Below are 250,387 nucleotides of genomic sequence, written 5' to 3'. Positions count from 1 at the left end.
AACGACGCTGGTTGCGCGGGGGATTCGCTCTGCCCACACGGACAGTGTGCTTAAATACAGTAAGGTATTACATATTCATAATAACCCCAGAAATGCCTATAAATATTCACAACCTTTCCCCGCTTCTTATTAAAATGAGTCTCAGATAACCATTTTCATAGTCTCCTCCTTGCCCCTTCCCCGTTGTGCCTGCGCAGTGTCACTTGGTGGTTTTGAGGAGGGGTCTTTGAGGGTCTTTGGATGAAGGCTCCTTCAGCTTCATCACAGTGAACTTTTTTACCTTTTTGGCTCATTATGATGAATTGGCTGGAACCCAAAGCTGCCAAGTCGACCGAAACCAGACTGGCGCCCCCTTTTGCTGTAAATCTTGGCTATCTTGTCTCCTCAAGGTTACAGCTGGTGCTGTAAAACTTCTTATCTTGGCATTCGATGAGGTTCTGTTTTTTCTTAACACAATTGGTTTACGCAGGGCTCTAAACTAGGCATTCATTATGTGGCTTTAAAGTGTTAGTTCGTTTTGTAGGCACTCATTATGTGGTTGGTTAACCCTCAAAAGTTAGTTCCTTCTATCAATATAACTTCATAAACAAGTTTCACAAACTTTTTATATAGAACTTAACCACCTTTTCCTTTTTTCAGGTTCAGAGCCCGTTCCTCATTTGGTTATATCTGTAAACATTAAACATCTCAGCACAAATCTTATGTAACTTAATCTTATGTAACTTAATCTTATGGTTGTCTTATGCAACTTAATTACAGTATACATGAATTTAGCAGCTTCTCTTCAAACAGTGATAGAGTTGTAATAAACGGGGTAGCGGGGTGGAGTGGGTGGAGTCAATTCTCTTTATGGTACCTAGTATGAAACAGTGTTTTGGATTTATGCTAAAAACAGTGTTGATAATACAGAGATGTTTTTGTTATTTTTTGAGCAATTTTTGCACAGAGTGGAGGCATGTTTTGCCTCTCACACAGCTCCACCAGCAAGTGGGCTGGGGGTGTGGGGGGGGCATGGATCTGGCAGAGAAGGGACACAGCTGGATCAGCTGATCCCAATGAAGATTGCTTGAAGGATACTATTTGTCTATATATTGGTCTAGCAGAAAAAAGGTCACTGTGAATCTTTTTCTAAGCTTCAGCTGTATGAGAAAGAAATGTTTAGGATTCATATTAAAAGGAAAAAAAATAGTAGACCCAGAATGGGTCCAAGCTATTCTAGAAATACTCGACCAGATGTTAAAGAAGCAGTTGTCAAATTAGTATTAGAAACTAGATTACCCTGGACTAGATGTCTGTCTATAGCCTTGTTGAGAATCAGAACTGCTTCTCGCAAGGGGATATAGGAGTCTCACCTTATGAAATGTTCTTTGGGCTACCATACCTAGGCAGAAATAATGGATGGACCCCCACAGTTCGAAACTAAGAATATGTTTCTCAAAAACTGTATACTCCGGTTGTCTTCTTTTCTATCTTGTCTCAGGCAGCAAGGGCTTCTAGCACAAACTCTGCCATTAGAGTTTGCAGCTCACAAGTTTCAGCCCGAAAACTGGGTCCTGGTCAAATCCTGGGAGGAAACTAAGCTTCAACCAGATTGAGAAGGACCATTTCAAGTTTTGCTGACCACCGAGACAGCAGTACAAAGAGCTGAGAAAGGGTGGACTCATTACACACGGATGAAAGGGCCAATCGCACCTCCAAAGGACAATGACGAGTGGCAAGTACAGACAACTGACAATCCCCTTCGACTAAAGATACAGAGACGAAAATGAAATGGAACATTTGGGGATCATTAATCCTGTATTATGTAGAATTTACAAATGGTGTACTTGTCATTAACATCACTGAAACGGAAGGTTTCTGTGGATGGGTTTCTATTAGATGGAGATTTGTTATTGAACTAGCCAGGCCCAAAGGAATTTCAAGGCCACCTCGGAAAGCTGAAAACAGGATCTGCTGTGGAAGTAAACCAGTTCAGCAACCACAAGGCAGCAACATGACGTAAATCAACAGACCTATCAGCAGTGAGACTCAGGCGTGTGGACAGCTCATGAACATAGATGATAACCAATAAATTAATGCATGCTTGGAGCGTGGACGCGTGATCAGAGAACAGTTGCATATATAAGGAGGCTTGTTTCTGTAATAAATGGCTTTGCGTGATTCACATTGAATCGGAATGCTGAGTCCTTTATTCGCTCCAACAAATGTTGACCCCGACATGATACTCTGAACAGCATCTCACTACGATCAGGGAAAAGCCTGGAGTGGCCCAGCCAGAGGTGGTTCAGCTGGACTGAAGACCGGATGGAGGCGTACGGACGTGCCGGGGATAAATTCGTCGACGGATCACAGGAAAAGGTGAGCGGCTGGGGGCAGGAGGAGGGAAGAGTAAAGTTATGGGGAAAAACGTATTTTCTAAAGAACAAGCTGTAGTTAAGCTCCTCCTGCATATTATCTCTGAGAGAGAACTTAAATATGAAGAAAGTAACATATGTAGACTGTCAGTTTGGTGTAGAACTAACGGCTACCCGGGAGAAACTGAGAAGGCTTTTAAACTTGAACTTTGGGACGATATAGGACAGAAATTATGGGATAAGGTTAGCAATGGAGATAAAGAAGCTAAATCATTAGCAACTACATGGAAGCTTATAATTACTACCGTAAAAGATTTTACAGCTGAATGGTCTGCTGCTGCCAGAATTTTTGCAGCATTGCAGCCTGATAAGAAAATCGCTATGAAGCTTACCCGGTTCGTGTCTTCGATACCCTCCCTACTCCATCCCCTGCTGTGCCTTCAGCACCCCTGATGGCTCAGCAGTCCGGGGCGGAGGGAGGAAAAATGCCAACTAATGATTCTCCAGCACCATTGTCCTGGTTTTGTTAAAAACAAGACCGGTTCTCTTTTAGTGACTTTTCTTTCAGCTAAGTTCTTCTAGGTGGCTGTACTTTTCTGAGTTTTAGCCTGCATATTTTTTCCTAGGATGCTGTACTCGGTGCTGATAAGAGACCAATGGAACGCTGAAGAAGCTCGTGTTTAGATTTATTACTATGGTAGCTAAGAAAGACTGATAAGTTTTCCCACGTACTGAGAGAGAGAGTGTACGTGGATAAGAGAAACTGTGACAGGTTTTCTTGGTGCCGTGACTCGGATTTGCGTGAGAAATCGTGACAGATTTTATTGCGCTGGAGCAGGGATGGGGTTTTGACTGAGATGGGCCATGAGCAGTATCTGACAATTAATGTAAACAGCTTACCGGGTAGCGTAAGTGAGAGAGCATTGGGATTTGATGTGCGCAGTCTGAGTTTGAATCCACTGGTGGGAGGAAACTTTGGGAGACGATAGATCTGTGTGCTTTACGGGTCATAAAGCAGACTGTGGATTGAGTTTGTTTTTGTACCCTATTTACAGTATTAAGATTGTTTACCAGACATATTTCACAATCCTGGGTCACTTGTTTCTAAATAGTATTCTTACCTTTTAATCAAATCTTGTTATAGAGCATCAGCTCCCCAATGAGTTTTGTTGTATTCTAATACAATTTCCCATAACATACTGCAAGGTATAGTTTACTGATGATGGTTTGAGGAGACAGCCATCTGGGATCAGAGACATCACTTTCATACCTGTCTCTGTCCTTTCAACAGCTTGTCTGTTTGTATAATCTGTAATCTGCCAATTTCTTTCCAATTTCCTGATCAGTGTTTCCCTTTTGATGCTCCTTGAAATGCATGATGACAACTTTTCTAGTAACAGCACAGCTTCCACCAATTGGAGTATCATGTTTAATCTGTTTTCCTTGTGCTGTTAATAAACTTCATTCTTTTCAAATGGCTCCATGGGCATGCACCGCTCTAAAAACATACTTTGAATCAGTCCAAATATTAATCTTCTCTTTGGATAATTCTAAAGCTCGTGTGAGTGCAGCTTTCTGGGCAGAAGTCCTAAGAGGCAAAGGTTTAGCTTTGATTACCTTGTGGGTAGTTGTCATCGCATACCCATCTTTATGTACTCCTTGCTTTACAAAGCCGGAGCCCTCATCAGTTCCTTTTTACGTTGTGAAAAAGCCGTCCTGGCTTCTCCTGTCCAATTCAACTTGGAAGTGTTTTCTTTTAACAATTCATACAAAGACTTTACTAAAAGTCCATAATTATAAATTCAAAGTCTGCACCAACCTGTCATTCCAAGAAATGCTCTTTTATTGTTGCAGGTTCTGGTGTCCGGCAAATAGCTTCTTTTCGCTCCATCCCCAGCTCTCGCTGTCCTCCTGAGATCTCGAATCCCAGATAAGTCACTTGGTGTTGCATCAGTTGGGCCTTCTGTTGGGAAATTCGATACTCGCTTAATCTCAGAAAATTAGTAAACTTACAGTCCATTGCACACAATCTTTTTTGCTTTTTGTGGCTATAAGGAGATAACAAAGTCCCATTTCATGGAAGAGCTTCCCAGGCTTCAAGTTCTTGTCCCTGGGGTAACACTGTCCAGGTTAATTTGCCTTCTCTTCCAATATCGGGATTTTCTCACTCAAAAGCCAAAGTCTTCTGACTGTCTCTGTCTAATGCAAGACAGAAAAGGCGTCTTTCAAATCTAACATAGTAAATTATTTCTAATTGTCTCATAATGTGGTTAACAATGTGTAAGTGTTAGCTACTATTGGGTGTAATTTTATTTATTACTCTCAAATCTTGCACTAACTTTATAGCTTTTACTGTCTACTTTCTTTACTTGCATTCCATCAGCAGTCCAAACCGTAGGAAGCTACTGATTTTTTTTTTTTTTTTCCTGTCCTCTAATTTCAGAGGTTATTATTTGATTCTGACTGATCCAGTTCCAGGTTTCAAATTAATTATCACTGGTTCTGCATTCTTTGATTTACCAAAAACTCTTAAAGCTCATAACCCTGGAAAATACTTGATCCAATATTTTCTGAGGTATTTGGCTTTGCTTGTCAGTTTGAATCATTGCCAAATTTAAAATCTCAATTTTTTATCTTGAATTTCACTTTGTTTGAATATTATTATTGCTTTCAATTGTTTTAATAGGTCTCGTTTTAATAACAGTTTCAGAGACTCAAGCATATAGAAGGACTTATGAATCCAACTTTGTTTTCTCAATTTATATTTGATTTGCTGTAAAAAGAAAGCTTTCTTGCATTGGCCAGTAGCTCCCACTACTGTTACAAAATCTTTATCTAATGATATCAATTCCTGATTCAAAACAAAATAAGATGCTCCACTGTCAACTAAAACTTCTGTTTGTCAAGGTTTGATTGCAGGGTGACAATAAACTGTGGCAGATGTATTGTTAACCCCCTCTCCCCCCCTTTTCCCCCTTTAGCCCCCTCTCTCCCCTCTTCCCACTAAGGACAGGTGATTGGAAGGCAAAAGAAGGACAGAGAGGAAGAGTTGGAAAAAATTAAAAATGTTTTATTAATGCTACTAATAAAATAGAGAAAATAATACAAAATTTACAAAACCAATCTTGAAAATCCCAGCAACTGCTCCAGCAGATGTAGGGCCAGCACCCGGAAGTCCTGGACTGGATTCTGCAGCCAACCGGAACTGGATTCAGTCTGTTACTAGGCCTCAGTTCGCAGGGATGACTCGCAAGGTCCTCTCCTAATGTCGGCCATAGGGAAAAGGGACGAGATCCTCGTGATCTCCCACTTTTATATGAAGTATCACATGAATGGGATGGAATACTCAGTTGGTCAGTTTCAGTCACCTGTTTCAGTTCACTGCTTGCCCCTCTCACAGGATGTGCATCCTTACCTTGCATTCCATTGCTATGTCTACTAAAACATGTATCCTAGCTTTCAGAAAAACGCATTTAGTAAGAAGACTTTAGCTGAAAGGAAAATTCACTAAAAGAGAAAGATGTTTTTAACAAAACCAGGACACCTTTTCCCTAGCTTTACTATAACAAGTGGGTTTGTAGGGTAGATTCCGCAGGTTCCCATCAATCAACTTCTGCTATGGCTTCAGACTTCACTTTTGAGCAATTCCGTCTCCTATACCCCTCTTCTCTGCAAAAAGCACATTGATTCCATTTTAACTAGGGTCTAGGTCAGGACTCCTCACTCTTCCTAGAAAGCCCTCCCCTACCCCATCCTATATTAGACGCTGAATAACATGGTTTCAGCTTCCCCTGCACTTTGTTCTGCTCCTTTTCCAATGTTCACCAGGGGGTTCCTCAATTTCTTTCTTGTGAGCTAAAATACACCCTAACAGGCTCTTGGTCAAAACTTCACTACTTTGCCATCCTCCCATTATATTTTATACAGAACAACACAGCTAATCTTATAACAAATACAAACTAGGAATATTAATACATGTATCAATACTCCACAGATAATACTAAAAGCTACCCACTACATACAATCCTCACAATTTGTACTCCAAATTTATCTCACTCTCTCCAAAACTTACAGTTAACACAAAACAATTCAGGCACACAACTCAAATCTATATAACATTCAGAAGTACAATTAGGACACTTTACAACATAGATCGGTTCACAACACCCACAATCCTTACAAGTTAAAGCCACAGCAGCTTCTACCATATCTTTAGGCATTAAAGTGCATAACTATGAACAAAACTACAATATGCTTTACAACTTTATATTCAGAGCTGGTTTTACACCACAACACCTTCAGCAGAGGAAGTTTTTATACCACAACAACCACAGCAGAGTAAGCTTTCCACACAAACCACTCTGAAGCCACTACAGTACACCCTGAAGGTGCTAGCAACCTGGTATATGCTACTCTGTGTATGACTTAGGGATAGTTCACAACCACCTGACTGGTCCTACTTTTTCTTTCTTTTTTTTTTTGAAAATAATGCCTTCTTACCAGAGGTCCTTGTCTGTCCCCGCAGGGATCTGACTGAGATGAGGAGTCTCTCCAGAGAAATCTCTGGGGATACCCAAGAGAGTCCTTGACTCAACTGGTCCTGCATCTGGGCAGAGTGGGCCCTCCTGCCTGGCTCACCAACTGAAACTGAGAAATAAACTTAATAGCAGAGTCAATTATACTGTTAAGCGGCATTCTTTTATTGACAGCACTGGGGAGTTCTGGGAATCATTCTCCATAAGTGCTTCCAAGACTGGATGCTCTTGCATTGCTTATATTCACATAAATATTACATATGTATTACAATTTTTGAAAATTTTGACATACAATGCATCTATACTAAGAAATAATTGATGATGTTATAATTGTTTAGTTTCTTACTTACAATACACCTATTAATTATTAGTTAAATATAAACCAAGCACTCTGCTTCTAAACAATGTATTACTTAATCTTCTCTTTCCCTCTTGTCATGCAGAAGGATCTAAAACTTGAAAAATATTCCCTCGTTTTGCAAGTGCTCATGAAGGTGGTCATGTCAATTGGTTAATGATGGGTACGTCTTTTGTAACTTAATCACAGTATACATTAATTTATCAGCTTCTCTTCTTCACATACATGTAATACTGGAGGGGAGGAGAGCATTTCACACACACATCCTCCCCACTCACTTCTTCCCCTACACACACACACACACATACACACACAATGTCATGGTGGAGTAATTTAGGGTTCTGCTTACTGCAGAACAGTGTTTAGATTACTTAAAGAGAAGTGCGACTTAAAAGAGATCGGTGGCTGGTTCATTCTATTATTGACTGCATGGAGGAAATATGCGAAGCCAAATGCTGCTTACCTTCTCTCCAGATGTCCCTATCTATTCACGAAACAAACTTTCAGGTGCCTTCTCTCCCTGATAATGGTTTGCTCCAGAGTCTGTATTTTAGAACTCTAAGCAAACTTTCAGGCGAGGCCTGATAACCATATGCAGAGCAGACTTCCAGGAGACAAAATTCTTAGGAAAAAAAAATCAATGGAGTAGAATAGCAGGAGGGCTGGCTCAAGTTGGGTACCTGTGCAGAGGTCCAACCCAAGCATACGAAACCACAGACTTTTATATCTTTACAAACTATTCATACCATGATTCAGTCCAATAGCAATATTTCTCTTTGCGGTCTTCTTGCTTCTCATTGGATCTTTTTCTCTGATTCCACGTGGGCCTTTGCTTTGTTCAGCTGTAGACATTGTTTATGGTCCATAGCCTTGCAGATACTGTTTTGTCTGAATAAATCCTTTCTTCTCAGCGAAGTGCAAAATAGGCCTTATAAGTGTTCAGTATAGTTTGTGGTTGCTTTTGGTAAATATGAGCAGAACTTTACAGCTTAAAATTTTAGCAAATCTAGCTTATCAAATAACATGAAGCAAAGAGTATATTAAATATCATACAACCTTATGTCTCTAAATAATCTATTACACTTAGTGTGCATCTACTTAAGTTAAATGATTAATATTGAACTTGAATTGGACTCATCCACTGACCTGTGAGTAATAAACCCATTGCCATAGAGCTCACTTATTTAGCAGGGAGAGCTCAAATTGGGCTCATCCAGGCTGTCATATTTATAGAATGAAGTGGTTGACTCGTAGTCAAATTGCATACAGTAGGAAAAGTATGCACAAGACTCCCTGTGTCCACAAGTTACCGGCATTCAGTGTGCCTTTCTGCTTCCTTGTGGTTCTCCTGGAAGGAGTTCTTGGCCTGGCTACAGCTAAAACCTGTGGCACTTGCACATTCCCCCCCCTTTTCTTCGATGTGGAAGGTGCATGCACATCCCCCTCTCCCCTAACACATCCCCCCTTTCCTTCAGTTGGACAGTTAATAGCTCCTTTTGTTTTCCATTAGCCAGGAGAGGGGAGAGGCACTGAGAAGTCAGGAAGTTTCTGGGCGACCATAGCCAGAGTGGGGGGGTGCAGAGAAGCAGAGAAGCTTCTGGAATGCCCACAGCCAGATCTGACAAGACTATAAAAATGGGGTTCCCACCTAAGATCCCCTTTGTGTGGTCCTCTCGGAGCCACAGGTCTGCTGCAGCCGACGAGCCCTCCCCTTAGACTGGGACGCTGTCTAAGATAACCTCCCGGGACTGGAACTGCCTCACCTCCGCGTGTGGGTGAGTGATAACTTACTAGATATTTTCCTCGCTGCATAAGCGAGTGTAGGTCCTTGCCAGAGATAGGCAAGTGTATTTCCTCGCCAGATAAGCGAGTGTAGCATCCTGGAGTCAGGGACGGCTCTGGCGTTGTTTTTTTGTGAGTGTGGGTATGCACGCTGTGGATCTCTATTATTCTTATTTGCTGTACCCCAATTATTTCCTCAACTGATATCTGAACCTGTATGTTATGTTACCAGAGTGCTAACTAATTGTATAAACCCTATTTCTAATTGGTTGCTTTGCCAGACTTTTCCAGACAGAATAAAGTTTGTTTCGGACCTGGTTGCCTGCCTAAAACCAATTTCAGGGTCCCTCCGTGACAAAACACCTCCTCTGGATCCTGGACCAAACTGCTGCTGGTTTGGCTGGGGGGGATGTCGAGTGCATCCGCCACACACGCACATGTCCATTGCTGGCTGCATTGCAAAATAACTTTAGCGATCCCAGGGTAAAGCCCAGCAAAAGCAGTAAGGACAACAAAGACAGTTGGGGAGGGAATCGAGAAGCAATACAGAGGGAGGAGCGTATTGTGTTGCAGACACCGGCTCTGCAGGCATCTTAGTTAAATTACTCACAGCTGCAGCTAAAATTATTTCTTGAAGTTTTTGTAATCGTTTTCAGCCATCCTCTTTATGGTGGTCATATGCCAAATCATTCTATACATATCCGTAATTCATTTGTTCGGGACATCTGTTTTTTAGGTGATTTTTAATTACAAATTGCCAATCTTCTCATCATAAGGTCATTGCATGCTTTTCTTGCAAACTTGCTGTACCATTAATTTTTTCCCAATTTTGCAATACCTTGGCCAAGGGTGCCCTCTTTTCTATGCCAAGTTTATTTCCCATCACTAAAAATATCAGGGAGACCCTCCCATTGAGTCATGAGGTTCAGAAAGGACCTCCTTGCTTTCTAAACTCCTTCTGAGAGGAGTTTAGGTGTGGCTGGATCCAATCCTAGTCTCAGACTTGGTCAATGGTTTTTGTCTAAAGAATATTTTCCCATTCCCAAGAGGGACTTGAACCCTCTTTTATGTGTGCTTTACACTGATCAGGCCACACACTTTGCACTCATAAAAATGCTGCAGCAAAGGTGGGACTTGAACCCACCCTGGTACCAAGGAGGATTTTAAACCCTTACAGTTTTTTTATGTACCAATTTAGATCTTGGCATTGCCAATCGTCATGAGATCTGTATTTTGGCCAGAATATCTTCAGCCATATTATGGGCTCCTTTGTCCAGACAAAACCACAATACTTTATCGTTTTCTTTTTATCCTTCCTTTTTGTACATCACATGTCTCCCCAATACCTTAACTTCCTCCCTAATGGACTGTATGGAGGAATGTTATCAGTGGTTTTTCCTTTATCCTTCCTAGGCCTAGCATTTTTCCTTTATATTTCCCATTCTGAGTCCCAAGGCTTCTCCTTCTGCCTTGTCCTTCATCTCAGAATGTCCCCGACCACCAAAGTAGTACTTAACAGTCTATTTTCTTACCTTGGTCTGTGCACAGAGTTGCCTGGTCACTTGTATCGTACCTACCACTTTTTCCTTTGTCCTTTCCCCTATAGTTCGCAAGGATCTGCCTTCTTCAATACAGCCTTGGGGTTTCTGTCAGTCCCTCCTAGAGTCCCCACCGATGATCCATGGGATGGTTGAAATCAACAGGGTGTGCCTTCCTGTCCTTCAGTGATAGGGACCCCCAAGATGATGACATTGAATCCCGGGTGAGCCCCCAAATTTGTAGGAAACTATCATCTTGACAATATAATAGGCTTAGGCAGGATCTCTCAGCAAAGTATATTTTATTAGTGATTTTGCAAGACCAGGTGTTCTACCTAATCGTAGGCACACAGAATAGGGCAAAAAGCCCCTGCTTATATCACCCTAATCCCAGCTGCAAATTCTCTCCCCTGTTCCCCATTGGTTAGGTACTGCAGGGTTTACAGACTACCCAATGCCTGCCTCAGTTTACATATCTCATTCATCTAATTCTAACAGCCCCCTCCCGTTATTGATTTATTTAAAATATGGGTTCCTGGTTCTTTGGCTACCCTTCCCCCTAGTTTAACTTTTTAAATCCAGGAATCAGTATGCATCCCGGGATTAGTTTGAAGAGACTTTGTTTTCCATTAAAGATTCATAGTCAGATGTCTCTCAGTCCTCCCCCCTGCTGGAGTCAGTTGTAAAAACAACATTCCTCCTTCAATGGCTCCTTACAAAAAATCAACATGTCAGTAAAAATGGAGGTCAAACCGAGTTGAGAAGGAATGCTCAGTAGTGCAATAATATGCAGAGTTGAAGATAATAATCGAGTTTTCAATTAGGAGGCTCGGGGCAGGGGGAGAAGGGTTTCAGCACAAACAGTGGTCGGGACGACGGGAGAGTTTCAGTGCTAGCTGCAGCAGGAGTCTGCTTGGCGCTGGGAGGGGGAGCTGCCGCACGGATAGGGTTGTGCTGTTTGTTTTTTATGGGGTTTGTTTGTTTGTTTGTTTGTTTTTATGGGGTTTGTTTGTTTGTTTGTTTGTTTGTTTTTGTTTGGTTGGTTTTTTGTTTGTTTTTGTTTGTTTGTTTTTTTCACTGTTCCGTTAAACTGTTCTTATCCCAACCTGTGAGTTTTGCCTTTGTTTTCTGATTCTCCTCTCCAACCCACCGGGGGTGGGGGAGGGGTGAGAGATTGGCACATGGTTTTAGCTGCTGGCTGGGGGGGCTGGGGTTAAACTACGACAGTCCTTTTTGGCGAGCCAGACAGGAGAAAAAGGGTTGGGATTACAACAGAGCTGACCAGAGTGTGTTAAAGTTTATTATATTAGTTAAGTGGTCACAATTGTGGGAAACAACTACCTTGCAAATATAATAGGCTCAGGCAGGATCTCTCAGCAAAGCATATTTTAATAACGATTTTGCAAGATCGGGTGTTCTACCTAAAGGTAGGCACACATAATAGGGCAAAAAGCCCCTGCTTATATCCCCTCAAAATCCTGGCCGCAATTTCCCTCCCCTGTTCCCCATTGGCTGGGTACTTCAGGGTTTACAGACTACCCAACGCCTGCCTCAGTTTACATATTTTATTCTTCTAATTCTAACAATACTCTTCCCCTTATCAATCTATTTAAAATATGGGTTCCTGGTTCTTTGGCTACCCTTCCCCCTAAATTAACTTGTAAATATAGGTATCAGTATGTATTCCGGGATTAGTTGAAGAGACTGTTTTACATTAAGGATTCATAGTCTGATGTCTCTCAGTCCTTCCCTCCTGCTGGGGTCAGGCGCCAGGTCATCGGTTATGTAAAAACAACTGTCCTTCGTTAAACATTCCTTACACAATGTTTCTTTGTCCACATGTCTGTGTCATCTGAATTCCTGTATGCCCTATGTGGTTCCTGCGGTGCTGTTTATTACATCTGGGAAAAGGATTAGGTATATCATATTGCTGTCCTGTATGATATCAGCCTATTGACGCATGGAAACAACTTTACAACCTGCGAGGTTATAAAGAAAGTATGTTTATTCGGCGCTGGGCGCAAAGTGCATTGTTCCGCCACACATGCGCGGCTTCTAACAATAGGAGGTGTGATTAAATACAGCAAGGTGTTACACATTCATGGCAACCCCAGGAACGTCTATACATATTCATAACTTTTCCCCGAGAAGATGGTTCTTATTAAAATGAGTTCCAGGACCTTGGCCCCTCCATATTGTGCCTGTGCGGTGCTACCTGGTGATGGTGAACGTTTTACCTTTGGCTTAGTATGCTTAGTTGGCTGGGACCCAAACTGCTGAGTTGGTTAAAACTAGATTGGTATCCTCCCTTTGCTGAAAATCTTTGTTATCTCGTCTCCTCAAGGATACAGCTGGATATTGCAAAACATCTTATCTTTGCGTTCAATGAGGCTCTGTTTTTCTTAGTATGATAGGTTACACAAAGCTCTAAACTAGGCACTTACTATGTGGTTAACCCTTTAAGTGTTAGTTCCCTCTATCATTATGAGCTCATGATTTCATTTCTTATGCGTCTTTATTTTGTATTTCTATCATAAGATATTGTTGATATTTCCATACCTCGGGCATCATCTCTCAGAACTGATTAGTAATCATACCCAGTCTAAGGAGAAGACGGAGGGGGGAGGAATTTTCCCCCGTTTCTTCATCTTCCTTTTCTCCTCTTGCTTAGGTGCAACAGTTTTTGAGGATTTTGAACACCCTGGGGATATTCAAGCTAGCATGCTTTTTGCTATGTCTTCTGAATGTGTGTCAGGTCATATACAGTGTTACAAAAGGATGTGTTAAGAATATCACCCATAGATTTGCCCAGAGGTTGGATGGTCACAGGTGGAACGGCATGTGGGAAAACATGGGCAGGTATCTAGAGAATTTCTTGCCTCTGATGGTTTGGAGTTTCACTCCTGAACAACTGCAGGGCCCTGATGAGGTGATAGAATATTTAAAAGGAAAATGCTCTGGCTATTCCAAAGAAGCACAAAGTACTGCACTGTGCTAGGCCCTGACCAGTATCTATCAAACACTGCTCAACACCATGCAGCACACTCAGGGTGAAGAGAGGAATAACAAACTGACAGGCACTGCAGCTACTCCTGTCCTTGCGCCAAACACTGCAACTGCTCAGACCCCAGTGACAGGCACTGTGGCTACCCAGACCAAGGCAGCAGGGGCTGCAACTGAATCAGAGAACCAACCTGTGTCTATATCAGTTGCCCCTCTCCAGAAAAAGAAATACACAAAGAAATCAGTTTGCTTAGTGAGGCAGATGATAACCCAGCCCCATCACAAGAACAGGAGGAGGAGGCAGAACCAGAGATAAATACCCAATCTCTATCCCCAGGTGAGCTGCGAGATATGTGAAAGGATTTCAGCCACCAGGATGGCAAGCATATCGTTGCTTGGCTGCTTTGATGCTGGGATAACAAGGCTAGTAGCTTGGAATTAGAGGGTAGGGAAACCAAGCAGCTGGGATCCCTGTCTAGGGAAGAGGGCATTAACAAGGCGATTGGAAAAAAGACACAAACCCTCAGCCTCTGGAGGCAACTTCTGTCGGGTGTGAAGGAAAGGTACCCCTTCAAGGAAGATGTTACCTGTCACCGAGGCAAGTAGACTACCATGGAGAAAGGTATCCAGTACTTGAGAGAATTAGCTGTTCTGGAGGTGATTTATAGTGACACCAATAATGATGATTTACCCACAGGTACCAATGAAATCCAATGCACACAACCCATGTGGCAGAAGTTCCTGTGGAGTGCACCATCATCCTACGCCAGCTCATTGGCAGTAGTGTCCTGGAAAGAAGGCAAGGAACAAATGGTGGATGAATTGGTTGGCTAGCTCCAGCAATACGAGGGAAGTCTATCTTCCTCCCTGCAGGTCTGCATCTCAGCTGTGGAGAAACTGCCAGACACACTAGCTGAAAAATTATCCCAAGTGTTCCAGCATTTCAAAGACAAGTTCTGCTCCCCACCTGTATGGCCTAGGGTCTCATCTACTCAGAATGAATGTCTCTCCAATCAAGAGAGATTAAAAAGTACCTTGAACTGTTTTTAGCTTACTCTGTTCTTGGAGGAATTCCTGACCTTTTCCTGCATGCTCTAAAGTAAAATTGCCCTTTCATGACAACTGAAATGGAAACCAATCATCTAGCAATTCCAAGAAAACAAAAGGTGCGCAGATATTTAGATGCCTATATTAAGCTTCTCAAACATGCAAGACTTGAAACGTAATGCTTTTTAGCATGCTGCAAGACCTTCCTTTCTAGTTAGATGGCAAAACCCATCCCACTTGTAACTCCCATGCTGTTCCAGTTGATAATCAAATATCTTAGCTCCTTCAAATACCCTGCACAGTAAAAAGTTTCTCTCTTATTTCTGTGCTCACAGCTTGGAAAGAGTACTCTCAGACTGCCAAAGTAGTACTTAAATCACCTACTGTTTTGGACTGGTAGAACATAAGAAATCAGAAAGGATTGCTTTAATCTTGCCACTGATTTTTTTTCCTGTGCACTCAACAAAATATATGGTTATTAAGGAAGTTAGGGAATATATAGCATTTGATAGAACTGTTTAGAGAAAACAGCTCATGTCTACAAAGTTTTTTCTGATAAGTATATCCACAGTTAGGCCTAATTGAAGCTATTAGTTAAGCATACCAATTTAGCAATGGCACAAGTTGTACACATCTTAGGTATTTCAGTTTAGTAAAGATGCAACTATCTGCAGAAGTCATCTTTCCACCTACAGTCTCTGTGGTGGTTTTTTAAATATTTAAAAGAGTTGATATATTAGCATAGAATCATAGAATAGTTTGGGTTGGAAGGGACATTCAAAGGTCATCTGGTCCAACCTCCACTGCAACAAGCAGGGACATCTTCAACCAGATCAGGTTGCTCAGAACCCCATCCAACCTGACCTTGAATGTTTCCAAGGATGGGGCATCTACCACCTTTCTGGGAAACCTGTTCCAGTGTTTCACCATCCTCATAGTAAAAAAATTTCTTCCTTATATCTAGTCTGAATCTACCCTCTTTTAATTTAAAACCATTACCCCTTGTCCTATCGCAACAAGCCCTACTAAAAAGTTTGTCACCCTTGCAATGGGCAGGGACATCTTTCACTAGACCAGGTTGCTCAAAGCCCCATCCAACCTGACCTTGAACACTTCCAATGATGGGGCATCCACAACTTCTCTAGGCAACTGGTTAGAGTGTCTCACCATCCTCATAATATTTTTTTTTCCTTATGCCCAGTATAAATCTACCCTCTTTCAGTTTAAAACCATTGTCCCTTGTCCTGTCACTACAGGCCCTGGTAAAAAGTCTCTCTCTTTCTTATAAACCACCTTTAATTATTGAAAGGCTGCAATAAGGTCTCCCTTGAGCCCTCTCTTCTCCAGGCTGAACAACCCCAACTCTCTCAGCCTGTCCTCATAGGAGAGGTGTTCCAGCCCTCTGATAATTTTTGTGGCCCTCCTCTGGACCCACTCCAATGGGTCCATGTCTTTCCTGTACTGATTATCTCTACTACTTATCACTTAAAAATCAATTAACACTTTAAAAACATTCAATACAGGCATAGTTTTGTTCTATTATTGCTTAGAAGTTTTGTAGGACTAACTGTGAAAGTATAAGCAATATAAATCAGTATTTAAATTATATATTACATGTTTATTATGGATGCAAAATTTTCTTAAAATTTATATTTTTGGAAAAATCAGAAGTATTTACAATTTTCGTAAGATAAACTTGTATGTTCGAATTTACAGTCTGATGTAGTAACAATCCATACAAATTCAGATCCTTTAGAGTTTTGTTTACAAATTAATTTTCTTAGGAGGCAGCTACAAAGGACAGTGCTGTATACACAAGCAAGAACCAGCTTGCTACATATGGTTTTCTTTTCAGACAGACATTATTTTTAAATTTATTTACAAAAAAAAGTCTATATAAACTTGTATGGCTTCAAAATTGTAACCTGCACCCTAGTTTAAAAGTGCTGAAACAGAACTACTTAATTTAACTAAGAAATGAAAGTAATACTTGATTAAAAACAGCAATACAGTTTTGGGTTTCATTAGTAAAATATTGTCATATTAAACACAGTTTGGCTGTAAAGCAGATTATGATTAAGATTTCACTAAAAAGACTGTACCATTTTATATGAGTTAGAAATTTACCATTCAATAAGATTAGCAAGTTAAGAGCCAAATATAATCTTCCAATCAAATCTACAGTACAATATATGCCTACTGCTAATAATGGAACTCTTATCTGAAAAAGTGTGTAGTATACATTAGAATTTACTTAGACTCCACAAAGCTCTCCAGCAGTCCAATTCATTACTGGTTTTGCATGAAGTCATTCAAGTAAGTTTTATTGTTTTGATAGACAATTTGAAATAGATACTGGTATTCAAAATGGTCATATAAAATTCCCACTTGTAGGTTATTGAATTATTTTGCCCCAATACTTTTGATTTCAGCATTGAAAAAACACTTGATAATACAAATACATAAAAGATTTTCTAAATCAGTGACTTGCTTTAAAAATGTTACTAACGCGTCACTTCCCTGTGCTAAGGTTGCGGCAAACAGATTAGATGACAATAAAAATATTAAAATTGGTGGGTTTAGATAAAATTTAAACTAATAGAAATGGCAGTACTTGTCTTCCTGCTGCTATAAAATACCCTTCTAAAATGCTATTCCTCCCAAAGTATTATGTTTACATTCAAATCACACAACCCTCAAAGCACTTAAGTTTCAAAGATTTGCAGTCAAAGTGAAAGAAAATGCTGTTTGCTTTCTACCATCTTCTGTGATTTTTTCAGGATTTTCATCTTTGGTGACATTAAAGTTACTGTCTCAGAGTTTCAAAGTCCTGCATTATGCATCTCCCTTTACTACAGCTGCATTTATTGCAATTGCCCCATGAGAAAGTAAAATAGTATTTTAAACCTTTTTTAAAACAATCTGCAGTTTTGCAAATCCCAGTCAAAAGAATTTTTCTAAAATTGTATGTATTATACAAACATTGTGCTTTCTTAATGAAGAGCCAAACTTTGAAAAAGTAATTGAGGCATGTGAATAACAAAGTGGATAGGCACAGTTGTTTTGTTTGTTTGTGGCTTTTGTTTTTGTTTGTTTGGTTGGTTGGTTTGTTTTTTTGTTTTGTTTTTGTTTGTTTTGTCTTTTTAAGGCACAGATGTTATGCAATTCATAAAAAAAAAAAGAAAAAATCTACAGCATTGATTCAAACAATCACAACACCCATAAAATTTACTAACCACAGAAGTAAATTTCTTTTGTCTTTTGCAAATTTGTAACACATTGCACTTTGGAAAAAAAACCCTATATAAAACAACTTATATGTTAATAATATATGATAGACAGGCATCAAGTTACATTTTTTTTTATACATCTCTAATTCAGCTGGTTTTATGGCACGAGTGGATGGAAGAACAACATGAGACTTTGCATCTGTTTTCTTTAAAAACTGGCAACCAAAGAATCTGAAAAATTAATATTATTTATGGAAAGTTCAACTATTTCTTACTTGCTTTCCTACATTTTTAGGTTTAATGTTTACAGTATAACATACAATTTCATACTTTCATTACAACTATTGATTATTTTTATTTACTCTATATAAATTTACTAAAATTTCAATGAATTTTTCCAAATATTGCAGATGATCATTTACAGACAGTGTTGAAGTTAACTTCAGTGCTATTATAAAGTAATAAAAAGTTTGCAAAATTACTTTTAAAAGTACATTTTCTGTTCTGTAGTTCAGCCTTAAAGTAGGTCAATATTTTTTAAAAATAAATGCATGTTAAAATAGTTTTTGAAAAGTAGAGTGGGCAGAGTGACCTTCTTACACTCCTTTGATCCAATGACTTCCACAGGTTCATCAACAGTCTGCCATATACCATCCTGAAAAATAAAGGTCTTTTTTTTTGCAGCCAATAGATAAAACAGATTTTTGTCAATATTTTCCTGGAGTTTGATTAACTATGGAAGAACAAAAAAAGTGAAACAGTTTTCATCCATGTTTTTGAGGAAAAGTAATGATTTATGCATCACTTAAATAACAGTTTCATATTTTATAATTTAGTACTATAGAATATATAATATTTTAATATATAGCATGTTGTTGTCTTACCAGTAGCAAATCTCTTCTTAAGGAGGGAAAGTCGATAACCAGTGCCTACTAGCTCTACATCTACTCCTGAAAGGGTGCTTCCTTCACTAATGAATTGCACTGCAAGTGTTGCTGGTTTACTGGGTCCTTCTGAAAGTTCAAATTTTGCCCTAAGGGATCCAGAACCTATAAAAATAACAAAACTGAAAGGCTGGTTGTTTTGCAAGAACAAAATGATCTCCCTAAATTTCTAGTAGTAAGGAGGAAAACTAACATGGTGATCTTTAAGAGAGTACAACTCTCTTTTTTTCCAAGACTTTAAGACAGTGATTAGCAAACGATTTAGAGAGAAGCAATACACATTTCTACAAGATTACACTCATAGAGGAATGTGTATATCAGACAGCCTGGTAATCTCTTATTATATTAAATACCTCATTATTCCCTATAATTTATGCTTGCTAGTCTATCTTTTACATAGTACTTTTCATTAGCAGATTTGAAAGTACATCAGAATATTTAAATGTTGCGATCTGCCTGGATGAATGTACATGAACAAAACCATTGGAAGAAATGCAGCTGAACAGTAATGTACCCAAAGGAAAGAAATTATTATTTTCCTAATAAAGACAGGGTCTGATTAAATAAATTTCCGCAAAAACTTCAGTTGATTTTTCACAGTCAGTGGTGAAGTTCAATTCAGTGCCATTATAAAGTAGCATTAGTTCAAAATTACTTTAAGTACACCTTTGTAGTCAATGCAAGACATTAAAAAACCCCCCCACAACATTATTTTCTAGTTCTTAAACAAGTCTTTTATTTTCTTGCAAAATATACTGGGAAAAAAGATATTTAAATAATTAATTAATGGAATAGAGAAAGTCAAGTATTTTTACTTCTTTAAAACAACTAGTTAGTAGGAAATGCTAAATGAGGAGGAAAGTTAGAAACTGAAATGTTACTAGGATAAAAGTAGGAACTGATGAATGAAATTGTTTTATGCAGTGATTTGTTCTTGATAAATTTGGCTTAAAGTCCATTTAATTTCTTCAGGAGGTCTGTCACAGTTTGGGTAAATCAGAACTTCTTTCCACTGTAAGTATGGAAACTCGTATATTCAAGTGCTTTGAAAATTTGTTCTGTGTTTTATCTCTGTCAGCTCACATAATGTGATGGAACACAAAAACCAAAACATTTTACCACCCTGTACACCAGAATAAGAAGGATTTCAAGACATTTGTGGTAATATTAAGAGTGCTTCTGCAACTCTTCCCTTTGTTTCCGTAAATGTAAGACAGGCATAGTATGACTTCCTCTTAAACACTTAACTGTGAATACTAAGCGTTTATATTCAAATAAAAGGGGAAGAAAGATGGTGGGATGTGATGGTTTAACTGAAATTGAGTTAATTTTCTCCATGCAGTTAGAAATTCTTCTTTTTCACAGCTAGCGAAAGAGAAGTATATCCCTACATAATCATAATGTAAGGGAGACGGCAAAGAACTGTGAGGTTAGTGAATGATAAAGTACACCAGACTGCAGCAATACCCTGTCAGATCAAATTATCTCTGATTTTGTTTGAATGACTACCGGAGTTTTGCAGCCTTTGCAGCAACAGAAGAGATTTTTTCCCTTCCCAGGCTTGTGGCTTGGCCTCCTTAGAATTAAACCTGGCGAAAGGGGTCAAGGACAGCAAAAAGAACTTCTTCAAATACATAGCAGATAAAACTAATACCAGAGGCAATGTAGGCCCAATGATGAATAGTAGTTCACCAGGTGGGTGCCCTGGTGGCAGAAGATACAGAGAAGGCAGAATTACTGAATGCCTTCTTTGTCTCTGTCTACTCTGCCGGAGGCTGTCCTGGGGAGCCCTGTACCCATGAGACCCTGGATGAAGCCAGGTCAATGGAGGAGTTTGCTTTAGTCGATGAGGACTGGGTTAGGGAGCAATTAAGTAATCTGGACATCCATAAATCCATGGGTCCAGATGAGATGCACCCACGGGTGCTGAGGGAGCTGGCTGAAGTCATTGCTAGACCGCTCTCCATCTTCTTTGCCAAGTCTTGGGAAACGGGGGAGGTGCCCGAGGATTGGAGGAAAGCAAATGTCACTCCAGTCTTCAAAAAGGGCAAGAAGGAGGACCTGGGTAATTATAGACCGGTCAGCCTCACCTCTGTCTCTGGGAAAGTAATGGAACAGCTTGTCCTTGGTGCCATCTCAAGGCATATCAAGGATAAGAGGGTCATTAGGGGCAGTCAGCATGGCTTTACCAAGGGTAAGTCATACTTGACCAACCTCATAGCCTTTTATGAGAATGTAACAAGGTGGATGGATGATGGCAGAGCGCTGGATGTGATCTACCTTGACTTCAGTAAAGCCTTTGACACAGTCTCCCATAGCATCCTAGTTGCTAAGTTTAGGAGGTGTGGTCTGGACAATAGAGTAATGAGGTGGGTTGCAAACTGGCTTAAGGAGAGAAGCCAGGGAGTGGTAGTCAGTGGTGCGGAGTCTAGTTGGAGGCCAGTATCTAGTGGAGCGCCTCAGGGGTCAGTACTGGGGCCAATATTACTCAATATATTCATTAACAATTTAGACGAGGGAATTGAGTGTACTATCAGCAAGTTTGGGTGGGGAATAACCTGATGAAATTTAACAAGGGGAAGTGTAGAGTCCTGCATCTGGGCAGGAAAAACCCCAGGTTCCAGTATAGGCTGGGGAATGACCTATTAGAAAGCAGTGTAGGGGAAAGGGACCTGGGGGTCCTGGTGGACAGCAGGATGACCATGAGCCAGCACTGTGCCCTTGTGTCCAAGAAGGCCAATGGCATCCTGGGGTGTATTAGAAGGGGGGTTAGTAGATCGAGAGAGGTTCTCCTTCCCCTCTACTCTGCCCTGGTGAGACCCCCATCTGGAATATTGTGTCCAGTTCTGGGCCCCTCAGTTCAAGAAGGACAGGGAACTGCTGGAGAGAGTCCAGCGTAGGGCAACCAAGATGATTAAGGGAGTGGAGCACCTCCCTTATGAAGAAAGGCTGAGGGAGCTGGGTCTCTTTAGTTTGGAGAAGAGGAGACTAAGGGGGCACCTTATTAATGTCTATAAGTATATAAAGGTGAGTGCCATGAGGATGGAGCCAGGCTCTTCTCGATGGCAAACGATAGGACAAGGGGTAATGGGATCAAGCTGGAACACAAGAGGTTCCACTTAAATTTGAGAAAAAACTTCTTCTCAGTGAGGGTGACGGAGCACTGGAACAGGCTGCCCAGGGAGGTTGTGGAGTCTCCTTCCCTGGAGACATTCAAAACCCGCCTGGACATGTTCCTGTGTGACCTCATCTAGGCGTTCCTGCTCTGGCAGGGGGATTGGACTAGATGATCTTTTGAGGTCCCTTCCAATCCCAGACATACTGTGACACTGTGATTGTGGTTCCTATATGAAACGAGTCATATTTACAAGCAAATCTGTGCTTTTAAAATTCCCTGCACTAAATTCTTAACAGGCCATTACACTGCAAGTCCATTTCTCCACACAGACTTTGTGGATGAGATGACTCCCTTTGGCTCCTGTTTTTCTGCTTCAGAAAAACATTGCATCTGCAAAGGCTGCAAGGGCTGTGACATCAACCAGAACTCGGAAAAGCAGCTGGGCAGAGGACAACTATTGGTACCTTACAAAATGCTATATAAATTACCATTCTGAGCAGATGTGCATAGATTTATTTTTTTCCTGGAGTCATATATGGTCAAAACAAAAACTCTCAAAATGTTAGTCAAGGATCATGTGTAGTTGAGCCTATGTCATCACAAGACTTTTGGATTTTTTTTTTCTTTCCCCCAGTTATTCCACTTACCTCTTTCTACTTTATCTCAGTTGTCAGTGTGTGGAAAAACAGAACACATATTAAATGTATTTTCCTTTGAATAATTGCTCATTTCCAAATAGCATTGATGTAATGATTTCCTTGCCCAGACTAAACTCTACAGGCTGTTTCAAAAAGATGGACCCAATTTCAAAGCAGGTGCAGGGTTGCCATCTTGCATATGACTGAAGTGAGGGGCTCTGTGTGCTGGGAGAGGCATCTAGCAGTAATCATTTGAAACTCTATGCCCCACCCTTTCAAGCAGTAAGAGTTTCATTCATGGGCGATTCGTGGTTGCAGAGATATAGTGATTTCAAATTAGGTCCATCTTTTTGAAGCACCCTGTATTTTAGTGGTACTAGCTGCTTTCAAGGGGCTTCACTATTTTTTTTTTTTTTTTATAATTAATATTTTTACATCTCACTGTTAATGGAATCTCTCAGGAGGAATTTCATTGAGAAGAAGGTGAACTGATAGGATACAGCAAGTGTAAACAAGCATGAAGACACAGAGGCTAAAATTTTTACTGTTAACCTTTTTACTGTTATCATTTTTCTGTACAAGAAAACAAAACAAAAGAGTTCAACTTGCCTCCATTCTCAGACTTCTCTGAAATGCTAGATATTTTCCAATAAGCTTTCATCTGGTCTGCATTCCTGTAAGAGAATGGTAGGTTAGTTAGAAGCACCAATTTTTAGAATATTATTTCCCTAGATTTACACTGGTATGTTACAGAACATGCGCATATAATCTACATCTCTCAATGGAGGTTTATAAAAATATTTGATCATTTTAAGGTGAGTTTGTGGAAAACTATACAAAGCAAACAGGAAAACAGAAGGGTGTATCCGCATTGCCCCTAAGCTTGCAGCAGAGCTCAGATGTATGTACCACCTTTTTATACAGTTAACACTGTCCTATGCCCAGATTATGGCTCCACTTCACAACTCAAAACCCTCTGTGGTCTCAAAGGGTAAGGAAAGGCCAAACATGCTTGAAGTAGTTTGAAATCTGAGTCTTTATGCTTCATGACAATGGTATGAGGGGGAGCAAAATTGTTTGGTCTCCCCTATGTGAAATTCCGGGATGTGTGAATTTTATTCCATTTTCATTCTAGTAAAACTAGTTAGCAGAAGTGACTCAGGGTTTAAGTTAACTTTTGATGCTGTAAAGGAGCAGAAAAGCAAAGAGCACCAAGCACCATAGTCTTTATGCTGACAGGGCATTTAAACTCTTTGAGCACTTTGCAGCTGTTCCATCAAAGGAAAGTTAACAACTTAAAGCTGTGAGCGGCATGAAGTGCTGATAGGTTTGAAACTGTCATTGGCATTGGTGTAGCAGGAGTGAAATGCTCATGCAAATAGCATAGATGGTAGTGGTTACTTGCAGGGGGTCAGATTATAAAACATTTATTCTTAAAAATAAAAATCCCAAACCCACCACCCAACCAACTAGACCAAACATGTAGCATGAGACATACTAGAGCTGCCTGGGACATGACTGTATTTTTTTTGTGAGCTTGCAAGGCTCAAAATTCTGGCCTTGGATTGTTGCCTAGGTGAAAGAGAGAATACCTGGGGCTCGAGTCTCTTTGATGAATCTTTAAGGAAACTGTCACTAAGGTTTGAATCTTCCTAGCTAACACTAGGTATTTTGGGTGGGCATTCCTTTGTGGAAGAAGCCTGAGCAGGGAGGGGACAGACTGGCTTCACCAAAGGTTTTAGTGAAGTTGTGCAGGCAAGATACAAAACCTGCCCTTGCTCAGAATAAGCTTAAGGTGATTTAGTTAAAAGTATTGCTCCCTTGAAATACCAAGTCAGAAAAATTCAGTCTTGCCAGGATTTTTTCCACTTAAAATGATACTCTATTACTATTTTGTCCAATTAACACATTTAAATGCATTGCCTCCAGAAACATCAGAACCTTTCAGATAAATACACCAGGTTTATTTTATTTCTGAACCTTGCTTTATAAGGTAAACTAATCTATAAGTAATAAGTTTAACAATGCCTGCCTTCCCTCAACTTTGTATTCTTTGTCCTCTTAACCTTCATGTTAAAAAGACCCTCTTATCCCTCTTGGAAATAAACAGTTCAGGAATTACGTTACAGCTGGGCATGTAACTATGTGCTGCCAAACCACATGCACAGTGACAGAATTCTGCTCACCTTTTGCTCCAGGGATGCCCTGCTCTGCCTAGCCCTGCTACCCTCTGCTTGTTTTCACAAACTTGTAGAAGCATAGTTATCTGAGACATGTGCCTCACTTTCAAGTGCTACTGTAAATGGTAATTTTAAAGCTAGAACAATCAAGAAATATTTTTAAGAACTGCATTTCTTCTACTCTTTATAATTTATATATATGGATATATTTACGCACACATATATATAATGGTTTCTTAACCATTAAGATATTTTGGTTTCAAATCACATTATTTAAAATATCCTGTCTATTGGCTAAAAGAAAACAAACATGGGAAATTTCAGAAAGGCTTTTATTCAGAAAGATTTGTATTATTACACAGTTGGAATGGGTGCAAATAGTCTCATTTTAATTTATGTGAATTTGCTGTACATGATCTGTTTTGGACCAGAAAATGTGTTAAACATCTGATACCACACATTTTATCAATAGGAAAAATATAGCTGTTTTTTCCAGTGAAATTTTTCAGGCTGACACTAATGAATACACTGAGTATTAATATAAGAAAGTATTAATATTACCATTTTGCAGGTGGAAGTGATTGCATGTTTGTTACTCCTCCATCTACTGGTACCATAACCTGGACATTAGACAGCATACTAGGTATATTCATAGACTCTGGATTGTATTTATAATCTACTCTCACATCAGTACTGTAAGCATTACATTTCCAGTAAGTTGCAAGATTCAAGGGAGTGGACTGGATGCCCTTTGAAGATACCTGTAAAAGAATAAACCATTGAAAGCAGCTAATTAAAATATTCCCCTTTTGGGCAGAATTAGGGAATAATGGTAACAAGCATAACTCTAAATCCTGACAAAAGACCAAAAAGAACAACTGACCTTTAAGCCCTTAATCTCAGAATTCTGAAAACCGTTTTAGTCTAAAGTAATTCCTGTTCTTTTAATTTTAAATTAAAAAAAAAAAAAAGAAAAGGTTTAAACTCCCTCTGGCCCATGAGGCTCCTTCCTGTTCTGGCTTTCATAAGTCAAAACAGTTTTGTTTTAGTCTTGTGTTCTGCCTTACACAAGAAACATGCTTGCAGCAAAATGACTTCATCCTTAGCAGTTGTGTGCCATATCAATTCAGCTGCCCAAACAGTCAGCAGCAGAGGGCAATACCTGTCATTGGACAGGCAGCCAGCAAAACAGTTCTTACCTATTAACTGCATTATTTTCCTGCTGCAGGAGGGTTGGATGCTGCTGCTTTTGTAGCTGAGCTTGTGCTACTGCCCTGCTGCACCTCTACTACTTTCCTAGTCTCCCTGAGGAACCTTCTATGCCCCGGTGTCTCCTCCTGCCTTTCTTTGGCAGCCCAGACCCCTTTCTATCTGCCAAGGCTTCTGCATGCCACCGCTTAATTTTTCCTCAATGGTAAAGATCTTAAATAGATCTCATTCTTCCACAGTACTCATTTCTGCATTCCAAACACGTTCTGTTCCTTTCATCTTTCTCAGGAATTCTCTGTGTACCTAACATGCTTTTTATAGATTCAGTATGACAAGATTTTAAACTATATTGGGAGGATGCGGAAAGCTAAAATTATATTAATAGCTGTGCTGATAGGTTCTTTTGTTTTTCAATGTAGAGAGAGTTGATTCAGATGTTCAACCATCTCAGTGCAGGCCTAGCAAATCCCCATTCACCCTTTTGAGGAGAGTCTTCCTATCTTGAATTTTCATGAAGATTTTTTGTTGACAGCTAGAACATCTTCTCACAGATTCACAGAATGCTTGAGGTTGGAAAGGACCTCTGAAGGTCATCTGGTCCAACCCCCCTGGCTCAAGCAGGATCACCTAGAGCTGGCTGCTTTTGAATTTTTCCAAGGATGGAGACTCTACCACCTCTCTGGGCAACCTCTTCCAGTGCTTGGTCACCCTCACAGTAAAAAAAGTGTTTGCTGATATTCAGTTTGTGCTCATTTCTTGTGGACCTGTCACTGGGGACCACAGAAAAGAGTCTGGCTCAGTCTTTTTTGCACCCTCCCTTCAGGTATTTATACACATGAATGAGATCCCCACTGAGTCTTCTCCAGGCTAAACAGTCCCAGCTCTCTAAGCCTTTCCTCATAGGAGAGATGATCCAGTCCCTTCATCATCTTTGTGGCCCTTCGCTGGACTCTCTCCAATAGCTCTATGTCTCTCTTGTACTGAGAATCCCAGAACTGGACACAGTACTCCAGGTGTGGCCTCATCACTGCTGAGTAGAGGGGAAGAATCACCTCCCTCAAACTGCTTTGCCTAATGCAGCCCAAGATACTGTTAGCTGCCTTTGCTTCAAGGGCACATTGCTGGCTCATGTTCAATTTGGTGTCCACTAGGAGCCCTGGGGCCTTTTCTGCAAAGCTGCTTTCTAGCTGGGTGGCCCCCAGCATATGCTGGTACATGGGTGTGGCGGATGCACTTGACTCCCCCCCCAGACAAACCAGCAGCAGTTTGATCTAGGATCCAGAGGAGGTAAAGGCCTGAGCCGCAGTCAGGCCAAGATCTCCTTCGAGGAGACACACAAGGAAGCGGAACGGCACACTGAACACCAGTAACTTGTGGGCAAAGGAAGTCTCATGTATATTTTTCCTACTGTATGCAATTTGACTATGAGTCAACCACTTCATTCTATAAATACAACAGTCTGGATGAGCCCACTTTGAGCTCTCCCTGCTAAATAAGTGAGCTGTATGGCAATGGTTTTATTTCTCACAGGTTAGTGGATGAGCCAAATTCCAGTTCGATATTAATAACTTAGCTTAAGTAGATGCACACTAAGTGTAATAGATTATTTAGAGATATAAGGTTGTATGATTTTTAATATAATCTTTGCTTCATGTTACTTGGTAAACTGGGTTTACTAAAATTTTAAGCTGTAAAGTTCTGCTTACATTTACAAAAAGCAATTACAAACTACAATGACCACTTGCAAGATAAGGTCTAGTTTGCACTTTGCTGGGAAAAATGGAACTGACTGGAAGAAACAACAATCCAAGGCTAATACGGAAACATTACAGACATCTGCAAAAAGGGGTCTATTTTGCACTTCGCTGACAAGAAAGGATTTATTCAGACAAAACAGTACCTGCAAGGCTATGGACCATAAACAATGTCTACAGCTAAACAAGCAAAGGCCCATGTGGAATCAGCAAAAAAGATCCATTGAGAAGCAAGAAGATCCCAAAGTGAAATATTGCTATTGGACTGAATCATGGTATGAATGGTTTGTAAAGATACAAAAGGTTGTAGTTTTCTATGCTCGGCTGGACCTCTGTGCAGGTACCCAAATTGAGCCAGCCCTCCTGCTATTCTACTTCATCAAAATTTCTTTTTTTTCTGAGAATTTTGTCTCCTGAAAGTCTGCTCTGCATACAGTTACCAGGCCTCGCCTGAAAGTTTGCCTCTGGAGCTTTAAACATAGACTCCAGAGCAAATGGCTATCAGGGAGGGAATGCCTGAAAGTGTGCTTTTGTGAACAGCTACAGGCCTCCCCTGAAAGTTTGCCTTCGGAGCTCTAAAATACAGACTCTGGAGCAAACGGTTATCAGGGAGAGAAGAATCCTGAAAGTTTACACTGCGACGGATACAGGCCTCGCCTGAAAGTTTGCCTCTGGAGCTCCAAGACACAGCCCTCAGAGAAAACAGTTATCAGGGAAGGAAGACACCTGAAAGTTTGCTTCATGAATGGGTACAGGCTCCTGGAGAGAAGGTAAGCAGCATTTGGCTTGGCATATCTCCCCCATGCAGTAAATAATAGAGTAGATCCACCACTGAACTCTTTTAAGTCGTGCTTCTCTTAAAGAAATCTAAACATTGTTCTGCAGCAAGCAGAACCCTAAATTACTCCTCCGCGACAATGGGGTTATTTCTCCTCAGGTGCAGGACTTAGCATTTCCCCTTGTTGAACTTCATGAGGTTCCTGTCAGCCTATTTCTCCAACCTGTTGAGATCCCCCTGGATGGCAGCATGACTCTCTGGCCTATCAGCCACTCCTCCCCGTTTGGTGTCATCAGCAAACGTGATGAGGGTACACTCTGGCCCCTCATACAGATCTTTAATGAAGATGTTAAACAGAATCATAGAATACCAGGTTGGAAGGGACCACAAGGATCATCTGTTTCAACTTTTCTTGGCGAAAGCATGGTCTAGACAAGATGGCCCAGCACCCTGTCCAGCTGAATCTTAAAAGTGTTCAATGTTGAGGAATTCATCACTTCCCTTCCCTGGGGAGATTATTCCAATGGCTGATTGCTCTCATTGTGAAAAATTTCCCTCTTGTGTCCAATCAGAATCTCCCCAGGAGTAACTTGTACCCATTAGCCTCTGTCTTCTCTATGTGACTCCTTTTAAAAAGGGAGTCTCCATCTTCTTTGTAGCCATTCTTTAAATACTGGAACATGGTGATGAAGTCTTCCCTAAGCCTTCTTTTCTCAAGGCTGAACAAACCCAATTCTCTCAGCCTTTCCTTGTATGGGAGACTTCCCAGTCCTTTGATCATCTTTGTGGCCCTTCTCTGGACCCTCTCCAGTGTGTCCACATCTTTTTTTGCATAGCGGGGACCAAAGCTGAACGCAGTATTCCTGGTGTGGTCTGACAAGTGTGAAGTAGAGTAGGCTAATGACTTCTTTGTCTTTGCTGGTGATGCCCTTGCTAATGCAGTCCAGCATCCTGTTGGCTTTCTTTGCTGCAGCAGCACACTGTTCACTTCTATTGAGCTTGTTGTCCACCAGGACCCCCAGGTCCCTTTCCACAGAGCTGCTCCCCAGCAGGGTAGATCCCAGCCTGTGCTGCACTCCTGAATTATGTTTTCCCAGGTGCAAGACCTAACACCTGTCCTTGTTGAACTTCATAAGGTTCTTGTTAGCCCACTCTTTCAGCCTATCCAGGTCATCCTGCAGGGTGGTTCTCCCTTCCAAAGTGTCCACTTCCCCACTCAGTTGTGTGTCATTGGCAAACTTCACCAGGGTACACTAGATCCCATCATCCAGAGCACTTATGAAGACATTAGTGTTGGGCCCAATATCCATCCCTGGGGGACCCCACTCACAACAGGTTGCTAGTTTGAAAAGGAGCCATTTACCACCACCCTCTGGGTACGGCCTGTCAGCCAGTTGCCCACCCACTGCAAAGACCACTTGGCTAGATTAAAACGCATCAGTTTTTCTAGGAGGAGGCTGTGGGAAACCATTTTGAAAGCCCTGGAGAAATCCAGGTAGACAGTGTCCACCACTTGCCCCACATCAACTGAGCATGTTACTTCGTCATAGAAGGCGATCAGGTTTGTCAAGCATGACTTGCCCCTGGTGAATCTGTGCTGGCTATTCCTAATTACATGCTTCAACTGACTTGTGATAGTCCCCAGAAGGATTTGTTCCATAATTTTCCCAAGGACTGAAGTAACACTGATGTGCCTATAATTTACTGGATCCTCCTGGATCAGACACACCCCAGGGTACACTGGCTAGTTACTGGCCTCCAACTAGATCTCATGCCACTGACCATCTCCCTCTGGGCTTGGGTGTTCAGCCAGTTTTCAGTTTACCTCATTGTCTGCTCATCCAGCCCATACTTCATCAGCTTCTCTGTGAGGATGCTAAGGGAGACAGTGTCAAAAGCCTTCCTAGACGGTAGACAATATCCACTGCTCTCCCCAGTCATTTCATCATAGAAGTTTATCAAGTTAGTCAAGCATGACTTCCCCTTAGTAAATCCATGCTGACTACTCCCAATGACCTTCTTGTCCTTCATGTGCCTGTAAATGGTTTCCAGGATGGAATGAGCTGTTCCATTATATTGTGAGAGGTAAGAACATCATGCATTCTCATATATTATGGTGGATTAGCTACAGTACCCAAAAATTATGCAATTATAAAATCAAAATTAAATATAATTACAAACTCAAACAAACCCCTACCAAAACCCCTAAATTCAAGGAAAACTTAACTTTATTAACAAATAAAGAATCAGTGTTTGAAGCTTGCACACATGAATTGGACTGAAAAGTGAGCAAGCTGAAACAGGTCATGAATCACAGGGAACGACATGAAGGCATAACATGAATGCACTCAGCCTGGGTAGAGCCTATGCACTGGAAACAGAAATACCCAGAAATTGGCCTAGATGAGGGATGACAGCTCATCCATGCAAGCAGGCAAAGAACAATTCTTATAATTTCTGTATAGATATGAAATCTGCCAGAGTTCCCTAAAAAATTCCAAAGGGAAAAAAAAGTATTTACCCAATACTTTAAAACAACCACATTATAATAGGATGCAGATGGATTCTGCTCTGACAATTTCTTGAGGTAGACAGTTATAGCTTGCATGTTCATCCAAAAATCCTTAGTACTGGAGTCACTTTGTAACTGATCACTACAAAGAAAAAGGCAGGAATCAGAAGGCAACACTGAGTTTTATTATTTCAGATGTCTAAAAATTAAGACTAGATCTTTCCCCTTCTTCACTATTTCAAGCAAGAATTTGTTTTAAAGCTTTGTAACACATAATTGTACCTTCCTAAATATTAAGAGAAATTAAGTGCTTGTTGCATCTGGTAAAAATTCTCCTTCCAGGTTGTGGAGCAGTGAGTTTCCTCCACTGATGATCTGCATCACAACATGGAGTTAATGCCAAATTTGGATTTTACATTTAACAGAACACAATTTTAATACAATCAGTTTCTGTGAGAATACATGGGAGGTGGAGATGAAAGTGGTCTATGAAAAGGAATGTTATTAAATTTGAAATAAATCCTAAAATCATAATTAGTTTTTTTTTTATTACATAACTTCACTAATGCACTGAATTAAGATTTGTGCTCTATGTGTTACCATACTTTCACATATTTATAGTGTAAGCCTTCAAAATTTTTTCAGTTAAAAGTGATTTTCAAATTATTATAAACAATTGTTCCTCAGATATTTATAGTCACATTCAGTCTTAGTAACACAAATTTCTATATGAAGGTAAGAGTGCATGTGACTGCAAAAGCAAAATCCTGGTTGGGAGCTACTGGAGCACAAAAAGGTGTTTTGTAGACCAAGAATATTTTCAGCTCTGATTGCATCAGGTTTGTTTTTTAATAAGGATGAAGCTTTTAAGAAAACCGATTCAGAAACAAAATTCAAATCACTTAAGAATCAAAGAGCTCCATTTGTGGATACATAGAGGAACTGCATCCATCCCTAAGGAGGCATGCAGAGTGTGTGTGCTGAGTGAAAGCTGAAAACAAGCACCTGGAATAGAGTAAATATGACTGCAATGGGTTGTATGTCCTAGAACAGTGACTTGAATACCAGTAGCCTGTCCAATTGACTTAGAATTTGGTTCTCAATAGAGTATTGTCATTAATGCAATTTTCATTTTCATTAAAATATATAGATAAACACTTATCACAGAGGCCTTCCAAAATTTAAGCAAATGAAACAAGTAGCAAAATCCTTCTGCTCCTCCACACTCAAGTGTAATTCAAAACAGAAATTCTGATGTCTCCACAAATATTACGCACATTAAAAAGTTTCATCTCTATACATACTAAGCAAATGATAGTCATTGCAGCATATGATGAAAAATCAAATTATTAACATACGGGTTTAACTTCATAAATATCCAGTATACGCATCCTTGGTAATTAGAGGTGAAGTGTTACAGCACTCAGACAAGAATGCTAAACATTTTCACTTTTTTCCAAAATATCATTTTTCGTTATAATTCACTGTCAGATACAGCTCTTCTAACATTTCAGTTATAAACTGTCATGTCAAAGAATGATAAATTTAATTTTGTATGAATCATTCATTACATCAAGTATGAACAATCAAAATGAAATTAAATACAAAAGAATGGACGCATGTGGTTTGTTTCAAGTTATTTCAGTAATTTTAAAAATGTAGCATCTAGAACTGTTTAACTGGTTTTCAAATAATTTCTCCAATAAATGAAATAGAAACTGCTCAGCTGAAACAGATATCTGCTTTTACTTTTTTTTTTTTAACATATGTTCAAATGCTGTGATTTCAACAATTATCCTACTCAACTGGCAGCTTTTTTTCTTAAAAATTCTCGTAAGCATGCTCCTGTACACTTGAGAAATACAATTATGTAATGGATCTGATCTACTGTAGAAATTATACAGCTTAAAAATACACTAATAACTGAACAAATGAGATTAGGTGTAGCTCCTACTACTTGTTTTCTATTTAAGGCTGTTTCATAATCTTACCATTGTTACTACTATATAAAGAAATCCATATGACAATGTGTCCTATTTTTGACATCTGATTTTCTCTGTATTTGTAATTAGTTATATGATCATGTAGTTTGATTAGAAAAAATGTTCTTTAAATATTTTATTAAACCATTCTATTTATTTGCAAACTATTTTTATGGCTCCTGTTATATTTAGCATAAATTTCAAGTTCAGTAATCACTGAAATTTTTAATGGTGGCAGTGGAGAGAAACTGGGCTAAACCAGATTAGTTCAGGAAATGAAATTATGTATAAGCAAATCAACAAGACTGTAGAGAATTCTGATTTACATGTACAATAATTCACATTTTACAAATCAGGTAGTTTACTATTATATTAAAAAAAAAATAAAATACAAAACCTGTATACAAGTTGTGCATTTGGAAGAATCTGTTCTAGTTTGCTTGTGTTTTTTACCCTGAAGCAGAGCACAGCTGGAGATGGGTTGCTGGTGAATACTTTAATAATCCCACTTGGGAATGATACTGTCATATCACCAGTGATCTTCACAATACATCTAGAAGACAATGAAAACATCAGTTTTATTGCAACTCATTAACTACCTAGTTTTAATACTATTTTTAAAGCAATCGTACTTTTACAATCTGATGAGCTGAATTCAAAACAGAAAATCAATTTCAAATGAAGGTAATGTGGCACTATGACAATGTTCTATCACTTTCAACTTGGAAGTCAGATGAAATAAGAAAAAAAGTTTAGCAGGTTAAGCATACAGTAGTATGGGTGGACATTTTTCAGGCTTTGAAAACATGGCACAACTATGCTTAGGCAAGGCCTAAGTAGCATAGCAAGTGATGTCACAGAGGGAATGAGGTGCTTTTAAGCTGCCCAAATTTACATGTAGCACCTACCTGACTATAATAAAACCTCTTCTCTTTTTCAGTGTTCTCATTGAACACATTTTTGTAAAGCAGGGATATATGAACTCCTAGTGGGATGCAGGCCAATAGAGAGTGATAAGCCACTGTTGTCACTTATATCAGGGGAAAAAACCCTGTGAATCCCCCTTCTAATGTATATATATTTTCCCCCAAAATATTAAAAGTAAAACCAGTGTGTTTTCTTATTGTAACTTATTACATTCAAAACAATTCACTATTTAACTAACTTTGTGGGATCTGCTCCTTTAAAGTAGGCGTTAACAGATTCAGTAAGGGCTACTGCAACAGGCAAGGTGTCCTGGTTTCCAAGTCTGACAGGGCTGGGACCACGTGAAACACCTAGAATACATACAGTGTATAGGTTTAATTTTCAAAAAGCTTAGCAAAAGATTTCAGAATGGTTGACTACACCTGTCATTTTTACAAGAGGTTACTAACATCAAGGTCACAGTAGAGTCTGAAGTATTACTTGAAAAGCATGTAGAAAAATATAAACAAAATACAGTACGATCACACCATCAAAACACTGCTTACCAGCCTAAAAAAACCCAGGATGTTTTGTAAATGGACAGACACAAAGAAATACATATGAGACAAGAGGAACACTCCATTAAAATGGCTACTGATGAAACTGAAGTCAACAGATCTAAAGGAAACTAGATGTTAACTATAATACTAAAAAAAGCCTCTATTGTATGCTTATAGTATGGAAAAATGTATGATAAAATAGTCACAGAAATGCAAAGAATTCAGTATGGTATGTATGAACATAAATGCACATACATTAATATTACCCCACATAGGTGAACTCTGAACATTCTTTTAACTATTTCAGCCAACAAAGATTACAATTCCCAAGCAGAAATTGTTGGAGAAGTATTTTGCAAAGTTTTCTAATATTTACATAGTAAAGATTCTGGGAGTACCTTGGAGGTACCTGGAAATACATAGCAGTTTACAAGAAAAATAATTACCAGGCCTGTGTCAGCCTTCACAGATGCCTGTGCCTACACAACAAAGTTCCAACACATAGCTATAAAAATAAACTCAGACCACAGCTAAGGTTTTTTGAAATGTGTATGTATAATTGACAAAACCAGTTGTCATGGAATTTTACTTTTCAGTAGTGTTTTATATGTGTACTGCATATAAAATACAATACTGGTAGTTCTATCTTCTTATTAGTGCTGCAGTGTAGTGGAGAGCATCTTACTAATTTTTTGTACCACTGCTGAAACAGCCTGTATCACATGCCTCCTGCAAGCTCTCAGAAGGATGGGATGTCACAGTGTTGTGCTAAGGCAGACTTGCTGTATCTCACACTGCAGTCCAGCTCATAGGATCTTTGGCAGCATCAGTAAATCTGGCTTTAATACCCTGCCACCTGCCTCAGCCCCAACCACTGTTAACAGCCCTTCAGCTGTGCTGATTCAAGAGCTTATGACACAACCATGTAAACAGTTGCATTGACACACTTGAGAAGGTTGCCAAACTGCAGAATAAAAGACTGCATCATTTGCCATAAAACAGGTAAATTAATAAGTCTGATCAAATGGTTTTAGTTCAGTTTAGGAACAGTGATTCAGGTAATTTTAATATTGGCTAAACTGCTGTCATAAAAATAAAACATTTTAAAACATTGTCTTTATTATCTGTATCTTCAAAGCTTTGTGTTATTTAGAAACAGAGAAATGGTTTTATCTACTTGTCTTATGAGAATAAGGATTGTCACAGTAAAAATATATTCCCTTTTCTTCAAGAAAGTAGTAATGACAAACTGAAGAAACAAGACCAATTTTCAGCTTGTTTTGAGGGGGAATAGATGGAAGATTATGTTGTATAAAAGTGGTTATATCAAGCTTTGTTGACTTCAGCAACATGTACCTAGTTAAGTAGTTGAGCTTTCAAGCTACTTGTATCTGTCAGACACTGGAGAAATTTGTTTCGAAAGTAATACAATATTATTATTTGTAGTGTATTAGGATGATTAGTTACCATGTAAATCTGCTTCTAGTACAATACCTGGTGGTGTCTCACAAAGCTTTTCAATAGTAGGAAGTGTTCCAATCAAAAGATCATCCTCTATTACATTTAAATGAAACAAAACATTGCAAGAAAGCAAAATATTTCAAGCAAAAATAGATGTTATAGATGTTAAACAATTTAATATATAAAGATACTTTGCAAATGAGAACAAGGCTAAAGCATAAAAGAAATTAAATTACGCATGCCTACAAGTACACTTGGAACAAGATAATTATAGTCAGCTCTCCTTTATTCAGAACAAATGGGGTAAAGGAAACACTGGAATGTGCAAAAGCCAAAAGAATACAGATAATAGTGCCCCAAAACCATTCAGCTGTCTGCACTGCCCTTCCCAGCTCTCCAGGACTATTTAATTCATATTATAATTGCAGATGGAACTGGCCTTGTTTATTTTTGCTAGGCCAGGTTAATAACCATGTTAAACCTTGGTGTCCTTACCTCCTCCGTCACCTCATGATTCCACTCTGTCAGTGTTTCTAATAACACACAGCTGGGGCTATTGATGCTTCTGCCACCAACTGCTGGTTCCTTGGCACCAGTGCTGAGGCCTGAGGAAGTGAGCCTGGATGGACTCTGGCAACCAAAATATCAGTTATCTTTCTATGATGCTTCTCAGCAGTTGGGAAACTGGTGGACGCTGAACTGTGCCAGCACTGCGCCAGCTAAAGCTAGGCAGACCTTACTAGCTTTGGTCCTGCACAGGGTGGAAACAGCTGCATTGCTGCTAGAAGTTGTGCATATGCTCATCTGAGGTGCTGAGCCTGGGTGAGAATCCTTGGCATCAGTAACATTCATAGATAACTTAGTGTTAACTCAAGAGTCTGATTTAACTTGGGACTAAAGTGGTAATAGTGTTCAGGAATAAAATACTACAATTCTGCTACAGAAACAAGTTAAAATGTCTTTTAAAAAAGGCCACAAATACCCCCCCCCCAGTCTCCTTATAATCAAACATCATAACTGAAGGACTTGACTTTAAAAACATGAGAAAACCTTCTGAAATTAGTGTCAGCACAGGAAGACTGATTTGCTTTTCATCTTCATCTTTGGTTGGTTGGTTGGTTTACTTTTACTAAACACCTCTGTCTAGCTTATATACTTCACTAGCTTGAAGAAAAAGATGCATTAGTTTCATTTTTTTTGGAAACTGCAATTACAGGATAACAAACAAAATAAAAATAACATAGAAATAACTCAATTTTGTGAACATTTACATTAATTCAAATTTATCAGTATCCCAAAATATTTCTGTACATATGCAGTAACATCTTCTGAACAAATACATGATAATGTCGCGCTTGATGAACGGATATAGAAGCACACCAAATACAAATTAGGGGAATATTTTAATTTTGAAAAATATTTCACTAAAGAAAATGCCATAACTGGATCTATGGTCTAATCTAGTCAAATCCACTGTCCTGTCGGTGTCATTTAAAAGCAGGATGTTTGAAGTACGTAGACTGGACTCACATATGGAACAACTAACTCCAAGGAACGGTTTTCCTAACAGATGGAACTCAGTGTTAGAATGATACCATTTCTAAAATGAGTTAAAACAGTTAATTTAACTTACCAACTGTAGGTGTGTTTGCTGCACTGAGGGAAGCAGAAGAGGATATTGAGGAAATGCTCTCTGCATGTGCCAAGGGAGCTGCAGGTATTAGACTTGGGTTGGAGGTTAATGGAGGGCTGAATGGCCTAGGCTAAACACAAGAGATCACAAGAGTATTACAGAGACAGAAAGTGGCAAGAGCCATAACAAAGGAAATATCAGCTGAGCATAGGGAGAAAATTTCTTCTTGTAACATTGTGGTTAAGCCCTGGGACAGGTTGCCCAAAGAGGTTGTGAGATCTCCCTTCCTGGAGATTTTCAAAACTCAGTATGCCCCTGAGCAACCTGATGCAATTTTGAAGTTGGCCCTTCTTTGAGCAGGAGGTTGGCTTAGAGGAGATCTTCAAAAGTCCCTTCCACCCTAATCTTTGAATAAAACTTTATGATCCATTTAACTGTTAAGATATTAGTTTAAAATAACTAATGATCATTTTGAGATTAACTTATCTAAAAGGTACTGGAACTCCTGAAGAATCTGTTTTGGTTGGGTAATTATTTTTTTATCTCAGTTCTATCACACTTATTACAGAGTATATGACTTTTATACAGACTGTAGGAATTGTAAAAGGAGGTGACATATAATGAAGACAACTCAATCTTCCACTTGTATCTGGATAATAGCCAATTTCTAAAACATGTAACTTTGTGCAGAATCATACTTTATAGCAGAACAGTACCAGTTAAATTCTCCTCTTTAATTCTGATGATATGAATAACAGATTTCTGGGTCTAAGAGCAATTACTACAATTTTATATTGGAATGAGAACAGAATCTCAAAATGAACCCTATTGTGACCTTATAACATTACAGAAAAGCAAAAGAGTTAAACAGTGTTTCAGTTTTATCAAAGCATAAGACCAGAATTTTTTCCATAACAAGAATATGGTGAAAGTATCTTGCTATTTTGAAAAACATCAAGAGGATCTTACCATGGTAAAATTTTTCCAAGTCTGTAAGTCAAATGATATGCAAAGAATCATAATACTCATATAACAGATTAAACATGGCTTGGTCTGATAGGCTGTCTGGATATTTGCATTCTTTGCCACATTCTTTATCAGCAGGTGGACCTGCACTGCAAGCAGTGAGCAGAGATGCAGGCAGTGTGCAACCTCTCACTATCCCAATGAGCAGCTACTGCAATCTGCCACTTCCCTTCTCCACCAACCAGCACCAAGGGCAGGGCTACTTGTGTCAACACGACTGATAAAGATCTACTTAATACCACTCATTCCCCAAAGTTTTGGTGATATCCCTAAATCAATTGAGTTTATTGCTTCACTAATATTTCACATTTTAAAAACTTTAATCCCACATGTATGCTATCCTTTAATTTTCAAGTTATTGTTTTGTTCAATTAAAAACATTCAGCTGATGCAAAATTTATGTTTTGGACCTTTTTAGTTCAGTTAAGAATTATTTTGTTATAGTAACATGTCTATCATGAACAACTTCCATGCCTATCTGGAAATGGTGAAAATCTGCGTATGTGATTCCTTGAACATTGGCTGGAAGGTAACTCCACTGTAACAGTGTAAATGACATATGAAATCAAGTTACAATGGAGAATTAAACAAACAAACAAACAACAATACATACTATTTCATTAATTCCACTAAGCTTCCCTGTAGACAACTTTGGTCTTGAAACAGGCCTTGGAGGGGGTACAATGGTGCCTACAGAAAGAGGAGTTGTGGGCCTTGCTGAAAGAAAGCAAATTTAAGGAAAACAATATTAGAAAGGTCACACTGAACATAAATATGTAGTCACTTAGAATAAATGGAAGTTATGTTTCTATTAAAAGTTTTTATTTTACAAGCTCCATTTTGTAAGATTTACCACTAATCATAAATGTTTTTAAAATAGGGCCATGTGATACCCTGAAAAGTGACTATAAAAATGGCATCACGGGCTTTCTCATTGCTCTCAAATGATTTTATACTAACTATTCTCAGAGGTTTGTATGTAAAAAGATGGTTTTGCCTGAGTTCCCTTTTGTGTATAGTCTATATGGATTCAGAATATAGGACAGTCTTTCACGTCTCACCACAAATGGAAAATTCAGTTGAAATTCATATTTGGTCCTGGCTGACAATGGCATAACTATTTACATCAAATTATGCCCTCTGAAATCCCACTGACTTCAATAAGTATACACCAGTATAACAGATAAATTGTTCTATTGATTGCAAGAACACAGTAACTCCATATTAACTCTTAGCCAAGCTATCAGAAGTAAAAAGCAGTTAAAAAACATGCTACCCTCATGTCCTTCTAAACCTATCAGACACAACTAACAGATGGTGGCAGCAGTACAAAGATGCCGCTTTTATATAGTCACTTTACCAAATAGAACTGTACTTCAAAATAATTTTAGATGCCATCCAATGAGTATGCCGGATCTAAAATTAACTTCAAAATAGACTGAAACTCTAATATATGACTGTCGCTGTAGCACATCCTATCTTCTCTCTCAAATTATTCTGGATGGTTCTTTTTTACTTAAATCAGTTAATGTTATTTAAAAATGTAACTTTTAAGTATGGAATTTTCTCAGGCATTCAGCATAAGTTCATTCATTGAAGTATGGGAGTTTCATCACTGACTTGTGAAGAAAGATATTAGGCTAATACTGACCACATCTACCTTAAAAGTTGCAAACTCAAATGTCCTCAAGTAAATTCACTTCTGAAATATCAGTCATTCCTTTAAAATTCTTGTTATGCCCCAGGAAGACAGTACATGCTAAACCTTGAGTAGTCTGCTGCAGTATCACAGGTATTCAGTGAGTCATGGCCCACTTGCCCAAATGCACTTTTCCTTTGACCTCTTAGTATGTAGCATTACCACGATATCATCCACACTTCAAAATACTGGGTGTTAAGAAAGAACAGTTTAAAATCCAATTTATTTTACTTAATCTGAAAACATCTATGCATTCCTATTTCTAGAAAAGCAAAGCTCTGCACAGTTAAGGAAAAGCAATGCCTTTAATTAAATAATTTGAATTTTTCTTCTTATTTCAAGCTGAATATTTATTTCATTGTTCTAACTTTGAAGGAAGTTGGTGCTAAGAAGCAGTTTAGTACATTAACTAATTTTAACATCAGGTGAGCAATAATAACAAAAAGAAAAATCAGTCTAAATCTTGCTTTTTAGAGTCAGTTATTAGCAAAGAGCAGTACACAATGCATGCTTGCTATACCCTTATCTGTATGAACAGAAGACACTAAACTATAGTCCAGCAGCGCTGAAGATATGGAAGAAATTTCAGCAGCAGTGCCAGTTTCTTCAATGAACAATTGTTCATGGCATAGAGTATTATTGAAAAGGACACTTTGATCCTCAGAAGCACAGCTGCTGGAAGAATTCCCGAGCAAAGCAGAAGAGGCAAGGCAGGCATTTTCAGTTTTAGAATGCAGTCTTGGGGGCTCCTTCTCATCTCCACTTGAGTGTCTAATTGTAAGAAGTTCATCAACAAAGGAAATCCACTGACTCTGAGACCATGAAACAGAGGATAAAGTATTGGTACTCCCTGATGGTGCTGTCATAACACCAGATTTGCACCAAGTGCTAATTGTAAAGTCTGGTGAAGATGGGCTTCTAGTCCCAGAATACGTCTGGTGTCCAAGCAAAGACTGAGATACTCTACACCTGGGCAAATCAGTGGTAGATGAGGAAGAGCTCCTATTATGCTCTTTCAGTGTAGCTGAAGGAAAAGGGAAGAAATTAAACTAGGAGCAACACTGAAATGATAAAAATTTCAATATAAATCCAGACTTCAGAAACATATTCGGTATCCACTGCATGAGGATTACTAGCCAGCATGAAAAATAACTGCTCTTCTAGGCTAAAAATCACACCAGTTACAAAGAAAAGAAAAAACTCCAGACACATATCACATGTAGTTCATTCATACTGTCAACCATGTAATTTGTTAAGCAATTTATTGTGATTCTCCTTAAGGCCCTACTTCTCGTTACTTTCCTTATTCCTCTAACTTCTTCCCTGTCATGGTTTCACTTTCTCTCATCTTTGTCTTTTCCTCCTTTGTCCTACTCCATGTTTGTTTCCTCTTCACAGCTTTCTGCTTTTCATTTATTTCCAAGTTATTTAATCAAACCTACCCTTCTCTGTTCCTTCCAAACATTTTTATCCTCTTACCCTTAACATCTGTAATGGGAAGGCCAAATATAAATTGCTGTCTGGTAAATTAATAAAGACAATGCAGTCATAAGATCCTGTATGATGTTCTTCTGTCTGTATCAATCTGTATCTAGTGAGTAACTGTATGTATGAGGCATCATCTGCCCCAATTTATTTCCTCTCTCATCCTAGAGCAGAGGTGTCAAACTCATTTTTACCGGGGGCCACATCAGCCTCGCGGTTGCCTTCAAAGGGCCGAACGTAATTTTAGGACTGTATAAATGTAGGAGTAGTTAGATAGATGGTAGTAGATCTGGACTGGCAACATAAGGGTTATTATTTCTAGCTCAGTCGGCCCATGATATGACAGACCACCAAGGAAGGGATGCAACATATAGATGGGCTTGTGATCGAGTGGTAGACTTGACCATGGATACTACTGCACAGGTTATCCATGAATGTGAAACATGCACAGTGATCAAACAAGCCTGTATGGTATGGAGGACAATGGCTGAAATATCAGTATGAGGAGACCTGGCAGATTGATTATATCACACTCCCACAAACCTGCCAAGACAAGTGCTATGTGCTTACAATGGTGGAAGCAACCACTGGATGGCTGGAAACACACCCCGTGCCCTATGCCACCACCTGGAATACTATCCTGGGCCTTGAAAAGCAAGTCCTTTGTCAACATGGCACCCTAGAAAGAATTGAATCAGACAACAGGACTCATTTCTGTAACAATCTCATAGATACCTGGGCCAAAGAGCATGGCACTGAATGGGTATATCATATCCCCTATCATGCACCAGCCTTCAGGAAAACCAAACAGTACAATGGACTGTTAAGACTGAGAGCAACAGGTGGTGGGAACTTCAAACATTGGGATACACATTTAACAAAAGCTACCTGGTTAGTCAACACTAGGGGATCTGCCAATCAAGCTGGCCCTGCTTAATCAAAACTTTCACATACTGTAGAAGGGGATAAAGTCCCTGTAGTGCAGATAAAGAATATGTCAGGGAAGACAGTCTGGGTTACTCCTGCCTCAGGCAAAGGCAAACCCATTCTTGGGATTGTTTTTGCTCAAGGACCTGGGTGCACTCTGTGGGTAATGCTGAAGGATGGAGAAGTCCAATGTGTACCTCAGGGGGATTTGTTTCTGGATGAGAATAGCCAGTGATTTGAATTCTATGATGTTAATTACTAATACTATATGCCATCACTACTGTGTTTCCCATATGCTATATCAATGGTATTATAATAAGAATCATCCAGATTAATGAAGAATGAACTTTGATGAAACCAAGCAAAGTGCAGCGATGATGAAACCAGAACTGGCTTCAGCAACTGGCACTCAGCAACTTCCTCGAGACTGACATCTTCAACCCACAGACCGCATGGACCGCACCAGATACACCAGTTATAAGCTTCTGATGCAGCATACAACAATCCAACACCACACACAATCTCTCCTGCTCTGAGAGACTGTTATGACAGATGGAGCCCAAAGTCATTGACTAAATGAACTCAACAGACATTTTAGAGGGGTGGCCCATAGACTAAGGGAATGATATCTGTGTGTATATCTTAAAAGACAGAAAAGTGGTGGTGATTAATAAGAACACATTGGATAGTATGAGACCTGAACATGACTTCAATGGTATAGAATAAGGAGTGGATACTATCCTGGTTTTGGCTGGGACAGAGTTAATTTTCTTCCTAGTAGCTGTGTTTTGGATTTAGTATGAGAAGAATGTTGATAATACACTGATCACAGTATCACAGTATGTTTGGGATTGGAAGGGACCTCAAAAGATCATCTAGCCCAATCCCCCTGCTGGAGCAGGAATGCCTAGGTGAGGTCGCACAGGAACATGTCCAGGCGGGTTTTGAATGTCTCCAGGGAAGGAGACTCCACAACCCCCTGTTCCAGTGCTCTGTCACCCTCACTGAGAAGAAGTTTTTTCTCAAATTTAAGTGGAACCTCTTGTGTTCCAGCTTGATCCCATTACCCCTTGTCCTATCATTGTTTGCCACCGAGAAGAGCCTGGCTCCATTCTCGTGGCACTCACCATTTATATATTTATAAACATTAATAAGGTCACCCCTCAGTCTCCTCCAAACTAAAGAGAGCCAGCTCCCTCAGCCTTTCTTCATAAGGGAGGTGCTCCACTCCCTTAATCATCTTTGTTGCCCTACGCTGGACTCTCTCCAGCAGTTCCCTGTCCTTCTTGAACTGAGGGGCCCAGAAAGGGACACAATATTCCAGATGGGGGTCTCACCAGGGCAGAGTAGAGGGGAAGGAGGACCTCTCTCGACCTACTAACCACCCCCCTTCTAATACACCCCAGGATGCCATTGGCCTTCCTGGCCACAAGGGCACAGTGCTGGCTCATGGTCATCCTGCTGTCCACCAGGACTCCCAGGTCCCTTTCCCCTACACTGCTCTCTAATATGTAATTTCCCAACCTATACTGGAACCTGGGGTTGTTCCTGCCCAGATGCAGGACTCTACACTTCCCCTTGTTAACTCTCCAGCCTGTCCAGGTCTTGCTGGATGGCAGCACAGCCTTCTGGTGTGTCAGCCACTCCTCCCAGCTTAGTGTCATCAGCAAACTTGCTGATAGTACACTCTATTCCGTCGTCCAAATCGTTAATTAATATATTGAATAATATTGGCCTCAGTATTGACCCCTGAGGCACTCCACTAGATACTGGCCTCCAACTAGACTCCGCACCATTGACTACCACTCTCTGGTTTCTCTCCTTAAGCCAGTTTGCAACCCACCTCACTAATTATGCTGAGTAGTCAAGGACTTTTCAGCTTCCCATGCTCTGCCAGGTATACAAGGAGCTGGGAGAGAGAAAAGCAAGGACAGCTGACCCAAGCTGGCCAAAGGGTTATTCCTTACAATATGACATCATGCTCAGTGTATAAACTGGAGTTGTCCAGGGGGAAATACCACTGCTCAGGAATGAACAAGATATTGGTGTCACGGGTGGTGAGTAATTGCATCATGTATCGCTTGTTTTGTACATTCTATTATTATTATTTTCTCTTCCTTTGCTGTCCTATTAAACTGTTCCTGTCTCAACTCATGAGTTATTTTCCCCTTTTGATTCTCTCCCAATGGGAGGGGGAAGTGTGCGAGCAGCTGCATGGTCCTAGTTGCTGGCTGGTGTTAAACTACGACACCTAGTCCTGCTGGCCACACTATTTCTGAGCCAGGATGCTCTTGGCCTTCTCGGCCAACTGAGCACACTGCTGGCTCATATTCAGCCATCTGTTCACCAACACCCCCAGATCCTTTTCTGTCAGGCAGCTTTACAGCCACTTTTCCCCAAGTCTGTACTGTTGCATGGGGTTGTTGTGACCCAAGTGCAGGACTCAGCACTTGGCCTTGTTGAACCTCATACAACTGGCCTCAGCCCAATGATCCATCCTGTCCAGATCCCTCTGTAGAGCCTTCCTATCCTCAAGCAGATCAACATTCCCACCCAACTTGGTGTTGTCTGCAAACTTAACGAGGGTGCACTTGGTCCCCTTGTCCAGATCATTGATAAAGATATTAAAGAGAACCAGCCCCAATACTGAGCCTTGGGGAACACCACTAGTGGCTGCCACCTGGATTTAACTCCATTCGCCACAACTCTTTGCACCTGGCCATCCAGCCAGTTTTTTTACCCAGTGAATAGTACAGCTGTCCAAGACATGGGCAGCCAGCTTCTCCAAGAGAATGCTGTGGGAAAGTGTCAAAGGCTTTACTAAAGTCCAGGTAGACAACATCCACAGCCTTTCCCTCATCCACTAGTTGGGTCATCTTGTTATAGAAGATCAGGTTGGTCAAGCAGGACTTGCCTTTCATAAGCCCATGCTGACCGGGCCTGATCACCTGGTTTTCCTGTACATGTCGCATGATGACAATCACAATGATCTGCTCCATAACCTTCCCTGGCACTGAGGTCAGACTGACAGGCCAACAGTTCCACAGATCCTCCTTTTGGCCCTTCTTGTAAATGGGCATCACATGTGCTAATCTCCAGTCAACTAGGACCTCTCCGGTTAGCTAGGACTGCTAATGGAAAATGGCTTGGTGAGCACTTCTGCCAGCTCCCTCAGTACCCTTGGGTGGATCCCATCCAGCCTCATAGACTTGTGTGTATCTAAGTAGTGTAGCAGGTTGCTAACCATTTCCCCTTGGATTATGGGAGCTTCATTCTGCTTGTCATCTCTGCCTTCCAGCTTAGGGGGCTGGGTACCCCGAGAACAATTGGTCTTACTATTAAATATATATATATATATATATATATAGAGAGAGAGAGAGAATTTATCCTTAAATATGTTACAAATGTGGACCCACTAGCCAATAATCTTGACTGTATACCTAAGTGAGAAAGAGACAATCTAATGATTTCTGTAAGCTAGAATTGTTATAAAACATAACTTTTAAGGAACATGAATTTGTCATGGAGGAATAAGTTCCACTTAAAACCCTAAGGATTACATAGCAATGCTGGTTGCTGTTAAAAGGACATTACTAAGGCCAAGAAGAATTAGCACAGAATTCTCCTATCGATATACGTACTCTTTCTTATTGTTCTTCAATCTGTATGATCAAGTACAGATGAAAAGAGTTAGAAAGCCATAATCACAAACAAAGAAGTAAGGACTATTCTAATTTTTGGAATAGGAATACCTAGCTAAAAGAAACAGTGAACACTTCCTTTCTCAGGCACATGGGAGAAGAGTCTCTACATTAAGACAGTAGGAGTTGGAAAATAGACATGCAGTAGGTAGACTGAAGAGAACTATGAAACAGCTACTGATAGTAAATAGTAGATTCCACCTTAAATCCCCTAAGATAGCCAACATAAATAATTTAAGTAAATACTTTTAGTAAGCAGGTCCTAACATAGCCATATATTTTTTTGTTTCAGTCTCTCCTTCCTATTTCTGAACTAGTTTCTCAACATCTCCTGCTCTTATCCTCTTCAACACACATACCCACTCACATGCCATTTTGCCTCCTTCTCTCTCACTGCCTTTTGAGTGTAAAAAAACAATATTGCCTGCTACTGTAAACTTCCCCCCCTTCCAAATACCAAGTTTCAGGAAAGCCTACCAGTGATCTGCCCACACCATTATCTTCCAAAATCTTACACTCAAAATTCCCATGCACTATCTGCCCCCCCAAACACATCCCGTATTCCTTGGCCCTTCCTCCCAATGCACCTACTCTCAGGTGGTGCCAAGGAACTCCCCCTTAATTCCAGTCTCAGTCCTGCCATTTTTCTCCCATTCCCCTTGGATTATGCCCACACATCTCCTAATAGATGCATGGTTTCCTACAAGAAACAAATTCCTCACAGCAAAGCTCCACAGTTGCTTTGTACTACATAGCTCAACAGGCTTTCCTGGAAAGAAGAAACCCATTCCTATTCACAGTGCAAGCTCAGCATCTCTCAGGTACTGTGAAAACCTCCATTTAATTTCCCAACTTTAACAACTGAAAAAACAGGATTATATTCTTCCTCCAGCATAGATGGTGATCATTTTTTTTTGTAAAGGGAGAGGAGGAGAGAAAAAAAGACAAAAGCAAGATAGAATTTTTCTAAGGTTTCTAGTGTTCCCTCTTCCCCCTTGCTCCCTAGCTTGAAAGCCTAACATACTACACCTTGAGTTGTATATTACTCATAACATAGGATACTGCTTTACAAAATTCTTTCATTTCAATAGTCAAAGTACACCCCCTTGCAATGACTAGAAAAGCAACAACAGAACATCATGAAGAATATGCAGAAAACATTTTCTACTATCAAATATTTTACCTGAGGAGGATGAGGATGCCAACGAGGCTGAAGAGGAAGATTCAAGAGAACTACTAAAGAGTGGATCCCATGCCAGAAGGTCACTGTTCCCCTTTCTACAGTAAGAGTTACAATTAGAAAATTAATGAAAGATGCATATACTCATAAAAATAAAATTGCAACTTTGGTAATTCATCTTCTGCATTGGTTAGTCTTTAAATCTTAAAACTACTTTTAAATTGCAGGTCAACGAACTGATTTACACATAAGGAGACTATCTGAACTGATACCTTAGTGCAAGTTTGTGTTTCATAATGTCAGCAAATTGTTTTCATTTTGGGCAAGACATACATCTACACATCAATTTGTTTCAGTATATACATATACCAGCAATGTATATAGACCTGTCCAAATTTGGGGCTTGTAATCTTAAACACTTTAAAATAGAATACTGTATGATGGAAACTAAATCCATCTTATTTAAAACATGATATTTTAATAAAAAAACAATGTTTTGCAATCACATAATTATAAATATCAATTGAGACAGATCACAATGAAGCAAATGCATTAGAAGGGGAAAACAAGTTAATAGAAATCTCCATTGTTACATAATTACTCCTAAACTCTTACTATGCAATAGATGCCTGACTTAAAATAGCTGTCAACTGATATTTCCAGTGAGTCTCAGAGTCTTAGATCAAAATAAGACCAAATTCCCCCAAAACTACACTTGATATAATTTTACAAGCTGAACTTACTCATTTGCCGGAGTAGAAAGCTTGGATTTTGTTAACTCTTCACCTAAGTAAAAGACACAGTATTATCACCACTCTGAAATAAAAATCTTTCAGCTTCATTGTAAAAAGATATTAAATGTTAATAGTTGCAGTTCAAAACTGATTGTGAATTATTAAAATGGGAAAGAGAAAATTCATTATCTCTGATAATATAAATTCAGATGCTCCTGAAACACCTTCTAAAAGGAGAGAACTAAACAGAGCAATGCATTTCACGAGGAAGTGTTGGAAACTTGAAATTTCTTCCTTAAATTATACTGTTCACATAAATATTATGCAGTTCCTCGGATCAGCTGACTGAAGCCAGCTCGGCCGGAGCCGGGAGGGAAATCTCGAAGCTACAGAGGTAAGAGGGTAAAGAAAGGGGTTTCTGGTCGCGTTTTCGACTCCGCTACCCGGGAGTCCCCGGCAGCCCTTGCGGAGCCGGCTGACGTGGCGCGACCGTTACCACGGTGACGGAAGTCGCACCCCTTCCCCTTGCTTTGAAAAAGCCTCTCCACCAGGCGCTGGAAGGTGAAGTGCTTGTGAGGCAGGTGAGCGCTATCCACACGGTGCTGCAGCAGTGACTGGGGCTGCTCGTGCAGTAGGGTTCAGAGGTTCTGTCACTCCTTGCTGTTAGACCTCTCACTTGTTGCTGGTGATACAGACTGGGGTGTGGCAGGGCAAGTAGACTGGACACAACTAGCTCTTGTAGGTGAGTTTGTCTGGGGTTTCATTTTGTTTTCTTGTCCCCAATTTAACTAAGGGTAGCAATGGTTTCTAGAAAAAGGAAAGCTGTTACTGCCGTTAATACAAAGAGTGAGTCTACACAGACACTACCTGCCAAGAAGGATGCAGCCACCCAGGCTTCTGGCTGTGCAGAGTGTCTGTGCCTGGCATTAGTATCAGAGAATGGTATGGGAGGCACCTGTGTACGATGTGACCAGGTGAATGACTTACTGTGCCTAGTGGCAGAGCTTAAGGAAGAGGTGGAGAGACTAAGGAGCATTAGGGAGAGTGAAGAAGAAATTGACTGGTGGGGTCAGGCTCTTTTGACTCCTAAGGGTGTGCAACAGGAGATGGCAAAGCCTTGTCCCTCCTGCCATAATGTGGATACAGCAGATCTAATTGATGGGGGGGAATGGAAACAGGTCCCTGATCGGAGAGGTAAAAGAACCCTCTCTCGAACCCCATCACCACCCTTGGTGCCCCTAACAAATAGATATGAGGCCCTGGACCCTGAAAATCAGGCAGAGGACAGCCAAGAAGATCCACCTGGAGAGCCCTCTGGATGGACCTCATTAACAAAAAGAATCACAACTGCAGCTGTAAGAGGAAAAAAAAAAAAGAAGAGTGGTAGTAGTTGGCGACTCCCTTCTGAGGGGAACAGAGGGCCCTATATGTCGCCCAGACCCATCCCACAGGGAGGTCTGCTGCCTTCCTGGGGCCAGGGTGAGGGACATTAATAGAAGACTTCCGGAGCTAATTCAGCCCTCAGACTACTATCCCCTGTTAGTAGTCCAAGCTGGCAGCGAGGACATCAACAGAAGAAGTACCAAGATAATTAAAAAAGACTTTAAAGCACTGGGTCGGTCAGTTCATGGGACGGGAGCACAAGTGATATTTGCCTCAGTTCCTGTGCTATCTGGGATGGATGAGGAGCTAAATAAAGAGAGGAGTAGAAAAGCCCATCTCATCAACAGGTGGCTTAAGGATTGGTGTCACCGTCAAAATTTTGGGTTTTTTGACCATGGGGCAAGCTCCGTGGTACCCAGTCTCCTCAAATCAGATGGGCTTCATCCTTCTAGGGAGAGCAAGAGGACTACAGCCCATAAGTTGGCAGGGCTGATCAGGAGGGCTTTAAACTAGGTTTGAAGGGGGAAGGGATTGAAACTGGGCTCTCCAAAGATCAGCCTAAGGATAGAAAGCCCGAATTAAGAGTGAAATCAGCAGCCCACTTGAAGTGCATGTACACTAATGCACGCAGTATGGGCAACAAACAAGAGGAGCTGGAAGCCATCGTGCAGCAGGAAAGCTATGACATAGTTGCCATCGCAGAAACATGGTAGGATGACTCATATGACTGGAGTGCTGCTATGTGTGGCTACAAGCTCTTCAGAAAAGATAGGCAGGGTAGGAGAGGTGGAGGGGTGGCTTTATATGTTAGAGAGTCACTCGACTCTGTTAAATTTGAGGTCAGCAGTGACAAGGTTGAGTGCCTGTGGACCAGAATCAGGGGGAAGTTCAACAAGGCTGACATCCTCGTGGGTGTCTGTTATAGACAGCCCAACCAGGACAATGAAGGAGATGAATTATTCTACAAGCAGCTGGCAGATGTCTCAAAATCGACGGCCCTTGTTCTTGTGGGTGACTTTAACCTGCCGGATATCTGCTGGGAGCTCAATACTGCACAGAAGAGGCAGTCTAGGAAGTTCCTAGAGTGTATAGAGGACAATTTCCTTCATCAGCTGGTAAATGAGCCCACCAGGGGCAAGACCCCGCTAGACCTACTGTTTACAAACAGAGAAGGGCTGGCGGGAGATGTAGTGGTTGGAGGCCACCTGGGGCATAGCGACCGTGAAATAATAGAATTTTCAATACTCAGAGATGCAGGGAGAACCATTAACAAAACCTCTACGCTGGACTTCCGGAGGGCAGATTTTTGCCTATTCAGAAGTCTAGTTCAGAGCATACCCTGGGAAACAATGCTTAAAAACAAGGGGGCCCAGGAGGGTTGGACATGCTTCAAGCAGGAGGTTTTGAGTGCACAGGAACAGGCTATACCAGTGTGCCGAAAGGCTAGCCGGCGGGGAAGACAACCGGCTTGGCTAAACAGGGAGATTCTGAATGAAATCAGAAATAAAAAGAGACTTTACTGACTGTGGAAAAAAGGGCTGGCTACTTATGAAGAATTTATGGAAATAGCTAGATCATGCAGAAAAAAGATCAGGGAAACAAAAGTGCAATTTGAAGTTAACTTGGCCAATTCTGTCAGGGATAATAAAAAGTCCTTCTTCAAATATGTTAATAACAAAAGGAGGGGCAAGGAAAACCTCCATTCTCTGTTGGACTTTGAGGGAAATATAGTTAACAAAGATGAGGAGAAAGCTGAGGTACTTAATACCTACTTTGCCTCAGTTTTTACCAGTAAGACAGGTGGCCCTCAGGACAACTCATCTCTGGAGGTGGTTGACAGAGATAGGAAGCCAAATAGGCCCCTTGTATTCCAGGAGGAAATAGTTGGTGATTTACTGAGCCATCTGGATCCTCACAAGTCTATGGGACCAGATGAGATCCATCCTAGGGTGATGAGGGAGCTAGCAGAAGAACTTGCCAAGCCGCTCTCCATCATCTTCCAACAGTCCTGGCTCACTGGGGAGGTCCCATATGATTAGAAATTGGCCAATGTTACCCCAGTCCACAGAAAGGGCTGCAGAGCTGACCCTGGCAACTACAGGCCTGTCAGTCTGACCTCGGTGCCTGGCAGGGTTATGGAGCAGATCATCCTGAAGGCAATCACACAGCACCTCCAGGATGGACAAGGGATCAGACCCAGCCAGCATGGGTTTAGGAGGGGCAGGTCCTGTCTGACCAACCTGATCTCCTTTTATGATCAGGTGACTCACCTGGTGGATGAGGGGAAAGCCATGGATGTGGTCTATCTGGACTTCAGCAAGGCCTTTGACACTGTTTCCCATAATATACTCCTGCAAAAGCTGGTAGCCCATGGCTTGGACAAGTGTACTCTACGCTGAGTTAAGAACTGGCTGGAGGGCCGGGCCCAGAGAGTGCTGGTGAATGGGGCTGCATCCAGCTGGCGGCCAGTCACTAGTGGTGTTCCCCAGGGGTCAGTGTTGGGTCCAGTCCTGTTGAACATCTTTATTGACGATTTAGATGAGGGGATTGAGACCATCATCAGCAAATTTGCTGATGACACCAAGTTGGGAGGGAGTGTCGACCTGCTGGAAGGCAGGAGGGCTCTGCAGAGGGATCTGGATAGACTGGAAAAATGGGCTGATTCCAATGGGATGAAGTTCAATAAGGCCAAGTGCCGGGTGCTGCACTTTGGTCACAACAACCCCCTGCAGCGCTACAGGCTGGGCACAGAGTGGCTGGAGAGCAGTCAGACAGAAAGGGACCTGGGGGTACTAATTGACAGGAAGCTCAACATGAGCCATCAGTGTGCCCAGGTGGCCAAGAAGGCCAACGGTATCCTGTCCTGTATCAAAAATAGCGTGGTCAGCAGGACAAGGGAAGTGATCCTTCCCCTGTACTCTGAATTGGTGAGGCCACACCTGGAGTATTGTGTTCAGTTCTGGGCCCCTCAGTTCAGGAAAGACATTGAAGTGCTGGAGCGGGTCCAGAGAAGAGCAACACGACTGGTGAAGGGACTTGAACATAAGACCTATGAGGAGAGGCTGAGGGAGCTGGGGTTGTTTAGTCTGGAGAAGAGGAGGCTTAGAGGTGACCCCATCACTCTCTATAACTACCTGAAGGGAAGTTATAGCCAGGTGGAGATTGGTCTCTTCTCCCAGGCAGTTAGCAATAGGACAAGGGGGCATGGGCTTAAACTCTACCAGGGGAAATTTAGGCTGGATATTAGAAAGAAATTCTTTACAGAGAGAGTGGTCAGGCATTGGAATGGCCTGCCCAGGGAGGTAGTGGACTCGCCGTCCCTAGAGGTTTTTAAACTGAGATTGGACATGGCACTTAGTGCCATGACCTAGTAAACGGACTAGAGTTGGACCAAGGGTTGGACTCGATGATCTCTGAGGTCTTTTCCAACCCAGTCGATTCTGTGATTATTCGTCAGGAAACCTGGCTTGTTTTCCCACTGAGAAAAACCCTAAAGAACAGACACTAATGCTCTGTCCTTGATCTCCATGGCCATGTTTTGCGTTTTTAACTGTAAAATAGAGAGATCGCTTTGCTGTTTTTTGAATGATATTCTACTTGAGTGGGTGGAAGGGTTTTAAGAACTTACACAAAAGTAATTTCCATGGGATTTCCCCCCCTTCCCTGCCTTTGGCTTTTGGATGTGTTCCTCATTACTGTCACAGACAGCTTCATCTGTTTCCCAGAACAGGGAACAGCTGAATATACAGAAAAAGAAGAGGTCTTCGGGTGGCTTCTACTAGCTGCTTTGAAATTTTGACCAAATAATTTTGTCCTTTTAATTTACAGTGAGTAGTTCAAAGGCAAATAACATAAAGGTACCTAGAACTGACAAGAGAAATATTTTTTTTCCTACTTAAAATATAAATACTTTAAAAGTTTATTTCTTCAACAATAAAAATATTTTCATGTTATGGTAAAAAACTAGCATAAATAGGCTAAAAGTTAAGTATTCACAAAATATTCACACTTACGGGATGAATTTCGATTTGTTTGTGCCTGAAACAGAAAAAACCCAAACCCATAAGAATAAATTGCTAACTGTCAAATAAAACACTTAACAGTCCCAGGATTCTTATTTCCACTCAAGTTCTCACGCAATATTTTCCTTTCAATGTCAGGCAGAACATTCTGGAGCTTGCAGAAGGCCAGAACATGAGGCAGGACAGAGCAACTAGTGCATGCCTGCCACACTGGTAAGAAAAGGCAGGAATGAAGACTGCAGAGCTGACAAAGGCAACAGTACAACTAAACCCCTTGACAGGCTGGGCCAGTAAAATTAAACAGCTTTTATATCACATGGTGTGCCTGACAGGTAAGAATAGAAACATTCATAAGGTTTTCCCAATAACTTTATCAAGTGCTACACTTGGTTTTAATCTAAAAATGTGACTAAAAAGCCATTCTGTACTTACAGAACTGTGTTTCTGCTTTCAGAACGTGGAGGGGAAAAAGAGAAAAATAATCATTAATATTTTAATATGCATAATATTTTTCTTAAAATCAGAGACATATTCTGATCTGAATACTGTACTAGTATACTTTAATAATATTTATTTGTAATATGGTATAAAGCCATGGTATAAAGGATCATTCTGTGGTTTGGCAGAATACATACAATAAAGCTGCACTATAAAAGTTATATGCATCCACATTATATGATCTGTTTTAAAGGTTTGTATATTATTGAATACAAATTAGTAAACTATGTTAAAAGCCATGCTCAGCTAACTCCATATGTATTAAAATGCCTTGTGGTGACAACAGCAGAAAGACAAGGACCGAGCACTCCCAAGACTCAAAGTTAAAATCTGAGAAGGGAGAATTACATAACATTACATTGCAATGAAGTGTATCAAAGATGACCTAGTGCACAAGAAAAAAAAGAATCATTGAACTTGAACCTAAAATAAATTCTGAACAGTAAAATATATGTTAACACTAAAGATTCCTTACCACTTTTCTTCTTTACTCATTAAAAATACAAGGAACAAAATTACTTACAGATATTGCTGGAGAAAGAGCAATGTTTCCTATAGATACTTTTAATTCATCCAAGGAAGGCACTGTATATTGAGAGCTATTATTTGACTGGACAGGTTTTATTTCTACATGGAACCTCCTGGGTTCATCATCTTCAGAGTCAGAATCACTGGATGAATACAAATGGTTGTCTTTGGTATGTTTTTCTCAGTTAAGGTGAAAATACTTCAAATTCATCTGTTTAATCTGTTTCATAATTACTCTCTACAAAATGCTCATATTAAGTAAACACCACAGATAAATAATGCTGCCTAAGCTCTTTGTGCACTTATACAGACACTTTAATTATATCCACTGTCCAAAATTCACAACTCAGAGTTAAAATTTAGTTTTTATATTCCATTCATCTTCATAATGGTATTGTTATCAACGGCATGATATATAACTGAACAACTGCATATTTTAAAACATGAGGATAAATGAAAGATTCTATAGTAGCAACACTTCTGTATGTTTAATTTACAATTTGTAAGACTCAACGAAGGATTCTAACACATGTATGAAAAATGTATGCATTGCAGAAATCCTTTTAAACCTAGCTTTTTAATTAGCAATGAAATGCTCATGGTATCTGTACTGAGCATAACAGTAGAAGAAGCAGCAGCCGCCCTTACTTGCCCTTTTTGCAGAGGCACAGAAAATTTTGCAACAAAGGATGACAGTTACACAGAAGGCTGCACAGTAAACTAAACCCCATCAGTCACTTAAAGCACTGTCATCCTTGGCTAAAAATGAATCACAATGACAACTCAGCCCTCAAAATCAGCAAAATATACTGATTAATTTAGCCTTGATTCTTTATATGCACAGGAACTGCACTCAAGAAAAGCTCTGAAAGGCCTATGCTAAGTCTTAAAAGATGCAGCTGTTTTGATAAGAACCAAGTTGAAAATTTTCCTCTGTTGAAACAAAGAAGTGTCTTGCCACCTAGGGAGACCATACATATTCTATACCTCACTTCTGTTATTTTCATTTGAATGAAATCTCTTCAAACTATTCCCTGACAAAGATTAAAACACCGAACCCTAAAGACATTCCAAATCCAATTTAGGTGAAAGAAACTCTGAGATGTGGCAAGAAAAAAAGTCAAACATCTTCATCTTACAGGCCATTTGTCTGCCAAAATGGATCACATCTGGAAAATAAAATTTTAAAATACAAGTCAGTTTTCATTTCACCTAAAGATTTCTTGCCTTGAAAGTTATCACTGAGTTTCAAGATTCATTTCCTATGAATCAGGTGGCTCTTCTAAAGTGGCATGTGCCTACCACTGAGGTATTAGGTCTATTAAACAGTTACTGACAAAGATCAGTTTAGACCTGATTGCCATGAACTAAAAGGTCATAGAATCATAGAATAATTTGGGTTAGAAGAGACACTCAGGATCATCAAGTCCAACCATAACCTAACTCTAGCACTAAACCATGTCCCTAAGAACCTCATCTAAATGCCTATTAAACACCTCCAGGGATGGGGACTTGCCACTTGCCAGGCAGCCTGTTTCAATGCCTGACATCCCTTTCTGTGAAGAATTTCTTCCTAATACCCAATCTAAACCTCTCCTGGTGCAACTTGAGGCCATTTCCTCTTGTCCTATCAATTGCTACACGAGAGAAGAGACCAACACCCACCTTGCTACAACCTCCTTTCAGGTAGTTGCAGACAGCGATAAGGTCTCCCCTCAGCCTCCTTTTCTCCAGGCTAAACAGCCCCAGTTCCCTCAACCGCTCCTCATAAGACTTGTGCTCCAGGCCCTTGACCAGCTTGGTCGCCTTCTCTGCACTCTCTCTAGTACCTCAATGTCTTTCTTATGATGAGGGGCCCAAAACTGAACACAGTATTCAAAGTAGGGGCCGCACCAGCGCAGAGTACAGTGGCACAATCACTTCCCTAGTCCTGCTGGTCACACTATTCCTGATAAAAGCCAGAATGCTGTTGGCCAAAACAACAAAAATGGCCACCTGGGCACACTGCTGGCTCATATTCAACCAGCTGTTCACCAACACACCCAGATCCTTTTCTGCCAGGCAGCTTTCTAGCGACTCTTCCCTGAACCTGTACCACTGCTGGGGGTTGTTGTGATCCAAGTGCAGGACCTGGCACTTGGCCTTGTTAAACCTCATACAATAAGCCTCAGCCCAATAATCCAGACAGTCCAGATCCCTCTGTATGGCCTTCCTACCCTCCAGCAGATCAACACACCCACCCAATTCGGTGTCATCTGCAAATTTACTAAGGGGACACTCAGTCCCCTCATCCAGATCGTTGATAAAGAGATTAAACAGAACTGGCCCCAATACTGAGCCCTGGGGAACACCACTTGTGACTGACCACCAACCATTTGGCTCCACAACTCTTTGGGCCTGGCCCTCCAGCCATTCTTTATCCATCAAATAGTACACCCGTCCAGGCCATGAGCTGCCAGCTTCTCCAGGAGAATGCTGTGGGATCCGGTGTCAAAGGCCTTACTGAAGTCTAGAGTACACAACATCCACAGCCTTTCTCTCATCTACTAGGTGGGTCACCTTGTCATAGAAGGAGATCAGGTTGGTCAAACAGGACCTGCCTTTCATAAACCCATGTTGACCTGGCCTGATCTCAAGTTTTTCTTGTATGTGCCATGTGATGTCACTCAGTATGATCTGCTCCATGACCTTCCCTGGCACTGAGGTTAGACTGACAGGTCTACAGTTCTCCCGATCATTCTTCCGGCCCTTCTTGTAGATGGGTGTCACATTAGCCAACTTCCAGTCAACTGGGACCTCCCCAGTTAGCCAAGATTGCTGATAGATAATGGAAAGTGGCTTAGTGATCACCTCTGCTAGCTCCCTCAGCACCCTTGGGTGTATCCCATCTGGCCCCATAGACTTGTGGGTGTCCAAGTGGTGTAGCAGGTCGCTATCCATTTCCCCTTGGATTACTGGGGCTTCATTCTGCTCCCTATCTCTGTAACAGACTCCCACCAGGATGTCTGCCTTGTTGCCCTTCCCCTTGATTCTGACCCACAGACACTCAACCCCTATCATCATCCTCATCAAGTTCCAAACAATCAAAACCCTTCCTAACATACATGGCTACTCCCTTTCCTTCCTCACGTATCCCTTCTCAAGAGTTTATAGCCATCTAATGCAGCACTCCAGTTATGAGAGTCATCCCACCATGTTTCTGTGATGGCAATTATATCGTAGCTTTTCTGCCTCACAATGGCTTCCAGCTCCTCCTGTTTGTTGCCCATGCTGCGTGCATTCATACAGATGTACTTCGGCCAGGCCATTGATTCCACCACCTTTCTCTGGTGAGAAGCGCTTTGTGGCCATCCTCAAGTGCTTCCACAGTTTCTGCCACATCAATAACCCTTGCGTTTCTCTTACTGCATGGCTCTCCATGCCCTACCTCCACTGGGATAGCAGACTGAAGGGCATTGTTAGCACTACCCTCAGATGCTGGCATGTTGCCCTTGGATATGCCTCTGCCACACCTGGTTTCCCTCCCTTCCCCCTTCAAATCCAGTTTATAGCCTTCTCAATGAGTCCTGCGATCTCCTGCCCCAGGATCCTTTTCCCCATTTGAGACAGGTGTGTTATATTTGTTGCTAGCAGGCCAGGTGCCACATAAGCCAACCCATGATCAAAAAACCCAAAATTCTGCCAGTGACACCAGTCCCTCAGCCGGGTATTGATCTGGTGGGTCTTCCTGCATCTTTCCTTGTCATACCCTGCAACTGTGGGGACAGAGGAGAACACTACTTGTGTTCCATTCCCTTAACCATGCATCCCAAGACCCTGAAGTCTCTCTTGATTGTCTTTAGTTTTCCCTTTTCAGTTTCATCACTGCCTACCTGAAAAATTATTAGGGGATGGTAGTCTGAGGGCCTTATCAGGGCAGGAAATTTTCTTTTTACATCTTTAACTCTGGCCCCAGGGAGGCAGCAGACTTCTCTAAGAATTGGGTCAGGTCTGCATATAGGGCCTTCTGTTCCCTTTAGAAGGGAGTCTTCTACAACCACAATCTGCTTTTTTTTTCTTTGTGGGAGTTGTTTTGATGGAGAGTGCAGGGTAACTTATCCTCTGCAGCACCTCCAACTTAGTGGAACCACCTCCCTCAATGTTGTTTTTGGTTCCACTTGCAAGGCCTCATAACTGTTTTGCAAGGGAACCTGGGAGGGTGGGGTGGTCACAGCAAGGATCCTCCTCCTTCTACACCAGGCAGAAACATGCTGCCATTTCCCCCCATTCCTCAAGTCGCTGCATTCCACATCCAGAGCTTCATGCCTGTTGGACAGAGGCACCTGGGAAGGTGGGTTGGGTAGGGGGGGTGTTTCTCCTGCCACCCCAAGTGTGGACTTTCTTCTGTTCATCCCTTTCCCTTGACCTGCCTTCTTCAGTCAGGCAAGGAGAGGATACAGGAATCCCTTGATCTTCATTTCTTGCTGGTGGTCTTACCTACCCCTGAGAGGCCAGAGTTTGATCCCATCAGTTGATTTCCTTTTCCAGCTCCCTGATACTTCTCAGCCTTTCCACCTCCTCTCTCAGTTCTACTACCAGGCTGAGCAGGTCATCCACCTGCTCACACCTCACAACTGTTTTCTCTATTACCACTCCAATACTAGTGAAAGGCTCTGGCATTCTCTGCAGTCTGAAGTCTGGGTGGCTGCACGTTCCTGTGGCAGCTCTGTCTCAGTTGCCGCCTTCTTCCTGTTGAGTGCAGAGTACTTAACTTTGCCCCAAGTGGATACCATAGCCAGCTCCTTCTGCGAGGGTGACAACAACCAACTGAGGTAAATCACTTGAGCTTGCTGAGCTTCCTTGCCCTGTCTGCTTGCGCAAACTGCTGTGCTAACTGCTTCACCCCTGTTTGCTGACCCTCTTCGCTGTGTTCCTGGTCATCTGTGCTCCCTAGGAGGGTGTTTAAATCTCTCCTGGTTGCTCCTGGCAATGCCTCCTCGTGTCAACCCCTCTCGCAAGATCAGCCACTTCATGGCGATTCTCTCGGCAGGACTGCGGCTCTGGGATCTCCTCCTTGTCTCCTCAGTCTGTGCCCAGCCTCAGCTCTTACTGTAGCCACTGCTGTGCATGTCGGTTCACCATGTTTAAATCTCTCATGATTGCTCTGTAGCTGCTGCTGTGCTTGTTGCTCATCACTGACTGAGGTCAGTCAGTAATTTTTAGGATGAGTGTTTTTCCAACACTTAAGACTGGCCTTAATAAGACAGACTGCCATTATGGTAAAATAATGTCCTCCAACACATCATCTCAAGAGTTCCCATCAACAGAATAAATATCGACTCTTGGAGGCTAAGGGAGGAAAAGAGCAAGGGAACTGATGACCTTGTGAATCTGTTCAAGATTTTCAGAAGCTGAAGTACTACCTGGCTGACAGGAAATGCAAACCATTGAGATTTTTCACTGGATATATGGCCTTTTCCATTGCTTCATGACAAAAAGCATAATGGAGAAAAGGATATGCAGGTGAATAATTTACAAAGCATGAATGTTATTCACTCGTGCCTCCATTTCATAAAAATATGCAAAACATGAAGTAATACACCCCCCCATATCTGGATAATAGTCTTTTGCTTTTATATCAATTATGTAAATAAGAGATAACATGAACTATTTTTATCAGTACAGGAACCTTCACTGGGGACAACAGAGGCATATTCGGCAAAGTTGATGAGAACAGAAAAGCTATGATGACAGACTGGCCCACTTTAAGGTGCTCTCAAATGGTTAAAAGTTTTCACAATTTAAAGTAATTTCAAAGTTTACCTTTTATTTTATCTGTAGTTCCCAGAAAAATTGGTGAATACATTTCCAAAAATTAGCTATCTTGCTAACATATTAGGCTTGCTTAGATCTACAGCAATTATTCCCAGCTCTTAAGTAGAGATTCCTTCTTTGTGATGGAAGAAAAAAAGAGAACAAGAATCTTTTTCTTCAAATGAAGAACAGAGAAAATAAAGAAATCCATAAAAAATGACTCATAACAAAATCCTATTCTGCATATCAAACAAAAAACATCCTCTTAAAGTTCCTAACACCTCCTGATCTACCCTTAGCATTTACACACAAAATCTGAGCTAGACAAGATTTTGTGCATTTTGCAGAAGCTATGAACATAAGACTACAAGGTTGCAACATAAGCATGAATGTCATTCATCTTCTTTGACTTAACACTTTAACGGGTACTTCCCCTTTCCAAATAATTGTAATAGCAGGAAATAACTTGGTGTGATAATAGTAAAAAGGATATTCTGTGATGCTTCTGGCTTAATGCTGTATCCTTCATCATCTACATCAGGAATGTTCTAAAAAAAAAAAAAAAATGATGGTATTGACAAATAACTAAATAAAATATGTTGTTCTTCAATCAGACTGAATTTTCTATAATTGAAAAATTAAAATTTGATTGCAACACCTCATGAAAGTAATTGTTATTAATTATTAATTATTACAGTTATCGCAATTTATGCTCTATAGTTCAGAAGTAGTGTGACAGATAAGATACCTCAGGAACACAATGCAACAAAACAACCTCCAAATTTCCTGTGAAAACTGACAAGTTTTAATGCATCAGCTTTTACTGATATTCTGTCAAAAAGGTCAGAACCCAACAGAAGAATTTTAACTTTACTACTGAGTGTTAAATAAGCCTACAGTCCTCTCAGCCCCAAATATTTTCCCAATTTCTACTTCTAATTCTTTCAGCTAAGCCATTGGAGGCTCTGATAGTGCAGGAGCATAACCTTTCCTGAATACTAGTCAGTACTTTAATATGTGAGTAAAAGCATATTATAAATATATTATAAAAGCAGGTTATACAGGTTGCAACTTCCTCTCTCCCCCTTGAAAAGACAGCAAGCCTGTACTGTTACTTTAGCAAAGAATATCCACATTAATTAAAATGCATGGATGAAACTTAAAATACAAGTGCTCAAAATTGGGTTCCAAACTCTTCATTTATGCACCTCCAGCATCATCCTGGATTTTTAGAGTAATAAGCATCTGAGAACTTCGAACGCATTCGGTTTTTCAGTTCTTGCAGGCAATTAAATATTAATTGAAGAGAATTACGTTTAAAATAATTTAGAATTCTTAGGTAAGCATTTAGTTTCATAAAAGTGTTTTGGGACAGAGAGAAACAAGTCTCTAATGTGATCATCTAAATTTTAAAAATGTGCAAAAAACCACACTCATGTATATTTTATATAAATGGATAGACTTGGATACACAGATACTTTCCCCATTCAAACCAGAAAAAGAAAAGCCTGCTCATGACTTTGCATGCATAGTTAGACTATGTGAATTGCTGAGATGCTACAGTAAGTTTATTACAAAAAAACACAACCCAAATGTCTTCAAAATTTCACCAGTTATAAATTTCTTATAAAAATGACAAAGGATAGAAGAGATACTTAATGTACCTTTGTATTGACAAAGACAAATAGTGTCACATATAAGCAAAATGGTATCTTAAAATCTTAATTACAAGTTCAGTAGTAATTTCAAAATATTATTTTCAATACTGTGAACAGTTGGACAGTTCTGCTTTCTGAAACATCAGAATTCTATTTACTAATCTACATTTTGTAACAGCGGTAGAAGATACAGCCCTTCAGGTGAGATACATAATAACAAATTTCATGTTAATGAAGGCATTTACTTGATTAATTCCTATTCCCTTCTCCACACTCCTACAAAGACAGAACTATATGTTATCTGGTGGATCGCAGCGCATCTTTTAAGTACCAGGCACACAGTGCAGACAAAACCTGACTTGCCTACCACACTGAAAGGAAAAAAAACACAGCCTTCCTGTACACATGTGTCATTTTTGAACTTCAACACAGAGGAAGAAGTTATTTGCAAATTTTGGGTTTCCATAAGTAGTAGTTATTAATAAGATTGGGGATGAAGGTCTAGCTCCCTACCCAAACATGTTATTTGTAGTATTTGCAGTAAAAATAAGCTCAATGTGGATGTGACTTGAACTCTCCCGAAGTCACTGGAAAGGTAGACTTCCTTGGAAGAAGGTTTCCCATTCTCAGAAATTCTGTCAAGCAATTAAACATATAACAATAAAAAACAGATAGTTTTCCCTGTGTTTGCAGATGCAATACAACACATTATTGATTAAGGTATTATATAGTTTTAAATATACATAAACATGTAGGATTTATAGCTCTGTCTTTGCATTAGTATGTTCTACAAACTTTCTGGGGTGAATAAATTTTTAAAAAAAATAAAATCTAAGGACATAATAAATAACGAAATAAAACTGCCTATACAAAAGCATGAGGACTGCGCATTCCATTCCCAAAACTTATTTTTAGAGTTTCAGTCAATACTTTGACTCAGTTTCCTTTCTCTGTCCCATCTGGCATCCAAAAAGCAATGGAAAAAGCCACACCATAACCATGTCATTGGTTCCTCTGAGGTATGCACAAAGGACAAGAGAGGAACACGTGGAGCACACTGCAGTCTTGCGACTTCATTTGGCCCTTCCTCAGCAACATTAGCACTGCTCAAGAATTGGTCAATGGGTCAAGAAACAAAGAACTTTAACTGCAATTCAGTTTGATTTGTGCCCATTTTGTCCTGGATATCTACAGTGGTTATGAGAGCTCCTTATCAAGTTTTCCTTGGAGTATGCTTCAAGATACTGCTGAGCTGAACAGCTCACTCTTTTTTTGCCAGATGAACTTTCTACCATTTTACTGGACCGACTTTGTGTACATCCAGACAAGGACCAAAGTAAACTCAAAGTAAGCACCTGAAGCTCATAACCTGAGCAGGAGAAAAAAGACTCTCTCCGCTTTTGACATATTTGAGATGTAAATTTGACTCAAGAATATCCTTAGGTTAAGACAGAGGTATAACATATTCACAGCTTCCTCTCCTTAGGGTGCCTATTAACCCAAAAGACACAAAAACAAAGAACAGCCAGTCACTTTCTTCTATTGCCAGAGATGCAGAAAGAAAATCAGGTATTCAAAGTGCTCCTGTCTTGTACTGTGACTACAAAGCCTTTTATCAAAGGCAACTATTCAAAATATGTTGGAAATATTTAATTTCACTAAATGTTACACTTGTGTTTCACAAATTAGATTTTGAAAGCTCCAAATTCAGTCAGTACCTAGCAATAAAAATGGTGTATAATTCTATATGACCTTAATTACAGAATCACAGAATCACAGAATGTTAGGGATTGGAAGGGACCTCAAAAGATCATCTAGTCCAATCCCCCTGCCGGAGCAGGAACACCTAGATAAGGTTACACAGGAAGGTGTCCAGGCGGGTTTTGAATGTCTCCTGGGCAGCCTATTACAGTGTTCTGTTACCGTTATTGAGAAGAAGTTTCTTCTCAAATTTAAGTGGAACCTCTTGTGTTCCAGTTTGAACCCATTACCCCTTGTCCTACTGTTGGTTGTCACCGAGAAGAGCCTGGCTCCATCCTCGTGACACTCACCCTTTACATATTTGTAAACATTAATAAGGTCACCCCTCAGTCTCCTCCAAGCTACAGAGACCAAGCTCCCTCAGCCTTTCCTCATAAGGGAGATGCTCCACTCCCTTAATCATCTTTGTTGCCCTGAGCTGGACTCTCTCCAGCAGTTCTCTGTCCTTCTTGAACTGAGGGGCCCAGAACTGGACACAATATTCCAGATGTGGTCTCGCCATGGCAGAGTAGAGGGGAAGGAGACCCTCTCTGGAACTACTAACCAGCCCCCTTGTAATACACCCCAGGATGCCATTGGCCTTCCTGGCCACAAGGGCACAGTGCCTGCTCATGATCATCCTGCTGTCCACCAGGACCCCCAGGTCCCTTTCCCCTACACTGCTCTCTAACAGGTCATTCCCCAGCTTATACTGGAACCTGGGGTTGTTCCTGCCCAGATGTAAGACTCTACACTTGCCCTTTTTATATTTCATTAAATTTTTCCCTGCCCAACTCTCCAGGCTGTCCAGGTCTCGCTGGATTTCAGCACAGCCTTCTGGCGTATCAGCCACTCCTCCCAGCTTCGTGTCATCAGCAAACTTGCTGATAGTACACTCTATTCCCTCGTCCAAATCATTGATGAATATATTGAATAATACAGGCCCCAATACTGACCCTTGAGGCAGTCCACTAGATACAGGCCTCCAACTAGACTCCACCCCATTGACCACGACTCTCTGGATTCTTTCCTTCAGACAGTTTGCAGTCCACCTCAAATCCCGATCATCCAGACCGCACTCCCTCAGTTTAGCTGTGAGGATGCTGTGGGAGAATGTGTCAAATGCCTTACTCAAGTCAAGGTAGACCACATCCACTGCCCTGCCATCATCTATCCACCTCGTTATGTCCTTATAAAAGTCAATGAGGTTGGTCAAGCATGACTTCCCCTTGGTGAAGCCATGCTGACTGCCCCTAATAACACTCTTATCCTTGATATGCCTTGAGATGGCACCAAGGATAAGTTGTTCCATCAGATTCCCAGGGATGGAGGTGAGGCTGACTGGTCTATAATTACCCGGGTCCTCCTTCTTGCCCTTTTTGAAGACTGGAGTGACATTTGCTTTCCTCCAGTCTTCAGGCACCTCTCCTGTTTCCCAAGACTTGGCAAAAATGATGGAGAGTGGTCTAGCAATGACCTCAGCCAGCTCCCTCAGCACCCACGGGTGCATCCCATCCAGACCCATGGATTTATGGATGTCCAGATTGCCTAATTGCTCCCTAACCCATTCCTCATCAACTGAGGCTAACTCCTCCATTGTCCTGCCTTCCTCTGGGTCCTCAGCGGTACGGGGCTCCTCAGGACAGCCTCCGGCAGAGTAGACAGAGACAAAGAAGGCATTCAGTAACTCTGCCTTCTCTGTATCTTCTGTCACCAGGGCACCCACCTTGTTCATCAGTGGGCCTACATTGCCTCTAGTGTTAGTTTTATCTGCCATGTATTTGAAAAAGCTCTTTCTGTTGTCCTTAACCCGTCTCACCAAGGAGGCCTTGGCTTTCCTAGTTGCCTCCCTACACCCTCTGACAACAGCCTTATATTCTTCCCAAGTGGCCAGACCCTCCTTCCATGATCTGTAAACTCTCCTCTTCCACCTGAGCTTACCCAGCAGTTCCCTGTTTAACCATGCAGGTCTCCTAGCTACACTCATATGTAAAGAGGTTAATGAAAAGTTTTGGATGCCTCGATATATTTGTTTGCATTCCAGTTTCCTATGAAAAAAAGGTTCAGCATTATTTTCTGTGCATCTGTGGCTTCCTTCTTAATTGCTTTTGAACTTACTGGACTATTTCAAATTGATTTGACAGACAGAGCAGAGGACTCAAAGATAATAACCTTACTACAGTCTTCATGAAAATAGGAAGTCAAGTAGAAGACAGATCTGCAAGTATCCCAACCAAGCGAAGGGCTGCAATACTGTCCTGGATTTGTTAAAAACAAGACAAGTTTCTGTTTTAGTGAATTTTCCTTTCAGCTAATGTCTTCTTAGTAACTGCACTTTTCTGAAGTAGGATAGATGTTTTGGTAGACATAGCAATGGAATGCAAGGTCGCTGATAAGGATGCACATCCTTTAAGTGAGAGGGGCAAGGAGGAGCGAACTGAAACAGGTGACTGAAACTGACCAGCTAAGTATTCCATCCCATTCACGTGATACTTCATATAGAAGTGGGAGATCATGAGGATCTCGTCCCTTTTTTCCTCTTGGACTATGGCCAACATTAGGAGAGGACCTTGCGAGTCGTCCGTGTGAGCTGAGGCCTAGTGACAGACTGAATCCAGTACCGGTTTGCTGCAGAGTCCAGTCCAGGACTTCTGGGTGCAGGCTCTGCTGCTGGTGGAGCAGTGCTGATCTTTGCTGGGACTTTCAAGATTGGTTTTGTATATTTTGTATTATTTTCTCTATTTTATTAGTAGCATTAGTAAAACGTTTTTAATTTTTCCAACTCTCTCTCTCTGTCCGTCTTTGCCTTCCAGTCGCCTGTATTTAGTGGGGAGGGGGGGCTGAAGGGGGGCTGGCGGGGAGAGGGGGTTAACAAAGCATCTGCCACGGTTTATTGTCACCCTGCAATCAAACCTTGACAGATTTATTGGCACCCAACGTGTGGTGGAGAAAGGGTTAAAATTTGGCACTAAAAAGGGATAAATTTGGAGATTTTTGGTTTTCCTACTGCTCTGACATACCTTTCAATTTTCTTGGCACAGTGCCAACTCATAGGGTTGTGATACTTGTGGGTCTGTGTGCATAGGACGTTATTTAGTTGTATTAAGCAGATTGAATTGCATTGGTTTAAAAATGCTGTGGCATAAGTTGTGTCAGCTATTAGCTACAGTGTGTTCTGCTGTGTGTTATTTATGCTGGGCGTATTTTATTAATAGGTTTGTGCATTCTAAAAGGGGTTGGGGGAGAGAGGGGGTTAACAAAGTTAAAAACTGCCACGGTTTATTGTCACCCTGCAATCAAACCTCAACAAATGCAAATTCAGATTGGTCACAAGTGAAACCTTGTAAATGCTTCCCCAGTAGAAAAGTTTCTACTAGAGCTCATATCTTCCTATAGACCATCCCTAGATTCATGGCAAACCCATGGGAAACAAGACAATTGGTTCTGCCCATAGAGCAACTTCCTAGGTAGTAAATGCACACAGAGACAAGTTAACTTTCTGTTTTTCTTAATTATCAAGGCTTAGCTTAATGGAAGTTAAATGTGTAGATCAACATATAACAGCACAGGAATTTAGAATCTCAAGACACACTGTAATCTATATTAAACAAAAGAGATTGCTTATTGAAGCAGTCAACCTTTTTAACAAATTTCAGTTCTCAGTTCACAGCTACTCATGATCACATAAAAACCCCTTATAGCAGTTACTAAAAATTCTTGACAACAAATCGCAATTTATTCATATGCATTAAAATTATATTTTCTGATATATACAATCTGGTGGCTACAAAAAAAGGATAAGCATTAGCATATAGCTTGACAAAGATAAATTTGAGAACTTCCATTTTGGTACAAAAGACATTTCTTAGGACCATCTCACTGCTTTGATTTCTGAAAAGAGAGAATACAAGTTAAAACACACCGTTTTGGACTAGTGAGAAGGCCCTAATGGTATTGGCTACATACTGTACATTGGAAGATCCACAGTATCACACAGAACTGGTAGATAAAGTATTGAATTTAGTTCTTACCAGATCCTTAAGAAGTTCTAAAATTTAAATATATCTACCTCAGTGCTTATAGCTATAAATACATGCAGAGTGGTTTTCTCTTACATTCCTTTCACACAAGAGAACAATTACAATTCTTGACAAATAAATGAAAGGCACATTTAAAAAAAAACATGTTAATAATCGAAAAGCCAGACACAGACATAGATATTTTCTATGAGTGACCAAAATCATAATTGGGACACCTTAAATAAGGTGAATTTTCTGAGGGCTGGTCCTTAGTATTTTCTAGCAAACAAAAATGAGAGTTGCTTTAATTTATTTTTTTTTTTGCAATAATACTTCTCAGAGTTCAATTTCTTGAAATGCATAATTTATTACAAAGATGCATGCAAAACAAATCCTCATAGTGATAACAATATAGATAGCTATAACTATTTAGATCAAGCTTGAAAAGTGAAACAGAAAGGAAATAAAGTAAAATACAAGAAAAATAAAAAAACATCTGAAATGGGACCTTCTAGAAGAGGATGCCAGCCTTAAAATGTAAAAGCACTTTGGGGTGCTTGTTTCTAAGGGATGAAATTAATCTAATCTATGGTATGCCCCTCAGTTCAAGAAGGACAGGGAACTGCTGGAGAGAGTCCAGCGTAGGGCAACAAAGATGATTAAGGGAGTGGAGCACCTCCCTTATGAAGAAAGGCTGAGGGAGCTGGGTCTCTTTAGTTTAGAGAAGAGGAGACTGAGGGGTGACCTTATTAATGTTTATAAATATATAAAGGGTGAGTGCCACGAGGATGGAGCCAGGCTCTTCTCGGTGGCAAACAATGATAGGACAAGGGGTAATGGGATCAAGCTGGAACACAAGAGGTTCCACTTAAATTTGAGAAAAAACTTCTTCTCAATGAGGGTGACAGAGCACTGGAACAGGCTGCCCAGGGAGGTTGTGGAGTCTCCTTCTCTGGAGACATTCATAACCCGCCTGGACATGTTCCTGTGTGACCTCACCTAGGCGTTCCTGCTCCAGCAGGGGCATTGGACTAGATGATCGTTTGAGGTCCCTTCCAATCCCAAACATACTGTGATACTGTGATGCTGCATCATTTTTCATGAGAAGGACAGTAATAGCTTCTCCTATTAAAGCATTCTACCATTTGGAATAATACTGTTGTTTGTGAAAAGCAGGAAGAAATTCATAAAATGTTTGGCATAAAAAAAGAAAATGCAACAAAAGTATTAGTTTTGTTGTTAGATGCTATGAAAATGAGTTGTCATCGTTTGTTTGTTTTAGTTTTTTAAACCATTTATAAATTACATCTAGACAGAATAATTAAATGATAATATGGTATGCCTCATGCAGTCAGAAAGAATGTCAGACACATTTACAGTTGAATTTGTTGAATGTTTTGTTTTGGAGGGTTTTGATTGTTTTTAATGTAGAGACCAAAATAAGCAAGGAAGAAAATAAACACTTTACATCAAACCCAGTTGTGTTTCGCTCCAATGACTCAACCTGAACTGTGAAGACATTATTTCCATGAAAAACCTGATAATTATAGGGATGATTCTGAAGTTACTTTACTTTAAACGTACTGAAGAAATGTGCTCTGAATCAAGATGACTTTGTACATGATAAAATAACTGTCTCAAATGATGCTTATAAGGCTGTTCATGCACATATAGTTCTGTTATGCGGCAAAACTTAGTTTTCCTTACTTCGAAGAATGGTTCTACTAGATTTTTTTAAACCAACTTTCTCAAAATAAGTTTTAATATTAGGTGCTAAAACTTCCAGATATTAAATGCAAAGAAAAAAATCCACAAAACAGGTGAGCTTGGAAACTGAAATTGTTTAATATAATTTCCATCTAAATAAATGAACTGAAAAACAAAGTCTACAGAAAGTCACTTAAATCCTTCTGTAAATTATTCCCTACTATAGCTATAGGGAGCAGCAAACTCCATTATATATAATTCAAGAAAACATACATGTTTAAATAAAAATAAAATGTTTTATTAAGGAACTAAAAAAGCATTAACAAACCAATTTCATTTGCAACTGTCGCTTATTTGAATTTAATAAATAAAATTGTAAGACATATCACAGATCAAACTGAGGGCAATGAAAAACAGATAATGAATGAAGTGCATCGAGATACTGCATTTAAAGCCATATTTAAAAAACTATATTCCTACACACTATCACCAGTGATCACACAGAACCCCATTATTATTAGAAGGGTTCTCTAAAGAGATAGTAGTAAGCAGAGGAACATGATGATGCAAAGTTGGGTCCTCTGAACCTTTTTCTTACTTAGAATCTATTAGTCAAGTAATTTAAACTATTAACTTGCAAAACAAAGTAGCAAATAATTGCAGTAAAAACACCTTGTTTAAAAACTAAGATTGTTAGGAAATATAAATGTATTCCTGATCCATATTTGCATATACTGCTAAAGATTATGTTCTGAGCAAAATTAACACTTCAGCTATGTTATCAAAATACTAAATCCTCTGTCATATAAATAGTACATTGCAGGTACTGTATATAAGTCAAATTTCATCAGATTGTAGTGCTTGACTATGTTAGTATATGCATTTGTATTGGAAATAAGTCTACTTACAACTGAGTCTGTATCTGGACACTCCCTACAAAAAAAAAAAAAAAAAGAAAAGAAAAAGAAAATATACAATTATAAAATACAAAAATGATTTTATTCATACAGTTCTAGTACTTCCTTTAATATTTTCAATTCATTTGAAACATTGCATTTGACCCATCTGCCTTTTGTTAAAATTTTTGTTATAAATAATAAAAAAAGTTGTTAAAATTTTTGTTATAAATAATCCACATTCAAATGAATGAAATTTTAATATAAGAAATTGAAAGTTGATGCTAAAAACACTGCAGAAGAAAAAAATCACATCATAGTGAAAAAAAATTTTAAAAATCGAGAGAAGTCACAAGTATCAGGCTGTATTTTGGATGAATATACTTTGAGTCAGGTGTCTATGGATGATGTGCATAATAAATCAGTCTCTGATCCTGATGAAATAGTCCACACACACTTGCAAAACATTTTGAACAATAACCAGTTCTTAAAGCAATTAAGACTATTCTTAAAGGAATTCAGAGCTTCTCTCTTTTGGAATTTCATTCTTAGTTTGAGTTTGTCAAGCACAGTTGCAGTCAAGCACAGTTGCAGTCAAGCACCAGAAGATGCTGGAAAAATTAACAGAAACACTTAAGAAAATTAAAAAAAAAAAAAGTTGTCAGCAGAAAGGCAGTAATTGCAAGCACATTATTCACAAGTGTTATATTTTTCTGCTGTAATTTAAGTAGCAATATTTTAAAAAATTAACGATGCTGAATGCCTCTCACTGATGTATGCAAAAAGCAGAAGCAATTACATTTACAGTATGTGGAAATACTTGAGTAGCATATAGGTCCTCTCTAATCTGTACCCTGACAAATAAAGCCTGTGCTGGTTTGACTGAAAATGGGTTAATTTTCTTCATGCAGTTAGAAACCTTCCTTTTCATAGCTAGCACGCTATTATTTGGACTTAGTTTAAGAACAAGAAGATAACACTTCGGGACAGAGTTAATGTTTTTAATTGCTCTGGTCTGAGAGCCAAGGACACTCTGAACACTCTGCCCACAGGTGTGAGGCATTGAGGAAGGGGGGCATAGATGGGGCAGAGCTTGACTGACATCCAGACTGATCAATAAGAGTATTCCATCCCATTGGCATCATACTCCATATTTAAGGAGTTGGTCTCTTCCACTTTTTCTCTCTCTCTGGCTCTTGCTTGCTCTGGGGCGCAACCAGGGGAGTTTTGATCAGGACGTTTAGTCCGGCCTTTTGCCATTTTGCAGAGGCCTCTGGGCTTTTCTGCCTTTTTCCTCTCTTTTCTCTCTCTGAGATCAGCTTTAGAACCAGGTGCTGCTTTCCTGGGACTGGCTGCTCAGTGTGTTTGTGAAGAATTGCTTTGAATATTTTTTATTTCTATTTTAAATATATATATTTAATAGTAGTGTATTAGTATTTTGTTACTTTATTAAACTCTGTTTATCTCAATCCAAGTTTCTCCCTTCCCTTTTGATTCTTTCCCCTATGGGGGGGGGGGGGGGTGTACGTGGGAGTGGGTGAGTGAGTGGCTATCGTGGTTGTATTGCTAGCTCGGGTTAAACCACGACAAGCTGTAAGTGCCAGTGTAACTGAACAACAGTGTTTTTATATAGTCAAGCTAAACATCTTAAATGTGTACTTATTTAAAAAAAAAAATCAAATTTGTAGCAAACTAAATAATCTTTTCTGAAAGGCTAAGTGGGTTAAATGTAAAAATAACAGTGCCTTTAAAAACAGATATGAAAACTTGATAACGTGGAAGCATAAATATGGAATTCAGTACAGGCTGTTAAGAAATTGACAGTGATATGAAGGATCCTGTCTTTGAAAGGTCCCACACAAAAGAAAATCCGTGTGACCAAGTTTCTAATTGACTTACGTTTTATCTCCCTCTGCTGGCTAAGCTGAATTCACAGCACTAGAAACAGCTATTTTAAAAGCTATTTTACAGAACAAAGAGACAATGTATTAGATTTCTCTCAAAAGGTATAACAAACAGCTGTTATGACATGTGCTTTTAAAAGCATCTGTGCTCCAACAAGACAGCTTGAAGTCCATAAAAGTTAAGAAATGTGAAAGATGTGAGGTAAACTACAATTACAGCAATTCAGCTCATAATGAAGATTTTCAAAATTAATGAGCTAATATACATCAAAAAGTAATGGCAGATCTAGTATCATTCAGAGGATTGACAGTACCTCACAGGATCCATTCTCAAGATACAAAGCAAAACTTGATAGTCTGCAAATGCTGGTGAAGTGGAAAACGAGGACATCAGGTTTCAGATGGATGTGTTTTACATTGCTAGATGCATGAGCTTTCTTTTAAGATTAAAGAACTAGGTCATACTTCTACTATAAGGTAACATTTCAGGAAACGGGGACTCTGTAATGGAATTTAAGGAAAGTAGCTAAAAAACTCAAAACCAAATAATGCAAAGCAGTGATTAGAAAAAGAAGGGAAATCATTGACAGAGCCGGTATAGCAATATGCAATACAATGCATTGTATATGGTATTTCCCTGTGTATAACCATTACTAGACACAATACCCAGTTTAGATATCATAACTTAAAAAACTGTACTGATAAAATGAAAAGCCCACAAAACATGAGAGTTTTTCCAGGTGTGGTGTGACGGATGTACTCGACCCCCCCCCCGCAACAAAACCAGCAACAATTTGGTACAGACTCTAAAGGAGGTAAAGGTCTGAGCTGCAGCCATGCCAAGAACACCTTTTAGGAAACTCACAAGGAAGCAGAAGGGCTCACTGAACACTGAATAAGTTGTGGGTGCAAGGAGTCTCGTGCATACCTTTCCCACTGTATGCGATTTGACTACAAGTCAACCACTTTATTCCATAAATATGACAGCCCAGGTGAGCCTACTTTGAGCTCTCTGCTATACAGGTATGGCTGTAGGGTAACAATCTTTTACTAATCATAGATCACTGGATGAGCCCAATTTAAGTTTTATACTAATCATTTAGCTTAAGTGCATTTCAAATAGAATGAATCACTTAGAACAATAAGGTCATGTGATTTTTAACATACTATCTACTTCAAGTTACACAGTAAGCTAAATTTGCTGAAATCTTGCAGCTACAAACCATCAACACCACCTGCAAGATAAGGCCTGTTTTGCACTTTATTGAGAAAAACAGAATTTATTTGAACAAAATAACACTTTCAAGGCCAGCACAAAGCGGCTATGAACTTCAAAAAATGTCTGCAGCTAAACAAAATAAGGGTCTGTCTGAAGACAGTGAATTCAATGAGAGGCAAGAAGACCTCAGACTCAAACATTGCTATTGGACTGAATCATCACATGAGGGGCAGGTAAATAATATGTAAGGGTATCATTACCCAGGGACTTTTCTATGCTTGGCTTGGCACCTCTGCAAAAGCACCCAGCTCAAGCTAAACCTGCTGCTGTACTACTCCATTAAATTATTTATTTCTGTGAACTTCAAGGCCTGAGAGCCTACTTTGAGAGACCTAGGATCTAGGCTTCAGAGCAACCTGGCACTAGACTCCTAAAGGGGAGTGTCCTGGTTTTGTTAAAAACAAGACCGGTTCTCTTTTAGTGATTTTTCTTTCAGCTAAGTTCTTCTAGGTGGCTGTACTTTTCTGAGTTTTAGCCTGCATATTTTTTCCTAGGATACTGTACTCGGTGCTGATAAGAAGACCAATGGAATGCTGAAGAAGCTCGTGTTTAGATTTATTACTATGGTAGCTAAGAAAAGACCGATAAGTTTTGCCACGTTCCGTTGAGAGAGGGGCGTGTTTGAGGAGGGGTGGATGGAACAGGTGACTAGAACTGACCAACGGAAGTATGCCATCCCATAATCGTCATACCCCCTATATAAGAGGGTGATCACGAGGGTCACGTTCTCTTCGACCATGGCCAGCATCTAGAGAGGACCCTGTCTGTCTGCCTGTGATCTACGGGCCTCAGGCCCTGCATCCCTGCAACCAGGTTCCGGTTTGCTGTGAAGTCCCACCCATGACTTCCGGGGGCCTGAGCTGTACCTGCTGGAGCCACACCAGCTCCACACACCCAGCTCCACCGCTGCTGAAGTGACGCCAACTCCACATCAAGCACTTGAGATTGGTTTTGTATATTTTGTATATATTCTCTATTTATTAGTAGCATTAGTAAAACCCTTTAAAACTCTCCAACTTGAAGTCTGTCTCACTTCCTTTCCCCTTATCTTTCTTATCATCTTTCCAATCTAAAGGAAAGGGTGGTGGGAGATAAAAGGGATAACAGGGAGCATCTGCCACGGTTTATTGCCGCCTTGCCTTAAACCTTGACAGGGAGGTAAGCAGGTTGAGATGCAGTATGATGAAATATTGAAATCCTAGCCAAGCGATATAAAGAATTGGGTGTGCACATATAATCCTTTGGCCATAAACACATTTAAACCATTACCTGTTTTCCCTTACCCTCTATGTCTCCTAGACATGAACCATTGACTAACTCTGGGACTAAGTTTGAATCCAGCCGCACCTAGACTCCTCTCTGAGAAGGAGTACAGAAAGCAAGGGGGTACATTCTGAACCTCGTGACTCAACGGGAGGGCCTCCATCTGCAATTTGCACCTCCTGTCCCCACATAAATCACTTTAAAACAACTCTCACCCCAGAGTTCTATAATGGTATGACTGGCTGGGTAGATGAGGGAAGAGAAGTGGATGTTATCTACCTTGACTTGAGCAAGGCTTTTGACACTGTCTCTCACAACATCATCATGGGCAAGTGGTGAGATGGATCATGAACTGGCTGGATGGCAGAGCTCAGAGGGTTGTGATCAATGGTACAGAGTCTGGTTAGAGGCCTGTAGTTAGTGGGGTTCCCCAGGGGTCAGTATTAGGTCCAGTCCTGTTCAACCTGTTCATCAGTGACCTGGATGAAGAGACCAAGTGCACCCTCAGGAAGTTTGCTGATGATACCAAACCGGGAGGAACGTCTGACACACCAGAAGGCTGTGCTGCCATTCAGTGAGACCTGGACAGGCTGGAGGACTGGGCAGAGAAGAACCTAATGAAGTTCAACAAAGGCAAGTGTAGGGTCCTGCACCTGGGGAGGAATAACCCCAGGCACCAGTACAGGTTAGGGGTGGACCTGCTGGAAAGCAACATTACAGAGAAGGACTTGGGAGTTCTGGTTGACAACAGGTTGACCATGAGCCAGCAATGTGCCCTTGAGCCCAAGAAGGCCAATGGTATCCTGGAGTGCATTAAGATAAGTATGCCCAGCAGGTCAAAGGAGGTTATCCTCCCCCTCTACTCTGCCCTGGTGATGCCGCATCTAGAGTACTGATGCTCCCCAGTTGAAGGAGGATAAGGAATTACTGGACGAAGTCCAGTGGTGGGCTAGAAAGATGATTAGGGGCCTAGAGCATCTTTCTTTTGAGGAGAGACTGAGAGAGCTGGGTCTCTTCAACCTGGAGAAGAGAAGGCTTATTTGTGCTTATAAATATCTCAAGGGTGGGTGTCAAGAGGATGAGACCAGACTCTTCAGTGGTGCCCAATGACAGGATGAGGGGCAATAGGTACAGGCTGAAACATGGGAGGTTCCATCTGAATGTGAGGAGAAACATCTTTACTTTTACTTGGAAACTGTTGTACAATGGAAAAAGGTATTAATTTGGTGTGGCAGATGGGAATGGCTCATGCGTTGCTTTTGGGATCCAATCTGGACAGTGTAGCAGTAATGAGAAATATCAAAATGCAGTTTTTGAGAGGGGCACCTGCCTCACTAAAACCGTTGATTACACCAGCAGTGACAAATGCTATGAGTAATGTAGGTGCCCTAGAAAATTACTTGAGGGAAATTGGGTCTGTAATTTTGGGACCCTCTGTTCAGGTGGTGAATAAAGGAAAGCCGGCAGAACTGAAAGGAGTTACAGCTTGGGTGATGAGGAAACAAATGTGGAATGATCTTGTACAAGTCAGTATCCCACAATCAGAAATAGATGGGTTCAGAACATCAGAAATATTTTGCTGATGGCAAAAGTTAGTGCTAATACAAAAAAGCCAACCACCCCTAGCCCCACCATCAGCACTGTGCCCACCCTGCCTGCTGCTTGAATGCAAGACAAGTTTGCCTTTACCTGGCAACAAAAGCAATATGCTTTCCAAGCATTGCCTCAGGGATACAAACACAGTCCCTCCACTTGCCACTAAATGATAGTAGCTAATATAGCACTATGGTCAGGTACTGTTACTGTTTGCCATTATATTGATCATCTATTGATTATGACAGTGTCACAACAAGAAATCGAAGCAGCTGCTGAATTGTGGAAACTGCATTTACATGACCAAGGCTGGGTAATTAATCCAAAGAAAACACAGGGTCCTAGTACAATTCTTAGGAATAGTTTGGCATGGGCAGATTAGAGAAATGCCAAATAAGGTACATCAAACAGTCCAGCAGTTTTCTGTACCAGCCACAGTAAAACAATTACATCCCTTTGGGGGATTTTTAGGGCATTGGAGAACTTTTATCCCTACATCTCCTGTGGAAGATGCTTCCCCTTGTGATGAGTTAATAGTAAAGCACAAAAAACATGCCTGGTTTACAGATGGAGTTACACCACCTTCAGTACAGAATGTGATGGGGACTGAAATTCTTCCAGATGGTGCTGGAAAGTAAAATGTGGGAAAGCAAGATGTGCGGTTCCAGCCACCTGGATGATAAAGAAAGATCAGTACTAACATGACCATTTGGACAGTCAAAGACATAATACTAACATAATAATATATAAAGGGCCTTGGACAGATTACTTTGAAGTACGTTTCTCGTAATTGTAATTGTTATAGCCCAGACTCATGAGAATAGTATCTCGGGCCGGATAACCGCCCCCAAGTGCATGGGATGTGTGAATGTCCTTGGGCCTGGTCTGTGAACGAGTGGAAAAACAAGTGAGACAAACATCACATGAGTTTAGTGTGTTCTTAATAACAATTAATGGAAAAACACTTTTTGTAAACATCTTAGTCCAGGCCTGTAAGGGGCAGGCTGGCAGGGGTGATACTGTTGTAGGTGTCTATTACAGGCCACCAGATCAGGCTGAGGAAGTTGATGAGGCCTTCTATGGGCAGCTGAGAGTGGCCTCACAGTCACAGGCCCTGGTTGTTGTGGGGGATTTTAACTTCCCTGATGTTTGCTGGAAGGACCATTCAGCCAGCCAGCCACAGTCCAGGAGGTTCCTCCAGTGCACTGATGATAACTTCCTCATGCAGATGGTGGAGGAATTGACTAGGAGAGGTACACTGCTGGATCTCATCCTCACTAACAAGGAGGGTCTGGTCGAAGCAGTAAAGGTTGAGGGCTGCCTGGGTGTCCTGGTTTTGCTAAAAACAAGTTTCTCTTTTAGTGAATTTGCCTGTCAGCTAAAGCTTCATATTAGCTGCATTTTCCTGGAGAACCAGACACATGTTTTGGTAAACCTAGCAATGGAATGCAAACTTATTGATAAGCACAGATGGACATCTCGCGAGAGGGGCGACGAGAAACAAGTGAGCAAGAAACTGACCAACTGGGTATAACATTCCATTCACGTGAATACTTCATATAAAAGTGGGAGATCACGAGGATCTCGTTTGCTTTCCCTTTTGCCCTTTTCCCTGCTGCTTATGGCCGACATTAGAAGAGGACCTTGCTAGTCGTCCCTGCGAACTGAGGCCTAGCGAGAGACTGAATCCAGCTCCGGTTGGTTGCAGAGTCTAATCCAGGACTTCAGGTGCCGGCTCTGCAGTTGCTGAGACTTTCGAGATTGGTTTTGTATATTTTGTATTATTTTCTCTATTCTTATTAGTAGCATTAGTAAAACATCTTTAATTTTTTCCAACTCTCTTCACTCTGTGCTTCTTTTCCTCCCAATTGCCCCTCCTTAGTGAAAAGGGGGGAGCGGGAGGGGGAAGTGTGGGGGGGGAGAGGGGGTTAACAATACATCTGCCAGGGTTTTATTGTCACCCCGCAATCTTAACCTCGACAGATAATTGGCGCCCAACGTGGGGCAAGAGAAAGGGGCAAATTTGAAGATTTTTGGCTTTTCCACTGCTCTGACATACCTTTCAGTTTTCTTGGCACGGTGCCTACTCATAGAGTTGTAATACTTGCATGTCCGTTTGCTTTGGATAATATTTAGTTGTATTAAGGCAAAGTGAATTACACTGATTTAAAGATGTTATGGCATAAGTTGTATCAGTTATTTTCTACACTGTGCTCACTGATTCCATATCTGTGTTGGGCTTTCTTTTTAAATCGAAGTATTCATTATATAACAACAAGGAACTGAACAATGGTCATGATGATACTGTGTGGTTTGTCACTGGTTTATTTCATTATACTGCAGCCGCTAATTAATTTCTACTCGCTTCTGCTTTACCTTGAAAAGCCTCCAGGAGAGATTAAAGAGCAGTACGGCTCTGTGTTTGCTAATTGGTCAAGTGAATCTTTAGAAAGGCTGACTAACAATACTTTCGTTTTTTCGCTAGGACAGTTCACAAATGTTTTAGAGAGCTTTGAATATCCTTGGAGTTTTGATAGAACTGTGATGGTGTTATCTGGTTTGCTGAATGTGTGTCAGTTTGTGCTTCTGTTAAGAGAAATGGCGTTCAACAGGAGGTTTGCGTCTCTTTGTTGTCCTGAGATTTGCGGTGCGTCTTCAGAAGCTTTAGCAAAAAGCACTCCGAGCCGCTCAAGAAAGAGCAAAACAGCAAAAGCTGCCGCTGCAGCCACTGCCCCCCCCAATGGCGGCTTCACAGGCTGAAGCTACAGCTCCTCCGCAGAGTTCCTCTGCCAAGGTCGCTGCAGATAACATTACTTCTCCAGCCTCAAAGGCTAACAAGGCAGCCCCCCCTTCTTCACACACTGGGCACTGTTGCTGCTGTAACCACTGTGACAGTCATTCAGACTCTGGAAATAAATCAAATGATGGTAAACCCATATCAGCATCAGTTGCTGGTTGTAAGAAAGTCACTAGAAAGACTACCCGTGCAGCAGATGATGGCACAGGGCCAACATCAACCCAAGGTGCATCATCAGGACAGGGAGGAGATGAAGTGACCACCACTCGGTCCTTTTCTCCAGGTGAGCTGAGAGATTTGCGAAAAGACTTTAGTCGTCGTGAAGGCGAGAATATTTTAACCTGGCTGCTCCGATGCTGGGACAATGGGGCAGAAACAATTGAACTGGAAGGTGGTGAAGCCAGGCAGCTGGGATCTCTGTCAAGAGATTCCACCATTGATAGGGCAATTTCAAGAGAGTCTAATGCCACTAGTCTCTGGACCCGACTCCTGGCAGCTATGAAAGTAAGATTTCCCTACAAGGAAGATTGTATATCCAAGTTAGGGAAATGGAATACTATGGAGAGAGGTATTCAGTTCCTGAGAGAATTAGCTGTGCGAGAGATCATCTATTTTGGATCAGACAACCAAGAGGGGACAGACCCAGATAGAATCAATTGTACACGATCTCTGTGGCGCAGATTTGTACAAAGTGCACCCCCTGCATATGCTAGGTCATTGGCAGGAATGGTCTGGTCAGCTGGAGGTCAACAAGAGATTAATGAAGTGATTGAGCAGCTTCGGAACTTTGAGGACAGCCTTGCTGGTTCTCTACGGGCTTGTGTCTCTGCTGTAGAGAAACTGTGTGAAAAATCTGATGACCGGTTTGAAAAGCTGTTGCAAGAAATCAAAGAACTCAGAGAAGACACATACCATTCACGACCTGCACAAACCTATGTTTCAGCTATTAGGAAAAGGCGTTTCCAATCTCGAGAGAGAGGACAGAGGCAGCCCACAAAAAGAGGTTCACTGTGGTTCTTCCTACATGAGCAGGGAGAAAACATGAATAAGTGGCATGGAAGACCTACCTCAGAACTTCAAGAACGAGTACGTGAGATAAAAGGAAAAACTCCTAGGAAGGTGGCTGCTCCAGTTTACAAAAGGAGCAGAAGAGATTCTGATGCTCTTGAAGGAACCTCTAATTCACACCCAGAGACTGTGCAAAACAGAAATTAGAGGTGCCCTGCCTCCAACCAGGTGGAGGAAAGGGATAACAGAGTTTATTGGACTGTACAAATACGATGGCCTGGTACAACACACCCCCAGGAGTACAAAGCTTTAGTGGACACTGGTGCTCAGTGCACGATAATTCCTTCTAATTATAAAGGAACGCAATCCATCAATATTGTTGGAGTGACTGGGGGATCCCAGGAACTGACTGTTGTAGAGGCTGAAATGAGCCTAACTGGAAAAAACTGGCAAAAGCATCCCATTGTGACTGGTCCAGATGCTCCGTGCATCCTTGGCATAGACTACCTCAGGAGAGGGTATTTTAAGGACCCAAAAGGGTATAGGTGGGCATTTGGTATAGCAGCTGTGGACACTGAGAAAATTGAACAGCTGTCTGATTTGCCTGGTCTTTCAGATGATCCTTCTGTCGTAGGACTGCTGATGGTTGACGATCAGCAGGTGCCAATTGCTACCACGACAGTGCATCGCCGGCAATATCGCACCAACCGAGACTCTTTGATTCCGATCCAGAAGTTGATCCGTCAATTGGAAAGCCAGGGTGTGATCAGTAAGACTCGCTCACCTTTTAACAGCCCAATCTGGCCAGTGCGTAAGTCTAGTGATGAGTGGAGACTAACTGTAGACTATCGTGGCCTGAATGAAGTTACACCACCACTGAGTGCTGCTGTGCCTGACATGCTAGAACTGCAATTTGAACTGGAGTCAAAGGCAGCTAAGTGGTATGCTACAACTGACATTGCTAATGCATTTTTCTCTATTCCTGTAGCAGCAGAGTGCAGGCCACAGTTTGCTTCCACCTGGAGAGGCATCCAGTACACGTGGAATCGCTTGCCCCAGGGGTGGAAACACAGTCCTACCATCTGCCATGGACTGATTCAGACCACGCTGGAGCAAGGTAAAGCTCCAGAACACTTGCAATATATTGATGATATCATCGTATGGGGCGACACAGCGAAAGAAGTCTTCAAGAAAGGTGAGAGAATAATTCAGATTCTTTTGGATGCTGGTTTTGCCATAAAACGAAGCAAGGTCAAGGGACCTGCACGAGAGATCCAGTTTTTAGGAATAAAATGGCAAGATGGCCGTCGTCAGATCCCAATGGATGTGATCAACAAAATTGCAGCAATGTCTCCACCTACTAATAAAAAGGAGACACAGACTTTCTTAGGCGTTGTAGGTTTTTGGAGAATGCATATTCCTGACTACAGCCAGATTGTGAGCCCTCTCTATCGAGTGACTCGTAAAAAGAACCAATTTGAGTGGGGCCCTGAACAACGACAAGCCTTTGAACAAATTAAGCGTGAGATAACTCATGCGGTGGCTCTTGGACCAGTTCGGACTGGACTAGATGTTAAAAATGTGCTCTACACTGCAGCTGGAGATAATGGACTTACCTGGAGCCTCTGGCAGAAAGCACCAGGAGAAACCCGAGGTCAACCCTTAGGTTTTTGGAGTCGAGGATACAAAGGATCTGAGGCCAACTATACTCCAACTGAAAAAGAGATACTAGCAGCATATGAAGGAGTTCGAGCTGCTTCAGAAGTGATCGGTACTGAAGCACAGCTCCTCCTGGCACCTCGACTGCCGGTGCTGAGCTGGATGTTCAAAGGGACGGTTCCCTCTCCACATCATGCAACCGAAGTTACGTGGAGTAAATGGATTGCATTGATCACGCAACGAGCTCGAATTGGAAATCCCAATCGCCCAGGGATCTTAGAAGTGATTACAGACTGGCCAGAAAGTAAAGACTTTGGGATGTCTCCAGATGAGGAGGAAGTAAAACGTGCTGAAGAAGCACCACCGTATAATACACTTTCAGAGACTGATAAGCAGTATGCACTGTTCACAGACGGATCTTGTCGTCTTGTAGGAAAACATCGAAGGTGGAAAGCTGCTGTGTGGAGTCCCACACGACAAGTTACAGAAGCCACTGAAGGACAAGGTGAATCTAGTCAATTTGCAGAAGTGAAAGCCATCCAGCTGGCTTTGGACATTGCTGAACGAGAGAAGTGGCCAATACTTTATCTCTATACTGACTCATGGATGGTAGCAAATGCCTTGTGGGGGTGGCTACAGCAATGGAAGAAAAGCAACTGGCAGCGCAGAGGTAAACCCATTTGGGCTGCCACACTGTGGCAAGACATTGCTGCTCGGCTAGAGAGCCTGCCTGTGAAAGTTCGTCATGTAGATGCTCATGTGCCTAAAAGTCGAGCCACCGAGGAACACCTAAACAACCAACAAGCAGATCAAGCTGCTAAGATTAAAGTAGCTGAGGTGGACTTGGATTGGCAACATAAAGGTGAACTTTTCCTAGCTCAGTGGGCTCATGATGCTTCAGGGCATCAAGGTAGAGATGCAACATATAAATGGGCTCGCGATCGAGGGGTGGATTTAACTATGGACACTATTTCACAGGTTATTCATGAATGTGAGACTTGCGCCGAAATCAAACAAGCGAAACGGTTAAAGCCTGTATGGTATGGGGGGCGATGGTTAAAGTATAAGTATGGAGAAGCTTGGCAGATTGATTATATTACACTTCCACAAACACGTCAAGGTAAGCGTTATGTACTTACAATGGTGGAAGCAACCACTGGATGGTTGGAAACATATGCCGTACCTCATGCTGCAGCCCGAAATACTATCTTGGGCCTTGAAAAGCAAGTCCTTTGGCGACATGGTACGCCAGAAAGAATTGAATCAGACAATGGTACTCATTTCAAAAACAGTATTATAGACAATTGGGCCAAAGAACATGGTATTGAGTGGGTATATCATATTCCATATCATGCACCAGCCTCTGGGAAAATTGAAAGGTACAATGGTTTGCTAAAAACTACACTAAAGGCACTTGGTGGTGGAACCTTTAAAAATTGGGATTCACATTTAGCAAAAGCCACTTGGTTGGTCAACACCCGGGGATCAACCAATCGAGCCGGGCCTGCCCAATCAGAAATTCTACGGACTGTAGAAGGAGATAAAGTCCCTGTAGTACACATGAAAAACATGTTAGGAAAGGCAGTCTGGGTTACTCCTGCCTCAGGCAAAGGCAAACCAATTCGTGGGATTGTTTTTGCCCAGGGACCTGGCAGCACCTGGTGGGTGATGCTTAAGGATGGAGAAGTTCGGTGTGTACCTCAAGGGGATTTGAGTTTAGGTGAAAATATGCAATACTGAACTGCATAATGTGAATTGCCATGCTAACAGTGTTTAATAAGTGTCTTTCAGATCAAAACAGTGATGACGAAACCAGAGCTAGCTTCTTCGAGTGGCGCCTGACAACTTCTTCGAAGTTGATATCTTTAACCCACAAACAGTGGTCATGAGATGCACTTGTACCATTTTTCCTGCCCTGGGAGACTGTCGTGACAAAATGAACTTAATGAACTTTTTAAAGGATGGTCCACTGATTAATTACTCCTGTGTATATATGTACATATGTATATATATATATAGTAGTAGTGAGTAATTAGATTGTATTGATAGATTGTATTGATAAGGTTTAAGCATTCAGTGAATGGCATATTATAAGGGGTGGAATGTCCTGGTTTTGCTAAAAACAAGTTTCTCTTTTAGTGAATTTGCCTGTCAGCTAAAGCTTCATATTAGCTGCATTTTCCTGGAGAACCAGACACATGTTTTGGTAAACCTAGCAATGGAATGCAAACTTATTGATAAGCACAGATGGACATCTCGCGAGAGGGGCGACGAGAAACAAGTGAGCAAGAAACTGACCAACTGGGTATAACATTCCATTCACGTGAATACTTCATATAAAAGTGGGAGATCACGAGGATCTCGTTTGCTTTCCCTTTTGCCCTTTTCCCTGCTGCTTATGGCCGACATTAGAAGAGGACCTTGCTAGTCGTCCCTGCGAACTGAGGCCTAGCGAGAGACTGAATCCAGCTCCGGTTGGTTGCAGAGTCTAATCCAGGACTTCAGGTGCCGGCTCTGCAGTTGCTGAGACTTTCGAGATTGGTTTTGTATATTTTGTATTATTTTCTCTATTCTTATTAGTAGCATTAGTAAAACATCTTTAATTTTTTCCAACTCTCTTCACTCTGTGCTTCTTTTCCTCCCAATTGCCCCTCCTTAGTGAAAAGGGGGGAGCGGGAGGGGGAAGTGTGGGGGGGGAGAGGGGGTTAACAATACATCTGCCAGGGTTTTATTGTCACCCCGCAATCTTAACCCTCGACACTGGGTTGCAGTGACCACCAGATGGTGGAGTTCAGCATCTTGTGTGGCAGGAACAGAATAGCAAGTAGAATTGCAACCCTGGACTTTAGCAGGGCTAACTTTGGCCTTTTCAAGCAATTGCTGGGGGAAATCCCATGGGCAAGACTGCTTGAAGGAAAAGGGGCCCAAGACAGCTGGATCGCATTCAGAGATTGCTTCTTCCACGCTCAGGATCAGAGCATCCCCACACGTAGGAAGTCAAGGAAGGGAGCCAGGAGGCCTGTGTGGTTGAACAGGGATCTGTTGGGTATGCTCAAGCAGAAGAGGAGAGTTTGCAGGTCATGGAAGCAGGGGCTGGCCACTTGGGAGGAATATAAGGCTGCTGTTAGAGGATGTAGGAAGGCAGCTAGGATAGCCAAGGCCTCCTTAGAGTTGCATCTGGCGAGAGGGGTCAAGGATAGCAAAAAGAACTTCTTCAAATACATAGCAGATAAAACTAATACCAGAGGCAATGTAGGCCCAATGATGAATGGTCAATGATGACTGGTCAGCCTCACTTCTGTCCCTGGGAAAGTAATGGAACGGCTTGTCCTTGGTGCCATCTCAAGGCATATCAAGGATAAGAGGGTTATTAGGGGCAGTCAGCATGGCTTTACCAAGGGTAAGTCATGCTTGACCAACCTCATAGCCTTTTATGAGAATGTAACAAGGTGGATGGATGATGGCAGAGCGGTGGATGTGGTCTACCTTGACTTCAGTAAAGCCTTTGACACAGTCTCCCACAGCATCCTCACAGCTAAGTTGAGGAGGTGTGGTCTAGACAATAGAGTAGTGAGGTGGGTTGCAAACTGGCTTAAGGAGAGAAGCCAGAGAGTGGTAGTCAATGGTGCAGAGTCTAGTTGGAGGCCAGTATCTAGTGGAGTGCCTCAGGGGTCAGTACTGGGGCCAATATTACTCAATATTAACGATTTGGACAAGGAAATTAAGTGTACTATCAGCAAGTTTGCTGCTGACACCAAGCTGGGAGGTGTGGCTGACACGCCAGAAGGCTGTGCTGCCATCCAGCGGGACCTGGACAGGCTGGAGAGTTGGGCGGGGAGTAACCTGATGAAATTTAACAAGGGAAGTGTAGAGTCCTGTATCTGGGCAGGAACAACCCCAGGTTCCAGTATAGGCTGGGGAATGACCTATTAGAGAGCAGTGTAGGGGAAAGGGACCTGGGGGTCCTGGTGGACAGCAGGATGACCATGAGCCAGCACTGTGCACTTGTGGCCAGGAAGGGGTGTATTACAAGGGGGGTGGTTAGTAGATCGAGAGAGGTCCTCCTTCCCCTCTACTCTGCCCTGGTGAGACCCCCATCTAGAAAATTGTGTCCCTTCCTGGGCCCCTCAGTTCAAGAAGGACAGGGAACTGCTGGAGAGAGTCCAGCGTAGGGCAACAAAGATGATTAAGGGAGTGGAGCACCTCCCTTATGAAGAAAGGCTGAGGGAGCTGGGTCTCTTTAGTTTGGAGGAGACTGAGGGGTGACCTTATTAATGTTTATAAATATATAAAGGGTGAGTGCCACGAGGATGGAGCCAGGCTCTTCTCGGTGGCAAACAATGATAGGACAAGTGGTAATGGGATTAAGCTGGAACACAAGAGGTTCCACTTAAATTTGAGTAGAAACTTCTTCTCAGTGAGGGTGACCGAGCACTGGAACAGGATGCCCAGGGAGGTTGTGGAGTCTCCTTCCCTGGAGACATTCAAAACCTGCCTGGACATGTTCCTGTGCGACCTCACCTAGGTGTTCTGCTCCAGCAGGGGGATTGGACTAGATGATCTTTTGAGGTCCCTTCCAATCCCAAACATACTGTGATACTGTGGTACTGTACCTGTAAATCCTATAAATTGTCAATGGTGAATAAAGAAAGCAGTCTAGGCCTAGGTCAGCTCTCTGCTTGGCCAGGCTCTGCGCTCCTTCCTGAACAAAATCTCTGCCTCTGCGTGAATTTCTGTCTGCGTCCTGGTATGCGTCGTTCCTAATCGCCGCAAGATGGTGCCCCGTGTGAGTGTGTGACCCCTGGAGGCTCTTCATCGAGCAGTGTGTTTGGTGGTGACCATGCAATCTGACAGGTGAGTAAATTTTATTTGTGGCCACATTAATCCCTATGGTATAGATAGGGACAAGCAGTCCTCGTTGAACGAGAGAGCTGCGGGATTGCGTTAGTATAGAGCAAGCTGCTTCTCAGGAACATAAATTGTATTTGCAGGTTTTACTGCAGCTATTACTTTCGTCTGCGTATCGTACTTCTGAGAAGCTACTCGCACAAAAGAATTCAGTTCCCAATAGCTTACATATTACTTGGAGATTTGTGTACTCTGCACTATCGCAGTTGCAGTCGGCAGAGCACATACTGCAAAGGCAAACAGGGGAGGATAGACAGAAAAACACAAATGAGCAGGTTGCTAATTATTTGAGTCTTGACAGCACTCATCCTTTTGAGTCAGGCTCTGTAGATATCAAAAAAGAGTCATTTCTATATCCATCATTAATGCCATCACAGCTGTGTAAAGATAAGGCCAGAATTTGTGTGGAGCAGGGTCAGGAGTCTAAAACTCTGCCCTCAGAACCTCCTTTGCCTGATTTTAATGATGCTTATACAGCACTCAGTAACCCCTTCATGACTAAGACAGCAGAACACAAAGGGGTGATGCAAATTGCCGTGAAAAGGCTATGGAGCACGGCGATTTTTCTTTCGCCTTTCCAGTTACTTACAAACCATAACAACCACCAGAACAGGACGGAATACCTGCTTCTGTGTATTGCCTTTCTGAAAATCAAGCAGCTTGTCAGGAATGTGAGTTAATTGTTTTATTGGTTGTTGTTACAGTTGTTTCTTTGTGATATTGCTTGTATAAGTGCACTGTAAGCCTTCTCCCCACTTTTCCCACTCACGCCACAAGCCGCTCCGTGCTTCCCCCTCCTCCCTCCCTCTTCTCATGGTTTTTACTTACGAGATGGGGTCGGGAACAACTGTTTTCAGTCATGTTTTTAAGAAATTAGTACTGGGAGGTGTTTTAGAACATAGGAAAGCACTCAGAAATATGAGGAAGGAAGAACTTGTGAAATATTGTAATTAATGGTGGCTGCTGTATAAGTTCGATGATTAGGAAAAGTGTCCGGAGAATAGAACCTTGAAGTATAACACTTTGTTGTTTCTAAAGCGAGAAGACCAGGACAAAAATAAAACTCTACAAGAGATCATTGAATCATTTCAGACAATTTTACAGGCGGAATGATTTGAACTTCAACAAGCTGGGAGAGAATTAACTGATAACACACAAGTCATAGAAAACTTGCTGAACTTTGCAAGACACTTTTCCTTATTAACCTGTTTTCTTTGTAGGTATCTGTTTAAGCATATTACAGTTTAATAAGTCTTTGTCTGTTATATGGTACAGTAAGTTCATAGACTGTTAAATAATGAGAATCCATGGACTCAAAATGTGCGTTTTGTGATAATACAGAAGATAGTGAGTAATTCAGTTCTTTACTGCGTGAATGTGATGATAAGATTTTGTGTGTGACAGCTGTTACTTTTCTTTCTAGCATGCTAGCTTTATTCCAATATCCAGACTTGCGCAACTGTGTGATAGGCTGTGTCTCATCTCGATGTGCTGGATTTGGCTCTTTTGTATGCACATCAAGTAAAGAATCCTGGTTTTGGGATAACAGTTGTAGCACCCCAGATGAGGCACTAATAAAAGCCTTGCCCGGTCCAGCTTGCTGCGGCGGCGGGGGGGCGGATGCCGATTGGGCTCCAGTGCGCACTGACCTGTTTTGTCAGGGAGACCCAGCGGCACCTCTACCTGGCTGAGCAGTAAGCGGCCCAAAGGTGCAATGCTAAAATCGAGATATTGTCTTGAATAAGTGTAACTGTGATCCATCTGCATATTTGAACTTGGTATTTGGTTTTCATATCTGAGCTCAGCATTTTAATTTGCATATTTATATTTGGTACCAAAAGAATTTTGTTTGGGGAGATAATTACATTAGAGTAATTGCTCGTATTGTTATTTAATAATGTTGAGACCAGAAAATAATTTAAGTAGTTAAACTCTGATTCGCATTGAATTTATGTGTTTGTTGGAAGTATGGGAAAGAAAACTAAATGGTATGATGGATGTGAACTCAGAGGAGGTTGTATTTAAAAGTTGCTAGAATATGACCTGATTTGGATCTAGGAAAATTAAAGTAATCGATTGATAGTTAATATGCTGTTTATTGACATCTGTAAGACATTGCAAAAGGTACATGGGGCTGAGGAATGTAACTATTGCTCAGCTAATTAGAATTGCATATAGAGTGTATTATGGCTGGAATGAAAGGGGAAAACGAAAAAGCAAAATATCCCAGGCCTGTGTTTCAACATAAATTTTAGTCCTATATCAAGCTGCAAGATAAACTTAGCTCCCTGGCAGCTCCCACTTAGCACCAGCAATTGACGCCACCTGCGTGGCCTTGCCTGTATCTAAACTGCAGCAAGAAGGAAAAAAAAAGAAAAACCTGGCTGCCTGCTTTTAAAGTGGTAAAAGGGGGGTTTTCTCTCTCCCCCCACTGCAGCAATGTTGTAATACTGAATGGAGCAGTCTGAGGGTGAAATTTAAAGGCATTCCTAGTGGATCCATTGTTCTAATGAAACTGAGAAATTAAACCAAATATCTTTGAATAGACTTATTTTGTGGTAACTAGTTGTAAAAGACTTCTTAGTAAATTCACTGTGATAGTTTTTGAGATTGTGGGAAAGAAAGAAAGATCATTTTTTGAAACCAATGGAATGCTAAATTTGGAACAAAGTTTTAACAGCTGAATTCTTGTATTTGCCCGAAAGGCCTATATCTCTTTTGGGTTAAGATCTGTTAAGTAAATTGTAATCTCAAATAACGTTTTTTGAGAATTCTGTTTAGTTGCATGTCCTACAAGAAGCTGCTTGGATGGTGCAGATCTGCTTGCTGCAAGTGAGAAATCTCCAAGGAAATTTTGGATGCTGTATTTCCACTACTATGGGCAACCAAAGTATTGGTAAAGCAAACACTACACTGATAGAATTGAAACAGGACTTCAATCCGGTAAGGGTAAACAATATCCAATAAATATGACAGCAAAAATGGAGTTAGAAACTTTGATTAATAAAGTTATGACAACCGTACAAGCTGACTGCATTCGATTGGACTTGCAGATTTGTCTATTTATAGCTACAACATAGAAACAACCTGTGGCTATTGCGGGACAGTATGATGAGAATGCAAACAGGCTGATATACTTGGAATGGATTTTTTTGCCCAATTCTTTCCAGCTTCAAGCTGGAAATATACTTACATAGACACGGTATCTTTTTCTTTTTTCATTATTCCTGATAAACCAAAAGGCTTCCTCTTCCGTGGTTTTATCCCTATGAAACAAACACTTTTCATTTAAAGATCAAAGAGAGAGGAGTATATATTTAGCAATGTCATACACTGGTGCATACCAATGCAATACCTTTTAAATGCTGCCATGATGACTGATAAAAAAATCTAAAAGTGGAGGTAGTTATGGAGCCAAAGTAAGGGAACACAAAAGCAAACTAAGGGAACATTACTACAATATGTTGTTCAGTAACATAATGTGCTGGTTTTGGCTGGGATAGAGTTAAATTTCACAGTAGCTAATATGGGGTGTTTTGGATTTGTGCTGGAAACAGTGTTGATAACACAAGGATGTTTTAGTTACTGCTGAGTAGTGCTTACACAGAGTCAAGGTCTTTTCTGCTCCTCACATCACCCCGCCAGTGAGCAGGCTGGGGGTGCACAAGAAATCGTGAGGGGACACAGGCGGGACAGCTGACCCAAACTAACCAAAGGGATATTCCAGACCATATGACATCATGCTCAGCAATAAAAAACTGGGGGAAGGAGGAGGAAGAGTGGACATTCAGAGTGATAGCATTTGTCTTCCCAAGTCACCATTACACATGATGGAGCCCTGCTTTCCTGGTGATGGCTGAACACCTGCCTGCTGATAGGAAGCAGTGAATGAATTCCATGTTTTGATTTGCTTGAGCATGCAGCTTTTGCTTTCCCTATTAAACTGTCTTTATCTCAACCCATGATTTTTTTCACTTTTACTCTGCTGATTCCCTTCCCCTATCCCATTGTGAGGGGAGTGAGCAAGCGGCTGTATGGGGCTTAGCTGCCTACCAAGGTTAAAACACATCAGCTTTGTACAAAAAAAAAAAAAAGGTTCTATCAACAGATTAATAACATAAGTCTTTATAAAACCGATCAGCATTATACATCCAAATCTCCAAGCTGGGTACACTAGACTGTCACTTATTCTATAGAAGATGGGTACGCTGCAAGTTTTGAGGAAAGGGACTCTGCTTACAGAAACTCAACAGGAGCTATTGCTCCTGAATAGCCAGTGCACTTGGATCAGAAACTGAACCGTACTTCTCTCAGCTACTGCAGTTCAACAGCCTGTTCTTATTTCCCTGCTTGTTCCTGGTAGCTGCAAGCCCCTGTCTCTCCTAAAAATTAGGATCTTGGTCTTGAAAAAACAAGAACATCTACTGGCTTCCAAGCTCATGCTGAGTCCATGATTACCCAGTGCTGTAGCCAGCTCTAATGCTGTCTCCCACTGAGTCTGCAACCATGTTTCTCCTTTGTCTTTTCTTCCCTATTTTTAGCACTGGATATATATTGCTTTAATACAGAAAAAAGGTTTGCTTTCATACCCATTTAATATACTAAAATTAAAATAAATTTAAATATTCTATCAGACTTACTGTCATGTCCTAAATTTTTGCTGTATCAAAGTAGACTGTCAAAGTTTAAACAAAATGACTGAGTGCAAGTATCTGATCCAAGCAGTTTACAGTTTTCTTTTGATGTAAGATACTACCTACAGCAAGCTTTTGAGTAAAATGGTGGAAATAATTTGGTTTCCAAAATTTAACAACTGACAATTTTATCACATAATTAAAAAACCCACTATATTCCCCTTTACAGAAATACATTACAGAGCACATAAGGAATCTCTTCACTTCTAGAAATTTTCGGGGAGAAATAACTCAAAACTTCCTATAAATCAGGTAGCTATAAACTCAGGCATATCTTATAGCTTAATAGAGACAGAGATTGCTCCAAAACCATTTTTTAAATGTTAATCTGGGATTTATTTCCTTTCTGTCCTTTATGCAGCCCAAAACAATGACAAATGGAATATGAGGGTAGTTTCTGAATATGGATTTTAAATCTCAGCTGCAATCTTGCCAACTTAGTTGTTGGCTGCTATAGCTATACTGTCGACTTCTCTGTCCCAAAACTAAATAAAACAGTTCTTAACCACTTAAAACAATCTCCTAAGCAAAATAAGCTACACCAACAAAGGAAGGCCTTGTGACCATAACACTATATTAGCTTTGGTATAACTAACATGGCAACAGTGGAAAGAGCCCGGGCCATGTTTTGACACTGTAAATTAAGTTACACAGTAATAACTGAAACAAATCCAAACCACTGCAAAGACAGGGTCTTAGTCAAAGTATATTTATAAGAAACATTAAAATTCTCTGCCCATTATGCATTAGGCTTATAAAGTATTGGTGGTCGTTTCTCAAAATAAAACCAACTTTTTGGTCTATTGGAATACATTAAAACTATACAAATTCACATATGAATTTCCTTCTCTCCTCAGTTTCAGGTCCTATCCACAGGATTTTTAGATAAACAGCTATTCTACAACAACTCACCTTCAACTGCACTGGATGTGTTACATTCTTCAAATTCAATAGGGCCTTAAAGAAATGACAGTTAAGATAAACATTAGGTTAAATTTAATCTCAAATGAAGGTCAACCCCTAAGATATTTTAACAGCTGTTAATATTTCTTGAAAATACTAAATAATCTAATTAAAACTGTAGGTGGCAACTGAAAATCATAATTACTCTGCCAATGGTCAAACAGATTGCAAAATCATACATGTACAGCAAATCATTAAATATTTTCACTCTTTCATACAGAAAAAAATAAAATAATGGTGCACACTGTCTAAATACAGTTTACTTGCCTACGCAATAACGTAACAACCACATGAAACATTTCTAATTTGTTTCACCTTCTCATTTAAAATTGCATCCATAATATAGCGTAAGGCTTTCAATTTATCATCTTTGAATATACAAGAGTTATGTAAAGAAAAATCAAAGGAAAAAAGCATAGCTATAGCCCTAATTTTAGATTCCCACTTTTTCTATCTCTGTATTGTTATTTGGTTGGTGAAAAAGTAATTGAGGTTTTGGACCGTGAATTTTAAATCATTATAACTAGGCTCAAACACATCTTTATCAATCAAAATAGGAACCATTATAATCAACACAGTTTTGCAAATGATAAATAAGTTGTTTTTTTTTTTTTCCTGTAGCATAAAAATCCATGCTTCAGGATTCAACGAACTCTTGGAAAGCATTTTCTGCATCCTACTGGTTGTGGAAGCATTTTCCCTGCAAAAAGTTGTCAAGATGCTTGAAGAAGTGGTAGTTGGTTGGAGAGAGGTCAGGTGAATACGGCAGATGAGTCCAAACTTCATAGCCCAATTTGTTCCACTTTTGAAGTGTTAGTTGTGCAATGCGTGGTTGGGCATTGTCATGGAGAAGAATTTGTCCCTTTCTGTTGACCAATGCCGGCTGCAGGTATTGCAGTTTTCAGTGCATGTCATCGATTTGTTAAGCTGGGATTCAGAAAGCTCTAGTGCATCAGACTGGCATCAGACCACCAAACAGTGACCGTGACCTCTTTTTGATGCAAATTTGGCTTTGGGAAGTGCTTTGGAGGTTCTTCTAGGTCCAACCATTGACCTGGTTCATCGCTGGTTGTCATATAAAATCCACTTTTTGCTGCACGTCACAATTCGATCAAGAAATGGTTCATTGTTGTTGCATAGAATAAGAGAAGACAACAATTCAAAATGACAAATTTTTTTAATTTTTGGTCAGCTTGTGAGGCACCCACTTGTGCTTTTTCGCCTTTCCGATTTACTTCAAATGCTGAATGACCATAGAATGGTTGTCATTGAGTTATTCGGCAACTTCTCGTGTAGTCATAAGAGGATCAGCTTCTATGATTGCTCTCAGTTGGCCATTGTCAACTTCCAATGGCCGGCCACTATGCTCCACATCTTCAAGGCTCTCGTCTCCTTAGCGAAACTTCTGGAATTACCACTGCACTGTATGTTCATTAGCAGTTCCTGGGCCAAATGCATTGTTGATTTTGCAAGTTGTCTCTGCTACTTTATGACCCATTTTGAACTCGAATAAGAAAATTGCTCAAATTTGTTTTTGGCCTAACATCATTTCCATAGTCTAAAATAAATATAAAATTAACAGCAAGTAATAAGTCAGTAGCAAAAAACCCCACCAAACATAAAGGCAGAAAAGTGCATTAAAATGATGTATAACATAACCACATTTATTTAAGAATGTATTCCAATATCAAATGGCAAATTTCAACAATGCAAAAACCACAATTCCTTTTGCACCAACTTAATAACATAGCTGTGAAACTTAAGGGAGTCATTTCCTGGCTTCACTACACTAGAATATATAACATATATAATTACCCCCAGGTAATTATAGACCGGTCAGCCTCACCTCTGTCTCTGGGAAAGTAATGGAACAGCTTATCCTTGGTGCCATCTCAAGGCATATCAAGGATAAGAGGGTTATTAGGGGCAGTCAGCATGGCTTTACCAAGGGTAAGTCATGCTTGACCAACCTCATAGCCTTTTATGAGAATGTAACAAGGTGGATGGATGATGGCAGAGCGGTGGATGTGGTCTACCTTGACTTCAGTAAAGCCTTTGACACAGTCTCCCACAGCATCCTCACAGCTAAGTTGAGGAGGTGTGGTCTAGACAATAGAGTAGTGAGGTGGGTTGCAAACTGGCTTAAGGAGAGAAGCCAGAGAGTGGTAGTCAATGGTGCGGAGTCTAGTTGGAGGCCAGTATCTAGTGGAGTGCCTCAGGGGTCAGTACTGGGGCCAATATTACTCAATATATTCATTAACGATTTAGACGAGGGAATAGAGTGTACTATCAGCAATTTTGCTGATGACACTAAGCTGGGAGGGGTGGCTGACACGCCAGAAGGCTGTGCTGCCATCCAGCAAGACCTGGACAGGCTGGAGAGCTGGGCGGGGAATAACCTAATGAAATTTAACAAGGGGAAGTGTAGAGTCCTGCATCTGGGCAGGAACAACCCCAGGTTCCAGTATAGGTTGGGAAATTACATATTAGAGAGCAGTGTAGTGGAAAGGGACCTGGGGGTCCTGGTGGACAACAGGATGACCATGAGCCAGCACTGTGCCCTTGTGGCCAGGAAGGCCAATGGCATCCTGGGGTGTATTAGAAGGGGAGTGGCTAGTAGATCGAGAGAGGTCCTCCTTCCCCTCTACTCTGCCCTGGTGAGACCCCCATCTTGAATATTGTGTCCCTTTCTGGGCCCCTCAGTTCAAGAAGGACAGGGAACTGCTGGAGAGGGTCCAGCGTAGGGCAACCAAGATGATTAAGCGAGTAGAGCACCTCCTTTATGAAGAAAGGCTGAGGGAGCTGGGTCTCTTTAGTTTGGAGGAGACTGAGGGGTGACCTTATTAATGTTTATAAATATATAAAGGGTGAGTGCCACGAGAATGGAGCCAGGCTCTTCTCGGTAGCAAACAATGATAGGACAAGGGGTAATGGGATCAAGCTGGAACACAAGAGGTTCCGCTTAAATTTGAGTAGAAACTTCTTCTCAGTGAGGGTGACAGAGCATTGGAACAGGCTGCCCAGGGAGGTTGTGGAGTCTCCTTCTCTGGAGACATTCAAAACCTGCCTGGACATGTTCCTGTGCGACCTCACCTAGGCGTTCCTGCTCCAGCAGGGGGATTGGACTAGATGATCTTTTGAGGTCCCTTCCAATCCCAAACATACTGTGATACTGTGATACTGTGAATAATGTACAGAGACTGGGTAGAAATCAGAAGAGATCACTCCTTTAACACTAAAACTTAAGAAAACTTAATGAACTGCACTTGGACTGAAATAGAATCTTATACAGAATCTGATTGTATTCAAGGAGATTTATTGGTATTCATTGTAGCATTAATATTAGCCTGTTTTCTTTGTAGGTATCTGTTTAAACATGTATTACAGTTACATAAGTCTTTTCTTTGCCTGTTATATGATAAGTTCACAGACTGTTAAATCAGGAGAATCCATGGACTCAAAATGTACATTTTATGACGATACAGATGATCATGCAGATAGCTAACAAGACCAATTGCTGGATATTCACACATTTCCTGGAAAATTAAAATAAAAGGGTTATATGAGAAATACTCCTTCCTATTAATATATCTTGGGACCACTCTTGGGAAAACACTTCATTTGAATGTTGATCAATCTAAAAGAATCACGACTGAGAGGAGATTTAGAAACATACTACCATCTTGCATGAGGTATAGAACAACAATACCTCTTATGGATTTCAAGAAGTTTGGACATGATTGATTTCCTGGATTCCTGATTTATGGACATGGATTAAGAAATTTATTGCAATTTTTGTATTAGCAGTTGTTATATTTTTATGTTTGTATGTTATGTTGCAATGTGTGATCAAGTGTTGTGTTGCAGTCACTAAAAGAGTTTAGAAAAGGTGAGACATTTGATATAGAGATGCATACAAATAAGTCTCATGGGGGGAATTGTCATTACCACTTAAAAGAATGAATCCTGTCTGCAATTGCTAACCTAAAGATATGTAAATCCTTTCAGTTTTAGGTCAGTCTGACAAAGATAAGAGTGACTTGTAAAACACCTAATCAGAGAGATTGACCTTGCAGCTTCAGACATTTTGAAACCCGCCCAATTAGCTGAGTCTTGCTTTAATATATATATATCTCAAGACTGTTGGATAAAGTGTCCTTTAGCTGAATATTGCTCATTATACGCTAAAATGATTATGTAACAAATAGGCAAATGTGTAACCAATTGGCTCTTTAGCATGTGAATGTAGAGATAAGATTTTGTATATAATAGCTGTTACTTTTCTTTCTGGCATGCTGGCTTTATTCCAGCATCCAGGCTTTCACAACTCTGTAATAGGCAATATCGTGTCTCTGTGTGCTACAATTTGGGGTTGTTTTGCACATTGGGTGACAGAACCCTTTTTCTGGGACAACACCATCATTAAAGAATTTGGAATGCTTTCTTAAGAAATTTCCCTGTACTGTCCACTGTACTTGTGCATCTGTGAGTAAAAACATCTGCACTATCATTGAAAAAAAACAAACACAAACCAAACAAAAAACCCACACACAAACAAAAGCCACACACACACACACAAAACTCAAAAAGCTTTGTTCTCTGAACCAGCAATATAATCTATCTTTCTGCTTCCTTAATCATTAGATGATACAGTCAAAAACTCCTAGTGGTTCGGCATTAATGGAGACTGCCAAACAGATGTAATATATAGATGCAAGTCAAAGCATGCATACTCATGTGCTGTATCAGAATAACTTTCATAACAGCTACACGGAGATTTTAATGTAGATGCACTACCTCTTCACTATGAGGCAGAAAAGTTTTCTTAACAGACATGCTCAATGATTGAAGTATAGGCAAAGGGTTAACTCCAACAAGTATTTCAGCTCAAGACCTGGAAGATTAACTTAAATGCACTGATAGTATTATTTATAGAACCTCATGCTGCATAGTCTAACCACCAAAATTTCTGAAGCAAGTACACAGATTCACTGTCCATTGCAATGTGTAAAGAAAGAAAAGCAGTTGTTTCACATTTAAGAGGTACTGCTGATGATGGGGACTGAATTTATTCCCTGAAGTAGTCTCTAAAGTCCCTGCCATATCATAGCCCAAAAAGGACCATCTAGATCAGAGGTGTTAAATTCATTTTAATCAGGAGCTACATCAGCCTTGCGATTGCCTTCAAAGGGCCAAATGTAATTTTAGGACTGTATACATGTAGGAGTAGTTACATGTATACAGTCCTAAAATTACATTTGGCCCTACATTTTTTGCCACACTGCAATAACAACAACAATAATAATAACAATCTGTAATACTACAGCCAAAGCATTGAGATTTTCCTTTGTTCTTTTTCTCATAAAAGACAAGAAAACAATGTGAACTGAGAAGGAAGCTTTTCTCAAGCTTTCATATGAACACAAAATAAAAGCAAATATTAGAACTAAATCAGGACTATGAAAATCTAAAATACTTACCCAGATAAGTGTCTTAAAATGTAAAAAGTAATAGCTGAGATCTAGTCCAACCCTTACAAAAGTCTCTGAATTAATGTTCTCTTGTGTTAAGCATGGATAGTTTCAGGTTCAAGATAACTTTTTTACAGTCCAGTTATACTGAGCTCTGGAATGGTGACTCTATGGCTTAAATATCTCAAATATCTGTTCATAGACTTGAAAGAAGTATTTGATACTGTACACACACAGGATAGAAAAAATAATATAATGTGTAAATTAAGATTAGCCTTTATAACAGAAAGAGATATGGATATCTGTGGAGAGTTTTTGGCTGTGTGCTATGAACAAGCCAGCGCTTGATGTGGCTGTGGTGCAGGCTAGCACCTGCACGGAGGTTTTTCCTAGAGACACCAAAGACTGAAAGGAAGTAAACAGAAGCTGGTCTGCCCTCAACCCAGGTTGCAGGAGGGGCACTGTCATCCCTGCGCGTGAACAGCTCGTGGACAGTGCCCTGCAGCTAATCACCATAGGCAGGGGGACGTGTGACTGCAGAGAGTAACCAATCGTTGCCTGTGTTTGTGGCGTGGCCACTAAGCAAAGAGTATATAAGGGTTGTTAAAACGTGTATTGGGGGACATTGATATTCAGTGTTGTTAAGAGTTCATTAAAGGGTATTGATGTTAAATTCATATTGAATTAGACTCATTACTCTTGCCAGCCCACCCGTCTGTGCTCAAAGAGGTCCTGCCAGCAATTTTGCATTCTCCACATCATACGTCAGATATCTAGTGGGATTTCAGTCACTTAAGGTTACATACCTAGCTATCAGGATGCTAATGAAAGTTTAGTATTCTACAAAGGAAGTGGGCCTCAAAAATTAGTGAGCTCCTCTAATTGTATATAAACATTCCCACAAAGTATCATCCTTAAAACATTTTCCAAGGCAAGCAGCTGCATTTCACAGCATTCCATCAGTCAGGATAGATATGGACATGAAAGAAAGGCAAATGGATGATGGTTTTATAGACACATTGAAGCAGACAGCTGCTATTTTACAAGACACTGAAGCAAATAAATCAGAAGTGGAGCAGTTGTTAGGCTTCTGAAATTGAGGAAAGCTTTGGTTTGCCAGGGCCTGCTATGATAAAACAAGGGGTAATGGTTTTAAACTAAAGGAGGGGAGATTCAGGCTAGACATGAGGAAGAAATTTTTTATGAGAGTGGGAAACACTGGCCCAGGTTGCCCAGAGAGGTGGTAGATTTGCCATTCCTGGAAACATTCCAGACCAGGCTGGACAGGGCTCCGAGCAACCTGATCTACTTGAAGATGTCCCTGCTCAATGCAGGGGGGTTGGACTAGCTGACCTTTGAAGGTCCCTTCCAACCCAAACTATTCTATGATTCTATGATTTTTATTAACTACACTTAATTTTGAATAACTGGAAACAGTCAGGCACTCAAAAAAATTTCTGCCCTTCCTCCTCATTCCAAGGAATCATTTTACACACATGCATGCATGGCTATGAACATATCTGTTTCAAGGAAAAGCTTTTATAAAAATTCCATAGATCTGTACTTGTAGTTACAAATAAAACAAAAAAAAACATATTCTTGTTTTTGATAAAAACAAATTTTGCCTCTCTGAGCGTTAATCATGCATGAAAGGAGGACAATTTTTTAAAAAACTGCATATACTTCACATGCTCCTTCAAATGGAAAAGCTTTGCATGCTTGGCTCAGTGCCAGTTGACAGCTCAGCTGGATATCAATGCCCTTTCTGATTCTCCCCCTTGCAGCATGTCACTTCTGAATTGTTTCTGCAGTAGAAAGTTTATTCAGCCTTTCTCTCAGTTTCAGTGGACCAACCACCATTCTGCTATTTAATCATAGAATGTCCTGAGTTGGAAGGGACCCACAAGGATCATCGAGTCCATCTCCTGTCCCTGCATATGGCAACCCCAAATTCACACCATGTGTCTGAGAGCATTATCCAAATGCTTCCTGAATACTGCCAGGCTTGGGGCTGTGACTCCCTTCCTTGGGAGCGTGTTCCAGTGCTCCACCAACCTCTGAGTGAAGAATCTTTTCCTAATGTCCAACCTAAACCTCCCCTGGCACATCTTCCTGCCATTCCCTCAGGTCCTATCATTGGTTGCCAGAGAGAAGAGATCAGTGCCTGCCCCTTCTCCCGTTGTGAGGAAGCTGTAGACCATGATGAGGTCTCCCCTCAGTCTCCTCTTCTCCAGGCTGAAAATAGTATCATATCATAGTGGAACAGGTCATTTTTCTGACAGCACAAAGGTCAGACAGCAATTCCTAATGAACAGCTTGATACAAGTGGAATTTTGATTGTTTTAGCCTCAATTAATTCTGCTGCCAAAACAAATGACTGTTTTTAGTGTTTAGATGTTAAGTTGTATCACAAAGGTCAATTTAGTAAGTACACAAACATACAAAATTGTTTTCTTTTTATCATCTGATCCTGTTTCATGTTTAACCTGGGTGGGGGAGGGGGGGAAGTGTTTAATCCTCAGAAATAACAATGAAAGAAATGTTATTAAGGATTACCACAAAATCTCCCTTCCCCCCAATTATGCCCAAAGAGCTACTTGCAGTCCAAGGCAGTATAGGTTTGCCCTTGTGTGGTGGGTTGACCCCTTGCTGGATGCCAGGTGCCCACCAAAGCTGCTCTATCACTCCCCTACTCAGCTGGACAGGAGAGAGGAAAATACAATGAAAGGCTCAAGATAAGGACAAGGAGAGATCATTCACTAATTAGCGACAAAACAGACTCGACTCAGGGAAAATTAATTTAATTTATTACCAACCAAATGAGAAAAGGATAATGAGAAATAAAACCAAACCTTAAAACACCTTCTTCCCACCCCTCCCTTCTTCTCAGGCTGAACTTCACTCCTGACTTCTCCACCTCCTCCCTCCAGGCACTGCAGGGGGACAGAGAATGGGGTTGCAGTCAGTTCCTAACACTTCGTTTTTGCTGCTCCTTCCTCCTCACGCTCTTCCCCTGGTCCAGTGTGGGGTCCCTCCCATGGGAGACAGTCCTTCATGAACTGATCCAGCGTGGGTCCTTTCCATGGGGTGCAGTCCTTCAGGAACAGACTGCTCCAGTGTGGGTCCCCCATGAGGTCACAGGTCCTGTCAGCAAACCTGCTCCAGCATGGGCTCCTCTCCACAGGCCACAGGTCCTGCCAAGAGGCTGCTCCAGTGCGGGCTTCCCATGGGGTCACAGCTTCCTTCAGGGACCCTCCGGTGTGGGGTCCTCCACAGGCTGCAGGTGGATATCTGCTCCACCACGGACCTCCATGGGCTGCAGGGGGACAACCTGCCTTACCATGGTCTTCACCGTGGGCTGCAGGGGAATCTCTGCTCTGGCACCTGGAACATGTCCTCCACCTCCTTCTTCACTGACCCTGGTGTCTGCAGAGTTTTTTCCTCACATATTCTCACTCCTCACTCCTAGCTGCAATTGCTGTTGCGCAGTAACTTTTCCCCCTTCTTAAATATGTTATCCCAGAGGTGCTATCGCTGTTGCCAATTGGCTCAGCTTTGGCCATCTTGGAGCTGGCTGGCATTGGCTCTATTTGACATAAGGGAAGCTTCTAGCAGCCTCTCACAGAAGCTACCTCTGTAACCCCCCCCACTAACAAAACCTTGCCATAGAAGCCCAATATACCTTGAAAAATGTTTCACCATTTAAAGACATAAAATATGCATAATATTATTTTTTTGATCCTAGCATCTGACACTAAAAACATCTGAACACCATCAGGTAAATGTGCCAGTATTCTAGTCAGTGGCTGCAAAAAGGACAAACATATGTGACAAGACTCTGACTTTCCACTCCTGCCTGATCTTTCTGAACAACGCTATCAAAAATGATATAGAACTACACCGTCCTCTAGACTGTATCAACTATAACAGTAAAAAAGAGAGTCACCCAGTGAAACTAAATTCCCAAGGCTTAGAAAGAAGTTTAATGCTAGTAACAGCATTTCTTATACCATTTTTATAGAAATCCCCCTTCCTCCAAAAAGAGCAACCAATAGAGAAAATTCTTCAAAACAAATCCATTTCAACATTACACAAAGAATTTTAATTACAAATACCATTAATAAAAGACAGGAATTTAAAATGTTATTGTTATGGTTAAAACTGGGCTTAGGTATAAAGAATGCAAGTCTAAGAATCATTTAAGTCAAGCACCAGACAAAAAACTGTATGTGTTAAACACATATACCTGTAAGAAAGCATCAAGAAATTTCCATTTTAAGCTTTTTGTTAATATTTAACAATTTCACACGTATGAAGTCAGACTGTTAGCTAAACAAGATGGAAAATGTCTGTGTACTAGCTCAATTAGCTACTGCTTCCTCTTTTCCTACCCCCATACTATTCAGGCAACAGGTCAAGGGGTACCCCACTATACTTTCCATTGCCAAAATGCAGGCACCTTGATATCTACCATTTAAAACAGAATTACTGATGCAGAAGGCCATGCAGGTGATCTACGACAACTAAGATGACAACAAAAAGATATTGAAGACAAAGCAGACAAGATACTGCACTTCCTGAGAACCATCATGAACATACAAAGTCAAATGGCTCCTTTTCAAACTGGCAACCTGTTGCGAGTAGGGTCCCCCAGGGATAGATATTGGGCCAAACATTGTTAAACATCTTCATAAGTGCTCTGGATGATGGGATCAAGTGTACTCTGATGAAGTTTGCCCATGACACCCAAATGAGTGGGGAAGTAGACACTTCAGAAGGGAGAGCCACCCTACAGGAAGACCTGGATAGGCTGGAAGAGTGGACTAACAAGAGCCTCATGAAGTTCAACAAGGACAAGTGTTAGGTCTTGTCCCTCAACCACTGGCATGCCATCCCCAGGTTTATGTGGGAACGGCAGGATGTGCGGTTCCAGCTAAAGAGCCTTGGGACAGGTTATACAGAAGTTATACAGGAACATGAGTTAATTGTTTTACTGGTTGTTGTTACAGTTGTTTTTTTGTGGTATTGTTTGTGTAAGTGCACTGTAAACCTTCTCCCTCCACTTCTCTCACTTGTGCTGCAAGCTGCTCCATGCTTCCCCCTTGTCCTTCCCTCTTCTCATGGTTTTTACTTATGAGATGGGGTTGGAAATGACTGTTTTCAGTCGTGTTCCTGAGAAATTGGTATTGGGAGGTGTTTTAAAACATAGGAAAGCACTTGGAAACATGAGAAAAGAGGATCTTGTGAAATATTGTAGTCAATGGTGGCTGCTGTGTAAGTAAGTTAGATGATTGGGAAAAGTGGCTGGAGAATAGAACCTTGAAGTATAATACTTTGTTGCAATTAATGCCATTTCTTAAGCGAGAAGAGCAGGACAAAAATAAATCTCTACAGGAGATCATTAAATCATTGCAGACAGTTTTACAGGCAGAACAGTTTGAATTACAACAAGCTGAAAGAGAATTAATTGATAACAAACAAGTCACAAAAAACTTGCAGACCACTCTGTGAGATACTTTTCATTATTAATCTGTTTCTTTGTAGGTATCTGTTTAAATGCATTACAATTTCGTAAGTTTTTGCCTATTATATGGTACAGTAAGTTCACAGACTTAAATGACAAGAATCCATTGACTCAAACTGTACATTTTCTGATGATATGAAGACTATGAGTAATTTAGTTATTTACTGCGTGAATGTGATGATAAGATTCTGTGTGTGATAGCTGTTACTGTTCTTTCTAGCATGCTAGCTTTATTCCAGCATTCAGACTTGAGTAACTCTGTGATAGGCTGTGTCTCATCTCAGTGTACTAAATTTAGCTCTTTTGAATGCACACCGGATAAAGAATCCTGCTTTTGGGTAACAGTTGTAGCACACCAGATGAGATGCTAATAAAAGCCTTGCCCAGTCCAGCTTGCAAAGAACGGCAGGGGGCAGGTGCCAACTGGGCTCCAGTGTGCACTGACCTGTTTTGTCAGGGAGACCCAGGGGTACCTCTACCTGGCTGAACAGTAAGCGGCCCAAAGGTGCAATGCTAAAATCGAGATATTGTCTTGAATTAGTGTAATTGTGATCCATTTGCATATTTGAACTTGGTGTTTGGTTTGCATATCTGAGCTCAGTATTTTAGTTTATATATATATATTTGGTACCAAAATAATTTTGTTTGGGGAGATAATTACAAAATGGGAACTGCTTCCACTACTAAAGTACCACCTTGCTCCTCCTTAGGATGCATCCTAACACATTAGAGTAACTTTGTGGGGGAATCCTCAGATAAAAGAAAACTTGAAATTATATTGTAGTCAATTGTGGCTTGAATGTGGGATTCTGGGTTATAGTGCTGTATTGCAATTAATGTTGTTCTGCAGAACTTTGGAAAAGATGGGATGAAGTACAGTACTGTAAGTTAATTTGCTCTTAGTGTTATCTAATAATTTTGAGAGCAGAAAATAATTTAAGTTGTTAAAATCTGATTCGCATTGAATTTATGTGCTAGTTGGAGATATGGGAAAGAAAACTAAATGCTATGATGGATGTGAGCTTGGAAGAGGTTGTATTTAAAAGTTGCTAGAATATGAACTGATTTTGATCTAGAAAAATGAAAATAATAGATTAATGTTTAATATGCTGTTTATTGATATTGATATGCAACAGGTAAATGGGGCTGAGGAATGTAACTATTGCTCAGCTAACTGGAATTTCATATAAAGTGTATTATAGCAGGAATGAAATAGGTAAATAAAAAAGCAAAATATCCCAGGCCTGTGCTGTACAGCTTGAACATAAATTTCAGGCCTGTGTCAAGCTGCAAGATAAACTGAGCTCATTGTAACCGAGGAGTCTGCCAAGGGCTGGCAGCTCCCACTTGGTACCAGCAATTACACCACCTGCATGGCCTTGCCTGAATCTAAACTGCAGCGAGAAAGAAAGAAAAAAAAAAAAAAAAAAAGAAAGAAAAAACCAGAAAAGCCTGGCTGCCGGCTGCTAAAGCAGCGAAAGGGGTCTTTATTTCCCCCCCTGCCGCAGTGATGTTGCTGCTAGAGAACTGTAATACTGAATGAAGGAATGTGAGGATGAAACTTAAAGGCATCCCCAGTGGATATGTAGTACTAATGATGCTGTGAAATTAAACCAAAAATCTTTTAACAGACCTATTCTGTGGTAATTAGTTGTAAGAGACTTCTTAGTAAAATCACTGTGCTAGTTCTTGAGGTCATGGTAAAGACAGAAAGACAGAGTAAGAAAGGAAAGAAAGGAAAGAAAGGAAAGAAAGGAAGGAAGGAAGGAAGGAAGGAAGGAAGGAAGGAAGGAAGGAAGGAAGGAAGGAAGGAAGAAAGGAAGAAAGGAAGAAAGGAAGAAAGGAAGAAAGAAAGAAAGAAAGGCCATTTTTTGAAACCAACGGAAGGCCAAATTTGGAACAAAGTTTTAATGCATGAATACTTGTATATGCCAGAAAGGCCTAAACCTCTCTTAGGTCAAGATTTGTTAAGTAAATTGTAATCTCAAATAACATTTTCTGAGAATTCTGTTTAGTTGCATGTCCCACAAGAAGGTACTTGGAAGGTGCAGATCTGTTTGCTGCAAGCGAGAAATCTCCAAGGAAATTTTGGATGCTGTGTTTCCACTAGTTTGGGCAGCCAAAGTATCTGGTAAAGCCAACACTACACTGATAGAACTGAAACAGGGCTTCAGTCCAGTAAGGAAAAAAAATATCCAATAAACATGAAAGCCAAAATGGGGTTAGAGACTTTGATGAACAAATTTATGACAACCTTACAGGCTGATTGCATTCCATTGGACTTGCAGATTTGTCTATTTATAGTTACAACACAAAAACAACCTGTGGATGTTGTGGGACAGTATGATGAGAATGCAAACAGACTGATATACTTGGAATGGATTTTTTTTTTTTTTTTTGCTAAATTCTTTCCATAAAACTATTATTCAGCTTCTAGAATTGATTGTTACTCTGATCAAAAAACACAGAGAGTGGATTCAGGTCTTAATAGGCCATGATTCTTCTGTCATATATGTACCATTTGTGAAATCTGATTTTGATTTTTTTTAATTCACAATCTATGTCCTTGCAAATTGCACTAGCCAATTTTCTTAACAGCTTAGCTTTTGGCATGTCTAAGTGCAAATTGCTGCAGAATCTGGATGTCTTTGACATCAGGCCACAGACCATACTTGTATTTGGTCCGATCCCACATGCTCACAGTTTTTTTTATGGATCGAGGATATCTCAAAGCTTTAGTGGTCTGGCGTGAAGATAATGATTGGCATCATTCTGTTAAAAGTATTGATAGCTCAACCCAATTAGTAGAACTTCGTGCAGCTTTACATTACTTAGTTTTTTAAGGAGGAACCTCTAAATTTGATTCGTGATTCTGAGTACGTAGTCAAGGTCCTACATCACATCTCCTCTCTCACAACAGCAGCTCTTTGAAATGTTTGTATCATTGCAAACTGCATTACACCTTCACAGACACCCACTGTTTGTTACTCATATACACTCTCATACAACTTGACCAGGTCCCATAACAGAAGGAAATGCAGTTGCAGACTCTTACACTGTAGCTACAGTCCGCTTCCAGTCTGCCAGGGCTACACATGCTTTCTTCCATCAAAATGCTGCTGCTTTAAAAAAGATGTTATTAAAATAAAAAAGGGGGAATATGATGCCTCAGGAACAATTAGACAATGAAACATATATTTGAATCGTACTATGCCTCCCTCCTCTATCAAAACAGTGGAAAAACACTTCTGTGCTCTAGATTTACTGTCCCAGAGACCAAAGGTTTTGCAAAATAGTCAAAGGCAAGGGCCTGTAGAGTTAATCACCTGGGGAAGGGGATATGCATGTGTTCTTCTTTCAACAGGACTGAAGTGGCTTCCTGTGAAATACGTTAAACCTTACTATGAGTTGGAAAAACACGGCACAGAACCTAATGCCAGAGATACAGTGTTTGTCCCTGCAGCAGAGGGCAACAAAGAAACAGAAGAGACCAACGGAAAAGGCCAGTGATGTTACCTGGGGGCAGCTGAAGAAGTTACAGCAAAATGCAAGTACTATGATGGCAGCCGCAGGCGCCCCCTCACTCCAGTTAACACCTCCTTAGCCTATTTGGCTATCATCTCCTGCAACAAAGCAGTAAGGTTTTGTTTTGTGATGATCACTTTCGGCATGATTCCAACTGTAGAGGGAAAGCATACATATTTGGCTTACATCATGGATCCACTTCTTTTTAGACCTATAACATGGTGGGAACCTGAAGTTCCTCTCTCTAACAATGAAACACACTGGGTAGGTGGTGCATGGACACCACCAAAAGGTAAGTTGCTGGAAACAAGGACTGGATTAAATTTAATGAAACGCAACAGTGTTTTGTTGAGATCACTCCTGTATGTGCTTCTAACAAGCCAATTAACAACTGTTTAATGATGTCATTAAAGTTTCACCTGTTTTATCAACAATGAGAGGACAGAGGGGTAGTTCAAGGTAATTTAACTTTTATTTCCATTCTGGGTCTTAATGTGTAAGGTATCTAAAGTAACCACAGAAGATGTTTTGAATTTGTACCGGGACCCCGGTAAATTAGAGGCACTGGCATATCAGAATGGCACAGATTTACATTATTTGGACTGGAGACTAATTGGTGAAAAAACGTTCAATGTATTTGTTTTCCTTATCAGGATGACTAACCAGTCTCCTCCAATATTGGTTAATAACTGTAGTTGTTGTAATTTGTATTATTCTATTCTATTGTACGTTTATTTGTAATGATGTATAAAAGGAAAATGACATGTAAGGTATGATGATCCACAGTGGGCATTCAAACTCACCAACAGAATGCCCCCTTTTGACTTTGGAAGCAAGAGGTGACTGCATCACAACTCCAAAGTAGCCTGTCAGATGACTGTGGTCACAGGGTGGATTGTATCACAGTATCACAGTATCACAGCATCACAGTATGTTTGGGATTGGAAGGGACCTCAAAAGATCATCTAGTCCAATCCCCATGCTGGAGCAGGAACGCCTAGGTGAGGTCACACAGGAACATGTCCAGGCGGGTTATGAATGTCTCCAGAGAAGGAGACTCCACAACCTCCCTGGGCAGCCTGTTCCAATGCTCTGTCACCCTCACTGAGAAGAAGTTTCTTCTCAAATTTAAGCGGAACCTCTTGTGTTCCAGCTTGATCCCATTACCCCTTGTCCTATCATTGTTTACCACCGAGAAGAGCCTGGCTCCATCCTCATGGCACTCACCCTTTATATATTTATAAACATTGATAAGGTCCCCCCTTAGTCTCCTCTTCTCCAAACTAAAGAGACCCAGCTCCCTCAGCCTTTCTTCATAAGGGAGGTGCTCCACTCCCTTAATCATCTTCGCTGCCCTACGCTGGACCCTCTCCAGCAGTTCCCTGTCCTTCTGGAACTGAGGGGCCCAGAACTGGACACAATATTCCAGATGTGGTCTCACCAGGGCGGAGTAGAGGGGAAGGAGGACCTCTTTCGATCTACTAACCACCCCCCTTGTAATACACCCCAGGATGCCATTGGCCTTCCTGGCCACAAGGGCACAGTGCTGGCTCATGGTCATCCTGTTGTCCACCAGGACCCCCAGGTCCCTTTCCCCTACACTGCTCTCTAATATGTAATTTCCCAACCTATACTGGAACCTGGGGTTGTTCCTGCCCAGATGCAGGACTCTACACTTGCCCTTGTTAAATTTCATTAGGTTATTCCCCGCCCAGCTCTCCAGCCTGTCCAGGTCCCGCTGGATGGCAGCACAGCCTTCTGGCGTGTCAGCCACCCCTCCCAGCTTAGTGTCATCAGCAAAATTGCTGATAGTACACTCTATTCCCTCGTCTAAATCGTTAATGAATATATTGAGTAATATTGGCCCCAGTACTGACCCCTGAGGCACTCCACTAGATACTGGCCTCCAACTAGACTCCGCACCATTGACTACCACTCTCTGGCTTCTCTCCTTAAGCCAGTTTGCAACCCACCTCACTACTCTATTGTCTAGACCACACCTCCTCAACTTAGCTGTGAGGATGCTGTGGGAGACTGTGTCAAAGGCTTTACTGAAGTCAAGGTAGACCACATCCACTGCTCTGCCATCATCCATCCATCTTGTTACATTCTCATAAAAGGCTATGAGGTTGGTCAAGCATGACCTACCCTTGGTGAAGCAATGCTGACTGCCGCTAATAACCCTCTTATCCTTGATATGCCTTGAGATGGCACCAAGGATAAGCTGTTCCATTACTTTCCCAGGGACAGAGGTGAGGCTGACCGGTCTATAATTACCCGGGTCCTCCTTCTTGCCCTTTTTGAAGACTGGAGTGACATTTGCTTTCCTCCAATCCTCGGGCACCTCTCCCATTTCCCAAGACTTGGCAAAGATGATGGAGAGCGGTCCAGCAATGACCTCAGCCAGCTCCCTCAGCACCCGCGGATGCATCCCATCTGGACCCATGGATTTATGGATGTCCAGACTATTTAATTGCTCCCTAACCCAGTCCTCATCAACTAAAGCAAACTCCTCCATTGACCTGGCTTCATCCGGGGTCTCAGGGGTACAGGGCTCCCCAGGAAAGCCTCCAGCAGAGTAGACAGAGACAAAGAAGGCATTCAGTAATTCTGCCTTCTCTGTATCTTCTGCCACCAGAGCACCCACCCCATCCATCAGTGGGCCTACATTGCCTCTGGTATTAGTTTTATCTGCTATGTATTTGAAAAAGTTCTTTTTGCTGTCCTTGACCCCTCTCGCCAGCTGTAATTCTAAGGAGGCCTTGGCTATCCTAGCTGCCTTCCTACATCCTCTAACAGCAGCCTTATATTCTTCCCAAGCGGCCAGCCCCTTCTTCCACGACCTGTAAACTCTCCTCTTCTGCTTGAGCATACCCAACAGATCCCTATTCAACCACGCAGGCCTCCTGGCTCCCTTCCTTGACTTCCTATGTGTGGGGATGCTCTGATCCTGAGCGTGGAAGAAGCAATCTCTGAATGCGATCCAGCTATCTTGGGCCCCTTTTCCTTCAAGCAGTCTTGCCCATGGGATTTCCCCCAGCAATTGCTTGAAAAGGCCGAAGTTAGCCCTGCTAAAGTCCAGGGTTGCAATTCTACTTGCTATTCTGTTCCTGCCACCCAAGATGCTGAACTCCACCATCTCGTGGTCACTGCAACCCAGGCAGCCCTCAACCTTTACTGCTTCGACCAGACCCTCCTTGTTAGTGAGGATGAGATCCAGCAGTGCACCTCTCCTAGTCGGCTCCTCCACCATCTGCATGAGGAAGTTATCATCAATGCACTGGAGGAACCTCCTGGACTGTGGCTGGCTGGCTGAATGGTCCTTCCAGCAAACATCAGGGAAGTTAAAATCCCCCACAACAACCAGGGCCTGTGACTGTGAGGCCACTCTCAACTGCCCATAGAAGGCCTCATCAACTTCCTCAGCCTGATCTGGTGGCCTGTAACAGACGCCCACAACAGTGTCACCCCTGCCAGCCTGCCCCTTGATCCTGACCCATACACTCTCAACTCGCTCGTCATCCACTCCTGGGCAGAATTTAGTACATTGTAGTTGCTCTCTCACATAGAGAGCAACTCCACCACCACGCCTGGCTGGCCTGTCTTTCCTGAAAAGGGCATAGCCATCCATGACCACGTTCCAGTCATGTGAACTGTCCCACCATGTTTCCGTTATTGCCACCAGATCATAATCTCCTGACCGAACACAGGATTCTAACTCCTCCTGCTTATTCCCCATGCTGCGTGCATTGGTGTACAGGCATTTCAGGGAGCGAGCAGAGCACACCAATTTCTCCCTAGGGGCATAGGAGGCCACCCGGTCCTCATCAGTTTTAGAATGCTGCCCCACCTGGACAAGCCCAGCTACAGCCCCATCCCCCTCCAAGCCTAGTTTAAAGCTCTCCAAATGAGCCCAGCTAATTCCTGCCCCAGCATCCTTTTGCCCCTGCGGGATAAACCTTTCCCGTGAGACACTGTCTGGACTGGTGTCTTATAAAACCAATCATTATCAAAAAATCCAAAGCCCTGCCTGTAGCACCAGTCTTGGAGCCAACCATTAAGAGACTGAATTTTCCTATTCCATCCCAAATCGTCACTAGAAGACGGAAGGAGTGAAGAGGAGATCACTTGAGCCCCTGAGTCTTTCACCATCCTTCCCAAGACCTTGAAATCATTCTTCATTCCCCTCAGACTACGGGAAGCAGCTTCCTCTCCATCTGTCTGGAAGACCAGCAGCGGGTAGTAGTCTGTTGGGTGCACCAGTTTGGGGAGCTCTCTAGCAGTTTGTGTGGCAGATTGTGTGGCAGTTGCACATTCCCCTGATAACTGGAGCCTTCAATGGGGAAGTTGACGGCTCTTCAGCACCTTTTGTGCCCCAATGCACCTGTCCCCACATACACATCTAGGGTGGTACAAAGGTGCTGTCAGTCACATCCTCCCCTGCCCTGGGGCAGGGTGACTTTACCTCTACCAACTGGTCGGGCAGGAGGGGTGGGACCCCCGGTCAACTGACAGGGTCCTTAACAAAGGAGGTGCCCAGAGTAGCTGTGAAGCTTCTGGACTATGTTGTAATGCCCACAGCCAGATCTGACCAGACTATAAAACGGGGTTCTCGACGAAGACACCCTTTGAGTGATCTTCTTGGAGCTGCAGGTCTGTGAACTGGAGCCTTTTCCTTAGACTGGGACACCATCTAAGGAGACTTCCTGGGATTGAGAACGCCTCACCTCTGCGTTTGGGTGAGCGGTTATTTACTGGATGTATCCTTGAATGAGCCTTCGCCTAACCCAGGCGAATGATTATTTCTTGTGAGTACCCCAAAGTGAGAGGCCTCTAGTTTTGTTTCTTGCGAGTGACTGCATGCATGTTGTGGATCCTCATTATTCTTATGTTGTTGTACCCCAATAATCTCCTCAACTGATATCCAAACCTGTATTTTATGTTGTTGGAGTGCTAAATAATTGTATAAACCCTGTTTCTAGTCAGTTTATTGGCTACACTTTTCCGGCTAGAATTAATTAAGTCTGTTTTGGAACTTTTTGTCCACCTAAAACTGACTTTCAAGTGCTTCTGTGACACAGATAAAGAAGGAGTCAAATTTCTTTCTGTAAAGACAGTTTCTGCTGAGACTGGAGAGCAGTCATCTAAGGGGAAGAATAAAACTTGACAACTATTCACATCTCTGCAATAAATATATGTGAAGTAGCCCTGTTGTGGATAGGAGATGGACAGAACACTTTGGCTACCAGAATAAAACTGCATTGCAATTGTGAATATGCTCAAAAGAATTTATGTGTAACACCATTAAAATGGAATGATAGTATTCATGAGTGGACTCAAGTGAAACATCTCCAGAGAACATCTTCAACTTATGTGCAGGGCCTAGTTTGGGATTTAGCCAGTACCCTGCAAAAACAATTGCATAATTTGCAAGACAGAATGGCTAACATTACCTAATAGTATAAAGTGGTTAGACCCAAAACCAGGTTTTTCAGGCCTCAATCTGCATATATGGGTTTCTGTGGGAATTGGATGTGCTTGTGTAATATTTTTTCCTTATAGTCCTCTGAATCATCTGGAGAATGATACAGAATGTAAAGAAGAATAAAGCCAGGGTCCTTGCTGTGGTCACTGTGAACCAGATGTTCAAAAACAAAAAAGGGGGAGATGTGGGAATGGCAGGATGTGTGGTTCCAGCTAAAGGGTCTTGGACAGGTTATACAGAAGTATGTTTTTAATGAGTGTAAGGAGTGATAGCCCAGGCCAGTGAGAATGATATCTCAGGTTGGAAAACGAACCCCATATGTATGATGTGTGAATGTTGGGCCTGGGCGCGAGTGAGTGGGTCAGAACACTGCCCACAAGATATGCATGGGAATATGACTGAAAACAGTCACAAGATGAGTGTGGTGTGTTTGGGATAACATTTTTTGAAAAACATCCTGTCTAACCTCTTGGTCCAGGCCCATATCTATAAACCTATAAATTGAGAACTGTTAATAAAACCCAGCTCTGCCTGGCTCTGCTCTCGCTGCTAACAAGAACTCCGTTCTTGTGCGTCTCTATCTGCGTCTGTGTGAATTGTTCCTCTTCGCCGCAGGCTTATCTCTAACAAGCCTGGTTTTATCCCTTTCCCCCTTCAAATCTAGTTTCAAGCTCTTTCATTCTGTGAATTGGATGGGCTCTTCCTTCTCCAATAGAAGGAGTCCAAACAATTTTTCACACACTAGGAAAAGATTACCAAGCTTTCAAGTTCAGATGTGGAGCCTGGTACAGGCCTTGGACTACTACCCATTACTGGTTTTTCATGTAGGTGGTGATGACATTGCGACCTGTAATCCGAGGGCAATTAAAAGAGACTTCAGGGCCCTGGGATGGTTGGTGAGGGAATTAAGTGCACACGTTATTTTCTCCTCTCTTCTTCCAGTCATGGGAAGTGACATTAGAAGAAACAGACGGGTACACATGGCTCCATGCTTGGTGTCACCACAACAATTTTAGGTTTTTTGATAACGGGATGGCCTACATGGCACCGGGTTTGTTGGCATTGGATGGAGTTCACCTTACACATAAGGGGAAGAGGGTCTTTGAACACAAGCTAGCAGGTCTCATTGACGGGGCTTTAAACCAGATATGATGGGGAAGAGGGATGTAATTGGGCTTGCGTGTGACATGCTGTGGGACAAGACAACAAGCATACAGAGGAGTGAGGTGAAGCAGGCTCTGAACTGATGAGCTTCAGGGGTGGGGTCCAAAGTGGTGATGCTCATGCCATCACGTCCAACTGGGGAATAAGCCAGAGCAATCATAGCAGAGACAAATATTCCTTAGCTGCCTCCCAAGATGAGAACCAGAGGGCCGACCACCTCAAGGGTACACACAGCTGCAGTAGATCTTTCTGTACCCCTCATGAGAAACCCCCATGCTTGAGTACTTCCCTGAAGTGTGTACACCAACGCGTGTAGCATGGGGAATAAACAGGAAGAATTAGAGATCTATGCACGTTCACGTTCACAAGGCCATGATCTCATTGCTATTATGGAGACATGGTGGGACAGCTCACATGACTGGAATATTGTCATGGAAGGCTATGTACTTTTTAGGAAAGACAGGCCAGCAAGGCGAGATGGAGGAGTTGCACTTTATGTGAGAGAGCAACTCAAATGTCTTGAACTCTGCCTGGGGGAGGATGAAGAATGAGTTGAGTCCTTATGGGTAAAAATTAATGGACAAGCTAACAAGGGGGACATCATTGTGGATGTTTGCTAGAGGCCACCTGATCAGGAGGAGGAAGTGATGGGGCTTTCTACAGACAGCTGGAAGTAGCCTCACAATCAAATGCCCTGGTTCTCATGGGAGACTTCTATCATCTGCTCGGTGGGTAACACAGCTAAGCAAACACAGTCCAGGAGGCTCCTACAGATCACTGGTGACAACTTTTTGACACAGATGGTTGAGAAGCTAAGGAGGAGAGGCATGCTGCTGGACCTTGTCCTAACAAACCAAGAAGAAGTTGTTGGAGATGTTACAGTTGGGGGCAGCCTCAGCTGCAGCGACCATGAGATGGTGGAGTTCGGGATCCTGTGTGGAGGAAGCAGGAAAATAAGTAGAACTAAAACCATGAACTTGAGCAGGGCAAACTTTGGCCTCTTCAAGGTCCTGCTTGGAAGAATCCCATGCATTAGGGCTCTAGAAGGTAGGAGAGTCCAAGAGAGCTGGCTAATATTCAAGCATCACTTCCTCCAAGCTCAAGACCGGTGCATCCCTAATGAGGAAGAAATCAAATAAAGGGAGTAAGAGGCCAGCATGGATGAGTAAGGAGCTCCAGTCAAAACTCAGGTGGAGGAAGGATGTTTATGTAATGTGGAAAAAGGGACAGACCACCTGGGAGGAATACAAGGCGTCTGTTAGAGTATGCAGGGATGCAGTGAGGAAGACTAAGCTCCACTTGGAAGCAAATCTGGGCAGGGATGTCAAAGACAACAAGAAGGACTTCTTAAAGTACATCAGCAGCAAAAGGAAGGTTAGGGAAAATGTAGGTCTGCTGCTGAATGAGGAGGGTGCCCTGGTGACGGATGATACAGCAAAGGTAGAGTTACTGAATGCCTTCTTCGCTTCCATCTTTAGTGCTAAAACTGGCCCTTGGGTATCCCAGACACTAGAGATAGAAGAGAAAGTCTGGCAAAAGGAAGACTTTCCCTTGGTTGAGGAAGATCAGGTTAGAGATCAGTTAGAGATCATTTAAGTATACTGGACATCCACAAATCCATGGGCCCCAAAGGGATGCACCTATGAGTGCTGAGAAAGTTGGCAGATGTTATTGCTAAGCCACTCTCCATCATCTCTGAAAGGTCTTGGAGAACAGGAGAGGTGCCTGACAACTGGAAGAAAGCCAATGTCACTCCAGTCTTCAAAAAGGGCAAGAAGGATGATCCAGGAAACTACAGACCAGTCAGCCTCATCTCCATCCTTGGAAAGGTGATGGAACAGCTCATTCTGGACATCATCTCCAAGTATGTGGAGGAAAAGAAGGTTATCACAGAATCACAGGGTTGGAAGGGACCTCTGGAGATCATCTAGTCCAACAGACCTGTTAAAACAGGTTCACCTAGAGTAGATAGCACAGGAATGTGTCCAGGTGGGGTTTGAATGTCTCCAGAGAAGATGACTCTACAGCCTCTCTGGGATGCCTGTTCCAGTGCTCTGTCACCCTCAAAGTAAAGAGGTTTCCTAATGTTTTAAGCCTTTCAGGATCTACAAATTTCCCTGCTCTTCAATGTCCCTTTTTCTGACATTAGCAATATAGATATCCTGTCATTCCCCTGATAATGCCTGCCTTTTCACTTCTCTCCATTTTAAAGTTGTATGGCATGTCTCACTTGTTGCCAAAAAAGACCCTTTTAATGAACATTATTGGGCATAAGCCTGAAAAGGCTACTGGTGCCCTTCAATCCACAGTGGGTACCTTTGAAGTCAGTGGGTGACTGGGGTGGGACTAGCAAGGACAGCTGTGTAGTTTTGTAATGCTTTGCTTGAAGTATGATAACAATCAAAGAAATATTGTGAGTTTTCTCATTTTCTCAGTATTCATATAATTACACACACTGTGCTGGATTCAGATTCATTTCTAAATTGCAGTTGAAGGATAATTGGGTAGTTTACATAAATTAGATCCCTTAGGTATATCAAGGACAAAGTCAAGATTTTCAAGCAAAAGAAAAGAAATGTAAAAAAATACAGGACAAGCTGGAATTAATTAGAAGACATTCCACTTAGTCACATTCAGAGTATGTAGTTTACTAAAACATACAACAGACCTAAAGGACAGTAATCTATTTTTAGTTCTAGATATGACTGCAATAAAATAACTACGGAATTTGTCTTCTGTGCATTATCTCTATTATCTTTTTTAATAATAAGGAGGTGAATGATTGTAGGTGGATTGTCATATATTAGAAAAAAAAAATCCTCTTGAATCCCACTTCCACCATACAATTTTCTTCTCAGGCTTGTTCAGCACTGAGCTATTTGAGTTTCATATGAAGCCTTCTTTAGTTTATTTATTATGTGTTTTCCATAGCCCTTTTTGCATCTTGATTTCTGTCATGTTTTTGAGATATGCTTTGCCTTCCCACAGAATAAGCATGAGCAAAGGTTATGCCAGGTTATAAAGCTAGATATTGCCAAAGACTAGACAGGATATCCTTTCCTTGCCAAAGCTGATGATACGGGTTTGAGACATAACAGCTGGGAGTAGAAGACACATAAATGTTATTTGAGGTGGCTGCAAATAAAGAACATATTTGGACAGAATAACTATGTATTCATTTATTTCACTGACTCCAGTCAGGGACAAATAGCAAATAAGAAATGAGAGATATCAAATATATTAGAAAAACACAGAAGTGCTCTACAGTTATTTAGTATTTCTATTTAGTAAACCAATTTATTTTTAAATTATAAGACATATTTTTATTAGCAATGTTTGTCTTGCACAGCTAGGGATGAAGCACTTAACAAGTCTGGATAGCATGACGCTATAACAATGGAAAAAAAAAAGGCTTCCTTTCACTTTCTTGGAGACAAATGAGGGGGATGAAAAAGAAAAGCTCTCTCTCCAGTCAGCAAGTATGAGGCTGTGGTGAAAAACAGATTTTCAGAGGGTTGTCTGCTTAAATGACTGTGTAAGGGCTGAGATAACACAATGATGGATGTTTTATAAATGCCTACGCAGGAAGATAGATATGACAACCAAAATAGTTCTAGGTTTAAATTGAAATGAGGCACTCCATCACCATGTCATCTCCGGAAAGTCACTTAACCTTCTTGTTCCTGAATCAGACCAGCTGTAAGAGCTGACAGAAAGATGATTTTCTCAGAAACCAAGAGCTTAATCTAAACTTATGGCTTTCCAGGGATGCCTTTCAGTTGATTCGAGTGGACCTGGGCTCAGGTCTTAAATACTTCATATCAACTGAACAAGTCTTCTTTGTTTGCCTCATCTTGTTCTTCCCTCCTCTTCCTCACTCCCTGCCAGGCAAGCAGGATTAGTCAGCATGGGTCCGCCAAAGGGAAATCACATTTGTCCAACCGCATAGCCTTCTACGATGGTATGACTGGCTGGGTAGATGAGGGAAAAGCAGTGAATGTTGTCTACCTTGACTTCAGCAAGGCTTTTGACACCGTCTCTCACAACCTCCTCATAGGCAAGCTCAGGAAGCATGGGCTAGATGAATGCACGGCTAGATGGATCATGAACTGTCTGGATGGCAGAGCTCAGAGGGTTGTGATCAATGGTGCAGAGTCTGGTTGGAGGCCTGTAGTTAGTGGGGTTCCCCAGGGGTCAGTGTTAGGTCCAGTCCCATTCAACCTGTTCATCAGTGACCTGGATGAAGAGACTGAGTGCACCCTCAGCAAGTTTTCTGATGATACCAAACTGAGAGGAACAGCTGACACACCAGAAGGCTGTGCTGCCATTCAACGAGACCTGGACAGGCTGGAGGACTGGGCAGGGAAGAACCTAATGAAGTTCAACAAGGGCAAGTGTAGGGTCCTGCACCTGGGGAGGAATAACCCGAGGCACCAGTACAGGTTAGGGGGAGACCTGCTGGAAAGCAGCACTGCAGAGAAGGACTTGGGATTTCTGGTCATCGACAGGTGGACCATGAGTAAACAATGTGTCCTTGTGGCCAAGAAGGCCAATGATATCCTGGGGTGCATTTAGAAAAGTGTGACCAGCAGATTGAGGGAAGTTATCCTCCCCCTCTACTCTGTCCTGGTGAGGTCACACCTGGAGTACTGTGTCCAGTTCTGGGCTCCCCAGTTTAAGAAGGATAAGGAATTACTGGAGAGAGTCCAGCAGATATCTACTAAGTGGGCTGGAGGATCTTTCTTATGAGGAGAGACTGAGAGAGCTGGGTCTGTTCAGCCTGGAAAAGAGAAGGCTGAGAGGGGATCTCATAGATGTTTATAAATATCTCAAGGGTAGATGTCAAGAGGATGGGACCAGACTCCTTTCAGTGGTGTCCAATGATAGGATGAGGGGCAACGGGCACAGACTGAAGCATAGGAGGTTCCATCTGAATATGAGGAAAAACTTCTTTACCTTGAGGGTGTCAAAGCACTGGAAAAGGCTGCCCAGAGAGGTTGTGGAGTCTCCTTCTCTGGAGACATTTAACATCCGCCTCTGCAATCTACTCTAGGTGTACCTGCTTTAGCAGGTGACTTGGACTAGACGATCTCCAGAGGTCCCTTCCAACCTTAACCATTCTGTAATTCTGTGACTTGTGTGTGTGTATATATATGTGTGTCAAGAACCTTCTTTCTAACACTAAATATTCAACAAGGATGCTGCAAAGCAAGAATAATTTTTGGTTTTAATATGATTTTTTTCTTGCTACTGCTTAAAACACAATCACACAAAAAGGAAAAGCTTAATTGGCTTCCTCGGAGTATCACATTTGTAGTCCTGCCTGCCAAAAAATGTTAAATTCCCAATTAATTGGTATATTCAGCTAATATTGCCAGTGCAATGCTACCAGTCTTCCACTTGCATTAAGAGACTTTTGGAGCAAAATATGTACAGTTATAACAGTCCAGAAAATTAAAAATAAATAAAACTGCAAATTAAAACAAGTTTGCAGCTTAGGTATATGTGATTATTAAAAATCTGTGCTGGCAGATGAGACTTTCTAAAGTCTACACCAACTTTGGCAGGTTTGTTGTCTATGAAGGGATCCAACTTTCGTAGGCAAAATCAAATAGATATCTAGGATGGGAATTAAGACACATTTGTTGATATGGCTCTTGAGCTTGCACCTCATCTTTGAAAACAGAGCTCTACAGCACAGCACTCTTAAATACTTTAAAAAAATATATTTGCCTCAAGCCCAGCTTCTTATTAAAATCCTCAAAGATATCCACACTTAATTTCTCCCATTAGCTTCTGAAACATAGCAATTGACTGCCTTCCTTTACAAACAATACTTTTCTGAATCCCTTTGGTACTGTCAGTGTTGACAACGTAAACTCATTCCTCAGTCAATATAAAATAAATCCTTGCTTTGTTATACTTCCTTGTTGAAAAGGAGCTCAGAGATTTCCTGCAGAGCTATTAAAACATTTGTATTAACTAGTGTTTATTGTCACCTACTTTGTTGCTGTTTAGCTTCCTAGAAAAGCATTTTAATAAACTCTACGAACTATTATGTTATCAAACAAACCCATGGAAAAAACAAATGCCACATGCAGCACTGTTTCAAGTCTTTCTCTCAAAGCAAAATTTATCATTCAAGTACATAATAAGCTAGTAGCTTTAATCAAAGCAAGCTTCAATATTCCATGGCTCTTGCTTTGCCTCTTAGTCTCTGGGAAAGGACTAACTTTTTTTCTAAAATTTCTTAGATGAATGCAGTTGTTGTTCTTAAACCCCTTTTTCATCTACTCTGTCTTGTCCATCTTGTACATTTCTTCATTAGACAGAAAATGTATTACAGTTTAACACAACACACTAATTTAAATAGGAATATTAACATGAAGTGAGCACAACTGTGCGTTTATAGTATGCTAGTCACTTTGCATTAGCTTCCTAGTCATGGTGCAGCTCCCTTCAATGTTCTTGCATTCACTTTGAAAAAAAAAAAAACCAAACAAAAAACCAAAACAAACACAACACCCCACACAACACATAAGCAGTGCTCCGTAGGCATTTAGGACTAAAATGCCCATGTAAGCAATTAGAAAATACCTGATAGTAGGTCAAATTCACACTGAACTTTGCACTAACCCCCCACCTCCACCAACAGCCAGCCACATAAAACCTTATTCTAATCAAATGAACAATTCTGTTGAGTTCACTACATCAGAAGTCAGCTGAATTAAAGCCTAGGTAAAGTTTGGTTTTAAAATGTTTACTAAATTGAAGCATTGATGCTTTATGATTCTGGTAACAGGCAATGCTGGTAGCATTAATAAACTTGTAAGGAATTCAGGTTAAACTGTTTTGAGGTGCCATCCAAGCAGCAAACATAATAGTTTATCAACAGTTTTGCAGCCTGTGAAATCTCCACATTGCTTTCAGCAGAAATGCCATATCTAAATACACCATTTTGTCTTTCCGTTGTTGTCTGTACTACAATAAAAACTCTGTTTTCCTCTTTATTAAATTTTTAAGAAAAATGCAAAAATAAGAGCAATGACTTAATAAATTACCAACAACCACTAACAATGACATCAGAACAATTTAATGAAAACAAATCATCTAAATTTGGCTTTTGTTCCTATTTTTTAGAAAATGCAGCACAGCTGAGACTTCTCATTTGGCCTTCAAAGGTACCTTCTGGGTAAACTGTGTAGTGGGCAAAACCTAATACAGGGACAAACACACACAGTTTCCCACACATGAGAAGAGGGCACAGTAACTCAGTATTTAAAAAATGGAAAAACATTCATGATCAACTACAGCTATATAGACATTCACAAATATCTTTAAACATATTATATATTATCCTGCCAATTTCAGACATAAGATCTTAGAAGAACATGAGCTCATACTTCCTAGGAGTTTCTATTTCATGCAGCATCAACTTTTCATATGGGAACAAAACAATTTTTTTATAGATTACTATTAGATTAAGTAAAGCTAGAAATCATCGATAAGTCATTAAACTGGAATACACATAATCTCCAATACTGATTTAACATATACTTTGGGTGAAATACAGACATTTTCCGCCATGCCATAAATGAATTTTCCAAGGAACATGGAGCAGAAGCCTATCAGAAACAGAAAACTGATTAATCAGAACTGACCAGTTTTGATCAACACTGCAGGACCACAAGTGACAGAAGCATCTTCCAAACAATGATATCAAATCTGCTATTAGACATAACAGCAGGAACATATAAGCTTTAGGAAACAGTTCTGAGAACAAATAAAATTCTGACCTGAAGCCTAACTGGTAATTGCAGGTCCTGCCACCTTTCTGTTTTTCAGTTTTACATTTAAGTCATATAATCTGGTATAAAGGACATCACCATGCAAAGAGAAACTGTAGATATGTAGATGAGAACTTAAGTAATTGCCTATGCCTAGAAACTTTTATTGTAAATTGTTTATAATCTTTGCAATAATCCAGTGTTTCTCAGTACTTCCTTTCAGATTAATTCTTATTTTTCCATATATAAATAAAAGTAAGTAAATTCTGCTATGAAGTACAATAACTGCATCTAGAATATACTGAAATAATCTAAAATCTTTGTTATGTATTATCCTTTTAGTTTATTTTGTTCTCAAAATTCAGTATTTCACAATGCAGCCCACCAACTAATTCAGTATATTTAGCTCACAAATAATACGTGAGGGAAAAGGCCTACATAGTCCTGGGGATTTTTTCCTTCAAATAGATTTAGGACTGGAATCTGAAGCAACAGTGACAGCCTTAAGACATTTTTTCTACATTTGTCTTGTACACCAAGTCAGTATCATTTTTACACGAAGAATACTTAGATTTATCCGAGAAGTCATTTCCTTCTTCACCCTAATTAGTAAATTCACACCACAGAAAGACTTCTAAGATTTGCTCCATGAGTTAAAATACATTTCTTTTAAGAACAGTTCTCGATTGCAGAACAGTGTTTTTTTCCTCCCACGATGGATTTTTCCATTTAATTCTTAGAAGACTGATACCTCACTTTGCCTTCCAAATCTTTCTAGTTGTCAAAGCTGTATGATTAAGTTAATAAAATGAATATAATAAAAGCAGTAACCATAATTAACATAACATCACTACATCACTAGAAGTCTGTTTTTCTAGTCTATCTTTGACACTTTACAACTTCTTGTGAATTAAAATTCAGCAGCAAAAGAATACATCTAAGCTTTCCTCTGCACCATGACTGCTTTACAAAGTTGATATCAATACAATAATTTCACTCTGTAAAAGAAAATTCAAGCTGCATGCATTTCCACACTAAAAAGTAATTTTAAAACATTTTGCTGTTACAATAGTTGTAGGAATGAAAGCAAAAGCTTTTAGTTGACCCCAGAGAATACAAATAGGATTTGAAGAACTCTAAATCAGCACAGTATACAGTGTGTATAACTTCTCCCACTAAATTAAAAAGTGTTATTTTTCTTATGATTACTACGTTGTCTAGCAAAAAACCACACTAACAATGTGGATGACATGAAGTGCACAGTACTCTAGGATACATTAGCAAGGGCCTTTGTAAACCACGGACTCAGGATGCTAAATGCAAGATGGAGATCCCTAGCCATGACATCTCAGCAAAGAAGTCTGAACACCGAATTTTCACGTCTTTATCCTGACTTCAGATCAACTGAACTTGAATCCCTGAAGCTCATACTTTTTCTTTTTTACTCTTTATTGAAAAATTGTAAAATATACAGGAAACATTCAAAAATCATTCCATATACAGTCTTACCTCAGCCCACTCAGGTACTGGCATTAACAGATCACAGACAGAATATGAAAAAATGTTATGTTAAAAACACCTCACAGAGGCATTGTAAGACACCTAGTAACTATATTTAACAGTTTATTATAAATTCTCAAGATCTACTCAGCTATGTATATCCTTGCTCTGAAAAAATCTTTGTGCTTCTGTTCTAGAATTCAGTGATGCTAGCCAGGACTCCCAATGCTAAAAGAAAAATGGTACTACTGAATTCCTGTACTCACACACCTAGTGACCATGTATTCATACTCAAATATTAAAGTGAACTCTCTATTTTTCCTATAATGTTAGATACACAGTACTGTGAAACTGTCTTTTTATGCTAGTCCAGGAAAGTCTTATATACCACATGCAACAAGCAGTACTTTCAGAAAGCACTATTCAATTTGCTGTTTATTAAAGGAAACAATCTACATATAATCTATTAAAATGCATAATTTTGTAAACTAACCAAATAAGCTGATGCAACTGTTCAAACAGTTCTATAAGCAGCTTTATAGAGATTTGTTCTGAAAATATCTATAAATTTATATTAAATAAAGTTTGGAAATATAATTTATGCAGCAGCACACAGAGGTAAGTTTTTGCAAGGAACTTCAGTTTCTTGACAAATCTCACTGATGTACCAAGGAGCAATACAATTTAAGAGCTTCCTCAGAGGTCTACATAGAGGCATCCATAGCTATAAAATGCTATGCTTTATGAAAACGAATACTACACTTACATAATAAATTGTGTTGTTAAATTTCTATTAATCATTTAATATCAAAGCAAATGAATTCTGAGAATTTGAAATTGTAAGTACATTACTACTACAAGACTAACAAATCAGGTTTGACCTTTTATTAGGAGTGGAAATCTAGTTTTAAAATTAGCATTTCCACTCTTATTTTTAATCTCTTACCAGGTCTTTCCTTGCCAGTTCCTTTTGACTCAGCAAATTTCTGTATTAAACTCTCAACTGTAGTATTTGTCATGTTATTAATAAACTCTTCATGCACCTTTAAAAAAAAAAAAAAAAAACACACCACACAAAAAGGAATTTTAAAACCAGTAATTGAAAGAATGAAATTAACTTTAAGAAGTGTTTTTTTCTAGAGTTAAGGTTTGAAATAGTGGCTTCTAAAAATATATTACAGGGCTTCCAAAAATCAACAGGCATTTTACCAAGGACATCCCTGATTTGCTTTAGTATTAGCAAGTGTGTGTATAATACAGATACAAATGAGGAATGAAAGAATAAAGCTTGATGATGTGTTTAGGATTTACTTCATTTCTTCGTTAGCAGAAACCCTCAAAACTGAGGAAAAGTGTGATTCAAATTAAGTGTATACAAATAAAACTACATTACAGAACATAAAAAAATTAAGGAATGCTTATAGGGATTATTAATTAAACCAACTTGTATTTAAAGAAAAGATACTATAAACGCTTCTTTTAACACTATTATTGAAGGTCTTTTGCTCATAAAAAACAAGCCTTTCAGACTGATATAATTTCAAGTTTTAGTTAAAGAAAAGCACAAGTATCCTGAAATGAGTGCTAATTAATATCCAGGAAACAGAACTTTGAAATACACTAACGATTCTCTAAATTGTCAAAATATTTTGTTTTATGTTAACACAAAATGTAACGATTGTTCAGCCTTATTCTGTAAAATTTGGGATACTGAACTTATAAATACCACAGGAAGTAGTAAAAAAAAATCATCTTATGTTGAATTTAGATATTAACAAGATTTCCAATACAATTAACAAAATTAGAGGATGATCCATTTAATAAAAGATTTCAGAGATGCTGGAATAACAAAAGAGAATACACATATAGAAACGCCACAAAAGACCAAAATGGCAACTTAGTAGATGTTCAAATCACCTTCAAACATCTCATAAACAAGTTCAGTACTCGCATAATGTTTGATATATATGCTAAAAAGAACCACATCTACTTGAAAGTCTTTTGAATTCTGTGGATCATTCCTGTTTATCTCCTTCTACTCATACTGGTTTGAAAAGTTATAATCATTTGAAAGATGTGATCTTGTAATTACCACAAACACAGTAAGAAATGTTTCATTTAATAGTTAAGAAAAATATGTAACGTGATCCAAACAAACAATAATATAAAAATTACCTCTCCTATTTGTAAATGAATTTCTTTTATGGTATTTGACAATGATTCTATAATCTCTTTCATATGAAAAAGGTGTGTTTCTTCAATGTCTTGAAATTTCTGTAAAGCAATACAAGCACAATTATTCATAATGAAAATAATTCTTGAAATACTAAACCTTAAATTTTAATAATTAAATATACTAAACAAAAACACACTATTTTTTTGTCTTGATCATAGTAATTACAGTGTTTAAGGAAGGTGCAGAATTCAGTTATGAAATAACATACTTAATATCCTTTTAGAACCATTATCCAACTTTTTTTTATTTGCTCTTTAAACCTTCATCTATCTTGATTTTTTAAAAAAGTCTAACCTATTTTTACCAAAAGAAAATAGTGTTGGAGGGTATTTAGAAGAATATATCTGTTTTCCATAACTGAAGAGTTTTAGATCTGTTTTGCACCTCCTCCTTATCACCCTCTCTTCCTGCCAATATACACATGCTTTCTCTTTCTCTAGTTAAATCTATATCCTTTGCTTCTTTAAATGTGATTCAGTTGTTTGATCTTTAAACTCAGTGTATAAAAACTATGCAGTGTGTCTGGAATAACTGCAGTCATCACTGTCTTACACTATACAATAAAGAAATAAACATTTAAGAGTCAAATATATTTTTAATATGAGAGAAAAATAATGTACTTGACCAAATGTAATTCAAAGTGAAAAGCATAGGGAGTACAGTTTCTCCAACCAGAACCTAGTTAGGATATTGCCTACTGTGAACTCTTCAACAAAAGGATGTCAATACTCTTAATCTATCTGTCGCATTCAAAGCTGAATTTTGCAGTAGCATGCCTGAGCACTTCTTTGTCACAAATGCCTGGACTGGAGAGGTGGGTACCCTTTCTGTAATAGCTGTATTGATTATCTATTCAGAGATGAACTAGATCAAGTTCTGATGAAGTTTTCAAAGCACGAAAGCAGTTTAGGACAGGGCAGCTTTTTACATGTCAGCCTACATAATCCCCATACAGTAAAATCTTAATTTCCAAGGAGTTAAGGAAAACCCTAACACTTTTCCACTTCTATGTTAATAACACAGGTATGACTGAATCTCCCTGATAATTCCATCTGTGCCTAAAAATTAATCTTTGAAACTAAGGAAGAGAGCAAAGAAAAGAAAATTCCTATCTTGTAAAAGCTTTAATAAAAAAAGCTAGTCCTCGACTAAATATTACTACTAAAAGCAGAAACAGTGAGGTTTGCTTTTTGAAATCTGAGGCAGTAGAAAATCAACAGATTTGAAAAAGAAACTTCAAAATATAACAAGCAGCAGCATGGGCAACCATAAAGAGAACTCTATATCCTCTGAAATAAATATTAAAACAGCTTAAAAAAACCCAAACAAAATTTTAACAAAACAAAACAAAACCCCAAACAAACAAAAAGACCCACAAACCCATAAATTTTAATAGATGTAGGGAGTTTTGACCACCTCAGATAAACCTTGGAAAGACACTAACAAGCTGCTACTGAAGTGTTTCACCAGAATGATAATAAAAAGCCCATGATAGGTTCCATTTTTATAACTCCTGTGAATGAGTTCTGGATCTCCAGCAATTCACAGGATTTCCCGCATGATTACAATGCATCTACAATACTTCCAAAAGTTAATTTTGTTTTCTTCCTAAAAATTTCTTCCAAAAGTCTTTCTAGAGTGCTCGTGTTCAACTATTTCATTCAAGGACACTGCCATCACAACATACATGGTCAATGTTTGCCCTTCAAACATATTAGTTCTGACATTATTGTTCATATAAATTTCTAATAGAGATCATTCTATCTTGAACCAATTTTTCAAAGGCTTTGATTTCAGATATCTTCAGAGAGATAAAATAGAACATATTAATTTATTTTAAAGGTAACTGATTTAATATAACACTCACCTGTGCAGTTTCTGTCATTTTCTGTTCAAAACCAGATTTAACTGCAGCATATTTCTCCACACATAGTTTATAGGTATCTGTAGCTTTTTTCAATTTAACTGCTGCCTATAGTTTAGTACAAAAAAGTGTCAAATGTCACACATCTAATCTGATCCAAGGCTTTTAAGGCCACTATTAACAGAAAGCCTAGGATGACCTATAAAAATAATCAGGGGATATCAAAACAGTGAAGCATCATAACAAAATTTCACCACCAAGTAACTCTGATTCTAGCCATTAGAAATTTCTATTTAAAGCTATACATAGACTACATAAAAAGGTAACAAAGCAATTACCTCATTTAAATCCCTTCCCCTTATCAGCAATGACTAACTTACAGTTGTTTTGAAATAAATATTTTAAAATTTGTATTGCTGAAGTTAACTAATTAGGTCATGTCAAATATTTAGATCTGCAAAAGAAAAGCAGGAAAAAAGCAAGGCTGGAATACAGAGCAAAGAGTTATTAGTGCAATTCTGAAAGAGTTAATGGTAAAAGACACAAGGTGGCACAGTTCTCTTAGAAGTGAAGGAAGAAATATAAGGGAAAAGACATTCAAAAGTACAGGTGTTACAAAGGAAATTTTAAGACTAAGAGATATTTTAAAGTGAAGTTAATGTAGAACATACTGATGACAAGATTTATGCAGCTCAGACTTGCTAATAATAGTCCTTTTTGCCTTTATAATTTATTGATTTATTTCATTATTTGTTGCTAATAAACCAAAATGTTAATTTTGTGCACTTAATATTCTTAAAAGACAAAAAGAAATACAGGAGAATCCTAACATTACATGGACAACAGAACTGAATGAAGAGATTGTTTTTGGTAGAAAAAAAGTTATTTTCAAAGTTTACACAGCATGACAAATGAGATGAAGGTTTTCAAAACTTTGATATTATTGCTATTTCCAAGTTAAAATCCAATTAAAATAAAAATTATTTGCCTTGAACATCAGCTTTTTTTCTAGCTTCTGTGTTCAACATGCCTACTTTATCTCATTGAAGTTTCCCATCAGTTGTAACTCAGAAGTATTTGAATTGTTAATGACATCATTGAAGACAGTTGTATATTTACTATATTTGTTCTACTTATGAATACCTTTCCTCCCCTCTTTAAAATGAATTTCATCTGTCCCACAGTAAAAACGAAAACTATTTCTCACTTGCAATGACTCATAAAGCTGACCACTGTCTATAACTTTCAAACAAATTAATATAAAGATGCCCTCTGGAAAGACATATTCTGTGAGTTCCAAGAGAAAAATAACTGAAAATCATGAGTAACAGTACAGTGTTAGTACTTGTTCACCTGAGGAAACATCAACCAGGACTTCAAAGGAAGAGGAATCAAAGCTACAGTTCCATTTTTCCAGTTGCAGAGAAAGCTTAAGCAGATCTTGCTCATGTAGTCCTCTAAACCCAGCATAACAGAGCCTGAAAATACTTCACTGTATGAAGAATATGGATCCTTCAGGATGACAGGATGTATCAAATCCAGTTACTTGCTCTGAATTTTACTTCATGATTCTCACTCTTGCATACTCACATAGAGGAATTCCCAAGAAGAAAACAGTCCTGTCTTGTTTCCCAAACACCATTTACTGTACCAAAAGTAAAAGGTGCTCTCTGAACACCTGGTTTTAAAAAGAATTAAGATTGCTTTGCAATAAGATGATTCCAAACTTAATCACTGAAAAGGAAGGAAGCATCAAGTTAAAAGACTTAAAAAATTAGTCTTTTTGTAATTGAACCCAATATGCATGAGATTTTGACACAAACAAAACATTTTTTATCTCTTGTAATCATGTTTAATCATGAGCAGAATTGTGCTATGTGCTGAAACACCTACAATAAACTCCTGAGCAAGACAAAATGATAAAGCACACAAACACTGCATGATTAACTAGTGATCTCTTCTAAAAACACTGTATGTCTATTCTCAGGTGTAGAAATTTCTAGAATTCTATTTAGCAGATTTATATTAATTGAAAGAATAAATATCAGCCAAGGATTTTTTTTTGTCAAGTCACTATAAATAGAACTGTTAACATATCAGAGAACAGGAAATTATTACACAAGTTAACACTAACTTTAAGCTGCAATGAAAACTGCATATTTCTCCAGATATCTCCATATATCTCTCAGATACCTCCTTGGATTCATCAATAAAGAACTACTCCAAATATGCGGCTTCATGATAAGCTCTTAGCATATTGGCACAGATCCCCTGCTTTCTAATAAAGCAGCTATTCTGATTTTCATAAAAACATATTTCATGTTATGCTAAAAGTAATAAACTTCAGGTAATGACAGGGGCAGTCAACATGGCCTCACCAAGGGGAAGTCGTGCTTGACCAACCTCATAGCCTTTTATGAAGACATAACTAGGTGGCTAGATGATGGCAAAGCAGTGGATGTGTGTGGATGGCTTTCTGTTAGATGGAGATTTGTTTTTGAACTAGCCAGGCCCAAAGGAATTTCAAGGCCACCTCAGAAAGCTGAAAACAGGACCTGCTGTGGGAGAGAGGCATTTCTACAATAACAAGGCCTCAACATGACGTAAATAAACGGACCTATCAGCAGTGAGACTCCAGTGCGTGGACAGCTCGTGAACATAGATGATATCCAATTAGTGAATGCATGATTGGAGCGTGGACGCGTGATCAAAGAATAGTTGCATATATAAGGAGACTTGTTTCTGTAATAAATGGCTCTAGCGTGATTCACATTGAGTCAGAGTACAGGGTCTTTTATTTGCTCCAACAGATGTGGTCTCTCTTAGTTACAGTAAATCATTTGACACAGTCTCCCACAGCATCCTCGCTGCTAAACTGAGGAAGTGTGGTCTGGACGATCAGGTAGTGCGGTGGACTGTGAACTGGCTGAAGGAAAGAAGCCAGAGAGTCGTGGTCAATGGGGCAGAGTCTAGTTGGAGGCATGTATCTAGTGGAGTCCCTCAAGGGTCGGTACTGGGACCAGTACTATTCAATATATTCATCAACAATTTGGATGAGGGAACAGAGTGCACGAGTCTGCTAATGACACCAAACTCGGAGGAGTGGCTGTGCCGAGAAGGTCGAGACACTGAGGTCCATCATGGAGTGTGAAAAGGAGATTGACTGGTGGAGTAACTCCCTGGTGTGCCACTCAGAGAGGCTCCAGGGGAATAACCCCCAAAAGGTGATGGACCCCCTGCCCTGTCGGGCAGAGGGGGAAGATCTGAGACAGTCCCTGCCCTGTCGCTGTCGGGCAGAGGTAGGGGACCAAAAAGATGACGAGGGTTGGAAGCAAGTTCCAGTTCAGCGCCACGGGCAACCCCTCTCCCTACCTGCTTTGCTTGCCCAGGTGCCTCTCCGTAATAAGTTTGAGGCCCTGGATCTTGAGAAGAGGTAGGTGAGGATGTGGTGCGAGGCCCACCTACAAGGTCACATAGAAAGAGGCAGTTGACTCCACACCTCAAGACCACCTCAGATAAGAAAGAAAGAAGGGTGATTGTAGTAGGCAATTCCCTTCTGAGAGGGACAGAGGGCCCAATATGCAGAGTTGACCCTCATTATAGGGAAGTTTGTAGTCTACCTGGAGCCCAGATTAGGGACATCACCAGGACGCTCCCCAACTTGGTGCACCCAACAGACTACTACCCACTGCTGATCTTCCAGACAGATGGGGAGGAAGCTGCACCCCACAGTCTGAGGAGAATGAAGAAAGATATCAAGGCCTTGGAAAGGATGGTAAAAGAATCTGCGGCTCAAGTGATTTTCTCTTCCCTCCTTCCAGTTTTGGGTGATGACATGGGATGGAATAGAAAAATTCACTCCATAAACAACTGGCTACAAGACTGGTGCTACAGGCAGGGCGTTGGATTCTTTGATAATGGCTGGTTTTACAAGACACCAGTCCGAATAGTGATACATGGGAAATGTTTATCTCGCAGGGGCAAAAGGATGCTGGGACGGGAATTAGCAGGGCTCATTTGGAGAGCTTTAAACTAGACTCGAAGGGGGAGGGTTGTGGCTGGCCTTCCATGAGTGGGGCAGCACTCCAGAATTGATGAAGACTGGGAGGCCTCCCATACCCCTAGGGTGAAATCAGTGTGCTCAGCTCGCTCTCTGAAATGCCTGTACACCCACGCGTGCAGCATGGGGAATAAGCAGGAGTTAGAAACCCGTGTTCGGGCAGGAGATTATGATCTGGTGGCAATTACAGAGACATGGTGGGACAGCTCACATGACTGAAATGTGGTCATGGATGGCTATGTCCTTCTCAGGAAAGACAGGTCAGCCAGGTGAGGTGGTGGAGTTGCTCTTTACGTGAGAGAGCAACTACAATGTATAGAGTATTGTCCAGGCACGGATGAGGAGCGAGTTGAGAGTCTATGGGTGAGAATTAAGGGGCAGGCTGGCAGGGGTAATACTGTTGTGGGTGTCTATTACAGGCCACCAGATCAGGGTGAGGAAGTTGATGAAGCCTTCTACAGGCAGCTGAGAGCAGCCTCACATTTACAGGCCCTGGTTGTTGTGGGGGATTTTAACTTCCCTGATGTTTGCTGGAAGGACTACTCAGCCAGCCAGCCACAGTCTAGGAGGTTCCTCCAGTGCATTGACCATAACTTTGATGCAAATGGTGAAGGAGCCAACTAGAAGAGGTGCACTGCTGGACCTCATCCTCACTAACAAGGAGGGTCTGGTTGAAACAATAAAGGTTGAGGGCTGCCTTGTTTGCAGTGACCATGAAATGGTGGAGTTCAGGATCTCATGTGGCGAGAACAGAAGAGCAAGCAGAATTGCAACCCTGGACTTCAGTAGGGCAAACTTTCGCCTTTTTAAACAATTGCTAGGGGAAATCCCATGGGCAAGGCTGCTTGAAGGTAAAGGGGCCCAAGATGATTGGTTAGCATTCAGGGACTGCGGTACTTGGATGAGGGAATAGAGTGCACTGTCAGCAAGTTTGCTGATGACACCAAGCTGGGAGCAGTGGCTGACATGCCAGAAGGCTGTGCTGCCATCCAGCGAGACCTGGACAGGGAAAAATTTAATGAAATATAACAAGGGAAAGGGAAAGTGTAGAGTCTTACGTCTGGGTAGGAACAACCCCAGGTTCCAGTATAAGTTGGGAATGACCTATTAGAGAGCAGCGTAGGGGAAAGGGACCTGGGGGTCCTGGTGGACAGCAGGATGACCATGAGCCAGCACTGTGCCCTTGTGGCCAGGAAGGCCAATGGCATCCTGGGGTGTATTAGAAGGGGGGTGGTTAGTAGGTCCAGAGAGGTTCTCCTTCCCCTCTACTCTGCCATGGTGAGACCACATCTGGAATATTGTGTCCAGTTCTGGGCCCCTCAGTTCAAGAAGGACAGGGAACTGCTGGAGAGAGTCCAACATAGGGCAATGAAGATGATTAAGGGAGTGGATCATCTCCCTTATGAGGAAAGGCTGAGGGAGCTGGGTCTCTTTAGCATAGAGGAGACTGAGGGGTGACCTCATTAATGTTTACAGATATATTAAAGATGAGTGTCATGAGGATGAAGCCAGGCTCTTCTCAGTGACAACCAATGGTAGGACAAGGGGCAATGGGTGAAAACTGGAACACAAGAGGTTCCACTTAAATTTGAGAAGTAACTTCTTCTCAGTAATGGTAACAGAACAGTGGAACAGGCTGTCCAGGGAGGTTGTGGAGTCTCCTTCTCTGGAGACATTCAAAACCTGCCTGGACACATTCCTGTGTAACCTCATCTAGGTGTTCCTGCTCTGGCGGGGGGATTGGACTAGATGATCTTTTGAGGTTCCTACCAATTCCTAACATTCTGTGATTCTGTGAAACCTATTCTCTGCTACAGGAAAAATAAATTAATACAATCTTTATCACCATGTTTCTAAAATTACAAATATAAGTTTGAATAAAGACATGACTGAAGAGATGTGATGGTCACAGCTACTGGCTCCCACTGGAAACATTTTTGAAGTACTATTAATAGCTGAGCATTCAACTATGGTCTAATTATACAAACAAAATAACTAGGGAAAATGCATAAAACAGTAAAAAATGGCCTTCAGCTTCTAGTGCTTCCTCTTTCTCCCTTCTGCATGTAGACATTAGTCAGACTGAACATTTTTTTGTTTCCAAATGGACAAGGGACTGCCAAGTTACATGTTAAAAGCAAGCCTTCCATCAAGTCAACTTTTCCTACTGAAAAATTTCTGTTTACAAGAATTTGGAAAAATTATATTTTGAATAAACTGACAGGAAAACATCTGCCCTCCCACATATTTCTGATTCATGTCTAGAAGTCAACACTGACTGTCAAGACAAATCTAGGAAAAAGGCTTCATTAATATTGAGGATAAAAAAGTCAGTCAGAACATGGTCAACAGAATCACTTGTCATCAGTGACAAGACAATAACCAACTAACTCTTATCTGCTCCACCAAGACAGCAGTACAAAAGGCACTAAGACCATTCTAACAAGAACAGAGCCCTACACATCAGATAACAGAAACAGGCAGAGGTATCAATATTTTTAAAATTACATCATTAGAGACAGGGAAACATGACCTTTTTCCTCTACTACTTTTTTTCCTGAAAACTGGCTAAAGTTAGTGTTACTACCAGGTCAAGGGAGGTGATCCTTCCTCTCAGCAATGGTGAGGCCAAACCTGGAATCCTGTGTCCAGTTCTGGGCTCCCCAATACAAGAAAACAGAATTCCAGTTGGAAGGGACCTACAATGGTCATATCTAGTCCAACTGTCTGACCAATTTACTTAAGAAAATGCATCCAAAAACATAAGCTGAAACAATTATATGCAATTTCTGTAAAAGCCACTGAACAAAATTATCATATGATGCAGGTAATTACAAAATAAAGAATTAGAACTGCAGTGCAGTTAGAACAGATAAGTGTAAACAAAACATAATGAGGCATTCAAAGTATCATTCACATTATGAAACAGCCACAACTACTTTTAGCCCTTTTTGAGCATTTGACTTACTAACAGGAGGTGAATGTGTTGCAGATTGACAACACAATGAATTTAAGATGTTACAGTACCACCTTATCAACTTCTCTCTGTGTTGCTCCTTCCTTTTTCAAACGTTCTTGTTCGACACACTTTGCATTATAGTTTTCCTTTGATTTCTGTAAGGCCTGAGTGATACTTTGAATGTTCTGCACTGCTTCCAATGTTCCTGAAACATCTTCTTTAGTCTGCCAAATATCACATAGTTGTCAAATATACCATTTTAATTTTCATGTTAACAAGTCATTGGACACACATAAGAAAAAAATTAATAACCTTTTTATAAGTTTTGATTTGTTCATCTCCATACTTGTGAACTTCTTTTATTAGCTCTTGTAATCTCCGCACAAGATCCAAGTGACAGCTTGCTAGTTTTTCTGTTGAGGTTTTGAAAACATCCCAAACTGGTGCAAATGTCCTAGATTGAGGGGAAAAAAAGAAAAAACAACAACAACAACAACAACAACAAACAAAAAAAACCCCAATTCTTGCTCCTCTGGATTTTTTCCTTTTAGTTTGCTACAGTTTTTTTTTAGTGCTCTACTGACATGTTTACAGAATTTCAGCTCTGTTCCTATAACTGAAGCAAGCAAAAAAACCCAACAACTGCTATAAATGATGTTATTAAATGTTTCAAATGTACTTGGAATCCTACCTAAGTTCTCAGTGTTTTATGGTTCACCTGTATTGACTCTATTGAGTAAAACACAGCAAAATTAACTTCTTCTCCATCATCAACACACAATAATGACAAATTATATTTCTAAAGATGATGTAAGAGCAGCTCGAAAAAAAATAAACACAAGTATTTTAATGTGCATACTTGAATAGTGAAAATAAACCAAAAGCTACTCGGTTAGTTCAGTTTCCAGTTGTCTTATATCATTATAGTCACGAAATTAACCATATGATAAAGGAATGTGGGAGACAGGTCATTCCTCAGATTCAGACTTCTATAACAAATGGACTTTTCCGACTATTCTAAAGATACACTCCTACCTCAGTTTCCAGATCAATGCTGCTAAAGAACCTTTGAAGAGCAGCAACAACTGATATCAAATTATCAACTGATGAAAGCTCTTCACATTTCTAGCTGTGATTACTAAAAATAAAAATAATCTTTAGCCTCATTTAAGAATTCTGAGCTGTTGGAATAATCTTTCTTATGAAAAAAAATTCATTAATCATTCAATTTTTTAAAGACATATCCCATGTATAAAACTTCAAATAAACTATGGAATAAATCAATTGAAAAGTCTCTTTCTTAACATGTCTGAGGACACAGATAACACTTGAGAAACTAGAAATAATAAAAATAAATAATTTAACTGCCACATTGCAGACCATACGTTATCTCTTCAAAATAATTACCATAGGCTTGGGAGCACAGAACAGAAAGTCACATTCTTTATAATATCTGAAAATAACTCAACCTTAAACATAGAGGAACAGACAATTCCTGTGGCAAAGGTGGCAAAGTTATGCTACCTTTAACATCATCAATAAATGTATTCAGAATCAAACTTGATTCTTAACATGTATGCAGTTAATTCTCTCTTATACACACTTACCCAAGTTGTGTGTAATTGCTTGCTGATTTGGCTAGTTTTGTCATTGACCTTGAATATGCCTCTTCTATCGTAGCCCTATCAAAGAACGCAATCAAAAGCATAACTGAAAATTTGAAGATAGATGAATATACATTCTAAAGGTGCAAAGCATAGGAATTTTTACTTTAGTTAAAAATGACTCAGTTTTAACGGCCCCTCAAAAACTACATGCAAAACCACAAAAATATATTAAAAAAAAAAAAAAAACCAAAAGCAAAAGCAAAAAAAAAAAAAAAACCCACAAAAAACCCCACTGTGACAGAATGTTGCAGGGAACAGAAACAAGTAAAACCTAAGGGCTCAAGACTTGCAAAAGGTGGATTCCTTCCTTCACTCTCTGCTGTTCCCCTCTGCCTTTAACGTTCTTCAGTAAGAATCAGAACACAGGGACATAACAATCACCCACATAACACTGTCTAAATACCAGAAATTTACAGAGCAACAAAATCAAATATATTCATAATGAAAATATTAAAAAAAAAAACCAAAAACACACACACAAAAAACCTGAATGCTTACTGAGCAATCACATTTGTTCACATAAAATAAAATGGGGTCTTGTCTAATGTTTTGGGTTTTTTTTAAGTTCTCTGTATAGCGATGTTTGCGTTTGGAAAAGAGTCAAATAACATGCAATGACATGTATCACATTCATAGAATCATAAAACATCCTGAGTTGAAAGGGACCCACAAGGATCATCGAGTCCATCTCCTGTCCCTGCATATGACAACCCCACAGTTCACACCATGTGTCTGAGGGCCTTGTCCAGTCTCTTCTGGAATATTGCCAGGCTTGGGGCCGTGGCCACCTCCCCAGGGAGCCTGTTCCAGTGCTCTACCACCCTCTGGGTAAAGAATTGTTTCCTAATGTCCAACCTAAACCTCCCCTAGCACATCTTCTTGCCATTCCCTTGGGTTCTGTCATTGGTCACCAAAGAGCAGAGTTCGGTGCCTACCAAGGAAGCTGTAGACCATGATGAGGTCTCCCCTCAGTCTCTTCTTCTCAATGCTGAAAAGATCACAGTATCACAGTATGTTTGAGACTGGAAGGGACCTCAGAGGATCATCCAGTCCAATCCCCCTGCTGGAGCAGGAACGCCTAGGTGAGGTCGCACAGGAACATGTCCAGGCGGGTTTTGAATGTCTCCAGAGAAGGAGACTCCACAACCTCCCTGGGCAGCCTGTTCCAGTGCTCGGTCACCCTCACTGAGAAGAAGTTTTTTCTCAAATTTAAGTGGAACCTCTTGTGTTCCACCTTGATCCCATTACTCCTTGTCCTATCATTGTTTGCCACTGAGAAGAGCCTGGCTCCATCCTCATGGCACTCACCCTTTATATATTTTTATATTTCTGTGTCCAAGTCATTTCACAGAATCACAGAATCACAGAATCGACTGGGTTGGAAAAGACTTCAGAGATCATCGAGTCCAACCCTTGGTCCAACTCTAGTCCGTTTACTAGGTCATGGCACTAAGTGCCATGTCCAATCTCAGTTTAAAAACCTCTAGGGACGGCGAGTCCACTACCTCCCTGGGCAGGCCATTCCAATGCCTGACCACTCTCTCTGTAAAGAATTTCTTTCTAATATCCAGCCTAAATTTCCCCTGGTAGAGTTTAAGCCCATGCCCCCTTGTCCTATTGCTAACTGCCTGGGAGAAGAGACCAATCCCCACCTGGCTATAACTTCCCTTCAGGTAGTTATAGAGAGTGATGGGGTCACCTGTAAGCCTCCTCTTCTCTAGACTAAACAACCCCAGCTCCCTCAGCCTCTCCTCATAGGTCTTATGTTCAAGTCCCTTCACCAGTCGTGTTGCTCTTCTCTGGACCCGCTCCAGCACTTCAATGTCTTTCCTGAACTGAGGGGCCCAGAACTGAACACAATACTCCAGGTGTGGCCTCACCAATGCAGAGTACACAGTATCACAGTATCACAGTATGTTTGGGATTGGAAGGGACCTCAAAAGATCATCTAGTCCAATCCCCCTGCTGGAGCAGGAACGCCTAGGTGAGGTCGCACAGGAACATGTCCAGGCGGGTTTTGAATGTCTCCAGAGAAGGAGACTCCACAACCTCCCTGGGCAGCCTGTTCCAGTGCTCTGTTACCCTCACTGAGAAGAAGTTTTTTCTCAAATTTAAGTGGAACCTCTTGTGTTCCAGCTTGATCCCATTACCCCTTGTCCTATCATCGTTGGCCACCGAGAAGAGCCTGGCTCCATCCTCATGGCACTCACCCTTTATATATTTATAAACATTAATGAGGTCCCCCTTAGTCTCCTCCAAGCTACAGAGACCCAGCTCCCTCAGCCTTTCCTCATAAGGGAGATGATCCACTCCTTTAATCATCTTTGTTGCCCTACGCTGGACTCTCTCCAGCAGTTCCCTGTCCTTCTTGAACTGAGGGGCCCAGAACTGGACACAATATTCCAGATGTGGTCTCACCATGGCAGAGTAGAGGGGAAGGAGAACCTCTCTGGACCTACTAACCACCCCCCTTTCTAATACACCCCAGGATGCCATTGGCCTTCCTGGCCACAAGGGCACAGTGCTGGCTCATGGTCATCCTGCTGTCCACCAGGACCCCCAGGTCCCTTTCCCCTACACTGCTCTCTAATAGGTCATTCCCAACTTATACTGGAACCTGGGGTTGATCCTGCCCAGATGCAAGACTCTACACTTTCCCTTTCCCTTGTTATATTTCATTAAATTTTTCCCTGCCCAACTCTCCAGCCTGTCCAGGTCTTGCTGGATGGCAGCACAGCCTTCTGGCGTGTCAGCCACTCCTCCCAGCTTGGTGTCATCAGCAAACTTGCTGACAGTGCACTCTATTCCCTCATCCAAGTAATTGACGAATATATTGAATAGTACTGGTCCCAGTACTGACCCCTGAGGCACTCCATTAGATACAGGCCTTCAACTAGACTCCACCCCATTGACCACGACTCTCTGGCTTCTTTCCTTCATCCAGTTCACAGTCCACCTCACAGTCATGTGAGGTCATCATGGCAGTGACTCCCCTGGAAGTCCTTCCCTCAGTCTTCTTAACCTCCCTGTTATTAGGGTTACGAGATACACTATTTCAATTTTCTACTCTATATCGATACTCAATATGTAGCGTCAACTTAGAAGCACCCTGGATTTGAGCAAATACTGTAATTGTCTTTCTTGAAAATCCAAAAGCTTGAAGCAATTTCTTTGCTGCTTTGTAATACCTTTATTCAGGGGCAGAAGAGGAAAATAAAACAGAGATGATGAATTCACCGTTCTCTCAAGTTACCATGACTATAACCACTTATTACTGACGCAGATGTTATTTCCCCTTCAGAATAACACTTTACAATCTAAAAGAATTTTCTTATGAAAATATGAAACAAAGTAGTAGCAGTCACCTGAAACTTTGACAGAGGAGCACGTATTTAAACCTACTGAACTTCCAAAATAACAATCCAGTCAGTTAGACAATTTGGAGAACGGGATTAAGTTGGAAAATGCAGTAATTCATGTAAACATTTAAAATCTCACCTACAAAAAAAAATACAAAGTTTTTAACTATAATAAAAATAAATATCAAGACTTTTTCTTCCTTCTACATATGTAAGCATTCTTGATGATCTGAAAAAGTTTAAGTTTCTAAGATTTGGAATTCTTGCTCACTGCATAGCAACAAGCACATATGGACAGATAACCAGAAGAGACACTAATGGTTTTTTAATTACCATGATCTGCAGACAAGTGCTCTAGGGTGATGCACAGTGGGGTTTCCTGAACTAGAGGAACCGCAGGAGGAGCAGGGAGACTTGCCAGAAGCCCAGAGGCCAAGCACCCCCACATGTATAAAAAAAGCCCTTAGGGAACAGTAGCAACCAGAAACACCATGAACAGGGTGTGGCACATCCATTTGCTCAGCAGTTCACACAGAAGGCCAGGTAGGAAGGGCACTGTAGTTCTGTCAGCTCACCAGGGAGCAATGGTATCCACCTGGCAGAAAGCCACAGCCTCTCTAAGCTCTGCACCCACCATGACTGACATAGCTTCCCAGATAGAGCTCCAATGGGAACACACTGCCACCCAGGTGTCAGGCTGCAGAGTGTGCCCTACTCTTATGCCAGTACCAGACGGCAGCAGTAAGCACACCTGTGGAGGTGTGCCCAGGTAGAGGAACTCCTCTGCTTAGTGACAGAACTCTGTGAGGAGGTGAATAGTTTGAGGAGTATCAAGGAATCCAAGGGAAAGACTACTGAAATCACACCCTACCTTCTTTGAGACAGGTCTATCAGGCAGACAGGACACGTGATATAAAGGATTCCCTCTGCTCTCTCCACCTGGCTGAACATGGTGACTTAAGGGATAGGGGGCAATGGCAACAAGTTCCTGCCCAACGCAGCAGGTGCGTCTCCTCCACGACTACCCCACCTTCCCAAGTCCTCTTGCATAACAGGTATAAGGCTCTGCAAATGAAACCAAACAATGACAAGGGCAATGGTTCATCTAGGTTGGGGCTGTCACCGAAATTAAGTCAGCCTACACCATGCATCAAAATAGCTTCCATAAAGAAAAGATGGTTTATTGTCATAGGAGACTCCCTTCTGAAGGGAACAGGAGGTCCAATACACAGATTAGACCAACTTCTTAGGGAAGACTACTGCTGCTGCCCTGGGTTAAAGATGTGAAGAGAAAGCTTTCAACCCAGGTATGGCCCTCAGATTTTTATCCACTATTTATTTTTCCAGTAGGTAGCGATGAAGTTGCAACAAGAAGTCTGAGGGCAATCAAGAGAGACTTCAGGACCTTGGGATGATGGCCAAGGGATCAGGAGCACAAGTAGCATGTTCTCCTCTACCCTTCCAGTTGCAGGGAATGATGAGGGAAGAAACAGGAAGATCCAGCAGATCAATACCTGGCTCCGAGCATGGTGTCACCATCAGGATTTTGGGTTTTCTTGATCATGGGTCAACACCAGGCCTGCTGGCAACAAACAGGGTACACCTGTCTCAAAGGCAGAAAAGGATCTTTGTGGAAGAGTTAGCAGGGCTCATTGAAAGAGCTTTAAAGTAGATTTGAAGGGGGAAAGGGATAAAACCAGGCTCACTAGAGATAAGCCTGGGGGTGGCATGCCAATGTTTGAGGGACAGTGTGCTAACAAGGTCCTTTGGTCTGCTGTCTCAATGGAGGTAGGGGTTGGAGATACACATGGCAGCAAAGACACAATTATCAACATACAACAGTTACAAATACTAACAAACAAAATATGCTGTTGCTGACCAGTTGGGCATGTATATCTACATTTGTTTTATCAACTGACTTCCCAGAGCATTCTGATGTACTGGTAACACACTATGAACATCTGAGTAAATTAATTTTCATTGATTTGAAAATGTGTCTTGGATTGGAATCTCTTAAACATTTAAACTGAAATGGGAATATGTGCATTGACAGTTTCTTCTGATCAAAGAGTTTCTTTTTTATGATGCTTACAGACAACTGGTGCAGAAAAATGTTTGAAAGACTTCTGGAGAAAAGCCAACAATACCTATTTAGTTCCTAGCTAAGTACAATGGTTTCTTACACAAACATTTTAGGTGTTAAATGCATACAAACACAATACATTTCACCTACAAATTCTTACCAGCATTTAAAAGAAGAGGAAAAAAAATACACACACCACAAAACCAAAAAAAAAAACCAAACAAACCACACACACCACACTGCAGGAGCAGTTCAATCTTCTTATACAGGGTGTTTCAAAAAGATGTACCCAATTTCAAATTGAAATTACTTTGAAATTGGGTCCATATTTTTGAAACACACTGTATTTTAACTTATTTTATTTTAACTTCCTTAGCAACATAATTTCTAGATGCTTTATCAAGAACAGAACAAAGACACCCATCTTTCAGCAGACAGATATCCTGCCCCACCCAAGATTTACCAACATTTCGCAGACTGTCTACCACAAAATTCACTCTTTCAGGAGATATATATCTGAACCTCCTAGAAAGCAAGACTGACTGAGCAAGTCTTTCCTATTCATAGTAGTAGAATATCTGGACAAATGGCAATAAAGAACTGTAGATCCAGCTGTCCCTCAGTTCTTTTAGTACTTGACCATTAAGAAATACTTGAAAATTGAATTGGTATTGAGTAACTGAACAGAGCCAAAGGGGAAACCTTCTGCTCCTTCTAGGAATATCCAGTTTTTTTTTTTCAGAAGAAACAACTTTGCAGTTTCAGAAAGTTCTCACAGAAGTTTTGAAAGAAAGTTTTTCATTAAAATGCTTAAGTAGACTACACACACACACACACACAAGAAAAACACATCCAACACACATTTTTCCACATCCCAGACATTTTTTCTTTTTTAATTATTAGTGTTTCTAAGGCTGGAAAAAAAGGAACAATACTCTTCCCTGACTAGGCTGCACACAACCAAAACACTATTCTGAACAGCACAACTAATGGATACTGACTTCATACAGATGAGTCCTTTGTGCCCTAAGCAGTCTGTACATCCAAATACACTCAACTGTCTTTTTCTCTTTTATGCCACTCTCATAAAAAAGCAAATATTCTGGCTAGTCTGGAGACTCCAACAATGCTGACTGACCAACTGACAACTGTATATAATTTGACAGTACTCAAACTTTTTGTAAGTATTATCACCAACTCAGATGTGTCTCTTTTACCTAGCCAGCAATTTTCAGTTTTCAGTCTCCTGTATCTCCACATCTGAAAAAAACTGGCCAATTTGTTCAGATGGAATGGAAGAGCACACATGAAGAAATTGAAAATATATGTAAGCTTAGTTTTCATAGGGAACAGCTCAGAAAAATGAGGTGTAAGTAGGGCATAAAAACACTAGATCTAGGAGGCTCCTAATGAATCTTGTTCATCCACTTACAATTTCTAGCAGAAAAGAGTACTGCAAAATAATATTCAGACTACAGGAGGGGAACAGATAATTGTGTGCAACATCTCTTAATTTCTTTGCAATAAAAAAAGATATAAACCAGAATACAGTCAAGACAATCAGACTGTTGTAAAATACTGCTGAAGTACTGCCCAATACAATTTCATCTGAGATCAAGAATTTGATCCACATGAATAAGTGTGTGCTACTGAACCATATTTATTTCCTGAGAAATAGACTGACATACTGGAATAACCTCACAATGGTAGTGGAAGGGCTTCACTGCCTAGATATGGACACTCAAACATTTTTACTTAAGTGAGGACCAAATATTTAAAGTCCATCTATTTCTTTGAAACTACAATCTATATGCCACAAACTACCACTAGTTTAGACTAAGATCGATCAGTGATGCACCCTTGACTTGAAAAGAAACATCTATTTGGCATTTAACTTTTTCTTTGTGGTGTGTTTTTGGTTTGTTTTTTTTTTTTTTTGGGGGGGGGAGGGGTGGGTGATTGTTTTTTGGGTTTTTTTGGGGGCTTTTTTTTCTTTTTCTTTTTTTTTTTTTTTGTGCTTTTGTTTGTTTGGTTTGTGGGTTTTTTGTTTGTGAGGTTTTTTTGTTTGTGTTTTTTTTGGTCAGCCTGGCCTACCAAGAAAAAACAGCTGAAGAAAACACAATGGAACAGACAGGATACCAGGTTTAATATCTGACAGGGAAAAGATCATCAGAAAGGACTGAATTTATTGCTGCTAGTCTGCATCACTGACAGATATCTTCCAATCTCAGGGCAAGTTGTTCTTAAGGAAGTATAGTGAGGCCTTGTCAAATAAATTAAAATGTAGTGCTAAGATTCTAGTGAATCTCGGTGTGTTAACTAGAACTGAAATTTTTCATATATTTTACCAAAAATGCTGTAGGTAAGATGGCTGCACATTTCTTTGGCATGTCCTGATCTATTCACAAGAAGAGAAACTTAATTTCTCGATCTCTCATTGAGGTTAAGTGCCCATGTGGATCCTCATGTGTTCCTAGATGGTCATTAATCTTTAGTCTTAAATGTTATTTCAACTTGTTTACTTGGAAAATAAAATATTGTCTCCTTCTTGCCAAGCCACTAGAATTAATTAGCAGAAACTTCAGCTAAAACAATATGCGAAGAAAGGTCCAAATATTTTATTTATTGATTGTAAAGACACATCTCATTTAAAATTTCATTTGAAGGAGCTGACAGAGTAAAAAATAAACTAGAATGTCCCATTCTTTTTACTGGTAATTTTGTGTAGAGTGAACTGTCAAGTTTTATTTATGTCACCATAATAAAGCAAAGAATCCAAGACAGATATAGTATCAAGTTACTTTTACCCATTTACTTAAGACCTTTCACCTTAGGATCAGTACGAATAAAATGGAGCATGCCCCCCCAAAAAAAAACAACATAAAGGAGATGAGAAGCAGAGTAAAATTCTGATCTACATATGGAGATAAATCAAAACACAACAGATGTAAAACTAATAAAATTAAATATGTGCCCAGGTGATGTACAGCTTAGGTCTATGACTTACTACTATAAAAAAAAGAGTCAGGCACTCACAAAGATAACACAAGGCAAACTTTTATAACAATATTAAAAGTAGTTTTGAAATTAAAAAAAATAAAGAAAATAAACAATCATTTTTAGCAGCTTGTGAAGCCCTAAACATTTCATACTAAACATCAACAGCATGACATCCTTCCACTAAATCCAAAACTCACTAAATTCGGAACCCTGTCTGGCTTTGTAATGTGTTTTCTAGAATCAGGGATTCTTGAAACACAACATTCTTTGGTTTGTGCAGTCCTTCCAATAAGAGACTGGCCATCACATACAGACTCTGGAATTCACCTGTTTCACTTCATGGAAAGATTTTTGACATTTTCTCCACTTCAACTCACTTTGAAACTACGCAAATGTCAGCGGCACCGAGTACTTGCCAGATCCATGATGGTTACATTTTGTGGAAATTTGTTTTAAAAATACTTTGTTGAGGTCTATTTCAGGCCAAAACTGAAATTTTGTTGGAAAAAAAAAATCTAAAATATAAAGGCTGGGGTTTTTTTGACAGCTTTTACTGCAAGAAAGCTTCAGTGAAATAGGTCCTCAATTAGCCTCTTACAAGTTTTTTTCCATGCATCATCTGGTGTCAGTAACTGAATAAGACAAAATTCTGAAGCAGACATATCATTAATTTTATATAGAATGGAAATTCTTATGTTCAAAGTAGCAGCAGCAGTCATCTTTTATAAAGATAACTTCCTTCTGTTCAGGAAGTTGTCACACATTTGCAGATTTCAGTTCTGTCCCTTCCATCCCATAAAGGAGAACTTGGGTTATTTTCTATGTATTATTTTCTTGTCCATACATGGCACTCCCTTTTCTTTAACCAACCTAGTTTCTCAACATCTTGATCTGAAAGTATATTTTTTAAGATCATGCTAGAACTTGTTAATACCTCTAATTCTACATCTATGGTCAAAAGCTTTGAAAGACTGCTGGACGTCTAATGTGACATTTCTAGATTTTTACTCTTGTTTTTTAATTCAAAGCTAAAAATTAGATGCTTGTTATTAATTGATACTTAAGAGTCACTATTCAGTTCTAAGTGAATGGAATACACCTAAATGTTCTTGTAGAATATGATAGATATTTTCAAACGCTCATTGATTTTTATATATTTTTCATGACACTTTAACACATAATGATATACTTAAATAAAAAGCACAAATAGTATATTAAAAAGCCAGTATTAGCAAGGATGAATACTTACCTTTCTCTTATGAAGTCTGCTAAGTCTTTTGTTGACAAATGTCCATGTTTCATGTTGTGATAGAGGACATCAAAGCCATTGTTCCTTTCCCCCTAAAGATTATTAACAAAAAGAAAGTAGAACTACAACATGCTAGGACAATTACAAAACAAAGTCTAGAACCTATGCATTTTAATAACTGATCAAGTTTAATGAAGTGAATGATTTCTAATGTTTTAGTTTTTTACCAATTTCTATTAGTTCCCTTCAATCCCTTACATATAAATCAAATGAAAATCACCTCAGCAGCCACTACTACCCTTTCAATGACAACTTTTCTATTACATATTTCTAGACTTCATTTATTTTCTAGATTTCTACAGGCCTTATATTCTTTCACTTCCCATCTTATTTAACACATACTTAATACTGCAGTCCCTCTTCAGTCTTTCATATCTTTCATTATTTCACACTTTGGAATCACTGGATATCCCACCTCCCCAATTCTTCATACTTCATGTTTTTTGTAAAATTGATAAAATTCACTAACTTCTTCCCTCTCACGGGTAACTTCCCTTTGTCTACTCTTTAGTTTTAAAACTTAAAACATTTTCCAATCAGTAAGGCATATCTCACCATTAAAATTGAGGCACTGCCCTAAAAACTGATTAATAAACTTAACCAGCTTATCACCTCTGGCACCATCGGTGAACTTCCACCAAACAGGAGAAAGCAACAATAAAAATGAAAGGAAGGTGAGGCAAGGCATGGCTTAACATTGCTACTAGAAGAGTCTTCCTGTCAAACTATCCATTCCCCTCCTGCCTTCCAAAAGCTTCAGATCCATAACACTGCTGCTGCTGCTAAAAATGCAGAAGCATGCCCTCAGAAAATTAACATGCATGTTCATGTTGGAAAAGAAAGAGGATGGGAAGCAAAATCCTGGAGGTTTCACAATGGCAGCTCTACATCTCCAGTGAAAGAAGCCTGAGGATTGGGTCAGACACCACTACTATAATTTCTGCCCTTTTTGTTCTGGAAAAATTTGTTTGTGCAGCCATAAGGCACACCTGATTGGGGAAATTATACAGCTGAAAAATAAAACTAGAAAATAAAGATCAGTGATTGAGATCACTATGAGGACATGAACAACTGCATTGCTCAGCAAAAGAGATGGGAGCAAGGAGTAGGCAGCAGGCAGGGATCTGCCAGCTTAAGTGAAAGCAGTCACAGGTAGATAGAGGAACCTCACAGTAGTAGGCCAACTTATGTGAAGCTTTAACTGTACTAGGATTATTTGCTTTACTTCTTCCAAGCTGTCACAGAGGCAACCCACAGGTCAATTTAAGGGACAACAAGGTCCAAAAACAACTTTTATTAGGCCGGCGAGGAACAGGGTTTTAGCACTCCAAAAGTGACTTAAATACAGGTTCGGATATCAGTGGAGGAAATTATTGAGAGGGGCGGTCCACAGAGTGCATGCACGTGGCTTCACTCAAAACAATGCCGGAGCCGTCCCCGAGTCCCGGAGGAGTACACACTTGCCTAAACACGGTGTGGGGTTATTTTTATAGAGATACACGTACTCGTAGTGAGTACGGAAAATGTGCACTCGCGATTCCGCGAGAGTAAATTTATAATACGCTCGCAGTCCTGCGAGAGTTATTTTACACGTGCAAATGTGCACGGAAAGAAAATACACTCGCGATTGTGCGAGGAATAAATTTACTTGTGCAAATGTGCGCGAAAAGTATAAATATACTCGCAATCCTGCGAGAGGTTTACTTACACCCATGGCGGCAAGGCAAGCGGAGTCTCCATCCCAGGGAGGGGGCTCTCCTGGCGGCAGTGGCTAAGCTCCAAGAGACCCCCACACAAAATGGGGCTTGGGTCTCGACGAGAGTCCCATTTTTATCTGATCAGATCTGACTGTAGGCACTCTAGAAGCTTCTCTGCACCCCCCACATTGGCTGTGGGTGCCCCTGAAGCCTCCAAACATCCCCCACACTGGGCGTGGCTCAGTGTGCCTTGGCACTCCCTTCTTCTAATGTCCCAGGAGCCAGGGTGCTCTGGGCCAAACAAAAGAAGCTGTTAGCCTCAAGTAGCAGAGGAAGAGGGAGATGTGCCATACTGAAGGAGGGAGGGGGGTTGCAATCTGCCACACAAGCATTGGGGAAAACAAAAAACAAACCAAAAGAAAGAAACGTCTATAAAATGACCACTCCTAAGACTGCAGTAAATTGTAACCTTAAAAAGTTCATGAAAATGCAGATAAGTTTAGCTAAGTGCAATTACAGAAAAGTCTGTAAAAAGTACAAGCAGAACTAAATTGAATATGCTAAAACACAAAAAAACTTTAAAAGGCTATCAACAGAGCAAGGTTTTTATGTTTGAAAAATAAAAGGAAGAACACCAACTATTAAGAAATGTAGTTTTTTTTTTTAATGTAGTCTTGCTATTCTAAGTACCAGTCTAATCACGATAATTCAATAAACTGTTTGGAGTAGTTAATGATAACAAATATGCTGCTATACAAATACTTCTTTGAACACTTAGCATATGGGAAATGCGATTAAGAACTAATAACTAGCAAATTAGGTTTGAGGAAGCCAGATCCACTTTTATTAAAAAAAAAAAAAAATCATCTGCAAATGCAAAATGTAAAACCATTTCACTCCCCTTTTACTCCTATCTAACCAGCTTGAAGCTCAAAATAATTTTAACTACTGGTGCACTAATAGGAATCTTAGTAACTTTCTGTATGTATTCAATATAAACCCTGAATGCCACTGTATTACAAAACCACCAGAATAACTCTGTAATTAAGACCTGCTGCTGAACTTTTTTAAAAGCAACTTTTCATAATGGGGGCTTTTAATCTTTTCCATACTGGAGCTCCATAAATTTCCTGCCAGTTTAGAAATACAGGAAAGGTAGCATATCCATGACCCAGCCTCTGGCTGCAGCTTTCCTAAGGGCTGGTAATCTAACAGAAATTTAACTTTGCAAACCTTTACAGAATGGAATGAGCCAGAAAAACCAATTCCCGTCATCATCATGTTTCCTAACTGTAACTGAAGATTACTGCAAACAAACTAGATTTTCCACTTAAAAGAAGTTTTCAGATCAGTCCTACCCTTGTTCTTGACTTCACATTGAATAGCAGAAAGCATAAGAAAGAAACAGAACAGATGCTTTCCTCAATTAACAGTGCCCCCTGAAAGCCACACCTTTTATACATTATCGGCAGTTATCAAAGCCTAAGAGGCTATGTGAAAAATATATTAAGGTTTAAACAAAGCAGCAAATCCAAAGTAGACTCCCAGATCTGAAGGCCTAAGTGGCTCGAGTTTGCCAAAGCTAAATGATGTTTTCACTTGCAAATATAATGCCAAGTGTGGCCCACCTTACCAGTATCAGGCTTCATGTATGAGCACAAACATCTATTAGGTTGGAGCAAATGGAATAGCAGTTTTTCCATTGTTGAAATTTGTCATTTGATACTGAATACACCCTTAAATAAATGTGGTTATGTTACACATCATTTTAATACACTTTTCTCCCTTTATGTGTTTTTTTTGTTTGTGTTTTTTTTTGTTTTGTTTTTACTACTGACATTATACTTACTGTTTATATTTATTTTAGGCTATGGAAATGATGTTAGACAAAAAGCAAATTCCAGTGATTTTCTTATTTGAGTTCAAAATGGGTTGTAAAGCAGCAGAGACAACTCACAACATCAACAATGCATTTGGCCCAGGAACTGCTAATGAACGTACAGTGCAGTGGTTGTTCAAGTTTCTCAAAATAGATGAGAGCCTTGAAGATGAGGAGCGTAGCGTCCAGCCATCGGAAGTTGACAACGACCAACTGAGAGCAATCATCGAAGCTGATCCTCTTACAACTACACGAGAAGTTGCCGAAGAACTCAACATCAACCATTCTACGGTCATTCGGCATTTGATGCAAATTCGAAAGGTGAAAAAGCTTGATAAGTGGGTGCCTCAGGAGCTGACCGAAAAAATCCAAAAAATCATCATTTTGAAGTGTTGTCTTATTCTATGCAACAACAAACCATTTCTACAACAGATTGTGACATGTGACAAAAAGTGGATTTTATATAACAACCAGCGATGACCAGCTCAGTGGTTGGACCAAGAAGAACCTCCAAAGCACTTCCCAAAGCCAAACTTGCACCAACAAAAGGTCACGGTCACTGTTTGGTGGTCTGCTGCCATTCTGATCCACTAGTACAGGGGTGTCAAACTCATTTTTACTGGGGGCCACATCAGAAAATGAGTTTGACACCCCTGCACTAGAGTTTTCTGAATCCCAGCGAAACCATTCCATCTGAGAAGTATGCTCAGCAAATTGATGAGATGCACCAGAAACTGCAATGCCTGCAGCTGACATTGATCAACACAAAGGGCCCAATTCTCCACACTACCCAAGCGCACGTCACACAACCAACACTTCAAAAGTGGAACGCATTGGGTTACGAAGTTTTGACTCATCTGCCATATTCACCTGACCTCTCTCCAACCAACTACCACTTCTTCAAGCATCTCATCAACTTTTTGCAAGGAAAACACTTCCACAGCCAGCAGGATGCAGAAAATGCTTTCCAAGAGTTCATCAAATCCCAAAGCACGGATTTTTATGCTACAGGAATAAACTTATTTCTCACTGGCAAAAATGTGTTGATTGTAATGGTTCCTATTTTGATAAATAAAGATGTGTTTGAGCCTAGTTATCATGATTTAAAATTCACGGTTTAAAACTGCAATTATATTTGCAGCAACCTAATAGATTTCAAAACTGTTCAATTATTTACAAGTTACACAATCAAGAGTGCTGATGATTAACCTCATGACAGTTCTATAAATTCCATTATCTTCTACTTATTTTTGGAGACATATGTACCAATGTAGAAGTATGGTATCTCAGTGTAGAGAGCACACATTTTTCTGCTTAGGAAAAGCTATATGGCCTATCCACAACATTTAGTAGTTATTTTCATGAAGAACAGCTCAAACTATTCATACACTGAGCATCAGAGTTAAGGTTCTCTGTTTAGGAGAGAGATGGAGATGTATACTGCAGCTAAGAAGAAAAAAAAAATCACAAAAAACAAGTATAGTTATATATCTACATGCATATCAGCCATAAACAGTTTATTTGTGCTTTGGCTGCTTTTCCTCAACACTAGCCCTCCCCATACACGATCTATAAAATTCTGTACATGGAAACTGTACATCTAGACAATTTTTCTTCATTACGTGTTTTTACCTGCTCCTTCCTGATGGCAACAGTAACAGCTGGAATCACAAGAAGTCCAGTACCAGCCTACTTAAAAATAAATAACGTTAGAAAAAATGTCATTCCCTAACTATTGTACCAATTAGTCTAAGATGAAATTGTATTAACTCTCTTAAGATATATATAGTTTACGTTGTATACTGTATAGTCATATTTCAGTAAGCATGACTAAAGGACCAAGCTCATTGCAAGGAGGACAGCCTCCACCCTGAAGAATAAAGGGTAGCCCTGGACTACCCAGATCATGCCAGCATTCCAGCCCCCTCAACACCTCTGTGAAACCCCCCAATTATAGAATCATAGAAATGTTTGGATTAGAAGGAACCTTAAAGACCATCTAGTCACAACCTCTCAGCCTTCTCTTCTGCAGGCTGAACAACCCCAACTCTCTCAGCCTGTCTTCATAGGAGAGGTGCTCCAGCCCTCTGATCATCTTTGTGGCCCTCCTCGGGACTCACTCCAACAGGTCCATGTCCCTCCTATGATGAAGGCCCCAGAGCTGGATGCAGGACTCCAGGTGGGGTCTCACAAGAGTATAGTAGAGGGGGGAGAGTCACCTCCCTCGACCTGCTGGTTACGATAATTTTGATGTGGCCCAGGACACAGCTGGCTTTCTGAGCTGCAGTTACACATTACCAGGTCATGTTGAGCTTCTCATCAACCAACACCCCCAAGTCCTTCTCCTCAGGGCTGCTCTCAGTCCATGCTCCTCCACCCAGCCTGTATTTGTGCTTGGGATTGCCCCGACTCATGTGCAGGACCTTGCACTTCACCTTGTTGAACTTCATGAGGTTTGCACAGGCCCACCTCTCAAGCGTGTTGAGGTCCCTCTGGATGGCATCCCTTCCCTCCAGTGTGTCAACTACACCACACAGCTTGGTGTCATCAGGAAACTTGCTGAGAGTGCACTCAATCCCACTGTCCACATCACCAAAGATGTTAAACAGTGCCGGTCCCAATACTGACCCCTGAGGAATGCCACTTGCAACTGCTCTCCACTTGGACATCCGGCCATTGATCTCAACTCTTTGAGTGCAACCATCCAGCCAATTCCATATCCACCAAGTGGTCCAACCATCAAATCCATGTCTCTCTAATTTAGAGATAAGGGTGTCATGCAGGACAGTGTTGTCAAATACTTTACACAGCTCCAGATGTGTAAAGATGACATCAGTTGCTCTTCCCTTATCTACCAACACTATAACCCCATTATAGAAGGCCACCTAATTTGTCAGGCATGATTTGCCTTCAGTGAAGCCATGTTGGATGTCACCAATCACCTCCTTATTTTCTATGTGCCTTACCATAGTTTCCAGGAGGATCTGCTCCATGATCTTACTGGGCACAGAGGTGCAAAAGACTGGCCTGTAGTTCCTAGGGTCTTCCTTTTTTCCCCTTTTTAAAAATGGGGGTTATATTTCCCCTTTTCCAGTCAGTGGGAATTTCGCCAGACTGCCACAACCACTCAGATATGATGGAGAGTGCCTTAGTAACTTAATCTGCCATTCCCTGAGGACCCATCCATCAGGTCCCATGGATTTGTGCACCTTCAGGTTCCTTAGATGGTCTTGAACCTGATCTTCTCCTACAGTGGGCAGTTCTTCATTCCCCCAGTCCTGACCTTGGCCTTCTGCATCTTGGGCAGTAGGGCTAGAGCAGTGTGGCTAGAGCAGGGGTGTCAAACTCATTTTCATGTAGGAGTAGTTACATTTATACAGTCCTAAAATTACATTTGGCCCTTTGAAGGCAACTGATGTGGCCCCCGGTGAAAATGAGTTGACACCCCTGGGCTAGAGCATTGCTGGTAAAGACTGAAGCAAAAAAAGTACCTCAGCCTTCTCCATATCCTGAGTAACCAGGTCTACCATTTCCTTACGGAGAGGACCCACTTTTTCCCTAGCCTTCCTTTTATCACCGATGTACCTATAGAAGCTTTTCTTGTTGTCCTTGATTTAATTCTATCAGGGCTTCAGCTTTTCTCACCTGATCCCTGGCTGCTCAGACAGTTTCTTCTGTATTCCTCCCAGGCTACTTGTCCTTGCTTCCACCCTCTGTAGGTTTCCTTTTCGTGTTTGAGTTTGTCCAGGAGCTCCTTGTTCATCTGTGCAAGCCTCCTGGTGTTTTTGCCTGACTTCCTCTTTGTTGGGATGCATCGCTCCTGAGCTTACAGGAGGTGATCCTTGAATATTAGCCAGCTTTCTTGGGCCCTGTGGCAGATGGCAACCCCCCTCCCTCTTTTAATATGGCACATCTTCCCCTTTCTCTGCTATTTGAGGCTAACAGCTTCTTTTGTTTGGCCCAGAGCACCCTGGCTCCTGGGACATTAGCAGAAGGGAGTGCCAAGGCACACTGGGCCGCGCCCAGTGTGGGGGATGTTTGAGGGCTTCAGGGGCACCCACACTCAGTGTGGGGGGTGCAAAGAAGCTTATACAATGCCTACAGTCAGGTCTGATCAGATAACAAAACGGGACTCTCGTCGAGACTCCGCCCATTGCCGCGGGTCTCTTGGAGCACGAGCTTAGCCACTGCCGCCACGAGAGCCCCCCTCCCCGGGATGGAGACTCTGCTTGCCTCGCCGCCATGGTGTAAGTAAAACTTCTCGCAGGATTGCGAGTATATTTTCTTTCCGTGCACACTTGCACAAGTACTTTATTTCCTCGCACAATCGCGAGTGGCCGCCGAGAGCCCCTCGCACAATCGCGAGTATATTTTCCTCCCGTGCTTCCACATAAGCACGTGTAGGATTCCGCGCACATTTGCACGTGTAAAATAACTCTCGCAAGACTGCGAGCGTATTATAAATTTACTCTCGCGACATCGCGAGTGCACACTTTCCGTACTCACTGCGAGTACGTGTATCTCTATAAAAATAATCCCACACCGTGCTTAGGCAAGTGTGTACTCCTCCGGGACTCGGGGACGGCTCCGGCACTGTTTTGGTGAAGCCACGTGCATGCACTCTGTGGACCTCCTGTTGTATTAGTGGCTGCCCCTCTCAATAATTTCCTCCACTGATATCCGAACCTGTATTTAAGTCACATTCGGAGTGCTAAAACCCTGTGCCTCGCTGGTCTAATAAAAGTTGGTTTTGGACCTTGTGGTCCCTAAAATTGACCTGTGGGTTGCTCTGTGACATTTCTGGCGTAGTCGTGCAGGATATCAGAGATGGAGGAATTATTTGGAGGGTTGAGTAATATCTCTGCAGTAATCTGGGGTCTTGCAGTTATGTGGGCTGTGGTGTGTGCCAGTTTGAGTGTTTACTTAAAGGTAACACAGGATCTGTGTAAACTTAAGGACCGAATGGAGGAAAACCTTTCACGGGAGAGTGAACGATTTGACTCTTTAAGGCAGGACTTTTCGTGGCAAAACAAACAGTTTGACTCTTTAAAGAAAAACCTCTCGTGGCAAAATGAGCAGTCCGAGATTGTTAAGCAGGACCTCTTGCGACAAAGCGAATGGTTTGACTCTTTAAAGGAGGACTTTTCGTGGCAAAGCAAACAGTTTGATTCTTTAAAGCAAAGCCTTTCGTGGCAGAGTGAGCAGTCTGACTTTCTTAAGCAGGACTTTGCGCAGCAGAGCGAAAAGTTTGACTCTTTGAAACAAAACCTTTTGCGGCAAAGCGAACAGTTTGAGTCTTTAATACAGGACTTTTCGTGGCAAAGCATACGGTCAGATTATTTAGAACAGAGGTTTGGCTTGTTAGAACAGAAACTTGGTTTTTTGGAACAGAAACTTGAGTTTTTGTTATTTAATATAAGAGCCGCCTCTAGTGTCTCCCCCATTCAGGCATGCGCCTCAGCCCCCCCGCTTCTCGACAAAGGTACTGATTTTGAAAACAGTGTTGATGTGTGGGGGGTAGAAACAAAGGACGTGCGTCCTCTTATTAGAACTGAGACACATACGGATGGACGAGGCAGAAATCCACGCACGGCTACCCATAGCACGCCATATTCAGGACTGGAGCTAGGGGATTTACAAACTAGATTCTCACGGAAGCCGGGCGAAACAGAGACTGAATATCTTTGGCGCGTTTCGTTTACTGGGGGTGACAGAATATTATTGAGTAAGGATGAGGCCACAGGTTTCTGGGGCCCAGGGGTATTTTTAAGTGATGGTCCAGATGGTGATCAGTCCATTACATCTCGTGTCGCTTACTGGGCTGGTGGTATAGACCCCAGGGAACGTGGGGAGCCAGTGGCAATTGTTATAAAAGGTTTATCAGATCTTGCCGAGGGAGTTCAAAAGGCGGCTTGTATACAAGCAATGTATGAAAGAGGCCGGCAGTCCCCCCCTATGGCGGCGCCGGTGGATCCGGTCCACCTTCGGCTGCTTATTAAAGGACTACCGGATGCCTTAAAAATATATGTCCAGTCCCTTAAGGAAAAAATTCAGGGGGCTATTGATCGTAATAAGCAAAATCCCCGAAGTCCTCCTGAACATGTATTAACATGGGCGGAAATTTTACACAATGTGGTTACACATGGGCGCGAGATGGGGTGGGTAGACCCGAGCGGCAGCCCGTGTAGAAGCCGGACGGTCCGGAAGATGAGCCGAGCCTCTTCAGGGACCGCCCCCCACTAGGCCGCCCCCCCCGTCACAGAAACCGGAGCGTTTTTCAAATCAGAGTAGCAGCTTGCAGCGGGGCGACCTGTGGCGCCGCGCAGCCGCTTTGGGAGTGCCCCGAACACTGCTACATAAGCTTACCACTGAGCATTTACAGGAGCTAGTGGAATATTTAGAGGGAAGATCAGAGAACCAAGAGGAGGCACCGGTAACCGCCCCCCTCCCTGAGGACAAGCGAAACACTAACCCGTTCGTATCCTCACAAAGGGAGTCAAAAAACTAGTAAAAGCGGATGGGAACCGGGACCGCCCCACCCGCTTTGTATTTTCTTGCCAATGGTCCAGTGATAAAGAGCCATACATACATATCCCCGTGGGTTCAAGGCGGATAAGTGTGAAATTTCTAATTGACACGGGCGCACAAATCAGTGTTTTGAACAGGCGGCAAGCTGACAAACTTGGGATTAAACCATCAAGGAAAGCCATCAATATAGTGGGGGTAACGGGTGTAGCAGAGAGGTGTCCTTTAGCTCGAACCCACCTTTTGCTGCCTGGGGAAAAGCGGACAAAGGCTGTGGAAGTTGCCCTGAGCCCTTATAAGGCGAACATATTGGGATTTGATATTTTGGCAGGTAGACGGTGGTGCTTACCTAATGGAGAGATTTGGAGCTTTGGGAGTCACAGAGCAGAGGTAGCCCGTATTAGAATATTGCCATTTACCTCTGCACCCTTGCAGCCCGAAAGAACCACTGACATTAGGATTTTGCAACTTGCTCCTGCTCCACCCACATCTACAATAACCTGTACCCCACGATACCCCCTGCCAAATGCAGCAAAACGGGGCACTACGGAGGTTATTAATGATCTTGAAGAAAGACAAACAATTAGCCGCGGTGTCCAGACGGCCCCCTCCCCGTACCGGCAACTCGGGCGGTCCGGCATAGCAAAGCCCCACCCCGCGAGTGCCGGCCGCTGCCCCGGGACTGGCGGCGCGAGACGGAGCAGCCTGAGAGAGCTGCTAGAAACACATGTCCAGTACGGGCATAACCCGAGAAACGGAGGCAAACCTCCCCCCGTAAAACTTCTGTCACCTCCCGGCTGGCCGCCCCCCCCGCCACCATTCCTGGCATCCAAGTCCTGGTGGTGTGGGGCGGGGCAGCCCGGCCTCGCGAGCGCTGGCAGGCAACCACCTTCCCCGGGTTGGCCGCCTCCCCCCGGCTCGCTGCGGGCGGGAGCGCCCCCCCCCCCCCCACTCTTGCGAACTGGAAAAGAAAAAAAAAAAAAAAAGGGAAAAAAAGCCGCGGCTTGGGACCAGTGACCCCGCCCCGGCTCAGTGCTCTCTGAGGGTCAGAAGCAGCTCCCATTAGGACCCGGCAATGTGCCTCAGCACTGCTGCTTACTAAAAGTAGCTGCTAATATTACTTGCTATCAAAAAATTTACTGGCACTCCACTGCAGCTAAATGGGGCATTATGGAGGTCATTAACGATTTTGATGAAAAGTCAATAACAGGAAACCACTCGATAAAGACCCACCCCCAGAACAAAAGGTCCAAGAGATATTTTCTGCTCAGAACCTTCTGAGCTAGTTCAACATGTTAACTATGAAAGCCCGGTTCCAAAAGGACCGAGATCTGTTTTTGTGTTTTCTTGCAGGGCGAAGGAAGATGACAGGGTGGAAGAGAAGTACAGATGCGTGTGACGGGGTGGAAGAAGATCCTCCTAACTCCAGAAAGGGATGGAAGAGCATCCAGATGCCTTGGAAACAACACCAAGCCATTCAGAAGGAAGGCAGCCACAGGAATGGAAACTAACGAACTGTGACTGATGCTGGGACTCAATAATTACCTTGGGCAATTGTTGATTGTTGTAATTACTTAAATTCTATTGTTGATTGCTATTAATAACTGTTTGGAGGGGTAAGTCAACATATGTTATATGGTGATCCACAGTGGACATTAAGGCTCACTGGCAGAAGTGTCCTCTTTTTACTTTGGAGGCAAGAGGTAACTGTCATACCACTCCAGAGTTCTGTCAGACCATGACTGTAGTCACAGGGTGGGATTGTGGCAGATGGCAACCCCCCTCCCTCTTTTAATATGGCACATCTTCCCCTTTCTCTGCTATTTGAGGCTAACAGCTTCTTTTGTTTGGCCCAGAGCACCCTGGCTCCTGGGACATTAGCAGAAGGGAGTGCCAAGGCACACTGGGCCGCGCCCAGTGTGGGGGATGTTTGAGGGCTTCAGGGGCACCCACACTCAGTGTGGGGGGTGCAGAGAAGCTTATACAATGCCTACAGTCAGGTCTGATCAGATAACAAAACGGGACTCTCGTCGAGACTCCGCCCATTGCCGCGGGTCTCTTGGAGCACGAGCTTCGCCACTGCCGCCACGAGAGCCCCCCTCCCCGGGATGGAGACTCCGCTTGCCTCGCCGCCACGGTGTAAGTAAAACTTCTCGCAGGATTGCGAGTATATTTTCTTTCCGTGCACACTTGCACAAGTACTTTATTTCCTCGCACAATCGCGAGTGGCCGCCGAGAGCCCCTCGCACAATCGCGAGTATATTTTCCTCCCGTGCTTCCACATAAGCACGTGTAGGATTCCGTGCACATTTGCACGTGTAAAATAACTCTCGCAGGACTGCGAGCGTATTATAAATTTACTCTCGCGACATCGCGAGTGCACACTTTCCGTACTCACTGCGAGTACGTGTATCTCTATAAAAATAATCCCACACCGTGCTTAGGCAAGTGTGTACTCCTCCGGGACTCGGGGACGGCTCCGGCACTGTTTTGGTGAAGCCACGTGCATGCACTCTGTGGACCTCCTGTTGTATTAGTGGCTGCCCCTCTCAATACTTTCCTCCAGTGATATCCGAACCTGTATTTAAGTCACATTCGGAGTGCTAAAACCCTGTGCCTCGCTGGTCTAATAAAAGTTGGTTTTGGACCTTGTGGTCACTAAAATTGACCTGTGGGTTGCTCTGTGACAGGCCCCTCTACCCTCCAGGGCTTTATCCCATGGTACTCTACCAAGCAGATCCCTGAAGAGGCCAAAGTCTGCTCTCCTGAAATCCAGGGTAGTGAGCTTGCTGTGCACCCCCCTCACTGCCCTAAGGATCATGAACTCCACCATTTCATGGTCACTGCAGCCAAGGCTGCCCTTGAGCTTCATATTCCCCACTAGCCCCTCCTCGGTAAGAACAAGGTCCAGCATAGCACCTCTCCTCATTGGCTCCTCTATTACTTGGAGAAGGAAGTTATCATCAATACATTCCAGTAACCTCCTGAATTGCTTATGCCCTGCTGTGTTGTCCCTCCAACAGATACCGGCATGGTTGAAGTCCCCCATGAGAACCAGGGCTTGTGAACGTGAGGCTGCTCCCAGCTCTAGAGGGCCTCATCTGCTCAGTATTTCTGGTCGGGTGGTCTGTAGCACACCCCCACTATAATGTCACCTGTTCCTGCCCTCCCTTTAACCCTGACCCATAAGCTCTTAGCTCCTCATCCATCCCCAGGCAGAGCTCCACGCACTGTAAACAGTCACTGACTCTATGTGACACGTCCTCCTTGTCTCCCCTGCCTGTCCTTCCTAAAGAGCCTATATCCTTCCATTCCAACACTCCAGTCATAGGAGCCATCCCACCATGTCTCTCCATCATGCCAACAAGATCATAGCCCTGCAGGCGTGCGTATGTCTCTAACTCCTTTTATTTATTCCCCATGCTATGTGTGTTTGCAGAAAAGCATTCAAGTTGGGCCCCTGATGAAGTCCACTTTCTGGCTGGAATTCCTTCGTGTTGCTCTTCAGGTGCTCTCCTGCTGACCTGTGATCCTTCTCCACGCTCTGGGCATCTATTTCTGGCACTGGCATCAAACTGGTAGAAGTGGGATGGACTGAAATTCCTCTCCCCTGGCAACTTCAGTTTAAAGCTCTCTTCACCAGCTTGGCAAGCTTGTGACTGAAGATGCTCTTGCCCTTCTCTGACAGATGGTCAGCAAGTCCCATGGTCTAAGTAGCTGAACCCCTGGCTGCAGTACCAGTCCTGTAACCATTTGTTGATTCAACTGGTCCTTTCAAATGCCTTCCCTTAGACCAGGACTGATGAAAAAACTACCTATGCTCCGGAGTCCCTTACCACCGCTCCCAGGTCTCTATAATCCTTCTTGATACTCCTCAGACTGCTCCTGGCTGTATCACTGGTGCCCATGTGATAACACAGCAGCAGATAATATGGGACAGGATTTGGCTGGCCTCAGCAAGACTCCCAGCACTTATCAATTGGTAAAAGGAGATGTGCTGGAACTTGTTGGTCACAGGCTATGGGAAGGATAAAGGCAAGAACCTTACTTAGAAGGAATAGAGAGTGCTGATTCTATGTTAGCAAAGTTGTAAAACAGTTGTCCTGTAAAAGAGGAACTGTTGTTCTTGCACAGGGAAGATTGCTTGAGTTAAGGTAGTAACTGTTTAAGAAAATGTCTTAGCATTAGCAAATCTGTAAATGTCTAATGTTCAGTGTAGACCAATCAACTGTAACACGGTAACAGAAACACCAATCAGCTTGAAGCACGTTGCTGAGGAAAAGTATAAATATATGTGAAGTACACTAATAAAGCGGACATTTTGTTTGCATCAAACTGCGTCCCGTCTCTCAATCGCGGCAAATTGGTGACCCCGACGTGATCGCACAACGTGATTCTAGGGCTCAAGAACACCTATCTGCGTGGCATGCTGCGAGTCCCACAGAACGTTGAATGAGCTACTGAAAGGAAGCAGGAGCCGGCCGGCCTGAAATCCCTCCAGAGTAGAGAGGTGAGCTGTGGGAAACATGGGAAATCAAGCGTCTTCCCCAGAGAGAGAAGTATATGAGCTTATGAAAGCTCTCCTTCAAAAGCATGGAAAGAATGTTTCTGGGCACGATCTCAAGCTGATGCTTAAATGGGTACAAGTAAAAATACCCACTGTAACTGCATCTACTATTTTTACGCGGGAACTTTGGGATGATGTGGGGGTGAAACTGTGGGATGCGGCAACAATGGGGAACGCCAAAGCACAGCGCATGCTCCCGTGGTGAAGAAGCATTTTTGAGACTTTAAAAGCCCAGGAAAAAAATCACAAAGACAAAGCAGAGGGAGAAGGAGATTCTCCTGCAGTACCTCCGCTGTTATCGGAGGGTCAAAAACCCACCGCGCTTTTGGAAGTGTGTGGCGCATGGTATCCCCCAGAAGAGGACCCCTTTGATCCAGGGCCGGTGGACTCTGAAAAAGAGCCAGACCTCTACCCCCCTGACCCACATGATGTGTGGGCTAACATAAGGCGCCAAGCCTTGAAGGAGGGAGAGCTGGAAATTGCTAGAACAATAGTGGCCTCCGTGATCTATCAGGGTTGGAGGGCGCAGTGGGAAGCTTTATCTTTTCCAGTAGTTAAGGAGTTGCGCCGTACTGTTACTGAGCATGGACTTTCTTCCCCATATTTTGCAAGCTTATTATCTTCTGTTTTTGACACTTATGTCATGACTCCACATGATTTAAAATCTTTAGCACAACTGTTGCTGACTCCAACACAGTACACTTTATGGGAAACGCATTGGAGGGGGGGGCTTCAAACACTTCTCATTACTTACGTAGGTCACGGCAACACAGCTATAGCTGCGCTGACTATAGAACACCTTACAGGCACGGGCCAGCACTCTGATCCAGTAGCTCAGGCTCGTGATATCCCATGGGAAGCTCTTGAAGCAACTCGTAAAGAAGCGAAAAAAGCCTTTTTTAAGGACCCTGACTTACAGAAGCCGCAAAAAGCCTTCACTAAGATAACCCAGGAACCCCAAGAACCCTATATGCAGTTTATTGATAGACTGAAACAGGCTTTAGAGCGTCAGATAGATAATACAGAGGCGCGGGAAATTTTGTTGTTGAAACTAGCTGTTGAAAATGCTAATGTGGATTGCAAAAAGCTATTGAAATCTCTCCCGAATCCGAACCCCACATTGGTTGAAATGGTAGAAGCTTGTAATAGAATTGGTACTGTAGATCATAAATTTGAAGCTATGGCCGCTGCTTTCGCAGCCATGCGTGGCTCGGTGGGGCCAGGGAATTGTTATGGTTGCGGTAAACCTGGTCATCTAAAAAGAAACTGTTTAGCTGCCAACACTGGTGCCAGGCCCCAGGCTCCTGGGATTTGCCCTAGATGCCGAAATGGGCGCCATTATGCTAATCAATGTCAGTCTAAGTATGATTTCCAAGGACAATCGATACAGGGAATCCGATCGCGGGGCAGCGACGCGCGCAGACACAAGTACCACAGCTGACATTCCAACCCCCACAGAGGGAAGCAGCAGTGCCTCAAGTCTTCGCCCAGCAACATCAGGCAGCACCAGATTGGACCTGGCAACCTCTCACACAGTAACGTTACTCGATCCTTCGGTTCATTTATTGTCAACAAATATCACAGGGCCCTTACCCCCTAAAACACAAGCGCTATTGTTAGGAAGATCATCCACAACATTGTCAGGTCTTTTTGTACTACCAGGGGTCATTGACTCTGACAGTACTGATGAAATTAAGATTATGGCATGGACCCCGTTTCCCCCCTGTACAGTACCGAAAGGTAGCTGTATAGCGCAATTGATATTGATTCCCACAGGGATGGGCTCCCCAGTTCCTAGCCAGCCTCAACAAAGACGGGGAGGGTTTGGATCTACAGGGAACCCACAAATTTTATGGGTGCAGTCTATTTCTCAGAAGCGACCTGTATGTCAATGTACCCTTATCTGTGGGAAACAGCAAGTTGTGTTAAACGGAATTATTGATACTGGAGCTGATGTTACGGTAATATCTCAAGCTAAATGGCCCCCACAATAGCCTCTGGTTAACGTTTCCCAAGCACTGGCAGGAATTGGAGGAACCAGTAGCAGCCACCAAAGTCTGGAACTAATCCAAATTCAAGGTCCTGAAGGGCATATAGCCTCTGTTAAACCTTTTGTGTTGCCGGTTCCTATGATTCTATGGGGTCGTGATGTGTTGTCTCAGTGGGGAATGTCCATTCGGACCCATTTTTAGGTGGGGCCATTGAAGTGCGCGACACCCTAAAATTGACATGGAAAACCGATGCTCCTATTTGGGTAGATCAATGGCCCCTACCACTGGAAAAGCTTCACGCCCTCCAAGAATTAGTTGCGGAACAGTTAACGGAAGGGCATATCGTACCTTCTACCAGTCCTTGGAACTCACCTGTTTTTGTTATAAAGAAACAAACTGGCAAGTGGCGCTTGCTCCATGACCTTAGGAAAATTAATGACGCTATGGAAGACATGGGAGCCCTCCAACCTGGACTCCCATCCCCTACTATGATTCCTCAAAATTGGCATTTAACTGTTATTGACCTTAAAGACTGTTTTTTTTTTAATATCTCGCTGCACCCATACGATGCCCCTAAATTCGCTTTTTCAGTTCCAAGCATCAACATGCAAGCTCCATTACAAAGATACCAGTGGGTTGTGCTGCCACAAGGAATGAAGAATAGTCCCACGATATGTCAGTGGTATGTAGCTAAAGTACTTAGTCCAGTTAGGACCGCAATGTCTAATGTCTTCTTGTATCATTATATGGATGATATCCTAGTGGCCGCACAACATCACGAGGTCATGGAGAAAGCTGTGGCCCTTGTCACGGCTGCTGTTAATTCGGCAGGCCTCTCTATTGCGCCAGAAAAAATTCAGAAAATGCCGCCATGGAAGTACCTAGGCTGGCGCATAAGGGCTCAAACCATAGTTCCCCAACCATTGCAGATACAGACAGATATAAGAAATTTGCGTGATGTACAGAAATTGTTGGGAACAATTAATTGGGTCCGACCGCTGTTAGGGATTACTAATATGGACTTAAAGCCTCTATTTGAACTGCTAAAAGGAAGCACTGACTTGTGTGCCCCTCGCAGCCTCAGACCAGAAGCTATTGACTCCTTACAGAAAGTTGCCACAGCAATTACTCATAGGCAAGCGCATCATTGGGCACCTGAGTTGTCTTTTTATCTTATTATTCTGAATCCTGCCCGACGACCGTGTACTCAAAAACCCCACGCACTAATATTTCACTGGGAGTCACAGAAATCAGACCCACTGTTGATTATTGAATGGGTTTTCTTGCCAAATCAGTCTACAAAAACTATCCTCACACAACATGAGATGTTTGCTTCTTTAATAATTAGAGCCAGACAACGCTTGTTAACCTTATCGGGAACAGATTTTGCTTGTATCTGCTTACCTGTAACCACTTTGTATTTACAGTGGCTTTATCAACAGTCAGATGCCTTTTGCATTGCATTAGCTGATTACATGGGTCAACTCACATCCCACCCACCTTCACATAAACTGCTTAATGTTGACTTCCACCTCATCTCTATACCGAAAAGAAGCTACCAGCCATTACAAGCCCTTACTGTGTTTACAGATGGGTCTGAGAAGTCACACAAATCAGTTATCCTATGGTGGGACAACCAGCAGGGGCAATGGAACTCAGACATAGAGACCGTCCCCGGTTCTCCTCAGATAGTGGAACTGACTGTGGTTGTTTGAGTTTTTCGAAGGTGGTCCACACCACTTAACATTATCACTGATCCAGCTTATGTTGCAGGAATTTTTGAATGAGCTGAAGCATCCGTACTATGTCATGTTTTGCATTCTGACTTATTTGTTTTATTGCAGGAGCTTATTTTTCTCTTAGACTCATGTTCTCATCCTTACTTTGTTATGCATGTAAGATCACACACTTCTCTACCCGGCTTTATTGCAGAAGGGAACTGACAAGCTGATTTGCTGACATTACCAGTGCAAGTATTACCGGATCGCATAGCACAGGCTAAACTTAGCCATTCCTTTTTTCACCAGAATGCTGGAGGTCTCAAACAACAGTTTGGCCTTACTTCCCAACAAGCGGCTAATATTATTGCTGTATGCCCCGACTATCAGAAACACTCTTTTCCGTCAATAGCAGTAGGAGTTAATCCCACAGGACTGCAGAGCTTACAGTTATGGCAAATGGACGTTACGCATTATCCGGAGTTTGGTAAATTGAAATATGTCCATTCCTCTATTGACACCTTTTCAGGTGCTTTGTTCGCTTCTTGTCACACAGGGGAGAAGACACATGATGTTCAAAAACATTTGATGAGTGCTTTTACCACCTTGGGTATACCCTCTCAAATAAAAACAGACAATGGCCCTGCGTATGTCTCGGCCGCTATAAAAACCTTTCTTGACTCCGGGGGTGTGACCCACATTACTGGCATCCCTCATTCCCCTACAAGTCAGTCCCTGATTGAACGCTCTCATCAATCTTTGAAACGCTTATTACAACAACAGAAAGGGGGAGTAGGGACTGCCACCCTGAGGAACGTCTACAGAAAGCTTTGTATGTTTTTAACTTTTTAAATTGTTCTTTGTTAGATAACAACCCTCCGATAGTCCAACATTTTAACACGAATGCTTCACTTGAGGTGCAAGTCAAGGCCCCAGTATTGGTCCGTGATCCAGAAACAGGTAAAGTAATGGGACTGTATCCCCTTATCACCTGGGGGAGAGGCTATGCTTGTGTTTCCACAGAGAAAGGCCCTCGATGGATTCCAGCAAAGAGTGTACGACCCTTCCGTGAATCCCCACCACAATCATCCGGAGAGAACTCCGATCACCCTCCAGACCAGCCTTTTGAACAACAAACTGGTGAATCTCCTGAGGACACTAGTGTGATGGTTGCTTAGAAAAGGAAGTTGATGTAGCTAAAGTTTTGCTTGTCACAGGGCACAAACCATTGGGGAGCAGTTGTTATTTACATGACTGTATAGATTGGGCCTATTTTGTGTCCAAAAGGGTGGAGGAGGTGTTAGTTTGTGATCTAGAGTGTAGTAAAACAAACCTGGTGCCCGCTGTATGGGCTGTTCTTAAACAATTGGGATCGGACGAAAGAAAGATGCAGAAAATTATTTGCATGGAAACTAAAGAAGGGCAGAAAGTTGCTTTTAGAATAATATTTCTTTCTATCATTACGCTAGAGGTTGTGCGAAGCCACACACTCTTATCTGTACTACCCCAGGTTAATGTATGGGTAACACTAGCAAATCTCACGGGACAAGACACTTTGTGTCTCGCTACTGCCTCTCCTAATAATCCCTTTTCTACATGCCTTGTAGGATTGCCATTGGATAAATGGCCCATACCTGATAAGGTGGGAAAAGCCTTTCCAACCTTGGCCCCCAATTTAACGGATAGCTGGGATGCCTGGACCCCTTTTCTCCCGCAGGCTACTTTAGAGCCACAAGAAATTGAGTTGCTTGGATCAATAAAGATGGATTTCTGTGTTAGGTTTAACTATACAGGAAAAAATCAGTCTAAGGCATGGGATGTCTCTCCTGTCCATCCCATTTTTAAAAATGCTACTACTTGGTGTAATTACACAGCAACAAACTTGTCTAGATCTAGCAATGCTCCACTTTTATTACCGTCAGGGATATTTCTTATTTGCGGGGATAGAGCATGGCCTGTTATCCCTTCTCATATAAAAGGAGGTCCGTGTAGCCTTGGAAGCCTTTCTGTCCTGACTCCTAATACATCCATGATTTTACAACACCGTCTTTCTCACAGAACAAAGCGTAGCATCCATGCATATACCCCCAATTGTGATGATAACGTGAAGTTTTGGTCTTTTAGCCAACATGTTGTTGCCTCTCTTTTGACACCTGGAGCTGCCGCTGGAAAAGCATTAGCAACATTAGATAAGCTTGGCTGCTGGCTTGCTAAACAAATGAACGCTACTAGCAATACATTGTCTGGTCTTTTATTAGATGTAGATAGTGTACGCCATGCTACACTGCAAAATAGAGCTGCTATAGATTTTTTGCTTTTAGCGCAAGGCTGCGGTTGTGAGGATTTTGAAGGCATGTGTTGTATGAATCTCTCTGACCACTCGGAATCAATTCATGCTAGTATTCAACAGCTTAAAGCTGGGGTCTCCAAGCTTCAACAAAATGATAGTTGGGATTGGTTAGATAGGCTTTTTGAAGGATGGGGATTGTCAGTCTTGTGAAGATGGTTGTATATGTTTTGGCAGTTTTTATTCTCCTGTTACTCTTTTTACCTTGTTTGTTGCAATGCCTACAAAAATTGATTTCGCGTTCTATAAAAAGAGTTCTTATTGTGCAAAAGGAAGGGGGAGATGTGGGACAGGATTCGGCTGGCCTCAGCAAGACTCCCAGCACTTATCAATTGGTAAAAGGAGATGTGCTGGAACTTGTTGGTCACAGGCCATGGGAAGGATAAAGGCAAGAACCTTACTTAGAAGGAATAGAGAATGCTGATTCTATGTTAGTAAAGTTGTAAAACAGTTGTCCTGTAAAAGAGGAACTGTTGTTCTTGCACAGGGAAGATTGCTTGAGTTAAGGTAGTAACTGTTTAAGAAAATGTCTTAGCATTAGCCAATCTGTAAATGTCTAGTGTACAGTGTAGACCAATCACCTGTAACACGGTAACAGAAACACCAATCAGCTTGAAGCACGTTGCTGAGGAAAAGTATAAATGTATGTGAAGTACACTAATAAAGCGGACATTTTGTTTGCATCAAACTGCGTCCCGTCTCTCAATCGTGGCAGATAATAGTCAGCGGACTGTACAAGGCTTGGTAGTCTCTCAGTGATATGCCTGATACGAGCCCTCAGTAAGCAGTACACCTCTCTAGAGAGTGTGTCATGTCAGCAAATGGGTGCCTCTGTACCTCTCAGAAGAGAGTCGCCTACTAATATCACCCATTGATTTTTCTTAGTTGCACTGGTTGTTATACAGGGAGCAGACTGGGCTGCCTTACTCAGCTCCAGTAAAATCTCCTGATGTGACAGGTCTTTCCTCTTCAGTCTGCAGAGCGGTGAAGCAGTTCTTCAAGGGCACCTCAAGCTTCACAAAAGTCTCTTCCTCCTGCTGGTCCTTGCCATTGCGAGCTTCTGTTCTTCTACATTATTGCCCCCCCACCTTGTGGGAAATTTGAGGGATTTTCTTGAAGCTAATGTGTGGAAGGGTTTCTATTAGATGGAGATTTGTTAATAAACTAGCCAGGCCAAAAGAATTTCAAGGCCACCTTGGAAAGCTGCAAACACGATGTAAATCAACAGACCTATTAGCAGTGAGACTCGGCCGCGTGGACAGCTCGTGAACATAGACAATATCCAATCAGCTAATGCATGCTTGGAGCGTGGACGCGTGATCAGGAAATAACTACATATATAAGGAGACTTGGTTTCTGTAATAAATGGCTTCACTTGAATTCATATTGGATTGTGTGGAGTCCATGATTTTTTGCCTTCGCACCCCCTCCCTTCTGTGTGTGCCAGTGGGGGAGGTTTTGCCTGTTTGGCTATGGGCTGTGGGTACACTGCAGACTGCGCTTAGAACCATCTATCTAACTCCTTCTCAGCCTCCCTAACGTTACACAGTATTCTCACCACCTCCTGCTTCAGGAGATCCTCTGCCTGGGCACATGTTTTGCTGGCAGGTCTGCTGCCTGTCCCTGCCCCAGGAGAAAGGTCTAGGCACTTCCTGCAGTCTGAGGTCTGCACTGCAGCCTCTCCCTTCAACAGCTCCATCTCTGTTGAGGCATCAGTTCCTGCTGGGGTAGATGGTGAAGACCCCCCAGCTGGAGCTGCTGTCTTTGCTCTCAGATGAGTGCCCACTATTCTGCCTTCAGAGTCAGGTAGGATGAGTGCCCTTGACCTGTGCAGATAGTCACAGAATGGTGCCTGGTTCCTGGGTTATGTGTACTTCAAGTCTCCCACTCAGCCAGTGGAATGCTCCTCCTTCAAAGAGTTGCCCTCCCACAAGAACTGCCACACTAACTGCTGCTTTACAAAAGAGCAGTGTGTTTTAAGTAGCAATTGGTCAAATCATGTTGTACCTAAACTCTTTTAAAGGTTTAAGAACCCTGTGTAAAACCACCAATTTGAATGGGACACCTAATGCGCATGAATAAAGAATTACTCTTCTAATTCTATACTTTGCACTCTAGCCTCTCTCCTCAGTCAGCACAAGCCAGTTGTGAAATTTTCATATCAATAAGCACAGCAGATAGTAGAGATGAGACATTCCATTCCCATTCAGAAATGATTACCATCCACTGCTATGACAGACAGTGAAGTCAGATGCAGATTCCTCCAGAAGTTGGATCTTGGAGAAAGAAGAATCTCTTATCATTTATAATATCAGGTTAAATGCAACAGACTTCCACATCAGTTTGAAAGACCATTCTGAATGCCATTTCAGGGGTAAAACAACATCTGTTGAGGACAATCACATCATTACTCAAGCAAAAACAACTGTAAAACTGTATGATAATGCAAAATGTAAGCAGTCCCCTCTCCATATAGGCTCCAATTACTTTCAAGTTCATTAGCAGTTTTCTCCTTTTCCCCTAGAGCTAACAAAATTCTCTTTAGAAGCTGGTATTTTTGTTGAGGTTTCCCATTTCACACTACTGTAAGAGAGCTCTGCTGTGGACATAGTCTAGATGTTTTCTGACAGCAATTCATAAGAGGAAACAAGACTTCAAAGACAAGTAAACACTTACATAAGGGAGGCATTACTGACCAAGTTTGCATACAAAATAAGAATCCGGGAAAAAAAAGAGGGCAGACAGTCCTTCCATATCCCTTCATTGAGAACTAACTGCAATGATTTTCTCGTGGAAATGAAAGTAACCCTGTCAGCAATTGTCAAGTCAGAATTCAGCATTTCCATAATTTGTACATAACAGGAAACAGATTACAGGAACTCTTTACTAAACTACTTAATAGACTTTGAAAAATGTTAAGAATAAGTTTGTGTTGTACATAAAAGACGAACCTGAATTAAAAACTTACGTTTGGTAAAATAGCAAAAAATTTCTGGGCAATCTGTGGCAGCATTTATTTCCTATGTTTCTAATCAAATTGTTGAAGTGGAAGCTCTGTCTACTTTGGACCAAAACCCTTCAACATTAACATATATTGGTGTAAAAAGCTAATACTCTCTATTATAGCTCTCTTTTTACCCAATGTAAACAAGTGCTTTTCAAATATTAAGGCAATTCTAAAGTTCCCATGACTGGTCAGATACTACTTGTTGAGCTAGTGTGAGAAGCAAGAAGAGGACAGCTGCAAGTATTGTTTTCACAGAAAAACAGAGCAGATGAGACAATAAAAGGCACATGCAGTTCTCAAACACATTTTGATTTGAGTCAAACTTCAGAAGTTTGATGAGAGAAGTTCAAACAAAGTTTGTTTGTTTTTTCTTCCCCCAAATTCAGCAAGTAAAGAAACATTTGACAATAAGTGAACTACCATCATTTCAACCTATGCTTTTATAATGTGCATTAGCAGTGATTAAGCATACACAATTATCCCACAATTCACCCATATTCAACCCTTTAAATATGACCATATCACCACATTACACTACAGAAATAGAACGGACTGAGAAAAACTATACTTGTGATTATAAATTATTTAAGTCATAACCTGTTTAATCCTCTTCTTAAAATAGCCTACCAAGCCCACAACTTATTCTCCAGGAAACAGGCAGACAAATATTCAAACTACAAAATTTGGAAGTAGTACTCAACCATAAAAAGTTTAGGTCCCTAATTTACTTTAAATTGTCATAAAATGAAAACAGGATAATCTCCAAATGAAGTTTCCAAAGTCTAGTTAAACCTTACAACTGCCCACAGCAAACATGATATATAAATGAAATATGACCAAAAAAAAAAAAAAAAAAACCCTCTTGTTAGGTAAATGCTAAATAGGAAAAGACTATAAAAGAACAAATGTGAGAAATAATCACTTGCTTCAATTTCTGGGGTGAGAACTGTAAAATTTTCATCCTTTGCCTCTTGTTTCGGTCAGGTCCAGAGAAGCTGTCCTATAGCTAGTTAAGCTAGATTTAAAAGTATTACCCATACTACCCTGTCAGACAGAAGAATGAAAAAAACATACCCCTAGCCAACAGATTATGCATGCAGAAATCCTAACACAGATAAATCATTATGGCATACAAGTTCTTTTGGTAGAAAAATTTCGCCTGTATCAAATAAATTCCAGAGTTGTTCCAGAGTTACACCAATATGCCAAATAATAACCGCAGAAAATCCATTAATTGGGGGTGAAGCACAACTCCCTCATATAGGTGAAATAAAGCATTTGCTGAAACTAGGTACAACTTTTCAACAACTACAAGATTTGATTTATGCTGCTTAAAAGATAGCCTATTTAATAATTCACAAATTTTAGTGCAACAGAACAATAGAAACTGGGTGTACATTCTTGTAATTCTAAAAATGAAAGTTCACAGAACCACAGAATGGTTTGGGTTGGAAGGGACCTTAAAGACCATCTAGTTCTAATCCTCCTGCCATGGGCAGAGACACCTTCCACTAGACCATGTTGCTCAAAGCCCCATCCGACCTGGCCTTGAACACTCCCAGGGATGGGGCATCCACAGTTTCTCTGGGTAACCTGGTCCCAGTGCCTCACCACCCTCATGGTAAAGAATTTCTCCCTTGTATCTAATCTAAATCTACCCTATTTCAGTTTAATGCCATTAACCCTTGTCCTATCACTACATGCCCTTGTAGAAAGTCCCTCTCCAGCTTTCTGGTAAGTCCCCTTTAAGTACTGGAAGGCTGCTATAAGGTCTCCCCAGAGCCTTCTCCAGGCTGAACAACCCCAACTCCCTCAGTCTGCCTTCATATGAGAGGTGCTCCAGCCCTCCGATCATCTTTGTGGCCCTCCTCTGGACTCACTCAACGGGTCCTTGTCCCTCTTATGTTGGGGGTCCCAGAGTTAGATGCAGTATGCCAGGTGGGGTCTCACAAGAGCAGAGGGGGACAATCACCTCCTTCAACATGCTGATCGCGCTTCTTTTGATGCAGCCCAGGATACGGTTGGCTTTCTGGGCTGCAAGCGCATACTGCCAGGTCGTGTTGAGCTTCTCATCAACCAACACCCCCAAATATTAACCAAAAGCAATCTTCTCTTTACTCACAAACTTAGAAAGACATATACTAGTCATTATGGTTTGTCCATTTGTATTATCAAATTCCTTTCATTCACCTAACTCCAGGTAAATGTAAACTCCTTTTAGATGCTCTGACAAACATCACTATAATTTTGTTTAAACTGTTGCTACTTGCTGCAGCTTCAAATAAGTAACATGTTTCATACTTTCCATCTAGGCAATTATTTAATGGACCCTCTATACATGAAAATATTCCTCTGGTGAATATTATGTTGTTATATTTTTGAAACCTAGTTAACAGTAATTTTCAATTACCAAGTCTCTGAAAGAGCTACATAAAGTTGAGAGCATCAAAAAAAGTAGTCACTTGATGTTTATACTGGCAACATATCTTCTTCAGTTCTGAAAGTTTTGAGGAGTTTGAACATAAAAGCAACCTGGCAATTTCAATTTTTTTCTTCCAGCTTCAAGAAATTAAATAAAAATCAGCTCCAGAGAAGCTCTATGCATATGGAGAATAGATATTTTTATATATACCTAGATAATTAGCAATATTTTTTGAAAAAAAAGATGACAAGTTGCCAACTCATGCTAAATGCGCACACAGAGGAGAGGAATGATCAAATACTGCACAACAGCTCTCTTGAAACTGAGCATCCAAGCGGAAGAGTAGCACAGCGTAAACATGTGAATGGAACTCCAGGTGGAAACATGACAAGTCTCATTATCACTCATATCACATAAGTGTGTATGAGAATATGTCTTACAGTTATTAGAGCAAGCCTCTTCACAAAGCTAAGATAATTAACTCTGGACACAGCCAGCCCTTACATATTACAAAAGAACTCGAAAATAAAGGAATCTTTCTCACTGCCATTCTCAAAAATCTACAGGTAACAACAGCAATTAAAAAAGATAAAATAAAAAGAATTTGTCAAAACCAATTTAAACACACATTTTTATATCCCAAAACTTCCAGTTACCATGCACAGCATTACAATGAGACCAGTTTCAGCTATATGTAGAACTTCCAAGAGTTGAAACAAATTAATTTAAAACAATTAACAAATACGTATTGACTGGCTTAAAAGTGGCTTATTTTGGCAGACCTGGAATGGTTTAATAGAATCACAATTAACAAGAGCATCACCTGCACCAGTCAATTTACAAATCAAACTTAGGAAGTGTTGCATAAGCTTTGACGTAAGTAATGCTAAGAGAACAGTAAGTCAATGAGCGTACACAAAGTGACAAAACCTAAGTATATATAATGGAAATAACTTAGAAGAACACTTACTTCAATGTTTCAGACCAGCTACAGTCACAATGAAAACAAGTTTCATTTCATACAAGGCTCAACAATCCAAATCCAGATTTTAAGCTTTTCTCCGTGTATAGCTACCCAATTAAAAATATAAATATCTGCACAGAGATGACTGACAAACTATGTTTCTAAAACACACTAGAAAGTCTGCTGTTTCTTTGGCTGGCTGCTGTTCAGGCTGTACCTTCTATCATACAGATGAGTTGTCAGTACAAAAGCATAAAATTCTGAGACACAGCTTTGCTTTTGAATGATAAACTCTAAGTTATTACATTTAGTGCCATTACCCCAAACAACTGCATTGTATGGGAAGCTTAACAAGAGAGATCAGACTGCAGTAGAAGCCCCATCTATGCACCACAGTGGCTGCAAGAGTAAGACCCTCTAGCAAAGGGTCTCCCACTCATATCTGCACATTCCTTGGCCCAGCAAACCCTCTCCCCCATCGTTTCTCCCTAACGGACCACCGAGCACTGCGCCAAGCAGAGGCAGAGCGATTCCCCCACGGCCCAGCGCGACCGAGACGAGTTAAGGCAAGCCCCGGCAGGCACAGGAAGACGCCCCAGGAGGCACAAAGTGTCGCGCTCCCGCGGCAAGGCCCAAGCCCAGTCCCCAGGGTGGCGTAAGAGTCGAGGCTGCTCCTGCGGAAAGTACGCCGGCTGCGCTGCGCTGCGCCGCACCGCACCGCACCGCACCGCACCGCACCGCGCCGTGCCCTGCCCTGCCTGTCCCACCCACAACACGGAGAAACCGGCCCACGGCACTTCCCTACCCAGAAGCTCTCCACGAAGTACGCCATCATCAAGTCACCGCCCCGGCCCTCAGCGAGTCCAACCTCAGCCGCCGAGACGCAACGAAGAAAACAGGCGCCGCCGCAGCGCGCCACCCTTCCCGTTACAATGCAACCACCTCCTTCCACACAGCTTCGCCACCCCCAACCCTGCGCATGTGCCCAGCTGCCGCCAGGCGCCGGGGCTCCTGCGCAGGCGCGTCGCTCGCTTGCTCCCTTCCTCTTCGTGCTGTGCGATATTAAGTAAGGCATATAGCAGAACATTTAAGTCATCCCTAAGAACATGATGTATTCTCCAATTTATGTCAAATTTATGTGGATTAAAGACTTCGATGAAAGCCAAATGGTTAGGAAAAATGTAATTCAAATGTTTACAAGACTATAGAATTTTAGAAGACAAAAAAATATTAGTTAGGACAAACTTAAGACAGCCAAATTAGTATCATTTATATCAATATAAGTCAGCGTAATTCATTCTGCATTATGAAATTTCAAGCTTTACCAGTGATATGTTCATGGAAGATGAACAATATCATTCTTAATTGGAATAACAATTGCTGGTAACTGGCTGTACCTTTAGTACACCACTTCCTGTAGTTCCATGGTAACTTTAGGAGTTCCTTTCTTTCTAGCAATATTCTCCCAAAGTTTCAGGATATGCAAAGTTTGCTAAGTTGCCAATGCTAAGACAGAGAAAACTTCTGGACTACTTTCATAACCAAAACTTCTTTAAATGTTCCAAGACTGTTAGATCTGGATCTCTCTCTTTTGTAATAGGAGTAAGCATGTGTACTGTAATTCTAAACAATAACAACATACTATAGAACTACATTTCAGAAAAACTACTTTATGCATCTGTTTACTTGACATAAATAAGCAGCCTGCATTATAATTATCTTAGCCTAATGAAAGATGACTCTTAATACTTTTTGCAGTGCACATTGCTATCTGTAAGGATGTACACCTGAGCAAATAACGAAACAAAAGCTGCATGATCAGAGCTGAAGCTTTGGGGTTTTTTCCATAGAAAACAGAAAAATACCTTTCACAGGGACAGGTACTATGCTATGATGGGAGGAGAATCAGGTTCCCTTCTACATTTCAGAGAAAATTTTCCATCTTCCACATTTTCAAAGGAATATAGTTATCTCTTATGTACTGCTACATCAAGATGTAAAGCAACTGCTCCAGTGCTGCAACAATCTACCATCACACAAGTATCAAACAAGTATCAATGGATACTTGAATTCTTAGTTTGTCATGCAATTAATCTGTTCTTCCAAAGTATTTCCAACACTCAAATGAAAAAGTGCACAAATTTACAGGCCTGGGGTTATTTTGGACATGGCTCCAAAATATTTATTTGAGCAAGTACATTTCAGAATGAAAAATGTATATGTGAAACCATGACCATCATTGTGCTAAGGAGAAAAAAATTAATATGCAAGATGACTCAACATTTCCTTTTGAGATATAATCAAGTTAAAGGAAGGCACTGAAAGATGCCTTGTGTCAAGATGCAGTTCTGGGAAGAAAAAGACTACTTTGGAATTTAATTGTAAAACAGCTTGCTTTTTTTGTTGTTGTTGCTGTTAAATCAAAACCCTCTTTTTCAATTTTTTTATGGTCTAATTTACTGTTTGAGTTTTCAAACTAAGGAAACCCTTCAGTTTTTATAATTGCAAGTCACAGAATCCCCTGAAGAAGTCAACATGAATGTAAATCTGAAAGATAACTGCAAAATAAACATGTCCTACATATAGGGCATTCCTTCACAATCATTTCAAGGTAAAAACATGGCAAATTACGTTGCTTGTCATTGTGTACAGTACTTTATCAGATAAACACAATTCTGTTTGGCATTTGTATTAAGCGCTGGGGGAACAGAGAGAAATAATGGACAACTAAAAATATTTATATCTGTGATAGTAATACTGTAGTAGTTATGCATCCAAATGAACCTGTATGCTGTAAACCCATCCTCTGTATGTTTAATAGAAGAAACTTATGACTATCCATTTTGCCAAAGGGCAATAAGAAAAAAGGATAAGACTGTCAGCATAACACTGTCAGCAGTTTTATTTTCATATTTTAAATATAAATTAAGGTATTATAAAAATGGTTTATACCTGAAGCTACAAAATAAACACCTCAGTTTTTACTTTTCTGATTCAAATGAAAGTCTGACAAAAAAATAATTAGTGTAATGAAGAACCCTGAAAAACTGTGTGATTCAAAAGTAAATCCTTATATTCCATCACTTATACATGTGTTAATAAATGTGCAGCATAATTGCATCTTTTTCCTTAAGAAGTAGACTGATTATTGGAAAAACACTTCATTTTAAGCCTGCTATTAATCAGATTAATATTTGGGTGTCTTTTGGGAGCTTTCAATGGTATATATTGTTCATTTTATGCAAAACAAGGCCAAATGCCTCTGAAATAAGTGCATTTTACATATTTATACTTTATATAATCAGTATGTTTAATTATGAGTCATTCCAGAAAACAAAAGCTACCAATATGTATTCTGTAAGCATTTAACATACATAAGAAATTATTTTATGCACACAATATTCCAATTGAAATGCTTTATTTTTCATTCCAGCACATCTTTAAACGAGATGCAAAAGTTTTTTTGTTTTGTTTTTAAGAAAAAGTAAAAGCATGACATATTGAAAAGACAATCCTTTGCACTGTTGCAATCTGACCACAAACTTAGTCATAATATTCATTTCACTTATTTAAGATACTAGTACTTAATCCACTCATCTCATTTGTATATACAAGTAGTAATTAACCTCAGACTCAAAAATTAGAAGCCATAGCTTAAGATAAGGCTCTTGAGTCAATAAAGTCAGATGTTTTGTTCAAGTCTCCCACTGACAGCAGCATGCTCTATCACAAGTACCCCACAACACAATGGGAGTGGGGAGGGTGATTTGAAAGAAGACAACAACAAAACTACCCCACCTCCAGTCACTGGTGTACTCGTCTTATAGCCAACAGGAACTGATCTCTCTTCTAATCATCTTGGTCTCTACACACCTACACTGCTGTCAACAGCTATTCCATGGCCTTGTCCTCTTTCCAGAGGCAGAAATCTGTCCTTAGTTAAGCAAACTTTCAGCCAGGTATGCAGCAATTAATTTCTACTATAAATTTTATTATGAATTTACTTAGTAGTTATATCATGACAATTAATTTTATTGAATTTAATCATTACAATACAGAAGCTACCTGTGCTAGACATATGTAATTGTTTAGATTGTCTATATGTTATTGGCCAACTGAATCCTGTATCAGGAAGTTATATAAGTTGAACAGACCTTTAAACAGTTTGTATTATCACCTCACAAAAGCTAGATAAAATTAGACTAAGACCACTGCAAAATTTGTTTCAAGGTCTTGAATAATTTTCATTAATTTTTAGTTTACTCCTATTTTTATTCTGTAGTAATGAGAATTATTCCCCCCCCCCCCCCATTTGGTCAGATTTAGCAAGCATAGGCTGTTTCAAACCAAAAATATAGTCAATGTAACATTTCTCAGTAATAGAGCAGTTACCAATATCACCCAACAAACATTAATTTCAGTTCAGGAGGTTTATCTACTCCCAAGCAGCATGAAACATCTAAACTTAACCTTGACCTTAACTTATCCAAAGATCATTTTCATTCAGATAAAATGAAAATCCTCCTTATTCAAGAGACCCCAGAATTTACATGTGAACCAGAAGAGTGTCCCAATAAGTCAGGCAAAACACAAACTGAACATAACATTTTCATCTTTCATTAAAAATTGGAATGCAACATCTATATTTAAACAACTTTATTAATATAGTCAAGCAGTGATTAACATTCACATCTATTATGTCACATCATACAAATGTAAATACAAAATTACTACAGTACAATATAAATTCTCTGCATGATCCAAAATATTTGGTGGCCCCAAAAACTTTAAAATTCAGCAGCTTATCAAAAATTAAAACCATATTCTATTTCAAATGAAGTTCTGTTAGCAAATAGGCAGACTTCAAGAAATATTACTCAATTTAGTACAGGTTGAGAGGTTGCAGGAGGATATGTTTGAAGGAAACATTCCAACATTCCAACATCGTGGCGGATACAGAAACATCAGTTTTAAAGCTTTCAAGTAAAACTCATACAACCTAAGTTGTCAGCAGAAAGATCAGTCATCTTTCATTTTAAACTATTTTATATACTGCATCCAATTAAAAAATTTATAAATGTTTAGTAAGTCAGACATACATAGCTACCTATCTCTTCCCATAAAAGATAGTATTGCACTGGAGATTTCAACAGTTTTTAATCACTATCCCCACAAAAATCGCCCAGGCCTTCTCAGTTTTGTTGCTCATGTAAAGTGAGGAATTAGATACCTAAGGCAAAAGTAGCACAATAGAACCAGCTTATAGAAAAGTGATACTATACTATAAGCGCTGAATTCTTTGAGATGTGGATTTGGCTTACTTTAAATGTATACAGTAATACCACACAGGGATTCATATTATATAGAGCCATTTTAATTTCCCTCACATAAATACATTCAAGTAAGTATAATTATTTTACCAGAATATACTCTACAAGGCAAGCAACAAGAGTACTCACCTCAGAGTTTCCCATTTAAACTAATTATCTAAAACTGGCTTGCTCCAACCAGTAAGCACAAAGAGCAAGCATCAGCAGCAGACAAAAAAAAGTTTCTTTGGGGAAAAATACTCAGTAGACTGATGGATGCAAGTCATCCTGGTGAATGCATAGGTGAGTGAAATACACAGCTACCGATCAAGCTTTATTTACTTAAGATGAGGTCACTGGAAATACTTGCATAATAGCTCACAAATATGTATGCAAACTACATCAGAATCTGTCTGAAATAACTGCACTTTGTTTTGCAATTTATAGCAGTCATTTCACTGTAGAGCTTAACCTTTATCTAAGATAAAAAATTACTCTTTAGACCCTACATAGAAGCTTTATGCATTTATGCTCATGAAAGAGAGAGTATTGAAGCAATTAGTGTTAAGTTTCAAGTTCTTTCCTTGACGAAATCTGAAACAGAAGATTTCCAATACAATGTTACATTTAAAGCACTTTTCAGGAAATATTTCAGTTCTTTGAATATGGATGCATTCTCCTCAAGGGAAGAATGTTTTTGCACCTTTATCTGTTAATACATTCAATATGAATAAAATAGGTGAAGCAAAAGTCATTATTGTCCAACAGTAGAGGGTTAGAGTAAATTTAAGACAGAAGAGCTGCCTAATATGAAATACATAAACTGATATAGTTAAGACACGTTTTTATAAGCATGTATTCTAAACAAAAAGGGTACAAGAGTATTCACCTGAGATAAAGCTAGTATTTGAATATTTCTAAGTAGCAATGAGTTTCACTTGAGGAAAGCCACTTGAAGCTTTAAAATATACATTTCACTATTATAAAATATATGCAGTTTAAGTAATTAAGATTGATGCTAACATAAAAGTCCTAAAAAAAAAAATCACAGTGTATCAATATTGTTATTTACAAAATTTATGCTACTTCATAACTTTTTAAAATTATAATTTGTATATATTTTAAACCCATTCTTTCAAAACTGATCTTATGAGTACCAGCTTTAACGAGCAAAAAACTAAAGCATAAGAATTAGCTTATTACAATTCCAATATATACATATTCACTGATTTAGAAAATAAGCTTTGGAAAAAAAAAATACAAAATTGATTAGTTTTGCTTGCACTGCTTAAAATAATGAACTATTCTAATATTTTTTGCTAAATGAAAGTAGCAGTTTCCTGAATGTGTAATGAAAAAAAATTTACTATTGAACTTCTAATTTAACAGCAATTTAGAACTGCCAAAAAGATGCATTTTATAAGGATTTTAAATACCCTTTCTGTTACCAACTTAGGTTGATCAGCAGCTTTTCTTCACTCTCTGAATCCTTCAAAAAGGGAAACTCAAAACAGAAAAAAGGCATATATAAAAACAGTAAATGCTGAGCTCCTGAGGTTCCTACAACAAAAATATTCAAGTAGAAAATCTACACCATTACTTAGCAGCAGCTATTTCTGTAGTTTAGCAGACTAACAGCATTTTATTCAGTGTGTAAGGAGCAAATGAAGCCATGCTTTTAGAATGCCAAGAGGCAGAAACACTGGAATGTAACAAACTCACAATTCTACTGGTATAAACATTCGGTCAACATTCAAGAATTGTCAAGACTACACCACGAGAATTTAAATGCTTTTTTATATATCCCATGATGCAATAATTGAATTATAACTGTTAATGCTGATTCAGAACTTTTCTTACCTCAGATTAAACCCTAAATGGCTTCTGCAAATCTCTGCACTATATTATGCATTAGGAATATGGTGTATTTGCTTTAAAAACATACCATGAGAGAACTTACTGATACAAAAGACTATTTTGTCAGTACTGTTTATTTCTGCCTTAATTATTTTCCTTGCTCTTATACTAGATTAGTTCATATCTGCACAAATACCTGTTAAAATACTATGTACAAAAGTGGCAACCTAAGCTAATCTGAGGTGGAGTGGTTTTATTTTGTTAAAGAGGCTTTCTGGAATTTAAAAAGTTTAGTTAACCTCAGATTCTAGATGTAATGGTACAGTATTATTTGGGTAGGTTTTCTATTCTACAATTTTTTTAATATAATTTCTCTTAAACTCTTCCCTAATGTTCAAAAACGCTAGAAATTAAAGTTTGCATAAAAAATAATATCCCACCTTGCTAATTTTTAAAGTTTATTTTCTTCTTCTTCCGGAATTTGTTTTTAAAGTGCTTTTAGTGAATAAAAGTATTACTAATTTACTTCAGCATTATTAGTTAAGAAGGAATTTTGTATTTGCTACCAAAGCAATGTAATTTGAAAGCGAGATATCACATGCAATTTTGACCAAATTGAATAAATACTATGTACTAGCATTACTGAATGTACTTCATACAGTACATGTCCAAACTATTCTTCAGGCATAATCCATTCAAATTTGCAAAGCCAAAAAAAAAAAAAAAAGGGGAGGTGGGGGAACAGGACACATTTAAAATGTGCATGCTATCATGGTTTAAAAAAAAACCCAAATTCTTTAAACAGCATTTATAAGTCCACACTCATACAGCTCAAACTTCAGTGCAATGGCTAAATCATTCAACACTCAAAGAACAGAACCATGCAAAGAGCAGCAAATATTTAAAAACAAAAACAACTACAAAAAAAAAACCAACAAAACCACACAAAACCCCCAACCAAATAGACCACAAAACACCAAAGAAAAACCCCAAACTGTTATCCAATATCCAATTTTGCAATGCAAAGGTGAAAACCTAAATCTGTGAGAAACTAAATCTGTAAAAAGGCTGTTATGGCTTAGTTTTGTTTTGCAGGTTAATTATGCAGCACTTGAAAAATGGAAAGGTATAGCTTCACCTCTGACCAGCAGAGTTAAAAATCTCTCAATTTTCCTTTATCACCATGGGATACTCTTTAGGCAATCTAAACTAATAAAGACTTCCCATTTCCAGATGAACACAAGATCAAGTGTACCAGTTAGGATTTCACATTCACAGTACATAAGAAAATACACATGGAAATAAAAGTAAAGGGTTAACTTAACAAGGATTTATTCATGGGAATACATGTAAGTAGAGAGAAAAAACAAACAAACAAAAAACAAACTAAACCAAAAAAGACACACAACCCCAAAATAAAACATCAACAGAAAAGCTAAACTAATGAAATGAAGATCCAAACCAACTTTCACTCCGTAGCTTTAAACTTGCATGCTTGCGCACTTAACTACATCACAAAGGGCCACCAACATGTGCTGATACATTGTAGATACCCTGCATTACATCCATTAACTTAAACATCTCTAAGATCATGCTGTGAACAAAAAGAAAACATAAAAGGTAGTATGTTGAGTGGAATAAACACAAATATAGTAATCATGTCATCAACTTCTACAATTGTCTTTACATGACAACTAACATTTATGTAGCCTTTAACAGGTCTTACCATGTAACTCAATTTTAGAGATTCTGCTAAAATCACTACTATATAACCACGCAGAAAGCACATCACACTGACAGCACAGAGACAAATATTTTGCACAGTTATATCAGCTTTCCACATTGTGCAGGTTACACACAATACAATATCAATCTTAACCTTAACAGATCCTAAAAAGGTATTTCAAGGCCTAATTGTTAACTACAGTACTTTATACCTATATTCTTAATAAAAATAAGATCCACAGAATCTCAGAAAAGTAATTTTAAATGCAGGGCTATATTGAACTGGTAAACTGCAACACAAGACTGGCACAACATAGGTAAATGTATACCAATTTCACTCTATGTGATGCAAGCATGCTACTTTCCCACTATGAGCCAGAATGCATAACTGAACCTTAAACTGCACATTAAGAATAATGCCTTACTCTAGAAATTAAATCTAATTAAGTACAATAACCAAATCATGTCAGCTACTTTATTTTAAATATAAAAATTAAGATGTCAATCTTTCCTTTGAAGTGTCTCCCCTTACCCCAAAAATGAAAGGAGTGACTCGTTTGGCAGCTTGCAAGTTGTTTCACTTTGTCCAAGTTAACCTTTATTAATTTACGACAGGGTTTCTATATTGTACACTGCAGGTGCCTACTCCTAATACAGACACAAGCTGAATTTTAACTGTACTAACTTTATTTGTGTAGTTATTCATTAACATGCAAATTACCTAAGAATCCCATCAGGCAGGATGAAATAATGTAGAAAACCCTTACTTCAAAAAAAAAAAAAAAAAAAGAAAAAAAAGAAAGCCTTTTGCTGTTTGTGACCCCATTCTTAGGTTTCCTTTATTGTGAACAAAATAGTTTTTCCTCTTTACGTATTCCTATGGTTCAATAATATGGTTCTTCTTATTTTGGTACAATTCCCCACAATAGTCCAGAATGTGCTGGTTTGTTAACAGATTTTTTCTTCTTCTTCACATCCAGTTCAGAGTTGTAATCAGAGACAGATTTCCACCCACAAAGGCTTCAGATGTTAAAACATTTCCCAACATAGACTTAATACAGTGATGGCAACACCTCCCTCCCGCCCCTCCCAGTAGGGTTGGGATTGTACTGTATTCCCTACTGGTTTACCCTTCCCCCCAGTAAAGGGTAACTTTTTCCCTGGGTGCAGAGGCTCCCTCATGGTCTCCCAGACTGAAGGACCTGTAAAAGAAAAGACAGAGTTATAGTTAAATCTTACCTTAAAACTTAACTAACAGATCAGTGCATAAACAAAGAGCTTTTTTTCCTTTTTTAAGTAGTAGGTGCCAACCTTTAACTTAAAAATGAATTTATGCCTAGATTTTCCCTTTTAAGTCCATTTAAGAAAAGAGTCCATTTAAGAAAAGAGCCCATTTATACCAGATAATTTATTATTCATGAAACAACACTGTATACTTTAAAGCTACACTGGCAGTTCCATTATTGTGGCTAAGCTTAGATTTAAGATAAAAATGATCCTATATATTCTAACAGGCTTTTGCCTTTTTAGTACAAGATTATGAGGCAGTTATGACATTGAGAAAGAATATTAAACATATCTTCTACTGACCTAACAATTTCACTTTTAGGTGGATTAAACAAGATAGCCATAGTGTCTCCTCAGTACAAACTGAGAATAATTGACAATTTTGCCACATTGGATTCCTCTTCTTTATGATGAAAAAACCCACCTATTTCAGAACTAAAATTCCCTCATTTATAAATATGTAAATATGTAAAAATGGGTTTATTTTTAATCCATTGTTCAGGTAAAAAATGTAATTCAAACAATTTTGTATGTCACCGACTGACAAATCTTAGACTGAGTTTTAAATAATTGTCCATCAATAAAACAAAATTGCATGATTCACTCCCATAAAAGTAGAAAAATTCTAGAGCAAGTATCAAATTTATATAAAGACTAAATGAATAAACTTAATTTGCCCTCTTTTTTGGGTAGTATAATTATCTCTTCACAGTATCACACTACATGCAGGAACTTCACTTTATACAGTGTTCACAAACAGCGTACAAAGTAAGGTGGTATAATAACACAAGTGTTCTAGAATGCACAATCACTCTTCTTTGCTGAAGTTGAATCATTCTCCAGACTGAATTGTAACAATTCTGAATTGGTGCATCAAGTGTAACATGGCAATAATAAACACATCAGCCTCCCCAAAACATCAAGCTGACTGACTGACAACAGTCAGAAGTTACAGATTAGCATAATATCCTTTATTCAATGCAAAGATCATCTAGTATGTGGTTAGGAATGTATTTAACTTCTCATGGCTAAAGTGTCTTAACAAACTTGCTTTCCTATCCTAGGGAAATATTCCTGCTTAGATCACATTCACCATCTACTAATTCATAAGGGAGCCTGTGACTTTAGTATGATGGCTTGAGGATTATAATAATCATTTTGCTTATTAAACCTGAACAGGGACTTTGTTACACCTTATCTTGATAAACTGCTGTGCATATCGTACAATCCATCTCTCTGTAAAAATAAAAGAACAGAATCAGACAACTGCTTTTGCTATCATTTAGGTACACTATCATATTTTTTTTTCTTCTTATAGGAAGAAAAGATATCTGTTCCAGTTTATCTGAAAAATTTTAGTCTAGTGAATTAATTGTGTTTCATATAATGTAAACAGGAAAGAAGTCTGTTATACAGCTCTGTTTAGCAAGGAAGATTTGTGTGCTTACCTCTAATTATGGGACTGCAGCTACAGTGCATAAGGTTAAACTCCATAATAAGCTGCAAGGCGCTCTTTTAAGGGAAGAGGAAACTGGTCAGAGAAACGCCTCCAATTCTCATCCCCAACTTGATTTTTAAATCCATGAAGAATCTACAAATGAGATGGGAGCGGGGGGGAAGTCATGATAATCATTAAACAGCAGATACATGATCATTATTTACCAGCAACATATGCAGCAAGCCACAAACTGCTGGATTGTGCATCTGTCCATTGTAATTCCCCAGTTTAATATTTAAATGTTACTAACAAACAAAGGAAGTCTAGTAATGTCCTTCTTAAAAGAAAAAAACCATATTCTATTAAATATAAATATACATATGTGTGTGCATGTATTTTTAATGACTATGGTGACTTACAACATAGAGTTAGGACATTTCAGAATGCTAAATATTTTGTCAGTTGACACAGTTTATATGTTTATAAACTGTTTATACATTTACTTTTTATACATATAATATTTTCTGGGAGGAAAGCTGAGCCAGAACCACCGCCAGCATTTGACAGAATGAATGCCTGTCAATTTCTAGTAATCACAAAAGCATCCTGTGAGAGCTGTGTTTTTTCCATGGAACCTGTAGACAACTATTACTAAAAAGGAAGCTATTAAAGTCTTCTGTGTTTTGAAAGAACAGGGATCCACAGCCAGCATAAGAGGGGAAGAGAAAAAAAAAATATAAAATATAAAAAGGTCTTAGTATTTTAGCTTGAATACAGCAGGTTAAAAGACAAACATACAAAAGAACAAAAGCAGATTAAATGCCTCCTCCTAATAGAAAATAATGCAGGGAGTTTCTAAAGTTTTGGGTTTTGTTTGTTTTTGTTTTTTAAACTCAAGGATACTGGATTGTGGAACAGTCTGTTATGAAAACATCCTCACAAAAAAGGCAATGATGTCAGAGTTAAAGCTCATGGTACTGAGTTCACTCTCAACACAACTTTTTTAAACAGAGCTGTTCTTAAACAGCATGTAGCAATAATAACATTACAGTGTCACCAGTTAATTTACTGCTTTTCTCCCTGAAGGAGACCTTCCATAGGCAGATTCACCTCTTTCCTAACCCAAAGAACCTGATTAGCCAGCTACCAAGAAACTACTGAAAAAAATCTAAGAATGTACAGGTACAACAAAAGGAACACTTCTTCCAGTACAGCTTTAGCAAGTGAGCTTCAGCTACAGTCTTCAGATTTCTTGCTTCTATAAAACATGATACAATTCTTAGGTTATGTATCAGATCTCAACACTGGCAGCTCATCTACCTGTGCTCTTGGAAGGGGTATTTTCTCTCTCAGCTCTAGTGCTCCAAAAACAACAAACAAACCAACCCACCCCAAAAACCAAACACTGGACAATCCACTAACAAGAGAAAGACCTCATGGGACTACACAGTTTTTTTCCATTGTTCCTAAAAAGCATAATTATTGTTGGAAAACATGTAACTGGACTACAGTAATGTATTCAGATAGCATAAAAACTCACTCCAATGAGGAAGTAATCTAAAAAATTTGCATGCCATCAATTGAAGAAAACTTTGTCTCCTTTCTTGCATGGCAAAAAGCACAACAGAATACACTTTAAAAAACAAGGTTGTCCTTATGCCAAGTGACCAAGAAAGATTGTGTCTAGTTTGAATGCATTAGATCCCACATGGATATCCTGGAAAGAATCTGAAAAAGAGGAGCATAGCTTATAGAAGCAAGTATTGAATGCTGAAGGACCAAGACAGAAACATATACTGAAACTGCTTTGGACAATCATCACAGATGGCATCCTGGACTTTCTTTTAAGCTTGTATTTGCTGTTTCCTTCTGCTGATGCTAGAATATTCACAGCCATGCATTTCCTGACCCTGATGTTCTTTCGAAGCCTCTCAGATAAATGGCCTCCTAACTAGGACAGCGAGATTTTTGTCCTTGCTCCCCAAGATGGGATTCAAAAGTTCTAGCTTACATTCTGATGTGCACACTTGGCATTACTTGAAGAGAAAATGCCAATACTGACCCATGATCCAAGTACACACTTAGAAATATGTTCCGTTTTAGCTTTAAGAAGATCATTAACTTTTTATATACATCCTTCCTAAAAACTGATTTCACTTCACAACATATGAGGGGAGCCACACTACTGAACAAAACCTGTTCATGAAAATGAAATGTTTATTTTGTTCTGGTTTTTAACCAAAGACACTAGTGCCAAAACACAATATATTACCTTCTAGATGTTTTGTTTTGTTTATTTTACACAAGGCAAACAGTCCTTTTGCTTAAATTCTATTGACACTTTGTCTAGGGATGAATTCTTGCCTATCACTGTACAATACTTTCTTGAAGACTTGGTTATCCAAGAGGGATTCTGAGGAGGGTTAAGCAATACCAAAAGCTTATTTTCAGCTGAAGCAAGATAAACAGATCAGGATACCACTAGAAGATTTTTCATTTGCAATTTTCTAGATATTTCTCAAAAAAAAAGTAGGCATCTTTGGGGGGGGGAATCTTGAATCTCACAGATCTCATTTTCTAGGAAGAAAAAAAAAAAGTCTTATATGTGGTATAAAACCCCCTGTTCTTCCAAATGCAGTTAAAACGTAGTAGGCTGGACGTTATGAAAAGCTCTTTGAGCTTTGATCTCAAGTGAGCTTTTCAACACTGTTAAAAAGAATTTTGGAATAACCCGAAAGCACGTAAGAAAATATAGGTAAAAAAAAAATTAGATTTCTGATGTTTTGTCATGACCACAAATACAGTAAGTGCTAATAGTGGAAACAGAAAGCAAGAAAGAAACAGGATCCAAAATCACCACAGTTCAGATATATTGTCATACTAGAAACATTACCTTACAGAACATGTCCCGGAGATCATCTTTTGGGCTAATCCATGATGCAACAGCATCACAAAAAAAGATAAAGTCCTATAAGATTAAACAATCACATAGATTAGAAACCTCAATTTATAGGCCTGAAAATGTCTGCTGTTTGCTCTAAGAACTATGCAGGGTATTTGATCTTAATTCACAACTGCTTTTGGTTTTGTGTCTTTATTTTCTAGTTAATTCAGACAATAATGGTAAGTTATTGTATGCTTAAGTATATAGAAATAGAAATAGCTGAGTGTAGGAATAGCTTTGTTTAATCAGGTTTTTGATGCAATAAAACCACAGTTAAAAAAAAAACAAACACCACCAAACCAAAAACAAACCCAAAACAAAACAAAAAACCCAAACAAACAACCCCCCCCCCCCCAAAAAAAAACAAAAAAACCCCAAAAAAACCAAAACCCAACAACAAACCAACACCTTCTCACTTTCTCCCCTCCCACACCACACTTGTCTAACTAATTGTTTCAGTACACATACGGAGTTTGAGAACTGATCATCTTAATAACAATTGACAAACTCAAGACCACACTCGCAACTCACTCTCGTGTTTTCAATGGATATGCAAAATGTTTATCATACAGGTTCAAAACTAAAGCCACCCCAAAATCCCTATGCTTAGTTCATCTGCTGTCATGCATTACCTCCTACTACACCATTAAAACATCAGTCTTAATGATTAAGTTGATAATGCATATGTTTTTGGACAGGAACTGAGGATAACAACTACATAGGAGGAGATCTGGGATAATGAAGAGAGTCCTTAATTACTCCTTCCCTTAAAGCTGTGTGAAAGAACAAATGGACAGCAGAAGAGGGAAATGTTAAGGACAAAATAAGGGATAAGTGAAATGAACTGAAAAATTCAAAAAACAAAAAAAAAAAACAAGACAGAGGTTCAATTATTGTGTTTCAGGGAGGATTTCAGGCAGAGGAGAAGGAAATTCATCTTCATTTTCCTTTTATAAAATATTACATTTGTAGAGCTTTACTTTGAATCTGTGGAGACTAAAGAGCAAGTCATATTCTATTCTTTAGATGTACCATTTATTTTAAAAAGATACATCTTCCTTGTCATATTGACTAAGCAATACATCCCAAGTTGAAACAGAATCTTCCCTACCAAAGTTTTAAGAATGAAGGGGTGGTTATTGTTTTTGTTTTGTTTCTTTTTTCAAAAGCCTGAAAAATAGGTTTTAGTATGTCAACTTTTGCCTCGTATTTTCATACATATCCTCAATATAAAAAAGACTGACAGAACTATCAAAATACAGTTAATCAAAGTTCATTATTTACATATTCTTTGTAAGCAAAAGACAAAAAATGAATTTAACTATACTGTCCTTTCCATAAGTGATAATTACTGAAACAGAAATCCTGAAGTATCATGTTATGTATAATTTGAAATATAAACATTTTGGCCTCCTTGACATCGAAAAAGCAGTTACAGCATGTACTACAGGGAATCAACATCAAGCTAAACTTTTTCATACTCCATATACAGCTGTCACTAAATTTCACATGAATAAAGAAAAAAAAAAAATTAAGATCTATTTATGTATCTTACTTGGACTACTCCACTGGGGTTGACTGAGATCATGGTACATATGCCACGGAATGCTGAATCCTTTTCCTCATTGTCTCTTATGTTTCGCAGAGAGGTACACCTAGTAAGTTGGAGAGCAAAACTTAGCTAATTCTATTACTTTTTCATTTAATCAAGTCAGAACTAGATGACAGTATTTGATGGAATAAGTCACACTGATAAGATTATCTGAAACACTATTTTGAGCATTTAGAAAGATACTTGTTATACACAGTCTTTACTAGTATATTCCCATTAGGCATGATCTCCAGAATCTTGCTTTCCTATTGCACTATATACAGTTAGAAAGTGTGACCTGTATTCCATTAAATACAAAAAAACCCCATGTATATGAAATATTTATAGAAACTATCATTATTAGAAGAACATATAATACTATTGCAGTATGAATTATGTCAGATACCACTTACAGAACAGTTATTTAACTTTTACAGAAGCAAGCTATTTTATACATAACAAGTCTAGAAACATATTCCTTACAGCAATTCAAGCCTCAGACTGAATTTTAAGTAAAGTAATGAACAGTTTAAATTTTACAGTATTTGCATGCATTGTATTATCATTCTGGTGGATTTTAAAATGCTCTTTCATAGTCAAGCTTTAACACACAAGCATGTGACAATCTTATCCCATGCATAAATTAGTCATTAGCCACAACATAAAGAATACATGATGGTGCTACTAAAAACTCACAAACCTTATAGGACAAGATTAGTCACATGGTTGGCAATGATTAAGGATTGAGATTTTGTAACCAACTGAAAATATATCTAAAAGTGAGATAGAAGAAAGAAAGAAAGAAAGAAAGAAAGAGAGAGAGAGAGAGAGACAGAAAGAAAGAAAGAAAGAAAGAAAGAAAGAGAGAGAGAGAGAGAGACAGAAAGAAAGAAAGAAAGAAAGAAAGAAAGAGAGAGAGAGAGACAGAAAGAAAGAAAGAAAGAAAGAAAGACAGAAAGAAAGAAAGACAGAAAGAAAGACAGAAAGAAAGACAGAAAGACAGAAAGAAAGACAGAAAGAAAGACAGAAAGAAAGAAAGAAAGAAAGAAAGAAAGAAAGAAAGGAAGAAAGGAAGAAAGGAAGGAAGAAAGAAAGAAAGAAAGAAAGAAAGAAAGAAAGAAAGAAAGAAAGAAAAGAAAAATGAATTAAAAAAAAAGATTGAATAATACACACCAGGGTCTTATAAACTGCTGTAGCATGGGGGCCACCTCTTGAGGACAAACGTAACCAAGACGACCAATTGTTATTGCTAAGGTAATGCAACCACGGTTATACACCACCAAACGCCAACCAAGACATGAGCAAATGAGGGGGGAGGAGAAAAAATAAAGAAAAAACAACAAATAACTCAGAAACAGAAGCCAACAGAATCTGTGTATGATAGTAAACATAAGATTTCACCAGTGCTGTTTATTACCACCCCCTAAATAAGAGGCAGCAACATAATGGTATACTCTCCAGGGTAAAAGAAAAATTCAAGAAGAAAATGAGAGAACACCAAAAACTACAATTTAAAATCCAAAGGCTTTCTGATGTAAGCAGTCATTCTGCCCTCTTCAGAATCATCTCTTACAGTAAATTTACCTACCATACAAGTTTTTAATAAAAAGTACTATTATGGATACTCTTGACAGAAAGGAATTAACCCTTTTCAGTTTTAGTATCAAGTAGTCATAAACATTTTATTTTTTCAATATTTTGAATTCAAGATTTCAATAGGCCTACTATTTATAAATACTTTTGCATTTACTATTTTGTGGTCTACCTAATAAACACTAAATAGATGAAACACTTCTCAAAGAGCACCAAATATTTGCTTTCTTCACAGTCTTGTAGAGAATTTAAAGTGGTTGCTAACTCATGGCAACTGACTGCAGAAAATTAATTCCTTAATCCCAATATTTCTCCTGTTCAGAAAAGGCTTCCTCATAAAAGTTGCATAAGAATCTGACTTAAGGACACATGAAAAGCAAAACTGCTTCTTTGGATGATTAGGTAGTATGGTCCTTTGTTCTGAGGGGCAGACTGAAGAAAATATTATCATGCAAATGTGTTTTAATGGTGTTTGCTCAACTCATGAAAGATTAAACTTTAGAAAAAGGAGAAGGTGGGGAATAATGTATCAGGATTACTTGAAGCAAAATACATGAATAATACTAAAATCCAGCAGATTTATATGAAGCAGAGAAAAGAAATCTATGTTCAACCTAACACAACACTAATTAACAGGCATTTGTGAACAGTTTCATGATACATGCAATAAAGCAGATGATGCTTTCTCCAATAAAAGTTTAATGCAGGATATACTACCAGTTTGAAACATTCTCATTCCATGAAAGCTGCGGCTCACTGGTAATGTATTATTTTGCCCAGACATTGCTCAATTTCAATATGCAGCATCTCAAATTTTCAGATCTAACTTATAAAACTGCATATGAAGTGCTACTTTCAAATGAAAATATACTTTTAAGGTTTATTTGTAAGCTCTCACAGCTACAGTCTGTACAAGGAATAATAATTTCTGCCAAAGCTTAACTTTTTGGCATGTACTCATTATTTTCTATGCAACTACTTTTACTTAAGGTGGTCTCATATCTTTCAATATAAGTGTTTTCATAGCTCATGACATGACAACCTAAAGCAGAGAACAGTAATGCTCTTGCACGTACCAATGGCATGTAGCACAATATCCCACAACAAACTTATTATAAGTACACCACACTCAACATTTATTTGCAGTTATGCATCCACATTTAAAGTAAATTTTAAGATACTAAAAAAAAGTCAGTGTTTGAATGCTTCAAAAAATTCTCTAGCAGTGATGGAAGCAAACTTTTAATACTGGATGCTTCTCAGTTACAGGTATTACACATTCATCAGCACAGACGAAGGGGGTTGGGGCAAAGAAAATTTATATTGTTATACTGTTCCATGGTGTATTTCATAACAAGTAGTTATTTGCTCCAAAATTATCTTTTCAAAAAGCAGTACTTATAATATGCCAGACAACTAGGCAATTTTTCCTTCAAGCTCATCTTCCATACTAAATGAGGGGGTGGGGTATAGAGAATACTGGAGGAAAAATATGCATTGAAAGAAATCTCTCCCTAATTTATCTCATACTTAGCTCAAAAAAAAATGTAACTGTAGCACTGAGTTTGCATAATTTTCTATTATGTCAAGTATAATAACTAAACTATCATTTTTCTTACAAGACAGTTTTGAAAGAGAAAAAAAATCGATTCTCAATTAGTAAAATAGTAAACCAGAAACCTGTTAAAATATTAATAAAGTTTTGCTGAAGTATGGAAGGTGCTCTTCATACCAGAACATGCCCTCCATAAATGCAAAATAAACAAGCCTCAGAAATTCCTATTCAATAAGACATTTGGGGACTTATCCCAATTTGGAAGGCAAAGCTGCTGGCCAGAACATAAAAACATGCATGCCACTGTTAGACTTCTTTTCAGAAACTTGTTATTATGAGACCAGGTAATAGAAGTTATATGTAATTTCAATTATGTTGTGGTAAAACTGCCATCACAGATCTAGATTTTTGTGCATATTACTACAAAATAATCTTTAAAAAATTGTTCATTTTTGGTAAATTGAAAGAGTTCATTGTTTAGTTTATATATGCCAATTACATTTGTTTCAAACACTAGACGTATATATAAAGTACACATGTAGTAAGGACATGCATATATTAAAATCAGTGTAAAGCCACTAAGTCTTTAAGTGTTACTGCATACAGTTGTCATATTGTATGCATAAATAAAATTGGAAGAATACTTAAATAGATGATAAATAAATATAAAATGTTATAAAGGTGAGAAAGCAATAACTTTAATCTAGATACATGATAGATGTTTTCCTTCAAGACTGAGACTTGTAAGAGCTTCTGCAAAACAGAGTTGGTTTTGCTTATAAAAGCCAAATACATAGCAAGAAAATAAGTTCTATGGAATTTTTTAAATCTTTATATAAAAACCCTCTAATTCCCTTCACCATGAATGGTTCCATTTTTGGGTACCTGTATTCTCTAACAATGTCTTTGGTGTGTTGGGTCTGTTAATTATTTCTACAAGCTGGTGCAACACCATTGGAATATAAGGCTGCATCTCTATACCTGAAACAACCAAATAGAAACATTCAGAAGAAAATGACCATTAATATACATAATCAATTTAGATCTGGTACGTTGAACTTACTGTCAAGGACAAGAACATCAAATTTAATTTAAATTTTAATATGAAAGCATCAATAATAATAATAACAACAACAACAACAAACCATTCTAAATGTGCAAAGATTCAAAGAAAAAAAAATTTAAATCTTACCCATTTGAATGGAGATTTCTCCAATTGCCCAGGTGGCATTGTTACACACAGAAATGAATTCAGGATTTAAGTTGGTTCCCAAAATGGGCATGAAATCAGCTAGAAAGAACGACATTTAAAAACTCATCACACAATACAACCATCTTGTCCCATTATTATAAGATCACAGGGAGGAAAAAAAAGTTTTTAAAAAAACATGTAAGCATATTTAAATTCTTGTAAAGCATTACACCTGAATTAGCAAGAGCTGTATTTCTGCTGTATATCAGATTAACCTGGATTTTACAACCTAAGCAGATCAATGCAAATCTTTTAAAAGTAAGATTTTAAAATATTTTTAATAGGCTTTACCTTTATTTAACTCTAGAAATGTTTTTTCTCCCCTTCCCAGGGGTGGGGAAAGAAAAAACACACCTGGATAGCTATATAATCAGCTGTGCAAAAACAAAAACCAACCAACCAACCAAAAACCCAAAACAACAACAAAACCAAAACACCAAAAAAACCCCAAATCAAACCAAACCAAACCAAACACCTCCCCAACAACAACAAAAATACCAAACACAACACCTCCCTCCTCCAAAACCCAGCGAACAACAATGAAGCCTAGACGGCAAATTACAGCCTTGATTAAATTTTAATAAAATATTAATCAGAAAGATAGATTATAACATTGCCAAATAAATTTTAAATTCCAAGTCTATTCAAGCATTCATTTGTGAAGTTAAGTGTACCTCAAGACTATCCGAGGTAATATACAATGAATATTGTGGAAGTGTATAACTGATGCTAATTCCCTACTGAAATAAACAAAACAAAACATAACCCCAAACCTACCCTCTAGCCAAGTTTTCTATTTTCCATATATATAAATTATGTGTAACAATAGATTCTAATAGAAAAAGCTATAAATTCAAGAATTTATCAAAGAAAGCAACTGTTCTAATTGAAGTCTAAGTACATCTATTTTGTTGTATTGCAGCACAACATGAAGCATGTTATATTATAAAAATCAAGCAGCAAAATGAACTTTTGCACTGCCTACAAAAAGAACATGTCTTAAACACACAGTTCAAAGGAGAAAAGACTACAGACTCTGCTGATCAGGGAAATTAAAACTTACAACACTATGACAAGGCAAATCACAGAAAAGGGAACTTAACAATGGCTAAATCAACCTCTTATCAATTTGTAAAACATGTTAATTATTTAATATGTAAAAGAAACATACCGATGCAAGGCTTAACATGCTGAAAACACGCCTTTGTCAGATCACCTAACAATGCAAAAGAACTCTGCCGTACCTCAGGCATTTTATCCTAAAGAGAGGAAGAAAAAAACCTGACAATTCTAGAAGTGTTTCTGATTCTCCTAAGAAAGAATATCCTTGGATTAAACAGGTTACTCATCTCACCTGCATGCATTGGTACATTAGTGTCAGTATATTGCTGCAAGCCACTAGCTGTTCAATGTTGCCTCCAAGTCCTTCAGCTAAACCACTGAGTAAATCAAGAGCCACAATCATGAAATCTTTATCTGGAGCCTCATATTGGTCTGGCTGAGCATTGTGCAACTGCAACAAATAAGTATGCATTTTCAGGGGTAGATTTTCTCAGGGGTATGCATAAAAGTAAAAACAAAACAAAATAAACAAACAAAAAATTAGTTTCAGAACTGCAGCTTAATTTAAATATTCAGTTATTAATACTACAAATCTCCCTGCAAACCCGTAACTTTACATAGTTAATACATTGGTTTAAGGAGCTATTCTGAAAACATTGGAATAGCAATAGAAAAATACCATGGCTTGAGCAAGAGTCTTCTGCACCAGATTTACACAACGCTGGTACACAGGTTCACAGTACGGAAGAAAGCCAGACTGCAAGGCAGTAGCAACTGATGACAGGCACTGGAATAAAATAACAAAAAAAAAAAGAGCGAGAGAGACACACTAACTTTCCTCATCTGCCTGAAGTACCTTTTACTTGGGAGGCATAAATTAAAAGCATTTTAAGTATACTCACAAGTAAATTATTAAATAAAAACAACCTTAAAAGGCAGCACCAATGAGCTGAGCCAAGGCAACTGTCAGCTAATTGTTACTCTCTCCTACATATGTCAGTTGAAAAAATTTCTCAAAAGCAGCATCTTCTTAGAAGTGGCCCAGAAAGTTCATATGAATACAGTTACTATAATTCAGCTAGCACTTACACTAAGCTTCAGTATCCTGAAGCCCTAACATTACCCAATTTACAAAACTAATTTTTCTAGAAGTGTTTTCCTGCTTCACGCTCAGAAAGTACAGAGAACAGACTGAATGATCTGGTTCATACCTTCAACCTGTATGATAACAGTTTCAATGGAGGGATGAAGGGAGAGCAAGGAGAGAAAAAAGAAAAACAGGGGAATGGAACATTTTTTTTAAAAAAAGAATCACAAAGAAAACACTCTAGAATGGCAGAAAAAAAAATCTAAAAGATTTCTGCTAAACCTAATGACATTTCCTCAGTCACAAGATTTTCTCACTACAGCCATATATTCTCCATAATGGGAAATAGCTTTTATAGTTACACTTCCTAGTAGGAGCATCTTTAGTAAAAGGGATAATCCCTAAAAGAAGTTGATAAAACATATTTAAATTTTAACATTTACCTCTAATAAAGGGAAGAGATCTTTATCTTCATCCTTCAACATGTTCCACTTCTGGATTAATGGAGGCATTAGCATCTGAATATATTCCTGTTTAGGATGAAAATGCATCATCTACTGAAACATTTTGTTCCATACTAATTTATTTCAAAGCTAGAAAATTGATATATTAAGAACTGATATATTATACTTTTTCATCAAAAGAAAATTGATATACTGTAACTGAATCATTGTTGCAATATGTAGAAGTAGTTTAATATTAGAATTTACAATTTATGTCTTAAGATTTTTTGCTGAGGCACATAAGTACCTTTGCAGAATGAATCTTTTCCTCCAGGTTTTGCTTCAGTGTAGCAACTTTTAATAGCTGCCTTGGTTGTTACAAATCTATAGGATTGCCTCAGGGTCTACAGAAAATGTTTTAACCAGCAATGCAATCTGGCTGCCACCTGCTTTACTCAACCATCTCCCATTGCCCTGATGCTACAACCCTATCCCACCAAGTTCCTGAAACCTCTTCCTCAAGCAACTACCCATCCATGAAGAAATTTTCTATCCCTCCAGAAGGGCAAACTTACCAGTTCTGTATAAAGATGTTGCATCTTCCCTGACACTGCTGTCACAGTCACAAGGACATTAAGCAAGGCATCCCTCTAGTACTGTTGCTCCCAGAAAGTATCTAAAGAGCCAACAGATGCTGCCAGCTAATGCTATGTCCAAAGATAAAATATTCTAAGTGACTGAAGAAAGTACCACCGTCACCAGGAGCTCCCATTTAGCTTCCTCCTGGTGCTGTCAAATGTGAAGCTGGCCAGGGCCAGAGAGACATTGGAAAATATGTCTTTTGATGGTGTGGAGTCTTGGACGGCAAGTAAAATGCCATGGCAACAAACCAAATTGTTTTATTCTAGTGTGTCTATGTCATGTGAAGCACTACAGAGAAATAAAACAAATTTCAATAGTCATCATAAGATGCGCATGTGACACGTATGAATATCCTATTAATGAACATATGTAGACTTCAAAAAACCCACTATATTTGCCTGTGTGCTATCTGTGCTTTGTCCAAAGGATTCTGTGTTTTTATATATAAAATATGTCTGTCCTATTCTCTGATAAAGCAATTTCTAATTATGATGTGCTCCAATACATCGAAAGACACACAGAGCAGCTTAGCTATACTGAAAGTGGTTACAAAGAAAAAAAACCCCAATCATTAGAAATTAGTACATACATTCCACCAATTTCTTTAAAGTCCCGTTTCATATCTAGATTGATATATGTATCTCCTCTGAGCTGAAACATTCTGAGAATGATGGAAAAAAGTCACAATAATGAGAAGCACATTTCACAAGCCACCACATACACACTTGTTTATGTGAAATGGGGAATATTTGTGTACTGAGAAATTTACATGCAGTCTATGTATTTTACATGTAAATATTTATTATTATTGAAGCCTAGTTTTTATAACATGTAAAGCATACTACAAAAACCATCAAACCAGTTTTTCAATATATGACAAGTGCTTCTACAGAACATAAGGTATACTCACTGGTTTATTTAGATGATGTCCTACAGAATCTGCTAGAGTTCCTATAGCATCATAAAGAATGAGCAGGTTTTTATGCTGGTATTTACTAAATGCGAAGACCAAAGTGTCAAGTATATATGCAAGATAAGGAACAAGCTCTGTACAAGCCTCCTCTTCTAGAGTAGCAAAGGCACTGAATGACAGAAAACCCACCCCAAAGAGGTCAGTCAGTATCTTGGTAAAAAACAAAACAAACAAAACAAGACCACCCAAAATGCCCCACACTACCCATTTCTGTTTAAACAGAGAACTGTACTTCATCCTCAAATTCATCCAAGGTATGTTTTCAAAATGGTATTACTGAGACAAACTCAATCTATTTTGACTGAACACAAAGATTCAGCTCTGACATTGTGATGAGCAAAATTTAAAAATATTTCTGTAAAACCAGTTATGTATACATGTTACAGATCTAATTCTGCTTTATGAAGAAACTTTCTTGGCAGTCTGCTATGTATACTCCTCCCCACACAAACTGACACATAAAAGCTTTATTTGTTGAGCTTCCTGCACAAGAGGTGTACTCATTCCATTAACAGTGTGTCCATTTTTTTTTTTAAATATCAGCAGAAAAGGGGGAGAAGGGAATCTTACGTTCAAGGATCTCCTTTCAAGAGAAAGCAAATATCCCTTGAAATAACTGTAACCCAAATGTTTTGGTAATCCTGAGCTAAGTATAAACAACATCACAAATGCAATGATAGGATAGTTTTCCTTTGTCATCAGTATTGACCTTGTTCATAGGCATACAGAAGCCAGATTTCAGGTCAATGAAACTTCAAATACTGAAAATAAAGAGATGGCACATACAGACCATTTCTTTTACTGCAAAAGATTGTTTAGTTTGGTGATTCATATACCTTGAAAACTGGACAAAAGAAATACAAATTATCCGTTTTCATTTTATTACAACTTGGAGTAATTTGTGACTACTTCAGAAGAAGCTGAACCTACTCCAATTTAAAAGGAAAAAAATAAAATACATTAAGAGCTAGAAATGGAGCAGTGCATTAATCGATAAATGCATTAAAATAGTTTCCCACGAAAAAGCAGTGTCATGGATAGTGCTTTTTGTTTAAGCTTTGGCTCACCTGCAGGCAGCTTCTTGTACTCTCTTGTTGCTATCCAGGATACGCTTTAGCAATTCAGTCATTAATGGCTTCAAGTATGTGTCTGGGGGTTGACTAACTACCCAGTGTGCATAGCGACTAAGAGTCCAGCATGTAATGGAGCGCACAAGTGCCTTTTTGTTAGAGAGGCACTGAATAAGATGAGGGATCAGCTCAGGAAGATATGGAATCATACCCTGCATGCAGCCTAGAAGGAAAAATAGCTATTACAGTATGAGAATTACAAAATCTAATAGAACTTTTTGTTATTTCCTAGAAGGGACATATTTTCATCCTCTATCATATAGTAATACATTTTAACAATATACGAAGCAAGTCTACCTAATTTATGTTAAGTCCTAAAAAGAAACCTCACCATAAACAATAAATGAAATCCCCAATCAAATTTATATTCATTTCAACTACATTTCTACTTCAGGGCTTGCCAAATCCCCAGAAATTCTGATTTATTAAATGTAGTATAGCAAGAACATCCAAATAAAATTAGTTTATAAAGCCTGGAAGTGTTATGCCAGTCTACACAGAGTGACCAAGACAACAAGTAGAGAAAGATTAGGCCTTGAAAACAAATCATTGTATCATTAAAAAATATTCCTTAAGAAATTAAATTTTCTTCTTGTTTTCTCCTAATATCACACAAATACTGACCAGCAATAAAAGCTACTAGGCTGGTTTTGGCTGGGGTAGAGTTAATTTTCTTCACAGTAGTATGGGGCTATGGTTTGGATTTGTGCTGGAAACAGTGTCGATAATGCAAGGATGTTATAGTTATTGTTGAGCAGTGCTTACAAAGAATCAAGGTATTTTCTGCTCCTCACATTGCCCCGCCATCAAGTAGGCTGGGGGTGCACAAGAAGCACAGCTGGGACAGCTGACCCCAACTGACCAAAGTGATATTCCACACCACATGACATCATGGTCAGCACTAAATTAGGGGGAAGGTTCACCGGGGTGGGGGGGCACTGCTCAAGGACTGTCTGGGCATCGGTCGGTTGGTGGTGAGCAATTGTTTTCATTTGCATCACTTGTCTTTCTTGGGTTTTATTTCTCTCCCTTTGTTATTTTCCTTCTCATTACAATTTATTATTATAATTATTATCATTATTTTATTTCAATTATTAAACTGTTCTTATCTCGACCCATGAGTTTTCTCACTTTTGTCCTTCCAAATCTCTTCCCCCCATCCTGGTGGAGGGGGGAGTGAGTGAGCAACTGTGTGGTGCTTAGTTGTTGGCTGGGGTTAAACCACAACAGCTACACATTTCAAATCAGCAAGGGCAGTAATACACTGAGATTTGCCAGAAGTACTAACTTTTACCTCGCTTGACTTGAAATCAAAACCAACAAAAAAGTTTTCTAGCAGCAAAGAAAAAGTATGTTCACTAGGCACTGTAGGAAAAGATAAACAATCCAAGCATGGACCCAAACATATTCCTTCAATTTGCAAAATGGACAGAGATGCTAGAAATACAGGCAAAAAGCCAATAAATGGAAGTTATCACATTTAAATGAGAGAACCATCCACAAAAAGCAGCTCAGGATACTGAAGTCACAGAACCTGTCTTCTCCATTTCTGAAAACACTGAATGAAATGTGAGGCTCAAATTTATTAAATATTCCTGTTGCATCAAATCAAGGTGGTACTTAATGAGAGACCAATAAATATATGCTGCAGAGTTAAGAAAGGGAGGAATAAAATAAATTATCTAAGTTATTTATCATCTGAAACATGCATAATTTGAAAATGAAAAATTAAACAAATGACTGCAGTCACTAATTAGTAGATGTAGAGATTAATCACTAAAACCAAATCAACTAAGGATGTATGCTTGTTTGCACAAGTAAATTCACCTAGAAGGAATCACAGAGATGCTTTAGAACCAATAAAAAATTCAGCAACCTGATATGCACTGTTGCCTTACCTTCAGCAATTGCTCCAAGAACAAGAATACCAGATTCTTTAACTACCCATTCGGGATGGAAGAGCAATTCCTTCAAAAGGGGCAAGATGTGTGGCAGAAGTTCATCGTGAAATACATTAGCCAGGACATCTAGAGCAGCAGCAGAACATTTCCCTGAGGGGAATTAACAGTGTTAATCTCTGGTTATTATACAAGCAGTTGTAGTTAGACAGTATAATCCTCATTTTAACTGTGAGCTGCTAGGGCATTAGAAGGAAAGATACTTCCATTTCATTACAATATACAGGAATCCACTGTACTCTGGTACAAAGCTACAGCTCTTACAAAGCCATTTTTGCAGCACTTTTATAGTCACTAAAAGGACTTGTACACTGGGGATACTAAAACACTCACTGACAGGAACCACACCATTATATTGCAACATTATATACATTACCTAATTTCAGGATGGTGTAACACTATATAAGACAGAAGGTCTGTGACATGAATGCAACATACTGAAGAAACTAAGGAAAAATAGCCTAAAAATATTAGCAATCGATTAAAAAGAAAATATTGAAACATGATCCATGTCTCAAAGCAAAAAAAGGGCAAAATCATCAATCTCTAGAGACTGAAAGAAATTCACTGACCTCTGCTCTGACCTTTTATATCTTACTCCTAATTCTGTGATGCACCAATACAAAGGACATTACCTCAAAATTTGTTCAAAAGTTTTTAATCTCATATTTTTAGCACACAAAAGCTCATAAAAGAATAACTTCAAAACATGATTCAGAAATCCTTACTCTGGTTTTCTGCTGTGGTGCTGTCTAGAAAAATAATGCTAAGATGGATTTATAAAGAATGCTTGTATTACAGAATTTATACTGCACTCTTTTTGCTTATTATGATCTCAGTTTCTTCTTAATCTGCCAGAAATGATCCAACTGGAACAAAAGTATATACAAGACAGGTAATCAGGCAAAATATATGTGGCAAATGTAACATGCAAAAATCCTAAACTGGACCTAAACTGCTAGTGAGCCAAAACAGGACACAGATACGTTTTCAGCTGGGAGGTAGCAACTACTAGAATATGTAATAAATACAAAACTGCTCTGCTCCTAGATGATGTCCAACAGGTTTAAACAAAACAAAACATGAGCCCTCAACTCAGAGCAGATCTCCAGTGCAACACAGTAATAAACAGTACAGACTCCCCAAGACCAGCACCTGCTGCTTTCAGCTAAGACTGTTTCAGCTTTCTACTAGAGGAAAAAAAGGCGGGCTCCCATATTTAGTTACCAGGACTCATTAGTAAGCAATGCTGCTAATTGTCAGGCTGTGCTGATGCTTCCTTTCTGTTCCAATTGGAAGTCAAATATAGAACACTGAACAAGAAATAGGGCATGCAATTCTGAATTTCAGATAATCCAAATTATCTTAAATCCACATGACATACATCAAAACAGATTTCTTAACTGTTCTGTTCTCCCTCTTTCCTAGTTAGCTTTAGCTTCCTTGCCATCTTAACCAAAATTGTGGACCACAGAGTGCCCTCTGTCATTTCAGACGCGTTTTTCAGAAAATATGTATTCTGCGATCTCTACACACAATGACTACAAGAATAGCATTACGAATTAAAAACTACATTAAAAAGATACTTTACTTTCTTCTGAAATAATAATAATAATTTAAATTGATTAAATATGTCTCAAAGTTGTTTGATCTGTAAGCTTCAAGGCACATTCATCTGTACTACATCTGAACTACTGGTAATAGTTGTCAAAAGCAGTATGTTCAAATGGAGGGGAAAAAAATCAAATACACAAACCAGATTTAGAGGGAAGAATGAAGTAAAAGAAAGCATTATTAAGCTTCCTCAAGCTAAGAACAATGTGCAAGACTTTTTTCAATAATGTAATGTTAGACAGGTGATCCATGATTTCGATTATCTCGTAGAATTAAAATTCAAATTCCAAAGCTGCTGTTGAATTGCATTCAGCAGATGTTTGCAGCTCTATCAGCCATATTCAAAATAAGCTTACAGATAGCTAGCTTTTGTCAGTACAGTTACATAGCCAAAACATCACCTGAAAGTCTCCCCCGTTTCCCCAACCACCAATTATAATCAGCGGATAGTTCTTTCTCTATTCAAAAGGAAAGCCTCAGTATTCCTATATACAAACTTTTTACTGTATTATGCAAGTAGATATATTTTAAAACATTTTACATGTTACTTTGACGTACTTAAATTCCAGTCAGAAATAGTGTCATCATCATCATCATCATCAAGATCGTCGTCATCATCTTCAATACCATCTTCTTCATGTTGCTGAGCTACTGTCCGTGAACGATGAAAACGAGGTCTTATGTCCTGTTCACTATCTGGAATAGCTTCATCTTCTTCAACATCCCCCTGTCATCAAAATGTTTGATTACAAAAACTACTGCAACTATATTGCTCATGGAAGTTAAGAATGTATTGTAAACTTTACTTCAAGATTTTATAAACATTTGAAAGATTCACATCTGCCCAGCTAACTAAAATGGCCATCGTTCCTGCATTCTGCTACAGTATTTACCAGAAAAATGACAGGAAAATAGAAGCAAGAGAGGTAAGCTCACACAAAAGCACAAAGTATCCTTCTTGCTAAGAAATTATGCTTGATGGAAGGGAATTAGAAGGAAGAAGAAATAGAGAAATTCTAGTACAGAGACATTCTAAAATGTTGTGAGGGGAAAAAGTTGTGCAGTTCAAGCTAGAAGGTCATTAAAATGAATTCTGATCATATTTTTAAGGTTCCGGTGCTGCAGTAATTCATGGGTAAAAGTATCCCATCTCTGCCAAAACTGGGTGGGAGGGGACAGGGGCAAAGCAGGAAAGCCCACAGACTATTTTCCAACAAACAGAGCAGCAGTTGCATGTAGTTTTTGGAACAGCACACCTTGCCCAAGAAAGCTAAATCTCCATTGAAGAGATGGCAGACCAAATCTGGTCTACCAGTTCAATCATTCTGATTGACAAGTCAGAAGCTAAAGAGATATTCTTACTGAGTATAAAAGAAATCAGTGCTTACCTTCAAGAGAATAATATCAATCTCTGAATATTTCATACCATTTACCAGCACAGGTATCAGTCTACAAAGAAATATTGATACATGTCAAGAAGGAAGACCCTGGTAATTACAGGCCTGTCAGTCTCACTTACTGCCTGGTAAAATTATGGAGAAGGTTATTCTCGGAGTTATTGAAAAACACGTGAGAGACAATGCAGTTATTGGTCATAGCCAGCATGGGTTCACAAGGGGAAAGTCCTGCTTAACCAACTTAATTTCCTTTTATGACAAGATCACCCATCTAGTTGACCAAGGGAAGCCAGTAGTTGTGGAGGTTTTGGATTTTAGCAAAGCTTTTGATTCTGCCTCTCACAGTATCATTCTGGACAAAGTGTCCAGCATACAGCTATACCCATAAGTGGTAAGTGTGGCAGATGCACTTGACCCCCCCCCCCCCCAGCCAAACCAGCAGCAGTTTGGTCCAGGCTCCAGAGGATGTAAAGGCCTGAGCCACAGCCAGGCCAAGAACTCCTTCCAGGAGACCCACAAGGAAGCAGAACGGCACACTGAACACCAGTAACTTGTGGGCACAGGAAGTCTCGTGCATACTTTTTCTACTGTATGCAATTGACTACGAGTCAACCACTTCATTCTATAAATATGACAGCCTGGATGAGCCCACTTTGAGCTCTCCCTGCTAAATAAGTGAGCTGTATGGCAATGGTTTTACTACTCACAGGTCACTGGACAAGCCCAATTCAAGTTCAATATTAATCATTTAGCTTAAGTAGGTGCACACCAAATGTAACAGATTATTTAGAGATATAAGGTTGTATGATTTTTAATATACTCTTTGATTCATGTTACTTGGTAGACTAGATTTGCTAAAATTTTAAACTCATATTTACCAAAAGCAACTGCAGACTACACTAAACACCTGCAAGATCAAGTCTAGCTTGCATTTTGCTGTGAAAAATGGAATTGACTGGGAAAACAACGATCCAAGGCTAACAGAGACATCACAGACATCTGCGAAGCAGGCCCTATTTTTGCACTTTGCTGAGAAGAAAGGATTTATCCAGACAAAACGGCACCTTCAAGGATATGGACCAAAAACAATGTCTACAACTGAACAAAACAAAGGCCCACATGGAGTCAGGGAAAAAGTGTCCAATGGGGAGCAAAAGGACCTGGTGATGAAATTTTGCTATTGGACTGGATCTTGGTGTGAATGGTCTGTAAAGATATAAAAGTTTGTAGTTTTCTATGCTCGGGCGGACCTCTGCGCAGGTACCCAGCTTGAGCCAACCCTTCTGCTATTCTACTCCATTAAATTTTTTATTTTCTGAGAATCTTGTCTCCTGAAAGTCTGCTCTGCATATGGTCATAAGGCCTCGCCTGAAAGTTTGCTGCTGGAGTTCTAAAATACAGACTCCGGAGCGAATGGTTATCAGGGAAAGAGGAATCCTGACAGTTTGCACCATGACGGATACGGCCTCGCCTGAAAGTTTGTCTCTGGAGCTCCAAGACACAGCCCCTGGAGCGAATGGGTATCAGGGAGGGAAGAAACCTGAAAGTTTGCTTCGTGAACGGATACAGGCACCTGGAGAGAAGGTAAACAGCATTCAGCTTGGCATATTTTCCCATGCAATAAATAATAGAGTGAACCTGCCACCGAACTCTTTTAAGTCATGCTTCTCTTTAAGAAATCTAAACATTGTTCTGCAGCAAGCAGAACCCTAAAATCACTCCCCCGTGACAGTAAGTGATTGGCTGGTGGGTCAGGCTCAAAGAGTTAAAGTCACCAGTGGGGTTCCCAAAGGGTCAATTTTAGGGCCAGGGCTCTTTAATGTTTTTATAAATGATCTGGACACAGGAATCAAACGTACATTAAGTAAGTTTGCTGATGATACTAAACTAAGAGGACCTGTGGACTCCCTCGAGGGTAGAGAGGCCTTACAGAGAGATCTGGACAGACTAGAGAACTGAGCAATCACCAACTGTATGAAATTTAAGAAGAGCAAGTGCCAGATTCTGCATCTGGGATGGGGTAATCCTGGGTATACTGTCCAACAGTACTGATGTATAGCAAAAAAAAAAAAAAAAAGAAGTAATACTAGGGGATAAAAAGTCAAATACTGCACATAAAACCACATTCACTACAAAAATAATACCATAAAAATTAAAATATATATTACAAGCTAAATCAAGCTAATACTGAAATCACCATGGACTGACCCATCAACAGTGACAGACTCAATCCCTGTATATTCTGCAGCTGAGGTGTATTGTTTCTGAAGGTACTCAGGCCAGCAATAATATTCACACATCTCAATGGCACGTTACCTTCTGAACTTTTAATGAAAGAATAGTAAGGATTGGAATTAACACCCACTCATTGACATTTCTGCAGCATACTTCATGAAGTATGCAGGAATTATATATTTTATAGGAAAGCCTACAGGAACAAAATGGAACAAGATATTGAACAAACAGGTTTTTAGAAGATCTTGTCCCACTTAATCTAATAAAAAGGAATTTAAGCTTATCATCAAATATTGGCAAATTTATATAGCTCCCTAGTCAAGAAGGACTCACCAACAAGTTGCTTTCAACAAATATGACACTGAAAGATAAGAGAGATGTAATGTTACTCTTATTTGTTTTTCTAGAAATTTAAAAGCTTCTTAAAAAAAACCCACAACAACCGAGGATAAAGCTCTTGCAATGCCAATGTTCATGTAGGCCAGAAGAGGTTTAAGTTTTATACTGATAAGGTGACTAGTATTAATATGTGTGTTGGGAAGGGGGTAGGCAGAATCAAGAACTGTGCTATTGTTCTTTTGTCTTTTGAGCTATAAGAGTAGGAGTTAAGTAAAAACATTTTAAGACTTAAAAATAATTTCTCATATCATTGGTTCTCCTGTTTTCAACTCCTATTCCTGTAGTGCTACAGGTGTTTTAATCTCAATTCTCTGCTTTCTAATTCCTTATGAAAACTGAAATTTTTACACCCCACGCACACTTTTTTTTTTTTTAATTGCTATACCTCTAAAATGGTCATTTTTGCTGAAAAGAATGTGTCTCTTCTCTCAACATCTTGACTGGAAGAAAAGAATCACAGACAGAACTACTCTAGTATTTTCAAAAACCTTCCATGCATATGTCAAAAACAGTCTCAGTTTTCTGGGAACACTGAAGAATTCTTTTCCTATTGCAGAATTCTTCAGATTAGTCTGAAAAAAAAGTTATGAGCACTGCTGCAGACATGCAGATGTTTACATCTCAAACATGGATATTCATTCCTGTTCAATCAAGGATCTACATTTTAAGGCTTAGGATACCTTTTTGAAACTTATAAAACAAAAAAGTTTTTGAAACTTAAATAACTATTGTCAGTCTGAAGAAGTATGAAGAAACACATTATAATACACACTTTCTTCAAGTTTAAATTGTAGTGGCAATTGATATGAAATTGAGTCCTAAATCTAAATAATCTTGTCATTTTGTTATGTTCTTCATAAAGATAGGGAACCTTGGCATGACTATGCACAAAGAAGCATTGCACAAATATGCTCACAATTATTATAACTTTGCAGCCACCTGATGCTTAACAGGCTGTTAAGCTTAAGGTAAAGAACCAGTGACACAGTTTAGGTTGTTTCTGGAGCCGAGTCTTTTCAGTGACCTCTGTGATACAGCCATTTTTAATATGCACAAGAACTAGCTATAGGAAACTCCTTCTAAGCATACAGCAAGATAGATACGATCTCTATAAGAGTAACCAGGAACAAGTCAACTGAAGTTTAAATATGACTATAACTAGGAGTTCTAATACTTAATACTTACTTAGTAAGATGCCGACATAACACATCTTTACAAATTGGCTGTTCAGCCAAAGTTAGCCAAAACTCGCAAGCCTCCAAAGCCACATTTTCATCTTGGTCCTGGGTCCTTTGAAGCATATACTGCACAATATAAAAAAAAATCACTTAGATATATTTTAAGTGCCCAAAAGAAGCTATTAACATTTCAAAGTGTGTTTGCAAAATCAGACTATGCTACCAGAGTAATTTTGTTTCTTTGGGGCAAGGAGAAGAAACAGATATAAGAGACTACTTAAGGCTATGGTGAGAATAAGCCAAAAGACACATTTCTTAATGCTAGATGATTCAGATTCTAAGATTCTTCACTGCTTAAGTGAGAACATTATTACCAAGAAACTATTGACAGAGACCCAAGAAAATATCAACAGTTTCTGGAGAATAGTAGTTTTGCCCCTTTGAATAAAAAGGTACAACTATACACTTAGTACTTATTATATCCAGTACAATAAAAAAGCTTCCCTTTCAAATCTTGATTCCTTGACAGGATGCAATTAAGTAGAATGCAAAACAGGTAAAAAAAATCTCACATTTTTCTAGCACGGATGGTAATTCAGAGATTGAGTATCAAATCTTTAAGCTTGCTGTTAAAATTTAAATCCCCTTTAAACAAAAAATAATCAGATACCTGCACAAACAGAAAGCCTAAGTATACCACAGCCACATCAGTTTCTTACACACAACTGCAAAAACAATTTAGGGAAGATGCCTGCAATTTCCAAAATAGCAATTTCTGCATTCTTCCATGCCAGCCCTTATTTCTGAAATAGTTGGTTCTTCCACTCATTTTAGAAGCCTCATGGAAGTCCATGCAGCTATCTTTCCTCACACATGGATTTAAAAAAAAAAAACAAAGGAAATCCTTCTTCAGAATATCATTTTATTCTCAAAATGAAATAGAATGAGGTGACCTATATAACCCTTATGCATTTCAGGGATGCAAGATCTGCCACAAGCACATCCCTTCCAACAGAACTGCACTAAAGTACAAGTGTTTCCTAAAGGGTCACTACTGTGATTAAGACCTCACAGTAACAGAAATACTGTTCTAAGAAGAGCTGTCAACAGATTACAGCTTGGAAAAGTTGAAAACTGTCCTTTACATTGCAAGCAAGGCTCCATTTATGCACCTGAAGTGATATGGCATTTTTCCCCAGAGGGCTCGAAAATCCACTATTTTGTTGTATCCAATTGTATCACAAAGACAAAACCAGAATGACAAAAAGAAATCTCTGTTTGAAAGTGCTCCTCACACTGTCATTTCCTAGAATCATAGAATCATTTCAGTTGGAAGAGACCCTCAGGATCATCGAGTCCAACTCTAGCACTAAACCAAGTCCGTAAGAACCTTGTCTAAATGCCTTTTAAACACCTCCAGGGATGGTGACTCCACCACTTCCCTGGGCAGCCTGTTCCAATGCCTGACAACTGCTTCCATGAAGAATTTTTTCCTAATATCCAATCTAAACCTCCCATGGTGCAACTTGAGGCCATTTCCTCTTGTCCTATCACTTGCTACTTGGGAGAAGAGACCAACACCCTCTATGCCGCAACCTCCTTTCAGGTAGTTGTAGACAGCGATAAGGTCTCCCCTCAGCCTCCTTTTCTCCAGGCTAAACAGCCCCATCTCTCTCAAACTATCCTCATAAGACTTGTGCTCCAGGCCCCTCACCAGCTTCGTCAACCTCCTCTGTGCACTCTCTAGTACCTCAATGACCTTCTTATGATGAGGGACCCAAAACTGTATGCAGTATTCAAGGGAGGGGCCTCACCAGTGCTGAGTACAGTGGCTCAATCACTTCTCTAGTCCTGCTGGCCACACTATTCCTGATACAAGCCAGGATGCTGTTGGCCTTTTTGGCCACCTGGGCACACTGCTGGCTCATATTCAGCCAGCTGTCAATTAACACCCCTAGATCCCTCTCTGCCAGGCAGCTTTCCAGCCACTCTTCCCCGAGCCTGGAGCGTTGCCTGGGGTGGTTATGACACAAGTGCAGGACCCAGCACTTGGCCTTGTTAAACCTCATCCAATTGGCCTCAGCCCAATGATCCAGCCGGTCCAGATCCCTCTGTATGGCAATCCTACACTCCAGCATAGCAACACTCCCCCCAATTTGGTGTCACCTGCAGACTTACTAAGGAGGCACTCAATCCCCTCATCCAGATCATTGATAAAGAGATTAAACAGAACTAGCCCCAATACAGAGCCCCGGGGAACACCACTCATGACTGGCCGCCAACTGGATTTGGCTCCGTTCACCACAACTCTTTGGGCCCGGCCCTTCAGCCAGTTCTTCATCGAAGAGTACACCCACCCAGGCCATGAGCTGCCAGCTTCTCCAGGAGAATGCTGTGGGATACATCCACAGCCTTTCCCTCATCTACTAGGTGGGTCACCTTGTCATAGAAGGAGATCAGGTTGGTCAAACAGGACCTGCCTTTCATAAACCCATGTTGACTGGGCCTGATCAGAAAGTTCTCTTGTATGTGCTGTGTAATGTTACTCAAGATCATCTGCTCCATGACCTTGCCCAGCACCAAGGTTAGACTGACAGGTCTGTAGTTCCCTGGATCATCCTTCTGGCCCTTCTTGTAGATGGGCTTCACGTTAGCCAGCTTCCAGTAAATTGGGATCTCCACAGTTAGGCAAGATTGCTGATGATTATTTGGGCTTCATTCTGCTCCCCATCCCTGTCTTCTGCCTCAGGGGGCTGGGTACTTGGAGCACAACTGTTCTGACTATTAAAGACTGAGGCAAAGAAGGCATTTAGTACCTCAGCCTTTTCCTCATCTTCTGTCACTATGTTTCTCTCTGCATCCATCAGGGGATGGAGATTCTCCTTAGCCTTCCTCTTGTTGCTAATATATTTATAGAAACATTTCTTGCTGCCCTTCACAGTGGTAGCCAGGCTCAGCTCTAGTTGGGCTTTGGCCCTTCTAATTTTCTCCCTGAGCAATCTCACAGAATTCTTGTATTCCTCTTGAGTAGCCTGCCTCTTCTTCCAAAGGTTATAAATTCTCTTTTTATTCCTAAGTTCCAGCGGCATTTGTCTATTCAGCCAGGCTGGCCTTCTTCCCTGCTGGCTCGCCTTTCCACACACGGGGACAGCGTCCTCCTGAGCCTCTAAGATTACCTTCTTGAAGAGAGACCAGCCTTCCTGGACTCCTTTGTCTTTCAGGACTGCCTCTCAAGGGACTCTGCCAACCAGCCTTCTGAACAGGTCAAAGTCTGCCCTTCCAAAGTCCAAAGTAGCAGTTCTGCTGACCACCCTTCTGACTTCCTAGACTGCTTCCTCTCTGCTGTGTTGTATTTCCAGCAGACATCTGGTAGGTTGAAGTCCCCCCACAATAAAAAGGGCTAGCGATCAAAAGACTTCTCCCAGCCGCCTGCAAAATATTTCATCTGCCTCTTCAACCTGGTTGGGTGGTCTGTAACAGACCCCCACCAGGATGTCCACCTTATTGCCCTTCCCCTTGATTCTCGCCCATAGACACTCAACCCTATCATCACCCTCATCATGTTCCAGACAATCAAAATACTCCCTAACATACATGGCTACCCCACCTCTTCACCTGTCGCTTCTCAAGTGTTTATAGCCATCCATTGCAGCACTCCAGTTATGAGAGTCATCCCACCATGTTTCTGAAATGCCAACTTTATCGTAGTTTTTCTGCCTCACGATGGCTTCCAGCTCCTCCTGTTTGTTGCCTATGCTGCGTGCATTCATATAGATGTACCAGCCAGGCCATTGGTTCTGCTACCTTTCTCTGGTGAGAAGCCCTAATTCCTTTGTGGCCATCCTCAAGTGCTTCCACAGTTTCTGCCACATCAATAACCCTTGTGTTTCTCTTACAAACAAACAAACAAAACCAAAACAACAACAAATAAAAACCCCACAAAAACAAAACAAAAACCACCAAACAACCCCCAAACCCAACCAAACAAAAAAAAACCACCTCAAATACCAACAACACCTCCTTGTTCTCTGTTAGATGAGAACATGTCTGCCAGGGCTGGTGTCATGGAATTCCAGACAACACATAGGAAGACTAGTCAGCAAGCTAAGGCTGTCACAGTTCACCTCAATTTTATGTTTCTCTAATGCCTTTGTCCAGGAACAAAAAAAAACACTTTCTTCATGTTGTCTGGACATAGCCCTTATGGAATTTGACACTGGGTTATGACCCACTTGTTCACATGAAATCTGCATGAAAAACATACTGATCTTCACTATATTTCCAGTCTAGCAAGTAGTGTATGTAAAGGCTACCTAGAAACTGACAGTATTTCTCAGAAACATGGAAGTTAAAACTCAATAAGTTGAGCAGACAAAAACCAGCTGATTTGCTCTCTGGTAGGAAAGTCTGAACTAATCCAGAATAATAAAGGTACTATCAAATGACACTAACCTCTACAACTGAATGCAATAGCAGGCAGCTTCGTTAGTAGCTAAAAGAGTATCTCAGCTATATAAAATAACATTCCTTATCTTTGTTGTGGTCAAAAGATCCAAAAAAAGGTGACAGTTTCATTGTGTAAACTGTAGCAGTATCAGCACTAGAACTAAGTGATCTTCTCACTTGTGGTCAGTCACAGTATAGCTGATCCTGGTGATTTCAGGATCAATTAACTTAATGAAGAAGGAACAACTGCCATATGCATTGTATGTTAAATACAATGTCAAGTTGCAAATTAGCTAAAAAGAAACTTTCACAACTTCAATCTTGAAGGAAAACAGAGTAGGCAAGCGCAAGAGGAACATACCTTTTCTGATTAATGCTTTTATTATTATTTCTGTAACCCCAATCATGTTTCAGCATGCAATCTAGGAAATGAGACTCACCTCAACTATACTAATCATATGAGGAAGCAGGCGATCCATTCGAACTTCCAGCAACATTACCAGAGCACGGCAAACATTTTTGCGTACTTCAGGCTCCTCATCACCAGCCAGTGCAAAAAGATTCTGTTGGAAAGTAATACCAGCTGAAAAGCCACAATTCATCTAGTTTAACTTGTATTTAAATTTACATTATTGGCAAACTAAAGTATGCAAACATGTACTTCTGCACCTTCCCACCCCACACCTCGGAATGCCATATTATTTCTTAAAGACATATGGTTTAGCAAATGAACTCTTTAGACTTTCAGTGTGTATTGTTACCCAATGTTTATATCATGTGTACATTAGACACAAGAACATTATTTCCTGATTTTTTTTTTCCCTAAACATTAATGAAGTTCTGAAGCTCGAAAACTCGTTCAGGATACAACAGCAGCAAATAAAATACTCTAGATAACCCAAAACATCACCCTTCTAATCCACATTCAGTAGTAGTATTCAGAGAGACCCATCGTCCAGACTCAGTGACATGATGATCCCCGTACTGAACTCTCCATCACAGGTGACAGACTGCTGCCAGTACCTTTATGCAACAAGAGTTTCCTCTATTTATGAAAAGGAAGCATCTTTCAAAATACTATTTCTTGGGTTGGGAGAGTGCTTAGACTAATCTGAGTATAAGCATACAGAATGAACTTCAATCCATGGGGACTGAAGATAAGAATGGGAAGCCAGTAATGTGAAGTTTGGGGATAGTGGTGGTTGTAAAACATTATTCAAAGCTCTTGATAAATCAGATATGTAATATGACTTAACCTCCCAACCAAGAATGCACACTCACCTCAATAAAAGAATCTATGTGTAACATAAGAGCTTGAGTTCTGCTGATGATAAATTGATTGACACATGCAACAGCATGAGACCTACAAATGGAACAGTTAAAATATATATTTTTCATTACTTAAACATTTTCTAAACTGTATATAGGCATCAAAAACATTAGGAAGCAAATCACATTGTCCAAGCATCTTCTAGAGGCAAGAGGGAATAAATCTGCACATCTATATTGTTACAAAAAAAATTACTAAACCACATTTTTCTCTGATATATTTAAAAGTATTCAGTAAATAAAAAACAGAGCAGGATGACTATACCTGGCACATTTGTTCCAAACAGTATGTATTTTTTTTCAGATTACGATTATTTATCTTCTCTGATATTAACAATTCCATACAAGTCAACACAATGAGATTTTAGCACACCCTACTTGGTTGCTAAGTATCCAACTGCCTTTGCAACATTTTTAGTATTTAATGAGACCAATATGCATCAGTAATATAGTTGTAACTTAGAACAAATGCACACTTGCATTAGGATACATACTAAAACACTTGTGGTAGAAACATACTAAAAGTGAAGAATTAGTTTTTCTATTCCACTTATGCAAAGCCATTACTTACAAGTCTTTTTCATTCTCAGAGATACAAAAGCCAAATTACATAAGTAAAGGTACAAGGTAAAGCTACCTTTAAAAGTCTTTGAAAATCCATTCAAGTATTTTTACTAACCTAACTCCAAATGTCTAGTCCGTTCAGACATTTCTTGGAAGACAATCTCATAAAACAGTGTTAAAAAGTTGCCTCTTGACAGATTTAAATAAAAAGTATTTTATTGACACTACTAATATTCTTCATACTTCAGCACTATGTACTGAAACCAGGCCATGGGTAAACAGGTGATCTGCTTTAAAGTTGAAACTGGTTTAACTATCTCAAAGCCACAAACAAAAAGTGAAAGACTGTTTAATGTGATATGGAAAAAAGGAGGGTTTTCTCCACCTTTCTCAGCTCCAATGAAGTATTATATTAAGCTTATCTTTCCACAAGTGCAAGTTCATGCTTTGTTATATATTTTTCTTAGTGTGCATCTATTTTAGGTGAGTTTCTAAATCTTATTTAAATCCTACCATGATATATTCCTAGTTATACTCTTCCTTTTAGTCTTCACCATCTACTACTGTTGGCAATAATTGCCACCTCCAAGTTGTAGAATATTTCAATATGATTTTCAAACAAGTGTTCAAAAACACATTTCACAAAATCACACAGAATAGTTGAGATTGGAAGGGACCTCTGGAGGTCTTCTTGTCCAATGCCTGCCCCTGCGCAAGTAGGTCCACCTAGAGCCACATCTTGATGGCTTTTGAATATCTTGAAAGACGGGGACTCCACCACCTCTCTAGGCAACCTGTGCAAACACTTGATCATCTTCACAGTAAGAAAAAGTGTTTCCTGATAATCAAGACAGAACCTCCTGTGATTCAGTTTTTGCCCATTGCCTCTGCTCCTGTGACTGGGCACCACTGAAGAGAGTCTGGCTCAGTCCTCTTCACACCCTCCCTTCAGGTATTTATATACATTGATGAGATCCCCCCAAGCCTTCTCTTCTCCAGGCTAAACAGTCCCAGCTCTCTCAGCCTTTTCTCATAGGAGAGATGTTCCAGTGCCTTCATCATCTTCATGGCCCTTCACTAGACTCTCTCCAGTAGCTCCATGTCTCTCTTGTGCTGGGGAGCCCAGAACTAGAAACAGTATTCCAGGTGTGGCCTCACTTGTAGGGCGAGGGGAAGGATCACCTCCCATGCTGGCAACACTCCAGCCCGGGATACCATTCACCTTTTTTTATGGCAATATCATATTGCTGGCTCATTTCAGGGTAAAAGCAACTGTTCTTGTTGATAAATATTAGCAATAAAAAGTTATTTATGGAATTTTTCTTCTATCCTATACTTCTGTTACTTTGGTGAGATTAAGACTGTATTAAAGTAAGAAGATGTTGAACCCATTTAATTTGATCCAGCTGAAAGATAAAGAGCTTTCTAAGTTTTGGTGCAGTTAAAGCAGAAAAATATTTTTATGCAAGAACTCAGAAACTAGTACCAGCAAACAATTTTTTACTCTCCCCTTGATGCAGTCATTACAAAAATGAAGGTGAGATAGTTCTTTATAATCAGAACATGAAATTTTAACCACAGCACTGAAATTTTCATAATAATATGCAAAATCTTAAAAGAAACAGTTTGATTTTCAAAGTCAGACAGATTCTAGATTTGGAAGATGTATAAAGAGGTGAGGCTGATCTATTAACTAAGAAGATAAGTGTGGAAATTAGTGATGCATGAAATATCCATGCCTTCTCTTCTCACATTTGCACATGCAGGATCATTTAAAAAAACTAAGTGTGGGAGATTTGAGGGATTTTCTTGAAGCTGATGTGTGGATGGGTTTCTATTAGATGGAGATTTATTTTTGAACTAGCCAAGGAATTTCAAGGCCACCTCGAAAGCTGAAAACAGGACCTGCTGTGGGAGTGAGGCAGTTCTACAATAACAGGGCCTCAACAAGACATAAATCAACAGACCTACTAGCAGTGAGACTCAGACGCGTGGACAGCTCGTGAACATGGACAATATCCAATCAGCTAATGCATACTTGGAGCATGGATGCGTGATCAGGAAATAACTACATATACAAGGAGGCTTGTTTCTGTAATAAATGGCTTCGCTTGAATTCATATTGGATTATGTGAAGTCCATGATTTTTCGCCCTCGCAAGTGGTGATTGCGACGTGATCCATAAGGAGAATTTAAGGAAGGGGGAAGACCACTGCGGGGAGCGAGCCCCAGCTGGACCGTGACTGGGACGCAGTCTGCGGGCTGCATGACTCCTGATTGATCGCTACAGAAGCGACAGAGGAGGGATAAAGGATCCAATATCGTTGCAATGGACACCCAAGGAGGTGAGCAGCTGGGGGTGAGAGGAGATGCGGCAGAACATTTTTAAAGAAGAAGAAATACTGCAGCTCCTCTCGCATATTCTCTCTATGAGAGAGGTGAAGTATGAGGAGAGTAACCTCAAAAGACTATTAATTTGGTGCGGAGGCAATGGGTTTCCTGCCGATCCATCAGGAGCTTTTCAAATGCAGACTTGGGAAAAAGCTGAAACTGTGTTGTGGAAGGCAATCAGTCGCAGTGAAAAAGATATTCTCGACCTTGTAACTGCCTGGAAACTGATAATTACTACAGTGAAGCAATTAAAACCTGAAAAGACTGTTATGAGCATTAGTGACTCAAAACTTAAACTTGAACTTTGGGACAATATAGGGCAAAAATTATGGGATAAGGTCAGCAATGGAGATAAAGAAGCTAAATCATTAACAACTACATGGAAGCTTATAATTACCACATTAATAGATCTTAATGCTGAATGGTCTGCTGCTGCCAGAATTTTTGCAGCGTTGCAGCCTGATAAGTATCCTGAAAGTCGCTGTGAAGTTTACCCGGTTCATGTCTTTGATACCCTCCCTATTCCATCCCCTGCTGTGCCTTCGGCACCCACGATGGTACAGCAGTCCAGGGCAGAAGGAGGAAAAATGCCGAGTGGGTGTCCTCCGACGCCATTGCCCAACACTGATGAGAACAACAAGTCCAGAGGATTGGAGTCAGACGATTTGCCCAAAGAACCTGTGAAAGCTGAGAATGCTAAAGTCGTAAACAAGTGTACTGTCAGTCCTTTTACCAATTTGTATCTGCCTTTACCGCCTTTTAACCCTCCAACTTCCATGAGAGAGCAGGAGTCACTGGATAAGAACTGGACAACAGAACTGTGTGACAGATTAGATCAGCTAATAGCGAGTGAAGCCAGCAGTCGGCAATACAGTCATGCTGATCGTGATGAGAAAGGGGGTGCTCCTGGGGACTCAGGTTATATGAATAATTATGATGCTAGAAAGTATTGGCGAGAATGTGCACTGTTCCGAAGCCCCCTGTTACTAAAGATTCTCCAGCACCATTCAAGTCCGCATTATCTGATGACTTGTATGAAGACGAGGTTTTGCAGCATTTTTTTTTTGAAAAATTAAAAGGAAAGAGTATGTGTACGTGTTGCCCTGAGATCAGATAAAAACCATGAAAGACTCAAGCAAAATTAGACCTATGTAATGTAACAGCTATAGATCATTTAAGACAGAATGATGGGGACTCGTTGAAAGGGGCAGGTATCCCACAATTCTTGGAACAGACACTAATTGGCACACCACAATTACAGGCACTATTAGTTTCTGAAATCCTAAGGCAGTCAACAGACCTTGCATATCAAGCTATGATAAAGGTGCCTGAAACCAACAAAGCAGCCAAATCTTTTATAACTACTTTCAGGGTCCCAGTGAGAATTACATGCCATTTATTGACCATCTTCAAAAGGCCATCAATAAGCAGGTTGAAAACTTAGAAGTTAAGGTAGCACTGGTGTTGAAATGAGCAGTAGAGAATGCTAATGTTTGCTATCAACGTGTTATCTGTGAGTTTTACAGTACATATTACGTGCTTCTGTGTATTGCGTCTCTGAAAATCAAGCAGCTTGTCAGGAATGTGAGTTAATCGTTTTACTAGTTGTTTTTAAGTGCGCCGTAAAACCTTCTCCCCACTTTTCTCACTCATGCTGCAAGCAGCCCTGTGCGTCCCCCCCTCCCTCCCTCTTCTCATGGTTTTTACTTATGAGATGGGGTCAGGAATGACTGTTTTCAGTCGTGTTCCTAAGAAATCGGTATTGGGAGGTGTTTTAAAACAGAGGAAAGCACTCGGAAATATGAGGAAGGTAGATCTTGTGAAATACTGTAATTAATGGTGGCTGCTGTATAAGTTAAATGATTGGGAAAAGTGTCCGGAGAATAGAATCTTGAAGTATAACACCTTGTTGCAATTAATGTTGTTTTTAAGGTGAGAAGAGCAGGACAAAATAAATCTCTACAAGAGATCATTAAATCATTTCAGACAATTTTACAGGCGGAACGGTTTGAACTTCAACAAGCTGAGAATTAACTGATATCACACAGGTCATAGAAAACTTGCTGAAGTCTGCAAGATGCCTTCCTCATTAACCTCTTTTCTTTGTAGGTATCTGTTTAAGAATATTACAGTTTAATAGGTCTTTGTCTGTTATATGGTACAGTAAGTTCAAAGACTACTAAATCATGAGAATCCGTCGACTCAAAACGTGCGTTTTCTGATAATACAGAAGATCATGAGTAATTTAGTTCCTTACTGCATGAATGTGATGATAAGATTTTGTGTGTAATAGCTGTTACTTTTCTTTCTAGCATGCTAGCTTTATTGCAACATCCAGACATGTGCAACTCTGTATAACAGTATCACAGTATGTTTGGGATTGGAAGGGACCTCAAAAGATCATCTAGTCCAATCCCCCTGCTGGAGCAGGAACGCCTAGGTGAGGTCGCACAGGAACATGTCCAGGCGGGTTTTGAATGTCTCCAGAGAAGGAGACTCCACAACCCCCCTGGGCAGCCTGTTCCAGTGCTCGGTCACCCTTACTGAGAAGAAGTTTTTTCTCAAATTTAAGCGGAACCTCTTGTGTTCCAGCTTGATCCCATTACCCCTTGTCCTATAATTGTCTGCCACCGAGAAGAGCCTGGCTCCATCCTCATGGCACTCACCCTTTATATATTTATAAACATTAATAAGGTCCCCCCTTAGTCTTCTCTTCTCCAAACTAAAGAGACCCAGCTCCCTCAGCCTTTCTTCATAAGGGAGGTTCTCCACTCCCTTAATCATCTTCGTTGCCCTACGCTGGACCCTCTCCAGCAGTTCCCTGTCCTTCTTGAACTGATGGGCCCAGAACTGGACACAATATTCCAGATGTGGTCTCACCAGGGCGGAGTAGAGGGGAAGGAGGACCTCTTTCGATCTACTAACCACCCCCCTTGTAATACACCCCAGGATGCCATTGGCCTTCCTGGCCACAAGGGCACAGTGCTGGCTCATGGTCATCCTGCTGTCCACCAGGACCCCCAGGTCCCTTTCCCCTACACTGCTCTCTAATATGTAATTTCCCAACCTATACTGAAACCTGGGGTTGTTCCTGCCCAGATGCAGGACTCTACACTTGCCCTTGTTAAATTTCATTAGGTTATTCCCCGCCCAGCTCTCCAGCCTGTCCAGGTCCCGCTGGATGGCAGCACAGCCTTCTGGCGTGTCAGCCACTCCTCCCAGCTTAGTGTCATCAGCAAACTTGCTGATAGTACACTCAATTCCCTCGTCCAAATCGTTAATTAATATATTGAATAATATTGGCCCCAGTACTGACTCCTGAGGCACTCCACTAGATACTGGCCTCCAACTAGACTCCGCACCATTGACTACCACTCTCTGGCTTCTCTCCTTAAGCCAGTTTGCAACCCACCTCACTACTCTATTCTCTAGACCACACCTCCTCAGCTTAACTGTGAGGATGCTGTGGGAGACTGTGTCAAAGGCTTTACTGAAGTCAAGGTAGACCACATCCAGCGCTCTGCCATCATCCATCCACCTTGTTACATTCTCATAAAAGGCTATGAGGTTGGTCAAGCATGACTTACCCTTGGTAAAGACATGCTGACTGCCCCTAATAACCCTCTCATCCTTGATATGCCTTGAGATGGCACCAAGGATAAGCTGTTCCATTACTTTCCCAGGGACAGAGGTGAGGCTGACCGGTCTATAATTACCCGGGTCCTCCTTCTTGCCCTTTTTGAAGACTGAAGTGACATTTGCTTTCCTCCAATCCTTGGGCACCTCCCCCGTTTCCCAAGACTTGGCAAAGATGTTGGAGAGCGGTCCAGCAATTACTTCAGCCAGCTCCCTCAGCACCCGCGGATGCATCCCATCTAGACCCATGGATTTATGGATGTCCAGACTATTTAATTGCTCCCTAACCCAGTCCTCATCGACTAAAGCAAACTCCTCCATTGACCTGGCTTCATCCGGGGTCTCAGGGGTACAGGGCTCCCCAGGACAGCCTCCGGCAGAGTAGACAGAGACAAAGAAGGCATTCAGTAATTCTGCCTTCTCTGTATCTTCTGCCACCAGGGCACCCACCCCATTCATCATTGGGCCTACATTGCCTCTGGTATTAGTTTTATCTGCTATGTATTTGAAAAAGTTCTTTTTGCTGTCCTTGACTCCTCTCGCCAGCTGTAATTCTAAGGAGGCCTTGGCTATCCTAGCTGCCTTCCTACATCCTCTTACAGCAGCCTTATATTCTTCCCAAGTGGCCAGCCCCTGCTTCCATGACCTGTAAACTCTCCTCTTCTGCTTGAGCATATCCAACAGATCCCTATTCAACCACGCAGGCCTCCTGGCTCCCTTCCTTGACTTCCTATGTGTGGGGATGCTCTGATCCTGAGCGTGGAAGAAGCAATCTCTGAATGCAATCCAGCTATCTTGGGCCCCTTTTCCTTCAAGCAGTCTTGCCCATGGGATTTCCCCCAGCAATTGCTTGAAAAGGCCAAAGTTAGCCCTGCTGAAGTCCAGGGTTGCAATTCTACTTGCTATTCTGTTCCTGCCACACAAGATGCTGAACTCCACAGCTGAACTCAGGCAGCCCTCAACCTTTACTACTTCAACCAGACCCTCCTTGTTAGTGAGGATGAGATCCAGCAGTGCACCTCTCCTAGTCAACTCCTCCACCATCTGCATGAGGAAGTTATCATCAATGCACTGGAGGAACCTCCTGGACTGTGGCTGGCTGGCTGAATGGTCCTTCCAGCAAACATCAGGGAAGTTAAAATAACCCACAATAACCAGGGCCTGTGACTGTGAGGCCACTCTCAACTGCCCATAGAAGGCCTCATCAACTTCCTCAGCCTGATCTGGTGGCCTGTAACAGACGCCCACAACAGTGTCACCCCTGCCAGCCTGCCCCTTGATCCTGACCCATACACTCTCAACTCGCTCGTCATCCACTCCTGGGCAGAATTTAGTACATTGTAGTTGCTCTCTCACATAGAGAGCAACTCCACCACCACGCCTGGCTGGCCTGTCTTTCCTGAAAAGGGCATAGCCATCCATGACCACATTCCAATCATGTGAACTGTCCCACCATGTCTCTGTAATTGCCACCAGATCATAATCTCCCAACCAAACATAGGATTCTAACTCCTCCTGCTTATTCCCCATGCTGCGCGCATTGGTGTACAGGCATTTCAGGGAGCGAGCAGAGCACACCAATTTCTCCCTAGGGGCATAGGAGGCCACCTGGTCCTCATCAGTTTTAGAATGCTGCCCCACTGGGACAAGCCCAGCTACAACCCCATCCCCCTTCGAGCCTAGTTTAAAGCTCTCCAAATGAGCCCAGCTAATTCCTGCCCCAGCATCCTTTTGTCCCTGCGAGATAAACCTTTCCCACGTGACACTGTCCGGACTGGTGTCTTATAAAACCAACCATTATCAAAAAATCCAAAGCCCTGCCTGTAGCACCAGCCTTGGAGCCAACCATTTAGAGACTGAATTTTCCTATTGCATCCCACATCGTTACTTGAAGATGGAAGGAGTGAAGAGAAGATCACTTGAGCCCCTGAGTCTTTCACCATCCTTCCCAAGACCTTGAAATCGTTCTTCATTCCCCTCAGACTACAGGAAGCAGCTTCCTCCCCATCTGTCTGGAAGACCAGCAGCGGGTAGTAGTCTGTCGGGTGCACCAGTTTGGGGAGCTCTCTAGCAATATCCTTGATCCGGGCTCCAGGTAGACTACAAACTTCCCTAAGATGAGGGTCAACTCTGCATATTGGGCCCTCTGTTCCTTTCAGAAGGGAATTTCCTATTACAAGCACCCTTCTCTCTTTCTTATCAGAGGCAGTCTTAAGTTGTGAAGTCAACCGCCTCTTCCTATGTGATCTTGTAGGCAGGCTTGGCACCACCTCCTCAACTACCTCTTCTTCAAGATCCAGGGCCTCAAACCTATTACGGAGGGGCACCTGGGGAGACAAAGCAGGCAGGGAGGGGGGCTGCCCGTGACGCCGAACCGGAATACGCTTCCAACCCTCGTAGTCTTTTAGGTCCCCTACCTCTGCCTGACAGCAACAAGGGTGGGGCCGTCTCAGGACTTCCGCCTCTGTCCCAGAGGGCAGGAGGTCCATCTCCTTTTGGGGGGTACCTCCCTGGGACCTTTCCGACTGGCACATCAGGTTGTTACTCCACCAGTCGATCTCTCTTTCGCACTCCCTGATGGTCCTCAGCGTCTCAACCTCCTCCTTAAGTTTCACAACCATGTCAAGCAGATCTTGCACCTGCTCACACCTCACACAGGTGGAGTGCTGGCCTCCCTCCCCCGGCAGCAGCAGGCTCTGGCACTCCCTGCAGCCGGAGACCTGAACAGCCACCATTCGGGACAGAACCTCCTCAGTCTGTGTAGCCACAGTCTGTTTGAGACAAGCTCTCCTCCTGGAGGCGACCATGGTCGTCAGCAGTCTGGGATGCTGGCAATAAGTTAGAGGGGCTGACAAGTGACAAGTGCTCTCTGCACCCTGCTGCACAAGCTACCAGACCCGCTGCTGCAGCACAGTGTGGGTGGGACTCACCCGCTACACAAGCTGGTTGCTCCTCCCTACACCTGGTGGGCAGTGACTAGTCGCTGCCCTCCCAAAGGATTTTTCAAGGCAAGGGGAGGGGGTGTGATCACCGTCACCGTGGGAACGCCCCCTGCCATGTCAGCCGCTCTCTCGCAATGGCTGCCGGGGCTGCAGGGATCGGGACTCGCCGGGAATCACGCTGTCCCTGTACGTTTCCCTCTGAGCTTCCTAATCTCGGCTGAAACTCGTGGTCGGCTGAACCCCGCCGGCTCCGGCTCTCGCTGGGCTGGCTCCGATCAGCTGACTGTGATAGGCTGTGTCTCATCTCCATGTGCTGGATTTGGCTCTTTTGTATGCACACCAATTAAAGAATCCTGGTTTTGGGATAACAGTTGTAGAGTACCAGATGAGACACTAATAAAAGCCTTGCCCAGTCCAGCTTGCTGCGGTGGCGGGGGGGGAGGTGCCGATTGGGCTCCAGCGCGCACTGACCTGTTTTGTCAGTGAGACCCAGCGGTGCCTCCACCAGGCTGAGCAGTAAGCGGTTCAAAGGTGCAATGCAAACGATACTGTACTCAAATGTGACTTAAATTTGGAATTCTGGGGTTTAATGCTGTATTGTAATTAATGTTGTTCTGCAGAACTTTGGAAAATAATGGGTGAAGTATGGTACTGTAAGTTAATTTGCTAATTTTGAGACCAGAAAAGAATTTAAATTGTTCAATTCTGATTCGCATTGAAAAGAAAAAACAAAAACAAAAACCAAACAAAACAAAACAAAAAACAGAAACAAAACACCTAAATGCTATGATGGATGTGAACTTGGTATTGTATGAGGTTGTATTTAAAAGTTGCTAGAATATGAACTGATTTGGATCGAGGAAAATGGAATAATGGATTGATGTTCAATATACTGTTTTTTGACATCTGTAAATTGTAAAAGGCAAATGGGACCGAGGAATGTAACGACTGTTGAGCTAATTGGAATTGCGTATAAAGTGTATTATGGTTGGAATTAAATGGGAAAACAAAAAAGCAAAATATCCCAGGCCTGTGTCAAGCTGCAAGATAAACTCAGCTCATTGTAACTGAGGAGTTTGCCAGAGCCTCCCACTTCGTACCAGCAATTATGCCACCTGCATGGCCTTGGCTAAATCTGAACTGCAGCAAGAAGAGAAAGAAAAAAAAAAAAAAGAAAAAGGAAAAACCTGGTTGCCCTCTGCTAAGCAGAGAAAGGAGGGCTTTACTCCCCCCGCTCTGTCTTTTATTTTTTTTCCCTGAAGTGTTATCATCCATCCTTGTTGTGGCACTGCGTTGCTTCTCAGCTTTGAATCAGGGGTTGTTGGTGCTGTTTCTTTTTGCTTCAGTCTTGTTTCCTAGGTGTTGGCACATCTGGGGAGAGAGCTCATCGTTTTACCTCCTTGCCGAAGTCAGTCTTTTCACACTGGTCATCTTTAGGGGGTCAGAGTGCTCAGTGCTTCTCTGGGTCAGACTGGTACTAATTTGGGTGTGGAGTGGAGCCAGACTGGTTTGATGTGGAGTTCGAACTGATTTGTTTTCATGCTGGGCTGGAGATCCTGCCATCTCAGATGGGGGCGAGAGGGAGGTTTTATTCCCTCCCCCCAGCAATGTTACTGCTAGAGAACTGTAATACTGCATGAAGGAGTCTGAGGGTTGAAATTTAAAGGCATTGCCAGTGGATCCATAGTTCTAATGAAGCTGGGAAATTAAACCAAATTTTTTTTTTAATAGACTTATTCTGTGGTAACTAGTTGTAAAAGACTTCTTAGTAAATTCACTGTGCTAGCTTTTGAGGCCATTGGAGAGAATTAAAGAAAGGCCTTTTTGTGAGACCAATGGAATGCCAAATTTGGAACAAAGTTTTACCATATGAATTCTTGTATTTGCCAGAAAGCCCTATACCTCTCTTGGGTCAGGATTTGTTAAGTAAATTGTAAGCTCAAATAACGTTTTCTGAGAATTCTGTTTAGTTGCATGTCCTACAAGAAGCTGCTTGGATGGTGCAAATCTGCTTGCTGCAAGTGAGAAATCTCCAAGGAAATTTGGAATGCTGTATTTCCACTAGTATGAACAGCCAATGTTTCGATAAAGCAAACACTACACTGATAGAACTGAAACAGGACTTCAATCTGGTAAGGGAAAACAATATCCAAGAAATACGACAGCCAAAATGGAGTTAGAAACTTTGAGGAATAAATTTATGACAACCTTACAGGCTGACTGCATTCGATTGGACTTGCAGATTTGTCTGTTTATAGCTACAACATAGAAACAACCTGTGGCTATTGTGGGACAGTATGATGAGAATGCGAACAGACTGATATACGGATTGTTACTCTGATCAAGAAATGCGGGGAATTAATTTAAGTCTTAATAGGCCATGATCCTTTTGTCATGTATGTACCATTTGTGATATTTAATTTTGATTTTTTTATTTACAATCTATGTCCTTGTAAATTGCACTAGCTGGTTTTCTTAACAGCACAGCTTTTGGCATGCATAAATGTAAATTGCTGCAGAACCTGCAAGTCTTTAACATCAGGTCACAGACCATACTTGTATCTGGTCTGATCCTACATACTTGCACAGTTTTTGTTGATGGTTCTGGGAAGTCTCATAAAGCTGTAGTGGTCTGGTGTGAAGATAACAATTGGCATCATTCTGTAAAAATTATTGAAGGTTCAACCCAATTAGCAGAACTTGGCGTAGCTTTACATTACTTTGAGCTTTTTAAGGAGGAACCTCTAAATTTGATTTGTGATTTTGAGTACATAGTCAAGGTCCAACGCAAGTATCTGATTCCAAACTGGTTTGTTTTGGTTTTTTTGTTTGTTTGTTTGTTTGTTTTGTTTTGTTTTGTTGGGTTTTTTTGTTGTTTTGTTGTTGTGGTTGTTGGGGCTTTTTTGTTTGTTTGTTGTTTTTTTTTTTTTTAACAAAAAGGGGGGAGAAGTAGGGAAAACACCACAAAACCAGTTGTCAAAAGCATTGTATGTGATGAATCACTTATATCTAAGTGGTGCAGCCCAAATTTGCCCTGTGATGAAACACTTTGCAAGTATGACCCAAAAACATGCTAAATCAGAAAGAACCTACATTAGTTATGGTCAAATCACTAGTTAATGGTCAATGGAAAAGGCCACATCAATTGATAACCTGGGGAAAAGGCTATGCTTGTGTCATTACAGGCCAAGGATCGAAGTGGATTCCCGCTAAATGGGTCAAGCCATGGATGAATAAAGACAACAAAGATTCAACGGATGCAGACGGACAGGAGGGAGATAAGTTGTGAGGACTGTTTCAGATGTAAACCATGGATCCTAATTCAGTGTTATGGATGCTCACAGACCTGGTGGTCTAGAAGCCTATTAGCAAGCAGGTGGTGTACCTTCTGTGGAGAATGGTAATTCGAGCAAACAGCAGGAGAGCCAAAAGGGCGATATTACACTTAGATAGTCAGTGCAAAAATGAGGTAAAATTATGAGACATTCCTACCATACTATCTACTGCACTCTTTCTCCCTAGTCTAGCAGCTGGTAAAGCTTTAGGAGACATATCAAAGTTAAGCTATTGGTGTTTTAAACAGGCTAATCTAACTTCTGAGATACTAACTCAATTAATAGTAGACGTTGATGGTATTAGGCATACTACTCTACAAAATTGCACAGTTATAGATCTTTTACTTTTAACACTAGGTCGTGGTTGTGAAGAATTTGAGAGAATGTGTTGCATTAACTTGTCTGATCCTTCTGAATCTATTCATAGTACTTTAGACAAACTAAAACAGCACGTTAATAAGACTGTCATAGTAGAATTAAGGTTTGACAAACGGTTTAAAAGCTTGGAAATACGTGGGTAGTTGTTTGATCTTATTATGTAAGGCTTAGCTACATTATATGTAACTGTAATCATTGTTGTTAATCATATGTTGTACGCTGCAGCGTATTTCAAAGATGATTCAGCGTGTTGTAAACAAGGCCTGGCTGGTTCAAAATCAAAAAGGGGGAATTGTGGGAGATTTGAGGGATTTTCTTGAAGCTAATGTGTGGATGGGTTTCTATTAGATGGAGATTTATTTTTGAACTAGCGAAAGGAATTTCAAGGCCACCTCGAAAGCTGAAAACAGGACCTGCTGTGGGAGTGAGGCAGTTCTACAATAACAGGGCCTCAACAAGACGTAAATCAACAGACCTATTAGCAGTGAGACTCAGGCGCGTGGACAGCTCGTGAACATGGACAATATCCAATCAGCTAACGCATGCTTGGAGCGTGAACGTGTGATGAGGAAATAACTGCATATATAAGGAGGCTTGTTTCTGTAATAAATGGCTTCGCTTGAATTCATATTGGATTGTATGGAGTCCATGATTTTTTGCCCACGCAAGTAAGTATGTTTTAAACAGATCTACAAAACATCAACCTCACTGCTCATGTAAATAAGTTTTTAACAGGTAACTTCAGTACAACACCTAAACCTACCTTATCTTTGGACTGCTGTGCTTGAAGAACTGCAAGAATTTAGGTATCATAATATTGAGTGGTCGGTCCAATACATCGCTATCTAAAATTTCAGCAGAATCTTCACATATCTTCTGAAGAGCACCAAATGCACCCTGTTTTTCAAAAATAAATAAATCAATCAAACAATCAATCAGTCTGTTTTTTTTACATTTGAATAAAGCAACATTTTAAGTTTTGTACAGAACAAGTAATTTTTAGCACAACACCACGGTAAATGTAGCTAATTAACAAAGTAAATGTAGCTAACTAAATATGGAGTTAAAACATCCTTAAAGGCTTTTTATTTAAGCACTTTATACTGTCATCTCTAAGCTCTCAAGCTGAACGAATCTCTAATAGATAAGTGGTAATTTTAACTTCAGCATTCAATGCTCATTTATTCAATCATATTTTTAAAAAAGCTTATAAGCAAGATCTTATTTTAAAAACAAATGACAAGTTGCAGAAGCATCCAATTTAATTTTATATACAACTTTATTTCCTTTCATGGTTTGTTATAGGGCAAAACAGAACTCTGGACATGATGGTAAATATGAGTTTCATTTTCAAGTTTTTTTTTTCTTAAGAAAGCAGCACTAAAACACTATATAGCAGCATGACATCTTGGACCACTGTCATATCTCTAAGGAAGTAAGAGGCCAGCATGGAAATAAGGAACTCCAGTCAAACCCAGGTGGAAGAAAGATGTTTATGTAATGTGGAAAAAGGGACAGACTACCTGGGAGGAATACAAGGAGGCTGTTAGAGTATGCAGGGATGCAGTGAGGAAGGCTAAGCTCCACTTGGAAGTAAATCTGGCTAGGGATGTCAAAGATAACAAGAAGGGCTTCTTCAAGTATATCATCAGCAAAAGGAAGGTTAGGGAAAATGTAGGTCTGCTGTTGAATAAGGAGGATGCCCTGGTGACAGATGATACAGAGAAGGCAGATTTACTGAATGCCTTCTTAGCTTCCTTCTTTACTGCTAAAACTGGCCCTCATGTATTCCAGACCCTAGAGAAAGAAGAGAAAGTCTAGCAAAAGGAAGACTTTCCCTTGCTTGAGGAAGATCAGGTAAGAACTTGTTACACAAACTGGACATCCACAAATCCATGGGCCCCAATGGGATGTGCTAAGAGAGTTGGCAGATGTTATTGCAGAGCCACTCTCCATCATCTTTGAAAGGTCCTGGAGAACAGGAGAGGTGCCTGAGGACTGGAGGAAAGCCACTGTCACTCCAGTCTTCAAAAAGGGCAAGAAGGACGACCCAGGAAACTACAGGCCAGTCAGCCTCACCTTCATCCCTGGAAAGGTGACTGAACAGCTCATTCTGGACATCATCTCCAAGCATGTGGAGGAAAAGAAGATTATCAGGAGTAGTCAGCATGGATTCACCAAAGGCAAATCATGTTTGACCAACCTGACAGCCTTCTATGACAGTAAGACTGGTTGGGTAGATGAGGGAAGAGCAGTAGATGTTGTCTACCTTGACTTCAGCAAGGCTTTTGACACTGTCTCTCACAACATCCTCATAGGAAAGCTCAGGAAGTGCAGGCTGGATGAATACACAGTGAGATGGATCATGAACTGTCTGGATGGCAGAGCTCAGAGGGTTGTGATCAATGGTGCAAAGTCTGGTTGGAAGTCTGTAGTTAGTGGGGTTCCCCAGGGGTCAGTGTCCTGCCTAGACTAGAATCCCCAGAAAGTTTTAAGAACAGTCATAGACCTGGACACACTGGAGGACTGGGCAGAGAAGAATCTGACAAAATTCAACAAGGGCAAGTGTAGGGTCCTGCACCTGGGGAGGAATAACCCCAGGCACCAGAGTACAGGTTAGGGATTGACCTGCTGGAAAGCAGCACTGCAGAGAAGGACTTGGGAGTTCTGGTCAATGACAGGTTGACAGTGAGTCAACAATGTGCCCTTGTGGCCAAGAAGGCCAATGGTATCCTGGGGTCCATTAAAAAGAGTGTGACCAGCACATCGAGAGAGGTTATCCTCCCCCTCTACTCTGTCCTGGTGAGGCTGCATCTGGAGTACTGTGTCCAGTTCTGGGCTTCCCAGTTTAAGAAGGATAAGGAATTACTGGAGAGAGTCCAGAGGTGGGCTACAAAGATGATTAGGGGTCTAGAGCACGTTTCTTTTGAGGAAAGACTGAGAGAGCTGGGTCTGTTCAGCCTGGAGAAGGCTGAGAGGGGATCTCATCAATGTTTATAAATATATCAAGGGACGATGTCAAGAGGATGGGACCAGACTCTTTTCAGTGGTGCCCAACGATAGGATGAGGGGCAATGGGCACAGACTGAAGCATAGGCGGTTCCATCTGAATTTCAGGAAAATCTTCTTTTCTTTGAGGGTGACAGCACTGGAGCAGGCTGCCCAGAGAGGTTGTGGGGTTTCCTTCTCTGGAGACATTCAAAACCCACGTTGATGCATTCCTCTGCAATCTACTCTAGGTGAACCTCCTTTAGCAGGTGGGTTGTACTAGATGATCTCCAGATGTCCCTTCCAACCCCAACTATTTTGTGATTCTGTGATTATTTTATACAAAATGCTTCACACACTTATGGAGACAGCATCAATTAAAATTGTGTGACCACAGATTTTTACTTTTTAAAAATGAGACAAGACTTTTTTCCAGTTGAGCTGTTATTTATTTTCCTTCATAAACACTGAACAAAAATGTTCATTTAACACTAGCCTGATATAGCAATGACAGATCACAGAATCACAGAATGTTAGGGATTGGAAGGGATCTCAAAAGATCATCTGGTCCAATCACCCTGCCAGAGCAGGAACACCCAGATGAGGTTACACAGGAAGGCATCCAGGCAGGTTTTGAATGTAGGAGACTCCACAACCTCCCTGGGCAGCCTGTTCCAGTGTTCTGTCACCCTCACTGTGAAGAAGTTTCTTCTCATATTTAAGTGGAACCTCCTGTGTTCCAGTTTGTACCCATTGCCCCTTGTCCTATAATTGGTTGTCACCAAGAAGAGCCTGGCTCCATCCTCGTGACACTCACCCTTTACATATTTACAAACATTAATGAGGTCACCCCTCAGTCTCCTCACATCACATTTCCAGATTAAGTCATAAGAAGAATTAACAACACTACTTTTAAGTAGGAGAAAATTCAGGGTCAACTCGATGATGCCTAAAAGATTTGGCATCACAAAGTGGTAACTTTAGGATGCTTCTCAGCTGAGATGCTATGACTACAGTCTTATTCTGTTTTTATGCAGAGAAAACAAATTTATTTGAATGAACACTAAGAACATGGAATGCACGTAGAATAAAAAGTATTAAATTTAACCCAGTGTTCTCTGAAGAGATTATATACATGCATATACACACACAAAATACTATACATACATATAGTATCTATGAAGAGAAACAAGAGAAACAAAAAAAATAATCAAATTTAGATGATAATCCATTTCAAAATAAGTCTCCTTACCTCACAGGTATTGTAATCGTCAGAATCCAACAGGCTGCAAAGCTTTGGTAAGAGTTCAGGCCAATTCTGTAATTCCCCTTTTGAAGCAATCGTTGTTATCAGAATGCCTAAGTAAATCAGAGGAGTAAAGGAAATAAGATCTCATATCTTCACAGGTTTCACACCAATTTTTCTCATTTTACTCCTCTCAAAGATCTAAGCAGTTAAGAAATTTCTCATTTTATTAAGAGCTGGCAAGCATAAAAAAGGAAGTACATTAAATTACAATTGGTATTTGCAAGTCTTTGAAATGCAAAGGCAGGTTGTTCCTTCCTGCTACTATGAAGGGCTGTCCTGGTTTAGGTTAAAACAAGACCAATTCTCTGTTAGTGAATTTTCCTTTCAGCTATGTTCTTCTAAGTAACTGCATTATCCTGAAGTTGGCTGCATGTTTTTTGGACAGTGTCTGCTCTGGAGCTGATAACGGCTGATATTTACAGTTTTACTGAGCTAAGTGTAGCAGTGGTATAAAGAAGAGGCCCAGGTTTATCCTTATTGCTATAGCAGCCAAAGTTGCTGATAAATTTTGTACGTCCCATAAGTGAGAGGGGCGTATCTGCAAGGAGGAGCGGACAGAACAAGTGATCCAAACTGACCAACTAGCTATTCCATGCCATCCATGTCATACACTGTATAAAACTGGGAGATCACAAGAGTCTTGCTCTCTTTGTCTATGGCCAGCATCTGAAGAGGACCCTGCCTGTTCTCCTGCCTGCAATCCTGATCCTGGTTCCAGTCTGTGCATCCCTGAATCCAGTTCCTGTCTACAGCTGCGTCCAGTCCAGAACTTCTGGATGCCTGCCCTGCAGCCTCTGGCATGATGCCAGCTCCCACAGCAGCAGGCTGCTGCTGCCGTACCCTGGGGAAATTCAATATTGGTTTTGTATATTTTGCATTATTTTCTCTCATTATTAGTATTATTAGTAAAGCATTTTTAACTTTCCAACTTGTAAGTCTCTCTCCCTTTTCTTCCTATTCCCTTTCGTCAGTGGGGAGGGCGGGGATTAATAGAGAGCATCTGCCACAGTTTGGTGACAAGGGCTTAGATATGAGAAGTCAAGCACAAAGTGATTCCAGTTCAGGAAATAATCATGCCCAAACACTGCAGGGCAGCTTCTGCTCTAAGTTTACTAAATACTATACAAATCTTGACCTCCAGTAAACATAGAGTATCTACCTCAAGTCACCTCCTCTTTATTATGATACAAAAGCATGAACATGGGAAGTTGTCATTCAAGAAACTTATAACCTAATGGTAAATTATGTGTTCACAGCTTTACTATGTTTATGCAAAACATTAAGGACATATTCTGAGATACCTACTAAGAGCTTACACACTATGGCAGGTCATTCAGTGATCAGCTGCAGGGGTTGGCTGATTCAGATCCAGCAAACAGATAGGACAGCCCAAAGAGTCACTAATTCCATTTCCAGCACATACAGAAATCTCAGGAACAACCAATTAGGTGACAGGAATGGGGAAGTCTGCTTATAAACTAGGACCAACTATAAGTCCATTTTGCCTCAACTAGTAATCTCCCAAGTGACAAGTGATGTAAAAAAGCTTTCCTAAGCTTTTTCATTGAGCTAATCACCATATATCCTTTTTCTTTGGAATAAAATTTTAAAATTCTTATTAAATATACAAGAATATAGGACGACATTACAGAGCAATGGACATTCTGGGCAAGACACAAAGATATTTTGCACTGTGTTTCCTTTGATGCAATAAGGAGAACCCAAGAAGACAATGGGCAAAAATGAAGACAGAAATAAAACACAATTTTACAGCTCCAGAAGTAGTTTGTATCCAGTTGTCTTCATAATTGCAACTGAATAGAAAAGACTCCCAAAAGCCTATGGAGATCTATGGAGTCTTAAAGACTATTTCTCCTGAATATTATGGTCCTGCAAAGAATATCAGATGCATTAATAGAAAATACATATTTTATTGTTGCTGGATATTAATGATCTGCTTTTTAAAAAAATTAAACTGAACTTCATAAACAGAACAAAACAAATGAATGTTCTTGCCTCCTAGATAATGTACTTAAATTGCAAAATTGTCTCCCTGACTTAGATCTGGCACAGGTTTGCAGAATTAACACAAGTTGAGAAACAAACTTAAGAATGAAATTCCTGGAACTCCTCTGGATCAACATGTGAGAGAAGTCATAAGTCTTAAAGGGCTTGGTAGTTTTGGAAAAGAGTTGGTTTAAAATCTTTTCAAGATCCTAGAAGTTTTCTGAAGATGACAAGTGGTTTGTCTGTACTTGTAACACATGCAAGCTTTCACAGCTAAAGGAAAGACTATTTGAAAACTACTTTAAGTGTTCTTCAAAAAGGCTTATCCTAGACAGCAACAGGATAACCTAGGAGGAAATACTTCCAGATGTGTAGGCAAGAAGCCACTTGAGGCTATCGTCCCCTTGCAACAGAAGCACATGCAATTCAGACCATACATGTAATTACAAGCTTTCTGTAAAGGTCTGTAGAGAAGCCATTTAAAGGTGTGCTATTTTTTTAAATGATGAAGAGACACTTTGGTGGGGACAAAAACAAATAAATAAATAGATATCAGACTATCAAGAACTTAAAGAGGCAATAGGTATAGAATTTGAAGCTTTGCAAGAGGTTTTAAGAGCAATAAGTAAACAGCTATATAAAATAAAGTTTTAGGCACTTAGGTTCATGTTAAAAGAAATCTACATGGGCTTCTAATGAGCTTCATTTCCTTTCAAATGTGAAATATTTCCCACCCGCCTGCTGCTTTAGTTGGCTAGCAGGGAACAGAAGACACCAAAGATTTGCCTTTGTGGCTTTCTCTGCAACACAGAAACAAGGATGTCAGAGAAATAATCAAAGAAATAATCAATGTAGTAGCTTGCAGCTTTTTGACAGGTTTGGGCTAGAGTTAACAGTTAAATGAGGCCTTTCCTTCTGACCAACATACTAAGCTGCAAGGTTAGAAACTGGAAACTGAAAATCTTTATAAAGGTGGCCCTTGATTTATTATGAACTTAATTACAAATCAGTATTAGAGAATCTGCTGATATCTCACTTGACAAATGTGAAATCTAACAAGTACAGCAGTTGACCTAATTGAGCAGTAAACACATTGATACAGGGAATTAACAATTAATTAACTAACAATTAACTAATTAACACTTAAAGAACTAACACTTAAAGATACTTAGAGAGCTAACCCTTTAACCCACATCACTATTGCCTAGCCTTGCTTAACTCTGTGTAACTTATTGTATGAGAAACAGGACTTCACTGATGCCTTGCAAAAATAATAATCCTTGGGTGCATCCTTGGTGCATCCTTGGGTGAACTAGATAACAGAAACTTGGGCACAGGACAGGAGATATGCCAGTTTTAACCAGCTCAGCAGTCTGAGACCTAACCAGCTCATCACACTGGACCAAAGGTGACCGTGTACAGAGAAGAGGACCTGGGTTCACGATCACTGCGCAGCTGCAACCAGGAGGAGCCGGAGGTGGAGACTATGGAAATGGTCTCCCGGAACTCATTGTAATAAGAACCGCCTTCTCGGGGACAGGTTATGAATATATACAGGCATTCCTAAGACTTTCATGAATATGTAACACTTTACTGCATTTAACCAAGCTCACAGCTACTGTAAACACACACAACTGGGGCGGAGCTATCCCGTATGTCCAGCGCTGTAAATACATATCTTCTTTACAATCTTAAGGGTTGTAAGGTCATTTCTGCGCCCTGACATGAGAGAACAGACTCCAGATGGATGTCAGAAATTGTTAAAAAAAGAACTGTAATTGTAATGACAGTATATTTTATGTCACTATTCCAATTACATGCAACTCCAGTTTATAGCATCAACTCTACAATAAAAAAAACTGAATGTAAAGAAAAATCAACTATGTTTCAGTACTTTCATGTCAATAACAGGACAGGAGAAAGGTTGGGGGTTTTGGGGTGGTGGTTTGCTTCTGTAGCTCCGAAAGTTGATTTCTGAACTTCTTGATTCTAAAAAGTTGAACTTCATGACAAAATTTCCCCTGCATAGGGCAATCATTCACTTCTGCAATGAAGCTCTCCAGTCCTGCCACTACTCTTAAACACTCAAACTATTTCCCCTGCTTGCTTTTAAGCAGGGAGCTACTCTAAGGTCCTGCCTAGACTAGAATCCCCAGAAAGTTTTAAGAACAGTCATAGACCTGGACAGACTGGAGGACTGGGCAGAGAAGAATCTGACAAAATTCAACAAGGGCAAGTGTAGGGTCCTGCACCTGGGGAGGAATAACCCCAGGCACCAGTACAGGTTAGGGGGAAACCTGCTGGAAAGCAGTACTGCAGAGAAGGACTTGGGAGTTCTGGTCAACGACAGGTGGACCGTGAGCCAACAATGTGCCCTTGTGGCCAAGAAGACCAATGGTATCCTGGGGTGCATTAAGAAAAGTGTGACCAGCAGGTTGAGGGAAGTTATCCTCCCCCTCTACTCTGTCCTGGTGAGGTCGCACGTGGAGTACTGTGTTCATTTCTGGGCTCCCCAGTTTAAGAAGGATAAGGAATTACTGGAGAGAGTCCAGCAGAGAGCTACTAAGTGGGCTGGAGGATCTTTCTTATGAGGAGAGACTGAGAGAGCTGGGTCTGTTCAGCCTGGAGAAGGCTGAGAGGGGATCTCATCAATGTTTATAAATATCTCAAGGGAGGATGTCAAGAGGATGGGACCAGACTCTTTTCAGTGGTGCTCAACGATAGGATGAGGGGCAATGGGCACAGACTGAAGCATAGGAAGTTCCATCTAAACATGAGGAGAAACTACTTTGAGGGTGACAGAAAACTGGAACAGGCTGCCCAGAGAGGTTGTGGAGTCTCCTTCTCTGGAGACATTCCTGTGCAATCTACTCTAGGTGTACCTGCTTTAGCAGGTGGGTTGGACTAGATGATCTCCAGAGGTCTCTCCCAACCCCGATCATTCTGTGATTCTGTGACAGACACCTCCTAAATAGATGCATTTATTTCCTGGTAAGTTTGTGGGTCCTCAACACATGTAGTGTCTTTTTTTAACTTGAATCCATATTTCAATGTTGGCACAATTGTTTTTAAAACCTGTACCACACAGCACAGAGAGGTTCCACACTGTTACTCATTTTGGGGTTAAAACAGGGAAAAGCTAAGTAAGAACACAACAACATGTAGTTACCATTTGGTCTTGAATCACAGTTCTAAAATAGACTTTACTGCCATCTTCATCGTCCTCAGTGAGCTGACTTCTGAGAATGGGATTAATCAACTTGTCTCCATCTTGGCCAAAAGGCATCAGCATTTGTCTGGTTAGTACCGGATGCCAGAGACCACAAAGGCTGCATTACTTCTTCCCTGATGTTATTTTGATGTACTTGCTCATCTTCATCTCAAAATTCCAGAGATCTTATTTGCGGTTGGCTCATTGAATTGATAGTGCTTGAACAACAAAAATGTGCATGCATCTCAAAGAGCAGCTATGACTAGTACATGCCAACTCATATGCTAACAAGGCAGCCTAGGCAGGTAGCAATATATTTATACCTAGTTAGTATCAAGAGACCAGTGAGAGTACTGGACCAACCTCACTATTAAGACAAAAGCCTACAAGGATCCGGCATTTAATGACTTCACACAGGAGGGTGCCAAACACAAGCTAAATAGCAATTCTTATTATGTAAGCATACAGTTAATCAGTTGGTACTCATCTTCAGAATTCATATATGCTTGAATAATCCCTGAAAGGACCACTTAAAGCTCAACAATAATTGAGCTATTAATCCACAAATGTTTCCTACTAAGAGAAATCAAAGAATAAACTGCTCAAAACCAAACAAACAACAGCCCGCACCCTCTCCCCTCCCCCAGCTGTCACCACCACCACCACACCACCCTAAGACAGCAATCCAAACAGAGCTGTAATATATTATTATATTCTTTAGTCAGCTCCATTATACTCCACTGACAACTCCTATGAACAAACAAGCACAACTCTTCTACAACCTGAAATAATGAAAGTACCTGCCACTCAAAGACTCATTTCTACTGTCATTAAGAAAATGGGGCATTAACAAATTTCACAGTTAAGCAGCTTCACAAGAGATGAGATAGCAGGAAAAAGCAGAGATGGACATTTTTCTCTAGCCCAAAGTCCTTAACCTGGGTGTCTGGAGAAGGAATCCTATAGAAAAAACAAAGGATTCTAAAGGACCAATAACTGGTAGATTATTTTATAACAGAAATCAGCTGATACAAGCTGAATTCCTTTCTGAACTTGCACCTGCCCCTGCTTTTTTATACTGTACTTAAATATACATTTATTTTACTTTTTTCTAGTTTTTGAGGTGGATGAGGAAAATTAGTATGCTTGTAGTAATTGAGGGAAATCACATTCTCAAAGAGCAGACAGAAAAGCAACATTACCTAGAAATAAGTAAAAATAATGCAAATATGTATGTTATGAAAGAGGTGTACTAAAATACAGTATTTGGAAATCAGAAATCCATGCAACAAAACCACTTCTAGCTGATGTTCTGATCACCACACCTTATCTACTGTTTTCTGACAGAAGGTATTTAAAAAGCAGAAATTCATTATGTTAATGTGTGTCACACATGGTATAATGATTCCCCGAAGGGGTGTGCATATGGGGTGGCAGGGAGGAAATCAGATAACAGAAGTGTTTCATTGATGCAAGTGGAGCGCTGAAACAGTTCTGAAGTCAGACCTTTACTTTGTTACTTTTTGTAGGCATAAAAAGTGGCAGCAAGCTGAATTTTAGTAAATTAAACTTATGTTCAGTCACATTTCAAGAGATATGAACTGAATTGCTAAATCAGTTTTAAGAGAATAAGAAGCAAAAATAAGTGTGACTTTATTTACAATGAACATTATATCAGCATCAAAATATGGTGTAGTTGTGACAATTATCAGAAGCAAACAGTTTTAGGAGCTTAATAAATCTCACTAGTGCAGCTCTCACTTAACATGTAGAAGACAGCAATAAGAGTAAACTTACCTACAGTAGCTCTAATTAAGGGGGAGGAATCACCAATATTGTTCAGACATTCACTTTTAATGAAATCAGTTACCCCATTTGGAAAGCTGTGAAAATGTGCCTTGACATTATTCTTCAAGATGAGACCACTCAAGGAACGTGTCGGTTCATCTGCAACAGAAAATAAGTACATTCAAACTTTGATCAGCTCATAGGAGACTTCCAGAACAATGCATCAAGATCAAAGCTTATAGTGAGAGATATTAATCTTTATTTCCTTATCTCCCCCTCCAAATACACCCATCAATTCACAATGTAAAGTTTTTTAGTTTCAGAGTTCACTATTTCTATTTCTTCAAAATTAGAATATCACTATTGCAAATTCTACATTTTAAGAAAGTTTTGTATAGATATAAGCAAGTGTCCTGGTTTTGGTTAAAACAGGACCAGTTCCCTGTTAGTGAATTTTCCTTTCAGCTAGGTTCTTTTAAATAACTGCATTTTTCTTAAGTTGGCTGTATGTTTTTTGGACAGTGTTTGCTCTGGAGTTGATAATGTCTGATGTTCACAGTCTCACTGAGATAAGGGTAGGAATGGTATGCCATTTATATTTTATTGCTATAGTGACCAAGGTTGCTGATAAACTTTTCATGTTCCATAAGTAAAGGGTCATAAAAGGGTCATACTTGCAGGGAGGGGGAAACAGAACAGGTGACCTAAATTGACCAACTAGCTATTCCATGCCATCCATGTCATACACAGTTTAAAGCTGGGAGACCACAGCTGGCATCTGAAGAGGACCCTGCCTGTTCTGTCTGCAGTCCTGATCCTGGTTCCAGTCCATGCATCCCTGAATCCAATTCCTGTGTACTGCTGCGTCCAGTCCAAGACTTCCCAGCGTCTGCCCTGCAGCTTCTGGCAGGCAACTGCCAGGGCTGCTGTGCCACTCCAGGAAATTCAATATTGGTTTTGTATATTTTGCATAATTTCCTCTCATTATTAGTATTATTAGTAAAACTTTTTAAACTTTCCAACTTGTCTCTCTCCCTTTTTCTCCTTTTCCATTTCCTTAGTGGGATAGGGGGGGATTAATAGAGAGCATCTGCCACACTATTGTTGCACTGCAATAAACAGTGACAGCAAGGAATAGATCTGAACTAATGGAATATAGGAGACTCATGAAAGAGATTAATCAACCAAAGACATTCAGACATTCTGATTATATTGACAGGCTTGCTGTAGCACTATTATTGTACGAAATAGATGACAACCCAGCTTTCACCATAGTAAGACCTAGAAATGAGGTAGGGACTATGCAGTAAGTCCACTGCCCCCTACTGCCACAAAAACAGTGTTCAATTTTTCTACAAAATAAAGCATTGTACTGTCTTCAGATACCAGCTGTTCTATTAAACTATTAAACTAATAATTAGAGGGAGAAGAAAAAAGGCTTTAAACAGTGTTAACAGGTAAGTGTTATACAGTGTGAACCATAAGAAAAAAGACAAAGAATTGACCTAGACAGAATAATATATTAAGTTTGGGTAACAGTTTGAGTTCTCTCCACTGAGCTCTTTTTGCCTGCAAATTCCTCTAAATTATTGAGACAAGGGGAAGAGTGGAAAAAGAACAGGCTAGATTTTTCAGTTATACTACAGCAGGCTCATGTTTAGTTCTTCAATCAAGGGCATAAATAACTTGGTATTACTTCTGAAACATGCCTAAAGTGAGATCTAGATGTTCTACATAGAAAGGATTAGTTTATAGTATAAGAACATTTAACTTTACAGTTCACAGCAATTCTAAATGGCACATGATGATCATTCTAATTTGCATTTTAGGCACTTGTTTGAATTTTTTTTGTATGAAGCTGATGTTGTTTAATCTCCATAGGCAGCTAAGCTCCAGACAGTCAGTTGCTTGCTCCCCTCACAGTGGGATGGGGGAAGAGAATCAGAAGGGTAAAAGTGAAAAAACTTGTGAGTTGAGATAAAAACAGTTTAATAGGGAAAGCAAAAGCCACGCATTGCAAGCAAAGCAAAACAGGGAATTCATTCACTGCTTCCCCTTGGCAGGCAAGTGTTCAACCATCTCCATGAAAGCAGGGTTCCATCACACACGTAACAGTGACTTGGGAAGACAAACGACATCACTCTGAACATCCCCCCTTCCTCCTCCTTCCCCCAGCTTTTAATGCTGAGCATGATGTCACATGTTATGGAATATCTCTTTAGTTGGTTGGGGTCAGCCATCCTAAAAGTGTCTTCTCCCAGTTTCTTATGTGCCCTCAGCCTACTCGCTGGTGGGGTGGTATAAGAAGCAGAAAAGGCCTTAACTCTGTATAAGCACTGCTCAGCAGCAACAAAAACATCCCTGTATTATCAACACTGTTTCCAGCACAAGTCCAAAACACAGTCCCATACAAGCTATGAACACTATAAAGAAAATTAACTCTATCCCGGTCCAAACCAGAACAGAAGCCCTGATTTTGGCAAAAAATAAGGATGTTCAAAGATCCTTTGCACCAAGAGTTAGAGACTGCACACAGATCTCTTCTAGGCCTTCAAAACTAATAACATCCCAACAAAAATATAGGCAAAATAAGAGATATAACTATCAATTATCATGTATTTTAAAATTAAAAGTTACTGCATCACAACACCAGGACTCTCGGTACACCCATGATGACTGACTGGGGACCAATAAAAATACTTTATATCATGATCTGTACTAGAACAGAAATGGCACTTCTCAGAAAAGGGGGGTTTGTTAAAATTCATTTTAATAAACCGATTTTATTTGAGCTCCTGTGATGGTTTGACTGAAAGCAAGTTCATTTTTTTCATGCAGTTAGAAACCTTTTTTTTTGTAGGTAGCACAGACATTGTTTGATTTTAGTTTGAGAGCAAGAGATAACATCCCAGGACAGAGATAATGTTTTTAATTGCTCTGGTCTGAGAGCCAAGGACATTCTGAATGCTCTGCCTACAGGTGTGAGGTGGCATAGATAGGGAAGATCTTGACTAACATCCAGACTGATCAATAAAACTATTCTATCCCATTAGTGTCATACTCCATATTTAAGGAGAGTCGGGATCTTGCAGTTTCGCTCTCTTTGTCAGAAGTCGGGATCTTGCAGTTTCGCTCTCTTTGTCGGAGCCAGGACAGAGACCTGTTTGGGGGAGTTCTGTTCAGGACTTTCTTTAGTTCGGCCTTTTGCCATCCTGACATTTTGCAGAGGCCTCTGGGGCTTTCTGCCTTATTTCTCATTTCTCTCTCTGGGATCAGCTGTTTGAGACCAGGGTGCTGCTTCCTGGGACTAGCTGCTATTATCCCCTAATAATTTTTCAGGTAGGCAGTGATGAAAATGAAAAGGGAAAACTAAAGACAATCAAGAGAGACTTCAGGGACTTGGAACGCATGGTCAAAGGATAAGTAGTGCTCTCCTGTATCCTCACAGTTGCAGGGTATGACAAGGAAAGATGTAGGAAGACCCACCAGATCAATACCTGGCTGCAGGACTGGTGTCACTGGCAGAGTTTTGGGTATTTTGATCATGGGTTGGCTTACATGGCACCTGGCCTGCTAGTGACAAATACAACACACCTTTCTCAAAAGGGGAAAGAGTTGTGGTGAACAGAGCCAAATCCAGTTGGCAGCTGGACACAAGTGGTGTTCCCCGGGGCTCAGTATTGGGGCCTGTTGACTTTAATATCTTTATCAATGATCTGGATAAAGGGATCGAGTGCACCCTTAGTAAGTTTGCAGATTACACCAAATTGGGGGGGAGTGTTGATCTGTGGAGGGGTTTTGATAGATAAAGATATGTTGTTGAATTAGTCAGGCTTAAAGGAATCTCAAGGACACTTCGAGAAGCTGAGAACAGAATCTGCTGTGAGAAAGAGGGGCGTTCCTCAATCAGCAGGATCCTGGCGTGGCATGAATCATCGGACGTATCATCAGTGAGACTCCAGCGCATGGACAGCCCATGATACTCATTTAGCAAATCCATGCTTGGAGCGTGGACGCGTGATTAGAATATAGTTGCATATATAAGGAGGCTGGTTTCTGTAATAAATGGCTTTAGCGTGATTCACATTGAATCGAATTGTTTGCTGAGTCCTTTATCGCTCCAACATTGATCTGCTGGAGGGTAGGAAGGCTTTCCAGAGGAATCTGGACTGGCTGGATCGTTGGGCCGAGGCCAATTGTATGAGGTTAAACAAGGCTAAGTGCCAGGTCCTGCACTTGGGTCATAACAACCCCAGGCAGCACTACAGGCTTGGGGAACAGTGGCTGGAAAGCTGCCTGGCAGAAAGGGATCTGGAGGTGTTCATTGACAACTGGTTGAATATAAGCCAGCAGTGTGCCCAGTTGGCCATAAAGGCCAACAGCATCCTGGCTTGTATCAGGAATAGTGTGGCCAGCAGGACTAGAGAAGTGACTGTGCCACTGGACTCAGCGCTGGTGAGGCCGCACCTTGAATACTGTGTTCATTTTGAGGTTCCTCATCATAAGAAGGACATTGAGGTACTAGAGAGAGTGCAGAGGAGGTCAACAAAGCTGGTGAGGGGCCTGGAGCACAAGTCTTATGCGAGGCAGTTGAGGGAGCTGGGGCTTTTTAGCCTGGAGAAAAGAAGGCTGAGGGGAGACCTTATCACTATCTACAACTACCTGAAAGGAGGTTGTAGCATGGAGGGTGTTGGTCTCTTCTCCCAGAAGCAAGTGATAGGACAAGAGGAAATGGCCTCAAGTTGTGCCAGGGGAAGTTTAGATTGGATATTAGGAAAAAATTATTCATGGAAAGGGTTGTCAGGCATTGGAACAGGCTGCCCAGGGAAGTGGTGGAGTCACCATCCCTGGAGGTGATTAAAAGGTGTGTAGATGAGATTCTTAGGGACATGGTTTAGTGCTAGAGTTATGGTTGGACTCAATGATCCTGAGGGTCTCTTCCAACCAAAAGAATACTATGATTCTATGAGCTCCTAGTCCCTAGCGCTCCTCATGGGCTTCTTTTATAACTGGGCGGGGTGGGGGGGGCTCGGCTGCCGTTCCTCCTGGCCCTGCCCAGGTCTCATCAGCCACTGTCATGCGAGATGTGGGCTCCTGGTGGCACTCTCTCAGCTCCCCCAGTTCAGGGTACCCCACTGTGCAGCATGCTAAAGCACTCCACTGCAAATCGTGCCTGCACCAGTGCTGCTTGACTCAGCAACTGAGAATACAACAGTTACTCATTCTGTATCAGCCAGCAGTACCTTCTTGGGTGGGAGCTGAAGAGAGTCAGAGTTCCAACCAAGGTCTGATTAAAATATGGTAGATTAGCCACTATTAATATAAATTCCAGTAAAAAATTATTACTGTGTAAGAAAAAATATTAATCCTTTAGAATGCGTAGCTATGATCACAAAAGAGACAAAGCAACAGCTTCCATTTAACCACAAATATACACAGAATGAATGGTTGGGGTTCCAAGGGACCTCTGGAGATCATCTACTCCAAACCCCCTGCTCAGACAGGTTCACCTAGAGAAGATTGCACAGCAATGCGTCTAGGCGGGTTCTGAATGTCTCCAGAGAAGGAGACTCCACAACCTCTCTGGGCAGTTAAAATCCCCCACAACAACCAGGGCCTGTGACTGTGAGGCTGCTCTCAGCTGCCTGTAGAAGGCCTCATCAACTTTCTCACCCTGATCTGATAGACTGCAATAGACACCCACAACAGTATCATCCCTGCCAGCCTGCCCCTTAATTCTCACCCATAGACTCTCAACTTGCTCCTCATCTGTGCCTGGACAATACTCTCACGTAAAGAGCAACTCCACCACCACGCCTGGCTGGCCTGTCTTTCCTGAAAAGGAAAGACACTTCCCTAGTTGGCTCACTGATCAGCTGTGTCAGGAAGTTATCTTCCACACACTCCAGGAACCTCCTAGACTGCTTCCTCTCTGATATGTTGTATTTCCAGCAGACTTCTGGTAGGTTGAAGTCCCCCACAAGAAAAAGGGCAAGCAATCGTGAGACTTCTCCCAGCAACTTACAGAATATTTCATCTGCCTCTTCATCCTGGTTGGATGGTCTATAACAGACTCCCACAACAATAACTGCCTTGTTGGCCTTCCCCCTGATTCTTACCCATAAGCACTCCACCCTGTTGCCACCATCATCAAACTACTCCTACATTTATACAGTCCTAAAATTATATTCAGCCCTTTGAAGACAACCTTGAGGCTAATGTGGCCCCTGGTGAAAATGAGTTTGACACCCCTGCTTTTACACAATCAAAACACTCCCTAACATACAGGGCTACCCCACCTCCTCTCATTCCTTGCCTATCCCTTCTGAAGAATTCATAGCCATCCATTGCAGCACTCCAGTTGTGTGAGTCATCCCACCATGTTTCCATGATGGCAACTATAGCAGTTTTCCTGCTTCACAATGGCTTCCAGCTCTTCCTGTTTGTTGCCCATACTGTGTGCATTCGCATAGATGCACTTCAGCTGGGCTATTGATCCCATCGCATTTGTAGGAGGAGAAGCCCTAATTCCTATGTGACCATTCTCAGGCCCTTCTGTGCTTTCTAACTCATTAATAACACTAGTGTCCTTGCTGCTGCTCAGCTCTCCAACCCCTACCTCCACTGAGATGGCAGACCGAAGGACCTCACTAGCACATGAGGGCGCTAGGCTAGCAAACTGGTACTACGGTCAAGAACCTTGTTATTGTACCTGTTATTTTTTGCGAGGGCAAAAAATCATGGACTCCAAACAATCCAATATGAATTTAAGCAAAGCCAATGTATTACAGAAACAAGCCTCCTTATATATGCAGTTATTTCCTGATCATGTGTCCACGCTCCAAGCATGCATTAACTGATTGGATATTGTCTATGTTCATGAGCTGTCCACGTGCCCGAGTCTTACTGCTAATAGGTCTGTTGATTTACGTCATGTTGCTGCCTTGTAGCTGCTGAACTGTTTTACTCCCACAGCAGATCCTGTTTTCAGCTTTCTGAGGTGGCCTTGAAATTCCTTTGGGCCTGGCTAGTTCAATAACAAATCTCCATCTAATAGAAACCCATCCACACATTAACTTCAAGAAAATCCCTCAAATCTCCCACAATTACGCCTTTTTGTTTTTGAACCAACCAAAGACCTTTCATGGATTTTTCTACTGTCTGTTTTACACATTGTAAGATACAAGGAATAAGCATTAACATTACTGATACAACCATGCCCTTGCGCTAAACAACAAAAAAATCTATGGCAGCACAATTTTGAAGCGTAGCATGCCTAATTGAATCTGTATCTGCTAAAAGTCCAGACAATGCTAAAAAAGTAGCATTAGTCAGTTTTGCTAACCAGCATCCTAATTTGTTAAGCGTAGTCAAAGCCTGTGCTGCTGCAACTCAAGGTGCAGAAATAGAAGATGCTATAGTTTCACCTTTTCCCCAAAATTGTATATTATCCTTACAGTCTTTGTTATAGGCATGGATGTTTCTTTCTTTTTTTTTTTTTTTTTTCTTATGCATTAAAATGGTTGATGTATTTGGAGTCAATAAGGTCAATCTCCCTAAAGAACATGGTCCTCCTTTTATGTAGGAAGGAATTCCTTGCCAAGCTCTATTTCCACAAATTAAAAAAATTCCTGGAGGTAATTTCAAAGGAATGTTGGTAGCCCTAGATACATTTGGACTGGCATAATTACACCAAAAACTCTGATTACGATATACAGATGATGAAGCGTTTACTACTTGCACAAGAGAGATGTTTTTTTTCCTGAATAATTGAAATATATACAGAAATCCATTTTTACTGATCCTAGTAACTCCATTTCTTGAGGTTCCAAACCTCCTTGTGGTAGGTCTACAACCCAGCTGTCCCAATTATCTGTCACATTTTTACCAACAACCAATTGTTTCTTGTTTCCAGGTATAGACCAGGTATCTAGTGGAACACCAACCAAACATGTTGAAAAAGGATTGCTCGGAGATGCAGTAGCTAAACAGATTGAGTCTTGACCTGTCATGTTGGCTAAAGTTATCCGAATGTTAGTGTTTGGCTGAGAAGGAAGCCAAAAAGCATTGCTTATGTTTAGCACTATTAGAGTAATGTCTACTACGCATTGCAAAATCCATAGCATCATTGAACTCTGTATGAATAATCAAAGCAGTTATATTATCCCAACAGGTTAGAACTAGTCAGTCTTGATTTTCCCCCTTTTTTGTTATTGTCTAACTATATGTTAGGTATCTAATCAGTTTCACCACTAGATGACGCGTCTCATTGCTGTTTCTAACTTCTGTGCTCTGGGCAGTGTTTTATAGCCAGGGTTTGATCCACTTTGCCGGAACCCAGTGTGATCCTGATCCTGTAACAACACAGGCATATCCCCTTCCCCATGTTACCAAGTTCCATGGACCTTCCCATTGTCCTGTAACTCCATTTTTTACCCAAACTTTTGCTTGTCCCTTTTTGACTTGCTCTAAACCTCCTGTTAAACCTGCACCATGAGTTACCATGGGAGGAACCTTTTCTCCCTTGGGTAACCTAAGGTAGTTCATAACATATATTGCTTTTTGTAATTGCTCCTGAGGTGCTAGGCCAGTTTCCCCCTTTTTTTGTTTTTGCAACAGCTGTTTTAAGGTGTGATGTGTACGTTCCACAAGAGTTTGCCCTGTTGGTTGATGTGGTGTTGTATGGGTAATGCCCCATAAGGATAAAAATTGATTGGTAGCCCGAGCAATATAGCCAGGACCATTATCTGTTTTTATTTCTTTGGGGATACCAAGAGCCGCAAAAGTTGCCCTCAAGTGTTTTTGAACGTATTTGCTAGACTCTCCTGCTTGAGCAGTAGCCCAGATAACATGAGAAAAAGCATCAACCGAAACATTAACATACTTGAGACGTCCAAATTCTGCAAAATGTGTGACATCCATTTGCCATACTTCTAAAGGCCCAAGACCTCGCAGGTTAACACCTCCTGAAAGCCCACCAGAGCAATTTTGACAATCAGCACAGGACAGAACAATGTTACATGCATCAATCTCAGGGATATTAAATTGTTTCTGTAAAACACTAGCTGATTGATGGAAAAAATCATGTGAGCGACAAGCCTGAGCAAACCTGTCTATAGAAGGACCTGTCCAAGCAGGTGCAACTAACTTATCTGTGCACTGATTACCTTCAGCTAAGCTACTAGCAATTCCTGTATGACTTCTGATAAAATAGCGATGTGTTCGCTGATTCAGTAAATCCCATAAAACTTTAAATAGTCTATACTGTAGTAAAGTGTCAACATTCTTCAAAACTGCTCTTTCTAACCGCAATACAACCCCTACAACATACAGTGAATCACATACTACGTTTACAGGTTGTTTGTCCCACATCTTAAAGACTTGAATTACTGCTTGCAGTTCTAAGAGTTGAACTGAACCCTCTAAATCAGTTAGCACAAGATCCTTCCATTCTCCCTTTTCCTGCCATGTTATTGCAGCTTTATGTGAACAACCTCCTGCATCTGTAAAAACAGTGATACCTCTTACCAGATTCAGAGACAGAAGAGGCATCCGTTCTATTTGAAATGTTGGTAACCACCCCATAAGCTTATGTGGAGGGTAATGCACTCTAATTGGTCCTGAGTAACCTAACATTGCAGACTGTAGAGCTATAGAATTCTGTAATGCCCATTACAAATATTCAGCTGACAAAGGTATGACTGCTGGGTCTCTTTAGTTTGGAGGAGACTGAGGGGTGACCTTATTAATGTTTATAAATATATAAAGGGTGAGTGCCATGAGGATGGAGCCAGGCTCTTCTCGGTGGCAAACAATGATAGGACAAGGGGTAATGGGATCAAGATAGAACACAAGAGGTTCCACTTAAATTTGAGAAAAAACTTCTTCTCAGTGAGGGTGACAGAGCACTGGAACAGGCTGCCCAGGGAGGCTGTGGAGTCTCCTTCTCTGGAGACATTCAAAACCCGCCTGGACATGTTCCTGTGTGACCTCACCTAGGCGTTCCTGCTACAGCAGGGGGACTGGACTAGATGATCTTTTGAGGTCCCTTCCAATCCCAAACATACTGTGATACTGTGATACATAATCTGATTCTTTTCCGCTTATTTCCACTATGTGGGACCGACCTTTTATTATCGATTGAGTGAATGTTTCTATTCTGGTAACTACTGATTGTTTGGGTTGAATTGAGAGAAACAGCGACTCCAAAATTCTGAGTGGGTCAGATTCTTCTGCCCACTGCATGATCAAAGCAAAAGGATGTGCAGAGTTATTAATAATCATTAATCCAATTTCTTGTACTGGATCCCATCTGTATGTATAATGATTGGAAATTTTTTGCATAATGTTCACTAATGCTTGCTGTACTTCAGCATTTGTTGAGCGTGGAGCATCAACCCCACCTCCTCCCTGCAATACTTTAGCAATTAGCAGTAAATCATCATTTGTAATACCACAACAGGTACGAATCCAATTCAAATCACCCATCATTTTTTGAACATCATTTAGGGTCTGAATGTCAGTCCTGATAGTCAATTTTTGCGGATGAACCGTAGCCTTAGTAATTTCCCAGCCTCAGTATTTCCGAGGCTGTGTTTGTTGAATTTTTGCTGGTACAATTTTTAAACCTCTGGTCCCTAACTCTTTTTCTAATTCTGCAACTATCAATTCTATTTGTAGCGATTTTCCAGCAATCAAAATATCATCCATGTAATGATATATGATCAAGTCTCTGTGTTTGTCATGTAGAGGCGCCAATGCCCAAGCAACATAAGACTGAGACATAGTAGGTGAATTTTTCATGCCCTGGGGTAAAACAACCCAATGATATCTTTTCATAGGTTCTTGCTTATTGACTGATGGTACTGAGAAAGCAATTTTTTCGTAATCATCCTCATGTAACGGAATTGAAAAGAAACAATCTTTCAGATCTATTACTAACACATCCCACTCCTGTGGCATCATGTTAGGGGATGGCAAGCTAGGCTGTAGCATTCCCATGTTTTCCATTACTTCATTAACTTTCCTGAGGTCATGTAAAAGACGCCACTTTCCACTCTGTTTTGAAACTGTAAAAATCGGAGTGTTCCACGGACTCGTGGAAGGTTGAATGTGTCCTAATTGTAACTGTTCTGAAATTAAGTCATTAATTCGGGTGATCTTTTCACTTAATAGCAGCCACTGATCAACCCACACTGGAGTCTCTGCTTTCCATTTTAATTTTAGGATTGGTCACCATTCAGTGGCCGCTGTCAAAAATTTTTTGTCCCAGTTGCAATTATTGCTCCTAACTGACTAAGAGCATCCCTTCCTAATAGACAAAAAGGAAGTGGCATGACATAGGGTCGCACAGTGCAATGACTGCCATCCTCTAACAATACCTGAATAGGCTTTGCACTCATTTTTGTAGCTTGCTGTATGGGGATATAGCGGAAGATTTGGCGAGGAGGTTAGTTAAATGTAAATACGCTCAAGTGACTTGCACCTGTCTGTAGAAAAAGCACATACATCACACTAATTGTTTTACTGACCTTGTGTGCTTGATGAGTAGAACCTCTGTGTTAGATAACATAGGCCTGTGAGAAACTCTAGGCACCTTATCACTATGTCTGAGATTCCTGCTTTGTTGTGAGAAAGAGCGGGAGGCTGCGCCTGCCTGAAGCCTTGAAATACAGGCGAGCTCAGCAAGCCCTGTGATCTTCCAGCAGGGATGAACTGACCAGCGCCTGCGTCCCCGTTTGTGTCACCTCTGCCTGGGAGTTTAGGTGTGGCTTCGGAGATCCCCCAGTAGAGAGGTAACTAAAATAAAACTTGCTCTTTGCAAATGCATTTGTGGCCTCTGGCTCTTCTTGCGACATGCCTGCATATGTGTACACACTTGCACACCACCCACACCCATGACTGGTAAGCTCGGAGTTTCTAACTGCCAGTTAGAAGGCCATTGTTCTAGGCTGACGAAAGTAACATCTACACCAGTGTCTATAAGCACTGACAGACAAAGTTTTCCTCCATCAGGATGTGACAATGTCACCCGTTGTGTAGGGTTTTTCTTTTGAATTTCCAATGCCAGATAGAGTTCAGGAGGTCCAGTAGAACCAAAACCTCCATCACCACGTTCCATATGTTGAACTTTTGGAACTGCTAAATAGAAAGGAATTAACTGTCCAATTTTTGACCCTTTCGGAATATGAACTGGAGGAAAAAGTGTCCATACCATAATAGAAATCACTCCAGTCAAATCAACATCTATTATTCCCAGTAACACAAAAACTCCTTTTCTGGATGTAGAAGATCTCCCTAGCAGTCAGTAGTGCACTCAATCCCCAACTCAAAGGTCCATGCATTTCTGTAGGCATGCAGCAAACCTGTGAGTCCACCAGGGTTGCCTCTACTGCTGTTGAGACATCCACTCCTGCACTCCCTGAGGTGGCGGCGGTGGCGATGATGTCCAAACAGCCTGCCTGAGAGGGTTGCTGTTTTGTGTCATGGCGCTGCCCCACCCCGTGCTCAGTGATCCGTTTCCCAAAGGCCTACCATCTTTAGTAAACCTTGATCTGCAATCCACAGCCCTATGTCCAAAATTTTTACAAGTACAGAACACCTGTGTTGGCACTACTTGATTTTTTTGCCAGTTGTCTTGGCTTTGCTTTACACTGCACCCTTATGTGACCTGATCTTCCACAATTATAAACACAAAG

The 250,387-nt window shown here is 40.6% G+C and overlaps 2 protein-coding genes across 9 annotated transcripts in view; both read right to left on the bottom strand.

Annotated features, from left to right (window-relative positions):
• Positions 1 to 18,329: 18,329 nt before the first annotated feature.
• Positions 18,330 to 149,592, bottom strand: LOC135577094 (F-BAR domain only protein 2-like). The gene is made up of 26 exons (XM_065044791.1): positions 149,278 to 149,592; positions 145,520 to 145,611; positions 135,769 to 135,843; positions 134,474 to 134,615; positions 134,233 to 134,385; positions 127,146 to 127,250; positions 125,218 to 125,316; positions 123,989 to 124,085; positions 92,536 to 92,580; positions 90,123 to 90,195; positions 70,531 to 70,555; positions 60,992 to 61,046; positions 54,701 to 54,879; positions 54,112 to 54,123; positions 53,671 to 53,695; positions 48,284 to 48,326; positions 47,544 to 47,638; positions 39,162 to 39,265; positions 37,523 to 37,652; positions 34,128 to 34,239; positions 33,360 to 33,515; positions 30,990 to 31,122; positions 25,289 to 25,488; positions 23,157 to 23,221; positions 18,732 to 18,896; positions 18,330 to 18,502 (listed from the first exon to the last, which is right to left on the bottom strand). Exons 1-26 carry the CDS (start codon positions 149,449 to 149,451, stop codon positions 18,480 to 18,482), a joined length of 2,577 nt encoding a protein of 858 aa, XP_064900863.1. The 5' UTR covers positions 149,452 to 149,592; the 3' UTR covers positions 18,330 to 18,479.
• Positions 149,593 to 181,170: 31,578 nt separating this feature from the next.
• Positions 181,171 to 250,387, bottom strand: part of LOC135577087 (transportin-1-like) — a 111,410-nt gene continuing 42,193 nt past the window's right edge. For 4 of the 8 annotated variants that reach the window (XM_065044780.1, XM_065044781.1, XM_065044782.1 and 1 more), the window contains 22 exons: positions 237,699 to 237,848; positions 230,627 to 230,733; positions 227,150 to 227,283; positions 213,093 to 213,174; positions 212,252 to 212,374; positions 207,373 to 207,491; positions 203,545 to 203,605; positions 202,715 to 202,883; positions 200,483 to 200,635; positions 198,522 to 198,747; positions 197,392 to 197,563; positions 195,840 to 195,926; positions 194,989 to 195,096; positions 194,602 to 194,760; positions 194,419 to 194,506; positions 193,188 to 193,286; positions 192,881 to 192,976; positions 190,021 to 190,096; positions 188,812 to 188,911; positions 187,206 to 187,280; positions 184,323 to 184,465; positions 181,171 to 182,789 (listed from right to left, as the gene is read on the bottom strand). In XM_065044780.1, the coding sequence (XP_064900852.1) occupies positions 184,358 to 184,465; positions 187,206 to 187,280; positions 188,812 to 188,911; positions 190,021 to 190,096; positions 192,881 to 192,976; positions 193,188 to 193,286; positions 194,419 to 194,506; positions 194,602 to 194,760; positions 194,989 to 195,096; positions 195,840 to 195,926; positions 197,392 to 197,563; positions 198,522 to 198,747; positions 200,483 to 200,635; positions 202,715 to 202,883; positions 203,545 to 203,605; positions 207,373 to 207,491; positions 212,252 to 212,374; positions 213,093 to 213,174; positions 227,150 to 227,283; positions 230,627 to 230,733; positions 237,699 to 237,848 (2,492 nt within the window). In that variant the 3' untranslated portion in view covers positions 181,171 to 182,789; positions 184,323 to 184,357. The remainder of the gene's footprint in view (positions 182,790 to 184,322; positions 184,466 to 187,205; positions 187,281 to 188,811; positions 188,912 to 190,020; positions 190,097 to 192,880; positions 192,977 to 193,187; positions 193,287 to 194,418; positions 194,507 to 194,601; positions 194,761 to 194,988; positions 195,097 to 195,839; positions 195,927 to 197,391; positions 197,564 to 198,521; positions 198,748 to 200,482; positions 200,636 to 202,714; positions 202,884 to 203,544; positions 203,606 to 207,372; positions 207,492 to 212,251; positions 212,375 to 213,092; positions 213,175 to 227,149; positions 227,284 to 230,626; positions 230,734 to 237,698; positions 237,849 to 250,387) is intronic. The other 4 variants (XM_065044783.1, XM_065044784.1, XM_065044786.1 and 1 more) reach the window with 1 other exon arrangement.

This window comes from Columba livia, chromosome W (assembly GCF_036013475.1).
Source record: "Columba livia isolate bColLiv1 breed racing homer chromosome W, bColLiv1.pat.W.v2, whole genome shotgun sequence".
NCBI classification, from domain to species: domain Eukaryota; kingdom Metazoa; phylum Chordata; class Aves; order Columbiformes; family Columbidae; genus Columba; species Columba livia.
This window is presented reverse-complemented; position numbering and strand designations above follow the sequence as displayed.

What these genes read in the sequence shown, in the direction of transcription:
- LOC135577094 (XM_065044791.1), bottom strand. Translation starts at nt 149,451, where the DNA reads ATGACCGTAGAATGGTTGATGTTGAGTTCTTCGGCAACTTCTCGTGTA. An exon ending in ACTTGAACAACCACTGCACT is followed by an intron (nt 145,612 to 149,277) that starts GTACGTTCATTA and finishes AATAATCTTTAG; the next exon opens with GGGGAAAGGAACAATGGCTT. An exon ending in AACAAATCGAAATTCATCCC is followed by an intron (nt 48,327 to 53,670) that starts GTAAGTGTGAAT and finishes TCTTTTACTTAG; the next exon opens with GTGAAGAGTTAACAAAATCC.